At 38.5% G+C, this 288,358-nt stretch overlaps 3 protein-coding genes and 1 pseudogene across 5 annotated transcripts; all 4 read right to left on the bottom strand.

Annotated features, from left to right (window-relative positions):
• Positions 1–10,167: 10,167 nt before the first annotated feature.
• TMEM168 (transmembrane protein 168) lies at positions 10,168–42,242 on the bottom strand. 3 transcript variants are annotated; one of them, XM_062209088.1, is made up of 5 exons: positions 42,021–42,242; positions 36,466–37,712; positions 18,770–18,912; positions 16,809–17,083; positions 10,168–12,179 (listed from the first exon to the last, which is right to left on the bottom strand). In XM_062209088.1, exons 2-5 carry the CDS (start codon positions 37,591–37,593, stop codon positions 11,632–11,634), a joined length of 2,094 nt encoding a protein of 697 aa, XP_062065072.1. In that variant the 5' UTR covers positions 37,594–37,712; positions 42,021–42,242; the 3' UTR covers positions 10,168–11,631. The 3 variants fall into 3 exon arrangements, with proteins under 3 accessions (XP_062065072.1, XP_062065163.1, XP_062065251.1); XM_062209179.1 differs by having other exon boundaries at positions 42,158–42,230; XM_062209267.1 differs by lacking the exon at positions 42,021–42,242 and adding an exon at positions 41,467–41,890.
• A 22,489-nt stretch (positions 42,243–64,731) lies between these two features.
• On the bottom strand, positions 64,732–66,315 carry LOC133765116 (COP9 signalosome complex subunit 2-like; annotated as a pseudogene).
• An 18,983-nt stretch (positions 66,316–85,298) lies between these two features.
• BMT2 (base methyltransferase of 25S rRNA 2 homolog) lies at positions 85,299–211,786 on the bottom strand. Its single transcript, XM_062208953.1, is given in 6 exon segments — positions 85,299–88,479; positions 107,632–107,746; positions 168,331–168,501; positions 195,156–195,196; positions 195,198–195,298; positions 211,526–211,786. Coding segments are annotated over 6 exon segments (1,218 nt in total). The 5' UTR covers positions 211,686–211,786; the 3' UTR covers positions 85,299–87,849.
• LOC133750842 (protein SCO1 homolog, mitochondrial-like) lies at positions 134,087–147,715 on the bottom strand. The gene is given in 3 exon segments (XM_062180938.1): positions 134,087–134,405; positions 134,407–134,956; positions 147,499–147,715. Coding segments are annotated over 3 exon segments (1,086 nt in total).
• Positions 211,787–288,358: the final 76,572 nt, after the last annotated feature.

The following is a 288,358-nucleotide window of genomic DNA, read 5'->3' as shown; positions in this document are numbered from 1 at the left end:
ATTTCAGTTTGATTTCTCTTTATCTCTATCTCACAGCAAAACTTTTCATCCATGTTCTCCTGTATGGATTTGATTCTTGTATTTGCTTCTCATTGTTTTGTGTAATCTTTTTTTTTTTTTTTTTTTTTTTTTGACAGGCAGAGTGGACAGTGAGAGAGAGAGACAGAGAGAAAGGTCTTCCTTTTTGCCGTTGGTTCACCCTCCAATGGCCGCTGAGGCCGGCGCATCTCGCTGATCCGAAGCCAGAAACCAGGTGCTTCTCCTGGTCTCCCATGCGGGAGCAGGGCCCAATCACTTGGGCCATCCTCCACTGCCTTCCCGGGCCATAGCAGAGAGCTGGCCTGGAAGAGGGGCAACCGGTATAGAATCCGGTGCCCCGACCAGGACTAGAACCTGGTGTGCCGGCGCTGCAAGGCGGAGGATTAGCCTGTTAAGCCATGGCGCTGGCCTTTTGTGTGATCTTATGATCATTATTTTGAATTTTTTCTTTAACATTTTATTTGAGAAGTAGAGTTACAGAGAGAGGGAGAGACAGAAAGGTCTTCCATTCACTGGTTCACTCCCCAAATGTATGCACTGGCCGGAGCTGAGCTGATTTGAAGCCAGGAGCCAGGAGCTTCTTCTGGGTCTCCCACCCAGGTGCAGAGGCCCAAGCACTTGAACCATCTTCTACTGCTTTCCCAGGCCATAAGCAGAGAGTTTGATCAGAAGATGAGCAGCTGGAATAGAAACTGGCCCTCATATGGATGCCAACACCACAGGTGGAGGATTATCTTACTATGCCACAGTTCCAGCCCCTTGAATTCCTTTTCATACACTTCATCAATCTCTTCATCTTCACATCCTAATATTGAAATGTTCTCCTTTATGTGTGTGGGGGTCATATTGTCTTCCTTGTTCATATTTCTATGTTTACTTTTAGGCATTTGTGGAACCACTTGTTGGTTTTCTCCTCTGGTAACTTTTGTTTTTGAATTATGCCCCTGTAGTGTCTGTTCTTTCATTGGTTATTCAGTGGCTTGTGCTGGGTGGGGCTAGGGAGCTCCAGTCAGTGCTTTGGGGTGGTGCAAGAATCCAGGGTAACATCCACGTTGGACATAGATGACCTCTTTTGTCAGCAGGGTGCAGGGTATGATCCTGTATGGTTTGATCACTGTCTTACTTCCTCTCTGCCAAGATGATCTGTGCCCAGAGTGAGCCCACAGTGGCTACACTTCCCACCCAGAGATGTACATGAAACATATAATGGATCTGTGTGGTCCTCTGTGTGAGCACATAACCCTCTGCAATGACCCATTTTGTGCACTTACAGAAATCTGAGCCTCTGAAGCCAGACACAATGATTGCCCAGAGCCCAGCTACACCCCACACCCTATTGTGCAATCACAGATTTCCCACAGTCAGAGCATGTGGGGCTCCCACAGTGACAGGGTGTAGCCCTGTGAAACTGCTCCATCCACAGAGAAAACTGAGGCCTTTCCAGAGCCAGCTGCCTATTGGTGTTTTCATTGGCAGAGGGAATATTGGAGTCTACGATAGGGTGAGGGGAGAGGAGCACCACACAGGCTTAAGTCGGCACCCTGCCCTCTGCCAACCATCCAGGTCGGACGCAAACTCCACCAGGACCACATAATTACCTTCAGATAAGATCCCCTAGTTGTGCCCATGCATGCCACAGCAGCCTGTACTCACCATGTTAAGTTGGCACCTCTTCCCTGCTAGTTGCCAGGAACCCTTGTGGGAGGGATGGGAAGTAGGCAGTGTGCTCCCGCTACATGGGGTTATGCAGGCACCCTCCCCCTATTAGCACTCCAGGCCAGACTCAGTGTGGTCCACAATGTTCTCCTTCAGGCAATATCAACAGTGACATGGGTTGCCACAGACTCTTCTCACTTTTAAGGGAATGGCATCTCCTCCTGACTCTAATTCTGATGCTGGTAGGAGCAGAACGGAGGCTTGATACTCAGCTTTTCATTGCCAAGTATGGTGCTTTGCAGGAGTTGGGGATGGGAAAGCAAGCAAGGTGGCTTCCATGCTACAAGCTAGACAGTTGTTCAAAAGAGTAAGCTCCGAGGCTGAGTCAGCTAAGACTGAGAGGTGGAGCACACAGCGATTTCTTTCTACCTTGACATGTTGTGATGGTGGTTCACAGCAGCAGCTGATGACACTGTGCAGCTGCCTGTCTTCTCTCCTGTTGTCCCATGGAATCTTCATTATTTCTTCACTTGTTCACTGAAAATTTCCATCTGTCTGATCCTGTCCTGGAAATGTCCTTCCTTTGTTCTTTTCACAACCCATAGCAGCTGTAGTTATTGTGGCTACACTTTATTCTGCCATTTTTGATCTCCAAAATTCTTCTATATTTACCAGTCCTAAATTTTTCATTTGGTTCTGAAGTTTTCCTTTCTTTGCCTAATATACTCGTAATTTCCTCAACCTAGTCTTTAAAGATGATCTTGCTTGTGACTATATACAAATCTGTTGCTGCCTCTTATTTCTGATAATGGTTCCAATTCCTCTCTTTCCTTATATCTTCTAATTCTGTATTGAACATTAAAAATTGGTGGGGAGTAATTTTGAGAGCGCATGTGTGTGTCCAGAAGTTTTCATCCCATGGTTATTAAATATATGGTTTTTCCCTTCACTTTTCCCCTAAAGTTGAGATGAACTGGAGCTGGGCTGCAGCTTTAATCAGACCGAGTTCACATCCAGTTAGCCCAGCCCCTGCTCCCTTACACTTTAGTTGCCAAGTGTTTGAACTGGAAGAGAGCTGGGGCTTCTTTCAGAAATTCTTGGTTCAAATGTGATGTGATTTGGGCTCCAGCAATTCAAATACTAAAATTCAAGCACTGTGAAAATGTATAAACATGAAATCTCTTTGCTTATTAGGCCCTTCTCACTATTGCTTTCTTGCCAACATTCCGGGAGCATTTTGGGGCCAAAACTTAATGCTCTTTACACACTCATTTTGTCAGTCTACAAAAAGCTGTCAAAAGCTGTTTCTTCTCCTGGTCCATGACAGCTCCACTGCTCATTCCTTATCACTCAGGCATTAAGCTCCCAGCGTGGAAACTGCTGTAGTTTCTGCTCACTTATGAAGGGCTCATCCCTCTCTAGAACTTATCTAGACTTGCTTATGTATATATTCTGCAGTTACTCCATTAAAGAGGATATTTTATCTCAAATTCTTATGTTTCCACTGGAGCATTTTATGCCCTAACAGAGGTTGAAGTTAATTTCACCATGTTTTTTAAATGAAAATTACATTGTTTTTAGTTTAAGATAGTGAACACATGTGCTTTTGCAGCTTCTCTAATATGCATTAAATTAATAGTAAAGGAATAAAGAAGTGACTATACCACCAAGACATAGGGGATGGAAGGGTGTGCCATCAGGCCAGAAACTTCAATACATTCCCGGAAGATATAAGCGGATAGAAGAGTAAGAACTAGCATGGCAGAGAGGGGCAGGCTATAGCCCAGCAGGAACATGGATGTCTGTGGTGGAGCATCTAACCAGTCTAGCACAGCCCCAGGAGACATGCCATGCTAGGAACAGTCTTCATAGAGTCACACTAATGTAATTGTTAGCTCTGAGAATCAAGCATGAAATAAAATGAAGGAGATTTTACTCTGGTTAATTACCAGAGAATGAAGCAACAAGTTAAAACGTGGAGAAGTAGCAGAAGTGTAATACCCTCATTACAAACTTAGCAAATAAGATATAGTGTCTACAATTGGGAAAGCACAAAATAGTTTTACATATATTAAAATGAGGAGGAAGCCAAGAGCAGCACTAAAACTGTGTAGAACCATTTGGAAGGATGAGGAAAAAGGAGTTGTAAAAGTAAAATAAATTAAAACTTATTTTCAGAGATATGAAAGACTAAAACAAGTTTATAGCCAATTTCAGAAAATAGGAAAAAGTATAAGCCACATTGCTGTTGCCATTTTACTTACGATTGTATTTTCTACTTCATAATGGATTCATATGGTTATACTTAAGACTGGATTAAATTAATTTTGCTACCATGTAAATAGTTGAGGTGAACAATATTCATCCCCTACAAAAATATGCTATGTCTGTATTTGGTCTGCTCTTACACATTTTAATATAGTTATGATTTCCTTTCTGTTTAATGTGATGTTATCTATATCTGGTGCTGTTAGTATAAGAATTTTTCCCATTACACTTAAAATGAGTTATTGCTAGTGGAAAATTATATCTAAACATAGAGACCCTCAGTTTAAAATCACTCAGTGACGACAGAGTGAGAATCCAGCCAAGGAAGAAAAATGCCCATGAAGAAGGTCAAGAATAAGTCATGTGACTCTTAAATCCCTCCCATCTGGAAGATATCAAGGCTTTGGAAGCTGGAGCTTAAAGGCAGATTTCAAGGTCTCATTGGAGAGTCCTTACAGTGCTGGAAGTAGTTGCAACTGAGAAGGGGGTACTTGGTGGGGGAGCTGTGCCTCACCTCAAATCCTAGTGAAAAGGGCTCTAATTTGGCTCCTCAGAGAGGTTGGTCATGGACCTACAGTTGGCAAGTATTATGAACAGGACTTGGCTCCCCAAACTCTTGCAGACTTTTAAACCCTGAAGTCTTAGGTTAATAGTGGATGGAGTAAGGGTGGAGATTTGATCGAATTATGGCCTCTGGTATGTGGGCCTGGTGAGAGGTCTTGATATTATTGGGGGCATGTCCTTGGAAGGTAGTTCTGCAGGGATGGTTGGTTTAATAAACCAGGCGAGCTTCCTGTGTCTGTTTCATGACTTCACTGGGTGGCAATGTTCTTCCACTGCCAGCCTCTAGAAGATGCCAGACTAAAGGGGCCATCTGATCTTGAACTGGGAACCTCCAAAGTATAAGCCGAAATAAACCTTTTCCTTCCCAAGAAGCTCTTTTTGGGTATTTTAGTTAAAGTAACAAAAAGCTGGCTAACAGGGCAGGCATCCTGGGCTGGTGTTGACTTCTGCCTGAGGAACCCTAAGAACTGGCCAGATACTAAGAAACAAGCTATAGACATAATTGCAGATCTGCCTGCACGGCCCCACTTGCTAGGGCAAAGGTTGTGAAAGGGTTTCCCACTGACCAAAGGAGGCCCCTGAACACTGGGCATAGCCACAGGATGCTCACAAAGGCTGAGAACAAAAAACAGACCTCAGTTGACAGAAGCTTGGGGTATCAAATTCCTAAAGGCTCTAGAGTCAGGTAAATAAACACGTGGGGGGATGGGAGCTCCCCAGGAAGAGGAGCATCCAGGAAGCCTCTGGTTGTAAAGGTTAGCAACATGTAGAGGGCCTGCCCTCACCGCCTCTCCTACCACCCCTCCACCTCTCCTCACTCCTCAAGGGGTAAAGAAAGAAGTGGCTGGCCCTCTGCTCTGCCCCAGCTGGATGCAGTTAGATTTTTTATGAAGTTGGAAAAATTTACTAGTTCCCTGCAAATAATCATCCTCATTCTTAAATTGAGGCCGTATCTTCAAGGTATGACTAGGAAAAAAAAAAAAAATCTATGGAACAGCCTGAGTTTTCATCCAGATCATAAAAATGAATTAGACCTGCCAAAAAATACTTTAAATAGTGGGGAATGTTAGTTATCTCATCATTACACTTCATAAATCCTGATTATTTCCATTCCATCTATGCTACTCCACTTCAGGACCCTTATAAATATATCCACAGCATTTTTGCTTTGCTCTTGTGACTTGAGGGAGCCTTTCCTCTCATTTGCTCTCATCTGCCTTTGTCCTGTCACCCCAGCACTGGATCATGTCACTCCAAGTGGTATCAATTGAGCAGTTTGCTTGGTTTTCATCTGTTTCTCTCCAAGAGCCTGAGTCAGCCCTTTGCTCCTTTTGGTTCTAAACCTTTGAATCAGCTAAGCTCTTGGGATACCATATCCCAGTGTCAGGTCCTTCTCCTGTCCAGGAATAATCTAGTATAATTACCTAAACATAGTTGCTTGGACTTTTTCGTTTTCTCCCACACTGAAATCATGACCAACTAGATGTCCTGAAGTACAAAGGAGCATCAAAATGTCTGGAAAAATGGAATTAAAAATTTAGTGTCAGGGGAAAGGGAGAGACTGGCATTGTGGTATAGAGGGTTAAGCAGCTGCCTTTAGAGCAGCTCTAAGAATCAAGAAGAGTGCTCTGAGAATCAAGTCCCAGCTGCTTCACTTCTGAGCTAGCTCCATGCTAATGTGCCTGGGAAAGCAGTGGAGGATGGTCCACGTGCTTGGGTCCTGCACCCACGTGGGAGACGGTCCTGGCTTTGGCCTGGCCCAGTCCCAGGCATTGTGACCATTTGGGAAATGAACCAGCAGATAGCAACCTCTAGGAAGATATGCCATGTCCCTCATTTATCCCTGGTACATTGCTGAAATTTTTGATTTCAGATAAATCAATATTTTCTAAGTCTGAAGTAACAAATTTCACTAAAATTGGGGTGGACATTTGGAGTAGCAGTTAAGACACCACTTGGGACACCTATATCCCCTATCGGTCTGCCTGGATTCAACTGTCAGCTCTACTCTTGATTCGTTTATTGCTAATGTGCACTCGGGGAGGCAGCAGGTAAATGCCCAGGTAACTGGGTTCCTATCACCCACATGGGACACCTGCCATGAGTTCAGGGCTCCTGGCTTTGGCCTGGACCAGTCTTGGGTGTTTCAGGCATTTGGGGAATAGATGGGGAGACCTATTTTTCAAATAAAAAGTTTTAGTGAAATTGCTTATCTTTTTAATTAATTTCAAACTTGCAAAATGTTATATCACACAAGATTAATCAATTTTTAAAAAATCAACTAAATAGCTTTTAAACACCCAACATTTTAAAGAAACCTGGTTAGCTCACAGATTTCAATTTTGAATCATTGCTAATCTAATATTTCCTAATAAATATAAATGTAAATTACCCCATCATCAGAATGGTTCTAAATAATTACTGCTTAAATCTTATTAATATTTTATTTCCATGTATTACAACTAGTAAATAAGGGAGGATACTCTAAAAAGACTTGCAGTTTCCCTAACTTGTACTTAACCTAATTACGTTAACAGCTCTATTTTTCTGACTTCACAATTTAGCTATCACCAGTATGTACAGCTAAATTCCTTTGTTCAGCAGTCAAGACTTTAATAATTTCCACTTGTGATAAGCCTTCAATGTATAAATGTAGTAATGGGGAAATTAAAAATTATTAGAATCATGATGGAAATGGGCTTAACCCCAAAACAAGTCATTTTTTGGCCACGTCAGTTATGTTTTCATCCAAATCAGTCTTAAGATAAGGGAAGGAAAAACTTTTAACACTCAGTCTTTTAACTACAAATATGAATTTTTTTTCCTTTTGCTAAATTATTTTCTTAATGATCTTGCAATAATATCCATTTAAATAAAGTTGCAGGGGAAATGCAGTAAAATTTGTGATATTCCAATTTCTCTTAACATTGTAAATACATTCACTCAGTCAAAAATATTTATTAAATAGCTTATTGTGGGTAAGGCACTCTTCTAGGAAATCTTGTGTCAGAAATGTCAAACTCTGAGCTCTGCCTAAAGGGATACCAGTCTAGCAGTTTCTAATAGAGAAGACATGCAAAAGTACTGACAGATCTAACTCCTTTTATCATTTAGTGCCAAATATATCTTATCATATTGTTAAACCATTTTCCCTTGGCATACATAATATTAACTATCATATCACCTGTTGAACAGTAAAGCAGAATATTTCTTAGAGACTAAGCCCTATTTATGAAAGAATATGTATAAAAAAGTAGTACCCAAAACAACAAATATATTTAAGCCAAAAAGTTACAAACAAAACAATTACAAATAGATTTTACTGAAAACAAACATGGATCTACCAATGCATTACATATAAATGCATTTTAACTGAGAAAGTGTTTTCATAGTGCTTTTAAAAAATACAATCATAAAAATAATCTTCTGAAAAAGTTCTTTTCCATAGAATTTTGAATTTATTAAGAAGAGCAAGGTTGAATTCTATGGAAACACAAATGCCAATTTCCTAGGGAGGAAGAGTTTAGATCAAAATAAACAAGAGCTTTAAGTAAAATAATATAACTGAAAATTTAGAGAAAGAACTTGCCTCCTTTTTTAATATTCAATGGTATATATAGATTTTTCAAAAGATGTTTTTAGGGTCTGGTACTTTAGTGATTTTAGCAGGTATCATAAACGGAAATAAGTCAAATTATTTTAAAAAGCATTTCCATGTAACCTCCTTTTTAGTAAAATGGTAAAGTGCAATAAGCTATTTTAGGCAAAACTAAGTTTAAACTCTTTCCTAATTAAATTTATAAAATTAAGAGGCAATGGCAAATTATTTTCATTAACTATCATCTCTGCTTTTTAATCTTTAGGTAAGAGTAACTATTTACTTTACACTTATTGTACCAATACTTACTTTTCCATTCTGCTACATTCATGTTTTAAACTCGGCAGCTTTAATTTAGGAAACCATCCTGAAGAGTCGCTCAGTTTTTTTGGTAGGAAAATTCATCAGAGTGGATATTTTTTGGTTAATAATTAATGTACGATCAAGTCAGATTTTTAGCCCAAAGACCTTTTGAGGATAGATGTTTACAGAAAATGCATATCAAATGAAAGAAAAAAGCAAGAAAAACAGAAAATACATATCAAAAACTTAGCTTTGTGGCTGTCAGTTTGTGTACCTAATTAATGTAATTTTGGTACCATTTTAAACTATATAAAGAATGGGGGATATACTTTACTATTTGTCTTTCTCAGAGTGAAGAGATTTGCTCACAATTGATGGCTCTGATAGGTCTAAGAGTCAAAGGGATCACACAAACAAGACAAGTGTCTGCTAATACTAACTGGTAGAATCAAAAAGGGAGAGAAGGATCCAACATGGGAAGCGGGATACACAGCAGACTCATAGAATGGCAGATGTCCTAAACAACACTCTGGCCTCAGAATCAGCCCTTAAGGCATTCGGACCTGGCTGAAGAGCCCATGAGAGTATTTCAGGCATGGAAAGCCAAGATACCATGGAAAAAACAAAAAAAAAAGACCTAAATGAAAGATCTCTGTGAGTGAGATCCCAGTGGAAAGAACGGGGCCATCAAAGAAGGAGGTACCTTTCTCTGAAGGGAGGAGAGAACTTCCACTTTGACTATGACCCTATCGGAATAAGATCAAAGTCAGCAAACTCTAAAGGCTTCCATAGCCCTGGCAACTCATGACTAGAGCCTAGGGAGATTACTGACGCCATGAACAGGAGTGTCAAATTGTTAAGTCAGCAACAGGAGTCACTGTGTATTTACACCCCATGTGGGATCTGTCTTTAATGTGTTGTCTAATGTGAAGTGATGCTATAACTAGTACTGAAACAGTATTTTTATACTTTGTGTTTCTGTGTGGGTACAAACTGATGAGGTCTTTACTAATTATATACTGAATTGATCTTCTGTATATAAAGATAATTGGAAATGAAAAAAAAAAAAACCTGGTGTTAAATTGGAAATGGCATAGAAAATTAATTTTAAAAAAATATTATGTAGGATCTCTGTCTTTAATGTGCTGTACACTGTTATTTAATGCTATAACTAGTACTCCAATGGTAGTTTTTTCACTTTGTGTTGCTATTTGGGGCAAACTGTTGAAATCTTTACCTAATATATACTAAACTGATCTTCTGTATATAAAGAGAATTGAAAATGAATCTTGATGTGAATGGAAGGGGAGAGGGAGCGGGAAAGGGGAGGGTTGCGGGCGGGAGGGAAGTTATGGGAGGGGGGAAGCCATTGTAACCCATAAGCTGTACTTTGGAAATTTATATTCATTAAATAAAAGTTTAATAAATGAAAAATTTTTTAAAAAAAGAGATTTGCTTTAGTTGAAGCAAAGTTGTTCATCCCTAGCCAAGAAACTTAAAAGATTCTATTTAGCATGAGTTTGCATGGTTTTTGAAGCCATAAACTCATTTTTAACATTTGGCTTTTCTACTGTACTATTTCTGAATAAACGTGTCATAAAACATTAAACCAATTCATTTGGGTAACGCTAATATAAATACTTAGCAGAATATGTGAAAATTTAAAATCAACCTGCCACCAAATGTGAACTCTTAAACATGGGCATTTTTATAAATACCACTTTTAATATACTAAACTATCAATGTTTGCACATTAAATGAAAAACTAATTTTTAACAAAATTTTATTCAAAGCATTAGGAAAATCACATTCAATACATAGAAATAACCAGACTGCAACAAGGCTGCATAGATAGTGGTATACAAGTTCCCTGACACTAAGTGACTTCTTCCTAACTAAAACCTCAGTGTGCAGTCACCAGGTAGAAAACAGTGGAGGCATTATTTCCTTTGAGGTTGGAAAATGGCTTCAATGGTGAGAAGTCACTGCATTTTAATAACAAAGACTAGATTACCTCCCAACTTAAATCTGTTCCCCTCTTGTTATTTCTCAAAGATGGCAACTTGGAATGCAAGGATTACTGGAAGGGAATATGAAATGAATTACCACTAAGGAGATACCCTGATCAGTGCCTGCCTAAAGGAGACAAAAAAACACCGAATTAAGTTTAAAAATTACAACCACACTATTATGCTGAACTAAAATTGCCAGTATGAATACTTTTTTTTTACATAATACATTACATGTACACTAGAAAAAAACTGACCTTTTCCTATCTTTTGACCTTCAGTAGAAAAAATGTCTATCAATTCATGGGAATTTGAAAACTAATTTTCACAGCAGAGCAACTATAGAGATAAAAATCTTTTCTGAATATTTCTCATTGATTCAGTCAATGAGAAACTGTTAAATTTCTTTTATGAGTACTTTTTCAAAAGGAAGACAATTTATTTGGAAGGAATTTCTGGCTGGAAATACTGTTCTTTAATAAAATATTGTTACCCTGAGACTCTTTAAATTAGCAGTTTTTAGAGGTCCCCCACCAATGCATGAAGGAAAAATTTATAGAATCTAACCTCTTAGAGCTATCTACATGAAGAATGTTCTGATTTGAAAAAATAATTTTGGCTTCCCAGATACACTGGTTAACAGGTCACAAGCAAGACATTTGACTGTGATGGAGTATAAGTAAAATCTACATTCATTCTGGACAGGCTTCCTCCTTTTCTAAGAAAGAGTTTGTCATCCTTCCAATGGTCTTGAAACCTCAAAGCTATCATTCACAGAAAAGAATCCTCTCTAAGTAAATTGATAGTTTTCACAAAGTAGTAAATTTGTCTGGTCTACATTCTCTATGCCTAGAAAATAAGGCATTAGTAATTCTTCATTGGCCATTACAGAGTATAGAAGACTGCTTTCTTTCTAATCAGAGGCATATGCAAACATTCCTGAAAGTGCAGTTATTTTTAACATCTCTTATGCATTTACAGAGTTAGCATCTAATTCCCAACCTACTTTTAATATAAAATAATGCTTATTCCAACACCTTACCTATACCATAATTACTTGAGAAAAGACAAAGTGAGGGCAGCTACAGAAATAGGAAGGTATTTTCCACAAAGAAAAATACAGCATACAAAAAAATGGCAACTTAGTGATAATTGGTAATATGAACTCAGCCACATCTTGCATTTGGGTCCAAATTAAGATTTGACAAGTTTGAAACCTTGTCCAGTGTCCAGCACCGTAGGAAGAAACCACCTCATTTTTAACCTTTTCAAGCACCTAAAACAAGTTTTGCAGATCCAAAAAAGATTCAGACCACATAACCAATTGGCTAAATGCACCAGCGGATATGTAATGCGAGGAAAGTGTAGCATCCAGTGCTTGGCCACATCGCTTCCTGTTGGCAAATGCAGAGTGTAGTCGCTCCACCGTTTGGACACACCATATACTGCTTTCACAGTGCGGCCCTTTTCCGTCCAGCAAATGCTATTACTAGAGTTACAGTTGTATTCCACCCAGTCTTTTGTAAAGTCGCCCAGCTGTGGTGGGTCAGCTTCTTCAATATCTATGGTCTTTGTCAACTCTGCTCCTTGTACTGCAATATACTGGTCATTAATTTTTCTCACTTCTTTCACCCAAGGGGTTGAATTCTCACTGTCTAAAATGATAATTAGCCGAGAACAGAAGGAACCATTCTTTTCTCTCCACCATTCTAAAAGTGTCTCAAGGCGCAGTATTTCTCCACCTGGAATGAGAGAAAATTTAACGGTACAATTTCTGAAGCCTTGCATTAAGAATACTCTTGTTTCAAGTGTATTTTCTTTAGATTCTTAGAATTAAATATAAACCAAAAAAAAAGTGAAAATGTGTTACTTTCAAAGTACCTTTTCAGAAGGTATTTTTAAAACAGATTTTCAGGGCCAGTGCTGTGGTATAGTGGATAAAGCTACCTCCTGCAGTGCCGGCATCCCATATGGATGTTGGTTTGAAGCCAGGCTGTTCCACTTCTGATTCAGTTCCCTACTAATGTGCCTGGGAAAGAAGAGGATGGCACAAGTGCTTGGGCCCCTGCATCCACATGGGAGACCCAGAAGAAGCTCAAGGCTGCTGGCTTTGACTTGGCCCAGCCCCAGCCATTGTGGCCCTTTGGGGAGTGAACAATCGAATAGAAGATCCTTCTCCCTCCCTCCCTCCCTCCCTCTCTTGCTCTCTCTTGCTCGCTCTCTCTGCCTTTCAAATAAATAAATCCTTCTTAAAAATATTTTCAATCTCAGGGAAAAAAAAGCATCCTTGTTACTTACATTAAACAGGGATATGCTAAGTCAAATTGTATTATATAGTTAGACTTAATAAAAAATAGGAATGCTAATATTCTACACCTGGGGCAGCACACTGTGGCTTATGGGCCAAATTCAGCTTGTTTTTATATGGCCCACAAGCTAAGAGTTGATTTTATATTTTTATAGTTGACAGAAAAAAACAAAAGAGTAATAGTTGATGATATGTGAAATTATAGAAAAATTAAATAGTATATAATTATTTCCACCAATAACATTCCATTAGAACACCACCATTTTCATTCATTTACATTCTGTCTATAGTTACTTTCAGTTTACAATGGCAGAAGTGAGTAGTTGCAATAGAGATTTTCCAGCCCACAAAGCCAAAAATATCTGGAATTCTACAAAAACTGTTGACCTGTTCCACACTCATTTCCTATCCTCATATATAGGTACCTATAAAAAGAAAAACCCTCTTCCTATCTATACTCAAAACAAAGGAATGAATACACACAAGAAGTGGGGGTAAAAAATTATATACAAATATCTTCTTGTCATCTTAGATAGTATGAAATAAAAGGCGGGAGGTGGAAAAGAATTATTGTATAACCTTAGGAAAGAATTTTATAATAAAATGTTTATAAAAAACTTTTAATGGTAAGAAGATGTCTTTATATTGGGGAAAAAAAAGCATGATGTGGAATCATACCTGCAAAAGGTAAATAATTATTGTGTGGTGTTTGGATATCTGGTGATTTTAAAAAGTACTTTTCTGTTTTCTAAAATGTTCACATTGAGCATGTTATTTTTATAATTAGAAAAAGTTTTAATATGCTACAATTTACTACTAAAAGATTCAACCACCTAACTTTAGAACATGCATCTCTACCAAAAGTAGCCACCCTTTTTGCTAAATTATCAAAATGATATCACCAGGGAATTTGAATTCTAATATTAACATGACTTCTACAGCCAGGCTAAAACACATTCTTTAATATATAACTAATTTTCTTTTTTCCAACAGCCTGCTGTATGTTAGACTCAGCCTGATATATTTGAGACTTATAAGAATGAAAAGTAATTGAGCTGCTTTAACACTCCAGAACATCATCTCAGAGGCACTACTTCAAATACAGTTTCCACATATTACTAATGTGTTGTTTCACTGGTAGCTCCAAAAGATACCACTTTCTCAAAAATCACCAGATGTTAAGTTTTCATTATTGCCTGCTCTATTAAATTTCTAAGAGATCAGAGGATGACATAAATTACAAGAGTCATTATACGAATTCCATCTGTCACAAATCATTGCCTAACATGTAATTCACAACTATTTCAATAAATATTCTTTAGCACATTCTACCCTAATTCTCTTTTAAAAATACCCTTTAGATATCAACAAGAGAGTTAAAGCACAATTAAAGCCTTTCAAATTCTTTCTCTAATTTTCTTTTGCTTTGCTTTCTTTGGCTTTTGGCCCAGATGCAAAGTACTTACATTCATTTCAGATAACAGCCATCTGATGCATTTCAAGCAACTGAGACTGCTTTTTAAAGGCTTTGTTTATCTGTGATAAACTGCTTTATAGATCATCTACATTTTTTCATTTATTTCTCTTGTAATTACTATAATTGTTTTTTACCCTCAAGCAATGAGGCAAAAGTATCAGGTATCTTATTATGAAACCCCATAAATGTAAGACTACATATTCCAAAAAGTATTATGAGTAAAAGTATGTGATGAAAGATAAATAAAAATTTCTTTTCCACAATGGTATTTAGTTCTAGAATGGTTTTAACTTACTATCCCAAAGAAAATCTAGTCATAACCTTTCCTATTTCAAAGGTTGTTAGATTAATCATTAATAAACGATTGGAGTTTAAAGTTCTTTGTCACTTGGTTGGGGATAAATTAAAGCACTCCCCCAGTGCAAGAGTGTTCAAAGCTATTTCTGAGGCAGAATGAGCCTTTGAGGCTGTATCTGAGACAAACCAGGGTAAGAAGGGACTAAAAAGGAGGGCTTCTGAGTCTAGTTCAACCTGAGTAAACCAGGTGCCTCAGATTAGGCCTGACACAATGCAGTTGCTGAATTGTGGGATAAGCCAGAATCCTGTCAAGATCTAAAATCTTCCTGGCTAACAGAAAAATTCTCTAAGTTCAATTTATGGTAGCATCAAAAATATTATATACCATTCCAGAATGTATCTGCTAGACATTTAAGATTTCATAGGGGCCAGTGCTGTGGCATAGCAGGTAAATCTGCCACCTGAAGCACTCACATCCTTTATGAGTTCCAGTTCAAGTCCTGGCTGCTCCACTTCTGATCCAGCTCCCTACTAATGTGCCCGGGAAGATAGCCCATGCTAGGTACCCAGATGGAGCTCCTGACTCTTAGCTTTGTCCTGGTCTAGCCCTGGTCGTTGTGGCCATTTGGTGAGTGAACCACTGGATGGAAGACCTCTCTCTCTCTCTCTCTCTCTCTCTCTCTCTCTCTCTCTCTCTCTTTCTGCCTCTCTGTAACTCTTTCAAATAAAATAAACCTTCCAAAAATTTCATAAATTATTCCCAACTCATCATATATGAAAATTTAAGAACAATGACTTATATATTACTTTAGTGCCTTTGATTTTTCCTAGGAAAAGAAAAAGCTGATTAAATTATGGGTGGGCTATATGTTTAGGATTTACATCCAAAGCCATCCATAAAAACTACTTGAAATAAGTTTTTTAAATATTTGAAGAAAAACACAACCTTCTTAGAGTGTTTATATAAACATTAAGTAATAAATCCTTCATGTAAATACACACAAAGTTTGTTTTTAAAACTACTCTTTGGGATGAGTATAGTTCAAAGTAATGTACTGCACATTTTACAAAGAACTAAAAGGAGCTCAAAGGCTCCAAACATAAAGAAATAAGGAGATGGAACTATTAATTACATGATTTGATCCATTTAACTGGTATACATGTGTTAAAATATAACACTATACCCCATAAAACTGTACAAGCCGATGTTAATTTAAAAAACTTCAATAAATTTAATCATACTTAACTAAAAACATATGCATGATCACTGAAATTATGCTTTGTTTCCTATTGATCTGGGGACAGTTCATTATCAACATTCTAGTAAGTTTTCAATAATCATTCCTAGCTTTTAGATCTCAAATTTTGTTTGTGAAGATTGTGAATTGACTAGAATTTTTTCTCTTGGGCTCTGAGATAGAGTATATCATTTTGTATATTCTACCTGGAAGTGAAGTGCCTAAAGGTTAAAAAGTCATATTCTATGTTGTAAATAAACCTCCTGGTAAATAGTTTTATAAAACAATGTTCAAGTAGTTTACACATTGAGTAGCTTCTTATACATTCTGATTTTTTTGAAAATGGGTGGTTAATGCTAACAAATATCTACTTAGCCAGACCATGCTACTTATCCATCATCATGGCTTTCACCCTTGGTGGCAATATGGTACAGTGGGGGAAAAATATACTTTAGGATAGACCTGGATTGAATCATGGCTCTTTCAGTTAGTGGTATGACCACAGAGATGTTATGTAACTACTTTCAGCTTCTACTTCCTCCTTTAAAAAAGAACATAATAAAGATGATGGTATCCAAGTCAAAGAATTTCACATCTTATATACTATGTATAAAGTACTTAGTACACTGTAGCTAATGCTTCAGATGTGCCCAGTAGTAAATTCATTCACCTTTACTACTAGACAATCACTGAGTTATTCACTATGTATTAAAAGAATTTCCAACAATATTCTTTAAAATAAAGCTCCAGTTACAAATCTGGCATGAAATTAGAACTAGTTACCCTAATTAGTTTTACTAAGTCTCAAATCAAGCAGAATTTTCTTCTTTCCAATTATTTCAAGACAATTCTCAAAACTTTATCATTAGAGATTACTAAAATTATTCTAAACAAGTACACTAGAGAAGAAACGAAACGAAATAGAGCTATATGTATACCTGGTAAAGTATGAAGTGAAAAGTTGAGAAATTTAATGTCTCTGTGTGAATAGATCACACAAATATTCCTATGTATATCTCCATCATGGTGGAACTGCTAAAAGTGCCTTTACCTGCTAGAGCCCACTCTCCTGAACCATGGGTGTGCCCACTGTAATATAAAACGTATGTATCATGTCTAGGTCCATCTATAGTCCGAAGTTCAAGGAAAGATTTAAGTTTGGAGTGCAGAGTATCAAAAGACAGTCCACTTGTGGAATAGTCACATCCATATGTTTCAATCATGTGATACGCAAAAAACCTTTGGATAGCGTTGAGCATGCCGGTAGACCTCAAATTTAACTCTTGTACATGTTCTGGTGGAAGCAGTGTTGGCTGACCATCAGGACTAAAAGAGACAAAACAATTATTTTAGTGCTTAAGAAATGTTTTATGTTACATTCTTGCAGATCATTCATAATTGATCACCTTAGAAGCATAACAGTTGCTGCTATCTAAATGGAAGGATTTTGAGAAATCAGCATTTCTAAAATTCCTGTAAGGTTAAGAATTAAGCTTAGAACCAAAACCTGGTTTCTAAAAATTACATTTCTTCTTAATAAAATAACCAATCTAAATGCTGGAAGAATATCTCCAAATGTAGATAGTATTCTTTGTTCCCTATTTACAAATACTTACCAAATAACAGACACTGGACAGTAAACTTTTTAAGCTCAAAATTATACTAAGCATTTCAAGAATACCTGGATGGAGATTATTAGAATTCCTTATTCTTGAGAAAAAAATCTTAACAGGTAAAATGAGTTGTTTGTATTTTTAAATGTGAAAATTATATGTTTAATTAAAGTATTGTGTTCAAGCTTCAGTAACTTATGTAAATGATATAGGAAATTATCTACTAACAAATGGCATTTACAAGCACTATTAAAAGATCAATTGCCTCTATACTATTGAACATGAACTTGAAGATTTAGATCTGATTCTGCAACATATAAAATGGTAGTCCAGTAAAGATATTAAACTAAGGCTTATATCTAGCAGAAATGAGACAACTAATAATGAAAGGGGTAAAAATCATCACTCCTATCTAAAAAAGGAATTTCTCTATTAGGGATCTGAAAACTTTAAATTTTACTTAATGTATTATCAATACTGTTCTAGTAACAAATCTTGCATATATGGAACTTAATGTTTTAACAATAACAAAAATGTTAAAAAGCAATATAACGGAATAAAAACTTAGCAGTGCATATTACTATTTCCATACATTCTCTTGGCAAAGTTGTCATGTCTTCCAAATCTCTAGCATTTCCCATGAAAATCTAATTTTTAATCAACCCTTTGATGTGGAGAAAATATTTACTACAAACAGTCTATCTGCTTTCAAATATTTGCCATAAAATAATTTTTTTTTTATTTTAAGGTACCTCCAACCTCCAGTAAAGTATGATGAAAAATCTGGTCATCAGAATTGATGACTGGCAAATATTTTTCTCCCATTTTAAGAATATTTACCTATAAAATAAAAATGTAGTAATAGGTAAAGATTCATACAGATCTCCCATTCATTTGGGGACAAAAGTTCTTTTGGAATTAAACTTCACTGCTCATCTTTTTGAATTGTTGGTATTTGTATGGCATTTTTTCGTATGCAGTGTTCTTACATTCATAATCTTATTAGTTTCCAAAACATTTGCTGAGATAGGCAGAAAAGGTATTACCATTTGCACTTTAGATACCAACACTGAGATCTGGAGAAATTGATTTGCCTAAGGTAAGAGAACTAGAATTCTGGATTCGGGTTCAATGCTGATATGAATGAATTTTCTAAGGATAGGTCCTAACATTTTTTGACTTCCAGCTAAAATATAAGCTAATCAAACTTACCAAAATACTTAAATTGAACCCTATTCTTAATGCCTTTAAAAAAATTTAGAATAAAGAAACGCAACAGGGTATATACTTTGAAAATATTACAGCTTTGAAAAAAATGAGTTTTTATGCATATTTACACACATCCTAAGAAAATGTTATGAATCAAGAAGTCATCACCAACTATACTAGGTTACTGTACCTGCAGAAGTTGGTAGGAATCACAATGGCATATCCAACAGATGTTCCTCCCAAACAGTTGCCCAATTCATGGAAGAGCCCATGAGCCATAGATTCCAATGGCAAAACAATGAGAAACATGCTCAAGAAGATTCCATTTGTTGGCTAAAAGAATTCACAACAACATGACTCAAGTAAATATGAATACATAATTACAATAAATATATACTCATATTTTTACCTCTACTTCCAAAAAGGATAAAAAGGACAATTAATAATTTAAAGCCAATTGTAAGCTAAAGCTGACAAGTAAGCTTTACCAGCTCAATAAATGCTAAATTTATCCCTAGGCTGTCTGGAAGCTGTGGCAAAATACAACATATTTTTAAAAATCTGTCAACATCTAAAACTAAAAATTATAACAACCAAAACCCAAAAACCAATCCCTAAAATCATTCTAATGACGGAGAAAAAGCCAGAAAACAAACCTCCTGCTAAAACTCACATGCCTCATGTTAGATTTCAAATAATACATATTTCATCAGAAACCTTACTTTAGAAAGGGTTCTTTTTTTTTTCTTGTGAAAAAAATCTAGAAATTAGAATAAAATCTTCAGGAAATTTAAGACTTTAAAGCTATCAAAATCGGTTCCATCTCACAGTTTATCTAGGAAAAGCCCTTAAACTATAAAATAGGGAGAGAGAAAAAATGAGTGAATGAAGGACAGTTAAGCACCATAAAAGCAGAGTGGAAAATAGGTGAGCAAAAATATTAACAGGAGGAAAGATTAGACATTAATCACAGTTCAACGACAACAAGGCCCATTTAAGAGACAAGAGACTATAAAGTCCTGAACTATATATTTAGAATACAAAATAATTCCATATTGCCTGTATTGCTATCGCACATAATATAAAGCCTAAATGCATGAACACACTTTTTTTTTTTTTTTTAAATTTTTGACAGGCAGAGTGGACAGTGAGAGAGAGACAGAGAGAAAGGTCTTCCTTTTGCCGTTGGTTCACCCTCCAATGGCCGCCGCGGTAGCGCGCTGCGGCTGGCGCACCGCGCTCATGAACACACTTTTAACAAAAGGCGTGGTTCACCTCATCAACTTTCTAATTAAAGAAACAGAAAACTGACTCTCACAATGGAAAAATGGATATAGTGCCCTATTTCAGCATATTCTAGTTCATCAATTGTATCAATAATGCAGTACATGTCTAACTTATAAATACTGGAAAAACATAAGTAAAAACACGATGAAAATCATTACAAATCACACCACCATATAGCTACGAACTTTCTGAAATACTGCCAAATTCAATGCAATATACACATTCACACAAATACATATTCACATGTGTGCATATTACTGTAGGTCATTTTTTCAAAATGGGATGATATTCTGTCAATTTATTATAAGCCTGTTAACGTAACTCTAAATCACTTGTAAAGGACTAACTAGCATTCAAACAATATGTGACTTTAGCTGAACCCTTACCATTGGGTTTTAGCTGCTTAAACTTTGCATTATAAATAAAACTAGAATAAATATCCAGTTCTCTGATTACTAACGAAGTGAAATGTCTTAGATCATTTGGGTCTCATCCTTGGTTAACTGTTAAATATTCTATCCACTTTTCCGGACCTGGACTTTTTCTTGCTGATTTACAGCTTTGTTTGATTCTTAACATAATTTTAGGTCAAAGCCTTTTATTCTGCAAATACCTTTTCCCTTCTCTGACTCCCTTAAGTGCTTTATCCTCAAGTTCTTTTTTTAATTTTAAAATTTTTATTTAATGAATGGATTTTTACATAGATACAACTTCAGGAATATAGTGGTTCTTTTCCCCATACCCCCACCCCCACCCCACCTCCCATTTCCTCTCCCATCTCCTTCATTATGGATCATTTTTAGTATGACTTTATATACAGAGGACCAACTCTGTGTGAACTGAGTGAGGTCCAGGCTCTACACATCAGCCTGTTGTAGGCATTTGGGCTGTGAATCAGCTTGACAGTCTTTCAAATAAAATGAAAATAAGTTTTTTAAAGTTTTAAGCTAACCAAAAAAAAGGTATTTTACATTATTCCTTAAAGGATTTATTAATTTCCCTTCACATTTAGGTCTCAATACTGATTGCTTATGAAAATGATGCAATTTAATTTTTTCCTACATGAACAGCTAATTAAGAACCAATTACTGAAAGTAGCAACCATTCTTCATTATTCTAAAGTGCCACTTTTATCATAAATCAAGTGCTCTCAGATCTGTTTGGGGACATTGTTCTCATCTACTGGTCTGTCTAGCCTTTTGGTTCTTTGGCCTGTTTCCCCCTGGCCACTTTCTTTCTGGGACTTGAAACACAGATGAAATCTTTTCACAGTATTTTCTGTTGAGTCTTATGCTTCCCTTCTGTTTGGTATTTTCCATATTTTTTCCTCTTTTGTGCTCCTTGTTGCACAGCCTCTCCACATCTTCTACTTCACTAACATTCACTGCAGTCTAGTATAATCTATTGTTAAGCATGCACATTCAGTTAGCTCCAGGTATTTTCCAAGACTTGTATTTTGTTTGTAAAAAAATGACAAGGCAGATTAAAAAAAAAAAATTCTAACAGATGCTGTTATTTTATTCAACTTAGTGAGCATGTGGTTTTATGCATGATAATTCTAATAGGTTTTTACTCCAAGAATTTTTTGTAGCTTTTGTTGGTACTGCTACTTCTTGCTCTTGTTGCCACATGGATATACCTGGTTATATTTGAGTGACTACTGCATGGGGAAAATAAACTGCCTAGGAGATGACTTTTGCACCAGAGAGCTGTGGCCATTACCAGTATACATATCTTAATTCAGGTTTGATCATTAACAATAGACAAGATTCATGAGAGGACTGTTCTAAGATGGCACTTCAAAATACTCATGGAAAGTGGAATTACCAGATAAGGTTATTTGGACACACACAAATTAAAGTCCATGCATACAAAGCATCTTCAAGGAGTTCATGAAATGCGTATTATGAAAAAACTATATGCAGATGTCAAATTTTTTTACACTAATATTTACGCTTCAATTCATTTTTCCACAACTTTTGAAGTACCCTTACCATGGCTCCACCTTCTTCCTTTAATGTGTCCACATAAGATGGAGGTAATTTATCAGTGAACCCACTTTTGGAGGCCCTCATTTTTACTCCTATAGAGGACCAGAAGTTCAGCTTAGCTTTGAAAATCATTTCCTCTATACTGACAAATATCTGCCAGGCACAACACTGAGTTTTTCTATCCTATTAGGTACAGTATGTTTTTCCATTTAAGTTTTTTTGATATTCAGTGGAGTTTTTCTTTTTTTTATCTGACAGACAGTGAGAGAAAGAGACAGAAAGAAAGGTCTTCCTTCCGTTGGTTCACCCACCAAATGGCCGTCATGGCCGGTGCTGCGCCAATCCAAAGCCAGGAGCCTGGTGCTTCCTCCCAGTTTCCCACGCGGGTGCAGGGGCCCAAGCACTTGGGCCATCCTCCACTGCCTTCCCAGGCCACAGCAGAGAGCTGGACTGGAAGAGGAGCAAGTGGGACTAGAACCCAGCACCCATATGGGATGCTGGCGCCATCGCACCAGCCCCCAGAGTTCTGTGTGTGTGTGTGTGTTTAGTGTTATTTTTATCTACTTGCAAGACAGGGGCAGGAAGTATATCAATTTTCTATGTTCATTCCCAAATGCCCACAACAGCCAAGGTTGAGCCAGGCTGAAACTAAGAGGGGACCAAGCATTTGAATCTTCCGCTGCCTCCCCGGGTGCATCAGTAGGAAGCTGAACAGGGAATGGAGTAGCTGGGATTCAAACTGGCACACTCGGATATGGGACGCAATATCCCCACCAATGGTTTAACCTGCTGTGACACAATGCCTACCCCTTCAGCAGAGTTTTATACTACTTCTTTGTTTTGTAAGTTTCTTTAAAAACGCATTTCTAGGCACTTTATGCTTTGTTATATTTTCTAGCTGATTATTAACTTCCAAGTTTTATTAATTTTAAATATTTACATTTTCATTTGTCATCTTAATGGTATTACAAATTTCCAAGGTAAATACATTTCTTCTCATATAACTTACATATAAACTATATATTATATACCATTTTTTTTACATAATTCATATAAGTTCAAGAGACTTTACATAGTTTTTATACTGGTTGGGTTAATAATAACTGTATCAGTGAACAAAATCAACCTTTATGATAGTTCACAACTTTAAAGAAGCAACTAATTCTCCCAAACATTACTATAGTATTTTCATTTTTGTTAACTCTTAGATTTGACAATTAATCATCTTATCTTAAATATTAATAATTTCAATTTCCATTGCACATGTTCTATTTCAATAAAAAATGTTTTGATTAACTAAGGCTTTATTCACATAAAGATTACTTTCAAATTATATTAGCAATTCCTAAGAACCACTAAATCAATAACATGAACACTATTAATTCTAGCTTTTACTTTATATAATGAGTACTTTTCCACCAATGATAGCAATATAAGAAATAATTCACCATCTTATCCTTTATAGCAAGGGTCACAAACTCCAATGTCACCAGGGGCCAGACAAGTGCATGTGTGCTGCAGCTATAGTAGTATGCAGTTATAGGGAAAAAAACAAAGGTGCATTACTATCTAAAGGTACACACTTCAAGAATAGGTCTGGTCAAATAAAACAGTCTACTCGGTATTCTTCCAGGCTTGTTTCCTTATTTTGTTATATAGACAAAGGTGTAATTTGTAATTTTTTTTAATTTCATAAAGAATAGTCCCCTTAAAAAATCCCTGTACATTATTGCTAGGACCAGGAGAGTTATTAGAAGAGTTCAAAGGTAAAATGTGTAAAAGAGCTTTTCTGTATTGAGTTACTAGAAAATTTCATGACATGGAGAAAAAATATGAAGAAGCATGGACTTCAAAATTTTCTTGTGCCAAAATAAACTTACTTCCAACTCCCCATGGACCTTTAAAAGTATCCTCATTTACATATTAAATAAAAATCTTAAACATTAGAAAATGTTTTCCTCTTAGAACAGGGGACCAGATTTTAACATCTAAGTAGTAAAAGACTTGAACACTGTACTCCAGGAGACCAGAATATTCCACTACAAACTAGTCCTTATTAGTATAAGGACTGATTTGCATTGAAGGCAAATTGTGAAGAAACAGACGAAAGAAAACCTGTGGCCTCCCCTTATGCATTGAAAGCAGGACAGAACTTTATAAAAACAAAGGTCCCCTTTCTACCTTTCCCTACCGGAATGGACAAAGGTTGATCACTGAAGACCACTTTAAACCCTTAATGGGCTAGAAGATAGTACCAGAGAAACATACCTAACAGAATCCCACTTATTTCCCTTCCCAAAATTTGCCACCTCTAGACTCAAAGTCCTTTTCCTTTGTCATGCCACTTCTCTAACAAGTTACTTTCCTTGTTGAAAATGTTATATAAGCCTTAATTAAAAATCATCTTTTGGGTCATTCAACCTAGTAGTTAAGACAGCTATTTAGATGCTCATGTCTCATACTGGAGTACCTGGCTTCCTGCCAATGTAGACTGTACGAGGCAGTAGTGATGGCTGAATAGAGTTCCAGTTGCCAGATTCAGCTTGGCCTGGTCCAGTCTAGCCATTGTGAGAATTTGGGGAGTGAACCAACAGATGGGAGCATTCATTCTCTCTCACTATTCCCCCTCCAACCCCTCAAATTTTCTAAAAGCATACAAATAAAATAAATATGTTAAAAATTTTTAAGTCATCTCTGAGTACTGCTCGTGCCCTAGGCACTTCCCATGTAGACATAAGGTATACATATTAATAAACTTTGGCTTGCTTTTCTCGTTAGTTGGCATTGACCCCGGTAATGAAAGACTAAGAATTCTGGAGGACAGAAATAAAAAATTATGTTCTCCTCCCTATGGTACCATCAGAAAAGGTGTTCTTCATTAACAGGCTATCAATTTCCCCTCCTTTGCCACAGAAAAAAGAATAAAAGTTTCCATTTCTAAAAGCAGAGTTAGAATATTTATTTTAAACATGATTCTACTTAATATGTCAAATGTAGAGACTGGTCCGACTTATTCTTGTGTACAAAATATCAATGGTTATTACTACCTTCTACATTAAAGAATTTTGTAAGCCATTAAGATTTTTATTGTGAAATTAATGATATATGATACTTTTCAACCACTATAAGAAAGTATTAGACAGTTTCTTAGTTCACTACTAAATCAAAGTTCAATTGCCAATCAATCTGTACATAACTTAAGTGAAAAGTCTAATTAAATAATTTAAAATTCCAATGAAAATACTGACATTAATATTATTCAATACCTTCAAGTCAGTTATTTAACACAAATGATAATATCTCATAGTAGGGCTAAAGTAGGTATTTAGGGGGTTACTCATTACAATTAATATGCAACAGGTAACCTGTTATTTACTTTTCATATTAATAAATGCTTGGAAAACTGAGAATTTTATCATAAATTTTTAAAAAGCAAAATTTTGGGGGGAAAATAATTAAACATTTCTATTAGGTATTTTGAGTAAGCAAGCTTAGAAAAATATTAAATATTAGTATAACACAAAAAAAATGAACATAGCTGGCAATAAAAAAATTCACAATCAGAACAGATGGCAAGTATGTCCAGGGAAAGCCAAAACAAATTTAGAATGTTTTATTCACTTGTCATTTTCAGAAAGCTTCAGTTATACTGGCTTGCAAACCTTTATTCCAGTTTCAACCAAGAAGCCATATGTGACTCTGAAGTACTCATTAATCAATTCGCTGTGACAGCAAGATCAACTCTTCTGATTAAAACCACTAAGTGTAGATACTTTTCACCTTTTGCTTCTCTAAATTAGCCTAGTGCTACTATCAAATTTGAAGACAGGCCTGAAATTTCAGAATATATATAAAGTGAACGTAATAGAAAACCAACAAACAACCTGTAAGTAATGTCTTTTGGAGAAAAGTAATTATAAGCTATTGGTTATCTATTCAGCTGAACTTGAAAGCTATGTAAAAACTCAACATTCCACATCCTAAAATTTTTCAGGTAATAGGAACAAAACTTTTAATGCAACATACAAATGCCAATGTCTAAATTTCACATATAAAATCTGGCATTTACACTAAGAAGCATGTAATTCTTGTCTAGAAGTATTTTTCTAAGTGCCACAGTGAGTCAGTCAGATTTAGAAAATATATGTAGAAATCTATGGGAAAGTCAAGCCTAAGAAACATAAATGTGTGTTATAAAGCAATATGTAAATGGAGATACATTGTTCAGTGAGAAACCCAGATTTAAGAAACCACAGGCAACTTTCAAAACTTTGCTTAGTTCAGGCAATTTAAGAACATTATTGAGGCCAGCACTGTGGCATAACAGGCTAAGCCTCCGTCTATGGAACTAGCATCCCATACAGGTGCCAGTTTGTGTCTTGGCTGCTCCTCTTCCAATCCTGCTCTCTGCTATGGCCTGAGAAAGGAGCAGGAAATGGCCCAGGTGCTTGGACCCTGAACCCGCATAAGAGACCTGGAAGAAGCTCCTGGCTCCTGGCTTCAGACCAGCCCAGCTCTGCCAACAGGGGCCATCTGGGGAGTGAATCAGAGGATGAAAGACCTTTCTTTCTGTCTTCTCCCTCTCTGTCAGTAACTCTACTTTTCGAATAAATAAATCTTTTTAAAGAAATTACAAAAGCCTCTTTATAGCTTTAAATGTAGAAGCAATAGGCTGAAGTGGAAGGATTCAAGTTTTGCTGTTAGACTTTGGTTCAATTCTAGCTCTCAGCCACTTACCATCTGTGTGTACATGAACAAGTTAATTAACCTTTATAGTCTTGATTTCCTCAATCCATAAAGGTATACTTATTTTATGACCTATTGTATAGATTAAATATACAAAAAAATGTCTAGTATAATAAAGGTAGCTATTCTTTGCAATTAAATATTTAAAGTGGTATGAGGTCATTACAAACAATAGAAATCTAAACAATTATTACTTTATCTAAATGATTATTGTTTAAATCTTGATGTGTAGTTGTTAAGACCCTTGTAGAGGGGCTGGGGTTGTGGTGTAGCATCCCATACATGCACCAGTTCAAGTCCTGGCTGCTCCGATTCTGATCCAACTTCCCTGCACCTGGGAAGGCAGTGGATGGCCCAAGTCCTTGGGCCCCTACACCCATGTGAGACCTGGAAAAAACTACTGGTTTTGGCCTGGTCATCACCATCATTTGAGGAGTGAACCAGTGGATGGAAGATCCTTCTCTATCTCTGTCTCTCCTGTCACTCTGCCTTTCAAATAAATCAATCTTAAAAAAACACCCTCATAGATAATTAAAACTATCTTGTGGCTGAGGATTCTCAAAAGATAACAAACTGGGGACAAGCATTGGGTACAGTGTTTAAGTGCCTGCTGGGACACCTGTAGCATGTCAGTGTGCATGGGTTCAAGTTCTAGCCCCTGCTCTGCTTCTGATTCCATCTTTTAATGCACAATCCTAGGAGACAGCAAGTAAAGGCTCAAGTAATTAGGTTTCTGCCACCCATGTGGGAGACTCAGATTGAGTTTTCAGCTCTCGGCATAAGCCTCGCTGAGTCCTGACCCTCATGGGCAATTTGGCGAGTGAATCAGCAGGTGAGAGCTGTCTCTCAGCCTTTCAAAAAAAACTAAAAATTTCAAATAAAAAAAAAAAACTTTAGAACACAATCTTTATAAAAGTGAAACAACGGTTGAATCAAATTCAGTCTACTGAATCTTACTTTCCTCTACATAAATAGACATTAAGTGCTCTGTGCTCATTTCTAACAGTACATGAAATTGAGTAAAGTAGTTAAGTAAAAGGAAAGGCTGTAAAGGTACACTGCCTGATTTCACACCAGCCATGCTGAGCAACTTTCCTAAACTCAAGCATATTTCTCCTCTTATGAATAGTAACAGTAATGGTACCCATCTCAGAGTCATGAAGATAAAGTAAAACTATACATATAAATGACAAAGACAGAATGGCAGTTAGTACACATAAAACAGTGCAAGAATGGTAGGCCTTATTAAAATGGAAAAAAACTGAAAACCTATAAATTATTTAAAAATGTTTTAATGTTTTTAAAAGCTGGAAGACCAGCTGGTTAGAGGGAATACAGATAATGACGTTTTGCTCAACAATAGACCACTCACACCTTCTAGGTATAAACAAGTTACTCATTAGGTGGTCTCATAACAGAGCTGAAAAACTTACTTCCTAGTGATCATAGCCCTTGTAACGTTGTTGTACAATGCATCTACTCAGGCACTTGTGGTGAGGTTGGCATAAACAACCCTACTTTGCTCCTGGCTTCAGATCGGCATAGCGGCCATTTGGGGGGTGAACCAATGGAAGGAAGACCTTTCTCTCTGTCTCTCTCTCACACTGTCTATAACTGTCAAATAAAAAAAAAAAAAGAACCCAACTTTGTTGCCTGGCATATAAAAGTATGACACACACAATTATGTGTAATAGATAAATAAATGGATAACAGTTTATTATCAAGCGTTATTTACTATGTTGTACTTTTTATATTTTTAGGGCGTACTTATTTTTAAAAATGTTTATTGTAAAACAGTATGCTGTATTAAGCTGGCAGAAGCCTCATACATCTTGTATTCACAGCATTTCTTGATTGAATCAAAAAGCTGAATGGAGGTTTGTGTAAGCATGCTCTAATGTTTACACATGATAAAGTTGCCTAGCAATATGTTTCTCAGAACTCATCCTAGTCATTGAGTAAGGCATTATTTGTATCATGTTCTTTTTTATGAAGAAAACAATATTCAGGGCTTGGTTTGAGGTAGGGGTCAGGGAAGCCTCTACTCCTGTGTGGTGGTTTGAATGTGTCTCAAAAAAGCATGTGTTGGAAATATAATCCCCAATATAGCAGTGTTGGGAAGTGGGGCCCAATGGGAGATGTCTGGATCATGAGGGCAGAGCCCTCATGAATGGATTAATGCCAAATAGAAGGAGGCTTGAGGATGTAAATTAGATCTTTTGGCCTCCCATCCCTCAATTTCCACCACAGAGTAACACAACAAGATGGCTCTTGCCAAATGATGGCACTTTGATACTAAACATTCTAGTATCCACATCTGTGATGATTATCTTTTTCTTTATAAATTACTCATTCTGTAGTATTATAGGAACATAAAACAAAGACATCCTATTTCACAGTGTTCTAGCAAAAGTGATAAAACAAAATTTTAGCTGCAAGCTGAAAGAGTTAGTGTCCTCCTCTCATCTAAAATAGTTCAAAGCATCAGGAAGAGAAATGCAACAAAAATTGTAAAATTGAACACTTCCTAGTCTTGGCAGATTTAAAAACTCCCTATCCTCGTGCCCAGTGAGGTGATATGGCTGATCCTGCCATATTGCTAGAAATGTAACTCTGCATCTGTGTGATCCCTTCAGGGTCAGGAATCTTTTCTGCCAAGGGCCATCTGGATATTTATAATTTCATTTGTGGGCCACACAAAATTATCAATTTAAAAATCAGCCTGCTATAAATTTATTGAATTTTGAGTACCACCTGCAGTTGTCTTGGCAGGGCCAGAGCAAATGATTTTGTAGGCCTTCTAGGGCCTGTGAGCTGGGTGTTCACCACTTTTGCCTTACATAGATGTGAGGCTGATCTATAGACATCTGCCACACCCAGTGACTACATTGCTTCCCCTATGGAGAAATCAACAGTGGTCATGGCTTCTCTCATTTGGGTTAAAAGGGCTTCTATGAGAATCTGTATCAACCCCCCAATGAATCTACAAATGACAATGACTGGCAAGAAAAGGCATATAAAATCTCATGTAAAAGATTACATGGAGAATTACTAAATATAAGGAGAGCCACGGGGCTCTTACGCATCTAAACACTTTCCCCAGTTTTATCCTTCTGTGAATTATCAATTATCATAAAAGCCTATGGCTGAGCAATAAAACTAGCACCAAATGTTACGGTACTGCCTTTCTAACTGACTTATTTGAGGAAAAAAGTTTAAAAGAGGAAAGCAAATAGCACATTCAATGAATATAATACAAATTGCAAGAAACAACAGCTGTGATGTTGCATTTTAAAGTTGAAATGAGATTATGAAGAAAACACAACAGAAGTTAATGTGAAATTCTAGCTTTTTAAAGTAAATGACTATTGACTCATTCTGAAAATTTAAAATCAGCAAAACTAACAAAAAACAAAGCTATTCCAATGGGGTTAGAAAAGATTCTATTTAAAAGAGATCAGGCAAAGATTTCTTAGATATGACATCAAAATGTGATTCATACAAGAAAAAAATGAATTGGACTACACCAAAATTAAGGTTTTTCTGCTCTATAAACATGGTAAGATGATGCGAAGATAAATCACATACTGACATGAAAAATTTACAAGACATATGAAGTAGTTCAAAAAGTTTTGCAGGGAAATGGAATTAAGTTTGTTTCAGTACCAAAAAAACACTGAAATCCATGCATAGTTTTTTCATAATGAGCATTTTTCATGAATTTAAGAGTCCTTGTATATCTCTAGTATAGGATTTCTATGTAGAACACACAAGAGCTCTCAGACCTCAATACTGAAAAATAAACCAGTTTTTCAATGGCCAAGAGATACTGACAGGCATTTCACTAAGAACAACATACAGTAGGCAAGTAAGCACATAAAGATTCTTAACATCATTAGTCACTGGGGAGATAGAAAATAAAACCACAACAAATTAATTACTACACATCTATCAGAATGGTTAAAAACCAAACATAATATTAAGGACTACTAGGTATGTGGAGCGACTGCAACTCCCATACACTGTTGGTAACAATGCAAAATGGTATAGCTCCTTTGGAAAACAGCCCACAGTTTCTTATACAGTTAAACATATGCTTACCATCTGACAACCCCAGACTATACTAAAATAAAAGTTTGTTACCACAAGACAAATCTTTGTTCACAATTACCCAAAACTAAATAATTTTAATCTCCCTCGACTAAGTAATGGATAAACTGTGCTACATCCATATAATGGGAGGCTGCTCAGCAATAAAAATAAATTACTGACATCACACTTAGCATAAATCATTTGAGATTCATCCATGTTAAGAAGCCAGATTCCAGAGGTCACATACTATATGATTTCATGTATATGTTATTCTAGAGTTTAGGAAAATGTTTGTCTATGGACATACGTCAAGGATTTCTAAACACTGGATTATTGGGAAGACTGACTACAAAGGAGCAGGGGGGATTGTTGGGAGGTAACAGAATTGCCCTACATCTTGACAGTGGTAGTGGTAGTGGTGGTCATACAACTATGTATGTGCATTTGTCCAAATCACAGAATTGTATATTGAAATGGATGTATATTACCATATACAAATTTTTCCTTAATGCAGATTATTTGTATGTCGAACTATTAGTTTTACTAACAACTGAAATTTTTCCAAATGTAAAAAATAAGAAAAAATAGCTAGGCTCATTTTTTGGGAATTAACATCCAGGTTACAATTATACTCCACAAGACATATAATCCTCATGTGTCTTATTTTACTTCTCTAACAGTAAGAAGAGTACATTTGACTCCCTAAAAATATTTAAAAGGTAAATAAATCTAATTTCAGGGGTTTTATAAAGTACAAATGCCCACTAGGTCATAAACTCCATGAATTTCATGCTTTCTCTCATCCTACATTCCCATTGCTACCTTCAGTTTCTCACCATCTTTTTGATAATCTACCATGTAAGAATGTTCACCTCAACATCAATCCAAATTCTCTTTAAATGTTACTTCTTACAGCCGGCGCTGTGGCACAGTGGGTTAACACCCTGGCCTGGGGCGCTGGCATCCCATGCGGGCACCAGTTCTAGTCCTAGCTGCTCCTCTTCCGATCCAGCTCTCTTCTATGGCCTGGGATAGCAGTGGAGGATGGCCCAACTCCTTGGGCTCCTGCACCAGCGTGGGAGACCCGGAGGAAGCTCCTGGCTCCTGGCTTCAGATCGGCGCAGCTCCTCCCATTGTGGCCATCTGGGGAGTGAACCAGCAGGTGGAAGACCTCTCTCTCTGTCTCTACCTCTCTGTAACTGTCTTTCAAATAAAATGAATCTTAAAAAGTTACTACTCAATAAAATCTGTTTTTCCTTTGATAATAATCTCTGTATTATCCTTTTCATTGCACTTTTCCTACAACACCTTAGTCCAAGTCTTTATTCTCTCTTGCATTTAGCTGGACTTCTTGATTTCAACCTGTCTCTCCTTTCATCAATCCTGTCCATTGCTGACAAGCTGATCTAATCAAAATGATTGTTTAATTCCTTGTTTTTTTTCTTGCCAAATTCACTGTGTCTCTTCCAGTGGAAAGCTACTCAAGGATATTTTAATTGGATAGAGAGAAAAATTAGTTTAACATTTTAGTATTCTTCTCAAAGAAATGTGACAAATGGGTTTATATTATATTATTAAAAAGTTAATCACTATCAACAGCATCAGGAATGTTAAGTGAAAATAGTTCAATTAAAAATTAAATTAAAATCTAAAGATTTGAGATAGCCCTTACAATGCACTTGGATTAAAAATGATGTTACCCCTAGAATAGTCTTATCCTAACAAAGTCTTAATTATTTGTCTTTCATATATAATTTTCTGATTCTTTCATCATTCAAATTGAGTGAAACTCGTATATACCCAGTAGATGCCTCCCAAATTGTGTTTCATACGGAGGTTAAAAGTTGTGTGTGGACCAGTGAATAATGGGAGTAATGAAGGGTAGAAGCAAAGATTTCGAAGTCAAGTAAATTTGGAAATGTTTCTTTCTATACTTCCTTAAACACTCTTTGAGTATAATCATTAGCATTTCACAGAACACTGGGCAGAACAGTTTGGGAAATCTTCTCACAGAACATTAGTTAAATTAAAATTAAGCTAAAAAAAATTGCCTCCAAGGCACAATGTGTATACCAAAGGTAGCAGTTACCAAATAGCAACAATTGGGGAATATAGACATCTCAGGTAGATTATATTAGTCTCAAATAAATTAATGCCATCCAGTAAGTTTCTACATCACCTTGAAGATTTTTACAAATACAGAATCCCAGGCTGTTCCTCAAAATTAGTGAATTCCAATCTTCAGAATCTTAGTAAGATTTCCATGATTAATATGCATAATAAAGCTTGATAGGCACTGGTTTAGAACAAAGGTTGGCAATCTTTTTGTATAAAGGGCTAGTTATTTCTATAAGGTTTGTAGGCCATATAATTTCTGTCGTAATTACTCAACTATGTTGATATCATAATTAAAAAGTCACTATATTAAAAAGACATAACAAAGATGCACTTACAGCTAAGAACAGAACTTCAGAAGCCACAAGGCAAAAAAGTATGACAGAACTGAAAGAGGAAATTGCTATGTTTGAATATGGTTTTTCTCCTACAAAACTCACACTGATTTTGGTCCCCAGTGTGGCAGTGCTAGGAGATGGGGCCTAGTGAGGGGTATATTGTGGGTCACAGGGTGGAGCCTTCATTAAAGGATTAATTTCTTGGTCTAGAGAATAGATTAGTTATATCGAGTATAGCAATATAAAAAACAAATAACTTGGCCGGTGCCGCAGCTCAATAGGCTAATCCTCTGCCTGCAGCGCCGGCACACCAGGTTCTAGTCCCTGTCGGGGTGCCGGATTCTGTCCTGGTTGCCCCTCTTCCAGGCCAGCTCTCTGCTGTGGCCCGGGAAGGCAGTGGAGGATGGCCCAAGTGCTTGGGCCCTGCACCCGCATGGGAGAGCAGGAGAAGCACCTGGCTCCTGGCTTCGGATCAGCAAGGTGTGCCGGCTGTAGAGGCCACTGTGGGGTGAACCAACGGAAAAGGAAGACATTTCTCTCTGTCTCTCTCTCTCACAGTCCACTCTGCCTGTCAAAAATAACCCATAGAGGCCGGCACCGCGGCTCACTAGGCTAATCCTCCGCCTTGCGGCGCCGGCACACCGGGTTCTAGTCCCGGTCGGGGCACCGATCCTGTCCCGGTTGCCCCTCTTCCAGGCCAGCTCTCTGCTGTGGCCAGGGAGTGCAGTGGAGGATGGCCCAAGTCCTTGGGCCCTGCACCCGCATGGGAGACCAGGAGAAGCACCTGGCTCCTGCCATCAGATCAGCGCGGTGCGCTGGCCGCAGCGCGCTACCGCGGCGGCCATTGGAGGGTGAACCAACGGCAAAAGGAAGACCTTTCTCTCTGTCTCTCTCTCTCACTGTCTACTCTGCCTGTCAAAAAAATAAAAAAATAAATAAATAAAAAAATAAAAATAACCCATAGATCCGGAAAGAAATTTAAAAGAAAATTAGAAAATATCTCGAGACAGTGTAACGCTAGCATTAACAATAAACATGTAGATCAACATAAATAGTTAAAAATAAAACTTTTACATTTCACTGATTCTAGACAAACGTATTAAGGCAATTCAGTGGAGGAGAGTTCACTCTTTTCAACAAATAGTTCTGGAACAATTAGAAATTTGTATTTTTAAAAAAAGTTGACTTAGATCCTTACCTCATCATACACAAATATTAATTCCAAATGGATCAGATATCTAAATGTAAAAACTAAAGTGATAAAGCTTCCGAAAGAAAACCTAGGACAAAAATCATTGTGACCTAGGGTTGAGCAAAGATTTCTCAAGATACTGAAAGAAAAAACTGATAAACTGCATGTTGTAAAATTAAAAATCTTTACACTTCAAAACGCATTAATAAGGGGCCCACATAGTGGTGGCAAATGGAGTTATGGGATGCCAGCATCCCACATGGGTGCTGGTTCATGTTCTGGCTGCTTCACTTTCAATCCAGCTCCCTGGTACTGTGCCAGAGAAAGCAGTGGAAGATTGCCCAAGTACTTGGGCCCCTGCACCCACATGAGAAACCCAGATGAAGCTCCTGGCTTCAGCCTGGCCCAGCCCCTGGCCGTTGCAGCTGGAAAGTGAACCAGTGGATGGAAGATCTGTCTCTCCCTCTTTCTGTAACTGCCTTTCAAGTAACTATTAAATAAAAAGCATCATTAAGAAAATGAAAATATAAGCTGTGGACTGGTAGAAAACATTTTCAAATCATTCGTCTCATGTAGAGGATTTATCTAGAATAAAAAACTCTTAAAACTTGAGAAATGACCCAATTTAAAAATGGGAAAAGATTTGAATAAGATTCTTCAAAAACAAAGAATAAATGGCTAGCACATACATTAGAAAATCCTCAACATCTTAGTCATTAGAAATATACAATTAAAATCACATGACATACCACTTCACATCTAAGTTGAGGGGCATTATGAAGTAGATCAACTTTAGAAAAGAGTTGAATGGAAGGTAAGAACCTAGAAATTGACTCTTAAAGATATCTTTTTTCACATTCTCTTGAAAGCTTTTGTATACTTCCAGGGATACACATCCTATATCTGAAGATCACTGCTGTATAACACAAACACAAAATTTGGTAACCAAGAAAATATTTGGTTAACAGGATCTGATGCCCTAGAAAGGCATTCTGCATGCATGAGGCTGACTCAGCAAAGAAAAAGTAGCTAGGGCTGGGAAAGAAGCTAACAGGGAGAAGAGGAGGGGGAAGAGCTCTTTTGAGTCCTTATTACAGTGAGGACACCCTCAGGCAACACCCAAGATGTTGCCATCATTTGGTTGACTCCCACATAGGCTCCTTCCCCAGCCCACACTGACTAGAAAGCACCAGGTCTAGGCAAGTCTGCCTTCAACTGCATCCAGAAAGCACTCTGCAACAACAAACTGGTACAAAGCAGAGAACTACACCAAGCAGGTCTGACTTTGCTCTGTGACCCCATTCCAGTCTGTTGTTCTCAAGTTATAGTACTGGTCACACTGGAACCACAATTGTTTGTTTATATGTCTGCCTCTTACCCTTGCCGCCTTTAAGGGCAGAGGCAGCCTAACAATTTCAGCACCTAGTGTGCAGCAGACAGTGCAGAGTTAATAAATGTTAATGGTATATGGATTTCTTAGTGCTGTAGGTAACTCCAACTGTACAGTTCGAATATCCTTTTCTATGTATATATATCTCCTTGTCTATCTATAAAAAAACATTTTTGGGCAGTAAATGTAATATAAAATTTGTTTTTTTTTCTTTCTTACAGATAGGCTATAATTAAGAACCTGATATGTTGTTATGAACCTAATACCTTTTATATAAAATCTTCAGGGACATGGCCATCTAAAAGAAATGTGCTATAGTGAGGAGACCAGGGACTAGAGAGAAGCCAGGTCACCTGGCTCTGGCTAGCACCATGACTTTGGTATGACTTCTCTAGCTTTTAGTTTCCTCATGGGTAAAACGAAAGGAATAAACTACTGTCCCTAAACATTCTCCAAATGCTAGTATTCTAGGGGTCTTTAATCTGTGAGTGTTTCACTAATGAACAATTAAGAAGTAGACAGCATGTCACATACTGAGTATTCTTAACACTTTGGTACGTTTTTGCTAGAGAACAAATTATCCAGAATGTACTCAAGGCTTCAATTCCATGAACAAAGTTGAGTAGGCATCAAAAAAATCTTTTGAAATCTGACATCTGATTTTACAATTTCAACTTCAACTTCTGAAGCTAGCGTTTTATTATAGATCATAGGCACTGATAAACATATACTTACCTGCCAGGACACTGCTCCCAAAATTGCTGTTGCAAGAAGACTAAAAAAAACCAACTGCTCAGAAATTAAGCAAAAATGACGCATCCCTTTGGATGCCATGATTCTATCAAGACTATTGTTATCTGCCCTGTGGGTGAAATAGACCTTATGGCAATCATTCAATTTGGTATGGAATCCCCAAAGAGTTAAAAGAAAAATAATATGGCAAATCATCCAAAAAATTCCAAAAATGGAAAAGCCTGGTATTACAAAATACCAGAGATGAGTGTCTCTAAGTTTGAATGCTGAAAGAATAAAAAACGTAAGCTCAATCATTCCAGCAAAAACAACTGAAAGTCTTCTGCAAATTCTTCCACGGTACAGAAAGGGTTTCCACCGCTCAGTTACTGAAAGTCCACTAAAATAAATGTCAAGGAAAGGATCAGTTATCAGGCAAATAAAAAAACATGCAAAAGCAATTGGATTTCTGGGAGTTTCCAATGAGGAAAAGAACAACAAAACGGCAAAAATAACCAGGTTTGGAATAGCTAGAAAAGACTTCATTCTCAGATCAATAATTAGCAAGGCCAAAGCTACAACAAGCAAAATTACGCTCAGAGACTTCTCTACCAACATAGTTGTGCTGGCAATGGCAAATCCAACAAGTTCCAGAAATTCAACTGAAGTTAATAAAGTGGGTCGATGACGGACATAACCAGAAATCCTCTCCACCAAAGAGCATAATATCCTTAATACTATGGAAGTTAGAAGCAAATATTTGGTTGATTCTTCTTTCACATCATTTTTAAAGGACGAATTATCAAGAAAACATAGAAGGCCAAGCAAGAATCCAAACCAAAGATTGGAGAGACTTAAACTTGCTGCTTCCATTGAAAAATAGTAATACAGTATGCTGGCAATTCCAAGAACAAAAAGACCAAGAATAAAAATTACCAAAATTAGGGAATTTGCTGTTTTTTCCCATCTTACATAAAGACCTAAGCAGATAGCAACGAGTAAGTTGATTCTGGCTAAATAGCCAAGATATCGCACTGAAGAATGCATGTTCACTTCTCTGTTTACTTCTTCCAGTCTTGTCATTGCTAAGTACAGACAATGACTAAAGCAATAACGCAGTGATTTACACATGTAATCTGGCTTTTTCCCCACGTTACAAAAATTAACTGCTTGTATTTCATCCAGCAAATCCAATATGTCTGTGATTCCTATTTCAACATTTTCTCAGGTGAAAATTTGTTTCTAGTGATCTAAAAAAAAGAAAAGAAAAATTCAGTGTTAGCTTTTTATACCTTTTATATGCATCTTCTTTATGCAAAATAATGTTAAAAAGTTCCTTCCGAAAACCAGTTTCAAACCTGATTTGCATTCTCTTAATTGTAACTGTTTCCAGCTTAAAACCTTGACAGTTTACCCAAATGAAAATGGTAATGCTTTCAACACATCATAAGCTAAATTTGTATGGCTGAAGTAGCATCAGTGGAAGTGCTCTTCCAGACAAGGTGAGGAATTCACCTAGTCTACTATTATTTCAGTACCTTGTTTGTCAACAACATGCAAATATGAGGTGTTCAACTTAGTTCAGATTATAGCCAATGGCCTTGGAATCATGGAAAGCTATTTAACTATTAGAATAAGGAATTTCATCACTACCATTAATTTGAAAAGCACCACTACACAGCAATAGCAATCTATAAGCCCCTAAGTCTTATCAGAAGGCAGTTCTGGAATGCTATAAAATCCTAGTCTTCACATTGTTTGTCTGACAAACTTAATAAAAGTTTCACTATTGAAGTTACTTAGTCACTAAAGTCAAGCCATATTTCTCCCTGTATTTTTATCTCATGTAAATTATTTTCTAATCTAAATACCATCTCTGTAGCAAACCAATTCCTTAACTTCCTAGTCAAAATTGAAAATTAGAATGCTGACCAAGAGTCATTATAAAATAAATGAAGAAGTTTTCACTTTTTAAAAAAGTTACTGTAACAATTATTTGTTAAAGAAACCAGATAATTATTTCAACCTTAAATGCCCCAACAAGCTGTACCTAAAACATGGTAGTGGTCAAAAAATGATTTAAACAAGTATTAGATAATTTTTCACTTGTTTCTAGTACACTGTTTCAAAACAACTGACCTATTGCAATGACAAATGGTCACACTGAATATCCTGGGACAATTCAACCAGATTCAAAACATAACTGGTTTGTAAACAGTCATTTGTACTTTCTTCACAGGGGCACAGCAGAGACCCAACAGAAACATGAGACTATCTGGAATTAACACTTAAGAACTCATTTGGCTAGAAAAGAATGTCACTCAAATAACCATGGGGTGTTAGGGAGTTCTAAGTAGTAGCACTAATTCTACTTCTACATGTACAAAAAGCTTATTTTTTATAACAATCTTTTTAGGTATTCCAATTGGTTTTCCTCAATTATATTCTAACTCAATAATTTATTAAGATACCATACCATGTTAATGTCTTCCTTTTTGTATATTTTAGCTTTTTTCCACCTAAAAGCAAGAAATTGATCAAATCTGTAATATATTGAGATTTTCAAAATATCATTCTTGTGTGTCATATCACCACACAACAAATACACTGAAACATCTCAAAGGGCTGATGGTACAGTCTGGGCTCAGACTACTGAACATTGCTGGAGGAAAAGAAAAATCACACATTAGGCTAAATGGTGTCACTCTAAATTCATGAAACATCTCATTCTCTGCAACTATTCAGATCTCTTTCCTCTCCTCAAATCTCTGAAACCCACTTCCCACCACATTTCTACCAGAAGATCAGCTCCTACAGAATCAGTCAGAAGGGAGCTCACTTGCATTTCCAACATCACAAACTCGAATCTCCCTCTATCTCACCATACAGGAAAAGAAGGGCACCCTTGCCCTAAGGCTAAATCTTTCAACCACACCATGTGTATCTTCCCTTCTACCTCATCCAGGGTCACTTTGTTTACTGTCTCACTTGTCGCTTACCCACTAACAGTTAAACACTTGCAAATCTTTTTTTTAAAATGTTATCCCCAAAAAAGATACAAAACCAAAACTTGCTCATCTGCATCTCTTTGATCAAGTTCAATCTTCTGTCCTCTTCTTGATAAACAGTATTTGGTTGTTTCACCTCTTCCCATTCACTTTTCAAACTACTAAACAGTGGTTGCCACCACACCACTGCTCTGCTAAGCTCTGAAATGACTTGTAAATTCCAAATACACTAGGTGCTTATTACTCAGTATCCTGCATAATCTTTAACAACTTTTGATAGTGACACTTATCTTCTGAAACCTTCCCTTCGCTTGGCTTCCAAAGACCAATTCTCCAGTTTTTCCTTCTAATTCATTAGTCTCTCCTCAATCTCCTTCTCTTCATTCTCAATTCACCCTTTGAATGTTCCATTCCAAGCCAAGGGGCCTGGTGTTTTGGCACAGGAAGTAAAGCCACCACCTGTGGTGCTGGCATCCCATCTGGAAGTCAGTTCAAGTCCTGGCTGCTCCACTTCCAGTCCAGCTCTCTGCTAATGGCCTGGACAAAGCATGGAAAATGGCCCAAGCACTTGAGCCCCTGCCACTCAAGGTGGGAGACCTGGCCTGGCCCAGCACTGGCCATTGCAGACATCTGGGGACTGAACCAACAGATAGAATGTCTTTCTCCCTCTCTCTGTCAAAATAAATAAATCTTAAGAGAGGAAAAAACATAAGCTTATACTTTTCTCTCACTACACCTTCTCTGAGCAATCTCAATTATTTCCAACTGTCCACATATATTAATCTACTTAATAGAAAACACAACCTGTCCTGCATTTACAGAGGTAGACATTTAGAAACAAAGTAAATGTGAACAAATAAACTTAATACTTTTAAAGTAGGATATATCCATGCCACAGAACATGTGCAGCTACATTCTTGTGGGTCAAAACAGCATGGCAGTTAAGTATTTATAGACAGCTAATCTACAAAAGTGTTTCCCAATTCTGATCTTCTTCAAAATACAAACAGCCCAAATCAGAGAGTGAAACAAAAAAGTATTACATCCCTGTTCAAATTGTCTGCCATCACTAGATTCGATGGAAAATTACTCCAGAGGCAGAACAAAATGGAGCCTAGAAGAGTCAGTCTGTATATAGGAAAAGTTAACCAATCCCTGCCAGAGTCTATTCTATAAACCCCCATATACTACTCTTAAACCCTGTGTCCTGCACCACCTACCATTTAATTATCACCAGGTCCTATCTATTTTTCCTAAGCATCTCTCACATGTTTCCACTTTGCACCTCTGAAATCGCCAATCCAGCGCTGGCCATCATCTCACACAAAAGTCTCCCTGTGTTCTCTACAAAGTGTCCTTTTTTTCAACCAAGATGCATCAAGTCACTCTGTTAGTGAAGGGAAGCCAATGGAGGATTTTACCTCTCAGCAATAAAAACTCCTTAAGCAGGACACCTTACAAAGCGCTTCCCACTGGGCCTGAAGAACTCTCCTGCCTCATCTGTTCCCTTCCCCTCCACAGTTCGCATTGCAGCCATGCCGGCTTTCCCATTCTGAACTGCACAAATACGATTTTCAGGCCACAGCTGAAAATACTCAGGGAGATTACCCCTGACCCCATTATATAATCCCTATACTTCCTCATCAGAAAAAGTCACGTATACATTTTCCACTAGATCACAAGGTCTCAGAAGGCTTGTCTTCAATACTGTACACCAGTGTCTAGTCGAAAAGTATGCTATTAAGCACATATTCAACAAATATTTGATGAAAAAAAGACTAATCAGAAATAATATTTAGCAATACTGGTAATCAGTTATCGCTGACTTCCTAAAGCACCATGAGAATAACTAACTTGTCTAAATATCCTACAGCTAACAAGTAGTTGAGTTCTGGCAGATTCCATGAATTCTTGGTTTCTTTCTCGGCCTTACTCCAGTCTTCAATTAATTCACGCGAATTCCACCAAACCAGTAAGTTCTGTCTCCGTGTCCTACCTCTATGGAATGGTTTCAAGACCAACTATCACTTGCAACATTTTCCACTCAGAAACTACTTCTGCCCCATGTGGAGGAAGTGTCAGAGGCTCAAAGAACCGCTCGGAGAAGCAGGGTCGGGGAATTTCAGTGCTGTGCTTCTGCGAGTTCTGGTGAGAACTCTTCGGGCCCTTAGAGCAGGACAATGGCATCTCGAACATTAAACTTCTCAGTAACGGGCAGCAGCAGCAACTTCTCTCCCATTCGGCCGCCTCCTAGCGAGAAGCGAGGCCGTTCGACAAGAAGCCTGGCTCTTTCCCCAACCTTTTATTTCCGGAGAAGGCGCCCATAACGAGGCGGCCGGATAAGGCGAAGCCGCTGCGGGTAACCCAACCCGGAGACGTCCCCAGAGGCTCCATCCTTCCCCGGCCACCTTCAGCTCCTCCAGGGGCTGGCAGCCCTCCCCTGCCCCAGGAGGCCGGCTGGGCGGAGCTTACTGCCCGCACCACGCGGGGCCCTGGGCGGTGTCTGTGCCCAGGTCTCGCCGCCCCGCCGTTCGCCCCCGGCCCCCCTACCTGACTCGGTCGTCGCCACCGAGGCTGTCTCAACCCTCAGAATCTGCGCCGGAGCCCAACAAGATAACGGGGAGGAAGAGGCCTTTGGGGCTGAGCATGCGACTCGGGACAGAGAGGCTGCACGCGCTAGTACAGACCCGTCTCAGTAGAAACTTTCTCCGTTACCGGCCCTAACGCGGCCGCCATCTTTCCGCCGCGGGGTCCGCGACGGTACGGAGCGCCGCCGGGGTCAAACCGCGCAGCGCGCTTCCTCTCCGAGGCCCGGCCCCCGCTCCCCGCTCCCCGCCCAAGCCCGCGCGCGCCGCGGCGGAGCCAGGTGCTGCCGTTTCTGCGCCGGTGACCACCGCCCGGCTTAGAGCGGCGGCCCGGCCTCGGCCAACGCTTCTCCCGGAGCCTGGAGCCCGCGGAGGAGAACAGGGAGCGGAGAGGTCAACAATCAGGCTGACTGTGCCCAGGAAGCAACTAGGCCACCGCCTCGGGGTGGACCGAAACTGGGGCAGCACGGGCGGGGAGGGGCACTTGTGGACTGTCAATACCGCAGGAGACGTCGCTACTGTTTAATAGACAAGGATGTGGCCGAATATGCGGCTTCGTGCCCACTGGCCAGCTGACGCCCAAGCTCAGGTGGCCTTCAAAGCCCTCCTCATCTGGCCCCAGCTTACCTTTCTAATTAAGTCTGACGTTAATCCACCGACACCCTTACCACTGCCCACCCCGCTGAGGATCCTAAAAAACCTATGGAGATATTTTTCGAGGCACCATTTCAAAATGTATAGCCAGATGGGTATGGGGTTCGAATCGTAGTTGCAATCTCAATTTCTGCGTCTGCGAAATGGTAATGAAATTTTCTTTGCAGGGATTTTGTGACTATTCAATGAAACAGTATTTTTTTCTTTCCTGGCGTATGGTAGCATAAAAAAGTTACTCACTTAAAAAACTTACTTGTTAAAAGCACAGTAAGGAAGAATTTTTCTGGACGGTCACCATACGTATAGGAGCCACTGTAACGGGGTCCTGCAGTAGGGGGTTGAAATTGGGCTGAATCCCAGCAAGGGAATTTATAGCCAAGCAGCCAGGGGGGAGGGTATGAGAGTGGATGTGAAATTACTAAGAGAAATGTCCTGTCCTGGGTGAGAGAGAACCGGGTGTTCAAACATCACCTGGTGGGGTCTGTGGATAGAGGGGTAAGGAAGTTGATCAGATTAATTAAGGATGGAGAGGTTTTGCTGAACTGAGTTAGCAGAATTCTTTTGCTAAAACTGTACTCTTTCGAGGAAGCCCAGGGATGGGCCCAGAAGGTGGTTTAGAAGCCTCCATAAAGTTTGGCCAGCAAGGAATCTGCCAATAAGCCCTCAAAAAGTGTGAGTTCTCTTACTTTCCTAGGAAACCCTTCGAGCCTGCTGTCCCTCTAGTCTCTACATCATTCTCTATGGCTTGTAGTTCTTAGGTCAAATCATCTCCAAGTCCACTTCCCTCAGTTGTCAATGGCTGTTGATAACGCTTATTTTACAAGGTTATCGTACAGATTAAATGCAAGGACATACCTAAACTTCAAAACAAAACCTTAAAACCTTCAGATGAAACTCAAAATCTTTAAGTGTCCACAAGTAGTCTGCCCGCTTTGTAGCTCCAGCTTCAAGGCCATCCATACAATTCTCCTCACCTCTTCCTATTTTCATTTCCTCAAATACACAGTTATTTCTGGTCTTACTATTTGCCTAGTGCCCAATATCTAGTTGGCATTTCAACATTTGTAAGATAATAGTGTACCGTAGGTCCTTAATAATTCATAGTCCTCTCCTCCCACATGTGTTGTATTGGTATGATCTGTGCAGTAGTACTGTCCCCCCAAATGGAGTGTGACTTTCTTTACTTTGATTTAATAGATGTTGGAGTTGGTGTGGTTTGCATATCTATAGAGTTCAACCACTCTGTAAATATGTAGATGAACAGTTTGAGCTAGATTCTCTCTAGACTTTTATATAATTCTTTTAAATTGACACATGATAATGCATATACTTATGGGGTGTCCTGTGATGTTTTGATACATGTATATACTATATAGTGTTCAAATCAAGGTAAATATCTTCCCACTCATTTATCACTTTTTTGGGTGTAAAAAACATTCAAAATCCTTTAGACAGTCATTAACCATCTCCCACATCTGTAACTCTGGCTCTCTGGGAGAACACCAGTGTCACATTTATAATTGCCTGGTAAGTGTTCCCACTCGAATATATTGTCTTCACTTATGGACATTTAAAAATTTATGTTTTGATGCCCACGATCTGAATCCTGGTCTGGATTTAGGGAATCTCCCACCTTAGAGGAGTTTAGTAGCCGAAGCTAAAATACCAAATACATGCTCAAACCATCATGTATACTATCTGGAAGTTAAGGATGCAAAAGGATAGTCGCAGAAAGCTACACTCCCTGGGCAATTGCAGGACTGTAGCAAGGTAAGCTCCTGATGCAATAGTGAGAGTGGTTCTTGTGGTGGCATCTGGCTTCCAGTGTTAATGGTGCAGAGGTGCACCCAGAGCCTCTGCCAGTCAATTCTATAACCTGTGGTAGACTGAATGTCTAGGTACCCTGAACTGCCAGCAAACCTTTGAGATTTCTATCATACTCTAACAAATTTCTTTTTTTGCTTAAATCAGCTATAGCTGTTTTCTGTTGTATAGCACTAAGACCCTTCACTAAACCATTGCTTTATCTTTGTCCTCAAACTTGACCCACTATCTTGTGACTTTGAAACTATTTTTGATGCTTTTCATCTTGTCCCTATACTTTAGAATATTTAAATGAGATGAGTATACATTTGGAAATTATTCTGAACATTCCAAGGCAAGTAATTAGCATTTGAAAGACAGTAATTAGGAATCTTCACTGCAGAGTTGGATGCACAAATGCTTCTAATAGCACCATATAAACCTGCACCAGAGGCATGTTAGTGTAAAGGATTAGAAGGAAGTTTTCATTGTAGAATAAGAAATGTGCAAGATACACGACCAGCTGGAAGACTGTGCATGCACCTCTGCCCTGAGAGAAATGTGCTAGAAGAATCTATTGAGTTAGCACACTGACACTCTTCAGAATGGCTCCAAGCCCAGACTGTTCAGTACTCCACAAGGTACTGTTTGTGTACTGCTTTTTGCAGTAGCATTTAGTCTGAAGCTAGTTTTCATTGTAGGACACCACGCAGTAGGGAAGGAGACAGGTTGCTCTCCTCAATCTGGTTTTCACAGTACCAGCCTGTCACTTCTGAGAATCAAGTTGGTGACTTCCAGATGCTGCTGAATGAAGCCCAACTTCCTTACTCAGACACCTGAGGCCCTCCAGAGCCTGATCAAAATCTCCCTTTGCCTGGTGCTATTTATCCTGAAATTAGTGTCCGGACCAGCTCCTGACATGTGGGACATCCACAGTAAAATACCTGGATATCAGACAGCCACCTGGAAAATCATTTCAGTGACAGGAGGTTTTAGCTTTTTGTTATTAATGGCAGTGTGGAACACCCATTCTTCAATACCCACATCATGCAGGCAAGACACGTGGTCAGGAATTTCACCAACAGGAGTTACTTCAGACTTAGAACACCTGTTGAAAGTTATTCTTGATAGTGAAAAAATCAAGAAAAAAAGAAACAGGCCCCTCCCAGGTGCAATAGCTGATTTTATCTTACATTCCAGATGTCTGGCATGGGGTCTCAGATGAGATCTGTACTATTTCTGTCTGTCTCCTCTCATTTTCCTTTCACTCCTCAACCCAGAATCAGTCTAAACTAACTCGGGCTCTTTGAAGGCCATCTGCAAGGTCTATTCCTTGGATAGTTTATGCCACATTTTTTTTTTTTTTTTACAAAGTGCTGTTACTTATTTGTATCATACAATGTTCACAGAAACCCAGTGGTATAAGTGTTTTCCATCGTTTTACAAATAAAGTAATCAGGGTCCATGAAACTTTATTGTTTCAGTTCCTCAAAACTGTCTTAAAGCAGAGACTGAAACCTGTCTTTTGGTTTAAGGTTCCAGACCATGAAGTGCAGTTTTCTGAATAATAGTGCCCTTCTCTGGGCCAACACAGGTATTTACAGCTCATTATTGCTGTTCACAGTTAGCAGGGAAAGTGTTACAGTGTTCAAGCCTGGCTACATCTGAGAATCGTCTAGAAGATCTTTAACCTACACATGCGGCACACCCCCCCCCCCCCCCGCCCCCGTAAGTGATTCTAATACAAAGCAAGGGTTGAGGACTGCCGTGGGGGGTTCTTCTGCAAGCATGGTCCCCATGCCAGCTACTTCAGCATCACCTGGAACTAATTAAAAATGTAAACTATCAGGCCCTACCCCGGACTTACTGAATCAAAAACTCCAAGGGTAGAGCTCAGATTTGAGGATTAGGTTCAAGATTTGTGTGTCAGAAGCTCAGAATAGCAGTGGCTCAATAGTTTGTTTCTCTTTCAGGTAAAAGCAGTCTAGAAGTAGGAGTTCCAGACTGAGTTCTATGCTAGAGTTCTGGTTCTAGACTGAGTCCCAAAGTGGTCCTCCTTGGTGTCAGTGTTGGTGATTCCTTCTCCCATGTTGCCCTAGCATTCTCAAGACTTCTTCACCCTCAGACTCCAAGATGACTGCCGGATCTCCAGTGATCACTTCAGAGTTCCTGCCGACAAAGGGAATTGTGATCCTATCCCCAACTTAAGTTGTGTAAGACTTGTCAGCTCCTATTACAGTAACCACTATTTAGTACCTCTGGGGTCTGGGATTAAGTGATAATACTTTGGGTGGCCACGAGTCCATCTGAAACAGTTCTGGTTTGAAGAGAATGAATATTGGATGACAATAAGCAGTTTTTGCCAGAGCTGAACTCTGCCTTTTCCCTGCCTTCTAAATTCTTGATCAGTGAAGTAATAAGCACCATTGTTTGAATCATTTTTGATATGCTAGTCTGAGTGATGTTATTACATTAGCCTTTTTCCACTGTATTAGTGATGACAAATATGTAGCTAAATCTCACTTTTGTAAACTATTCCTCTAATTTGAGTATTTAGATGTTTAAATATTTTGTTAAGTACTTCAGTGATGAATACTTGGGCTCATTGCATTTGTGATATGTTGCATTTCTTATGATTGCTTTGGAAGAGACATCTAGACAGATTAAAGAATATGAACCTTTTGGGGTCAGCACTGGCGTGTAGCAGGTTAGATTGCTGCCTGCAATGCCTGCATCTCATATGGGCACTGGTTTGAGCCCTGGCTGCTCTACTTCCAATCCAGCTCCCTACTGATGCACCTGGGAAAGCAGTGGAGAATGGCTCAAGTACTTGCAGCCCTGCTCCCATGTGGGAGACCCAGAAGAAGCTCCTGACTTCAGCCTGGCCCAACTTGGGGCATTTGGGGAGTGAACTAGCAGATGGAAGTTCTCTCTCTCTCTCTCTCTCTCTCTCTCTCTCCCTCTCCTCTCTGTGTGTATGTGTGTATGTGAGATTCTGCCTTTTTTTTCTTCAGATTTGTTTATTTGAAAGAGTTGCACAGAGAGAGGAGAGGCAGAGAAAGATAGCAAGAGGTCTTTTCCATCCACTGGTTCACTCCCCAATTGGCCACAATGACTGAAGCTGCACTGATCTGAAGCCAGGAGCCAGAAACTTCCTCCAGGTCTCCTGTGCAGGTGCAGAGGCACATGCTGGGATAAGTGCCTTCCCAGGCCATAGCAGAGAGCTGGATCAGAAGTGGAGAAGGCGGGACTTGAATGGGCACCCATATGGGATGCCAGCACTGCAGGCCACGGCTTTACCCATTATGCCATGGCGCTGGCCCAAACTCTGCCTTTCAAATAAATAAAATAAATCTTAAAAAAAAAAAAAAAAAAAAGAACACTTTTAGGGCTCACTCTTCATACTGCTAATTTTTTTTTTTTTTTTGCCGTGAAGGAACTGTTTTGTGCTCCTGTTGTCAGTAAGCTACATTTTTAGCAGCAAAATTTTTGTCATTTTTGAATTTTTTTTGCTGATTTTAAGATTTTGAAAATAATGAACTCATATTTTCTTATATTCTCTAAATCCCAATGAGAAGTCTGATGTTAATTTGATTCTCATCCATTATTAGGTAATCTATTCTTTCTCTTAGCTTTTAGAAAATTGTCTTTATCCTGAATGTTCTGAAATTTCATCATGTTTAACTACGAGAGACCCCTATATTTAGCAGTTCTTTTGAATTGAATGATTCTGCTCATTCTCCAATTCTGGAAAAATACCACATTTTTTCCTAGTATTTGCTGTATTATTTGGACCTCCTATTTCTAATATTTTTAGAACTGTATGTAAATCTCATGTTTCTTAATGTTTCTTTCATGTTTTAAACCTTTAAATCTCTTTCCTTTTACTTGAAAAGCAAAGAGACAAATCTTCCATCTGCTGGTTCTGCCTGCAGATGCCTCCAACATCTGCAGCTAGGCCAGGCCAAAGGCAGGAGCCTAGAATTCTATCAAGTCTCCCATGTGGGTGACAGGGGCCCAAGTACTTGGGCTATTACCTGTTGCCTCACAAGGTGCACATAACAGAAATGTGGAATTGCTAGCAGAGCTGGGACTCGAACCCAGGCACCACAATACTGGATGTGGGCATCCCAACTGGTATCTTACTGCTGTGCTAAATGCCATCCCACCTCCTAATTTCTTTGTGCCGCTTTCTAGAAAAATTCTTCAGTGTAATTCTGTTACAAATTTACTACGTAGGCTTTCTTTTTTGTTTTCCTAGGCCTCTAGTTCCCTTTAAAATTTCTTGTTTTTATTTTTTCCTTTTTCTTACAATTGTTATCCCTTTTTGGTTTCTTACTGCTCATTCTGTCCTCTGCCTTCTGCAGATATTCAACACCCTTGTTTTAGATGCTGCTCTGCATGCTCGCCTGCTGTTTCATAGCTTGCAGATTTGGCCCTTTGCTGGACTTGCCATCTCTCTTCCTTAGTATCAACTTTGTCCAGGTGTTGGGAATTTCTTGCTTTTCCACAGTAGTTCTGATTCTTGAACCTTCCTGCTGTAATTTCCTATAGAGAATGATAGTTTTTCCTTGTTTTCCATATTCAAATAGCATATGCATTTTCTTGCTGAGAATTACCCTCTAATTTTTTTGTTTAGGATTTTATTTTTATTTGAAAGACAAGGTTACAGAGAGAGAGGCAGATGCAGAGAGAGAGGTCTTCCATCCACTGGTTCACTCCCCAGATGGCCAAAATGGCTGGAGCTGTGCTGACCCAAAGCCAGGAGCCAGGAGCTTCTTCCGGGTCTCTCACGTGCATGCAGGGGTCCAAGCTCTTGGACCATCTTCTGCTTTCCCAGGCCATAGCAGGGAGGTGGATCGGAAGAGGAGTAGCCATTTCTAGAATCGGTGCCCAAATGGGATGCCGGCACTGCAGGCAAAGACTTAATCTACTACACCCCAGCACCAGCTCCCCATACTAGCACTTTGATACAGGATGTAAACATTGCAAGCAGTGGCTTAACTCACTGTGCCACAACAGCATCCCGGGGCCCACTTTTTTTAAATCATAATTTAAAGTACTGTTGAGAATTATTGGTTTATATTAATAAGAAATGAAAGTAGACATTCTTGGTATGCTCCTGACTTTAATGGAAAAACTGCTAATATTGGCATCATAAAGACTACTCTACTTGGTTAATTTAAGGGGGTATTTAAATAATATAACCTGTAATTCCTAGTTAAATAAGAAAAGTTTTTCATTGTGTGTTTTATTTCACCAATTAGTTTTGAATTCCATGAAATTCTGTTAATGGTTTTTTTCCATTGGTCATATGGTTTTTCTTCATTGACTCACATAGAAGTTAATGTAGTGTAACAACCACTAATATTAATGTAGCCTTGTAATTACATAACAGATTCTCATTGTTCTTTTAATGAACTGTTAAATTCAATACCCAAGATTTAACTTTTGCTATATTTTTAAGTGAGATTTTTTCTACATGATTTTCTAATCCTCCATTGCCGTTTTAGGTTTTGGAATATAGGGTATATTTGTTTCATTTACAAATTGGGTTTTTTTTGTGTGTGTGCAACAGATTATTTAGTAAACAGATTATCTTTTCTTTAAGTTTGAAACAACTCAGTACCAGAACATTTGGAATGAGAGTATTTAAAGGGGTGATTTTTTTGTAATTAAACATTTTCTTTTCTCATCTTTAGTCTTTCAGATGCTGCTTCTTGACTTTTTTAATTATTTTTTAAAGATTTATTTATTTCAAATAGTTAGAGAGACCTATCTCCCATTTATTGGTTCACTCCTCAAATAGGACTGGGCCAGGAACCAGGAGCTTTATCTAGGTCTCCCACGTGGGTGGCAGGAGACTTGGGCCATCTTCTGCTGTTTTCCTGGGTACATTAGCAGGGAGATGGATCAGAAGTGGAGTAGCTGGGACTCGCAGCAGTGCCCATATGGGATGCCTGGGTGTTGCAGGTGGCAATTTAATCTGCTATTCCACAGTGCTGGTCCCTTAAATTAGTTTTAATAACTCAAATGCTTTCAGAATATTGACTGCTTATGTCAAGATTTTTCTAATTAATTTGATAATTTTAAAAGTGTTTCCTATCACATCATATTTCTTATTTATCAATTTAATCTCTGAAGACCTGCTTAATATGTTATCAACCTATTCTCCATGTACTCTCAAAAATATCTGCACTTTAGGGTGGATGTTTGTTGTAGCAGTTAACACACCCTTTGGTATGCCAGCATCTCCTATCAGAGATCCTGGGTTCAAGCCAAGGCTCCACTCCTGATTCTAGACTCTTGTTGATATGCACCGTGGGCCGGTGCCACGGCTCAATAGGCTAATCCTCTGCCTGCAGCGCCGGCACACCGGGTTCTAGTCCCAGTCGGGGCGCCGGATTCTATCCCGGTTGCTCCTCTTCCAGGCCAGCTCTCTGCTGTGGCCTGGGTGTGCAGTGGAGGATGGCCCAAGTGCTTGGGCCCTGCTCCCGCATGGGAGACCAGGAAAAGCACCTGGCTCCTGGCTTCGTATCAGCGCGGTGCGCAGGCCACAGTGGCCATGGGGGGGGGGGGGTTTGAACCAACGGAAAAGGAAGATCTTTCTCTCTCTCTCTCTCACTGTCCACTCTGCCTGTCAAAAATAAAAAATAAATAAAAAAATAAAAAAAAGTTACAATATGCACTGTGGGAGGCTTTGGTAACAGCTCAAGTCCTTGGGTTCCTGCCACCAGTTGGGAGACCTGGATTGAGTTCCTGGCTCTGGCTTGGGCCCAGCTCAGCCCAATGATGGCATCCCCAGCCATCATAGGCATTTGAAGAGTAAGACAGTGGAGGAGGTATCTCTGGGTCTCTTGGCCTCTCAAATAAATAAAACACTTTTAAAATCTTCATTCAAGACTTCTGGTGTGTTTTTCTCTCTGCCTCATTGCTTGATGTAGTCATTCAATATTAAGAGAAGCAGTATGAGGTAGTGATTAAGACAGAGATTTCTGGAGCTAGACTGGCTGAGTCTAAATTCCATCTGTATACTCACTGGCTCCATGAGTTTCCCCATCTGTAAAACAGAAATAGCAATAGTGTTTATTCACAGGTTGTTGTGAGAACTAAGAGTTAATTTTTGTAAAGATTTTAGAATAGTGTCTGACTTAAGTTCTGAATCATCAGCCATTTTCATTTTTTTTTAAAGATTTATTTTATTTATTTGAAAGAATTAGAGAGGCAGAGACAGAGATTTTCCATCCGCTGGTTCACTCCCCAGATGGATGCAATGGCCAGAGCTGTGTGGATCTGAAGCCGGGAGCCAGGACCTTCCTCTGGGTCTCCTGTGCAGGTACAGGGGCCCAAGAACTTGGACCATCTTCTGCTGCTTTCCCAGGCCACAGCAGAGAGTTGGATCAGAAGTAGAGCAGCAAGGACTAGAACCGATGCCCATATGGGATGCTGGCACTGCAGGCAGTGGCTTTTCCCACTACGCTATACTGCTGGCCCCTCTGTTTTCTTCACTTTATTTGTTTTCATTGTTTTAAAAACAGGTCCTGACAGATTTCTCTATGTAGATTTTATTCCCTGCCCTCAGGTCCATTTTGATGCTCTCTTTATTTCGGTGTCCACCCCCACCTTAGCTAGATCTTGACATTAATTCTGGTTCCTAATCCTGTCTACCCCAAGCTCTCCTGAAACCCAGGCCACATTTTCAGCCCTCCACCCCCTGTCTTCACAGCGCCTGCTCCACCTATCTGCACTGCCTCTGCCATCATTCATGTTCCTGTCCTTGGGAAAGGCTGTAGCCTTTCTTAGTGTCTGCCTCTTCAGTGCATCCTGGTAGCTGATGAACCTTCTTCAGATACTCTTCTATGACAAGATTCTTAAGTTAAATTGCTTACTGCTTACAGAGTTCAGATTCTTCAGTCTGATAGCTAAGCCCCCCCAAAAATATTGCCTTAACATACTACACTCATAGTTTCGAACCTTTCTGTTCAGGTCGCAGTACTCGGTCAAACCCAATTGCTCTCTGAGGGCCTTCATTTCTCCCTTCTCTGTCTGCACCTCATTTGTCTTTCCAGAGTATCTGGGGGGGGGGGTTACTTATCCCAACCTAAGCTTTTCTTTCAAAGTTCACTTCAAATGCCACTTCCTCCAGGAAGTTCCTCCTGAGTGCCAGTTGTGAAAATATTTTTCTTTTTTTTTTAAAAGATTTATTTATTTACTCGAAAGAGTTACACAGAGAGAAGGAGAAGCAGAGAGAGAGAGAGAGAGAGAGAGAGAGAGAGAGAGACAGAGGTCCTCCATCCACTGGTTCACTCCCCAGATGGCCACAATGGCCGAAGCCAGGAGCCAGGAGCTTCTTCCAGGTCTCCCACACAGGTGCAGGGGCCCAAGGACGTGGGCCATCTTCTGCTGCTTTCCCAGGCCATAGCAGAGAGGTGGATAGAAAATGGAGCAGCCAGGACTTGAACCAGCGCCCATATGGGATGCCAGCACTGCAGGCAATGGCTTTACCTGCTATACCACAGCACTGGCCCCATTTTTTTCTTTTAATTCTCTTTTGCAGCCCTTTGGGAAATATACTAGCATATAGCAGACTCTCTCTGTCCTTCTGCCTTTCAAGTAGATAAAAATACATGAATAAATAAACATAAAAAGGTGTTAGTTCTCCTTCAGGACTGTGTCAAAACCATTCTCACATTGATAAGAAAGAAATATTACTGTCTGAAGTGTTGTTTCCTTCTAAATCAGTGTTTCTCAAAGTGTTGGCCACAGACTCCCTGAGGCTTCAAATCACCTGAGAGGAAGTGGGACCCAGGAGCTGCACTTTGATCTCTCTTAAACTAAATTTTGAGAATTGCTGATTTTTTCCATGCATTATGTAGGAGTTTTTATACATATGGACAGTTTTATTTCTCTTGGTTGTTACTGTGTTCCTTTGCTAATAATATTATTGACTGCCTTTTATTTTTAGCAATTTATCTTGGAGATGTTCTCAAGGTAGAGATAGACTGTTATTTTTAAATTTAAAAAATGCCTTGTGTACATTTATTATGATTCTTAGTGTCTTTCCCATTTTTAATCGTTGAGAACTTTGCTTCAGTGAACATACAAAATTTGCACACACGGCTATCTGCTTTTAGACTAGAAAAAGCTTGGTTAGGTGTACATTCAAAATGGTGAGGCTGTTAAATAACTCTCTAAAAAGGCTTGTTGAATTTATACCAAATTCCTACCAACAGTGACAGAGAATTTTCATATCCCTACACCTGTGTCAGTAGGGAGTATTAGCATTTTTCAATTTTGTCAGGCTAGTGGATGAAAAAATCCCTTGTTTTTCAAGTTTTCTCTTTTCCTCATGACCAGTGAGATTGAATTACTCATTTTCTTTTATTGCAATTTATTTTTCTTATGTAAACTGTCAGATCTTATTTTCATTCATATTTTTATCCATATTTGTTTTTAAAAAATATTTCTTTGAAAGGGAGAGAGAGAGAGAAAAAAAAGAGAGAAATGCTTCCATCTGCTGATTTATTCCATAAATGGCTGCAACAGCCTGAACTGGGCCAGGCTGAAGCCAAGAGAGAAGAACTCCAGAATTCCATCTGGATCTCCCACCTGGGTGGCAGGAACCCAAGTACTTGAGCAATCATCTTCTGCTTCCCAGATACATTAGCAGGGAGTCAGAATGTTAGCAGAAGGGGAGTAGCCAGGACTCTAACTGGCACTCTGGTATGGTATGCTAGTGTCCCAGGCAATGGCTTAGCCTACTGTGCCATGGTACCTGCCCCCTTTTGTTCATACTTACTATCATTTGTTGAATTGTCTACTGCCAATGATAATGAATTGTTCATTGTTTGTCTACTGATTTGAAATGTCGTGTTTGTCACCTATAAATTCCTATAGGAAAATAAAGGAGTTTCTGAATTTTTCTGTTCTATTAATCTGTTTGTGTTTATATTATTATAGCTTTGTGATTTGCTTTTATGTTTATATCTTCTTTATTCACATCTTTCCTTTCATGTTAAATTTTAGTCAACTTATACAATCTTTTGGGTTTTGAGTGAGGTGGTAATGACTTATACATCTATTTTGGGGAGATTTGACATTTCCCAATCTTGATATCTCCTCAAATCACAGACTTAGCTCTAAAATTGTCTTCCTATCAGGAACCTGGAAATCTCTGAAATCTTAGTATTTTAGAGCGAAGATTTTAGTATTTTTTTGTAGGAGCCTCAAAACTTTTTAATATTTAATTTATTGCTAAGAGTGCTTATAGTTTTTCTGTTTTTTTAAACATGAGTTTTTTTCATTAGATTTGCTAATTGGGTTTTGCTGATTTTTACCAAAACAACTTGGCTGAAATATCTTATTCTCAGAGTTTTTCAGTCTTTTTATACATTTTAGTCATAGATAATGCTTAGAAAATGGATTTTATCTTTCCAAATTATACCTCATTTATCATATGTACTAAATTGGGTACTTGTTTTGGTTGAATATTAAATAGTCATGGTGTCATTGGGCATCCTGGTTCTTATTTTAGCCTTTGATGAAAGTCTTCTAGAGTTGGTTGATTCAATAGGAGTTTTCAAGTTCCGTATTTAGAAGGGACTTTTTTTTTTTTTTTTTTGCTTATGACATTTGACTTTATTATTATAAGGAATTAACACCAGATAAATCCAAGCAATGAAAAATAAACATTGAGATCTTTGTGTAGGGCAAAGTACTGAGTAGAGCCTGAAACTCAAAATTGGAGTTTTTTTTTCCAAGTCTGAAAACTCAAAGGCAGCTTGGAAGGAGTTTATTGGGCACATGGCCAAATGTATGTTGAGCTGAATAAATACTTTCTTCAGCATCCAGATGATCATATCATTTTTCTACTTAATTGTTGGATATAGTGACTTACTTTATTACTTAACTGAATTCATTCTTGGAGGAAAAAAAGAGTACTCCTTGGTAGTAATGAATGGTGTCTTAATACATCTGCTTGCTGTATTTTTTAGAATTTTATTTAGCAGTTTCACATTAATAGTTAAGTGAAATCAGCCCTTGAGTAAGCAGAAAAATGGCCTCCCAAGGATGTTCCAATTCATGGAACCTGTGCCTTTACCTGGGCACTTTATCTGGCAAAAGGATCTTTGCACATGTGATTTGGGTTAAAGACTTTGAGACAAGGAGAGTATCCTGGATTACATACATTGGCCCAAAGTAGATACATATGATCTTAAAAGGGAACAACCTTTTCCAGCTGTAGACGGGGAGAGTGATGCGATGATAAAGGAAGGTTCAGAGAGGTGATGTGAGAAGCCCCCCACCCCCGACACTGCTGGTTCTGAAGATGGGAGAAGCCTGGGCCAGAGAGCAGGCAGTCTCTAGCGGGAAAAGGCAAGACAATGCATTCTTTTAAAGATTTATCTCTTTATTTGAAAGGCAGAGTTACAGAGAGGGGGCGGAGAGATGGGAGGAAAGAGAGGGGAGAGAGAGGGAGAGAGATCGTCTATCTGTTGGGTCACTCCCCAAACAGCCACAACGGCCAGGGCAGGGCCAGGCTAAAGCCAGGAGCTTCTTCCAGGTCTCCCACGCAGTTGTTGGGGCCCAAACACTTAGGCCATCTTTTGCTGCTTTCCCAGGCCATGGGAAGTTGAGCAGCCAGGCCAAGAACAGGCTATATGAGACGTGGCTTCACTAGCTATGCCACAGTGCCAGCCCTAGAAAATGCATTTTTTTTCTCTAGAGCCTCCAGAAAAGAACTTGAAACCATGATTTTAGTCCCATGAGATCCTGTTGGACTTCTGACCTGCAAAACTGTAAGATACTGAGTTTGTGTTTTAAGCTATAAAGTTTGTTCTGGCGGCAATGGAAAACTAATACATGCTATAATCATGTGTGCTCTTCAAGTATTGAAGTTTCCTTCTTTCTCAATGACTTAAAAGAGATTTTAGAACAAAAGCCATAGACATTTTAGGAAACACCTATAAAACAATCTGGTTCTCATGCCTTTTGAAGGAGAAGATATTTGATTCTTGTTTCAGTTTCTTTTTTGACATGCCTTTTTCTACCTTGTGTTGTAATGTTCATGTATGTATTTTGTCTTCTATACTGGAAGCTTCTTGAAGCATAATCTGATTTATCTTGGCATCTAACTAGGTACTTAAAAGAATCTTTTGCATAGTGCAATGCAAATACTTAACATGGGTATCTCAGTGTTGCATCTTCACAGCATAGTATGCATGGTGTAGTGCTTAGGGAACTAGTTTCAGAAATATATGGTCATTTAGTCAGCTGTAATGATTAGGTGACTCAGAACAGATAGTGCATGAATATGAGCTTTGAACCCAATAGTCCTGGGTTACATTCCTGATTAAGCCACATTTTTAACTCTGTAACTTGAGACAGCTGCTAACACCACAGAGTCACTCTCCTCACTAATGAAATGATGCTAATAGGCCATTTGGCCTAGTGGTTTAGACACCTGAGTCCTATATCAGAGTTTCTGGGTGTGAGTCCTGGTTCTGCTTTTGATAACTAGCTTCCTGCTACTGGGAATCCTGGCCAGGGTTGGGGTGGGAGGAGAGCAGGTGATGGTTCAATAATTGGGTCCCTGCTACCCTTATGGGAAACCTAGATTGACTTTCTGGCTGCCAGCTTTGGGCTGGCCCAGCCTGGCTGTTGCAAGTATTTGGGAAGTGAACTAGCAGAGGGTGAATGTTCCTCTCCCCCCCTCCCCCCAACCCCCCATCCCCCCTTAGTACAATACTTGATATAAAATGGTTGATTAGTAATGATACTTACATTAGAGCTAATAAAAGGACTTTACTTAGAACTGAATTTTGGCAAAGATATTCTTTTCTGTTGGTCCTGGTGTAATTTTCTAGGGTGTTGTCACATCACAGGGGATGTTAAGTCTCCAGTGTGCTCATGTGTATATAGTAGTGCCATAAATAACACCAGTGGGTAATTGCAGATAATTACTTTCCATGGATGAGTTTACATAGGAGTAACTTGAAATATGATAGAAACAACATGGGTGTGCTTGCATAATGCTAGAGAAATCAGCACATTAAGCACTGAACTGTAATTCAAAGCATTTCTTCCTATTTAAGCTGCAATGTCCCAGTCCTGCTGGTTCACTCCCCAAATGGCTACAACATCCAGAGCTGGGCAAATCCAAAGCCAGGAGACTGGAATTTCTTCTAGGTCTTCCACATGGATGCAGAGGCCCAAGCACTTGGGCCATCCTCTGCTGCTTTCCCAGGCACATTAGCAGGGAGCTGGTGGGAAGTGGAGCTGCTGGGAGTGAAACCAACACCCATATGGGAGGCCAGCACTATCGATAGAGAGTTAAGCTTCTCTGCTACAGCAGAGAACTTTAATTCATTTATTGGCAAAGAACAGATAGTGAGGACTGGATAGTACTGATAAGTGGTGAGAAAGTAGGATCTTGGATTAAGCTGCAATAAATTTTAATGACTGAGTTAAAGCTGAGAAATTATTCTAAATCACTTAGTATTGCTCTAACTTTTATACAAACTGATTCAGAATTGTCTAAAGTATAAATTGAGCCTAATCCTAATTCTGAGAATGCATTAAGGAAGAAACTACTTAATACAAAACAGAATAAGACCACCCTAAAAGATTTATCATCTCAGTTGCATTTTGGATGAGAAAATTAACTGACCTGTCACCTGGCTTGTCAGGCTACTTTTCCAGGTTGAAGATGCAGAACAGGCTTTGCTCATAAATGAGGTACATTCAAAAAGTTCATGGAAAATGGTTCTAATGAAAACTGCATGAATTTCAAGTTTTTCTTTCATCAAAATAAACGTAGTTTTTAACTCTATTTTCCATGAGATTTTTTTTAAGAACCCTCATTTGTAGATACAGAAAAAGGTGAATTTGAGACTTAATGGTGATGTGAAGAAACTAGATTATATAGACTAGGAACTTCTTGTTGAAGTGACATGCAAGCTGAAATCTAAGAAAAATGCACCAGTAGTGTAAATTGAATATAGGAGGAAGAATTTCTAGGCAGAGTGACTTTGCTAGGGCATCTGTTTATATGTGTGTGCTTCTTTTTACCCTTAGGACTTTAACTGAGAGTGGTAGGGAGCTACAGAAAGAGGGGGGTCATCAGTTACATTTGATCCTCCAATGATGGGGGTACCCACATTTAAGTAAATTGCATCTAGAGTAGTTATGAATACTGTTAAAAAGGTCAAATGAACAAATTTAACTGAAATGTACCATCAGATGTTGCAATGCAAGAATGTTTTCTGCAATCTTAAATTTTTAGTGGCCTTGTATTAGTGCTGATGTTTAATTTATTTACTTATGTGTATTTGAAGGGCTGAGAGGGGAAGAGTCTTCCATCCACTGGTTCACTTCCTAAATGAAATGGTTAGGGCTGGGTCAAGTTGAAGCCAGGTCTCCCATGTGGGTGGCGGGGACCCAAATACATAAGCCATCATCTGCTGCCTCCCAGGGTGCCAGAATGCACATTAGCAGGTAACTGGAATTAAAAGTGTAGCCAGGATCTGAACCTAGGCAGTACAACATAGAATGTGGTTGTGTCAAGCACTGTCTTAATTGCTGTGCCAATGCCCACCCTGATATGTATTTTTGTGAGTTATATCATCAACTCCTGAAGAGTGGAGCAGATAACTATTCTTTATTAAACCTAGTCCATTATTAACAGTGCAGTAATTAAAATTAAGCCTTAACTAGTGAGTCAGTATTGATCAGTGTAGACAACGTTGCTTTATTCTGTTGCCACAGGTGGTATCTCTAAGTTGAGCCAGCTATCCCAGTAAGAATTTAAACAAATACTCATAGTTAATTGTAAGCTTGACCTACTTCCATTAATCAGACTTATTTAAGCTGCAACTGGTAAATCAGTCCAACTGGTCTACACCCGGGGCTGTTGTAGGTTATAAAAGGCCCAACATCAGTTTGAGCCCTTACAGAAGTGGAAGGGAACTTCATCATACTAAAAAACAACTCCAAGTATTTTTTTAAAAAAATTTATTTGAGAAGGAAAGTTACAGAGAGAGGAAGAGACAGACAGGTCTTCTATCTGCTGGTTCACCCTCCAAATGACCGCAATGGCCAGAGCTGGGCCACTCCAAAACCAGGAGTCAGGAGCTTTTTCTAGATCTCACACATGAGTGCAGTGGCCCATACACTTGGTCCACCTTCTACTACTTTCCCAGGACATTAGCAAAGAGCTGGATCAGAATTAAATCGGGCAGGACTTGAATGGGCACTCATATGGGAAGCTAGCACCACAGGAAGAGGCTTAACCTACTACACCACAGTGCCAGAACCCAAGCATGCTTTAAGCAGTTCTGTACACAGTGGTAAATGATCTGTCAAGACCTTAGATTGATCTCTGAAATTTCATGCTTCACATTCTGTGAGAGGTGAAATTAATCACAGAATGATTACTATTTACCTATATTTATCTGTACTAGCTCTAGAACAATAACATATTCAAATGCTTTACACCTCAGAAAATTGTAGGTAGGGGACCAGCATTGTGGTGTAGCAGGTTAAGCTGCTCCTTTCAATACTGACATCCCGTATCAGAGGGCCTGTTCAAGTCCTGGCTGCTTTGCTTCTGATCTAGCACCCTACTCATGTGGCTGGGGAAGTGATGGAAGTTGCTCCTAGTACTTGGGCCCCTGCCACCCACATGGGAGTTGCAGATGGGAGTTCTTGGCTCCTGGTTCCTGCTTGACCCAGCCTAGGCCGATGTAGCCTTTTGGGGAATGAACCAGTGGATGGAAGATCACTCTTTCCCTACCATTCTGCCTTTTGAATAAATAAATCTTTAAACAAATAAAATTTGGGAAGACATTTGTTCTTAATTTTATTATAAAGGATTTGTTCAAATTTTTGAGGCATAAAATTGAGGTTGACAGTTCAGTGTAGCCAATCATAACCAGATCAAAAAGACCGCTAGTGACATAGTAACTTCCATTCTGTATATCCTCATTGCAGCTGGCAACATTGCCTAGACCCACAAAGTCCCTCCTACCTGGATACTTCCAGTCACACAAGCTTCAGACTATCACCTTTCCTCTCTCTCTCTTTTTTTTTAAAAGATTTATTTATTATTTATTTGAAATACAGAGTTAGAGAGAAGTAGAGACAGAGAGAGGTCTTCCATCCACTGGTTCACTCCCCACATGGCAGCAATGGCCAGAGCTATGCCGATCCGGAGCCAGGAGATTCTTCCAGGTCTCCCAGGAGGGTGCAGGGGCCCAAGGACTTAGGCAGATTTCCACTGCTTTCCCAAGACATAGCAGAGAGCTAGATTGGAAGAGGAGCAGCCAGGACTAGAACTGGTGCCCATATGGGATGCTGGCACTTCAGGCCAGGCTTTAACCCACTGCGCCACAGTCCCGACCCCACACCTTTCCTCTCTTTCAAGAAATTCCTAGGTTCCTACTGTTGCCACAGCAACCTGTATTTTGCTATTTTGTCCATGCTACTGGTCCTGTGGAGTCAGAATATAAAGATTTTAGTAAGCACTCTTGTTAAGTTTTTTTCTTAAGCATTTTCTTCCTGCAGGCAGGATACAAGGACTTATCCTACCTACCTACTTTTTTTTTTTTCCAAAGAAACCTTTTATTTAAGGAATACAAACTTCATGCATTTCATAAACACAACATAATACTTCTTCTCACCCTACCCTCCCTCCCACTCCCATCACTCTTTCTCCTCCTTCTCCTATTTCCAGTCTTATTTTTTTACTAAGATCTATTTTCAATTAAGTTTATACATAGAAGAACAACTCTATACTAAAGTTCAACAAAATGTATTAAAAAAAAACTGTTCCTCAATAGTTGAGACAAGGGCAGTTCAGTTGTTACATCTTGAAGTTGATTTCACATTTTTTATTTGAGAAAATTAACTTTAAGGAAGAACCCAAGAATGATACATCCTTTGCATGTATTTAGACATCACTATAACTTGAAACATAAGAATATCCTCCAGTTAATACATAAAACAAAGTAAGTCTCTGAGAACAAATTTTACTATTAACTCTCATAATACAACTCTGAAACAGAAATACTGCATGGGAAGTTAGTGCACAGTAACTCCTGTTGTTGATTTAACAATTAACACTCTTATATATGACATCAGTGATCACCTGAGGCACTTACATGAACTGCCTAGGTTATGGAAGCCTTTTGAATACACAAACTCTGTCAGTATTTAGACAAGGCCATAAGCAAAATGGAAGTTCTCTCCTCCCTTCAGAGAAAAGTACCTCCTCCTTTGACCACTTCTTTCCACTGGGGTCTCACCCACAGAGTCCTTCATGTAGGATACTTTTTGACACAGTGTCTTGGCTTTCCATACCTGAAATGCTCTCATGGGGTTTTGAGCCAGATCAGAATGCCTTAAGAGCTGATTCTGAGGTTGTAGTGTTACTTAAAGCGATTGTCATTCTATGAGTCTGCTGGATGGGTTACTTCCTATGTTGGAACACTCACTACTTAGCTATTGTCCACCAGCAGTGGACCAAGGGTACTTTTTTCTCCACATTGGCACCAGAATTTGTTGATTTCTATATGAAAGCCATTCTAACAGGCGTGAGGTGAAACCTCATTGTAGTTTTCATTTGCATTTCCCTGAAAGCTAGTGATCCTGAGCATTTTTTAATGTGTCTTTGTTGTCAACTTGGATTTCCTCTTTTGAAAAATGCCTGTTTAAGTCCTTTGCTAAATTTAATAACTGGGTAGTTTATTTTCTTGTCGTGTTTCTTGATCTCTTTATATAAAAAGATTTTTTTTTAAGATTTTACTTATTAGAAAGACAGAGTTACAGAGAGAGGCAGAGACAGAGAGAGAGGTTTTCCATCCACTGGTTCACTCCCCAGATGACCACAATGGCCAGAGCTGCACTGATCCAAAGCCAGGAGCCAGGAGCTTCTTCTGGGTATCCCACATGGGTGCAGGGACCCAAGGACTTGGGCCATCTTCCTACTGCTTTCCCAGGCCATAGCAGAGAGCTGGATCGGAAGAGGAGCAGCCAGGACTACAACCGATGCCTATATGGAATGCGAGCGCCACAGGCCAGGGCATTAGCCTGCAGATTTCCTGATTTGCTGGCATACAGCTTTTAGTAGTAATTTCTGATAATTCTTTTTATTTCTATGATGTCTGTTACATTTGCTTTTTATCTCTAATTTTATTAATTTAAATGTTCCCCCTCCCCCTTTTTTTTTGTTAATTGCAATGGTGTGTCAATTTTGGTTTCTTTCTTCAAAAAGCTACCTCATCATTTTTGCTGATCTTTTGTATATTTTTGTTTTGATTTTGTTCATTCTCTAATTTTAATTATTTCTTTCCTACTAGTTTGGGTTTGGCTGTTTTTCTCTGTCCTTGAGATGCACTGATAGCTCTTTCATTTGTTGCCTTTCCAATTTCTCTATGTAGGCACCAGTTGTTATAAACTTTCCTCTTTACCACTGCTTTTGCTGTTTACCATAATTGTTGATATGTTGTATTGTCATCTTCATTTGTTTCCAGGAACTTGATTTCTCTTTTGATTTCTTCAGTGACCCACTGTTCAGTCAGGGGCATGATGTACAGTTTACATTTGTTTGCATATGTTCTAGATTTTCCAGAGTTGTTGATTTACAACTCCATTCCATTGTGGTAGGAGAAGATTCATGGTAATATTTTGATTTTTTTTTTTCTTTTCTTTTCTTTTTTTTTTTTTTTTTTTGAATTTGCTGAGACTTGCTTTATGACCTAGCATGTAGTCAATCCTAGATAAAGTTCCATGTACTGGTGAGAAGTGTGTTTTCTGCAACTGTAGGATGGAAAGTTTCGTAGATATCTATTAGGTCCATTTGGTCTATAGTGTCAGTTAACTCTTTTATTTCTTTGCTAATTTTTCTGTCTGTTGATCTGTCCATTTCTTTTCTTTTCTTTTCTTTCTTTTTTTTTTTTTTGACAGAGTTAGAGACAGAGAGAAAGGTCCTCCTTCCATTGGTTCACCCCCAAAATGGCCGCCACGGCTGGCATGCTGTGCCAATCCAAAGCCAGGAGCCAGGAGCTTCTTCCTGGTCTCCCATGTGGGTGCAGGGCCCAAGTACTTGGGCCATCCTCCATTGCCTTCCCAGGCCAGAGCATAGAGCTGGACTTCAATAGGAGAAACCAGGACAGAATCCGGCACCCCAACAGGGACTAGAACCCGGGGTGCCAGTGCTGCAGGCGGAGGATTAGCCTAGTGTGCCGCGGTGCCAGCTTGATCTGTCCATTTCTGAAAGTGGGGTATTGAAGTCCCCCATTACTATTGTACTGGAGTCTGTGTCTCCCTTTAGATCCATAACATTTTTTGAAATAGCCTGGTACCCTTTAATTAGGTGCATATACCTTTGTAATAGTCATATCTTTCTTTTGAATTGATCCCTTAATCATTACATAGTTCCCTTCTCTTTGTCTTTTTTATCAGTTTTTGTGCTAAAGCCTATTTTTTCTGATATTAAACTGGCTATACCTGCCCTTTCTTTTCACATTTACATGGAATATCTTTTTCCATCTTTTCGCTTTTAGTCTGCATGTATTTTTGTTAGTCAGATAGTTTCTTACAGGTAGCAAATAGATGGGTCTTGTTTCTCAATCTATTCAGACAATCTGGATCTATTTTTTTTTCTGGTCCGCACTGTTTATTTTGCTGCTTGAAACCTAAGTGACAGTATGCCACTATAATTATGAGGTTTCATCTAAACCTTTACTACACTGCAGGTACAGAAATATACGGACACATTTTTGGATAATTGACATTTTGCAAAATGCATCAAACATTTTCATTTATACATGAGAAAAGGAAGTGCTCAAAGGGGTATGCATTTCAAGTTATTGCAGGTCATTTGTGAGAAAATTTCTTCAGATAAAACATGTTTAAATTTAACCAACAGTAGCGTGTCAGTATATTTAAAATCATGACAAAAATCTCTCTGGTCATGTTGCCCATGACAAATTACTATGATTTGTATGTTTAGGGCAAGATGTCAATTCAGCATAAATCCCATGGTATTTTGGTTTTCTTCTGGAGATGAAAGCTGTTTTTCTTGGGATAAATGCAGCAGGAAACCACAAGCCAGCTGATCAAAAAATCACATCTGTCATATTCCAATAATTTTCAGGACACATCAACTGACAGCAGCTTTGCCATTCCCAGTTCTCTTAAGAGAACTCTGCACTTTGCCTCAAGGACGTCTGTCAAAGCTTGTTCTCTGTTATGCCAGTTTGCTAACTACAGCCTGGTTGAGAGAATTTAGTTGGTTGGTCCATTTGTCTAGTGCAATATATCATGCACCTCTTCTCTTCTGATGATCCAGTTCAAGGAGTTGGTTGACGTGATCAATTCGGCCATGAATAGTGTTATCCAATATGCACTGGACCAGCAAGCTCTCCACATCAGCTACATCTATGTTTAACTCCTTAGAAATAAAAGGAATATGTATTCTTGTGTAAGGTTTAATTAATTTTATGAGCACTTGTGTTCTGATGTTTCACAAAATCTCTTCAATGTGTTCTCTTCTGAAAGGATCATCCATGATGTTGCTGTGATTTGTTTTCAGAATCTTTTCAAATTCGGTGATGTCATTATTCGGATAAGCACTTAGTAAGTTTGTCATTGCTAGAATTTCTGAATCATTCTTATACAGGTTGGCCTCCTGAAGTGAAATGGATTGATTTTCGATTTCATTTACATGTTTGCTAGGACCAAATATTTTAAGCAAGTGGTTCGTCTTGGATTTCCTGATTGATCACAATTCTTAAAAGTTTCAAAAAATCACTATGTGCCTTTTCAAATTCACCTTCTCTCAAGTGCATTTTACCACTACATTCTCTGACTCCCATGATCAGTAGATGAGGATGGCAGACTTGATGTGAAGTGACTGTTCATAGAGTGCTTTAAGTTTTTTGTTACTTTTCTGTGCTGTGTACATTTTAATTTCCAAAGCATATATTTCTAATAATTGTGTACCTTTTTTCAGGTCATCTTCTCCATTATCAGTCTAGCAGGATTGGTGTAACTGGTGTAAAATTTTTTGAAGCTTTCCATATTCCTCTCATTCTAAATATAATTTTCCAAGCTTTGTGTTTGTCTTAAACCACAGTCTATCACTCTTAGCATCTTTCAAAGCTTCCATCTCATCACGCTGATCCGAAGCCAGGAGCCAGGTGCTTCTCCTGGTCTCTCATGTGGGTGCAGGGCCCAAGGACTTAGGCCATCCTCCACTGCCTTCCCCGGGCCATAGCAGAGAGCTGGCCTGGAAGAGGGGCAACCGGGATAGAATCCGGCACCCCAACCGGGACTAGAACCTGGTGTGCCGGCGCCGCAAGGCGGAGGATTAGCCTGTTAAGCCATGGCACGGGCCGCTTCCATTGTTTCATAAAATTCCTGCAGTTAATCCATCTGTTTAGAAGTGGAGATATAATAATCAAAAACAGAGTTAATGGTTTTTTCAGAATAGTTTCTTATGACTGCATTCCAAATATAGACCAATAGTTGTTTATTCATCATTTCTGGAAAGTTTGTCAACTTGAAGTTAAGCACAGAAACAGATGATTGAGATTTAAATTCCCATTCTCATTTCACCTCCAAGTTCTAAAACTTTTTTGGAAAGTGCTTAATGCTGCTTTTGGGTCATCTTCTTTAAACGCTTTAGAATTATAGTACTGATTTTCCAAATCCACCTTTGGTTCAGAACTACTATCTTCAGAGTATTCCTGGTCGTAGTCCTCCTGCTCATCATACATGAAATCGTCCTCCATGTTAGACATCTTGGCCAGGCTGGGGGAGGAGGAGAACAGTCTGGATCTTTAACTGGAGAGTTGAAGCCGTTGATATTCAAGATAGCTGTTGGTAAGTAACTACTTTGCCCTGTGATTTGTTGTGAGTATCCCTATCATTTACTTTGGATTCTTTTGTATTTTTACTGAGTGATTTGTCTTCACATTCTTTCATGATGATGGCTTTCTTTCTGTATTTCTGTGTATAGCACACCCTTTTGCATCTTTAGTATGGCTGGACACGTGAAAAATTCCTTCAATTTATGTTTGTTATGGAAGATCTTTATTTCAATTTTATTTATAATTGAGAACTTTGCAGGGTACAGTATTTTGGGTTGATAGATTTTTCTTTTAAGAGTTGGACTATATCTTGCCATTCTCTTCTAGCCTGTAGGGTTTCTGCTGAGAAGTCAGCTGTGGGTCTAATTGGAGATCATCTGAAAATAATCTGGTGTTTCTCTCATGCACATCTTTTCTGTATGTTTACTGTGGAAAGTTTGACTACAATGTATCATGGTGAAGGTCTTTTCTGGTCATGTCTATTACGAGTTCTATGAGCTTCCTGTACTTGAATATCCCATCTTTCTTGAAATTAGGGAAGTTTTCTGTAATTATTTCAATAAATAGGCCATCTAGTCCCTTCTCTTTCCCCACCTTCAGGCTCTCCTGAGACCTGTATGCTGGGTCGTTTGATACTATCCCATAGATCTCCAGCACTTTTTTAGTTTTCTAATTTCTTCCTGCTTTTGGTGTGACTATAAAATTTCCTCAGATTTGTCTTCTAACTTGAATATTCTTTCTTCTATTTCACTGATTCTATTGTTAAAGCTTTCCACTGCATGTTTTATTTGATTTATTGAATTCCTCATTTCTAGTATTTCATTTTGAATTGTCTTTTAAAATCAATTTTCTGGGAAAAATTTTCATATCATACATGATTTTCTTTTAGTCTGATTTGTTTCTGATTGCTTTTGAGTAACCCTATAGTTAATTTTTTGAATTCTATTTCTGGCACTTCCTTAATGTCTTCATCTTCACATTCTAATATTGACATGTTGTGTTCCTTGGGGGGAGGCATCATAGTGTCTTCCTTATGGTTGTTTCTTGAATTTCTGTACTTAATTTTAGCATTTGTAGAATTATTTTTTCTTCTGATGGCTTTTATCTTGAGCTATGCCTCTGTGTCTTAGTGGAATGTCTGTACTTTCAGTGAACTGCAAGAAATGCTCGGTGAGTTTGGCCAAGGAGCTTGGTTCAGTGCTCTAGGATAGGGAGAGTACCCAGGGTACCACCAAAGTTGAGTGTGGTAGCTCTCCTCTGAGTATCTGGATGGAGAGAAATGGTCCCCTCTGTTGGTACGACTACCCCTTCTCCTCCAAGTTGAAATTCCCAGGTGTTAGCTCTCAGTGTGTTCAACACTCATCTGCACCACCGTATGGACCATACATATTTTCCGTGCAGTCCTTCCTGTGAACATGATTCCCTCTGCTATAAGCTGCTCTAAGCAACCAAAGAGCTCTGAGAGTGCAGCAGCACTCTGTGGTTGCCCAGAACCCAGCCACACCCTGTGTCCTCTCACACAGTCAGTGTTTTCTCAGCCTCAGCTTCCAGGGTCCTCAGGGTCAAGGAGTGCCAGAGGGGCCCCTCCTCCCCACTAACCTGTCCCAACTGCAGGGAGACTGAGGTGTTCCCAGAGCCGCTGCAGATGAGTTTCCAGTCTACTTGATTGAGTCAGGTCCTCCCAACCAGATTGCATGTCAGTGGGGGACGCAGGATTTTCTCTAAGGTAAGATCTCTGGATCACAGGCATACACAATACCCATGAGCTGCAGCCCCACTCACTTCAAATTGTGCTGGGCACTTAGGAGAGTGCTGTACGTGATACTTCCCTTCCATAGGGATGGCTCCCCCACCCCACCCATTGCCTAGTGGGTGCAGCTGGCACAGTGGAAACCATCCCAGTCATTGCTCTTGAACTGCTGTGGTTACCCCCGCCGACTAGGTGGAGGGAGACCCCAATAACTGCTGGATCTGCACACGAGCTGGAGTACCTGCTACCTGCCTATGTCCAAAAATGGCTCCAGCCCTCCCACCACTGGCTGTAGGTCACTGTTGTTGGAGGGTGAAGGGGCAAGAAAGACATGTGCCATTTTTTTCTGCCCCCCTCTCTGGGTGAGCAGTCGCCCAGCTGTCCTGGGGAATTTGGACCAGATTCAAAAAGGTGCAGTTCCCTAAGCTCTCCTTCCCTTTGTATCAACAGTGGTTTGGGCTCATGCAGTCCAATTTTACCTGGTTTGCCAGGCTGCCAATCTTATTCCCCAGATCCAAGCTGCCCCAATCCTAAAGTTTTAACATATCTGAAATGTAAAGCAGTTGTTCAAGCAATACATTTTGAGTGAAATTATCATTGAAGGAAGAGGATCTGAAAAGTGTAGTATTAAGTAAAAAGCAAAAGCTGATCTCTGGTCTTTAAAAAAAATTCACAGCAATAAAAAAAGTTTAGACATACTTAAATTCACAGGTTTAGAGATAGCAGTAAATTGGCATGAAAACTAATTGAATTATTCCATCCAGGAAAATGAAAATTGAAGATATAGTGAAATATTCTAAAATGTATGCTAAATAATTAACACATCCAACAATTATCTGCATTAATAGAAGAGGTAACTGAAGTACTAATTATTAATTGATAAATGCAGAAAGCAGTAAAACCTTTTTGTTTGAAGGTATTTTTTGTTTGCTTTGAGTCTTATGCTCTAATCAGTACTCTGCTTTTCCATCTTCCATGTGTATCCCCAAACAAACAAAATTCATAAAGGGACATGAAGAGAGACCTCAAGCTAAAAAGTCACACTAACAAAACAGGAACATGTGGTGTAAATTCATAACTCGGGGAGAAGTACGTTTGCTAGCAAAAATTTTGTAGAAGATTATAAGCCATCATGTGGGTACTAAGAATTAAAATAGCAACAGTGTTCAGTAGCTGGGCCTCTTTAATGTTGTGGGAAGATTTCAGTTTATAGCACATGTTCCCTTTATTAAATATTACATGCCATAGCTCAGTTGTAAATCTGATCTATCCTTTTGCACAAGATAGTCCATGAACATGCTTAAAAAGCTAAATGTCAGGATTATGCAGAACCAAAATTATCCAAGTATGGATAAAGTATAAAAGCATAAATCCTCATTTCAAACCATGAAGGTCTCTACAGAGTAGAACCAGAGCAGCAAAAGATGGGAATTATCACTTTTATGTTGGATGGTTTTTAAATTCAAATGGTTTTGTTTTAATTGATTATAATAGTCAAGTACTATCATTGGCACTTCTGACCACATGACAAATAATGGTGCTTCTGAGTGTGAGGAATTTCTGAGTTAAGGAAACAACATTTACTAATGATCCATAAACTTAATTCCCTGGCTCCCATCTATACCTTTTTCCCCCTCAATTGGACATACCTCCAAACCCACAGAAAAGGTTCAGGGCCACAGCCAATTGAGCTAACGCGGAGTGGAGGAAAGGAGGAATACAGCTCGATGGGATTGTTTTAGACAATCCTGAATTCAAAACAGTGCCTGAGAGAAGCAATTGGGAAGAGGATGAACACACACCGAAGCAAGATTCCCAAAGAGCGCTCCACGCCTAAATAAATACTTCCTGAAGTATTTTTTTTTTCATTTTTGCACTTCAGTTGTTATACCTCCTAAAATTCTACCAAAAAGATCATTTTTTCATTTACATCTTACTTTAAAATGTGCATACCAGGGCCATACCTGGTGCAGCAGGCTAAGCCATGGCCTGCAACACTGGCATCCCATATGCGTGCCAGTTTAAGTACTAACCGCTCCACTTACAATCTAGACCCCTGTTGCATCTGGGAAAGCATTGGAAAATGGTCTATGTACTTGGGCCCCTGCCACCCAGGTGGAGTTCCAGGCCCCTGGTTCAGCCTGGTCCAGCACCTGCCATTGGGGCTCTTTGGGTCATGAACCAGCAGGTGGGAGATCAGTCTCTGTGTCTGCCTTGTTCTCACTCTGTCATTCTGACTTTCAAGTAAACAATTAAAAAACAAAAAACTGATCACCTCCTGAAAGGGCCAAGTGTTACTCACCCTACACACATAGGCGAAGTTACTCCCATGGCTTCACAACTGCCAGCTGCAATCCATCTTACTGAGGAACAAAAATGCCTACTATTTGCAAGCTGATAATTGGTGGTGGGAGACTCAATGTTGACCTGGAAAGGATTTGTACAGCAGAGAACATGCAGGTCTGGGGCCAGTGGAAATGGATCCCAGAAACAAACCATGGGGGAAATGGGCTGTACATAAAGGTTGCAGAGTCCAAATGTTTTAAGGCTACCTAAAAAGCAACAAGTGAGGAACAATACAATCTTGATCCTCTCCCTTCTTTTCTTCTTTTCTCGCCTTCCTTCTTTATTAATTCGAATACTAAAGCAAGTATTGGTGCTAGAATTGAGTTATAGATAATAGCCTAAATAAACTTCTGTGGAACGCCCCCTCCTCTACCTTGTCCCTTAACCCTGGGGACTCCCCCACCACCTGCCAAGGCCTAAACACACAGTCACCTGGCCAGGACAAGGTTTGAGACAATGCTCACTGATGGTTTAGTCAGAAGTCCATTTTGTCAATGCTATGCAACCTACACTGGAGATGATGAAATCATACCCCAGAGGTGCACACCTGACACATGATAAATAGCTGACCGTTTTACCAAGATGGGAATGGAAGCTGAGGGAAAGAACTGAATTGCTGGGGCTTGTTGAGAGGGATTGAAGGGGTTGGGTAGGAGGCCAGAAAAGAGAACTTGGGAAGGAGAGTGTGGAAAAGTCAAAGAACTGTCAAGTCTCTGCTGTGTATTGTGCCATCCATGTACTTTTCCACTCACCCCCTCTCATCCTTTATTAAAATGTCCGTCAGTCATGATGGGGTTACTTTGTTTTACAGGTAGATAAGAGTTGAGTAAAGTAGGTGGAGGTGAAACGTGGCTTCCTCTCGGAGTTCCAGAGCACTTATTGAATAAAAGTATGCTGGGGACAAAATTGAATTGTTTTAAAGCAGAGGTTATCACCTATTTTCAATTGTTATATCATGCTATTTTACAATACACAATTTTTTTCAAAGAAAGAACTTTGTAGCCAAGTGAATACACACTTGTCAGAGTGGCGAGGTCCATCAAGGTCCTCTCTGCAGCCTGGCCCAAGGCACAGCTTGTTTGCCATTGACATGTTAGGCTTCCCTACAGGATTGGAAGCTGTTCAGACCTCCCAAGGGATTGTGGATTCCTAGACAAGCCTCTGTGCTTCTCAAAAGACAAAGCAGCCAACTGGGAGCAGGGTTGGCTGTGCCTTATAAACCATGGCTATGAAATTCAAGGAGGAAAGCCAGGGATAGAGAACAGACTATATACACCATAAAGAATGGCCAGTGAAGTGGGCTAAATAAAAGACATTTATTGGTGATGATTTTTTTTTTTTGGACAGGCAGAGTGGACAGTGAGAGAGAGAGACAGAGAAAAAGGTCTTCTTTGCCGTTGGTTCACCCTCCAATGGCCGCCGAGGCGGGCGCGCTGCGGCTGGCGCACCACGCTGATCCAAAGCCAGGAGCCAGGTGCTTCTCCTGGTCTCCCATGGGGTGCAGGGCCCAAGCACTTGGGCCATCCTCCACTGCACTCCTGGGCCACAGCAGAGAGCTGGACTGGAAGAGGGTCAACCGGGACAGAATCCAGTGCCCCAACCGGGACTAGAACCTGGTGTGCCGGCGCCGCTAGGCAGAGGATAGCCTATTGAGCCACGGTGCTGGCTTGATGATGATTTTTTCATTTCCCAGGTGTTTCTCAATTGAAGGAAAGTCACAAATACTTGTGCCCTTTGTAAAAGATTTATTTATTTGAATGTGAGTCATGCAGAGAAAGAGGAGAGACAGAGAAAGAAATTGATCACTCCCCAGTGGCCACAATGGCTGGGGCTGGGCCAGGCCAAATCTGGAGCCAGGAGACTGCTCCAGGTCTCCCGTGTGGTTGTAGGAGCCCATGGACTCGGGCCATCCTTCACTGCTTTTCCAGGCTACCAGCAGAGAGCTGGATCAGAACCACGGCAGCCTGTAATGGCGGTCACATGGAATGCTGGCACTGCAGCAGAGGTGTGACCTGCTGCGCCACAGTGTTGACTCCATACTGGTGCTCGTGTGAAGGACTCTGAAGATAAATGAGATAACATGCAAACTGTTTAAGCATTATCAACTCTAGCAAATTGCCACTGAAAGCAGTGATGCATATAAATACATACAGCTTTTTAAAGTAGATTCCAAAAGTCACTAAGTAGACTTTTGACCAGGGATTACCTTTATTCCACTTATACTTATGCTTTCTCAGTTACTTCACCTCTTTGCTCTCTGTAGGATCAAAAAAAAAAAAATCACACACATCCTGCTGAACCAAAAGCAATAAAAGCATTGTCACAGGCAGTGTCTTCATGAAAACCAAGTCCACATGACTCAGAGGAACAAGAGTGTACATAGTTACCTTTGCAGACTTTCTGATTCTAGCCTCAATATATGTAGTTTAATCACTGCTATTCCTGACAATTTCACTGCTTATCTAGAGTATTCAAATGAAGGTAGGATTATAAGTTGAAGATCACAGGATTTATAGAATAATAGATAACCTTGAGTTCAACTGCCCAGATTCAAATCTCGGTACTTCCTCTTAAAAACTGAATAACAGGGAAGATTTACTTAAACTTGTGTGTCTCAGTTTCTTCATTTGTGATGTAGGGAGAATAAGAACAATCTACACAGAATTGGATAAACTGAATAAACAAAGATAAAATGCTTAGAACATTGCCTCACATATATGAGTAGTAAGCCCCAATAAATTGTACCATAGTATTGGCACCCTACAAAATCAACAAATTTGACCATTTTGTGACACTTGGAAAGCTCTTATAGTGTGGTTTTCTTGTGGTTGTCACTGAAAGGTAAGAAACGAGGCTGCAGAAATAGTTGCTTTCATTTTCATGGTCCTTTTTGAAAAACTTCAACTTGTGAATGAAAGACTATAAATGTTGCCTAATAGAATTTCATAATACTGCACAAGAAAATTCACTTACAAATTAATATGATTAAATGACCAGTATGAAAATGAGAGAAACGAGGAAATGAGAAATTTGACATTCTGTTAAGCAAATGAATTTTATTGCTAGTGTTAATTACTGAAAAAGATTGCCTACTTGTTTCCATAACTATGGCAAACTACATAAATTGAAAGATTTCTGGTCTTACATAACTTTAGATTTATTTTTTCCCAGAAACCTTTTATTTAAAGTATACGAACTTCATACATTTCATAAACAGAACTTTAGGAACATAGTGATCCTTCCCACCGTACCCATCCCTCAACCTGTAACTCCTACACTGCTTCCTTCTCCCTCTTGTATTCCCATTCTTATATTTGCTAAGATCTACTTTCACTTAACTTTATATACATATGATCCATTCTATACTAAGTACAAAAACAGTATATAAAAAAAGTTCAACGGTTGAGACAAGGACTGTTCAAAGTCATCGCATCTCAAAGTGTTAATTTCTGGCAACTCAGGAATCCCTAGAGCACGTGCAAACACATGGAGATTGAACAACATGCTCCTGAATGAACAATGGGTCATAGAAGAAATTAAAAGAGAAATCAAAAATTTTCTGGAAGTAAATGAGGATAACAGCACAACATACCAAAACCTATGGGATACAACAAAAGCAGTGTTAAGAGGAAAGTTTATATCAATAGGTGCCTACATCAAGAAATTGGAAAGGCACCAAATAGATGAGCTTTCAAGTCATCTCAAGGATCTAGAAAATCTGCAGCAAGCCAAACCCAAACCCAGTAGGAGAAGAGAAATAATTAAAATCAGAGAAGAAATCAACAGGATTGAATCCAAAAAAACATTACAAAAAATCAGCCAAACGAGGAGCTGGTTTTTTGAAAAAATAAACAAAATTGACACCCCATTGGCCCAACTAACTAAAAAAAGAAGAGAAAAGACCCAAATCAATAGGATCAGAGATGAAATGGGAAACGTAACAACAGACGCCACAGAAATAAAAAGAATCATCAGAAATTACTACAAGGACTTGTATGCCAGCAAACAGGGAAATCTATCAGAAATGGACAGATTCTTGGACACATACAACCTCCCTAAATTGAGCCAGGAAGACATAGAAAACCTAAACAGACCAATAACTGACACAGAAATTGAAACAGTAATAAAGGCCCTCCCAACAAAGAAAAGCCCAGGGCCAGATGGATTCACTGCTGAGTTCTACCAGACATTTAGAGAAGAACTAACTCCAATTCTTCTCAAACTATTCAGAGCAATCGAAAAAGAGGGAATCCTCCCAAATTCTTTCTATGAAGCCACCATCACCTTAATTCCTAAGCCAGAAAGAGACGCAACATTGAAAGAGAATTACAGACCAATATCCCTGATGAACATAGATGCAAAAATACTCAATAAAATTCTGGCCAATAGAATGCAACAACACATCAGAAAGATCATCCACCCAGACCAAGTGGGATTCATCCCCGGTATGCAGGGATGGTTCAACATTCGCAAAACAATCAACGTAATACACTACATTAACAGACTGCAGAAGAAAAACCATATGATTCTCTCAATAGACGCAGAGAAAGCATTTGATAAAATACAACACCCTTTCATGATGAAAACTCTAAGCAAACTGGGTATGGAAGGAAGATTCCTCAATACAATCAAAGCAATATATGAAAAACCCACGGCCAACATCCTATTGAATGGGGAAAAGTTGGAAGCATTTCCACTGAAATCTGGTACCAGACAGGGATGCCCTCTCTCACCACTGCTATTCAATATAGTTCTGGAAGTTTTGGCCAGAGCTATTAGGCAAGAAAAAGAAATTAAAGGGATACAAATCGGGAAGGACGAACTCAAACTATCCCTCTTTGCAGATGATATGATTCTTTATTTAGGGGACCCAAAGAACTCTACTAAGAGACTGCTGGAACTCATCGAAGAGTTTGGCAAAGTAGCAGGATATAAAATCAATCCACAAAAATCAACAGCCTTTGTATACACAGGCAATGCCACGGCTGAGGAAGAACTTCTAAAATCAATCCCATTCACAATAGCTACAAAAACAATCAAATATCTTGGAATAAACTTAACCAAAGACGTTAAAGATCTCTACGATGAAAACTACAAAACCTTAAAGAAAGAAATAGAAGAGGATACCAAAAAATGGAGAAATCTTCCATGCTCATGGATTGGAAGAATCAATATCATCAAAATGTCTATTCTCCCAAAAGCAATTTATACATTCAATGCAATACCCATTAAGATCCCGAAGACCTTCTTCTCAGACCTAGAAAAAACGATGCTGAAATTCATATGGAGACACAGAAGACCTCGAATAGCCAAAGCAATCCTGTACAACAAAAACAAAGCCGGAGGCATCACAATACCTGATTTCAGGACATACTACAGGGCAGTTGTTATCAAAACAGCATGGTACTGGTACAGAAACAGATGGATAGACCAATGGAACAGAATAGAAACACCAGAAATCAATCCAAACATCTACAGCCAACTTATATTTGACCAAAGATCCAAATCTAATCCCTGGAATAAGGACAGTCTATTCAATAAATGGTGCTGGGAAAATTGGATTTCCACGTGCAGAAGCTTGAAGCAAGACCCATACCTATCACCTTACACAAAAATCCACTCAACATGGATTAAAGACTTAAATCTACGACCCGAAACCATCAAATTATTAGAGAGCATTGGAGAAACCCTGCAAGATATAGGCACAGGCAAAGACTCCCTGGAAAATACTCCAACAGCACAGGCAGTCAAAACCAAAATTAACATTTGGGATTGCATCAAATTGAGAAGTTTCTGTACTTCAAAAGAAACAGTCAGGAAAGTGAAGAGGCAACCAACAGAATGGGAAAAAATATTCGCAAACTATACTACAGATAAAGGATTGATAACCAGAATCTACAAAGAAATCAAGAAAATCCACAACAACAAAACAAACAACCCACTAAAGAGATGGGCCAAGGACCTCAATAGACATTTTTCGAAAGAGGAAATACAAATGGCCAACAGACACATGAAAAAATGTTCAAGATCACTAGCAATCAGAGAAATGCAAATCAAAACCACAATGAGGTTCCACCTCACCCCGGTGAGAATGGCTCACATTCAGAAATCTACCAACAACAGATGCTGGAGAGGATGTGGGGAAAAAGGGACACTAACCCACTGTTGGTGGGAATGCAAACTGGTTAAGCCACTATGGAAGTCTGTCTGGAGATTCCTCAGAAACCTGAACATAACCCTACCATACAACCCAGCCATCCCACTCCTTGGAATTTACCCAAAGGAAATTAATTTGGCTAATAAAAAAGCCATCTGCACATTAATGTTTATTGCAGCTCAATTCACAATAGCCAAGACCTGGAACCAACCCAAATGCCCATCAACAGTAGACTGGATAAAGAAATTATGGGACATGTACTCCATAGAATACTATACAGCAGTAAGAAACAACGAAACCCAGTCATTTGCAACAAGATGGAGCAATCTGGAAAACATCATGCTGAGTGAATTAAGCCAGACCCAAAGAGAAAAATATCATTTGTTTTCCCTGATCGGTGACAACTGAGTGCCAAAGGGGAAACCTGTTAAGTGAAATGGACACTATAAGCAACAATGAACTGATCAGCTCCTGTCCTGACTTTAGATGTACAATGTAATACTTTATCCATTTTAGTATTTGTTGTTATTGTTGTTGTTCTAGTACTATTGGTTGAACTCAGTAATTAACACACAATTATTCTTAGGTGTTTAAATTTTAACTGAAAAGTGATCCCTGTTAAATCTAAGAGTGGAAAAAGAGAGGGAGGAGATGAACAATTTGGAACATGCTCAATCGGACTGGCCGCAAATGGTGGAGTTAGAAACGTGCCAGGGGATTCCAACACAATTCCATCAAGATGGCATGTACCAATGCCATCGCACTAGTCCAAGTGACCAATTTCAGCTCACAATTGATAGCTCTGATAGGTCTAAGACTCAAAGAGATCACACAAACAAGACAAGTATCTGCTAATACTAACTGATAGAATCAAAAAGGGAGAGAAAGATCCAACATGGGAAGTGGGATACACAGCAGACTCATAGGATGGCAGATGTCCTAAACAACACTCTGGCCTCAGAATCAGCCCTCAAGGCATTCAGATCTGGCTGAAGAGCCCATGAGAGTATAGCAGGCATGGAAAGCCAAGATATCATGGAAAAAAAAAAAAAGACCTAAATGAATGATCTCTGTGAGTGAGATCCCAGTGGAAAGAACGGGGCCATCAAAGAAGGAGGTACCCTTCTCCGAAGGGAGGAGAGAACCTCCACTTTGACTATGACCCTATCGGAATAAGATCAAAGTCAGCGAACTCTAAAGGCTTCCATAGCCCTGGCAACTCATGACTAGAGCCTAGGGAGATTACTGACGCCATGAACAGGAGTGTCAAATTGTTAAATCAGCAACAGGAGTCACTGTGTACTTACACCCCATGTGGGATCTGTCCCTAATGTGTCGTCTAAAGCCAAGTGATGCTATGACTGGTACTGAAACGGTATTTTTATACTTTGCGTTTCTGTGTGGGCGCAGACTGATGAGGTCTTTGCTAATTATATACTGAAGTGATCTTCTGTATATAAAGAGAATTGGAAATGAAAAAAAAAAAAAAACAACCTGGTGTTAAAATGGAAATGGCATAGAAAATTAATTAATTTGAAAAAAAAATTATGTAGGATCTCTGTCTTTAATGTGCTGTACATTGCTATTTAATGCTATAATTAGTAATCCAATGGTAGTTTTTTCACTTGATGTTGCTATATGGGCAAAAAGTTGAAATCTTTACCTAATATATACTAAACTGATCTTCTGTATACAAAGAGAATTGAAAATGAATCTTTACATGAATGGAAGGGGAAAGGGAGCGGGAAAGGGGAGGGTAGCGGGCGGGAGGGAAGTTATGGGAGGGGGGAAGCCATTGTAACCCATAAGCTATACTTTGGAAATTTATATTCATTAAATAAAAGTTTAATTAAAAAAAAAAAAGTGTTAATTTCACTTCTATTCATTACCTTTTAGGTGCTCTATTAGTTACCACAGGTCAGGGAGAACATATGGTATTTAACCCTTTTGGGACTGGCTTATTTCACTAGCGATGTTTTCCAGATTCATCCATTTTGTTGCACATGACAGGCTTTCATTTTTTATCACTGTGTAATATTCCATGGTATACATATCCTGTAATATATTTATCCAGTCTTCAGTTGATGGGCATTTGGGTTGTTTCCATATCTTAGCTATTGTGAATTGAGGTGCAATAACATGAGGATACAGAAATTCTTCCATATGCTGATTTCATTTCCCTTGGGCAAATTCCCAGCAGTGGGATGGCTGGGTCATGTGGTAGGTCTATATTCAGATTTCTGAGGTATTTCCATACTGTCTTCTATAGTGCTATACCAGTTTACATTTCCACCAGCAGTGGATTACAATACCTTTTCTCCCACATCCTTGACAGCAATTGTTATTTGCTGATTTTTATATGAAAGCCATTATAACAGGGGTGAGGTGAAATTTCATTGTGGTTTTGATTTGCATTTCCCTGATGTCTAGCGATCCTGAGCTTTTTCATGTGCATGTTGGCCATTTCAGTTTCCTCTTTTTGAAAAATGCCTGCTTTGCCCATTTTCTAACTGGGTTGTTTATTTTGTTGTGCTTGAGTTTCTTGATCTCTTTATATACTCTGGATATTAATCCTTTATCAGGTGCATAATTTGCAAATAATTTCTCCTATTCTGTTGGTTGCCTCTTTGCTGAGGGTTTGTTTCTTTTGCAGTACAGAAACTTCTCAATTTGCTATAATTCCAATTTTCAATTTTGGCTTTGATTGCCTCTCCCTCTGGCATGTTTTCCAAGCACTCTGCCTACACCAATGTCTTGCAGGGTTTCTCAATGTTCTCTAGTAATTTGATGACATTGGGTTACAGATTTAGGCCTTTAATCCATTTTGAGTGGATTTTTGTGGTAGGTGTAAGGTAGGGATCATGCTTCATACTTCTGCATGTGGATGTCCAGTTTTTCCAGCACCATTTTTTTTGAAGAGAATGTCCTTGCTCCAGGGATTGATTTTAGCTCTCTTGTCAAAGATAAGCTGTTTGTAGATGTTTGGAATGATTTGTGGTGTTTTTATTCTGTTCCACTGGTCTATCCATCTATTTTTGTACTAGTACTGGGCTGTTTTGATTTTATCTGCCCTTTAGTATGTCTTTTTTTTTTTTTTTTTTTTGGACAGGCAGAATTAGAGAGAGAGAGAAACAGAGAGAAAGGTCTTCCTTCTGTTGGTTCACTCCCCAAATGGCTGCTACAGCCAGCACGCTGCACCGATCCAAAGCCAGGAGCCAGGTGCTTCTCCAGGTCTTTCATGTGGGTGCAGGGTCCAAGCACTTGGGCCATCCTCCACTGCCTTCCCGGGCCACAGCAGAGAGCTGGACTGGAAGAGGAGCAACCAGGACAGAATCTGGCAACACAACCGAGACTAGAACCTGGGGTGCCAGTGCTGCAGGCGAAGGATTAGCCAAGTGAGCCACGGAGCTGGCCCTTTAGTATGTCTTAAAATCTGATATTGTGATGCCTCTGGCTTTGTTTTTGTTGTGTAAGATTGCTTTAGCTATTTGGGGTCTCTTGTATTTCTATATGAATTCCAGAATCATTTTTTCTATTTATGAAAAGAATGTCCTTGGTATTTTGGTTGGTATCATATTGAATCTGTAAATTGCTTTTGGTAGTATGGTCATTTTGATGATACTGATTCTTCCCATCCATTAACATGGAAGAATTTCCCATTTTTTTATCTTCAATTTCTTTCATTAATGTTTTGTAATTCTTGTCAGAGATTTTTGACCTCCTTGGTTAAATTTATTCCAAGGTATTTGATTTTTTTTTTTGTAGCTATTGTGAATGGGATTGATCTTAGAAGGTGTTTTTCACTTATTGCATTGTCTATGTAAACCAAGGCTGTTGATTTTTGTGTTTTAATTTTATATCCTGCTACTTCACCAAATGCTTCTGTGAGCTCCAATAGTCAATTAGTTGAGTCTTTTGGATTCCTTTTATATAGGATCATGTTATCTGCAAATAGGGATTGTTTGACTTCCTCCTTCCCTATTTGTATCCTTTTGAGTTTTTTCTTGCCTAATGGCTCTGGCTAAAACTTACATGACTCTACAGAATAGCAATGGTAAGAGCTGGCATCCTTTTTTGGTTCTGATATCAGTGGATATGCTTCCAACTTTTCCTCATTCAATATGACCCTGGCCTTGGGTTTGTCATAAATTGCCTTGTGTTGAGGAATGTTCCCTCTATACCCAATTTGCTTAGAGTTTTCATCATGAATGGGTGTTGTATTTTATCAAATGCTTTCTCTGCATCTATTCAGACAAAAATATGATTTTGTTCTTCAACTTGTTAATGCGATGCATCACGTTGATTTGCAAATGTTGAACCATCCCTGAATACCAGAGATAAATCCTGCTTGGTCTGGGTGAATGATCATTCTGATGCATTGTTGGATTTGATTGGCTAAAATTTTGTTGAGGATTTTTGTGTCTATATTCATCAAGGAAATTGGTTTGCAGTTCCCTTTCTCTGTTGTATCCTTTTCAGGTTTAGGATTTAAAGTGATGTTGGATTCACAGAAATAATTTGTGAGGTTTCCCTACCTTTTCTACTGTTTTGAATAGCTTGAGAATTATTGGAGTTAATCTTCTTTAAATGTCTGATAGAATTCAGCAGTGAAGCCATCTGGTCCTGGGCTTTTGTTTATTGGAGTGGGGTCTTTATTACTGATTTAATTTTTGTATTGGTTATGGGTCTCTTAAGGTTTTCTATGTCTTCATGGTTCAATTTAGGTAGGTTGTATGTGTCCAGGAATCTGTCCATTACTTCTGGGTTTCCTGATTTGTTGGCATACAGCTCTTTGTAATAATTTCTGATGATTCTTTTCATTTCTGTGGTGTGTGTTAGATTTCCTTTTCCATCTCTGATTTTATTAATTTGGGTCATCTTCCTCCATTTTTTGGTTATTTGGGCCAATGGTGTGTCAATTTTATTTTTTCAAAAAACCAGCTCTTTGTTTTGTTAATCTTTTCTATTGTCCTTTGGTTTCAATTTTGTGGATTTCTTCTCTAATTTTCTTTCTTTTTTTTTTTTTTTGACAGGCAGAGTGGATAGTGAGAGAGAGAGACAGAGAGAAAGGTCTTCCTTTTTGCCATTGGTTCACCCTCCAATCGCCGCTGTGGCCAGTGCATCATGCCAGATCCGAAGCCAGGAGCCAGGTGCTTCTCCTGGTCTCCCATGTGGGTGCAGGGCCCAAGGACTTGGGCCATCCTCCACTGCCTTCCCGGGCCATAGAAAAGAGCTGGCCTGGAAGAGGGGCAACCGGGATAGAATCCGGCGCCACAACCGGGACTAGAACCCGGTGTGCCGGCGTCACAATGCGGAGGATTAGCCTGTTAAGCCACGGCGCCAGCCCATCTTCTCTGATTTTAATTATTTCTTTTCTCCTACTAGTTTTGGGTTTGGTTTGCTGTTTTTCTAGGTCCTTGAGGTGCACTGATAGCTCATTTATTTGTTGCCTTTCAATTTCTTGATGTAGGCATCAATTGCTATAAACTTTCCTCTTAACACAGCTTTTGCTGTATCCCCTAAGTTTTGATATGTTGTGCTGTCATCTTCATTTGTTTCCAGAATTTTTTTGATTTCTCTTTTGATTTCTTAAATGACCCACTATTCATTCAGTGGTATGTTGTTCAGTCTCCATGTGTTTGCATATGTTCTAGAGATTCCTGAGTTGTTGATTTACAACTTCATTGTTAGAGATGATGCATTGTGATTTCGATTTTTTTTTTTTTTTGAGAATTTACTGAGAATTGCTTTATGACCTAGCATGTAGTCAGTCCTAGATAAAGTTCCATGTACTGGTGAGAAGAATGTGTCTTCTGCAACTATAGGATGGAAAGTTCTGTAGGTATCTGTTAGTTCAATTTGGTCTATAGTGTTGATTAAATCTGTTATTTCTTTGCTGACTTTTCTGTCTGATCCATCCACTTCTGAAAGTGGGGTATTGAAGTCCCCCATTACTATTGTACTGGAGTCTGTGTCTCCCTTTAGATCCATAACATTTCTTTTAAATAGCCAGGTACCCTTTAATTAGGCTACTGCAGACTGCTCTCAACTCTCATTCCAGGGCTGGTGCTGAGGTTCTCAGCTGCTGGGGTCCTTCAGCTGTCCATGTCCGCACACTACACACAGGTCCACAATGTTCTTCTAGTTTGTGTGGAGTTTCCTCTGACATTTTTTTCCCTAATTCTTCCTTGAGATTTCACTCTCCACTTTTTAAAAACTATCTTCTCCTAGACTAGAGCAGTAATCTCCCTCCCTATTCCGCCATCTTAATCCTCTCTGAATCGAAGCATTCTGTCCCTACCTACTTTTTTACACTTCTTTCTAGCTATTGCCTATCTACTTTATTTCCAGGGAATGTTTCAGCCATGCCTGCTTTGGGGAACATTTTATCTCTTGGATTCTTAGTGGAAAGCTTCTTTGTGACAATTTGGAAACTATGATTTGGTTTGCCAACTTTATCATTCCTTCATATTCGTCCATTTCTGCAAACTCTATCATCTAATTAGTGATGGGTTACACAAAAAGAGTTTGAGGGAAAACTAAATAAGTACTTTCCAGGTCTGTGTTTATATTCTCTTTCCTTGATAGAAGACACTGAGCACGGCTAAAAAGTGGTGTTAGTTAATTGTAAAAGATATTCTAAGTCTAGGGGTAAATGTAAATACAAATGATTTAAATGTAGATCCCAAAATAGCTTTATATTAAACATCTATTTTCACAAATCATTCTTGATAGCTGATTCCCATACCAGCTCAAGAGACTATATAAATTGTTGTCATTGGAATATTACTAAACGAGTTACTTGGCTGTAACAGACATCCATCAGTAAATGGCATGCAAGAGGGCTTAGAAAAAATCCATGGCAAAATGGAATTAAAAGATCTGTTCAGGGTTGGGGAATTGGGATAGCAGGTAAAATGCCATTTACTTTGCCTGCATTCCATATTTCAGTCCCTGGGTCTGAATCCTAGCTCTGCTGCTGGTTCCAGCTGAATGATAATGTGCACCCTGGGAAGTAGCAGGTGATAGCTCAACTACTTATGTTTCCAGTTCTTGGCTCTGCCTAAGTCAAGAAATAATTTTGCAGACAATGCCTATAATATTATTTCTGGTTATTTCCTTTTAACTTTAAAAATATAGATTCCATCTTAGTGACACATGGGCTCAGTATTAGACACTTAAATAGATAATGCAAAGTTTTTATCATTTTTGGTTAGTAAAAACAAAAACATTAAAAAGTGTTTTATAGTACTGCAAAAAATGGAATAAGTAACTTAAGATGGTTGAAAATGAAGTTTAGAATAACTTGAACTCTTATATGACTAAGTTACCAATCAATAATGCCAAATGTAACAGATTATTTTTTAAAATATGTATAATAAACTATTGATGTTCTGAAACAAATTTGGGGCAAAGCATTCAAATCAAGGTTAAAGGTAAGTTAAAGAAAAAGACCTCTGCAATTTGCTGGTTTTATTCCTCTAACAAGAGAAAAAAAGAGTTTAGAAAATTGAGTCCTTCTCTCCTTCTATAACAATAGAGGTCTTTAAGGAATGACATTGCTAGTTATTCTTGCATGCTTATTCACTGGGTTTTGTGTAGTATAGGCCAGCACTCATATTCTTGGAGTTTTTATTCATGGTGAATATGAACATTTTTTATTGTAAACTATCCTGAAGATTTTACTCCAATTTAGTTTTTTTGGGGAAGAATAAATTACAATGTAACCATTTCTCATAGGAAACATTTGTTAGGGATTTTTGTGGTAGTAACACAAGAATTTGGTGTTCATTTTTGCTATTATCTAACAATATGCAACACTAAAGCGAAACCAAATCTCAATCTATATTCTGCTGACCCACCGTTAACAATTATGGAGAACTACCACTGCTATGCTGTGCATACAAGAGCTTGATTCCATTTTTTGTTCTTACTGTTTTTACAATAAGAATTTTTATTTACTTTGCACTTTTCTTGGTGTGAAAATACATTCCTCTTATCCACAATGTGTATGTTGCTAGGTTTTTTTCCCTGTGTTTCAGCTTTTTTCTTCAATCATCTGTTTCATTGAAGGGAAATAAATTAAGGGATTTCAAGCAGGGATAAAACTGTAGGATGAGTAGGCAATCATTCCCAGATACAGATATGGAGTACATATAGAGTGCTGGTCTTCTCTATCAGAAGCTCCATGAAAGTATGGGACTTATATCACTGTGCTACCTGCTACTTCTCCATTGTATTGCTTGTGGAAAAATGTAATGTACACGGAATTAAAAACCTCATATCATGAGAAACTCATTTGCTCCCCTCAAAGAAATTATATATTTAACTTTCAAGGAAACTGATAATGTAGTTAATTACACATAGTTGACCACTATGAACTGGAATTTACACTGCTGTCCTAGTTCTGTCATAAAAAAAAACATCACAATGCATGGCAACAGGGAAATCATTTAAGTCTCTGGATATCAGTGAAAAGATTTATGGAAATTAAGGGATTTCACTAGATGAAACTCATTTGGAAAATTCTAAGTCCTTCCAGATTTGAAATTGATTTCCTATCCTTAAACACTTAAGATATATCAGAGACTACAACACTTTCAGTTAATAAGTTATAGACAAAGAGAATTAGAAAATTTAAAATTTTTAATAAATGTGCTTTGTTCACAAAATGTGAAAAAATACAACAACACAAACATACATTTTCAGGAATGCTACCTCCCACCACTTGGCAACTATGATAAAACCACATAATTGAGTCATGATCCTGAAAAATCCAACCAAATGATTATCATTTGTTTTTGAAACACCAAATTATTTTGAAGAATCTGTTGTGAATGTGCCAGGAGGACTCTTAACTTCTTTATATTCAAATGAAATCATCTTTAAGAGTACCTATACAGTTTCAGAAGGCCCTATTAAATTCTCTTGTCACTATATTTATGATTTGGCACCATGCCATAATGACTGTTTATCTTTCAACACTTATACACTGAGTTGGCTTTGGTGGAATATGCATTGTCTTAAATTCTATGACAACCTAATTTGAAGGAGCTGAATTTACAGTAACAAATGATATAAATTCAAATAAATTTATAGTAAGTGGTAGGTTTTAAAGAGAATTTTCTTTAAAGTACTACTTAAAATACATCATGCACACTTTGGAGCATAAGCAGAATGAACATCTGTAAACAATCAGAAGAATTTATAGCACCAACATTTTAGCCGTAACACAAAGGCTGACTCTGACTCCAAGGTATATACTTAATCTGCCCTTCAAAAGCACTGCTTTCATTTACTTTCAAAGCACTTTCACTTGGTACAATATTTTCTTCACTCTTAAGATCAAATTTTGCTAAATAAAACACAGTATATTAAAGGAGGTACTACCAAAACTGTATTATCCTGAAGACAGTGCTTTTAAAATTTTATTCCTTGTTTATACTGAGTGAATTACAAGACATGATCCTGCAGTGCTTAACTAGAAACAAAAAAATCCCAATTATTAAGGAATCTTATGCTGTTGAAAGTAAATGAAAAACTTTAGGTTACTTATGGAATATTTCAGCAACCAATATTTATTGCATTTAGTCAACTGACTCTGGGTTAGTTAACATTCTGAAATCTTTTAATTAGCTTGTGAAGTTTAATTTGAAATATTAGGTACACATACTCAGTTGTTTATATCTTGAAAGGTAAGTTTTAAACTTCTAAATAAAGTTTGACATTTAAAGTTAACTACAGCAATTCACAATAAGCACAAAAACATCAGTTTTACCAGAATAAAGAAGTGCAGTTTATGAAATTTAGGATCAACTATTGAAAATGCATTTCCTTTAAAAACACACATACACATACACACGTTAACCATGAAATCTGAAACTGTGACATTTCAGTGCAAAAACCTCAGTATGAGGCAATTTTAATGTAACAACCACTTGAAAAAAAATCCACACAGTGGCACTCTTAAAAATGATAGTTTACATGACAATTGCTGACTGACAAGACAATATGGACTAAATGTTCTTAATTGTTTAAAACTAATCTTGTCTTGTTTGGGCATATATTTCTCCTTAATCATTTGCTTCTGATTCAGAAAGACAGCATTTATCAATGTGGAAAGGGAGAATTCCCACAGCCAACTAATGGTTTATATATTCAAAGAAATTTCTGCTAGGATTTAGATAGAAGTTAGGATACCAAAAGGTCAAAATTACTTTGAGATTACCAGCAGAGGGTTATTTCTAAATTTTCTCTATAATTTCAAACTTGTAGTGCAGCACCTCCATAATGGAAAGGCGAGGACTCTACCAAAGTTGGTTGAGATAGAACATAAATTCTTAACAAGTGCAAACCCTTTCACAAAGGTGTTTTAGGTCAGTATTGAGTACTACATTGTTCCTTGTGTAAGTAGAAAATTTTGTAAATGAAACCTAAGCTTTAAAAAGATACAAGTGAACTCTTACAGATAAATATACTTCACACCAAGGCTCAAATCAACAAGGAAGTTATGAAAATACTACTTTGGCAATGGTGTTTACTGTATCGTGCTAATGAAATCAGAATACATATTTTGGAGAAAATGTTTTCCCCAATGTCTGATGCTACCAAATGAGCTTTTAATAAAAAAAAGAAGGAAAAAGAATTATCACCAATTTAAAAAAGTTCAGGAAATACTGGATCATCAGACAAAATTGAACAGAAAATGGCTTTCTGTAATTGGTAACAATTTAGTTAGAAAAAAAAAGATAAGTGCATCACAAAAGAAATAAGCCAATCTATCTCTGTGTCATATTTAACTTGTGAGTTGTCAAAGTGCAATCTATAGCTTTCTACATATCTTAAAGTTTCCCACTGCAATGGTTTAAAGTCAACATGGAAAAACTGAAAAGGAAAACATACAGCAAATTATGCTTCATTTTTCACAGTAGCACTAAAGAGGAAAAAAACAAAAAGGTACCTTTCTATGATATCTTAGTGCTAACTGCTAAAGTAACAGTGGTTTTTGCTATGACAGGAGTCACTCTGCATGAAACTTTAAGCTTTCCATATAAGAATAAATTTTAAAATCCGGAAGTAGAAAAAAATAGCAAACTCTGTAAACCTTTGCATTTCTTCTATGCAAACCAGGTTTTAAGTACTGAGTTCATGTTAATATTTTCAATTAGTGTAAGTTTAGGAGTCTGGACTGAAAGGGCCTTCTGTTTATATATTAACTTAAAAGTAATATGGGATCCTCTAACTCATAGAAAGGAATAGAGCTGGCTTGACTTTCTCCAGAATCTGAGTCATATGGAGCATCAGGGAGCTCTGTGAAACCATATGCTAATTGTTCATCTTCTATATCTGATCGCACATAGCAGGAAGGGTTAGAATATTCCTCATCTTCTATACTGTTGAAATCTTGAGGAATATATAACATCCCTGGATAGTTCCTACTAACCAAGTCACTTGTGGTTTTTAGGGAGATTTTCCTAAATGCCATCAGATGCATATGTGAAAATTTTGAATACTTGAAGCGTTTAAAACCCAGTGACTCTATAGCAATCTTCCAGCTTTTCATCATCATTGCATGTCGGTTCTGATGGGAGGAATCAGGTGTGATGATAAGTAATAAGCCATTTAACACTAACAGTTCATGAGCTTTCTTGCAGCAAATCCATCGCTGATAAGGTGATGGAAAATAAGAAAGAAGGAGAGAGAAAACAACCACATGGAAGAGTTCTCCAGGAAGAGAATCAATAGGGTTCTTTAGTTGCTTCAAAAAAGCATCTATAGCATCCTGTGCAAGCTGGAGTGGTTGCTGAAGCTGTAAGTTCAGGAAGTCACATTTATAAACACTCTGTAGAAAGAGAAAAATACAGCATAAAAAGCACTTCCAGATCACATCCACCTTTTAGATTTTATATATATCTTATACCAAAGAACTTCATATCTCATAGCATTTTTATATAATTCTAGCTCCAATTACATACCTTTGCTTTCTAAACGATAAAGTATACAAATGTATGCAACAAAAACTTTTACTAGCAAAAATCTGAGTATTTAATCCCCAAGAATTTTGAGACATCATTTAAAATATGTATACAACTCTAACAACTTGAAGTTAGAAATAATTTTTAAATATATATTTTAAAAAGTCATAACGGCTTATTTGTAATTTAATTTGAATTCAGAGATTAGAGAATGATTTATTTCTTCCAAGCTTAATCATATTTACATTCACTTCAACATTTATAGTTACAAAGAATACACATGCATATGTGTGTGTGTATATATATAAAAACTTTAATTGAAAAACACAGTGAAATAAGGATGAGTCAAAGTGAAGGAGGAAAGAAAGAGGCATTATAAAATCTGTACAAATAGAATGATGCCAAAATGTTTTAAAGTCATTAAAAATGTCTTTCAAAACCATTAACTTTAATCTCTTAAAAAGTAATCTTAATACTGCCTTTGATCTACTAAAAAGATAATCCTTAGAAGTTTAATTAGCATAGTCAAATAATCATAGAAACACTACAACTAAAGGAATAAACAACATGGCAAAATTTGCTGTATATTAGAAGTATACATGGGGCTGGCGCTGTGGTGTAGTGAGTAAAGCTGCCGCCTGCAGTGCCGGCATCCCATATGGGCGCTGGTTCTAGCCCTGGCTGCTCCTCTTCCAATCCAGCTTTCTGCTGTGGCCTGGGAAAGCAGTAGAAGATGCTCCAGGTCCTTGGGCCCCTGCACCTACATGGGAGACCTGGAAGAAGCTCCTGGCCCCTGGCTTTGGGTCGGTGCAGCTCCGGCCGTTGTGGCCAACTGGGGAGTAAACCAATGGATAGAAGACCTCTCTCTCTCTCTACCTCTCCTCTCTCTGTGTAACTCTGACTTTTAAATAAATAAACTGTTTTAAAAAAAAGTATATAGAAAGAGTTCAGAATTAAGAATTTTAAAATTAAGTAAAAATTATTCTTAAGTAGCATTATTTATTATTTATTTTGAAAGAGTTACATAGAGCAAGAGACAGAGAGGGGTCTTCCATCTGCTGGTTCATTCTCCAGATAGCTGGAAGGGCCAGCGCTAGGCCAGGCTGAAGCCAGGAGCCAGGAGCTTCTTCTGGGTCTCCCATACAGTTGGCACGGACCCAAGCACTCAGGTCATCTTATGCTGCTCTTCCCAGGCCATTAGCAGGGAGCTGGAATGGAAGTGGAGTACCCGGGACACGAACCTGCCCATTTGGGATGCCTGCATTGCATATGGTGGCTTACCGGATACAGCACACTGCCAGTCCCATAGTTATTTAAGAGGCTACACAGCTTATGCCTTTTAAAAAAAAATCTATGGGAGAGAGAGCAAGTGCATGTGCGAGTAAGCCAGGTCCCATCCACTGGTTCACTTCCCCAAATGCCCACAATAGCCTGAGCCAAAATTGAGCATCGAGAATTCAATCTAGGTTTCCTGCGTGGTTGGCAGGAACCCAATTACTTGAGCTGTCACTGCTTGCCTCTCTGGGTCTGCATTAGCATGAAGGTGGAGTCAGGAGCCAGAGATCAGTTACAGAACCCAGTTACTAATACAGGAATAGATGTCTTAACTGTGTTAGGAAAGATGCCTACCCTAGCAATAGGTATTAACAGAAACATGGGCTAATACCTGAGTATCTCATTCTTGTTAGTGGACAGACAGGTTTGTGACATAATCATCTGGATTGTTTATTGAGGAAAGTGATACATAACATTGTATTATCAGAAAGCAGATTCTTGTTTTCCTATTTCCTTTGTTGTTGTTGTTGTTTTTTTTTTTTTTTTTTTTTTTAGGAAAGCTTTACTGAGGTGTAACTGACTTTATTGAAATACATAGTTTTTAAAAAGTTGTATTTGTAAAACAGGGCAAGAGTTCCTATCTGGTTAACTCAAATGCCTACAGAAAAGAGATGAGGCCTCAACCCAGATCTCCCACATAGATGGCGTGAATTCAACTAGTCTTTCCATCATTGCTGCCTCCCAAGCTCTGTGTTATAGGAGACTGGAATGTTTAATCTTCTTTTTCCTGGTTTCACTAGGAATAATCAGTTTGAGATCTACCCTTTTTGCAAGTATTAATAGTATCTTTCCCCTCCTTTTGTGTGTGTGTGTGGGGTAAACTGCTGAACAGTATCCCAAAATTTCTAGTTGTTCGGTATTACAACTCAAGCTGCTATGACTATTCATGTTCAGTGTCTATCTGAATGGACATGCTTTCATTTGTCCTGGATAAATATCCAGGAGAAGGGGGTGGGTGAGATTTTACAGTAAGTATATGTATAACATAAAGAAACCCATAAGCTATTTTAAAAAGCTATATACTATGTGTACACAAAAGATTCAGTTCCTCCACTTCCTCATCAATTCTTGGTACAGTCTTTTTAATTTTAGAATTTGTAGTAAGTGTGCTGTGGTATACTGTTTCTATTTTCCTAATGAGTATTGAGGTTTATCTTCTTAAACAGCCTTATTTGCCATCTGTATATCTTCGGTAATTGTTCAAATCTTTTACCCATTTAAAAATAATTAGGTTGCTTTAAATTAGAAAAATTGCTTTCTTAAGGAATTTTAATTTTTTAGCATTCTGGATATGAGTCAATCCTGTTTTAGTGGTTATGACTTGCAAACATTTTTTATCAGTATGAGGCAGATTGTCTTGTATTCTCTCAACAGCATCTTTTATATTTTAAAATAATTGTGAGGCAGAGATACAGAGAGAAACCAGAAGAAGGGGACTCCATCTAGGTCTCTCATGTGGATGGCAGGAACTCAACTACTTGAGTCCACCAAGGCCTGCATTAGCAGAATGCTGGAATGAGATGGGGCAGAGCCCCACCCACTGGTTCACCACTCAAATGTCACAAATGGCGAGGTCTGGGCCAGGTCAAAGCTGGGAGCTGGGAACTCAACCCAAGTATCCTGTGAGGTTGAAGAAACTCAATTGCTTAAGCTATCATGGTTGACTATTATAGTCCACATGAGGAGGAGGCTGGAGTCAGGAGCTGTAGGTAGATGTGGAATTCAAGTACTTCATTATGTGATGCAGATGCCTTAACTGCCAGGTCAAATGCCGACCCTAATACAACCCTGTCTTGATTATTATATTTTATAATAAGTTATGAATCAGATAGTGTTACTCTCTAATACTTTTATCAGCATTTCTTTGAGCTATTCTAGCTGCCCTGAATTTCCACACAAAGCTTGGAATAAAATTTCATATTTCTACAAAAAGTATGATTAGGTTCCATGCAATCCTCAGTGAATAGATTAATTTGGTGAAAACTGGCATGCAGACAATATTGTCTCCACCAAAAAACATAGATCTATCAGTTCTTCAATTTCTCTCAAATTGTAGTTTTCAGCATACAGATTTTTCTACATATTGCCATTTATGTTAAATAATTATTGTGTTCACTTGTCAAAGTTTGTATTTTTATGCTACCATTAATGGTACTATTTTAAAATTCAAATTCTGATTGCTGTCAGTAAATATTAAAAAATGTAATTCTGTATATTAATCACATATCTTTGCAACCCTGCTAACTCACTACTTCTAATATCTGTCATGGCATAATCTAATAAATGATCAAGGTCATCTGGGAATAGGGTAATTTAATTTCTTCCCTTCTAATTTGAATGTCTTTTATCAGTTTCTTTTCATTTTACCGCATTTGTAAGAACTTCTAGTACAATACTAAATAGAAGTGGTGAGAATAGATATCCTTATCTTGGTCTGTGGGAAAAGCATTTCTTTTCTACCATTAAGAAGCTGTAAGTTTTTTTTAAACTTTCTTTCTTGTTGAAGAAATTCCCTTCAAATGTTACCAGTGTCTTTTATTAGGAAAAGATGCTGGATTTTATCAAATGCTTTCTCTATATTTGACAAGATGATCACATGATTTTCTTTTTGGTGAGTGAATACAACAAATTGATTGATTTTTTTGAACATTAATCTTGCCCTCCTGGCAGAAACTCTAAAATAGCCATGTTATATTATCCTTTTTATAAAAAAATTATTTTTTTCCCCAGAAACCTTTTAAGGAATACAAACTTCATATATCTCATAATTACAACTTTGGGAACATAGTGATTCTTCCCACTTTACTGACCCCTCTTTCTCCTCCCTCTCCTATTCCCACTCTTATTTTTTTACTAAGATATTTTCAATTAAGTTTAGACACATATGATTAACTCAATGTTAAGTAAAGAGTTCAATAAATAGTATAAAAGTAAATATTCCTCAAGGGTTGTTATAAGTCATTGCTTCTCAAAGTAAAATCAATTTAATTTTTACAGGTTGCCTTTCAGGTACTCTATTAGTTGTCACAGGTCAGAGAGATCATATGGTATCTGTCCATTTGGAATGGCTTATTTCTCTAAAAATGATGTTTTCCAGTTTCATCCATTTTGTTGCAAATGATTGGATTTTTTAAATCACTGTGTAGTGTTCCATGGTGTGCATATCCCATTAATTTTTTTATCCAGTCTTCAGTTGAGGGGCATTTAGGTTGAATCCATGTCTTACATACTGTCAATTGAGCTGCAATAAACATGAGGGTACAGATAACTTTTTCATATGCTGATTATATTTCCTTTGGGTAAATTCCCAAGAGTGCGATGGCTGGGTCATATGAGAGGCCTATATTCAGATTTCTAAAGTCACTGCATACTGTATTCCATATTGGCTTCACCAGTTTACATTCCTACCAACAGTGGATTAGGGTATATTTTCCCCACATCCTAGTCAGCATTTGTTACTTGCTGATTTTTATATGAAAGTTACTCTAACAGGGATGAAGTGAAACCTCATTATGGTTTTGATTTGCATTTCCCTGACGGCAAATGACCCTAAGCATTATTTTTCACGTGTCTGTTGGCCATTTGGATTTCCTCTTTTGAAAAATGCTCAAGTCCTTTGCCCATTACCAAACTGGGTTATTTGTTTTGTTGTGGTTGAGTTTCTTGATCTCTTTATATATTCTGAATATTAATCCTTTATCAGTTGCATAGTTTGCAGATAATTTCTCCTATTCTGTTGGTTGCCTCACTGCTGAGTATTTCTTTTCCAGTGCAAAGCTTTTCAATTTGATGTAATCCTTTTAGTGAATTTTGGCTTTGATTGCCTGGGCAATTTGATGGTACCGGGTCAAAGATTTAGATCTTTGATCCATTTTGAGTGGACTGTTGTATAAGGTGCAAGGTAGGGGTTTTACTTCGTATTTCTGCAAGTGGAGATCGAGCTTTCCCAGCAATATTTGTTGAAGTGTTTGTCTTTGCTCCAGGGATTGATTTTAGCTCCTTTGTCAATGGTAAGTTGGTTGTAGATATTTGGAATGATTTCTGGTGTTTCTATTCTGTTCCATTGGTCTATCCAACGGTTTTTTTTACCAGTACCAGGCTGTTTTGATTGTAACTGCCCTGTAGTATGTTTTTTTTATTATTCTTTTTTAAGATTTTATTTTATTTATTTATTTGAAACTCAGAGATACACAGAGAGAAGAAAGGCAGAGAGAGAGAGAGAGGGGTCTTCCTTCCGTTGGTTCACTCCCCAATTGGCCAAAATGGCTGGAGTTGCGCCGATCCGAAGCCAGGAGCCAGGTGCTTCTACCTGTTCTCCCATGCGGGTGCAGAGCCCAGTGGGCCATCCTTCACTGCCTTCCCGGGCCACAGCAGAGAGCTGGACTGGAAGAGAAGCAACCGGGACTAGAACCCGGCACCCACATGGGCTGCTGGCACCCCAGGTGGAAGATTAACCAAGTGAGCCACAGCGCCAGCCGTGTAGTATGTCTTTAAATCTGGTATTGTTGCCTCCACCTTGATTTTGTTGTACAAGATTACATTAGCTATTCAGGGTTTCCTGTGTTTTCATATGAATTTCAGCATCATTTTGATTGACATCACACTGAATCTGTCAATTGCCTTTGATAGTATGGATATTTTGATGATACTGATTCTTCTAATCTATTTCTTTCCTTAATGTTTTGTAATTCTAATTCTATTTCTTTCCTTAATGTTTTGTAATTCTCATCATAGACATCTTCGACAACCTTGGTTAAATTTATTCCAAGGTATTTGATATTTTCTTTTTTGTAGCTGTTGTGAATGGCATTGATCTTAGAAGTTCTTTCTCAGCCAAGGCATTGTTTGTTTATACATCTGTGAGATATACTGTGAGATCATTTATTTGATGCCATTCCAATTTCTTGATGTAGGCACTAATTATTTCTTTTCAACTTCATTTAATAAATATAAATTTCCAAAGTACAACTTTTGGATTATAGAGGCTTTTTTCCCTCATAACCTTCTTCCCACCTGCAACCATCCCATCTCCCACTCCCTCTCCTATCCCATTCGTCATCATAATTCATTTTCAATTATCTATATATACAGAACAACTTAGTATATACTAAGTAAAGATCTCAACAGACTACACCCACACAGACACACAACGTATAGAGTACTGTTTGAGTAGTAGTTTACCAGTAATTCACATAGTACAACACATTAAGGACACAGATCCTACATGGGGAGTAGGTGCACAGTGACTCCTATTGTTGATTTAACAACTTGTCAGTCTTATTTATGATATCAGTAATCACCCAAGGCTCTTGTCATGAGCTGCCAAGGCTATGGAAGGCTCTTCAGTTCACAAACTTTGATATTATTTAGACAAGGTCATAGTCAAAGTGGAAGTTCTCTCCTCCCTTCAGAGAAAGGTACCTCCTTCTTGAGTGGCCTGTTCTTTCCGCTGGGATCTCACTCACAGAGATGATTCATCTATGTTATTTTATTTATTTTTTTGGCCAGAGTGTCTTGGCTTTCCATGCCTAAAATACTCTCATGGGCTCTTCAGCCAGATCTGAATGCCTTAAGGGCTGATTTTGAGGCCAGAGTGCTATTTAGGACATCTGCCATCTATGAGTCTGCTGTGTATCCCACTTCCCATGTTGGATCATTCTCTCCTTTTTAATTTTATCAGTTATTATTAGCAGACACTAATCTTGTTTATGTGATCCATTGGACACTTAATCATATCATTATGATCAATTATGGACTTAAACTGATCACTTGGACTAGTGAGATGGCACTGGTACATGCCACCTTGATGGGATTGAATTGGAATCCCCTGGCACATTTCTAGCTCCACCATTAGGGGTAAGTCCAAGTGAGCATGTGCCAAACTGTATATCTCCTCCCTCTCTTATTCGCACTCTTATATTTAACAGAGATCACTTTTCAGTTAATTTTAAATGCCTAAGAATAACTGTGTGTTAATTAAAGAGTTCAGCCAATGGTATTAAGTAGATAAAAAAAAAAAAACAAAAAAACAAAAAACTAAAAGGAATAAAATAGTATGTTGTTCCTCGACAGTCAGGACAAGGGCTGATCAAGTCACTGCTTCTCATAGTGTCCGTTTCACTTCAACAGGTTTCCTTTTTGGTTCTCAGTTAGTTGTGACCAACCAGGGAGAATATATGATATTTGTGCCTTTGGGACTGGCTTAATTCACACAGCATGATGTTTTCCAGCTTCCTCCATTTTGTTGCAAATGACTGGGTTTCATTTTTATTTTTTACTGCTGTATAGTATTCTAAAGAGTACATGTCCCATAATTTTTTTTATCCACTCTACTGTTCCTGGACCTTTAGGTTGATTCCGTGTCTTAGCTATTGTGAATTGAGCTGCAATAAACATTAAGGTGCAGATAGCGCTTTTATTTACCAATTTAATTTCCTTTGGGTAAGCTCCAAAGAGTGGGGTGGCTGGTCAGGTGGTAGGCCTAGTTTCAGGTTTCTGAGGAGTGTCCAAACTGTCTTCCATAGTGGCTTTACCAGTTTGCATTATCACCAACAGTGGATTAGTGAGACTTTTTCCCCAAATCCTCGCCAGCATCTGTTTTTAGTTGATTTCTGTATGTAAGCCATTCTAACCAGGGTGAGGTAAAACCTCACTGTGGTTGTGATTTGCATTTCCCAGATGGCTAGTGATCCTGAACATTTTTTCATGTGTGTGTTGGCCATTTGGATTTCTTCTTTGAGGTCCTTGGTCCATCTCTTAAGTGGGTTGCTTGTTTTGTTATTGTGAAGTTTCTTGATCTATTTGTAGACTCTGGTTATTAATCCTTTATGAGTTGGACAATTCGCAAATATTTTTTCCCATTCTGTGGGTTGCCTCTTCACTTTCCTGCTTCTTTTGCAGTATAGAAACTTCTCAATTTGATGTAATCACAATTGTTAATTTTGGCTTTGAATGCCTGTCCCTCTGGGTTCGTTTCCAAGAAGTGTTTCCCTGTGCCTATATTTTGCAGGTTATCTCCGATGTTCTCTAATAATTTGATGGCGTCGGGTCATAGATTTAGATCTTTAATCCATGTTGAGTGGATTTTTGTGTAGGGTGTTAAGTTAGGGATGTTGCTTCATGCTTCTCTGCATGTGGAAATCCAGTTTTCCCAGCACCATTTGTTGAACAGACTATCCTTTCTCCAGGAATTGGTTTTAGAGCCGTGATCAAATATAAGTTGGCTGTAGATGTTTGGATTGATTTCTGGTGTTTCTATTCTGTTCCATTGGTCTATCCATCTGTTTCTGTATGAGTACCATGCTGTTTTGATTACAACTGCCCTATAGTATGTCCTGAAATCTGGTATTGTGATGCCTCCTGCTTTGTTTTTGTTGTACAAGATTGCTTTTGCTATTCGAGGTCTCCTGTGTCTCCATATGAATTTCAGCATCATTTTTTCCAGATCTGAGAAGAATGTCTTTGGTATTTTGATTGGTATTGAATTGAATATTTGATTGAATCTATAAATTGCTTTTGGGAGAATGGACATTTTGATGATATTGATTCTTCCAATCCATGAGCATGGAAGATTTCTCCATTTTTTGGTATCCTCTTCTATTTCCTTCTTTAAGGTTTTGTAATTTTCATCGTAGAGATCTTTAATGTCCTTGGTTAAGTTTATTCCAAGGTATTTGATTGTTTTTGTAGCTATTGTGAATGGGATTGATCTTAGCAGTTCTTTCTCAGCCATGGTGTTGCCTGTGTATACAAAAGCTGTTGATTTTTGTGCACTGATTTCATATCCTGCAACTTTGCCAGACTCTTTTATGAGTTCCAATAGTCTCTTAGTAGAGTTCTTTGGATCCCCTAAATAAAGAATCATATCATCTGCAAAGAGGGATTGTTAGACTTCCTCCTTCCCAATTTCCATTCCTTTAATTTCTTTTTCTTGCTTCATGGCTCTGTCTAAAACTTCCAGTACTTTATTGAATAGCAATGGTGAGAGAGGGCATCCCTGTCGGTACCAGATCTCAGTGGAAATGCTTCCAACTATTCTCCATACAATAGGATGCTGGCCATGGGTTTTTCATAAATTGCTTTGATTATATTGAGGAATGTTCCTTCCATAACCAATTTGCTTAGTTTTCATCATGAAAGGGTGTTGAATTTTATCAAATGCTTTCTCTGCATCTATTGAGATAATCATATGGTTTTTCTTCTGCAGTTTGTTAATGTGGTATATCAGAATGACTGGTTTGTGAACTTTGAACCATTCCTACATACCAGGGATAAACCCCACTTGGTCTGAGTGGATGATCTTTCTGATGTGTTGTTGCATTCTATTGCCCAGAATTTTATTGAGGATTTTTGCATCTATGTTCATCAGGGAAATTGGTCTGTAATTCTCTTTATCTGATGCATCTTTTTTCTGGTTTAGGAATTAAGGTGATGCTGGCTTCATAGAAAAAATGTGGTACGATTCCCTCTTTTTAGATTGTTCTGAGTAGTTTGAGAAGAATTGGAGTTAGTTCTTCTTTAAATGTCTGGTAGAATTCAGCAGTGAATCCATCTGGTCCTGGGCTTTTATTTGTTGGGAGGGCCTTTATTACTGATTCAATTACTTTCTCAGCTATGGGTCTGTTTAGGCTTTCTATGTCTTCCTGGTTCAATTTAGGTAGGTTGTATGTGTCCAGGAATCTGTCCATTTCTGATAGATTTCCCTGTTTGCTGGCATACAACTCTTTGTAGTAATTTCTGATGACTCATTTTATTTCTGTGGTGTCTTTTGTTACATTCCCTTTTTCATCTCTGATTTTATTGATCTGGGTCTTTTATTTTTTTAGTTAGTTGGGCCAATGGTGTGTCAATTTTGTTTATTTTTTCAGAAAACCAGCTCCTCTCTTTGCTGATCTTTTGTAATGTGCGTTTTTTGGATTCAATTCTGTTGATTTCTTCTCTAATTTTAATTATTTCCCTTCTCCTACTAGCTTTGGTCTGGTTTGCTGTAGTAGATCCTTGAGATGCATTGATAGCTCATTTATTTGGTGCCTTTACAATTTCTTGATTTAGGTACCTATTGCTATAAACTCTCCTCTTAACACTGCTTTTGCTGTATCCCATAAGTTTTGATATGTTGTGTTGTTATCCTCATTTACTTCCAGAAAGTTTTTGATTTCTTCTATGACCCTCTGTTCATTCAGGAGCATGTTGTTCAGTCTCCATGTTTTTGCACATGCTCTAAGGATTCCTGAGTTACTAATTTCCAACTTCATTCCGCTGTGGTCTGAGAAGCTGCATTGTATGATTTTTATTCTTTTGAATTTGCTTAGACTTGCTGTATGGCCTAGTATGTGGTCAATCCTAGAGTAGGTTCCATGTACTGCTGAGAAGAATGCATATTCTTTAAGTGTAGGATGAAAAGTTCTGTAGATATCTGTTAGATCCATTTGGTCTATAGTGTCGATTAAATCTGCTGTTTCCTTCTTGATCTGCTGTCCGGTTGATCTGTCTATTGCTGAAAGTAGAGTACTGAAGTCCCCCAATACTATTGTATTGAAGTCTAAGTCTCCATTTCAGTTCCTTAACATATCTTTTAAATAAACCAGTGTCCAGTAATTAGGTTCATATATGTTTATAATAGCTACATCTTCCAGTTGAATTGATCTCTTAATCATTATATAGTGCCCCTCTTTGTCTCTCTGAGCAGTTTTAGTGTTAGTTTATTTTGTCTGATATTAAGATGGCTACACCAGCGGCACTATTGTTATAAACTTCTCTCAACACTGCATTTGCAGTATCTCACTGGTTTTGGTATGTTCTGTTATCTTCATTCATTTGTAGGAAATTTTTAATTTCCCTTTTGATTGGGTATCATGTAAGAGTCCAGGGTGACACCCATGTTGGGCATGGTAGATTTTTCTATTGTCAGCAGGAGGGAGGATGTGATCAGCGCTTCATTTCTTTATACCAAGATAATCAATACCTGGGTAAGCTTACAGTGGCTAAATATCTCACCCTCACATTAATAAGAACCACACAAAGGATCTGTTTGGTTCTCAATGTCAGCACAGAACCCTCTGCACTGACCCACTCCAGGCACTTAGAATTCTGAGCCTCTGAAGCCAGACATGGTGATTGCCCAAAGACTCCACCTCAATCCATACTCTTTCAGTTACAGAATTCCCAAAGTCATACAGTAGAGGTTCCCAGCGTCACAAGGAGCAGGGGAATTAGTGTCAGCCCTGTGAGGCTACTTCATCTACAGGGACAGCTGATGTGTTCCCAGAGCCAGCTGCCTGTTGGAGTTCTGCCTTGGCACTGAGTATAATACTATTGATACAGAGTATATGGGAGTGCCTCACAGGCTTAAGAGGGTGCCCTGCCTCTTGCCATTCCTCCAGGCCAGACTCAAAGTTAGTGGGAACCCTGGATTTAACTCTCAGATAAAATCTGAGTTACAAGTGTGTGAACCATGGCAGCCTGAAAACGCCTTTTAAGATGGCACTTACTCCCTGATAGGCATTTGGAGACTGTGTGTGTATGTGTGTAAGAAGCAGGCAACATACTCTCGCTTTATCAGTTTAGGTGGGCACCTTGCCCCACCCCCCCAACTGGTGCTCCAGGCCAGACTCAAAGTCCATGTGCTCCACAAGGTTCTCCAGTAGGCAATACCAGTGACACATGCTGCTGCAGTCTCCTCTCTCTCTTTTTTAAGAAGATGGCATCTTCTCCTGGTGCTGATACTGGTAGGAGTGGAACAGAGACGCATTGGTGAACTTTTTGCTCCTGTTTATGGTGGTATGCAGCAGTGGGTGAGGGAAAGAAGCAAGCCAGCTTCTATGCTCCAGGTCTGGCAGTTGCTTAGACACCAGTCAGCTCCACAGGTTGAATTAAAAGTCAATGGGTAGGCCGGTGCCGTGGCTCAACAGGCTAATCCTCTGCCTTACGGCACCGGCACACCGGGTTCTAGTCCCGGTCGGGGTGCCGGATTCTGTCCCGGTTGCCCCTCTTCCAGGCCAGCTCTCTGCTGTGGCCCGGGAGTGCAGTGGAGGATGGCCCAAGTGTTTGGGCCCTGCACCCCATGGGAGACCAGGAGAAGCACCTGGCTCCTGGCTTTGGATCAGCGCAGTGCGCTGGCCGCAGCGCGGCGGCCATTGGAGGGTGAACCAACAGCAAAGGAAGACCTTTCTCTGTCTCTCTCTCTCTCACTGTCTACTCTGCCTGTCAAAAAAAAAAAAAAAAGTCAATGGGTAACTGTGGGATTCCCTCTTAGCTAAAACTGAATGGCAGAGCATTCAGCTACTTTCCTACCATGTTGTGGTAAGACTGCAGCTCACAGCTGGCTATACTGTGTGGCTGGCTGCAGTGGTGTGTCTGTCTTCTCTCCTCTTGTCCCATAGTCTTCTTCAGTTCTTCACCCCAAATTTGTCAGTTATGCTCCTGGAAATGTGGTCTCTTCTTTGTTCTTTTCATATCCCACAGCTGAAGTCAGTGTGGCAATTCTCTATTTAGACATCTTGAAACCTTTCTGAAAGTTTATATTTCATTTGTTTTCTGCTCTGATCATCTTTTTGTACTTCACATTTAATATACTTCTATTCTAGTTGAAAAGTTGGTATCAAATGATACCAACTCCTTTCTTTTCCTTTAAAATTTATTAGAAAGGCAGAGTGAGAGAGAGACTGATTTTTCCATCTACTGCCTCATTCCCAAATTGGCCGCAATGGCCAGAGCTGGGCCAGTTCCAAGCAAGAGTTTCTTCAGGGTCTCCGACATGAGTGGCAGGGGCCCAAGTACTTGGGCCATCTTCTGCTGCTCTCCCAGGCACAGTAGTAGGGAGCTGGATCAGAAGTGGAGCAGCCAGGACTCAAACTGGCACCCATATGGGGAGCTGACATCACAGGTGGTGCCTTTACCTGCTATGCTGTAATGCTGCCCCTCCCCCAACTTATTTTCTAATAAAGTTATTTAGTGGTAAAAAATTTCCCCTTACTACTACTTTTCTTCAGTGATTTTTTTTATTTCTTGGAGAGGTAAAAAGATACAAAGAAAAACAGGCAGAGTACCTCCATCTGCTGCCTGTGTTCCTAAATGCTTGTATGAAGCTGGGAACTTAATCCATGTCTCCCACATGGGTGGCAGTAATCCAATTACTTGAATTGTTACTTCTGCCTCCGAGAGCCAGGAGCCAGAAGTTGGAGGTGGGCATGAAATCTAGGCACTCCTTTATGGTATGTGGGTGCCCTAACTGCCAGGGAAAATGCCTGCCTCCACTTAGTACTAATCCAATGACTTTAGTGGCATTCCACATATTTTGATATAAGTGTTTCTGTTTATCTGCATTTCAGCTATGGCTTGAATATGCCCTCTAAAACTCAGGTCAGAAATTTAAATTTCCATTTTTAACAGTATTTTTTATTTATTTGAGAGCTAGAGTTAGACAGAGAGAGGGAGAGATCTCAATCTGCTGGTTCACTCTCCAAGTGGTCACAATGGCCAGAGCTGAGCAGATCCAAAGCCAGGAGCTTCTTCCAGGTTTCCCATGTGGTTGTGGGGGCTCAAGCACTTGGGCTATCTTCATTGCTTTGCCAGGACATAGAATAGAGCTGGATCAGAAGAGGAGCACCGAGGACACAAACTGGTGCCCATATGGGATGCAGGTGACACAGACAGAAGCTTAGTAGCCTACTATGCCAGAGCGCCAATCCCACATTTTAACAGTATTAAGAGCTGGGGCATTAAAGAGGTGGTTAATGCCATAATTTTGGGAGTGGGTTAGTTAATGAGGTAGTGGATTCTTGAGATAAGGGATAAACTTGGCCTCTGCCCTTTCTCTTTGTCTTGTATATACACATTTGCCTTACTACCATGTTATGACACAGCATGAAGGCTCTCACTAGGTATGGCTTCTGTCTTGGGCTTCCCAGCCTCCAAAACTATGGGGTTATCCAGTCTTTGGTATTTTGATTTGGCTTCAAAAAATTCACGAAGACAGTTTCCAAAAATGTTCTAATTTCCATTGTTCTTTGCTGTTCTGTGTACTTGTTCTATTGAATATTGTAGAAGGGTACTGAATCTCCAACTATAATTTTACAAATGTCTTATTTTCCTTGAAATTTGGTCAGTTTTGGTTTACGTATTTGGAAGCTGTTATTAGGTGCATAGCTATTTGTGATAGGTACTCTCAACTGATTGACACTTTTATCATTATAGGACAACAATCTTTCTCTCTGGTAATATCCTTTGCCTTGAAGTCTACTTTTTCAGATTTTTAATATACAAACACCAGCTTTCTTTATCTATCCTCTTGCTTTCGCTCTAATTATATCTTTAAAACTGAAGTGTATTTCTTACAGAAAGCAAATACTTCTTATTGTCTCTCCCCCCACCCCTAATCTAACAACCTCTGCCTGTTCTTGGGAGACATCCAGGCCATTTCTATTTAATGTAATTACTATTTTAAAAAATTGTTCACAAGCGGGGAGCAATAGCATGCATGTGAGTATATACTCCAACTGCTGGTTCACTTCTCAAATGCCTGCAATGGCCTGGACGAGACTGGGCTAAAGCCCAAAGCTTAGAATTCAACCAGTTCTCCCATGTGGGTTACACAGATTCAACTACTTAGGCATCACCTGCTGCCACCTAAGGTGTGCATCAGCAGGAAGGTGGAATCAGGAGTGGAGCTGGGACTTGAACTCAAGCAGTCTGATATGGGACGTTAAGTGTCTCAACCAGTATTTTAACTGCTAGGCTACATGCCCATGTTTAATGTAATTATCGATATGCTTAAGTTTAAATTTATAATCCTTGTTAAAAATTTGTCTTCACTTGTTTCCTATTTTATTGTCATCTTTGGATTAATTGAAATTTTTAATCTGTTTTATATTCTTTGTGGCTTATTAGTTATAACTGTTTTATATTAGTGACTGCTTTAGTATTTCAAATCATATGCCACTTCACGTATAAGAACCTATGGTAGTGTTATTTCCAATTTTCCCATCCCATCCTCTGTGCTATTTTCATACATTTTAGTTGCACCTGATTATAGCCTCCTCCCAACAGTTGTAGTAGTTTGCTAGGGTTGTTATAATGAAGCACCATAAACTAGGTGGCTTAAATCAGATTTATCAGAGTCTAGAAGTCCAAGATGTCAGAAAGGTTGCTTTCTTCTGAGGATGGTGAGGCAGCACCTGTTTCATGGCCTCTGCCTTTCTTTAATCTAGTTGGTTGACTGGAAATTTTTGGTATTCTTTGGCTTATTAGATGCATTACTCTGATTCTGCCTTCATGAAGTCCTAATCTGTGTGCTTGTTTCTACATCCAAATGTGTCCTTTTTATAAGGACACCACAGTCATAATGGATTAAGGGCCACCCTGATGATATTATTTGTGAGGCCCTTATCTTTAAATAAAACCACATACTGGAGTTAGCACTCCTGATCTTTTTATTTTTGGCTGGAGGTGGGTGGGGAGGAGCAAAATTCAACCCATAACAATGATATTTTAAGTAAAGAGAAAATCTTTTACAGTTTCACTATGTAGTTATCACTTCAGTACTCTTAATTCTTTTGTATAGGACTACACTCATGTTTTCACTTAGCTGTACTACTTCCTTCAGCATTTCTTGTAATACAAGTTTGTTGCTGTTGAATTTCTTCAATTATAGGATGCCTGGAAGATCTGAAATGCCAGATGACAAGTTTTGTTTTTTTCTTTTAGTATTTTAACATATCTTTTAAAAATTTTCTAGGTACTTTTAAAAGTTTATCACTAGTTTTAGAAGTCTGATAATGATGTTCCTTTTGTAATTTCTTCCTATTTCTTTCGTTAGGATTTGTTGAGCTTCTTCAACTTGTAGTTTAATAGCTTTTATAAAATTTGGAATAATCCCTTGCCATTATGTTAAAGTTCCTCCACAGCCCCTCTTGAGGATTCCAGTTGTGCTCATATTTAGCTGCTTAAAATGTCTAACCACTGTTCTAACCACTATTTCATTTTGGACAGTTTACATTTGAATGCTTTCAATTCAACTTTCTTTTTGCAATATTTAGTAGGGATAAATCTCAAATAGTAGGTGTTTCATATCACATATTGTAGTACCCATCTCTAGAAATTAGATTTTGGTCATTTTTAAAAACCTTTTATGTCTAACCTTTCGGTATGTATGGAATACATTCACAATTTTCAGATCCTCGATAATATTCAAGATCAAGATGTGAATAAGGATTGCTTCTTTGTGAAGACTATGAAGGAGAATCTATCCCACGCCTGTGCCTAGCTTCTAGTAGTCTGCTGGATATTTTGGTGTTCCTTGAAGCATGAAACACACGGGTGTGCATAAATCATAACTGGCTAGCTCAAAGAATGTTTTCAAACTACAATATCTGCACATGTTAATGTGCTTGTTTCCTAATTTTAATACCTCTATCAGTTCTGAGTTTGTACTGTTGGTTGACTTATTTCCTCACTGTGCTCCAATTTTCTTATTTCACTGCATAACTGATAATTTCCTTTTTGGATACCAGATACGTTGAATTTTATCTTGATGGTACTGGATAGCTCCGGATTATCTATACATATGCTTGACCTCTATTTTAGGATGGCACCAATATAGCTGAAGACAACTAGGTCTTCTGTGTCTTGTTTTCAAGATTTGTTAGAACAAAGTTATAGCCTGAGCCTCACCTTCCTCATTATTCTTCATTACTGAAGAAAGAACCTCCTCTGTAGGCTACCCAATGCCTTGTGAATCTTGTTTTCTTGTATGGCTGGTGGGAACAGGCTAAAATAAGTCTGTCTGGGTGTGAGGCACTCTCACTTTTAATCCTTTCAAGTAACACCTTTTTCAGTCTCATACACAAATGCTGCTTAGTACTCAGCTCTAATTATACTTAGCTACATGCCAGTTCCAGAACTCAGAAAACTGACTGGGCTCTGCTTGGGTTCTTCTCTCATTGTCATGCCCAGGAAATTCTCTCAAGGCAATATACAGGTGTAACTATATGGCTCATCGCATTTATTTTCTACCTCTCAGGGATCACAGTCTTTAAAAATTATTCTGGTGTCATGTAAACTATTTTACATGTTTTGTTCACTTTTTGGGTTATTTTAGGTAGAAAGTAGATAAATGTTGTCTTTTTTATTTTACCTCGGCTGGAATAATAAGTATTTTTACTTTGTTTTAAAACTACTTAGAAGTTCTTTTCTTTCCTAGTGGCTATATAAAGGTTTATAGCTCTACCTATAAATAAATGTAGTATTTTAAACATATTTAAACTCCAGGTTCAGAACAAATAGTCATCAATTTCCAGCAATCTTTAAGGAACATTTCTACAATATACCTTGAAAAAGGAAGAAGGCAAATGCATGCACAAAGCCACTTACACTTAAAACTATAGCTCCTGGTGTCAGGAATTCTCTTTAGTGATAAGGCAAGAATAGCTATTTTACTGTAGTCAGATATTTGTCTTTAGGATGGACAGATAATAGTGACGGTTTTACATTTTCTTGTTCTTTAGTATTAGTCATATAGATCAAATTAAGAGTCATGCCCAACAAGATAATATTTAAATCTTCATGCAGGAACTTTTCAGTAATAGCAAGCAATTTTTTCTAGTACTCAATATACAACAGGTATAGTGCTATGTGCTTTTAAATATTTTTGCCAAGGAAACATTACAATATCCTATGACATATTATCCATAACTAACCCGAGACTCTTGAAAGAGTCCATTATTTTATTTAAAAAAAAAAACCACTTTTCTATGTACTAGTAATAGAGCAGTAGAGAGGGAAAAATCCCTAGTCCAAGGAGTGTATACTGTAATTTATACTTGATAATATTAAAATTTTAATTTATAAGGCTGTTTTTATACCTTTATTAAAATTTTTATTTATATCAAAAGTAAAATGGAAAACATTATGAATTTATTATTCAGGAAAAATACCTAATTTTTTACTAATATAAATAAAGAATGTGCCTACCCTGCATGTGCTATCAAAAATAACCTTAACATAAACTCTTGGAATTGTATGAACAGGATTAAAAAAAAAAAACTGGTAAGGATTGAGGTGATTCTGCTTCACTGAACTGACAGCATCACAATAACTGACTTATTGGAATATTATCAAAGGGAAAGACAATGTCATTTACTAAGGACCCATAATGTGCAAGGCCAAGTGCTAGATGGATGCTTACTCTTGAAATTCTCTAGTAAATGTAGAGTAACAGTTTATATCAGTTAAATATTTTTAACCTACTCAAGTATATATAGGTGCATTTAATACAGTTCTTGGCCTTGTCTCTTTCTACTGATTCTATAATATGTCTACAACACTGTACATTTCAGAAAGAGACAGTAAAAGAAAAATCCAAATCAAACAAAACACAACACTGAAGCCATCTGGATTCTTTGCAATCCATGCAAGTTTCTGGATCATAATGGTTTCATTATAGCATAGTCCCAAATTTTAGTTATTTAGATGAACACAGAACAAAACAAATACAAACACGGTAATGGTCATATTACTATTGGTTAACTAAATGCTCAAATTTTCACATACTTTTTTTTTTTTTGAAGTAAATAATCTCATCTAGTACATAGGAAATGTATTTGCTCTTTAAGGCACATAGGACAGTCCTTTTCCTTTGTAAATATATATACGCTAATATTCAAGTATGAAAACAAAACTTTGCATACCTCTACAGCAGGTACAATGTCTATGCCAACAGTTAAAAATTCTTCAAACTTCAAAAATGGGTTAAAGCAGCTGCCAACATCAAGTAATCTGATCTTTCCTGAGGCTTGTAGCAACCTGCAAACAGGAATTTTAGGTTATAAAAGGCAATAAAGAAAAATCTCAAATACTTGAAAATAAAAAAGGTCAGGTAAGTTACTAGCTCTTTAACTTTTTGATCTCAGGGCCCCTTTAAATATTTAAAAATTACTGAGGATGCCATACAGCTTTGTATTGGTTTTTATCAATAATTACCATACTTCACGTTAACATGGAAAGCTTTTAAGAATATTTTTACAATGCTAGATTTGGAAAAAGGATAAGAAGTGAGACTTTGTTTTATAATTTTTTTCAAGTTTTTTTAAAGTCTGGCTTAGTAAAAGACCAATGATTCTAATATCTGCTTTTGTGTTCACCTGCTGCAGGTATCACCTAACATGTAGTCTCTGGAAAACGTGATCCTATGTTCATGACAGAATGAGAGGTAGAAAAGGTAAATGACAGTTTTTTTATGAAAATTTTTCTTCCTGTACAGATTCTCAGACTACATTATAACCTTTGGAAGCAACAATAATTTGTTCAGTGATTTAAAAGGACAAAAGAGAAAACACCATAAACAGTAGTATTCTGTAAGTTATGAAAATTTCTAATTGTGTCCAGTGCTTTCCTCGTGCCTGACAATTGAAAAACATAGCAAATTTAGTCAAAATGAGACTAAACATAGCAACAAGTACAGATAGAAGAAAACAGTGAATTTTGTCCCAAGTTGGTAGTCCTAATGAACAAACAATAAAGCAAAAATAAAAACATGGTTATGTTGACTTCAGACATATGCCATTTCAATTGATGTTAAAATAAAACTATAAAATAGTTTTAACAATTCATTACTACATATTAGAAATAGAATCTTGCATACTTTAAGGAGTGGAGAGCCTGTTCAGCTTTTCGCCCTCATGCATAAGCTAGCATTTTTCCTTAAAGAGGTGTTAAACTACAGATAATAGTGTAAGCTCATGAAAAAGGCAATGAAAATCAAAACAATCTGAGGATTTTTTCAGAGAAGAAACACAATAAATGAAGGTTATATTTTTAATCAGGACCTTAATATCCTAACATTTTATGGAAATAAGTACAATTACAGTTTTATTATAAGCCAACTATAAAGGATCTCCCTAATAAAGTATACAGCATTTTATAGTACCATAAAATAAGGGCCAATGAAAGATTCTTGCCAATAAAATCAATTTGAGGACTCATCTGAGGATATGAAAATATCAGTAGTAATTTTACATTTAGTTTTGATTTTTCTCTATAAAACAAATGATTAATTTTGACTAAGACATCAGATGAGTGTGAGTTTTCGCAAGGAATAACTACTCTCCCAGTGAAAATAGCTGCTTCTGGGGCACAGATGTAATTTTATGTATGGCAGATAATCTGAAAGCAGATTACTATGTAAACTGTGTGATTCCTATAAACAATAATCATTTGTAAAAGTTGAATTAAGTTTAGTGGTTCCTGAAATCACATAATAGTTCCAAGGAAGAAAGAAGCCAGCAAACTTGCCCCATTGGTTACAAGCTGCTCCTATCTGGAGCCAGAGAAATGATGGCTGGCATGGATCTGACACTGCTGTTGAAAGAATGTAGAGTTGAATACTAACATCACAACCGGTTAGAACAAAAGAGACTCTATAATATATAATATGATATATACCACTAGATCATCATTTTAATCCTCAATCAATGCTATATGTAACAAGAGTTCTGGAATCAGAAAAACTAAAGACCGAACACTGATTCTGTCCCTAATATATATATATATATATATATATATTTTTTTTTATTGACAGGCAGAGTGGACAGTGAGAGAGAGACAGAGAGAAAGGTCTTCCTTTTGCCGTTGGTTCACCCTCCAATGGCCGCCGCGGTAGCGCGCTGCGGCCGGCGCACCGCGCTGTTCCGATGGCAGGAGCCAGGTGCTTCTCCTGGTCTCCCATGGGGTGCAGAGCCCAAACACTTGGGCCATCCTCCACTGCACTCCCTGGCCACAGCAGAGAGCTGGCCTGGAAGAGGGGCAACCGGGACAGGATCGGTGCCCCGACCGGGACTAGAACCCGGTGTGCCGGCGCCGCAAGGCGGAGGATTAGCCTGTTGAGCCACGGCGCCGGCCCTCTGTCCCTAATATTGATACCTAATAACAAGGCACCTAATAATGGTGCCTTTACACTGAAGTTTGTTCTTAGTATTAAACGACAAAATTGAGTCAATTCCTGACTCAATGCTCCTGGTTGATAGTGTGCACAAAATGGTAGATGTTACTGTTAATGATTATTATGTTATAGATGAAAACTAATCATCTTCCTGTGCACAGTAAAAGAAGAATTTCTGCCACTCCAATCCTATACTAAAGATTCTAGTAAACTAAGTAATAATAAATTTATGATATTCTCAAAATATGCTTCTTGCAAGTTGAATTTTCTACCTGGAAGAAGTATTCAGAATCCTTCAAGTTAATTCAGCATAATGGTACAATTACCAATAACCTTATATCACAGATTAGCTAATTTATATCAATACTCATTAATATACTCATTAATATACTCATTAATATACATTTCAACTTCTTTGGTTGAGCTACTTACTTTTCTATTTGTGTAAAATATAGATGTTCAGTTTAAAGCATAGTCACATAGTGAATAGTCAAGTAATTATCACCCAGCTCAAGAAGTAAAACATTGCCTACAGGCTTAAGAATGACTCTCCCTGATGACACCCCTCACCTCTTTCTATAGCTATTACCCTAATTGTAGTGATAACCATTTTCTTGACTTTTTTCCACAGCCTAAATAGTAGTTTGGCTTTACAGCACACATTTGTTTTTGAAAGTTATCTGTGCTTCTATAATTCATTTTCATTCCTGTATAGTGGTATCTATACATAACACATCCCACAGGGACTTACGGTTTGTGAAGAATTATTTTTTATAAAGATTTATTTTATTTTTGAAAAAGAGAGGGAGAAACAGAGAGAAATTTTCCACCCCCTGGTTCATTCCCCAAATGGCTGCAACGCAACAGACTAAGTGGGGCCAGGCTGAATCCAGGAGCTTCTTGCCAGTCTCCCAAGTGGGTGCAAGGGCCCAAGCTCTTGAGTCATCATCAGTTACTTTCCCAGGCACATTAGCAGGAAAGTGGATCTGAAGTGGAGCAGCCAGGATTTGAACTGGCATCCATATACGAAGCTGGCGCTACAGGCAGTGTCTTTACCTGCTACACCACAACATGGCCCCGGGAAGAATTATTTTTACATTATGGAACACTTTTTTTTTCTTTGAATTTAAAAATTCAATATTTTTGTTTGATTCCAGTAGCTTCAGCATTTTCTCTGAGAAAGATCTCACATATTTTTTTTTTTTTTTTTTTTTTGGACAGGCAGAGTGGACAGTGAGAGAGAGACAGAGAGAAAGGTCCTCCTTTTTGCGTTGGTTCACCCTCCAATGGCCGCCACGGTAGGGGCCGGCGCACCGTGCCAATCTGATGGCAGAAGCCAGGTGCTTCTCTTGGTCTCCCATGGGGTGCAGGGCCCAAGCACTTGGGCCATCCTCCACTGCACTCTCTGGCCACAGCAGAGAGCTGGCCTGGAAGAGGGGCAACCGGGACAGGATCGGTGCCCCAACCGGGACTAGAACCCGGTGTGCCGGCGCCGCAAGGCAGAGGATTAGCCTAGTGAGCCGCGGCGCCGGCCATGATCTCACATATTTTTTGTTGGATTTATCTTGGTATCTCAGTTTTTGAGACTACTAATGTTACCTTTCTCACCCCCTTAGATAAACCTTACTGTTATTTAAAATGTGATTTTCATGCATTGATTTTTTTACATCCAGCAGTTCTAGAATATATCCTTTAACTCAAAAATTTACCTATTTCTTCCTTTCCTGCCTACCCACCAACCAACTCCCCACCCCCCATCTTATTGTTCTGCTCAGAACTTCTGGTATAGAAGTACACAGGTTGGCACTGCTATCTCCATCTCAGAAGGAACATTCTAGTGTTTTACCATTAAATATAATGATTGTTGTAGTTTTTGATAAAGATGAACAAATTCGTTTAATGCTTAGGTAGGATTTTGGTTTATTTTTAGTTTTAAAACAAATGTATATTGAGCTGCCGCCCTGGCTCACTAGGCTAATCCTCCGCCTTGCGGCGCCAGCACAACAGGTTCTAGTCCCGGTTGGGGTGCCGGATTCTGTCCCGGTTGCCCCTCTTCCAGGCTAGCTCTCTGCTTTATCAAATGAATTCTGTATATCTATTGAAATACACATCTGCTTTATGTGGTAGAGATCATTCGTTAATTTGACAGTGTTAAATCAACCTTGAATTCTTGGGGAAGACCAAATCTGGTTCTGATATACTCTCTTTTCTACATTAAAGGACCTGTCTCATATACACTATAATATATATTTTGTGTTTATAGGTAGTCAATTCATGCTATTTGTGGTAGTTATATTTTATAGTTACTGTAAACGCTGAAGCAGGTTCCTAGGAGAAGTATGGGGTTATATCTTTGGTCACATTTTTATAACTAAACAGAAACATATCCAGGATATATGTTAATCTAAAGACATTTTATTATAATATATATTGTTGATTCACTAACACTGAACTTATGGCCAATAGTATTATAACTCATACCTGAAGGTTAAGTAACGTATTTTCTGTAAAGTGTAACAAGACAGACTTCTTATGCTTAGGATACTGGACTTCAACAACATGCTTTGAGGTCATTTAAAAAGCAAAATCAACAGTAAAAAGCATGAAAATGGAAAAAAAAAACCTGGTATTATACATAAATGTCACTATAAAAGGACAGTTACATATGACAGCTGAGAAAAGGAAGCTGAAGCTTGGCTTGTTTGACCTTGGCTGGGAAGGTGTGTCCAGGGTGACTCAAATTTATCATAATGCTGCCTCTGTGGACAGGGCCACAAGCCTTGATTCCGGAGTTGTAAATAAATTTCAGCAAGAAGGTGAATTCACACATACGGTATCCATGAGTGATAAGTGTGTATGAGTTTGCATCTGTATTTATGTTATCACGTTATTCAAATATTTTATACTTTCTTCCATTTTTTGGAACAATATTATCTCAACAATTGAGAAAGGTTTGTTGAGCACCTGCTCCTAAACATTTTTAGTCTAGAAATTACATGCCTGCATTGTACGCTGGAGTACATGGTTCCATTCCCAATTCTGGCTCCTAACTTGTTTCTTGCTAATGCAGATCCTGGGAGGGTTTTTGGCTATTCTTATGGGAGATCTGGATTGTGTTCCCAGCTCCTAGCTTCTGCCCTGGTCCAGCCACAGCTATTGTGGGTATTTTGGGAGTTCTCTATTTGTCGAATTCCTTTTTCTCTCTGCCTCTCAAATAAAAAACTTGCCAATATTTTAAAAACAAAGTAATAATGATCTCTGAAAATTTCAAGTAATTCTCATTTTCATTTGTTTGTTTTTGCAAAAACAAATCAAGGAAGCTAAAACAGAAACTAATGAAATTTCAGAAAACTTGCAAAGTGAATGCTTTAAGGAAGGCATGGAATATCTGAGTACAACTTTCACTATAGTTCTGACTTTAGAAAATTTACATTTTATGTTTTGAATATGTAAGATATTAAGATGAGAAAAAAATACAGCCCAATAGAGTAAGTTGTGAACTAGCAATATATAAAATATCATGTAAGATAGAATACTATGTTCAGAAATTAGTGAGTTTAACAATATCTCAAAGAATTGCAAAGAAATCCCGAATACTACTTAGCATCAGGGTGATTCATGAACTTTTGCTAATGAAAAATGGAATTAAAAGATATTTACTTTATGAAGACCTTTCATATGCATGGATTTCAAAAACTTTTATAAAGTCCAGAGACATATCAAAAACAACTGCATGAATCTCAAAATAACTTAATTCAATTTTCCCAGAAACTTTCCAAACTACCTTCAAGTCTGTGATGTGGTACTAATGTAGCCATTTTGAAATTATTAAATGTGTATGGAAGGGCTGAGGAAATCAACAAATAAACTAAGTTTCTGGGAGATGAAAATGAAGAAGGGAGGAGAGGAGGAAGAACCCTATAATAATGGTCTAGAACAGAGGTTCATATGAAAGGATTTAGAAGCAATAACGTCTTTGTAGCTATGAGTATTCTAAAATTTAGCTTTTTTTTTTAACTTTTATTTAATGAATATAAATTTCCAGTGTTCAACTTATGGATTACAATGGCTTCCCCCTCCCATAACTTCCTTCCCACCCGCAACCCTCCCCTCTCCCGCTCCCTCTCCCTTTCCATTTGCATCAAGATTTATTTTCAATTCTCTTTATACTAAATTGATCTTCTGTATATAAAGATTCCAACAGTTTGCACCCACATAGAAACACAAAGTGAAACATACTGTTTGAGTACTAGTTATAGCATTAAATCAAAATGTACAGCACATTAAGGACAGAGATCCCACATGAGGAGCAAGTGCACAGTGGCTCCTGTTGTTGACCCAACAAATTGACACTCTAGTTTATGGCGCCAGTAACCACCCTAGGCTGTCGTCATGAGTTGCCAAGGCTATGGAAGCCTTCCAAGTTTGCCGACTCTGATCATATTTAGACAAGGTCATAAAAGACAGAGTGAGGATAGTAACCAATGCTCCTAAGAGTGGCATTTACCAGGTTTGAACAATTATACAGCATTAAGTGGGGAAGAGGACCATCAGTACACACAGGTTGGGAGTAGAGCCATTGGTGGTAGAGGTTATGATTACAAAGGAATGAGGCACAAGTGTGCTAGACAGGGTCTAGAACAAAGGGCAGAGTCATTATTAGAGGAGCTAAGAAAGGTGCTGTCTAAACTACAATTAAGTTCTCTGATTGAGAGGCAAATAGAACCTGACAGAAGGGGCTTGATAATAATCTGGTGGGCTTTAGGCCTTGTAAGTTAAGAGGCCCAGACCTATCTATCTCTTCACATGGGGTATATCCTAAGGGAGGTGTGAACCTCCTAGGGGAAGGCACTCTGTTGACTTTCATTACTTGGCTGGCCTGGGAGGAGAGCTGGCCAGGTAAAGGCAGGGGGCATCTCTAACAAGAAATTTACAGTTCTGCCTGCAATGTTGCTGACCCTACTTGACCATCCCCTCAGCTGCAGTGGTCACTTTGGAAGTTGGGCTGAGTGAAGGGCTTTTCAGCTTAGAGCCAATAAGATCTGTGGCTCTGACCTGGGCATCCTTCGACTCCAGGGCAGGTCCATTTCCAGTGATCCAACTCTTGGCAGAGCTGCCAGGGCTCTTCACAAGCTGACTTCTGCTGAAGCCCAGGCTTACCACATTGAAAGCCACTGCAGTGGACTGGCCTGTTGGGTCTCCTTGAGGGCAGATCACTGTACAGATCAGCCATTAATAGGCCTGCCACCCATTGCTTCTGATGCCTAGCTTTCTTTTCCTCCTGGTTTTTGTTAAAGCAGACCAGAGGATGCAAGTCAAGGGAGTGCCCATGTCCCATCTCTAATCTTCGGTGGCCTGAACTACAAGTCTCTAGTCACAGGCATGTTCTGTAGTAGTTTTTCTAAGGTAGACAATGCCCGTGAGGAAAATTATATTCTCACTTTAAAACTTTTTTTCCCTTTGGTCTGAAAGGGAGGTTTTTTCTACTTCTTACTTCGTTGATGGCGAAGTGAATCTAGCTATGAGATTATTATTTAAGTTCTTATTTTGGCTATGCTATTACAGAAAAATGTTAGCCATCTCTTTTATAAGGTCTAAAGATTAAATTGTGCGTCCTACAGATTCCTTCATAATAGAATTAGTTTCCTACCTTGAAGAGAATAGAGAAATGAAAGAACAAGTTGGGCTTAGAATACAGAAATGAGGGAGCAAGTCCTAGATCGCTTGCTGACAATAGCAATATTACATGAATACTTAGCAAACCGTTTCAACCATTAGATAACAACTTAAGAAAACATTTACCAGAAGGTCCAATGCCTTCTATAAATTTTAAGAATCATGTATTTGAAAACACCTCTTAAATATCTAACATGGTGTAGTTTGTTTAACCAGTAAACTTAAGCACAACCATCTAAAATGTTTTTAGTTTCTTTCTACCAACACGTTTAAAACATATGATACACAGATTCAGGTCACACAAATTAAAATGTATCTTTGATTGATTTTAGCAGCTGTAATTTATGGATAATCTTATCTATAAGCCATTTAAAATAAAACTCTTAATAAAATTTCCCCATGTGGACATACAATATGTACACACATATAACATAGCATAGTAGACCAATATAGCAATTTTAATAATAGCTTTTAAAATCTTTAACTCTTTTTGTAGATTGCCAATTGATTTGAATTGCTTTTTCTTTTTAGTAACCTCAGTTAACCATACTTTCTCTCCGTTGGTACTGTTAATACATTATTGGCTTCATCTGTTTACAGAGCCATCCCAAAGTACTGAATACAATAGAAGTGGCTGGAAAAAGTCCATAGGAACCTATAGGAGGACAGCTAAACACAGAACCAACAACGCTTTCGTTTTATGAGCAGCAAATCATATATAACTGTGGATGACAAAAGACTTTAAGTCGCCATGTTTAAAATTATAAACTCATCAACCAACAAGAGGCACTTGCTTACTTCACAGTATTTTTGAAAGCACCTGTAGGATTTGACAAGTATTTAACCTTTTAGGCCTCTGGGGCTTTCTCATTAAGATAACTATCATGTCTAGTAACACAAGATCATTAGACTTTTTAATTCACAAACATTTGTATTAATAGCATTTTCCATTATAGAAACTTAAAGTCTGGTACCACATCACATCTTGACAGTCCTTCTAATATACTCCAAATAGACTGATTAGTTGGTGTCTCTATAAGATGAGAGACATAGGTCCTTCGATTTTTTTCCGTTGGGCCCAAACTGGAAAAACCAAAGTCCAAGATTTACTGGAAATTTTAGAGACCAGATTGTTTGAAACTTTGATTTTTTGAATGCCTGTCAAGAATGCTAAGAAGGCTCAAAATCCAAAATATCTGGTTGAAATAAGATTCCTTAAAATCATGACATAATACAGACCAAATTTGATCATTGTTACAGGTGATTATTCAAGTCTTTGAAAATAAGCACATATTTAAATAACCCATAGCTCTTAATAAAAATTCAGCTGTTTTTGGACAATTAGAATTTAACAGACATCAAGAGAACATAGTAGATTACTTTAACACATTGCTTTAACAGAGCATCAGTTTAATTCTATGTCAAAGAGAAATTGAGCTTCCTGTGATCTTTTGCTGTGAGGTTTCCTTCCTTTACCTTCTTTCATATTGGTGACCATGTTTCTGTGTTTCTGTGTGTAACACATCTTTAAGCATCTTTTGCAGGGCAGGATGAGTGGCAACAAATTCTTTCAGTTTCTGTTTGCTATGAAAAGTCTTAATGTCACCTTCATTCACAAATGAGAGCTTTGCAGGATATAATATTCTGGGCTGGCAGTTTTTCTCTCTTAGTACCTGGGCTATGTCTCGCCATTCCCTTCTAGCTTGTAGGGTTTCTGATGAGAAGTCTGCTGTGAGTCTAATTGGAGATCCTCTAAGAGTAATCTGACATTTCTCTCTTGCACATTTTAGGATCTTTTCTTTATGTTTCACTGTGGTGAGTTTGATTACAATATGTCATGGTGAGGATCTCTTTTGGTCAAGTTTACTAGGGGTTCTATAAGCTTCCTGTACTAAGATGCCTCTGTCCTTCTCCAAACCTGGGAAATTTTCTGCTAGTATCTCACCGAAAATGCCTTCTAATCCTTTCTCCCTCTCCATGCCTTCAGGAACTCCTAGAACCCGAATGTTGGGTTTTTTAATAGTATCCTGTTGATTCCCGACAATATTTTTTAGATTTCTAATTTCTTCTTCTTTTCTTTGGTTTGCCTGTTTCCTTTCCTGTTCTCTGTCTTCTAAGTCTGATATTCTCTCTTCTGCTTCGCCCATTCTGTTTTTAAGGCTCTCTAATGTGTTTGTCATTTGATCTATTGAATTCTTCATTTCATTATGATTTCTCATCACTATCTCAGCTTCTTGTTCCACTAGTTGTTTCATTTCATTTTGATTCCTCCTTAATATTTCATTTTCACGAGAGAGATTTTCTATCTTGTCCATTAAGGATTTCTGTAGTTCAAGAATTTGTTTTTGAGAACTTCTTAATGTTCTTGTCAATTTTTTGAGATCTGCTTCTTGCATTTCTTCTATCTCATCATCTTCATAATCTTGAATTGGGGTGTCTTTTTCATTTGGGGGCATCATAGTTTCTTCCTTGTTCTTGTTACCTCGGTTTTTGCGTTTGTTGTTTGGCATGTTGGAGATATTTGGTTTCTTCACTGTGGTGTTTTTTCTTGTTACACTATGGCTCTATATTAAGTGGACTGTCTTCTTTCGGTGGAGCCTTAGAGGCTTGAGAAGAGTGTGGACTGAGAGCTGTGTTTGGTTCCTCAGGGTTGAGGGTGTGTCAAAGATGACACTCCCAGGTTAGTTGTTGTAAATCTCTTTCTTTTTTTGATTCAAAAGGGAAGTAATTCCACACAGCTGAACGTAATTGGAGGTAGTTAGCAGGCAAATGATATACCCACAGGAGCCAGAGATTGGAAGCTCTTTCCCACGGACCACACAGGGAATCTCTGCTGCCCTCGGTGTGGGCTCCAATTCTCCTGCAGTCTCCCACTGGGTTGCCAAGTTAGATGCTAATCTCCTGTTATTTCACCCCTCCCCCCAGAGTCAGGTTTTTCTGCTAGGCTCAGGGCCAGTGCAGACCTGAGGTCGCCCTGCTTATGACGTATGTCAAAATGGCGCCTGCTCTTTGTCTTGCTCGCCTTTGAGGGGTGAGCAGAGAGAGAGAAACTCGTGTCTGTATTGGTCACTTTTTTTTTTTTTTCTTCTCTCTCTTCTAGTTAGCCTGGTGAACTTTTCCCCACAGAGTTTCAAGCCTCGTTCCCTCTAGTCTCCTCTTTTTGCTTGCCTGCTGGTGTCTCGGGCTACTGAGGTTTGGCTCACCTCGCGTTCCAGCGCTGGTGTGTTGAGTCTGCCGCTGGTGTCCCGAACTTGGGCTCCCACGCTCTCCACGCAGGTCCACTGTGAATCACTAGTTCCGGAAGAGTTTCCTCTGCTGTTTCTTCCTCTACTCTTCCTTGACCCTGCAGTATCTCCACTTTTGTTAACCTGTTTCTCCCCCGGACTAATAGTGTGCTCCCTTCCTATTCCGCCATCTTGCCGCTCTCACTAAAATTTAGTTTTTAAAACCACAGCTTCACTAAATAAAACCAACTATCTCTTTTCAAGAATTTTGGTCACATCTTTAGAAATTCAAAATTTTTAAAGGCAGAGAGAACTTCATTTTGATTCACTCTCCAAATGTCTGCAATAGCCAGGACTGGCAAGGCTGAAGTCCAGAACCAAAAACTCAATCAGGTTTTCCAAGTGGGTGACAGGGATCCAAGTACTTGAACCATGATTTCCTGCCTCTCTGGGTGCCCATTAGCAGGAAGCTGGGATCAGAAGCAGAGGCAGGATCTGAAACCAGGCATTCAAATATGGAATATAATTGTTTGCGGCACCAAATGCCCATCCGGGAACGTGTACTTCTTAATGAAATGGCTTATTCCAGGGTTGAAGCACCAAAAATACAAGGTGAGTCTGGATAATATTATTATAAATTAATACTCAAAAAAACTAACAGGGACACAAGAAAACATCAAAAAAGCTAGCTTATAGGAGCTTCAACTAGCCAAATAGGGATGATTTTAGCATAAAATGAATAATGAAAGGAATGAACTATAATACTTTGAATTGAGAAAAATCAGTCTGGATTTTCAAAAAATTACAGAAAGGGGGAAGAAGGAAAATTCTTTATAGACGAATGCCAACCAATATATATTTAAGCAAGACAGAAATAGAAAAAATGTCCTTTTCCAACCACTGTAATATTCAAAAAACTTGACTCAGACTAAACCATTAAAAAAGTATTAAAACAATATAGGAAATTCACTTGGTCTTCATGTATAACTCCATAAAATACAGATTAAAGGTATTATTACAATTGGGAAATCTGGTTATAACATCTTAGTGAAAAGATCAACAGTAACGTCACTGGTGATGAACATATAGGGTTACTGGTTTTACTATTTTTTAGAATTTTGCCAGAGATTTGAGATTTATCAAACATTGGAAAATCTTCCCCAAATGAGAGGATTTGCCTGTGAATTTTTACCCACTCAGCCACACACACATAAATGTGAATATGGATAAAACAAAAATAAATTTCAAATCTCTATGAAACTTTTAAGAATAATATAACCACTACACTTATATTCACTATCTATGTATGCTATACCATGAGGTACAAATTTCAAATTGTTATATTTTCTTATTATTATGGAAAAATGTCTCTTGTTTTGCCAATAATAATCTTTCTAATCCTGATGTTTTGAATATATTTCTCATAAGCAGCATAAATCAGATTCTTAAATCCAGTCTGAAAATCTTTTAATTGGAATATTTAGGTCATTTACTTTTGATGGAGTTTATAGATTTTGATTAAAATCTAGTTTCTTTCCACTTTATCTGTAATTTCTGTGACAACCATAGATATTAGATTTTGCTACCTCCATTCATAACATAAGGAAATGCTAAATTTTAAGGAGAAATGATTTTGTTCTTGTTGTAATTCATGGACCTCCTGATGAACTGTCAAATGACCTAAACCTAGACAACCTTATTTCACATAGTAAAAGACCTCAAATGGAAAAAAAATTATTTTGAAAGAAGAAACGACTTCCTTTATAGCTGGGTCACTTTTAAGAAGAATATAGGAACCCTCTGTAGGTACTGTTTATATTAATAATCCTATGATTCCATACTATTCATACATTTTATCTTCCTCATTCACAATATTTTTCATGCTTTTAATACTGTATTTTGTTTTATAAGCCACTTATGTTATTTCTGGAATAGAACAATCTAGAAATTTTCTGCCAACAAAATAGTTTAAACTCCTAATACATATGTGAATAAAATTAAACTATTACCATTTTCCCATTTTAGCAACTGTCTAACATTTTTCTGAGAAAAAAATTATATTTATTATTTATATAAATATTTAAACTCAACATCACATCAGAAAGATCATTCACCTGCACCAAGTGGAATTTATCCCAGGTATGCAGGGATGTTTTAACATTTGCAAATCAATCAATCAATGTGATACATCACATTAACAAATTAAAGAACAAAAACCATATGATTATCTCAATAGATACAGAGAAAGCATTTGATAAAATACAACACCCTTTCATGATGAAAACTCTAAGTAAATTGGGTATCGAAGGAACAGTCCTCAAAAAAATCAAGGCAATTTACAACAAAGCTATGGCCAGCATCACATTGAATGGCAGAAAAGCTGGAAGTATTTCCACTGAGATCTGGTAGCAGACAGGGATGCCCACTCTCATCACTGCTATTCAATATAGTCCTGGAAATTTTAGCCAGAGCCATGAGGCAAGAAAAAGAAATTAAAGGGATACAAATTGGGAAGGAGGAAGTCAAACTATCCTGATTTGCAGATGACATGATTCTATATATAGGGGACCTAAGAGACTATTGAGATTCATAGAGGAGTTTAGTAAAGTAGCAGGATATACAGCCAATACACAAAAATCAACAGGCTTTGTATACACAGACAATGCCACAGCTGAGAAAGAACTTCTCAGATCAATCCCATTCACAATAGCTACAAAAAAAAAAAAAAAAACAAAACAAAACAAAAAAAAAACCCAAATACCTTGGAATAAATTTAACCAAGGAGGTCAAAGATCTGTATGATAAGAATTACACCGGATTCTAGTCCCGGTTGGGGCGCCGGATTCTTTCCCGGTTGCCCCTCTTCCTGTCCAGCTCTCTGCTGTGGCCTGGGAGTGCAGTGGAGGATGGCCCAAGTGCCTGGGCCCTGCACCCACATGGGAGACCAGGAAGAAGCACCTGGCTCCTGGCTTCGGATCAGCACAGTGCACCGGCCGCAGCAGTCACTGGGGGGTGAACCAACAGAAAAAGGAAGACCTTTCTCTCTGTCTCTCACTGTCCACTCTGCCTGTCAAAAAAACAAAAAAAAAGTGAATCTTAATGAAGAGTGGGAGGGTGAGTATGGGGGAGGGAGAGAACCACTATATTCTTAAAGTTGTACCCTATGAAATTTGCATTCATTAAACAAAAGCTTTAAAAAATGCAAAAAATACATCTCACCAAATAGAGAATATCAATAAAGTAAGAAAATGATTACTACTTTTAAATAACAAAAGAAAATTTCATGGAAACATTCATAGTATGAAAAAAATATGCATGACTTTAAAATTTCTTTCACCATGAACTTTAAGTTTTCCTACAGTTGAAACAGAAACTCTGGACTCAAAGAAATTTAGCTTACTCCTCATTTCTTAGCTTATTTCTAGCAATTTTCATATGCTTCATTTTTCCCTCAAAAATCTGAAATTCTGACTGGTGAAGATTTCTCAGTTTCATTTATTCATCTGCATTTGTTGAACCTATATGCACCCTTGAGATCTTACTTGATGGTAAAAAAATCTTTCATCTGCTGCTGGATTTAATTTCCAAGTATGTTTTTGAAGACTACTGCATTTATTTTTTATCAAGGACAATGGCTTCTAGCTTTCCCTCATACCCAATATTTGTTCTTGTCTGGGTTTGATAGGAGCATTAACACTGGCCTCATAGAATGAGTTTTGAATAATTCCTTCCTCTGATTTTTTAGAATACTTCAAGAAGAGTTGCTATTAGTTTTTATTTAAATATCTGGTAGAATTGAGTAGTGAAGCCATCTGGTTCTGGACTTTTCTTTGAATCAGTACTTAAAAATCTCCCATCAATCTCATTACTTGTTATTGGTATATTTATGTATTTCTCAATCCTTCAATCTTGATAAAGTATACATGGTCATGAATTTGTCCATTTCTTCCAGGTTTTTAAATTGGTATAAAATTAATTGAACAATAATTTCTAACAATTCTTTCTGTAGTAGCAGTTGTTAATTTTTCCATTTTCATATATGATTTTAAGTCTTTTTTCCTACCCTACCTGAAGGTTTGTCAATTTTGCTTATCTTTTTAAAGAACTATTACCTCAACTCACTTTTTTCCTCTTATTTTTTTAGGTCTTTTTCATTTACTTTTTTTATGAGTCATATTTATTTTCTTTACTAATTTTGAGCTCGTGGCTGGAGCTATGCCAGTGTTTATTTGAAATCTATATGTTGATGTAAGCAATTACTGCTATAAGATTCTCAGTACTACTTCTGCTATATCCCTTAGGTTGTGGTATGCTGTACTTTCATTTCCATTCACCAAATTCTGACATTTCTTGATTTAAATTTCTTGCTTTCTTCCTTGGTCTGTTGGTTGCTCCAGAGTAAAATATTTAATGTCCATATATTTATGTAGTTTCCAATTTTTTTCTTGTTATCACCAGTTTTATTGCAATGTGGTCAGAAAAGATACTTTATGATTTCTTTAAAAAAAATTACTGAGACTTGTTTTGTGGTTTACCACATAACATAGCTCAGAGAATGATCCAAGTATTATTGAGAAGGATGTGCATTCTTCAGCTGCTGAATGGAATGTTCTGGAGATGGTGTTTAGGTCTGATTGTTGATTTTCTGTCTGAATATCTATCCACTTCTGAAAGTGGGGTATTAAAGTCACGCATATTGTATTGGAGTTTCTCTCTCCCTTCATGTATATTAGTACTGGCTTTATATACTTGGGTGCTCCAATGTTGAGTCCACATGTATTACAACTATTATTTCCTCTTGCTGAATTGAACCCTATGTCATTACATAATGACCTTCCTTACATTTTAAATCAAAAGCAGTAAAAAAAAAAAAAGATTTTATCTGATAGAAGAATGGCTATTTCTGCTTTTTTTGGGTTCTGTTTGTATGAAACACTTATTCCGTTCTTTCCCTTTAGTCTGTGTCCTTAGAGGTGAACTGCTTCTGGGCCTTTTGTTTTTCTAACCCATTCTTTCACTCTGTGAATTTTAACGTATTTTAATTTATGGTAAATAATGATAGTTGAAGTTTTACTACTGGCATTTTGATACTTATTTTCTAGTTTTTAATTGCATTTTTGTTCTTACTCTCTTATAATCTTCCTTAGTGGTTAAGTGATCCTCTATAATAATGTGTTTTGATTCCTTGCTGATCATTTTGCTAAGTCTATCACTGATTTTTGCTTTGTGGTTACTCTTCCAAAACCATCTTTTGGTTATAACAAGGTATTTTGAAATGGTAGTTAAGCTGACATTGATTGTAAAGACAGGAAATAAGCAAAATGAAAAATTGGTTTTGATTGCAATGTGTAAGAGCCAGATAAGAACTTGCCTTCATATCTTGGTATTAAATAACAACCAAAAAATGTAATAAATGGAGATTAAGTGTGGTGATGAAAGGCAATAATATACACAAAACAAAGAGGATTGAAAAATTTGCCTCCCAAAAAATACTTGAAAAGCTCTCACAAGGAACAGGGAGGCTCATGGTGTTAAGTATTTTTTCCCCAAAGTATATTTTATGAAATAGTCTTTAAATATAATGCAGAAACTCTGTATATAGGGATCAAAGAGGGAGGTATAAAGAATTAAGAGAAAGATCTTAGCTGTGGGTTTGTACAGATGCCCAGATCCCTACTTTAATGACAGCATTCCCTGATTTGTCATCATCATGATTATCACTTTAATGTCATCTAACAGTGACAAATAGCTACTGCAACCACAATGTAATTTTCTTGTGAGTATGTACTATTACTTTCATTTTATGGATGAAGAGACTGAGGCTTAGGGGAGTTAAATAACACATCAAGTTCACATAGCTGATAAATGACTTCTGATTAGATTAAGATAGGTTGTCTTGGGGCCTGTGTTGGTTAAGCCTTTGCCTGCGATACTGGCATCACCGTACTGTAGCACTGGTTCGTCTCAGCTGCTGTGCTTCCAATCCAGCATCAAGTTCCAGCTTCCTCACTTCAGCTTGGCTCAGCCCTGGCATTTGCTGCCATTTGGAAAGAAAACCAGTGGATGGATGATCTCTTTCTCTGTCTCTCCCTCTATCACTTTGCCTTTGAAATAAAATTTTAAAAAAAATTTTTTTAAACTTGTCTGACTCAGCAGTCTGCCATTTAACAATTATGCTTATTATGCCTAATACAGAGGGAAGTGGCAGTTTGGAAACAAGTTGTTTGTGTATAACACCCTATGGAAATATACTATAAATAGAGCTCTTCATGTTAAACAATAACCATATACATTAGTTTTCTATTACTGTGTAACCAATTTCTCCCAAATACACTTTTTTTTAAAGGTTTATTTATCCATTTGAAAGGCAGAGGTACAGAGAGAGGACAGAGTCTTCAATTCATTGGTTCACTCCCCAAATGGCCACAACGGCCAGAGCTTGGCCAATTCTTCTTCCAGGTCTCCCAGAAAAATCAGTAAGGAGCTAGATTGGAAGTGGCTCAGATCAGCAAAGACTTGAACCTGTGCCCATATGGGATGCTGACACTGCAGGTGGCAGTCCTAACAAACACAGTTTTCTAACAACACTGATTGTGTAGCTCAAAAGAACAGGTAGCCTTGGTGGATGCTTTAAGGTCAAATAAGGCTGACATAAAAATGTCAAGGGGCGTGAGATCATATCTGGGGACTCCAGGGCAGATAATCTGATTCAAGCCTCTTTTATGTTGGTGGGAGAATCCAGTTCTGCATAGATGAAGGACTGGGTTCCCTTTTTCCTTATAAGCTATCTGATAGGAGTCTTTCTTGGCTTCCAGAGGCCATATGCATTTGAAAACCAACAACAGTACTTCAAATCCTCCCAATGCTTCAAATCTCCCTGATGGTTTCCTTTCTCTTCCTCTTCTGCTGTATCTGAAGAAGTTCTCTGCTTTTAAGGTCTCGGGTGATAAAATTAGGTCTACCCAGGGAATCCGCTTATTTTAAGCTCAATTGCTAGTAATTCTAATTAACTGTATCTGCAGAATTAGTTCACAGCAGTGCATAGATTAGTATATGAGGCCGGCGCCATGGCATAACAGGCTAATCCTCCGCCTTGTGGCATCAGCACACCAGGTTCTAGTCCTGGTTGGGGCGCCGGATTCTATCCCGGTTGCCCCTCTTCCAGGCCAGCTCTCTGCTATGGCCCGGGAAGGCAATGGAGGATGGCCCAAGTCCTTGGGCCCTACACCCACATGGGAGACCAGGAGAAGCACCTGGCTCCTGCCTTCGAATCAGCACAATGCGCCGGCCACAGCGGCCATTGGAGGGTGAACCAACAGCAAAAAGGAAGACCTTTCTCTCTGTCTCTCTCTCTCTCTATCCACTCTGCCTGTCAAAAAAAAAAGGAAAAAGATTAATATCTGAATAAAGAAGGGATGAAAATTTTGGGAACAAGAATCCACCTACCATATCATATATAAACTCTAATAATTCTGGAAGTTTGTTCAGAATATTACTTTTGTGGTTAGAGAAAGACAATGAAGAGGACTGAGACTTATGCACTAGGGATATGTGTACATTACAAACACTCTTGCTACTAAAGATCACTTTGAACCCTGTATTTTTTCTTTAAAGGCACAAATATAAATAAGCATACATGGGCTGATGTAGTGGTGCAGCAGGTTAAGCTACTGCTTCAATAGTCAGCATCTCATACCAAAAGCTGGTTCTATTCTTGGCTGATCCACTTCTGATCCAGCTCTCTGATAATGTGCCAGGGAAAGCAGCAGAGGATGGTCTAAGTGCTTAGGTCCCTGCCACCCTCATGAGAGCCCCAGATGGGTTCCTGGCTTTGGCAGCATTTTAGGGAAGTGAACCAGAAGACGGAAGATCTCTCTGTCTTTCCCTGTCACTCTGCTTTTCAAATACCTAAACAAATCTTTGAAAATTACAAATATTCAACCACTTTGGAAATTCAGTTAACATTAATTCCATTTTGATTAGCTGGTTTAAAAAATCCCCAATGGCAGTTAAAAAATTAATATTTGAACTAAAGGCTTTATAAAGAAAATATAGTTTATTGTATTTAAGGATATAAAGCAGCAAACACTAGCTAGCAGTATGAGCCTCTGTACACCTAACAATGACACGTTTTGTTAAAAATAAAGGATAGTTTTTAAGTATTTGAAAATGTTATATTCAAAGATAAGAATTTTCACATACAACTGAGAAATGGGATACTTCCTTATATTTTCTAAGGACACAGAACTTAAAGCTAAGAACTTGATTGTGAATATCTCATGAAATCTTTCTGTACACAATTACTAAACAAGTGAAAGTGTTGTCCAAACTTAATTACATACTTTAATTCAGTTGCAATCAGTAGATTCCCAAATGACTCTTTTTGAACTAAAACAAAGGAACAATAAGAAATCAGAATTTAATGCATATTCAAAATAAAAACTGAACCATGAACAAAGAAGCAGAATATAGCCTAGTTTTAGCTACATATATAAACTTAACTGTCTATTCTCTAAATGATCTATAAAAATAAACTTCAGATAAATTGACATGGTGTCATATATAAATCCCAAATATGCTGAACCCAGAGTTTGTGCTAAAGAGACAAATGAAAATAAAATATCAGGTCAACTGTAAAATCATCTTTTTTAAACCTTTAAAGTACTAGCAGGAAATCAAACAAATCAACGATTTGAATAAAAATATAAAATGGAATGAGAAGAAAATAAGCATCAATAATAGTCTAAGGAAAATGATCTACTTTATAACAGAAGAACAGTGGAGTCATCCCTCAAGATAGCAGATTAGGGGTAGACTTGATATGCCTAGACTAGGGAAAAACAGTGAAAGAAAGGTGTGTAGGAAGTAAACTTTCCGTGGAAAACTGGCAAGAAAACCGCACTGAAAATCCTACAAGAGCAGGAGCAACACCATAGACCTGTGTGGAGGCGCAGCATGAACATGAGCACAGTGCACAATTGCAGCGGTCAAGAGCTGGAGCGGTGAGACCAGACTACAGCAACCTGTGGTGATATAACCAGAGGGAGAGCGTGGCATGAGTCTGGACTGGAGCCCTGGGGGCTAGTAGTCACTACCAGTTGTTCGTGGACCCACTGGAAATAGACAGGGCACGTTTGTCTGGCTCCAACTTCCCCACAAGAGCTGCCACTTCCGGGCTGAGAAAAGGCAGGTGTCATTTGGGGTCTAGGCGGCAGCTGCACAAGCCACTGTGCACTCACAGCAACTGGCAGCAGTGGTGGAGCAACATTCAGCCAGTGGCTCTAATGTACCCGTGTGATCCAGCGATTCTAGAGGAGGGAACAGCCCACAGTCCTCACTGACTGAGCCTTGCTAGGAGGTAGCTGGATGACCACATAGGATGGTGGAGTGCCTGCAGCCTCCCAGGATCAAAAAAGTCTATGTGGAATTATCTCTGGGAACATCTGCCTCTCTGCTGACTGGGCAGGCTGACATGGCAAACAGAAACCTCTGTACCCAGCGACTATGAGAGCCTTGTGTGCTGAGACCAGGGGACTCAGTAGTTACATGAAAAGGTACAGGGTGTACCTGGGTCTCTGGACAATCACCAGGAGCGGCTCTACATGCTCACTGTGTTCACAGTTCAGGCTGTGCAGATCATTTGTGCAGTTCATACAGCAGCACACACTGGGGGCTAACACCCGGGCATTGAGATCTACCTTGGCTACTCCCCCCACCCTGGAGAACTGACCAGAGCTCCCTGGCCACACCCACCACACTCCTCTTGATAGTCACTGAAAGCACAAACATCCCATTAAGCCACAGAGGCACATAACTTAAACATAAAAGCTATCAGAGGGGGTAAAAGAGAAATTCAAGAAACAAGAATAAGGAAGACACCATGACACTAATCCCCACAAAGGAACACAAAATTTCAATATTAGAATGTGAAGATGAAGAGATTGGGGTAATGACAGAAATGGAATTCAAAAAATCATAGGACCACTCAAAAGCAACCAGAAGCAAATCCATGAACTAAAGAGAACCGTATGATGTGAGCAAAATTTTTCCCATTAAAGTGAGATTTTAAAGAGAAATATTTAGAAATGAAGAATTCGATAGATCAAATAAAAAATGCAGGCCGGCGCCACGGCTCAATAGGCTAATCCTCCGCCTTGCGGCGCCGGCACACCAGGTTCTAGTCCCGGTCGGGGCACCGATTCTGTCCCGGTTGCCCCTCTTCCAGGCCAGCTCTCTGCTGTGGCCAGGGAGTGCAGTGGAGGATGGCCCAAGTCCTTGGGCTCTGCACCCCATGGGAGACCAGGATAAGCACCTGGCTCCTGCCATCGGATCAGCACGGTGCACCGGTCGCAGCGCACTGGCTGTGGCGGCCATTGGAGGGTGAACCAACGGCAAAGGAAGACCTTTCTCTCTGTCTCTCTCTCTATCCACTCTGCCTGTAAAAAATAAAAAATAAAAAATAAATGCGGTAGAAAGCCTTAACAACTGACTTGGTGAGGCAGAAGAAATGACATCTGAATTAGAAGAGAAATCCTTGGAAATCTCAGTAACAACACTCCCCCCCCCCCCAAAAAAAAAAAAAAAAACACAGAAAACTTAAAAACAGTGTTGGAGACTTATAGGATACAAATACACACACACACACACACACACTATGGAGTACTACTCATCTGGAAAGAAAGATTCTGTCTTCTGCAGCACAATGGCCACAACTGGAAACCATTATATTTAGTGAAATAAGCCAGACCCAAAAATAGATATCATTTGTTTTCCCTTATCCAAGGTAACTAATAGAGTACCTGAATGTAATGTATTGGAGTGAAATCGACATAGTAATATTCTATGATTGTTTATAGCCTTTGTCTCTTCCGTTGAGGAATAGCTTTTTTAAGATTTATTTATTTGAAAAACAGAGTTACACAGAGAGGGAAGGACAGGTAGAGAGAGAGAGGTCTTCCATCCTCTGGTTCACTCCACATTTGGTTGCAATGGCCAGAGCAGTGCCGATCCCAAGCCAGGAGCCTTCTCCTAGTCTCCCATGCAGAGGCCCAAGCATTTGGGCCATCTTCTGATTTCCCAGGCCATAGCAGAGAGCTGGCTTGGAAGTAGAGCATACAGGACTTGAACTGGCACCTAAATGGGATGCTAACACTGAAGGCGGCAGCTTTACCTGATACGCCACATGCTGCCCCCCCCCCCTTTTTTTCTTTTTCTTCATACTATTTGTTGAAATCTTTTACTTAGTGTAGGGTTAACTATATGATCATTAACTAAACTTAAAATAGATCTTTGTAAAAATTGAGAGTGGGAATGTGAGAGGGAAGAGGAGTATGGGTGGGAGATGTCATTATGTTCCTAAATCTGTATAAATGAAAAACATGAAACTTGTATAACTTAAAGAGGTCCTGTGCAGGATTATTCTCCTTAATATGCAAAAACAAACAAACAAAAAAACAGAAGAGTAATACCATTTGAAGAAATTGAAGACCAACAAGTGAAGACCAGAATCTAGACCTTTACATAACAATGGGGAAAATGATGTGAGAAAATGAGGGAAATATTAAAAATGTAAGCTAAAGGTCACCAACATTAACTCACAGTAGGAATCACAAAAACAAAAAGCAACAAATATACAGCTAAAATTTTAAGTCACGAGTATTACGAAATACTACTTTGTACACAGGTTAAAATAAAATTCCAGAGCTATGTTGTTCTATACTGTGTCTCTGATTTAGAAAAAAAGGTACTCATTCAAATAAAAGAGTTAGCACATTACTGCATAAACTAAACAACCATATGCAGTACAGCAGCCTAAATGCCTAGGGAAGCTTTAAAAAGCTCACAAAAAAATGGTCTAGATGTGCAAATGTGTAAAATTCACACTTATCTTGAAATCTGAAGTGTATACACTGCCAGCAACCTCTATCACATTCCCAGTGCAATCATCTTGTCAGGGAAAGAGCAAGAGGTAAGTAAACACTGGGCTTTAAGAGCTGTAGCTAGGTGGGAGAGGTCACTTCCAGGATGCCCAGTAGTATGATTAGGAAAGAGGAGGCAACACTATTGACTATGTGGGGACTAATTTATGAATGAAAGCATTTTCTCTGCTCCAGGGCTAGATCAATAGGCAAGACTACTAAATTTCATTTAAGTTCATATATATCTGTCAGGTGAATGGCCACCTTTTATGTTATACAATCTAAATACTACTTGTGGGAACCTTTTATAAAACAAAATGGAAGTGTTTAGTAAGAACACAAATATCCTTTGGCTTGCAATGTAACTAAATTTTATATTAAGGATAACATATCGGCGCGGTGCGCCGGCCGCAGCGCGCCAGTCGCCATTGGAGGGTGAACCAACAGCAAAGGAAGACCTTTCTGTCTCTCTCTCTCTCTCACTGTCCACTCTGCCTGTCAAAATATATATATATATATATCCAACATGAACTTAATAAATTATTATACAACTACTAAAAGTAGATATAAAAACCACAGTAGATATAGAATATATATACCCTGATAGTGAGAACAGAAAATAGTTGGGGCAGGTATTTGGCCCAGTGGTTAGCACACCAGCTTCCCATAATAGAGACTCTGGGTTCAAGTCCTGGTTCTGTTTCTGATCCTTCAAGTACTTTGCTCCTGTCTACCCACCATCCACATGAGAGATCTGGAATGAGTTCTAATAGGCTCCTGGCTTTTGACTGGCCCATCCCCAGCTGTTATGGAGATCTGAAAAGTGAACCAGCAGACAGATCTCTCTCACTCTGCCTTTCAAATATTTTAAAAAAGAAAATAGAATATATACCTTGAAAGCAACAATGTAAAAACATATAAGCAAATGTCAGCAACAATAAAATCATTATAGAATGTTTTATAAATGTCTATAATGCTTCTTAAAATAATTTCAAGAAAAGTTCCCATTTAGGAGTCAGTGTTGCAGTGTAGAGGATTAAGCCATCACCTGCAATGCCGGCATCCATATGTGCACCATTTCATGGCCCACCTGCTCTACTTCCAATACAGCACCCTGCTAATGTGCCTGAGAAAAGCAGTGGAAGATGAGCCAAGTGTTTGGGCCCCTGCCACCTATTTGGGAGAAGTGGATGAAGCTCCTAGCTTCAGCCTGAACCAACTCCAGCTGTTGTAACCATTTGAGTAGAGAACCAGCAATGGAAGATCTTTCTATTAATCTTTCAAATAAATAAATCTTTAAAAAATAAAATCCTCATTGTTAAATATTTACAAATTTAACTAATATTGTAGATACTATATATTTGCTTAAAAATCATTTTTTAAATTACAGCAATAAATTTTAATGAGGAATTAATCATGACTTTCAAATTAATGCGACTGTACTGTATGTCCACAGTTTACTTCTTTTTTTCTTTCTTTTTCTAAAAGATTTTATTTATTTATTTGAAAGGCAGAGTTACAGAAAGGCAGAGAGACATGTTCCATCCGCTGATTCACTCCCCAGATGGCCACAATGGCTGGAGTTGTGCCGATCGGAAGCCAGGAGCCTCCTAAGGGTCTCACACACGGGTGCAGAGGCCCAAGGACTTGGCCATCTTCTACTGCTTTCCCAGGCCATAGCAGAGAGCTGGATCGGAAGTGGGGCAGACGGGACTCAAACTGGCACCCATATGGGATACCGGCACTGCAGGCAGCGGCTTTACCCGCTAGGCCACGGTACCGGCCCCCTTGCAGTTCTTTATTAAGGAATGGGCTGCTGCATTGGTTTGCCAGGGCTGCTTCAACAAAAATGCCACACTAACTGGCTTAAATACTCATTTTGTTGCAGTTCTGGAACTAGGAAGTGTAAGATCAAGGTTGCTGGCAGGGATGCCATCTTGTTCATGAGGCCTGCCCACTGTGCCTGCATCCTCATCTCCTCCGAAGGGCACCAGTCATGTTGGATAAGGGCCTCTCCTTAACCCAACCATCTCTTTAAAGGCCCTAAATACAACACATTCTGAAGGACCAGAGTTAGGACTGCAACACAGAGTTGGGGGGGGGGGGGGCAAGATTCAGCCTGGCCGTTGCAGAGTTTCTCACACAGTTTTTTGATAGTAAATTAGAGAATTTACAAGTCCTAACAGGGGCCTGTACCATGTGCTGTAGAATGCAACTGATGTGTACACAGAATCAGTTTTCCAACCAGGCTCCGTTCTTGTTGCACTTCAGGATTAACTGGAACATTTTGGGGGCGTCTGCCCTGAGACAGTGGCTTCAAGTAGATGATTGTCAAGTCCAAGGGCCCAGGAAGTTCAAGTCAGCCATAAAAGGCAAGGTTCCTCCCACCACTCAATTACCACTTTTTTGAGCAGCTAGCTGACACACTGGGAGGTGCACCAGGCTATTATTCCCCGACAGACACTGCACGGTGCCCAGGCTACCAGCGTCTCAGACACACAGGACATCTCTTGGGGACTCAGTTCTACATCCTACCCCAGACTCAGTGAAGTCAGCTCTAGGCTTGGAAACCAGCATTTTTATAAGAACCCTCCTAGCCACCCACTCTGAGGGCTGTGGCTGCCAGCTGTGCCCACTCTTCAGCCCCAAAAGGTCATGCTCCTTTGCATTGCAAAACTGAGTATTATACTTTTATTTTACACACAGTGCAATCCAGCATTTGCAGAAAAGTACTCTGCATCACACTCACGATTAATGTCACTGACAACCCAGAGAAGCATTCAGTTAGAAATCACATAAAAGAACCCCAGAGAAATTGCACTAAGGGTTTTCTCCCAACAGTAGATTGCTTCTTCATTAGTCACACCAGCCCCAGCGGATAGGAGAATGAAACGCACACCTGATAGTGCTTCATTAACAAGCAAAACGAACTTATGCTTTCAGGTGTCATGATTACCTCTGAATGGCAGGGAACTTAACATGTTAGGAGCCATCAAGAAGTCAACAAGAAAAAAGCCAAGAGACTATGGAAATTACTCTCTTTTCTGTAAAATTCAGTCTCATTACCCATAGGAGCAAAGGCACAAGACCAGGGACAGGCTCCGAGGCCTTGTTCCTGAGGGAAATGCAGGCAGTGTCCTCAGGTCCCATCTCCATGGGCATTACTTTAACTTGGTCCTCCAGTGTCATGGCGGCTACTTGGGAGGCTTGGCTGTAATCTTCAGTTCTAAGAATCTCTCTTGGCTGAACCCAAGGGTAACACAGTGTCCAAATTAGATGTTCTCATGGTACGAAGGCCGTTCTGCAGGCTGTATAGGCATACGTTGGAGACAGAGCTTCCTTCCTGTTTCACAAAGGAACACTGGCCCGCAGCGCCATGCTGCTGCAGCTAGCTCTTCTTCCTGTGTGCCCGCATGTGTGCAGCAATCGAGCCGGCGATCTCTGAGTTCTTCTTGTTCTGGCCAAAATAATCTAGAAACTCACCATCTGGTACAACCAAGTACATTATTATTGTGTGATCCACAATGTAGACCTCATACTCGTCTCTGGGGCCTGGGCTGTAATACATTCTGTAGGCTCTGGCGACCTGATCGATCTCTTCTTTGGTGCCTGTCAAGCCGATCAGTTTGGGAGAAAATTCTTTTACATAATTTGCAATGGCTTCTTTTGTGTCCCTCTCTGGGTCAATGGTAATGAAGAGTAAAGTTTGGCAGACTGGGAATATCATCTATCTCATCCACGACTTGCATCATTTTTTCTAGTTCTTCTGGACAGATGTCAGGGCAATAAGTGAAACCAAAATAAATCAACACCCACTGGCCCAGGAAGTCTTTATCAGTTTTAGGCTCCCCAGTGTGAGTTACGAGGGAAAATGGTCCCCCAAGAAGAGGCTTTCCGATGCTTTGCTGTCGTTCCTTCTCCAGCTTCTCCGTCTTTTCTTTCTTGAAGTACTTTATCCCAGCCAGCAAAGCTCCTCCAAACGTGACTGCTAGAGACTTCCAGGAAACAGGCCCATGCTGGGAGGGGTGTGCTGGGTCCTTCAGGCCCTTGGGCGGCTCGGGACCCGATGGCCCCGGGGGTGGCAGCATGGCAGTGCTGAAGCCTGCGAGCCCTGAAGCCCGCCACACTGCCTCTTGCTGGCGCCGCACGACCCTCACGGTCCCTTCCGGCGGGTCCCACAGCATCCATCCTCGAGGCAGGGAACGCCATACTTGGCCCGCCTGAGCCCACACAATTGTACAAGCTCCACAGTTTACTTCTGAAAGCTTATATATTTAATGAAACATTCATAAGTCTTTTCTTTGAATTCTAGCAAGTAAAGCTGTTTGTAAAGGGCATCCACTACTATGTCTTTAAAAGTGAAGAATTTATAATGAATTCTATTTGAGACTTTAACTTCTATAAGAAATTAAGCTTTACTGATATTTAATACATGAAATGTATTAAATTGTACCATGTATCAATTGTACCATGATATTGGTCTAGATATCACTGTGAAGTTAAATTTTTTTTTCATGAGATTAACCCTTAAATCTTTGAGTAACGCAGATTACCATTCTATAATGTGAGTGGGCCACATCTAACCAGTTGAAGGTCTTAATAGAAAAAGTTCGAGGCTGCCCAAGGAAGAGAGGCTGCTGCCTCCAGAATGCTTTTGAACTCAAGCTGCAACATCAACTCTTCCCCAGGTCTTCAGTCTGCTAATCTGCCTTCAGATTTTGGATTTGGCAGCCCAACAATCATGTGAGCCAATTCCTTAAAATAAATCACTTTCTTTCTCTATGTATACAACACGTACTGTTGGCTTGTTCCTCTGGAGAACCTTAACTGATACACACCCCCACACAATCTGTGTGTCTGATAGTTAGGCTTCTCATCTGTTGTGTAGAGTTACCTGATGGACAAGAGGATTTTCCAAAACAGAGAGTGACAATGTCCCTGCTGTTTGTTCCTTTTTTTTGACAGGCAGAGTGGACAGGTAGAGAGAGAGACAGAGGGAAAGGTCTTCCTTTTCCATTGGTTCACCCCCCAATGGCTGCTGTGGCTGGCACACCGTGCTGATCCAAAGCCAGGAGCCAGGTGCTTCTCCTGGTCTCCCATAAGCACACCGAAATGTCCTGAATTTCCTTGCTTCCAGGTTAAATGAACAGAGTGAATTATTGGTTTAAATTAACCTAAGCCTCACAGAAAAGCAACTTATCAAGATTCCTCACATAGAGACTAAAGAAGTCAATGTAAATGAAAAAGAATTTACCCTCCTTCCCCAAAAGCCACAACACACCTGACACTTCTCTTCTAGTAAAAACACTTTGATACAGAGACAAAAATGGCTAAGACATATGACAAGAAGTTCGGAAAAACTTGAAATTATAATGAGGGCTACCCGAAATGCAGACTTATATTCACTCATGTCCTTGCACTAAGGGACTATGTCTTGAGATACTGATTAGTAACACAGGGAAACTATTGTACTTGATATTTTAAACACTGTTGATTTCAAATATCTCATCTGTTATTCGTGACAAACAACCTGCTGGCAACCATCTTGCAGTTTTTAAACTAGATATTTTTTGGTAACAAAGGCAGAGATCTAGTGCTTGAGTGATAATTTATATTTAACAGAAATCTTTTAAGATGTGTTTATTTTTAAAAATTTATTTATTTGAACAGCAGTGTGACAAATCATTCGCTTGCTGGTTCACTCCCCAAATGGCTGCAACAGCCTGGCTGGACCAAGCAGCAGGCACAAGCCCACAGTTCCATCCAAGTCTCCCATATGGCAAGGGCCCAAGCACTTCGTCATTTTCTGCTTTCTTCCCAGGAATATTCACAGGGAAGCTAAATGGGAAGGGCATTCAGATTGGCGCTCGCATATGGGATGCCATTGTTGCAGTTGGTAGATTAACCCACTGCACCATAATGCCAACCCCAACCTTTTAAGACTTCATATTCACTTAACAAAACTGTCTTCTTAAAAACAACTTAAAGGACATACTCTCTTGACAAAATATTTTCATCATGTCTACTAGCAATTTTTACAGATGTGTTATAGGACTCTCCCCCTATAATAAATATACCTATGTTTTTGGAATTATTGTTGTTCCCCTATCACTATCACACTTTATCATAAATGATTGTGACCCATGTGTCTTCTTGCGTGAGGTTTCTAATCTGCTATGATTGAAAAATTCTCCCCTGCCAGATCGCTTGTATTTGAAGCCCTACTTCACCTCCCATTCCATGGCAACTGCCTGAATTGAACAGGGTGCTTAAATAACTGAGTCTTACTGTCTTACACTAACTAGGATAAGCAGCCTAATAGTTCAAATATAAGGTTAACAACATTTTCTGAAGATATCAAGTCCCCCCCTATTTAAAAAAAAAGGAACACTTTTCCTGAATAGTCTATTCCTAACATTTTAACATTGTTTTTCCCCTTGGGATCATCTATTATGTTTTTATCTGTTATGTTTATGATGCCATCCTACCATACTTTGGACCACATCATTTACAAAATGGCACAAAGTACTGAAAAGATAGTCTAGAGCCGGGCGGCGGCGGGAGCCGGGCGGCGGAAGCGGAGCCGGGTGGCGGCGGAAGCCGGGAGGCGGAAGCGGAGCCGGGCGGCGGGAGCCGGGCTGCAGAATCTCGCCAGCGGCCCCGGCGGCGGGAGCCGGGCCACAGAATCTCGCCAGCGCGGGAACCAACGGAGGAGGGTAAGACCTCAGAAACCCAAGACATTGGGGGGGGGGGGGGAACAGAGGCCTCTCCCTACACTCACCAAGCAAAACAAAGAGCACCGCGATTTTACATATCTAAAGCGCAGCCAAACTCAGTAACTTTAGCAAAACTGGAGAACACATTAAAGGCTGAATAAACTCTTTGTGTGGTCTCAGAGGTAGATCAAGCGAATACTTAAAGAGGCCAGATTTCAACTACCCTCAACTCCACTCCCAATTGAGTCCAAAAAAAAAAAAAAAAAAAAAAACCAAACCATAAATTATCTCCAACATGCCAAACAACAAACATAGAAGCCGAGGCAACAAGAGCAAGGAAGACACTATGACGCCCCCAAACGAGAAAGACACGCCTAAGCAAGATTATGAAGATGAAGAGTTAGAGGAAATGCAAGAAGCAGATTGCAAAAAATTGATAAGAACATTAAGAAGTTCTCAAAAACAAATTCTTGAATTACAGAAATCCTTAATGGACAAGATAGAAAATCTCTCCCGTGAAAATGAAATATTAAGGAGAAATCAAAAAGAAATGAAACAACTAGCAGAACACGAAACTGAGATAGTGAAAAAAAACCTCAATGAAATGAAGAACTCAATAGATCAAATGGCAAACACATTAGAGAGCCTTAAAAACAGAATGGGTGAAGCAGAAGAGAGAATATCGGAATTAGAAGACAGAGAACAGGAAAGGAAACAGGCAAATCAAAGAAAAGAAGAAGAAATCAGAAATCTAAAAAATACTGTCAGGAATCTACAGGATACTATTAAAAAACCCAACATTCGGGTTCTAGGAGTTCCTGAAGGCATGGAAAGGGAGAAAGGATTAGAAGGCCTTTTTAGTGAGATACTAGCAGAAAATTTCCCAGGTTTGGAGAAGAACAGAGGCATCCCAGTACAGGAAGCTCATAGAACCCCAAATAAACATGACCAAAAGAGATCCTCACCACGACACGTCATAATCAAATTCACCACAGTGAAACACAAAGAAAAGATCCTAAAATGTGCAAGAGAGAAACGCCAGATTACTCTCAGAGGATCTCCAATTAGACTTACAGCTGACTTCTCATCAGAAACCCTACAAGCCAGGAGAGAATGGCGAGATATAGTCCAGGTACTAAGAGAGAAAAACTGCCAGCCCAGAATATTATATCCTGCAAAGCTCTCATTTGTGAATGAAGGTGAAATAAAGACCTTTCACAGCAAACAGAAATTGAAAGAATTTGTCGCCACTCGTCCAGCCCTGCAAAAGATGCTTAAAGATGTGTTACATACAGAAACACAGAAACACGGTAGCCAATATGAAGGAAGGTAAAGGAAGGAAACCTCACAGCAAAAGATCACAGGAATCTCAAACCAGATATTAGAAAATATCTTTGGCAAATGGCAGGGCAAAGTTACTCCTTCTCAATAGTCACATTGAATGTTAATGGCTTGAACTGTCCAGTTAAAAGACACCGATTGGCTGATTGGGTTAAGGAACAAAACCCATCTTTTTGCTGCTTACAAGAAACTCATCTTTCCAACAGCGATCCATACAGACTGAAAGTGAAAGGCTGGAAAAAGATATACCATGCCAACTGAAATGAAAAAAGAGCGGGCATAGCCATCTTAATATCGGACAACATAAACTTTACCACAAAAACTGTCAGGAGAGACGAAGAGGGACACTATTTAATGATTAAGGGATCCATTCAACAGGAAGATATAACAATTATCAATGTATATGCACCGAATCACAGGGCACCAGCTTATTTAAAAGACTTGTTAAGGGGCTTAAAGGGAGACTTAGACCCCAATACAATAGTACTGGGGGACTTCAAAACTCCACTCTCAGAGATAGACAGATCAACAGGACAGAAGATCAACAAGGAGACAGCAGATTTAAATGACACTATAGCCCAAATGGATCTAACAGATATCTACAGAACATTTCATCCTACATCTAAGGACTTTACATTCTTCTCAGCAGTACATGGAACCTTCTCTAGGATTGACCACATACTAGGCCATAAAGCAAGTTTCAGCAAATTCAAAAGAATTAGAATCATACCATGCAGCTTCTCAGACCACAAAGGAATGAAATTGGAAATTAGCAACTCAGGAATCCCCAGAGCACGTGCAAACACATGGAGATTGAACAACATGCTCCTGAATGAACAATGGGTCATAGAAGAAATTAAAAGAGAAATCAAAAATTTTCTGGAAGTAAATGAGGATAACAGCACAACATACCAAAACCTATGGGATACAACAAAAGCAGTGTTAAGAGGAAAATTTATATCAATAGGTGCCTACATCAAGAAATTGAGAGGCACCAAATAGATGAGCTCTCAAGTCATCTCAAGGATCTAGAAAATATGCAGCAAACCAAACCCAAACCCAATAGAAGAAGGGAAATAATTAAAATCAGAGAAGAAATCAACAGGATTGAATCCAAAAAAACATTACAAAAAATCAGCCAAACGAGGAGCTGGTTTTTTGAAAAAATAAACAAAATTGACACCCCATTGGCCCAACTAACTAAAAAAAGAAGAGAAAAGACCCAAATCAATAGGATCAGAGATGAAAAAGGAAACATAACAACAGACACCACAGAAATAAAAAGAATCATCAGAAATTACTACAAGGACCTGTATGCCAGCAAACAGGGAAATCTATCAGAAATGGACAGATTCTTGGACACATACAAACTACCTAAATTGAGCCAGGAAGACATAGGAAACCTAAACAGACCCATAACTGACACAGAAATTGAAACAGTAATAAAGGCCCTCCCAACAAAGAAAAGCCCAGGGCCAGATGGATTCACTGCTGAGTTCTACCAGACATTTAGAGAAGAACTAACTCCAATTCTTCTCAAACTATTCAGAGCAATCGAAAAAGAGGGAATCCTCCCAAATTCTTTCTATGAAGCCAGCATCACCTTAATTCCTAAGCCGGGAAAAGATGCAGCATTGAAAGAAAATTACAGACCAATATCCCTGATGAACAGAGATGCAAAAATCCTCAATAAAATACTGGCCAACAGAATGCAACAACACATCAGAAAGATCATCCACCCAGACCAAGTGGGATTTATCCCTAGTATGTAAGGATGGTTCACCGTCCGCAAAACAATCAATGTAATACACTACATTAACAGGCTACAGAAGAAAAACCATATGATTCTCTCAATAGACGCAGAGAAAGCATTTGATAAAATACAACACCCTTTCATGATGAAAATTCTAAGCAAACTGGGTATGGAAGGAAGATTCCTCAATACAATCAAAGCAATATATGAAAAACCCACGGCCAACATCCTATTGAATGGGGAAAAGTTGGAAGCATTTCCGCTGAGATCTGGTACCAGACAGGGATGCCCACTCTCACCACTGCTATTCAATATAGTTCTGGAAGTTTTAGCCAGAGCTATTAGGCAAGAAAAAGAAATTAAAGGGATACAAATCGGGAAGGAAGAACTCAAATTATCCCTCTTTGCAGATGATATGATTCTTTATTTAGGGGACCCAAAGAACTCTACTAAGAGACTATTGGAACTCATCGAAGAGTTTGGCAAAGTAGCAGGATATAAAATCAATCCACAAAAATCAACAGCCTTTGTATACACAGGCAATGCCATGGCTGAGGAAGAACTTCTAAGATCAATCCCATTCACAATAGCTACAAAAACAATCAAATACCTTGGAATAAACTTAACCAAGGACGTTAAAGATCTCTATGATGAAAACTACAAAACCTTAAAGAAAGAAATAGAAGAGGATACCAAAAAATGGAGAAATCTTCCATGCTCATGGATAGGAAGAATCAATATCATCAAAATGTCTATTCTCCCAAAAGCAATTTATACATTCAATGCAATACCAATCAAGATACCAAAGACCTTCTTCTCAGATCTGGAAAAAATGATGCTGAAATTCATATGGAGACACAGAAGACCTCGAATAGCCAAAGCTATCTTGTACAACAAAAACAAAGCCGGAGGCATCACAATCCCATATTTCAGGGCATACTACAGGGCAGTTGTTATCAAAACAGCATGGTACTGGTACAGAAACAGATGGATAGACCAATGGAACAGAATAGAAACACCAGAAAAGAATCCAAACATCTACAGCCAACTTATATTTGATCAAAGATCCAAAACTAATCCCTGGAATAAGGACAGCCTATTCAATAAATGGTGCTGGGAAAATTGGATTTCCATGTGCAGAAGCTTGAAGCAAGACCCATACCTTTCACCTTACACAAAAATTCACTCAACGTGGATTAAAGACTTAAATCTACGGCCCGAAACCATCAAATTATTACAGAGCATTGGAGAAACCCTGCAAGATATAGGTACAGGCAAAGACTTCTTGGAAAAGACCCCAGGAGCACAGGCAGTCAAAACCAAAATTAACATTTGGGATTGCATCAAATTGAGAAGTTTCTGTACTTCAAAAGAAACAGTCAGGAAAGTGAAGAGGCAACCGACAGAATGGGAGAAAATATTTGCAAACTATACTACAGATAAAGGGTTGATAACCAGAATCTACAAAGAAATCAAGAAAATCCACAACAACAGAACAAACAACCCACTGAAGAGATGGGCCAAGGACCTCAATAGACATTTTACAAAAGAGGAAATCCAAATGGCCAACAGACACATGAAAAAATGTTCAAGATCACTAGCAATCAGAGAAATGCAAATCAAAACCACAATGAGGTTTCACCTCACCCCGGTGAGAATGGCTCACATCCAGAAATCTAACAACAATAGATGCTGGAGAGGATGTGGGGAAAAAGGGACACTAACCCACTGTTGGTGGGAATGCAAACTGGTTAAGCCACTGTGGAAGTCAGTCTGGAGATTCCTCAGAAACTTGAACATAACCCTACCATACAACCCAGCCATCCCACTCCTTGGAATTTACCCAAAGGAAATTAATTTGGCAAACAAAAAAGCCATCTGCACATTAATGTTTATTGCAGCTCAATTCACAATAGCTAAGACCTGGAACCAACCCAAATGCCCATCAACAGCAGACTGGATAAAGAAATTATGGGACATGTACTCCATAGAATACTATACAGCAGTAAGGAACAATGAAACCCAGTCATTTGAAACAAGATGGAGGGATCTGGAAAACATCATGCTGAGTGAATTAAGCCAGTCCCAAAGAGACAAATATCATTTGTTTTCCCTGATCGGCGACAACTAACTGAGCACCAAAGGGGAAACCTGCTGAAGTGAAATGGACACTATAAGAAACAATGACCTGATCAGCTTTTGTCCTGACTCTAGATGTACAATGTAATACTTTATCCTTTTTAGTATTTGTTGTTGTAGTAGTCGTTCTAGTACTAGTGGTTAAACTCTGTAAATAACACACAATTATTCTTAGGTGTTTAAATTTTAACTGAAAAGTGATCCCTGCTAAATTTAAGAGTGGAAAAAGAGAGGGAGGAGATGCACAGTTTGGGACATGCACAATCAGTCTTGCCCCAAATGAAGGAGTTAGAAATGTGCCAGGGGATTCCAATACAACCCCATCAAGGTGGCATGTACCAATGCCACCTCGCTAGTCCAAGTGATCAATTTCAGTTCACATTCGACGGCTTAGACAGGTCTAAAAATCAAAGGGATCACACAAACAAGACAAGTGTCTGCTAATACTAACTGATAGAATCAAAAAAGGAGAGAAAGATCCAACATGGGAAGTGGGATACACAGCAGACTCATAGAATGGCAGATGTCCTAAACAACACTCCGGCCTCAGAATCAGCCCTTAAGGCATTCGGATCTGGCTGAAGAGCCCATGAAAGTATTGTAGGCATGGAAAGCCAAGATACCATGGAAAAGAAAAAAAGAAGACGACCTAAATGAAAGATCTCTGTTAGTGAGATCCCAGTGGAAAGAACGGGGCCATCAAAGAAGGAGGTACCTTTCTCTGAAGGGAGGAGAGAACTTCCACTTTGACTGTGACCCTATCGGAACAATATCAAAGTCAGCGAACTCTAAAGGCTTCCATAGCCCTGGCAACTCATGACTAGAGCCTAGGGAGATTACTGACGCCATGAACAGGAGTGTCAAATTGTTAAGTCAGCAACAGGAGTCACTGTGTACTTACATCCCCTGTGGGATCTGTCCTTAATGTATTGTCTAATGTGCAGTGATGCTATAACTAGTACTGAAACAGTATTTTTACACTTTGTGTTTCTGCGTGGGTACAAACTGATGAGATCTTTACTAATTACATACTGAATCGATCTTCTGTATATAAAGATAATTGGAAATGAAAAAAAAAAAACAAACCTGGTGTTAAATTGGAAATGGCATAGAAAATTAATTAATTTAAAAAAATATATATTGTGTAGGATCTCTGTCTTTAATGTGCTGTACACCCTTATTTAATGCTATAACTAGTACTCCAACAGTATTTTTTTTTTCTTTTCTTTTCACTTTGTGTTACTATATGGGGGGCAAACTGTTGAAACCGTTACCTAATGTATACTAAACTGATCTTTTGTATACAAAGAGAATTGAAAATGAATCATGATGTGATAGGAAGGGGAGAGGGAGCGGGAGGGGGGAGGGTTGTGGGTGGGAGGAAAGTTGTGGGAGGGGGAAGCCATTGTAACCCATAAGCTATACTTTGGAAATTTATATTCATTAAATAAAAGTTTAATAAAAAAAAAAAGAAAAGATAGTCTAGAAAATAAAAAGAAAACAAAACAAACATAGTACTATAAATTTTCCACTTCTAACATAATTAAGCCATCTCCATGAATAAAGTCAGAGTTAAGAATGGTGCTATTTGGAATTCAAATTAAAAATAATTCTAAGATCCCTTCTAACAAAGAATTCATTCATTCACCGAATCACTAGGTTACTTTATATTCAAGATACTGCTACAACCCCAAGGTCTTTTGCATCCTAATCCCTGGGGATTTTTATAGCAGAAAATAACATAGTTCTAACATCTGTAATCATGAACTTTAAAAACTAATACAATGGTATGGGAAATTATAACAGCTGGGAAACTTATAATGCTCCTTGGGCTACTACTAAGTGAAGAAGTAACAGTTTATGAATTTTTTAACCATTTCATAATTTTTCAACCACTACTAAGACCTAATGAAAAGCTAGTATTTAGACCTTGTGATTTGGGGATGGAATGGATTAACTTGGAATACTGTGAATTCTGTTAAACAGACTTTCAGGTTTTTGAAATTTTAACTACTTTCGAGAATATGTATGTATTCAATCTAAGGTTAATCTTTAACAGTATAGAGATCTTCAGAAAATTAGGATTTTCCTCCTGAGTGATTCTGATGACAAGGAAAAAGGCTTAATGACTGTGATAATGTCATTCTAAAATACCAGATTACTCTACTCCCACATTAAAGATTAAAAGTTCTGTTATGTGGTGCTGGTGCTGTGCCTAATGGGTACAGCTGCTGCCTGCAGTGCTGGCATCCTATTATAGGTGCCAGTCAAGTCCTGGCTGCTCCACTTCCAATACAGCTCTCTGCTATAGCCTGGGAAAGCGGCAGAAGATGCCCCAAGTGCTTGAGCCCCTGCACCCTTGTTGGAGACCTGGAAGAAGCTCTTGGCTCCTGGCTTTGGACTGGCTCAGCTCCTGCCATTGTGGCCATCTGGGGAGTGAACCAGTGGGTGGAAGTCCTCCTCCCACCCCAACTCTGCCTTTCAAATAATAAATAAACCTTTTTTTTTTTTATTTTTTAAAGTGAGATAAAAGTTCTGTTATGTGACCACTATCAATGCTTATTTAGATATAAACACAGGGAATAATATTTATTTAAAGTGCAAAACCACTACTTTATAGAGAACACGGATGTGGAAGAATCAAGATGGCTAAGATTCTCCACCGTACATAGTTCTTTTTTTTTTTTTTTAACTTATGTATTTCAAAGACAGTTTCTACCTGAAGTTCACATTTTATCATTGGTTTAGCTCTTAAGACTATACTCTTAATTATAAAACATGGCATTCTCCAGACATAGAACCATTATGCTTAAACTTTCTGTATTACAGAAATACATAGAAGCTTCCTATATTATTCAACAATGTCCATTGTTTTTCTTCCATTTATTCAAATATAATTTATGCGCTAGATATTCCACAGGGTTGTTTTTAAGTTTAAGGTTTATTTAAAAGGCTGAGTGAAAGTGAGAGACAGAGATCTTGCTGCACAAATGACTGTCAACAGCTTGGATATACTAAAGCCAGGAGGTAGAACTCCATGTGTCTCCCACATGGGTTGCAGAAACTTAAATATCTGAGCCATCATCCACTGCTTTCCCAAGCACATTAGCAAGGAACTGGACTGGGCGTGCAAGTGGGGTTTCTAGGCCTCAAACTAGCACTGTGATATGGGGTGCCTATGTTGAAAGTGGCAGCTAAACCCTCTGTAAGACAATAACCCATTCAATAGGTTTTGTCAAAACAGTGAGGAACAAGACATAGTTACTGACCTTAAATTTATACAGCAGAAACATAATTTAAGCTATTGCCATATAAATGAAATGCTTTATGAATTATTTACATACCTTTCTAAATAGGCAGCTATATAGAAAAAGAATGGGAAACATAAATATAATAAGTATATAGTACTAAACGGATGCAATGATTTAAAAAAATTGTGAAGAATATGATTAGAGATTAAATGTCTATATAATTCTTAAGATAGCTACCTAATACTAGGAATTTGGCAATTACTACTAAAACTATAGTAGGGGCTGGTGTTATGGCACAGTGGGTTACATGGCCTGTGACAGTAGCATCCCATATTGAGTGTACCGCCTGCAATCCAGACCACTCCACAAAACAGCAGATGACCCAAGTATTTGGGCCCCTATTACCTGCATGGGAGACCAGGATGGAGTTCCTGGCTCCCAGCTTTGGCCTGGCCCAGACATGGCTGTTGTGGCCACGTGTAGGATCTTTGTTTCACCCTCTTTGTCATACTGCCTTTTGAATAAATAAATAAAATCTTTTTTTAATTATTATTATTTTTGACAGGCAGAGTGGACAGTGAGAGAGAGAGACAGAGAGAAAGGTCTTCCTTTGCCGTTGGTTCACCCTCCAATGGCCGCAGCGGCCAGTGTGCTGTGGCCAGTGCACTGCATTGATCCGAAGGCAGGAGCCAGGTGCTTCTCCTGGTCTCCCATGCAGGTGCAGGGCCCAAGCATCTGGGCCATCCTCCACTGCACTCCCGGGCCACAGCAGAGAGCTGGCCTGGAAGAGGGGCAACCGGGACAGAATCTGGCGCCCCGACCGGGACTAGAACCCAGTGTGCCGGTGCTGCAAGGCGGAGGATTAGCCTATTGAGCCACGGTGCCGGCCAATAAATCTTACAACAAGGAAGAATCATAGCATAAACATAATAAAATTTGGTACAAGGAACTATCTCTGAATTTTTCCAACACTGTAACTAAAATAAGGAAGCCAGCCATAACTCTGGCAGATGAATGGCTTAGGGCAGAGAAAAGGGCTTGCTCATTTCCCTGGGCCAAAAGAAGCACAGAGAAATCAGAGAGGAATGAAGCTCAGTGGACAGCCAGCCGCCTGTGGCTGTAACAGCTGCTGCCTGGTGAAACAAAAGAGGTCAGGAATGAAGTGGGCTGAAACCCAAGAAGGCGGCTGTTGATTACAAATGTCTAGCTCCTGTTCTATATTTTTAAGTAGTATCCGCCCTATAACATTCATGTTGGAAGGTTCAGAAGTCCACAACACTCAATTCCTATTCTCTACCACAGGTCCCAAACTATAGATCCCGTATAGGCCTGAAAAGTACATTATAGAAGAATTTTGTACTTCTCTTTGTTTTACAACTAGTATCAGTCTTCATATTTATCCTTGTTTTTCTTATATGTTTTTTCCTTCCTCTCAAAATGCTTTCAAACAATATTGCCACCACACTTTCTCAAAAGAATGAGATTGTAAGCAAAATAAGAAAACTGTTAAATACCAGATGAAAATACTTAAAAACTGAGGTTCATGTTTTTTCCTGTATACGCACGCCATTGCTGATTACCCTCTATAGCAGACCAGTACCTGCCTGAAACAGTGGAACCAAGAACTGGAGAGGACCCCACAGACCTTTCCCAGGTTCGGAACCTTCTTTATCCAACCTTGGGCAGACAGTGAAGTAAGGTTCTAGTACCTGGGAAGTAGGATAGGAAAGTATGCTCACAACTCTGCTTTGGACTTCAGTGTGAGGGCTGCCACAGTGACAGCCAGCACCGTACAAAGCCCCAAGGCCTCTCTTCATCATGCCAGTGCTCACAGATGGAACCTCTAGGCCAGTTGTATACCCCAGTCGGTCAAACTCTGGCTTTGGTTTCCATCACTGCCAACCGCTTGTGGGCCTAACATGCACCCTGTGCAGCTTTTAGAACCTGATGCGTGCCAATTTAGTGTCAACCAGGGAAGCCAAGAGAGCCTCTACCAGTCATTCCCCAATCTTATGCTGACAGAAAGGAACAAGACTCAAGTTACTTGGGAGTCAGGCAGAAAGCAAACACAAGACTGTGTGTTGGAACTGAGTGTGGAACTAGGAAAACCTAATCTTCACAATACAGATGGAGCAACTGAGGACCCACCTCAGTGGCAAGTGGACATTCAGAACCCCAGTTGATTGGCCAGCATCACCTGTGGCTGGTTGCAGCAGTTTGGGACCACAAGTCCTCCTCAATGGCAGGTAGCCTATGAAAATATGGGCGTCGGTCCTCTCATGCTGTGTTGGTCTTGGCATGAACTAGCACTGTGGGATTGGTGGCCACAGGGCTTCCCACCCCATTCTTCCACCAGTCTCAGGCAGGATAACATGGAATAATTGGGGGTTCCCAGTGCTGTGGCATAGTGGGTAAAGCGACAGCCTGTGGCACTGGTATCCCATTTGGGTACCAGTTTGAGTCCCAGCTGCTCCATTCCAATCCAGCTCCGTTCTTGGGAAGCAGCAGAAGATGGCCCAAGTGCTTGGGCCCCTGGCACCCACATGGGAGACCCAGAAGAAGCTTCTAGCTCCCAGCTTTGGATCAACTCAGCTCCGGCTGTTGCGGCTATTTGGGAAGTGAACCAATGGATGGAAGATTCTCTTTCTTTGCCTCTCCCTTTCTCTCTCTGTAACTCTGCCTTTCAAATCAATCAACCGAAAAAAAAAAAAAATGGCTTGGGGGAAGAAAACAAAAGTGCAAGTAAATATACAGGAGCTTATGGATGGTTTCTGTGTCCCTCCACAGTGAAGCCAAGAGTTGGTCAGAATTCTGTTTCTGGTGCCTGACCACGTGACTATGGATGAGGTGTCTGGGCCAACCCAGGCCACAAGGGTTTGGAGAGGGATGGGCCATATTTTTAAAGACACTTTCCTAGTTCATTCTGAACAACAAACCAACTGTGGATTTGGGGCAAAACTGAGCTTGGCATATCCCTCTATTGCTAAAACAGCAACAACATACCAACAGAAGATTAACAGCATTAAAGCACCAATCCGTGCTCAAACAGCAAAAGTCTCCATAGGCCTAGAAAAAGCAAGACTATTTAGAATTCCTGAAGGGAATGGCACAAAGACAGATTATGAAGTCTGGAATATGTCTCTAATCCTTCAATGTGCAGATAATATCAAGTACCAACAAGCATAAAGAACTTTCAAGGAACTGTGATCTTACTTAATGACCAAAACATGACAAAAATCGAGCATATAGCAACTGATATCTGTAAACTTTCAGATGAAGAATTTAAAATAGCTGTTTTAATAAATTCCACTAGCTGGCTTTAAGAAAACAAATAATTCAGACTCTAACAAAGATACTGAAACAATTGAAACAAACAGAAATCTCTCACTAAAAAAAGTAAAATAAGCTAAATTAAAAACACAATAAAAGAGATATATAGCCTACAAAACCTAAACAGAAAAGAATTATTGAACTCAAAGGCAGATTATTTAAAAACACAAAATTGCAGAAGAAAATAAAGAACAAGGAAGCATGAAGAAAGTTCACCAGAACTTTGGGACAGCATTATAATAGCTAATATCCAAGTTACTGGGGATTAACAGAGATTTTGAGAAAAGCAGTAGGGTGGAAGAATGGTAACACAATTTGGTTAACAGGTACTAAGTTATACTTAGAAGCAAAAAGTTTAGGTGTTTTACTGTATAATAGGGCAACTACAGGTAACAACATATTATGTATTTTAAATGATTAAAAACAAAAGGATTTTGTTTTCATCAGAGACACATAACAAATGAAATATTTTTAAAAGCCTAACTTCTCATCTTTTGATTTTTTTGTCATTTATTTCTACTGTTATCTTGGTGACTTGTTTTAGGTCCTTGAGATATATCATTGTTTATTTTAAACCTGTCAATGTTTAAAATGTAGGTGATTTATGTTATAAACTTCCTGCCTAGTACTGCTTTTCCTATATTTCACAAATTTTGACATGTTTTATTTCTATTTTTATTCAGGAAGTTTAAAAATTTGTTTTGATTTCAATGTTTGCTCAATAGCATGTTTGTTCAATAGCATGTTTTTGTCAGTGCCCATGTATTTGTATAATACTTGGTTTCTTTTGTGTTATTTCTAGTTTTATTCTATTGTGTTCAGAAAAATATACACATGATTTCAATTTTCTTTTTGCATTTGTTGAACTTGTTTTTGGCACAATATATGGCCTATTCTAGAGAATATTTGATTTGCTGATGCAAAGAGTATATATTAATAGCTTTTGGATGAAATGTTCTGTAAATGGGGCCAGTGCTGTGGCACAGAGGGTAAAGCCGCTGCCAGCAGTGCCGGCATCCTATATGGGCGCAGTTTCAAGTCCCGGCTGCTCTGATTCCGATCCGGCTCTCTGCTACGGCCTAGGAAAGAAGTAGAGGATGGCCCAAGTCCTTGGGCCCCTGCATCTGCATGGGAAGACCTGGAGGAAGCTCCTGGCTCCTGATCGGCACAGCGTCAGTAGTTGTGGCAATCTGGGTAGCGAACCATCAGATAGAAGACCTTTCTCTCTCTTCCTCTCCTTCCTTCTCTGTGTAACTCTTAACTTTCAAATAAGTAAAAGAATGTGCCTGGAGTTGTTTTGAAAAACAAAGTTTTGTAAATATGTTAGTCCATTTGGCCTATAGTATGGTTTAGTTTAACTAATATTTTTTTTTTTTTTTAGGTGATCTGTTCAGTGATGAAAGTATGTGTTGATGTCCCCTACTATTATTGTATTGGAGACTTTCCCTTAAGATCTAACAACATTTGTTTTATATAATTTGGTGTTCTGGCATTTTATGCACACGTATTTACAACTGTTGTGTCTTCCTGTTGAGTTGATCTCTTGATTACATATATAGACCTTATCCCTATTTTACAGTTTTTCTCTTAAAGTCTATTTTATCAAGTGTAGCTACTTCTGCTCAGTTTTGTTTTTGTTTGCATGGGTTATCTTTTTCCATCTTTTCTAATTCAGTATGTGTCTTTATTGAAGTAAGTTTTTTTTTTTTTTTTTTGACAGGCAGAGTGGACAGTCGAGGGAGACAGAGAGAAAGGTCTTCCTTTTGCTGTTGGTTCACCCTCCAATGGCCGCCACGGTAGGCGCGCTGCGGCCGGCGCACCGCACTGATCCGATGGCAGGAGCCAGGTGCTTCTCCTGGTCTCCCATGGGGTTCAGGGCCCAAGGACTTGGGCCATCCTCCACTGCACTCCCGGGCCACAGCAGAGAGCTGGCCTGGAAGAGGGGCAACCGGGACAGGATCGGTGCCCCGACCGGGACTAGAACCCGGTGTGCCAGTGCAGCAAGGCAGAGGATTAGCCTAGTGAGCCGCGGCACCAGCCTGAAGTAAGTTTTAAGCTCTTGCTTTCTTATACATTCAGCCAGTTTGTATCTTATAAATTGAAGTTATTCATTTATATTTAAGGTTACTGATACACAAAGAATTAGTACTGTCATTTTATAAATCTGAGTGTAGTGTGACTATCTTTCATTCCTTTCTTCCTCTTTTATTGTGCATCTTTGTGGTATACTGTGTTGATAAGGTTTGATTCTATTAAGTTTTATATCTAAACATGTTTCCTTGCGAGTAGTAACATTTATTTCACTTCTGGATGTTAAATTCCTTTAAGTATATTTTTGCAACGTTGGTCTAGTGATAATGAACTCCCTGTTTTTGCCTGTTTTGGAAGGGCTTTTTTTCTACCTCATTTCTAAAGGACAGCTCTGCTGGGTATAGTATTCTTGGTTGGTAGCTTTTTCTTTAAGAATTTGGAATGTGTAATCCCATTCCTTCCTGGCCTGTAGGGTTTCTGTAAAGACATCTGCTGTTAATTTAGTGAGGATCCCTTTGGGACTTTTGCAATTCTCAGAATTCTTTGTTATGTACGTTTTTTCAGCTTGATTATAATAATGAAGATCTATCTTTTCAGGCTGTATTTCCTGCACCTGAAACCTATATCTTTCCTAAAACTGGGAAAATTTTCAGCTACTATTTTATTACAGAGGTTTTCTGTATTTTTTCCCTTTTCTTCACCTTTTTGAAGCCTGCAATTTTGAATATTCGTTCACTTAGTGGTGTCTGAAATGTTTTAAAGGCTATTTTCTCTCTCTCTTCGGTCTATGATATTACAAAAGGTCTGTCTACATGTTCAGATTTTTTTTTGTTTATTTGATCTAGTAGTTTGTGGCTGAAGCTTTCACTATTTTTTTTTTTGTCTCATTAAGTTCTTCATTTCTAAGACTTTTGATTCTTTTTCAAAATCTTTGTCTCTTTGTTGAATTTCTTATTCATAACATGAACTGTTTTCCTACTTTCACTAACCTACCTGTATGTTTTCTCTGGTATCTCACTATCTTTATAATCATTCTTTTGAATTCATTATCATGCATTTCTTTAATGTTCTTTTATTTCTTTGAGGTTTGTTGCTAAAGAGTTAGCTATGTTCCTTTGGAGACAACATGATGCCTTGGTTTTTTATACTTATTGTGTCTCTACAGTGTTATATGTATATCTGGAAGATCAGTTTTCTCTATCACATTTAAAAGGTTGCTTTTCTAGTAAAAGCCTTTCTTTGTGAAGATGTATCTTTGGCTTTCAGTTTGCTAGACTATTTTGGTTTTGCTTCCAGATGGATGCTGCATTGTAGTTTCCTTACAGTTCCTTCAGTTGTAATCACTGGCTTTGGGTAAGGTATGTACAGCAGTAGGAATAGGAGCCCATCTGTTTCCATGTCACAGAGGGTGAGGATACCCAAATGGCCCAGGCTGTTATGGTGCACATTGTAGTTGGAGAGGTAGGCTCTGTGGCTACTTCAGTGGGCTCAGAAAGGTATAGACATGTACATACACATGATGACAAAAACATATTTGTCATTTTCTATGGACTGCACAATGTGTGCATGCAGTGTGCCTGGGCTGATGTGGTACAACACACATCAAAGGAGCACAATGCTTGTCAGTCTCCATGGGATATGCACTGGTGGGCCTCCCTAGGCAGATGAAGTGCAGCTTCTATGGCAGTGAGGGTATATATATGATATACTCTGTCTCTGTCTCTGGGGACAGCACAGGGTTGGGGACACTCTTGCAGGCCCTGGTACATGAGGCACAGTTTATACAGTGAGTACATGTTATTCCCTGGGGATGGTGCAAGGGTACAGTCACTCTAGTGTGTGTAAAGATGTGGCATAGCTCAAACTGTACAATTGATGAGTCTCTGCAGGCTGCCTGGGGGTGAGGTACAGTGGTGGGGTGGGATGTAGATGCGCTTGGGCAACCAGCAGCAACCTGGGTAGGGGAAGCAAACACATAAACTGGTTCCACTGTGAAGTGCTGCAATGGTGAATACTCCCTGACTAAACCTAAGATCCTCCAGCTGCAAAAACTTCAGGTGTTCATGGTGCCAATGTGGGCTGTTTTACCACTTTCCTTCATAGGAGGACTTTTCCAGGTTCAAACTAGTCCAGATGAGGGGAACGGGCCAGTCCACACAAGGCACTTCATCACCTAGGGTCTCCGTGTTCCACATTTTCTTTGATCAGCACTATATTCTTAAACTCCTTCTTAATATGCTATCTAAATAGTAACTGTTCTTAGTTTTTGATCCACCTTTGTGGGAGGAAGTGTGCCCTGTTCCTTTAGTCAGTCATCTTGTCAGAACGTCTCTCCATATGTAAGTACAAAAAAAGAACTCCTATACATAAGAACTTATGGTCTGATGCCACTTAGTATACCGAGAGTCTAACTGAAGTTAATCTGTGAAGTTTCTTTTTCCTTATTATAGTAATATGATTTTGTATCAAAATTTCCATAAATAATGTTCCCAGATATATAAATCATGAAACATGGAATAATGGTGCTGAAAAGCAACAGATCATCATCTTTCACACTAATCAGTAGTTTGTCTAGCAGATATTATTAATATTTAAAAGCAAAATATGGCTGGCGCCACGGCTCACTTGGCTAATCCTCCACTTGTGGTGCCGGCACCCTGGGTTCTAGTACCGGTTGGGGTGCCAGGTTCTATCCCAGTTGCTTCTCTTCCAGTCCAGCTCTCTGCTGTGGCCCGGGAAGGCAATGGAGGAAGGCCCAAGTGCTTGGGCCCTGCACCCGCATGGGAGTCCAGGAGGAAGCACCTGGCTCCTGGCTTCATATCGGCACAGTGCACCGGCCATAGCGGCCATTTGGGGGGTGAACGAACGGAAAAAGGAAGACCTTTCTCTCTGTCTCTCTCTCACTGTCTAACTCTGCCTGTCCAAAAAAAAAAAAAAAAAAAAAAAAAAGACAATTAAGGTCTCTAGGAATATTTTAATATTTTACACTTGCAAACTGCCAAGAGTAATACAGAAATATGAAGTTGAGGAACTAAGTATAAATTATACCACCTGTAACTTTATATGGATTTATCTTGCTTCATATTATGCTAAAGGGCAGGGGTAGGGAATGTCTGGTCTACAGACTGTGTAAGTCCTGTGAAACCATTTTGGTCTGGTACTGCAAAGACAATGGCAGGCAGGATGTGAAATTCAATAAATTTATAGTAGGATAATTTTTAAGCTGATAATTCTGTACGTCCCACAAAAGATGTTATAGATATCCAAATGGCCCTTGGCAGTTATCACAGGAATAATTTTGACTTTTAGCCCAAAATGCTGTGAAGAATAAAGTGTGCTTATCAAAGTGCAAGTGATTAAGAAAACAACAGCGAGAGCAGAGGGCCAAGATGGTGGTGTACCAACTGGACATTCCGAGTCACAGGGGGAAAACAATTAATAAGGAAAGGGGATACAGACTGGCAACAGAGCTGCAAGAGTATCACACGGAGAAGCCCAAGAGTCCAGCAGACTGAGCAGTTCCACGCAGAAGGAGCAAAGAGTGACAGAGGTGTGGCAGAGGTACACTGGAGAAGCCGAACGGGGAGACTGACATCATCCCCCTCCCCCCAGCAGACCAGGTGAGATGCGAGGTTGAGAGTCCACAGAGCTGCAGTTAGCAGTGGGTGGGAGAACCAGGCAAACTGTTTGAAGTTCCAGGTGGGAAGAATAGGGGAATGGATGGAGAAGTTGGGCACACCCCTTTCCATCCACATCTCCAGTCTCCCCTCTCCCCACAACCGGATCTGCAGCCAGCAGGGAGAAGACAAATTGTCTGTTTACATCTCTGAATGTAAACAGGGTGCTACCACATTTGCCTCCTGCGCACACACCCATCAACTGCAGGAGCCACTTCCCAACACCCTCCCACCCAGGAACGAGGATCACAATATTTCAGAGTAATTTCCCTCCACCACCATGCAGGCTTTACAAAGGGCTTAAATCCCTAGCTCCTAGCTCCTATCACAGAGCCTGGCACAAGTAGGCAGGGCTTAGCACACCAGAGCTTTCCTATCTGCCCCCATCACCATCCAGAAGTGAGCAGGACTCTCAGAAGGAGGGCTGTGTGTTTGCACTGGCAATGCAGACAAAAAGCAGCTCATAGCAGAGGGAAATCTCACCACAAGCACCAAGACACATGTTAAAGATAAAAGCAATCAGAAATGTTGAAAAACAAAGGGAAAAACTTTAATAAGAGTAGGGAAGACAGTATGAGCCTCACAAAGGAACACTACATCTCCTCTTTAGTAATAGAAGGTGAAGAAGAAGAAATCGAGGATATGCCAGAAACAGAACTCAGAAAATTAATCATCAAATTACGCACAACCAATCAGAATCAAATTCATGATCTAAATTAAAAGAGTTCCCAAGAAACTGAGATCTCAAAGAGAAGTCAGAATAAAATACTAGATATGAAGAATTCAATAGATCAAATAAAAAATACAGTGGAAATCCTCAATATTAGAATAAATTAAATAGTAGAAAGAATATCAGAACCAGAAGACAAATTTCTGGAAATAACACACTGAGACCAAACACAAGAAGAAATCAGGAAATTGAAAAACACAGAGATCTACAAGATTCTATCAAATGACCCAACATATGGATCCTAGGAATCCCAGAAGGTGTCGAAACAGAGAAAGGATTAGCTGGCCTTCTTAATGACATAACAACAGAGAACTTCCCCAATCTGGAAAAAGAAAGAGACATCCAAGTGCAAGAAGCACACAGAACTCCCAATCCACAGGAACAGAAAAGACCCTCACCTACACACATAGTGGCAAAGCTCTCCTCAATAACACATAAAGATACTAAAATGTGCATGAGAGAAACGACAAATCACATTCAGAGGAAACCCAATTAGACTCACCCCAGAGTCTTGTGCCAGGCTCTGGTATGTGATAGGAGCTGGGAATTTCAATGTTTAGAACTTTTTTTTTTTTTTTTTTGGACAGGCAGAGTGGATAGAGAGAGAGAGACAGAGAGAAAGGTCTTCCTTTTTGCCGTTGGTTCACTCTCCAATGGCCGCTGCGGCCAGCGCATCATGCTGATCTAAAGCCAGGAGCCAGGTGCTTCTCCCGGTCTCCCATGCGGGTGCAGGGCCCAAGGCCTTGGGCCATCCTCCACTGCCTTCCCGGGCCACAGCAGAGAGCTGGCCTGGAAGAGGGGCAACCAGGATAGAATCCGGCGCCCCAACCGGGACTAGAACCCGGTGTGCCGGCGCCGCAAGGCGGAGGACTAGCCTGTTAAGCCACGGCGCCGGCCACAATGTTTAGAACTTAATCCCGTTGTAAAGCCTGTGTGGTGGTGGAGGGAAATTACTCTGAAATATTGTGATCCTCATTCCTGGGTAGGAGGGTGTTGTGAAATGGCTCCTGCAATTAATGGGCCTGTGCACAGGAGGCAGACCCTACAGAGAACAGCAAAACATACACCAAGCCCTAAGAGAAAAATACTCAACCCAGAATACTGCAGAACTCTCATTTATGAATAAGAGAAATAAGGATCTTCCACAACAAACAGAAATTGAAAGAACATGTAACTACTCACCCAGCCCTACAAAGAATGCTTAAAGATGTGCTACACAGAGAAACACAGAAACAGGAATATCACTACAAAAGAAGATGAACACAGATAATGACCTAGCAAAAGAACAAATAAAATCCAAAGTACATAAACAGAACAATTTAAGGAAACATGGTGGGGCAAAGTCAGCTCTTAACAATAGTCACACTGAATGTAAATCATCGCAGAACCACAGTTAAAAGACACAGATTGGCTGAATGGATTAAAAAAGAAAACTCATCTATTGCTGCCTACAAGAAAAACATCTTGAAACAAAGATGCACACAGACTGAAACTGAAAGGATGGAAAAAGATAATCCATGCTAACAGAAACCAAAAAAGAGCTGGTGTGGCCATCCTAATATCAGTTAAAACAGACTGAAACACAAAATCCATTAAGAGAGACAAAGAAGGAAACTATATAATGATCAAAGGATCAATTCAACAAGATGATGTGACAATTATAAATGTGTATGCACCTAATTACAGGGCACCTGGCTATTTAAAAGAAATGTTAAAGGATTTAAAGGGAGTTGGACAGATCAATGAGACAGAAAATCAAAAGGAAACAACAGTTAATTGATACCATATACCAAACAGACCTAGCTGAACCCTACAGAAAATAGTACATATATTTCTCTCCAGTATATAGAACTTTATCTAGGATTGACCACATGCTAGGCCATAAAGCAAGGCTCAAAAAAAAAATTTAAAAAAACCTCAAAGTCATACCATTCATCTTCTCAGACAACATGTCAATGAAGCTGGAAATCAATGACTCAAGAATCTCTATGTCATATACAAACACAGGGAGAATGAACAACATGTTACTAAATGAGCAGTGGTTCATAAAAAAAAAAAAAAGAAAAAATTTCTGGAAAAAAATAAAGAGGACAATACAACACACCAAAATTTGTGGGATACCGCAAAAACAGACTTGAGATGAAAGTTTATAACAATAGGTGCCTACATCAAGGAACTGGAAAGGTACCATTATAAAGTTGGAAGCATTCCCACTGAGATCCAGAACCAGACAAGGATGCCAACTCTCACCACTGCTATTCAATGTAGTCCTGGAAGTTTTAGCCACAGCCATCAGGCAAGAAAAAGAAATCAAAGGGATTCAAATTGATAAGGATGAAGTCCAACTATCCTTATTTGCAGATGACATGACAATATAAATATAAGGGACCCAAAAGACTCCACTAGGAGACTACTAGAACTCATGGAAAAGTTTGATGAAACAGCAGGATATAAAATCAACACACAAAAAAACAGCCTTTGTATACACAGACAATGCCACAGCTGAGAAAGAACTTCTAAGTCAATCCCAGTCAAAATAGCTACAAAAAACAGTAAATACCTTGGAATAAATTTAACCAAGTATGTCAAAGATCTCTACGACAAGAATTACAAAACTTTAAAGAAAGAAGACACAAAATATGAAAAAATTTCCATGTTCATAGATTGGAAGAATCCATATTATTAAAATTTCCACTCTTCTGAAAGTAATTTACAGATTCAATGCGATATCAATTAAAATACCAAAGTCATTCTTCTCAGATCTAGAAAAAACTATGCTGAAATTCATTTGGAAACACAAGAGACCTTGGATAGCTAAAGCAATCTTATACAACAAAAACAAAGCCAGAGGCATCACAATACCAGGTTTCAAGGCATACCACAAGGCAGTTATAACCAAAACAGGCTGGTACTGGTACAAAAACAGATGGACAGACCAATGGAACTGAATAGATATGCCAGATATCAATCCAAGCATCCGCAACCAACTTATATTCGACCAAGGAGCTAAAACCTTTCCTTGGTGCAAGGACAAGCTCTTCAACAAATGGTGCTGGTAAAACTGGACTTCCACATGCAGAAGTATGAAGCAGGAACCCTACCTTACACCTTACACAAAAAATCCATTCAAAATGGATTAAAGACCTAAATCTATGACCCAATATCATCAAAAACCAGAGAACATTGAGGAAACTCTTCAAGACATTGGCACAGGCAAAGAGTTCCGGGAAAGGCTCTAGAAGTACAGGCAATAAAAACCAAAATTAACAAATGGGATTATATCAACTTGAGAAGCATCTGTATAGCAAAGACAAAACAAAACAAACAAACAAACAAAAAAACAGGCAAGTAAAGAGGCAACAGTTTGGGAGAAATTATTTGTAACTGATAAAGGATTAATAACCAGAATATATAAAAGTGATCAAAAATCTCAACAATAGTAAAACAATCCAGTCCCAAATGGCCAACAGACACATGAAAATGTGTCAGATCACTAGCCATCAGGGAAATGCCATAATGAAGCTTCACCTCACCCCAGTTAGAATAGCTTTCATACAGAAATCAACAAACAACAAATGCTGAAAAGGATGTCGGGGGGGAAAAAGGTACCCTACTCCATTGTTGGTGAGAATGCAAACTGGTAAAACCACTATGGAAGAAAGTTTGGAGATACCCCAGAAATCTGAATATAATCCTACCATTTGACTCAGCCATCCCACTCCTCAGAATTTACCCAAGGTAAATGAAATCAGCAACTAAAGAGTTATCTACACCTCCATGTTTACTGCAGCTCAATTTACAATAGCTAAGACATGGAATCAATCTAAATGCCTATAACGAAGACTGGATACAAAAAACTATGGGATATGTACTCTATGGAATACTATACAGCATATTGAAAAAAAAGAAATCCAATCATTTGCAACAAAATGGATGAATCTGGAAAACATCATACTTAGTGAAATAAACCAGTTCCAAAGGGAGGAATACTAAATGTTCTCCCTGATCTGTGATAACCTAAAAGGAAACCTGAAGAAGTGAAATTCACACTACGAGAACCATTTACTTGAACAGCCAGTCTTGACTGCTGAGGAAGTTTATTATTTCATTTTTTTATTTACTCTTTATTTTTTCTACTTAACATAGAATTAATCACAGCTGTAGTAAGTCAACTGAAAATAGATCTCAGCAAAAATTGAGAGGGAGGGGCCGGCGCTGTGGCGCAGTAGGTTAATCCTCTGCCTGTGGTGTCTGCATCCCATATGGGCGCCAGTTCGAGTCCCAGTTGCCCCTCTTCCAATCCAGCTCTCTGCTATGGCATGGGAAAGCAGTAGAAGATGGTCCAAGTCCTTGGGCCCCTGCACTCATGTGGGAGACCTGGAAGAAGCACCTGGCTCCTGGCTTCGGATCGGCACAGCTCTGGCCACTGTGGCCAATTGGGGAGTGAACCAGCAGATGGAAGACCTCTGTTCCTCTCTCTCTATCTGCCTCTCTTCTCTCTGTGTAACTCTGACTTTCAAAATAAATAAATAAATCTTAAAAAAAAAAAAAAAAAAGATGGAATGAGAGAGGGAGGGGCTCTACAGTTCGGCACACATTCCCATGGACTTACCCCCTAAGGGTAAAGCTAAAAACTTGCCATGGTTCTCCAAATCCCAGTAAGCTGGGTGGTATTAATGCAACTTTATGTGATAAAGGATCATATTAAGTGTGGTACTGATCATATATATATGATTAAGTATCAAAGGGATCACAAAATAAGATCAAGTGTCTGGTAATAACAGTAGATAGAATTAAAAAGGAGACAAAGTTCTAACATGGGATGCAGTCCACACAGCAGACTCATAGAATGACAAATGCCCTAAACAGCACTCTAACCTCAGAATCAGCCCCTAAGGCATTTGGTTCTGGCTGAAAAGTGCACAACAGCATTTCAGGAATGGAAAGCCAAAACAGAGTGGCAAAAAGTGTTCTGCATGAAGAATCTCTGTGAGACCCCAGTGGAAAAAAGGAACCATCAAAGAAGGAGGTATTTTTCTTTGAAGGGTGGAGAGAACTTCCACTTTACATTTGGCCCTGTCTAAATACTGACAGAGTTTATGGTCACAAAGGCTTCCATGGCCTTGGCAGCTCTTATCAAAAGCCTCGGGTGGTCACTGACGTCAAAAATAAGTGTTAATTGTTAAATCAACAACAGGTGTCACTGTGCACTTATTCCCCATGTATGACCTCTGTCCTTAATGAGTTGTACTGAGAAATAACTGTAAAACTTACTCTCAGTTTGAACTTTATACCTGGTATGTGTCTGTGTGGGGGCAAACTGTTGATATCTTTACTTAGTATAGAGCTGGTCTTCTGTATATACGGTTAATTAAAAATGAATCTTAATGAAGAATGAGATGGGAGAGGGAGTAGGAGGTAGGAAGGGAGTTGGGGTGGAAGGGTGGGAATGGGGGGAAGAACCATTATATTCCCAAAGCTGTATCTATAAAATGTATATTCATTAAGTAAAAGCCTTCTAAAACAACAAAGGAAAAAAGGAACAGATAAAAAAAAAAAAAAACAGCAAAGAAAGTAGTATAACTAAGTAGTACCACTTTCCTACAACCCATATAAAATTAATAAATGCTTTCTGTGTCTCACACCAAGAAACTAACTTACTCAATTAAACAAGATGGCATTTACAAACAAAATTCATTCTCTAGAAACAGTGATTTTTAATTTCTTTTAAAATTTATAGGCTTATTACTTATCTACAAAGGAAAAGGATTAAGAGCAGAAACTTCAAAATATTTATTTTGGAGTTATCCTCAGTCCTCAGAATGTGATCTTTATGAGTATACAAGGAGGTGATGATTAATGTTGCAGCACTAAAACAATACTCTTCAACCAACCCAACCCTATACGTACATACATCTCCTCTTCCTTGAGTTTCACCAGTTCATACTCTCTGGCCCCTAGTTATATAAGTGATGTTGTATTAGCATTAAATGTGACTTCATCTTATTTAAATTACTTAAAATAAGAAAATTACTTTATAGACTTATTTGTACAAAATAAAATGTTTGCTCTTATCAGTTGAGTAGAACGCCTAATGAATTTCCATCATGCCATTATCCTCTCTTAACCTTTCCACTTACTATCACACTTTTCTTAAGAGTATCATTATTCCAGAAACCTTCCACTTGAACTTCAAATCACTGAAATTTAGCCACCACCCTTAACACTGCACGAGTATCTCTCAAGGTCAATGACTTCTTAATTGTTAAATACAAGAATATCTTCTTAATCCGTATCCTGTTGCTGATTATTCTTCTGAACTCTGATGTTCACTGTGGATTCTTTTACAAAATGAAATATTAGAAATGAAGAATTCAATATGTCAAATAAAAAATACAGTGGAAAGCCTTAACAACAGACTTGGTGAGGCAGAGAAAGAGTATCTGAGCTAGAAGATAAATCCAGAAATTTTTCAGCCACGTTAAAAAAAAAAGAAATTAGAAAAATTGAAAACAGCATTGGAGATTTATGGGTTACTATCAAACAACCCAACATACAGGTCTTAGGAGTTCCTGAAAGAGTGGAGAGAATGGATAAAAAGGCCATTCAGTGAAACAATTACAGAAAATTTCCCTAATTTGGAGAAAGAAAGGGATATCCAAGTACAAGAAGCACACAGAACTCCTAATAGACTTAACCAGAAAAGAAAAATTAAGAGTGGGAATAGGAGATGGAGTAGGAAGAGAGGAAGGCGTGTGGGTGGAAAAGAGGATAATCTGCAAGTATCACTATGTCCCTAAATCTGTATATAGGAAATACATGAAATCTGTATACCTTAGATAAAATTTAAAAAATAAATTCTTTTCTCCCAAATTTACTTTTTATTTCTATTTTTCTATAAAGTATCCTCCGATGGAAAAGATGCTTGTCAATAAACACTAAAGAATCATTAGCCCCATACTATAATAGAATGTGACTTTGCCAGCCTCATGAAGTGAGTATTTCAAGAAAGAATTTAGGTTCTAAGTAACCTATTTAAACAGTAATAATTTGGGGGCCAGCACAGTGGCAAAGCTAGTAAAGCCACTACTTGTAGTGTGGGCATCCCATATGGGCATCAGTTCGAGTCCTGGCTGCTCCACTTCCAGCTCCCTGCTAATGCACCTGGGAAAGCAGTGGAGGATGGCCCAAGTCCTTGGGCCCCAACACCCAGTGGGAGACCTGGAAGAAGCTCCTGGCTCCTGATCAGCCCAGCTCTGGCTGTTGTGGCCATTTGGGGAGTGAACCAGCAGCTGCAAGATCTCTTTTCTCTCTCTCTCTCTCTCTCTGCCTCTTTGTAACTTAGACTTTCAAAAATAAATCTTTAAAAAAGAGTAATAATTTGTTACTTATAACATTTAAGATTACATTTCCCAAATAATCTTTCTATTATTTTACATGTAAATCTAATTAGCTTCCTTCCCCCTCCATTAGATCAAACCAGATTCAATTCCAGCTACTAAAATAATAAAACAGCTTGTTTTAAATAGTAAGCCATAAAAGTTCCATTCATACATGTTCAATGAATTCAGAGGTTAACAAAACAGGTTAAGCCACCACCTGTTACACAGGCATTCTTCCACATGAGTACCAGTTCAAGTCCTGACTGCTCCACTTCTGATCCAGTTCCCTACTACTGTGTCTGGGATGACAGCGGAAGATGGTCCAAGTGCTTGGGCCCCTGCTACCCATGTCAGAGACCTGGATAGAGTTCCTGGCTCCTGGTTTTGGCTTGGCCCAATCCCAGGGGTTGTGGCCATTTGGGGAGTGAACCAGTGGATGGAAGATCTAATTGCCTTTCAAATAAACAAACAATAAAACAAACAGTTTTGAAAGGAAACATTTACTTTATGAATGTTTTAAGCAAGGCAAACTTGATTTTGCATTTGGTAACAAGCACCACTACAGCAGAAATCAACTTTTAAAATTACATCATACAGTATTTTACATAGGATGCAATATATTGATACTAAGCTTCCAGATCTTGTATTTGTAAAAACAAACTTATTCTATTTCAACAAAATAAATGAAGAACTGTATTTTCAGGTTCAAATACACATTTGGATAACCCTTTATAAATAATATGTATATATAAGCATTTCATACTTAAAGCAAAAACTATTAAAAACATTATTGAAATAATTAAAAATTTTTATTTATATACAGAATTATGTCTAAAAAGATATTTTATTTCTTCCTTTTCTTCCTTTACCACATATTATCTTCTGGTCCCTAGGGTGACCTTATGTTTAAAAAGTCAAAAATAAAAATGAAACGAAACCAAACAGAAGTAAAGTGTTAAGTAAAACCTGAAAACCAAAGCCAGGGAACATTTTAAAAAGTTATTCAAAACCATTTTCAACGTTATAAAATGAAACGGCAAAAGAAGCATTATTATGTCTAATTAAATTCTATTAGACATCATCTATTATCATGCATTATATTCCATTTCTCTGTCACAAATCTTTAAAATTATGTCCAACATCTTACATCCTACGGCAGAATGAAGATAAGGCCTAGCATGAGACTCTTGGATTGGCAATGACAATCTAATATTCTTTATAGAGTTTTCTTGGGCTTACTGCCATTATCCATTCCTTCCTCCTTTTTCCCACCAGTTAACTTTCAAATAGATGATTATAAAAACAGGATTTTGCTATCCTATACTTTTCCTTTCTTTTACTCTTGAAGTATGTGTTAAGCCCCAACTCTAATAACTGTATGTTCCCAGTAATACCCTTAGTACTAAAGAACTCATAACAATTGATAAACACTTAGCATCCCAATACTTAAGTGGACAAATGACTTAAACAGAAAATTCTCCAAAAAAGAAAAAGGAAATTAAAAAAAAAAAAAAGATCCTATTCACAGATCAGCCTCATTTGTTAAGAAGCATGATTCAACAATGTACACCTATGCATAAGAAAGGTGAAGGGCATAAATAGTAGGTGAGCTTCTCTCATACTGACCAACTGATTCTTAGAGGGATGGCTTCTTAGAGGGATGAATTGACAAAGATTCCGCAGGCCGGCGCCATGGCTTACTTGGCTAATTCCGCCTGCAGCACCAGCACCCCAGGTTCTAGTCCTGGTTGGGGCGCCGGATTCTGTCCCAGTTGCTCCTCTTCCAGTCCAGCTCTCTGCTGTGGCCCTGGAAAGCAGTGGAGGATGGCCCAAGGCCTTGGGCCCTGCACCTGCATGGGAGTCCAGGAGAAAGCACCTGGCTCCTGGCTTCGGATCGGCGCAGGGCGCCGGCCGTGGTGGCCATTTGGGGGGTCAACCAACGGAAAAAGGAAGACCTTTCTCTCTAACTCTGCCTGTCAAAAAAAAAAAAAAAAAGTGCATCGAGAAAGATTCTGCAGTCAAGTTCAGGATCTGTAGGAATGACCCTATGACTGATGAAGTACTTAAATTTATCATGCATTTTTGAAAATATGAGGGTCTTCAAAAAGTTCATGGGTAATGTTTATTATGAAAAAATGTACAGATTTCAAATTGTTTGAACCAAAATAAACTTAATTGCTTTTTCTTCAAAATTTTTGAATTATCCTCAGATGGTGACAGCATACATAACATATTTCTGCAAAAACATGTACTAGAAATTCATAAGATGTATTTTCCTATACAGATTTCATATTATGTTCCCTTCTAAACTTTATTTTTTCTTGTTTTATCTTATGTATCTACTAGAAGTGCATATTAACACAATGAAATGCCATTTTATTCCACTGTGTTAATAAAGAATAAGAACACTCAATGCTGTTGAGTTTTGGCAAGAAGGGCACTTACATTGCCTGAGGTAATTAAATTAGTAATATCTTTCAGGAAAGGAATTCAATAATTTTTGTTTTATTTTTTTAATTTTTGACAGGCAGAGTGGACAGTGAGAGAGACAGAGAGAAAGGTCTTCCTTTTGCCGTTGGTTCACCCTCCAATGGCCGCCGCGGTAGGCGCGCTGCGGCCAGCGCAGCGCGCTGATCCGATGGCAGGAGCCAGGTGCTTCTCCTGTTCTCCCATGGGGTGCAGGGCCCAAGGACTTGGGCCATCCTCCACTGCACTCCCTGGCCACAGCAGAGAGCTGGCCTGGAAGAGGGGCAACCGGGACAGGATCGGTGCCCCAACCGGGACTAGAACCCGGTGTGCCGGCGCCGCAAGGCGGAGGATTAGCCTAGTGTGCCGCGGCGCCGGCCTGGAATTAGATAATTTGTAACAGAACCTATAGCCATTTATACTTTTAAAACCAGAAACCTACATCTGGGAATCCTGAGGACATGAAAATCAAGCCCCAAGACATTTAATGCTAAGATGAAATAAGTGTGAAAAGGGAAATAACTGAATGTCTAATGAAAAAGTAATGTATATGCAGCAAATATTCTTTCCATCATGTTATTTCCCATAAAGAAAAGTATGGTTACGTCTGTGCTCTACAGTCTTTGCCTTAAACCCTCTGAATTTCTTTACTTTGAACAATAAAATACTATGTGCAGAAAACTAATACTAGCCTACAATGACTTTAAACAAAGTAGGCTTGTTGCTTTCTTGATAATAATCACTTGATGAACTTGGGGAAAAAGGAAAAAGGTAAAGCAATTTAGGGCCAATTTAGTAATTACAAATTGAAGCACAGTTTTATAATTATTAGTTGTTTTTGTTTTCTGAAAAAAAAAATCCCACTTTAGAAAAAAAAATCTAGAAGTGGCTGGAGTGGTGCAGAGAGTTAAACTGCCAGCACAATGTTGTCATCCCCTATGGGAGTGCTGGTTTGAGCCCCAGCTGCTCTGCCTCCAATCCAGCTCTGCTAATATACTTGGAAAAGCAGTGGAGGCTGGCTCCGACGCTGGAACCCTGGCCACCCAACATGGGAGATCCATATGGAGTTCCTGGCTCCTGGCTTCAGCCTGGCCCAGCCCAGGACATGGTGACCAATCGGTGGAGTGAACCAGGGGATGGAAGATTTCTCTCTGTGTCACTCTGCCTTTCAAATAATTTTTTAAAAAATCCAGAAGATTCTCCAGTTTCTTATTGGTCTTAGGCTTGTTTACATCACTAGCAACAAAAGCACAGCTTTAATCCCCAAATATGGATTCTGTCACTATCTAACCATGTTCATACAATCAGCTGGGATGTCAATGTTAATTCAGACTGGAAAAAGACTGGTTCAGCGTCTTAAAATACATTAGCTGGCCTCATAGACTGAGTTAAATTTTCCCTCTGATTCTCTTTCTCAGGAACAGATTATACAGAATTGGTATCATATTTTCCTCAGGTGTCTGGTGGATTTCTGCATCAGCAGGAAAATGATCTGAGCCTCATGATTTCTGTTTTTTAGAGCTATTAATTATCGACACCCAAAAACAAACCAGAAAAAAAACAGAAAAGTAGGACTCATTCTCAGGAAAAAACAGCAGCAAATAGAAAATCAACTAAGTACATAAAAATGCTGTATTTAGTAGATAAAAATCAAGACAGTGATTATTAATCCATATAATAATCTTTAATTTTTTATTTGTAATTTCTTTTTTTTATTATTATTAAACTTTTATTTAATGAATATAAATTTCCAAAGTACAGCTTATGGGTTACAATGGCTTCCCCCCTCCCAAAACTTCCCTCCCACCCACAACCCTCCCCTTTCCCGCTCCCTCTCCCCTTCCAATCACATCAAGATTCATTTTCAATTCTCTTTATATACAGAAGATCAGTTTAGTATATATTACGTAAGGATTTCAACAGTTTGCCCCCATATAGCAACACAAAGTGAAAAAAAAATACTGTTGGAGTACTAGTTATAGCATTAAATAACAGTGTACAGCACGTTAAAGACAGAGATCCTACATAATATTTTTAAAAAAAAATTAATTAATTTTTTATTTGTAATTTCCTAGTGGATAGCTACTTTTAATTACAGCCTAATTGGATTTTGCTGTTTTGATTCTTTGTATTACAATTATAATAACATCCTTTCTAACAAACATTTATTCATTTTATTTGAAAGAAGAGTGAAAGGGGAGGAGGGAAAGAAAGGAGGAAAGGGGAGAGGGGAAGAGGGAGAGAGGGGAGAGGGGGAGAGGGGGAGAGGGATGGAAGGGGAGAGGGGGAGAGGGAGGGAGGGGGAGAGGGGGAGAGGGATGGAAGGGGAGAGGGGGAGTGAGAGAATCTTTCACCCACTGGTTCACTCCCCAAATGGCCACAAAGGGCAGGCAGGGATGAAACAAGCCAAAGTCAGGAGCCTGGAAGTCCACCCTGGTTTCCCATGTGGGTGGTAGGCACCCTAGCACTTGGGGGCAATTTGCTGCTGCTTTCTCAAGCATATCAGTAGGGAGCTGCATTGGAAGCAGAGTAGCTAGGACTCAAACTGGCACTCAGGTATGGCATTCTTTGCATTGCAGGTGGCAGTTTACTCATTGTACCACAATGCTGGCTCTGATAACATCTAATAAACTACACTTTCTTGCTTTTATTGAGAACACATGCTATAGAACCACTCATTTTCCAGATGGCTTTAAAATTTTTCTAATTTCTGACTCATTGCCTACTAATTGTTATAAACCATTATACTATTTTATATTAACACAACTAATATTGTAACAAATAATGTAATAACTGAAACAAAAAAATGTACTTACTCAGTTATAAATTCAGGGTTTGTAAAGCTGAGGTTGGTTAAATGACCTTCAAGTTTAGAAGAGTCATGCGTATTTAAGGCTGGAGTGGTCTTAGAAGCAAGTACAGCTCTTCTTTCATCTTTCTCAAGTGCTTTTCTCTTCCCACCATTTTGGAAATATTCTCTGCAAACACTACAAGTTAAAATAAAGCTACATTTTAGAATAATAGGCATCAGTGTAGAAAAATAGAAAAATAGTAATCTTTTATATAAAGATGGGAAGCTTTCCAATTAAAGATTCCTATTTTCAAAGTGTTAAACAGAAGTATGTGTGAGCACCTTACAGAAATACTTAGTAACCAAGAATGATCATGGATTATGTTTAATAAGTATGTAGTTCAAAAGTACAGATATGCCAATATGTATTTTACTCAATTTCATTCTTAACTAAAATTTAAGTTCCTCCAGCAATGCCTAGATGAAACTTCACTATTCAGTTACAGCATCCAAAAAGAATAGTAGTCACAGTTGTTTTTGAGGTTCCTCAGGGTGTCAACATATTCAGGAGTCTTTTTATTTGCTTTGAGAGAATGGCATAAAAATCTATTTCAGGTTAAAAAAAAAAGGCATCCTTATCAGAAAGGTATAAATTCAAAAAAGACAGAAATTTGAACATGAGTAGTTTTTAATAACATCTAGAATTTATTCCTGCCGCCATCAAAAAACCATTACTGCATGTCACAATTCATATACAATTTATATACAGATTTTTTTAAAGATATGTCATTTTAAGTCCAGATAAGGTGCTGTTCAAAATTAAACTGATGACTGGCACATACATATTTTTCTTAGTATTTATAATATACCTAATATAATTATAGGATGACTACAGTAGTGTGCCATAACCAGAATATGTAATAGGACAACAAAATGCACCAAAGAATCAACGTAGGGCCAGCATTGTGATGTAGCAGTTTAAGCTACCGCCAGCTTGTGGGCATCCCATGTGGGCACCGGTTTGAATGCTGGTTGCTTCATTTCTGATCCAGCTACCTGCTAACGTGCCTGGGAAAGTAGCAGAATATGGCCGAAGTACATAGGCCTCTACACCCTTGTGGGAGACCTGGAAGAAGCTCCTGACTCCTGGCTTCAACCTGGCCTAGCCCTGGCCACTGTGGCCATTTGGGGACCAAACCAATGGACTGAAGAGATCTCTCTGTCTCTGTCTCTTCCCTCTCTCTTTCTCTTTGTAACTCTGCCTTTTAAATAAAGAAATATTTTTTAAAAAATCAACTCAAATATTAGCTGTTTTAGCCAAGAAACTTAAAGGGAAAAAATTAGTTAAACATAGCTGTGGTCCTCATACTCAAAATGTCAGAAGACACACACATTTGAAAATAATTGGTAGGCTTATCAAAGCTACTTAAAGTGAAAGATGATAGAACTTGAATAAATTTTCTTTCTTTTTAGATTCTTAATTCTTAACATAAACTACATTATTGTTATAAAAATAGCTCATTCTTTAAAACAAAGTTAGACTACTTTTCTCCACAAATACTGCTTGATGAAGGTCTAAAAACACACGGCAGCAAAAAAATTGAAGAATTCATTTAAAATAGGTTTAAGCAAGCAGAACTATGGTCTGAGGGTGTAACACCCACTTCTCTCTCATACTTTTAGGATACCATTAATTCAACTTCTGTTTTCCTTAGTTCTTATTTTATGTAAAACTTCTTAAACTTATCCTCTGTAGATTCAGTTTAACTCTTTATATGCAGGAATTGAAACCCATTCATCATTAATTAAACATTTATCTAGTTTCTATCAGGTGTGGAGGCACATAGGTAATGGAAAAACAAACTGAAGATGATATGGACACTACCCTCAAGAGGTTCAGAGTAGTGAAGGAGACAAATAATTATATGAGTATACCACAAAAATCTGAGAGAAAAGGGAATTAAAGGATAATGTGTATTTTCTACAAACTATTTGGAAAGTATTCTTATAAAGAAAATACAACTAATACAAACGGTTTTGTAAATGGAATATCTAAACCAATCTAAAATCACTGATATGATCTGATTTTAGAAAGCTGAACAGAAATAAATAAGGCAAGGAAGATTGTTAGTTATGGAGGAAAGTGCTTTCCAGGCAGAGTATGGATGTGCAAAGGCATGGGGAAGAACAGCAAAATGGACTGTGCAGAGGTTTGCCTCAGCTGAAGGGATGTGAAGTTTATAGTACAAGGCAGAAAATACACAGAAGGAAGGACTTATACATGATAAGGTCCTAATATCAGCACACATACAGAAAGGAAAGGTAGCTGGGTTAACACTGGAGAAGTAAGCTAGCTTCAAATCACATAAGACCCACAATTTAAAACTGTGGCCTTTACAAATCTAATCTGTGACAGAAACCAGTTTAGTGGTTGTCTATAGAGGGGATGGGGCTAAGTGCAAAAGCGTACAAGTGAGCTGTCTGAAGTGATAGAAATCTCTTAGATCTTGATAGTGGTAGTGGCTACGTAACCATAAAGAATTATAAACACAATCTGAACATGTGTACATTTTATTGTACATAAATTATACCTAAAGTTGAAAAAAGTATAGCTTTTATCAACTTGGAACTAAAATAACGCCTAAACTACAGACATTACATTTATACTAAAAATAATTCTTCCATTATATAATGTTTCACTATGGTATGAATTACAAAGTAAAATACTTGCTCACCTTGTTCTTGAATCATAAGAACTGCAGTTTTATGTGGTCCAATTTAACAGTTGTAAGAAATTTGTTAGTAAAGTACTTAAAGGGCTAAAACTCCACGTTATCATAGGAAAACAGCCATCTAAATTCCAGCCTCACCAAATACCCTCCAGAAAAATAAATTCATTAAAGAGAATAAAAGCATTTACAGTTTATGTCTATAGCATAAGTAGGAAATAGAGAATAACACTTCATTTTACATACAATTGGGCAAATAAAATCATCCAAAATACACAGCACAGTGTAAAAGAGAAGAAGGTATAAGGGGGTCTTAGAGATAGCAAAATCAGTTAACACCAAGATTCACCACCAAGAGAGGGTCCAACACCAAGTACAGAAATGCGAACAAAAGATTTGAGACCTAGTTAATCAAAGTATCTGCCACTATGTTTGAAAGAAAGGAGTCTAGAAGGAAAGGAAGCTACTAAATGTGAGTTTCAGCAAGACAGTGTGTGGGAAAGGGGAGGCATTTCTGGATGCAAGGTGATAAAGGGGGAAAAAAATGAAGCCATTAAAGATTAGAAGCCAATTGAGATGTCATCATTCAGATAAATATCATTTATTAAAATGAACTCTGCATTTGTACTAATCAAATAGGACTTTGGGGAATTAAATAATGGGCTAGTTTTGTAGCATACAGGTTAAGCCATGGCTTTTGATGCCAGTATCTAGCTACTCTGCTTCCACTCCAGCTTCCTGCTAATGCACCTTGGAAGACAGCAGATAACAGTCCAAGTGCTTGGGCCCTTGCCATCCATATGGGAGATCTAGATTAAGTTTCTGGCTCCCATCTTGCTCAGGGGACTGAACCAGTGGATGGATGATATTTCTGTCTCTGTCACCTTTCTCTGTTGATCTAACTTTCAAATAAATAAGTAAAATTTTGAAAGAAAAATGTTAAAAAAAATAAATCATTGATTTTATATCCTGCTACTTTGCCAAACTCTTCGATGAGTTCCAGCAGTCTCTTAGTAGAGTTCTTTGGGTCCCCTAAATAAAGAATCATATCATCTGCAAAGAGGGATAGTTTGAGTTCGTCCTTCCCGATTTGTATCCCTTTAATTTCTTTTTCTTGCCTAATAGCTCTGGTAAAACTTCCAGAACTATATTGAATAGCAGTGGTGAGAGAGGGCATCCCTGTCTGGTACCAGATTTCAGTGGAAATGCTTCCAACTTTTCCCCATTCAATAGGATGTTGGCCATGGGTTTTTCATATATTGCTTTGATTGTATTAAGGAATGTTCCTTCCATACCCAGTTTGCTTAGAGTTTTCATCATGAAAGGGTGTTGTATTTTATCAAATGCTTTCTCTGCGTCTATTGAGAGAATCACATGGTTTTTCTTCTGCAGTCTGTTAATGTAGTGTATTACGTTGATTGTTTTGCGAATGTTGAACCATCCCTGCATACCGGGGATGAATCCCACTTGGTCTGGGTGGATGATCTTTCTGATGTGTTGTTGCATTCTATTGGCCAGAATTTTATTGAGGATTTTTGCATCTATGTTCATCAGGGATATTGGTCTGTAATTCTCTTTCAATGTTGCGTCTCTTTCTGGCTTAGGAATTAAGGTGATGGTGGCTTCATAGAAAGAATTTGGGAGGATTCCCTCTTTTTCGATTGCTCTGAATAGTTTGAGAAGAATTGGAGTTAGTTCTTCTCTAAATGTCTGGTAGACCTCAGCAGTGAATCCATCTGGCCCTGGGCTTTTCTTTGTTGGGAGGGCCTTTATTACTGTTTCAATTTCTGTGTCAGTTATGGGTCTGTTTAGGTTTTCTATGTCTTCCTGGCTCAATTTAGGGAGGTTGTATGTGTCCAAGAATCTGTCCATTTCTGATAGATTTCCCTGTTTGCTGGCATACAGGTCCTTGTAGTAATTTCTGATGATTCTTTTTATTTCTGCGGCGTCTGTTGTTACGTTTCCCATTTCATCTCTGATCCTATTGATTTGGGTCTTTTCTCTTCTTTTTTTAGTTAGTTGGGCCAATGGGGTGTCAATTTTGTTTATTTTTTCAAAAAACCAGCTCCTCGTTTGGCTGATTTTTTGTAATATTTTTTTGGATTCGATCCTGTTGATTTCTTCTCTGATTTTAATTATTTCTCTTCTCCTACTGGGTTTGGGTTTGGTTTGCTGCAGATTTTCTAGATCCTTGAGATGACTTGAAAGCTCATCTATTTGGTGCCTTTCCAATTTCTTGATGTAGGCACCTATTGATATAAACTTTCCTCTTACCACTGCTTTTGTTGTATCCCATAGGTTTTGGTATGTTGTGCTGTTATCCTCATTTACTTCCAGAAAATTTTTGATTTCTCTTTTAATTTCTTCTATGACCCATTGTTCATTCAGGAGCATGTTGTTCAATCTCCATGTGTTTGCACGTGCTCTAGGGATTCCTGAGTTGCCAATTTCCAATTTCATTCCTTTGTGGTCTGAGAAGCTGCATGGTATGATTCTAATTCTTTCGAATTTGCTGAGGCTTGCTTTATGGCCTAGTATGTGGTCAATCCTAGAGAAGGTTCCATGTACTGCTGAGAAGAATGTAAAGTCCTTAGATGTAGGATGAAATGTTCTGTAGATATCTGTTAGATCCATTTGGGCTATAGTGTCATTTAAATCTACTGTCTCCTTGTTGATCTTCTGTCCTGTTGATCTGTCTATCTCTGAGAGTGGAGTATTGAAATCCCCCAGTACTACTGTATTGGGGTCTAAGTCTCCCTTTAAGTCCCTTAACAAGTCTTTTAAATAAGCTGGTGCCCTGTAATTAGGTGCATATACATTGATAATTGTTATATCTTCCTGTTGAATGGATCCCTTAATCATTAAATAGTGCCCCTCTTTATCTTTCTTAACAGTTTTTGTGGTAAAGTTTATGTTGTCCGATATTAAGATGGCTATGCCCGCTCTCTTTTCATTTCTGTTGGCGTGGTATATCTTTTTCCAGCCTTTCACTCTCAGCCTGTATGGATCATTGCAGGCAATGCCACAGCTAAGGAAGAACTTCTAAAATCAATCCCATTCACAATAGCTACAAAAACAATCAAATACCTTGGAATAAACTTAACCAAAGACGTTAAAGATCTCTACGATGAAAACTACAAAACCTTACAGAAAGAAATAGAAGAGGATATCAAAAAATGGAGAAATCTTCCATGCTCATGGATTGGAAGAATCAATATCATCAAAATGTCTATTCTCCCAAAAGCAATTTATACATTCAATGCAATACCCATCAAGATCCCGAAGACCTTCTTCTCAGATCTGGAAAAAATGATGCTGAAATTCATATACAGACACAGAAGACCTCGAATAGCCAAAGCAATCCTGTACAACAAAAACAAAGCCGGAGGCATCACAATACCTGATTTTAGGACATACTACAGGGCAGTTGTTATCAAAACAGCATGGTACTGGTACAGAAACAGATGGATAGACCAATGGAACAGAATAGAAACACCAGAAATCAATCCAAACATCTACAGCCAACTTATATTTGACCAAAGATCCAAATCTAATCCCTGGAATAAGGACAGCCTATTCAATAAATGGTGCTGGGAAAATTGGATTTCCACGTGCAGAAGCTTGAAGCAAGACCCATACCTTTCACCTTACACAAAAATTCACTCAACATGGATTAAAGACTTAAATCTACGACCCGAAACCATCAAATTATTAGAGAGCATTGGAGAAACCCTGCAAGATATAGGCACAGGCAAAGACTTCCTGGAAAATACTCCAACAGCACAGGCAGTCAAAACCAAAATTAACATTTGGGATTGCATCAAATTGAGAAGTTTCTGTACTTCAAAAGAAACAGTCAGGAAAGTGAAGAGGCAACCAACAGAATGGGAAAAAATATTTGCAAACTATACTACAGATAAAGGGTTGATAACCAGAATCTACAAAGAAATCAAGAAAATCCACAACAACAAAACAAACAACCCACTGAAGAGATGGGCCAAGGACCTCAATAGACATTTTTCAAAAGAGGAAATCCAAATGGCCAACAGACACATGAAAAAATGTTCAAGATCACTAGCAATCAGAGAAATGCAAATCAAAACCACAATGAGGTTCCATCTCACCCCGGTGAGAATGGCTCACATTCAGAAATCTACCAACAACAGATGCTGGAGAGGATGTGGGGAAAAAGGGACACTAACCCACTGTTGGTGGGAATGCAAACTGGTTAAGCCACTATGGAAGTCTGTCTGGAGATTCCTCAGAAACCTGAACATAACCCTACCATACAACCCAGCCATCCCACTCCGTGGAATTTACCCAAAGGAAATTAATTTGGCAAATAAAAAAGCCATCTGCACATTAATGTTTATTGCAGCTCAATTCACAATAGCTAAGACCTGGAACCAACCCAAATGCCCATCAACAGTAGACTGGATAAAGAAATTATGGGACATGTACTCCATAGAATACTATACAGCAGTAAGAAACAACGAAACCCAGTCATTTGCAACAAGATGGAGCAATCTGGAAAACATCATGCTGAGTGAATTAAGCCAGTCCCAAAGAGAAAAATATCATTTGTTTTCCCTGATCGGTGACAACTGAGCGCCAAAGGGGAAACCTGTTAAGTGAAATGGACACTATAAGCAACAATGAACTGATCAGCTCCTGTCCTGACTTTAGATGTACAATGTAATACTTTATCCTTTTTAGTATTTGTTGTTGTTGTTGTTGTTCTAGTACTACTGGTTGAACTCAGTAATTAACACACAATTATTCTTACGTGTTTAAATTTTAACTGAAAAGTGATCCCTGTTAAATCTAAGAGTGGAAAAAGAGAGGGAGGAGATGAACAATTTGGAACATGCTCAATCAGACTGGCCGCAAATGGTGGAGTTAGAAATGTGCCAGGGGATTCCAACACAATCCCATCAAGATGGCATGTACCAATGCCATCGCACTAGTCCAAGTGATCAATTTCAGCTCACAATTGATAGCTCTGATAGGTCTAAGAGTCAAAGAGATCACACAAACAAGTATCTGCTAATACTAACTGATAGAATCAAAAAGGGAGAGAAAGATCCAACATGGGAAGTGGGATACACAGCAGACTCATAGGATGGCAGATGTCCTAAACAACACTCTGGCCTCAGAATCAGCCCTCAAGGCATTCAGATCTGGCTGAAGAGCCCATGAGAGTATAGCAGGCATGGAAAGCCAAGATATCATGGGAAAAAAAAAAAAAAAGACCTAAATGAATGATCTCTGTGAGTGAGATCCCAGTGGAAAGAACGGGGCCATCAAAGAAGGAGGTACCTTTCTCTGAAGGGAGGAGAGAACTTCCACTTTGACTGTGACCCTATCGGAATAAGATCAAAGTCAGCAAACTCTAAAGGCTTCCATAGCCCTGGCAACTCATGACTAGAGCCTAGGGAGATTACTGACGCCATGAACAGGAGTGTCAAATTGTTAAATCAGCAACAGGAGTCACTGTGTACTTACACCCCATGTGGGATCTGTCCCTAATGTGTCGTCTAAAGCGAAGTGATGCTATAACTAGTACTGAAACAGTATTTTTATACTTTGCGTTTCTGTGTGGACACAAACTGATGAGGTCTTTACTAATTATATACTGAAGTGATCTTCTGTATATAAAGAGAATTGGAAATGAAAAAAAACAACCTGGTGTTAAAATGGAAATGGCATAGAAAATTAATTAATTTGAAAAAAAAATTATGTAGGATCTCTGTCTTTAATGTGCTGTACATTGCTATTTAATGCTATAATTAGTAATCCAATGGTAGTTTTTTCACTTTATGTTGCTATATGGGCAAAATGTTGAAATCTGTACCTAATATATACTAAACTGATCTTCTGTATACAAAGAGAATTGAAAATGAATCTTTACATGAATGGAAGGGGAAAGGGAGCGGGAAAGGGGAGGGTTGCGGGCGGGAGGGAAGTTATGGGAGGGGGGAAGCCATTGTAACCCATAAGCTATACTTTGGAAATTTATATTCATTAAATAAAAGTTTAATAAAAAAAAATAATAAAATAAATAAATAAATCAAAGCAAGCTACCCAAACCCCTACCCATACTCTTACAGAAACCGGAACATACTCAAATAGAGAAAGTACATAAAACAAACACTAATAAACCCAGGCAACTATTGACTTTTCAGTGACTAAAAATTCTCAGAATCACAAAAAAGTCACAAAACAGAAGAAAACTTGAACATTTCAATGTTAATTATAAATCACTTTGTAAACAACTGCAGATATGAAAGAACACTTCAAATCTGAAATTAAAAGTTAAAGAGCTAAACAAACAGTGAGACAGTCTATGTTCATGGAGACTCAGAGATTCAATATTGCCAAATGTCATGTCCTTCTCAACTTTATCGACAGATTCAACACAATCCAAAGTCCTGGAAAGTTATGTTGTGGATATTAATAAACTGATTCAAAAGTTTATGTGATTTATTAGGGTTCTTCAGAAAAACAGAACAGGATATATTCATATCTGAAGGACCAGGAAAGCTGGTGATGCAGTTCCAGTTCATGTTCAAAGGCTTGAGAGCCAAGAGGAGTCAATGGTGTACATCCCAGAGGGGAAGAGATGACTGATGTTTCAGCTCAAGCAGTCAGGCAGAAGAGAGAGAACAAGTTTTCACTTTATCCAGCTTTCTGTTCTATGCAGGCATTCACTGGATTAAATAATGCCTATTCACATTGAGGAAAACAATGTGCTTCACTCCCTATACCAATTCAAATGTTAATCTCATCCAGAACTACCTTCACAGATACATCTAGAAATAACATTTAGCCAAATTTCTGGGCACCCTGTGATCCAGTTAAGTTGTGACTAATATTCACTAACACTCCCTAACACACAACATTAACTATCACATAAGCAGAGGCAAAGACCCAGAACAGCCAACATAATATTGTAGAAGAATCAGTTTGAGGACTAACATTATTGTTTTCAAAACTTACTATAAAGCTACAAAAAAGCAATATGGAACCAGCAAAAAAAATAGGTGAATAGATCAATGGAAAAGAATAGAAAGCACAGATAAAGACATATAACAATATTCATAGAGTCACCTGATCTTTGACAAAGGAAAACATTTTCAAGAAGTTGTACTGGGACAACTGGACATCTACAAGTAAAAAAAAAAAAACTGAATTGAGACACAGATCTTATACCATTCCCAAAAATGGATGACAGACCTAAATGTAAAACACAAAAGAACAAATATTTAGAAGATGTTTATTAATTTGAAAGGCAGAGCAACAGAAGAGAGACCTTCCGCCAGCTAGTTCACTTCCCAAACAGTCTACAACAGCTAGGCTAGACAGGCTGAAGCCAGTATCCAGGAATTCAACCTGGGTCTCCAATATGGGTGGCAGGAACCCAAGCAGAACCATCATCTGTTGCCTACCTGCAGAATAACACAGGAGAAAATCTGGATGGCCCTTGATGTGATAATTTTGAGATACAATACTTATAGCATTACCCAAAGAAAGATTCAATAAGCTGGACTTCAGTAAAATTAAACTTTTCTACTCTGTGAAAGACACCATCATGAAAATAAAGATTTAAGATACAGACAGGAAGAAACTATTTATAAAAGACACTCATATGATAAAAGAATGCTTATCCAAAATATATAACTCTTAAAATTCAATATGAAAATGACCCAATTAAAAAAGGTAAAAGATATGAACAGACAACTCACCAACGAAGATAATACAGTTGTCAAATAAGCATATGAGGGGCCGGCATTGTGTTGCAGTAGGTTAAGCCACTGCATGTAACACAAGCATCCCATATAAGCACAGAGTCCCGGCTGCTCCACTTCCGATCCAGCTCCTTACTAATGTGTTTGTTAAAGCAATGAAAAATGACCCAGGTCCTTGGGTCCCTGCCCCATATTGGAGACCTAGATGGAGTTTCTGGCTCCTGGCTTCTGCCTGGCCCAGCTCTGGTCAGATGGAAGATTTCTCACTGTCTCTTCCTCTCTTTCTCTCTGCCTTTAAAATAAATGAATAAATCTTCAAAAAATTAGCATATAAACATATATTCTACATCATGTTACTAAGAAAAGCAAATTAAAACAACAATGAAGTACCATTACGCACCCAGGAGAAAGGCCAAAATCTAGAACACTAACTTTATCAAATGTGCCAGAATATGGTATGACCAAAAAAAAAAAAAAAAAAAAAAAATCACTGCTAGTAGTAATGCAAACTGGTATGGTCATTTGGTCACTTTCAAAGACACAGGCAGTGTTAAACGAAACTAAACATACTTTTAACATCCAACCCAATAATCATGCTTCTTGCTGTCTATCCAAATGAGATGAAAATTTATCTATACAAAAACCTGAATATAAATTTCATAGTCAAAGCTGCTATAAGACATGAAACATCTTGATGGAATCTCAAATACATATTACTAATTGAAAGAGGCCAATCTGAAAAAGCCACAGACTGTGTGGTTTCAATTATATGACATTCTGGAAGAAGCAAACTATGAAGACAGTAATAAAATCAGTAAATGCTGGAAGGTATGAAAGAAGATTTTTAGGGCAGTGAAAATACTCTGCATAATACCATAATGTTAGACATATATTACCATACACGTTTTCAAAACTCAGAATGCACAACACCAAAAATGAATTCTAATGTAAATCACAGACTTCAGGTGATAATAAATATGTCAATGTAAGTTCAACAAATGTAATAAATGTACCACTCTGGTGCAAGACATTGACAGTGGGGGAGGCTATGCATGTGGGAGAACAGGGTATATGTAAGAACTCCATACTTTCTACTCATGTTATTGTGAACTCACTGCTTTAAAAATAGAATCTATTTAAAAGAAAAACTTGGAGTAGATAATATGTAAGTCTGATGTACTACATTTAAAAGCACACAAAATTACTTATGTAATATCCATGTTAATAATGCTTACCTTGAATGCAATCACAAAAACAATCACACAAATCCAAACTGAGAAACAGTTTATAAAATTCTAACTTAAACAAAAGGGACACAGGGCCAGAATTGTGGTGTCTAGGTAAAATCTCACCTGTGCTGCTGACATCCCAACTGGACACGGGTTCAATTCCCAGTTGCTTCACTACCAACTCAGCTCCCTAACATACCTGGGAAAGCAGCAGAAGATGGCCCAAGTACTTAGGCCCCTGTACCCATGTGGGAGACCTGGAAGAAGCTCTTGGTTTCTGGCTTTGGCCTGGCTCAGCCTAGGCCACTGTGGCCATCTGGAGTGAACCAGCAGACAGAAGACCTCTCTCTGAAACTCTGCCTTTCAAATAAATTTTTTAAAAAAATTTTAAAAAAACAAAAATAGAGCTATGTCATAAATTCCAAATAAATATGGTAGAGAATTTTTCTAAATTAAGAGATTAAAGATGATAAACAACTAAGTGCAATGAGCTATCCCTGATGGGATTCTAATCCCAAACAACACCCACATATATCTTACAATGAAAAGTGGAGAATTTGATTTTGGACTGCATATTAGTAAAGAGTGTTACATCAATGTCAAATTTGAATGTAATACTTGTGGTTATGCAGAAGTATACTGAAGTATTCTGGAGTACAAGTCTAAGGATTTTGGCAACTGATTCCTAAATAGTTTGGTAGTGTCCAGTGGGAAAAGGATATGGGAAGGAGAACGGGTAGTGGAGATTCAAAATAAGACAAAATACAGAAATAGTTTTTCAGAAACTGAGTCAAGAATTTTATTTTTTTAAAGATTTATTTATTTATTTATTTCAAAGTTACCCAGAGAGAGAAGGTAGAGAGATAGAGAGAGGTCTTCGATCCGCTGGTTCACTCCCCAATTGGCTGCAATGGCTGGAGTTGTGCCGATCTGAAGCCAGGAGACAGGAGCTTCCTCCTCCTGGTCTCCCATGCAGATGCAGTGGCCCAAGCATTTGGGCCATCTTCTACTGCTTTCCCAGGCCATAGCAGAGAGTTGGATCGGAAGTGGAGTAGCTGGGACTTGAACCAGTGCCCACATGGGATGCCGGCACTGCAGGCGGCAGTTTCACTCGCTGTGCCACACCACCAGCCCCGAGTCAAGAATTTTATATCCAAGCAAGCTGTGCATCTTGTTACAAAACTATTAAGTTATTCTTAAGCAAGAACTCGGGAAACATCATAATTGAAAGCTTTTTCAAAAGAAATCTACTGGAAGATGAATAACCATAGGTGATTGAGAAATATTGGTGAAGAGACTGGTAACAAATAAAAAGCATTATCTGAATACAAAAGGACACTTTATAATGCTGAAGCCCACAACCGCCAATGAAGATAGAATAGTTATGAATATTTATGTGCCATTTATCACAGCAGCCATATTACAAAACAAAATTCTGTGAGATGCATGGTGAAACAGACACACAACAATAAGGAATTTAACTCAATCAAATGAATGAAAAATAATTAAAATTACAGAAGTCCTAAAGAATATATTAAGGCTTATCTTATTGTTAAAAGATGTAGCACTTGAATAGAGTATTGCTTCTTTTCAAGTGCTCATAGAGTTTCACAAAAATTATCATATACATGTATTAAGTCATAAAAGAAAAACAATACAGGAAAATTATGCAATCACCAAAAAATAAAATTTGAATATTAAAACAAAAAATTCCATTCTACCTGCAAACTAAAAAAAAAAAAAAAAATACATTAAATAACTCTGAAGCCAATGAGGAAATACTAATAAAATTACAAATTTCTAGAACCATACAAAGTACTCCCCATCAGAATTTAAGGAATGCAACTAAAATGATTACCTGAGATGCTTTTAAATTTATATCAACACAAATAGAGGAATAAAAATGAATAAAACTGACATCTAACTCAAAAGATTAGAGAAAGTAAAGCAAAAGAAAGGAGGAAGAAATAACCTTTAGGACAAAACAAGACCAAAAATACCGTTTCTTTAATCTACATAACTTTTTTTATAGGAAAACATTCTAAATATAGTATATAGAAATACAGGAACATTTATTAAATTTGACTCTGGTAGAAATGAAAAGTTTAATTGGGGCCGGCACTGTGGCATAGCGGGTAAAGCTGCTGCCTGCAGTGCTGGCATTCCATATGGACTCCGGTTCAAGTCCCAGCTGCTGCTCCACTTCAGATCCAGCTCTCAGTAATAGCCTGGGAAAGCAGTAAAAAATGGCCCTGCACCTGCATGGGAGACCTGGCTCCTGGCTTCAGATCAGCACAGCTCCGGCTGTTGTGGCTAATTGGGGAGTGAACCAGCAGATGGAAGTCCTCTCTCTCTCTTTCTCTCTTTCTTTTCTTCTCTCTCTGTGTAACTCTGACTTTCAAATAAATTAATATTTAAAAAAAAAAGAAATGAAAAGTTTAAATAAAACCAAAACCCATATATGAAATAGAGAATGATCAGGGTTACTTCACCAAAAAGCCAGTCCAATGAGGAATTCCAAGTATTCAAAAAACTAGGCAACCCTTGTATTACTGATTTTTTTTTTTTTTAAGTTTTCTGTACCTTATGCTTTGAGGTCTTGAGAGAATGGGGGGCAGTTCATTTAAAGACCCTTCACCCCTCCTCCTCCTCCTAGGGTTATTTCTTGAAGAGAGTAGACAACTTAATCTAAGAGCACCTTCTCATATGCAAGCCAGCCACTTCTTTTATATAACTCTTGTATAGCTAGCTAATAATTCCCTCATACTAAATCAACCCATGACCACATACCAAATAGCTAAAGATATCCCCATTTGCACCAAACCCATATAAATTACCGTGAAATGAGTAAAGCACAGCTCTGCAACAGACAAAAGGATTTAGCCAAATGAAGTGGAGAGGAAGAAATAACACTGTGCATTCACATATGATTGATGGACATCCAGACAACCCAAAGGAATCAACCATAAACTAAACAAACAATGGAATTAATTACAATGACAGGATATAAAACATAAAAATCCAAAGGATTCTTCTAAATAGAATACTTGTATATAATGGAAAGGAAGATCACATTAACAACAACAACAACAAAAAAGATACCTAGTAATAAACACAAGAAATGCAAATAATCACCACATTTTTTTGTCTTTAAAAAGTCCATGGAAAATTTGTATTAGGAAAATTATGCATGGATTCCAAAACATTTTGCACCAAAATAAATTCACCTTTGAATTCCATCTAGCCATCAACTTTCTGAAGTACCCTCATACAGAAACCCTCACAATACTATGACTCAAAAATAGAATACAACAGGGGCAAGTGCTGTGGCGTGGTGGTTAAAGCCTCCTGCCTGCAGTGCTAACATCCCATATGGGCACCAGTTCGAATCCTGACTGCTCCTCTTCTAATCCGGCTCTCTGTTGTGGCCTTTGAAAGGAGCAGAGGATGGCCCAAGTACTTAGGCCCCTGCAGCCACGTGGGAGACCCAGAGAAAAGCTCCTAGCTCCTGGTTTCGATCAGCCTGGCAGGGTCCATTGCAGCCATTTGTAGGAGTAGGCCACGATGGGAGACCTCTGTCTCTGCCTCTCTGCAATTCTGCCTTTCAAATAAATAATCTCAAAAAAAAAAAAAAAAAGGTAGAATAGAACAAATGTAAAACTGTATCTTTTCCATGGATAGGTTGACTCAACATTACAAAAGGTGCCCATTTTTTTCAGTTTGTAATAAAACTAATGTCACTGTAATAACATTTTTAAAATTTAGTTTGCATGAAATCATGTGTGTATTTTCTCTCCCTCTAATATTTTTATGTACATATGGAGAAATCCACAACCAGTAAGAATACCCAGAGAAAGAAGAATGGTGTACATATGTGTGTATGTGTGGAAGGCAGATGCTACAGGACATCACTACAGTGTTGGGAAATGTGTAACCAGAGGAAATAATTAGATCAATGCTTTACAACAAACAATAGATTTGAATTCCAAACAGGTCAGAGATCTAAATGTAAATCATATAAATACTAGAAGAAAACAGGAGTGAATAATGAATAGAAACTCCTATAGTATAGGAATCAGGAAAGCTTTTCTAAGATAATCAAAATCTAGAAGTAATAAAGAAGACTGATTTGTCTGATTTTGCAAAAACAAACCTTCTGCAAAACAAAACCTACAAGACAAAAGACAATAAATAAAGGCAAAGGCAAAGGGCAGAAGAAAATTCTAAGATGGCTAAATAGAAGTCTCACTCCCCTTAGCCACAGAAAAATACCAAAACAATGAAGGAAAGACTGTGTTTCCAGGGGACTGATTAAGAGAAATTTTCAGTAGCAAGGTGCTAAAACAGCAAGAAGTGACAGAAAACAAATATACCACCACCGCAGTTTCTACATCACCAGCTCCTGGCCAGGGGATGCCATCTTACCAGGGAAAGCTAAGAAGGTCCACAGCCACCAGGGACTGGCGACCCTAACTTCAGAAGAATTTCACAGTCTTCACTGAATTCAAATCCAGCCAACAGAGTTGACTGGGGTCTGAGTGACTATTTTCCTCTGAAAAAGGAACCCATACTGCCTCCCTTACCCAAAGTGCCAGACTCCAATCTGCTGCTACCAGAAGCCACAAAGGGCAGAGATGGGGCATCTTCCAAGGGCAGAGAGCAGACCACCTGCACCCTGCAGCTGTGGGAATTCTGGGCACCAGTCCCAGAGCCACAATCATTCACTCTGCATAATCCAGGGACGCTCCCCTCAGCTTCTTCAGGATAGCACCAGCCCATACCCAAAAAGAACCCATGAGGACCAGACCTGAGGAAGGCCCTTCTGTATTTCCTACCTCATAGTCCTAGGTGTTGGGTGCACAAGCCCTAGCATCACCCTTGCATGCCATGTAGAAACTAACAGCTGTTCCTTCTGTTCCTTGCAGATCTGAGACTGCTGATTTTGGTTCTGCAATCTCTGGAGTAACTTATATTCATCTGCAGTACCTGGAGAGCCTTCTCTATATTCCACTGCTTTAAGCTGTGGCTGCCAGTCCACAATCCCTAACAAAACTGGTTCTCAATATGTAAGACCTGGAAACAATCCCACTCCATCCCATGGAAACAAATTTGTGACTATTAGTACTAGATTCTTCAGATTCACCAGATTCTACCCTACAGGATTTAGGAAAGAACCTATCTGCATTCCACCTCTCTGGACTTAGACCAGATAGTGCAAAATCCCCAGTAGATCTGGTAGTCACTTGTAGGTTCCCTTTGTATTTTCCAGTTCTGAGATTAGTGTTTTTGGTGCTGTAAGCTCCAACCACAGTGATAATCACCCAGAAAGACCTGGGGAAGGTCTCACCCACATCACATAGTCCTAGAGCCACAACTATTGGTTCCACAAGTCACAGCATCATGCAGGGTTGCCCAATGGGTAAGGGGACAGGCCACTCTGTCTGGGTTCCTCAGCACCAAGAACAAAGTTCTAGACTAAAGGAAACCCTACTGCTATTGATACCCTAATGTTTGGGGACTGAAGACACATATCTTAGGGATGCCCACAACCCCTTCAAAGTCACACAAAGCCTTACATACAAATCCCTACAATCCCTACATGGAAACCTCTACAAACTGCTGCAGACTATGCAACTGTGGCACTCATAGACACTGCTGACATTGATTAAAGCTAAAGAAATCACTCAGAGGTGACAATTCTGGGCTAATCTAGAACCAACATCAAAGCAGCAGGCACTTGATAGCCTGCATTCCATCTAAGCAAAAACTTATTTCCAACAAAACATACTCCATAGAGAAAGGATGATAATACTACACGCACAGACATCAACACAGAAACACAGGAAACACGAAGAAGCACGTAAGTATGACACTGGTACAGGATACAGCTGTTTTCCAGAAACAGATCCTGATCTGAAATTCATGAAAAGCCAGAAAAATAATTCAAAATAATAATCCTAAAGAAACCAAATGCAACATAAGATAATATATAGTTTAAAAGAATGAGGAAAAAAATAGATGACATGAATGAGAAATTCAAAAAAAGAACTCCTTCAAAGCATATTGTAATCAAATTGGTAAATGTTAAGAACAAGGAGGGAATGCTAAAAGACAATAAAAGTGTCAAGTTACATATTAAAAAAAAAAAAAGACTAGCAAGACTAGCAGCAGACTTTATGTTTTTTTGTTGTTGTTGTTATTGTTTTTTTTTTTTTTTTTTAACAGGGAGAGTTAGACAGTGAGAGAGAGACAGACAGAAAGGTCTTCCTTTTTCCGTTGGCTTACCCCCCAAGTGGCCGCTACGGCCAGCGCGTTGCGGCCGATGCGCCGCATCTATCCAAAGCCAGGAGCCAGGTGCCTCCTCCTGGTCTCCCATGTGGGTGCAGGGCCCAAGGACCTGGGCCATCCTCCACTGACCTCCCAGGCCACAGAGCTGGACTGGAAGGGGAGCTACTGGGACAGAATCCAGCGCCCCAACCGGGACTAGAACCCGGGGTACTGGCGCCGCAGGCGGAGGATTAGCCTAGTCAGCCGCAGCGCTGGCCAGCAGCAGACTTCTTAGCAGAAACTCTACAGGCCAGAAGAGAGTGAGATAATATATTCAAGGTCTTTTTTTTTTTTTTTTTTTGGACAGGCAGAGTGGACAGTGAGAGAGACAGAGAGAAAGGTCTTCCTTTTCCATTGGTTCACCCCACAATGGCCGCTGCAGCAGGTGCACTGCGCGGATCCAAAGCCGGGAGCCAGGTGCTTCTCCTGGTCTCCCATGCGGGTGCAGGGCCCAAGCACTTGGGCCATCCTCCACTGCACTCCCGGGCCACAGCAGAGAGCTGGACTGGAAGAGGAGCAACCGGGACAGAATCTGGCGCCCCGACCGGCACTAGAACCCGGTGTGCCGGTGCCGCAGGTGGAGGATTAGTCTATTGAGCTGCGGCGCCAGCCTATTTAAGGTCTTGAACCAAAAAAACTTCTGAAGCCAGCGATGTGGTGTATCAGGTTAAGCCAACACCTTGAGCACCGGCATTTCATATTGGTGCCAGTTTGAGTCCTGGCTGCTCCACTTCCCATCCAGCTCCTTGCTGATGTGCCTAGGAGAGCAGTGAAAGATGGCCCAAGTACTTGGGACCCTGGACCCACATGGGAGACTCAGATGAAGCTTCTGGCTCCTGACTTTGGTATAGCCCAGCCCTTGTCATTGTGGCTATGTGGGAAGTGAAGCAGTGGATATAAGATTTCTCTCTATCTCTCTTTGCCTCTCCCTCTAACTCTGCCCTTCAAATAAATAAATAACTCTTTAAAAATATATAATAAAAAAAAAACTTTCAACCAAGGATAGTAAATCTAATGAAGCTATCCTTTACATGTGAAGGTGAAATAAAGCATTTTTTCCCTGACAAACAAAAACTGAGCAAATTCATAACCAGAGACCAGCCTTACAAGAAATTCTAGAGAGTCCCACACTGAAGTAAACATCATGAAAACACACGACACTACCAACTTCACTAACAGAACCAATCAACAAAATGATAGGGGTTAGATCTTATCTATCAATACTAGCCTGAAATGTAAATGGATTAAATTCCCCAATCAAAAGATATAGGTCAGCTAAATGAATAAAAAAAGATCATGGAACTACATGTTGTCACCAGAAACATGTTTTCACAAGTAAAGATACTCATTGTGAAGGAGGGGGAAATGGAAAGCAAGAACTCCTATCACATGAAACAAACTTTAAATCACTAACTGTAAAAAGCGAGAAAGAAGGACATCATATATTGATACTGATTCAGCCAGAAGATACAACCCTAACTTATGCATCCAATGCAATGCTACCCAGATTATATATAGCAAATCTATTAGATTAGACCCAAAGGGAGAAATAGACTCCAATACAATAGTAGTATGAGAACTTTACAACAATAAGTGCACACATTAAAAACAGATCTCAAATAAATGTGCTAATGATGCACCTCAAGGATTTAGAAAAACAAGAAATCAAACGCAAAATTAGAGGACTTGACAAAAAGAATCTGAGCATAGAAAAAATTAACATTCTATCAAAAAACTGTTAAAACTGCTAATTCAATAAAGTCACAGATTACAACATCAACATACTAAAAACATGAGCATTTTTATATACCACCAATGAACTCACTGAAAGAGAAATCAAGAAACAGATCCCATTCACAATAGCAAGAAAAAAAAAAATCAAATATTTAGGCATAGAACTAACCAAAGAACTGAAAAGATCTCTACAATGAAAATTATAAAACATATCTATTCAGTTTTGGAATATCTGCAAATACCCACTGAGATATCTCAGGGATAGGGCTCAAATATAAACACAAAATTCATTTATACCTTAAGTTAGTTTTCTACAATGGTTTTAGCAATTTTGTGCATGAAACAGGCATGGTGTGGAATTTTCACTTGTGGCAGCATGTTGGCTCTCAAAGAATTTTGCATTTTAGATTTTTTCAGATGTACCTTATATTTTTTCCATTTGTACCTTATATTTCTCACATAAATTTAAGACTACACTATGTACAGACACATATAGGAAGGATCTTCAAAAAAGTTCATAGGAAGTCTATTAAAAGACTACATATGGATTTCAAAAATTTTTATCCCAAAATACACTTACCTTTAATTCCATTTTCCATGAGCTTTTTGAAGTCCCTGTGTGTCTTTTTGTTTTTCTAATTCTCTTTATCAAAAACACTAAGAGGACAAGACACCCAATAGTACACTTAGTGCCCAGATACTACTTTCTAAATGTCATTTCCTACAAAAAGAAACTAGGACTTCTTTTTTTTTTTTTTAAATTTTTGACAGGCAGAGTGGACAGTGAGAGAGAGACAGAGAGAAAGGTCTTCCTTTTGCCGTTGGTTCACCCTCCAATGGCCGCCGCGGCTGGCGCGCTGCGGCCGGCGCACTGCGCTGATCCAATGGCAGGAGCCAGGGGCTTATCCTGGTCTCCCATGGGGTGCAGGGCCCAAGCACTTGGGCCATCCTCCACTGCACTCCCTGGCCACAGCAGAGAGCTGGCCTGGAAGAGGGGCAACCGGGACAGGATCGGTGCCCCGACCGGGACTAGAACCTGGTGTGCCGGCGCCGCAAGGCGGAGGATTAGCCTAGTGAGCCGCGGCGCCGGCCAGAAACTAGGACTTCTAAAAAAATAGGAAGAGAAGGTAAAGATTCACTTTATATTAGATAGCAAGAAAGTGGCACAGTGCATTAAGCAGCTACCTGAAGCACCAGCATCCCATATGGGCACCGATTCCAGTCCAGGCTGTTTCACTTCCAATCCAGCTTCCCAATAATGCACATGGGAAAGCAGCAGAGGACAGCCCAAGTGCTTGAGGCCCTGCACCCATGTGGAAGACTAGGAAGAAGCTCCAGGCTCTTGGCTTTGGCCTGGCCCACCTCTGACCATTCTGCGGTCCTTTGAGGAGTGAACCAGCAAATGAAAGATCTCTCTCTCCATACCTCTGCCTTTCAAATAAATAAAAATAAATCTAAAAAACAAAAACAAAACACAAAAAATATCAAGCACCAAAAAGGGATGATATAGTAAAAACACTTCACCCTGTAAAACCTACCCTCAGCCGGCGCCGTGGCTTAACAGGCTAATCCTCCGCCTTGCGGTGCCAGCACACCGGGTTCTAGTCCCGGTTGGGGCGCTGGATTCTATCCCAGTTGCCCCTCTTCCAGGCCAGCTCTCTGCTATGGCCCGGGAAGGCAGTGGAGGATGGCCCAAGTCCTTGGGCCCTGTACCTGCATGGAAGACCAGGAGAAGTACTTGGCTCCTGGCTTTGGATCAGAGAGATGTGCCGGCCGCAGCGGCCATTGGAGGGTGAACCAACGGCAAAAAGGAAGACCTTTCTCTCTGTCTCTCTGTCACTATCCACTCTGCCTGTCAAAAAAAAAAAAAAAAAAAAAACAAAAACAAAACAAAACAAAAAAACCACACCTACCCTCAGCTGTTGCCTGCCTAAGGCCACCCTTAAAAAAAAAAGGAAAATGTCAATGACTTATGGAAAAAATATAATAAATAAAAACTTAAAAGGGTACAGTGATACTGCAACAAAGTTTTTGTTTTGTTTTTGTTTTTGCAACAAAGTTTTAAAGACGACTGACTTGGGGCCGGCCTTTGGCGCAGTGGCTTAATGCCCTGGCTTGAAGCGCCGGCATCCCATATGATGCCGAGATCCGGCTGTTCCACATCTGACCCAGCTCTCTGCGATGGCTTGGGAAAGCAGTAGAAAATGGCCCATACGTGCCATAATTGTAACTGACTATAACACCAATTACTTACTGTGAAAATCAACAATTAAAGAATTATATTTACCAAAACACTTCACAAAGTTTGAGAACAATGGAATAAAAGACAGGCTTATTCTGGTGTAAAATATTTTTGACATCTATGCATATGAGGGGGAACTTCAAAAAGTTCGTGGAAATTGTATATTATAAAAAACTATGTATGTATTTTAGAAATGTTGCACCAAAATATACTTTTCTATGAAGTTTTTGAAGTACCCTCATGTATATATATTTCACCCAGTTTTTCTGAAGCACAAGTAATCATCTTTTTTACAGAAGAATGCCAGCTACCTAATACATGCCAAGGAGTGATACAACTTAAAAACTCATTATTTACAACTGCAAATATTACTTAAGAAACAGAAATAAAATCGTTAGTTGAAAGATTATTGGGAGGCAGAATTAATTCACAAGTCAAAATGTCATTCCATACATTACTTGTTAATTGTAAAGGAAAAAACATGTTTATAATGGAAAGATTTCATAGGTACCATCTTAATCAAATGGCAATATTTAGCATCCCTAATGGTGAAACAGTAAGAATTTACTGAGATATGAGATAGTGAGAATTTACAATGTGGTATACAGTTTCAACTATTAGATACTTTTACAAAAATATATGACCTGAACCAGCCTGTTACTCTCAACTTTCAGTTTACAATAAATAAATAAAATTAAGAAAACAGCTAAATGGTACTCTGAGAAAACAATCAGATAAATCCTGAACATAGTAAACAAAGTCAGCTTCAGATCAGAATATAAACAATAACAGCCCCCTGGTTCTGGTGTCAATAGGAAAGAAAATACAATCTAAAAATCAACATATTCAAAAGAAATCAAAATAGCTGGGATACAAAGAGGTCTAAAGGAATCAAACTCTTCTTAAATGATAAAGGACCAGTTACTGTACACCTTTGTTGAAATGGTATGTATGTGAGCAGCAAAGGACCAGCTTTTCAGAGTAGCAAGACTTAGAGATTAAAGGGAAACCAAACAAGTACAGATATTAAAGAATGCCTGGATACTACAACAGACTGAAATCCTTAAGAAATTAAAACAAAGATAATTCTCATTCTCTTCCTGATTCTTCCCACAGATCTTCATACAAGGATGTGAAAGCAGCACTAGTACTAGAGGCTGGGAATGGGAATGAAAGGCAGAAAAAGATCTCCGCATTCTTCCTTATATTTAGGTATCAAGATTCTGCCAAGAGGCTTGCATTTGTAATATACAAAGAACAGGATTCACTTCATCTCAAACCAGAAGTGAACTGAAACTACCTAAAGAAGTAATCCAGCTTCAGCTCTGTTCAATATCCATGGACTCAAAGTGTTCAGTCTCTAAATCTAGTTGTTTGTTGAAAAAAACAGCATCGCCCTCTGGGGAAAATCAACACTTACACCTATAACCAAAAGAAAAACCAATCAAAAGAAAAACATATAGACAAACCATGTTAAAATAAGCAGATAAGGATTTTATTATAAATTTGCTTTAAAAATAGTGAATGTAAGTCAAATAAATGAAAACACAGAATAAGAACAGAAAAATGCTATCTCTAAAAAAGTAACAAAGAAAAACATAGAAAAATTATATCTTACATACATCTCTCCGTAATTAACTGATACAATGAAAGGCCAGAAAAGGAAAATTAGTGAAGATACATAGAATATTTGACCAATGTTATTAATTTCCTTGAACCAACAGCAGCAAAATTCAGAATGTGAGATATTCTACAAATCAACTAACATTTGTCCAAAAATTCTGTTATAGAAATCAAAAACAAGAAGAACCTAAAGAGATGTACCTAACAAATGCAACGCATGAACCCTGACTGAAGAAAAATTATAAATGATTGGATAATCTGGAGGATAGCAAGAAAAATCTGAATTTATGAGTTATACAATTTTGGAAATTAAAAAATTACTGCTAATTATCTTAATGTGATAATAGTGTTGTGGTTATGCAGAAGAATCTCCTTATTCTTAGATGCATGATGACAGATTTAGAGATGAAATGTCTTGTTATCTGTGATTTACTTTCACATACTTCAGGAAATAGAATCTTGAATGTTTCTCTTTGTGTAGTTAAAAGGAACTTCCTTTTCTGAAGGTGTTACTATACCTTTAGATTTTATTTTTAAATATTTAATATATTACTTATGAATTTTATTATTATTTAACGGAAATCCTACATTGAATTCTTCCACCCAAATAGTCAACAAAATGCAGCAGAGTAATGTAAGCAAGGCTTACCTCACATAAAATTTTAAGTATAATTGAAAACAAATTTTTGTCCAACATTATTTAAAACCCACTTTAGCTTCCAAAGTGACACTGTCTTTGAATTATCAAGAGAAAGAAATTATGAATAACTCATTTTCAAATTATATATTACTGAAGCTTCAAAATTCAATATTGTTTTAAAGCTTTTTTCTCAAACCTAGTTTCAGGTTTAAAGACATTATATAACTTCTCTTAGGACTACTTCCCACAATAAATTACATATAGACAGAATGCATATATAATATCTTATACTGTTCCTTTACAGCAGTTTCATTTAAATTCTTATTAATTTTTTCCAGCAGTTTGACCAAAAACATCTTTTTAGAACAGATGTAGATACATCAACTATTGATAAAACACAAGTTCAGGGAAAAACAAAGAGTGAAATATGAGGCAGATTCATGAGACAAACCAGAAGTATACGCAAATGCTCCTATGGGAAAACTCTGTAGCAAAGGTCATTTAAGAAATAAAGTTTGAGGGCTTTCCTGCTATATAGGAATACTAATTTAAAACCCAAAATTGCTAGAAGTCAAGAATGATGATATTAAACAGCGATAGTGCTGATTTCCTGACTAGATTATACATATTACTTTCTGTTAAAAGCGAAATGTTTGGTTGAGTTGTACAACTCACTTTGTGTTTTCTATAGTTTGAGGGAAAAAATATAAAAATGTAAAACAGATTTATAACCATTTTCTCTTTAGAACTAGGCAAATAAAATCAATTATTTAATCTCAAGTATCCCTTTTCTATTATTCTGATTCCTTCCTTTAGTTTCCCAACTTCATAATTCCTTTGATTCCACAATCCACTGCTGTCACCCATCTCATATTTTCAACTCCTTTCTTACTATCCTCTTAAGCACACAATGTAAACATGCACCTCAAGTCATACTTATTTGAGCATTAATTCTGGTACACTGTCCTATCGATTCACTCTTATAGAATACTCTAAACCAAAACTTTCTGCCTTGATTACTGCCATAATATCTTTATCTGATTCCCTTACTTTATACACTTGCTCTAATTCACAAGAATTCTTTTACACATTGTAAACGTTAATAAAATCCTGTTATTCCTTTTGTGAAAATATCCAATGATTTACCATCTCACTCAGAATAACAGCCAACATCTGTCAGCATGCTTCTGCCTCAAGGTCTTTGTACTTGGAAGAGCTGGTTTGCTCTCGGACTGCCTTCCTGTCTTTCGTGAAGATCAGTTCAGTCAGATCTTTTCCCTGTATCCTATTTAAAACTGTTTTCCTTTTCCTTGCCTTATTTTTCTCATGGCACTTACCATTATCTGACTGACCATATTTTTAATTAAGGTATTTTTATTTGCCTCTCATTCCCAAAAACATGTAAGCTCCATGTAAGCACACAAGTATTTTGTGTGTTTGGTTGACTTTGTACTCCAGGTACTTACAATGTGTCTGGTGCAAAGTATATAATCACTAGTATTTATTAAGGTAATTAATGAAAGAACTAAACATCTAGTTTTCTCTAGATCACTGGTTGAATAAATGAAATGTATACACTATTACATACTTTTAAATGATATTAAAATAGAAATTTTTAATGAGAAACAAGTGAAATATACCCTAAAATTAAAGTTATTATTTATGCTAAAAGATAATGCCTTGTTTTCTGAGAATTCATCTAAATTCAGTCAACATACCTACCCTTTCTTGAAATTTTACCATATTGAGGGAATCTATTTCATTTTATGATGCTTCAACATTAGAATATATATTGAGGAAATAAGTATTATCCAAAGTCAATGTAAATGCTGGAAAACACTGAATAACACCTGAAAAAATTCAGGATTTATGATGGTTACTAGAGGCTGAGGACAGAAAGATGGAAAGAGGCTGGAGAAAAGTTAATTAATGGGTACAGAATTTACAGTCAGATAGGAGAGAAAAAAGTTCCAGTGTTCTACTGCACAGTAGGTGGCCACAGATAACAATGATGTTTTTTATATATATTTGTTTTTTAAAAATACCTAAGTGAAAGGATATTTTCACCATAAGGAAATAATAAATGTTTGAGCAGATATGTTAACCCTGATTTGAACATTATACAATGTATATATGCATCAAATCATCACATGGTACCCCATAAGTATGTGTAATTTTTATGTAATAAAATTTTTTTAAAATTCAAGATTAAAAATAAGATATTTAAAAATTTTAAATTTTAGACAACTAATTTTATTTGAATATAGATACTGAAATTTCTGTAACTTATTACTGATGAGTCAAGAATTAAATCTCTTACATTTTAAGTGTACTAGTTTTCACTGTACTTAAAACCAACTTTTTAAAAAGTTAAAAACAGAAAATTCAATATCAAAGAAAAAAATTTTGATTAAAAATAGATAAATGAAATAAACAAAGGAAAAGTGAGGAAGAAGTCATTTAAGACATGTGTTTCAAAATACTTCTAACTTTCCATTTTACACATAACAGAACACTACTAAGATTTAAGAGTTTAAACAATCCATTAAAAACTGAAATTGTTCATAAAAACACTCACCTACAACACCATTCAATACGACCTTCCCCCTCACAAGTTTTTTGCCCAATGATTATCTGCCAAATTTTTCATGGCAACAGCATATTCACAAAGTGTTTCCTCATCTTCACAGTGTTCTCGCCAAATCTTATCAAAATCTCCCACTAAAAACAAGGAAAAAAAAAATCAACTTTACTTAAAAACATGTCAGTCTTGAAAGTATCAGCATACTCTAAAATTATTTAAAAATATAAACAAAATCATGAAATAAAAGTTTATTAAGTTTTAAACATTTAAAAGCTCCTCTGTGCAAATAAATGCATACATCATTTTAATTATGATTTCATGATCAAACAGATTTGAAGGTAAACAAACCATTAAAAATAAGTAGATACATATAAGTTATCAGTTCCTTAAGCACAGACATGCTGGTAGGGGACAATTATGGTTGGGCATCCTAGCATTAATTTTCATACTATGGTGGGTAGTAATGACCTTGCAAGAAAAGAGTAAACACAAGCCTGCTTCTTGCCTGTTATTTTCTTGGATTTCTACATATATATCCATTCACTGTATTTTAAAAAGAGGTCGGTAGGTGAGATTACTATGTACATAAATGAATATTTAATTAGATATTTGGACTTGCTCTAGCCATACTGTACCTTAAAACATTTTAATGCTTTGGCAAAAATGTTGAAGAAAGTACCTTGGAAGCCTCTCCAAAGTTTTGAGTTTTCATTTATAAAATGCTATGAATGAAAACTAACTGTAAGCTGACTGCATTATTTAGCCAGCCACTACCTTTTTAAAATTAAGAGTGGGAATGGGAGAGGGAGGAGGAAGAAGGGATGGAGCATGAGTAGGAGCAAAGGAAGTATCACTATGTTCCTAAAGCTGCAACTTGTATAAATTAAATGAATTTTAAAAAATACAAAAAAAAATAAATTTGGGAGTCTTAAAAAAAATTAAGTCACTCATCACATTTAATATGAAATCAGAGACATCACTGTGAGAAACTGATAAAGAAAGGTAAAAAAAATGCTATGGTCAAATAAAGTACATTAACACAACCATATGGATGAAAAATACACAAAAATTATCAGAGTGGCTTCATTCAATGTCTGTAAACATAGGAACTGGGTATTCTCCCCTGCTGAAATGTAGGCAATTATTTGGTAACAGAATAAACTTAAAAATATAAATGGAAGAGCCAAATTTGGAAATAATTGTATTAAAATTCTTTCTCCATTTAAGACTACTAAGTATTAGCATTGAAGAATTTCCTTTTAAAATAAAAAAAAAAATTATTCATTTGGAAGGCAAAGTTACAGAGAGAGAGAGGGAGACAGAGATAAATCTTCCATCCACCAGTTCACTCCCAAAATGTCCACAAAGGCCAGGGCTGGGCCAAGAGCCCAGAATTTCTTCCAGTTCTCCCACAGAGGTGAAGGGACCCAAGCACTTGGGCCATCCCCTGCTGCTTTCCCAGGCCATTAGCAGAGTTGGATAGGAAGTGGATTAGTTGGGACAGGACCCAGCACCCAGCACCCACATGAGATGCAGGCATAGCAGGCAGCAGCTTTCTGCTATGCCACATCACAGGCCATCTTTTTTTTTTTAAAAAAAACAGGAAAGGAATTAAAATATTTTACATGTAACAATCAACACTTATCTACTTAAATGGGAAAAATTTGGTTATTTTGTGTTATTGGTTATTTTATGCTTACAGTTTAATGAGTACTGAGCTAAAAACCAAATATTAGTGTTAAAGAAAGAAGAGTACAAACACACAAACAAACATGTTATTCAGTTAAGATAACTATGCTTCCATCTCAGTCTTGGCTTGTATTTGAATTTTAAGCATGAAAGGTATGAAAAGTTTAATTATCGGGGGCTTATGCAAGTAAACACCAATATTTTCATTATTTATTAATATGTGTGTAGTGACAGGGCTTTAACATTACGTAAATCAGCAATAAATGTCTGCTAAAAACAAAAGTTTTCTACATTCTCAAATAAAAATTCCTTAGTCTTATTAATATCTTTCCATATGTAGTTATTTATCAAGCCTCTAAATACAATTATAGGGAGCAAAACCTTCAAAATATTTTGATTAATGATCTTCACAAATCTCTGGTGGTTTATAACACTATTTAAGAATTTACCAGGGCCGGCGCCAGCGCCACGGCTCAATAGGCTAATCCTCCGCCTGCGGCGCCGGCACACCAGGTTCTAGTCCCAGTTGCCCCTCTTCCAGGCCAGCTCTCTGCTATGGCCCAGGTCCTTGGGCCCTGCACCTGCATGGGAGACCAGGAGAAGCACCTGGCTCCTGGGTTCGGATCAGCGCAATGCGCTGGCCGCAGCGGCCATTAGAGGGTGAACCAACGGCAAAGGAAGACCTTTCTCTCTGTCTCTCTCTCTCTCTCTCACTGTCCACTCTGCCTGTCAAAAAAAAAAAAAAGAATTTACTGGGGCCGGCACCGTGGCTCACTAGGTTAATCCTCCGCCTGCAGCACCGGCATCCCCTATGGGCACCAGGTTCTGGTCCCGGTTGCTCCTCTACCAGTCCAGCTCTCTGCTGTGGCCCGGGAAGGCAGTGGAGGATGGCCCAGGTGCTTGGGCCCCTGCACCCGCATGGGAGACCAGGAAGAAGCTCCTGGCTTCGGATCGGCATAGCGCCGGCCATGGCAGTCATTTGAGGAGTGAACCAACGGAAGGAAGACCTTTCTGTCTCTCCTTCTCACTGTAACTCTACCTGTCAAATAAATAAATAAATCTTTAAAAAAAAAGATTAAAAAAAAAGAATTTACCAACAGATTAGATACTAATATAATCTTAAAGTTGCTTAATTTTTTGCTGAGAATTGATATCTTCAACTCTAGAAAGTCCTTTGTGAAGGATGTACTTTTCTCTGAAGGGAGGAAGAACTTCGACTTTGCTTATGGTCTTGTCTAAATACTGACGGAATCTGTGGTGAGAAAAGGCTTCCATAGCCTTGGCAGCTCATGACAAGAGCCTTGGGTAATCACTGACATCATAAATAAGATTAATTGTTAAATTAACAGAAGTCACTGTGCACCTACTCCCCATGTAGGACCTCTGTCCTTAATGAGTTATACTATGAGAATTAACTGCAAAACTTGTTCTCAAACAGTACTTTGTACGTTCTGTGTGTGTGTGTGCGCGCGCGTGTGTGCAAACTGTTGAAATCTTTACTTAGTATAGAGCTGGTCTTCTGTATATAAAATTAATTAAAATGAATCTTAATGAAGAATGGGATGGGAGAGGGAGTAGGTGGTAGAACAGAAGTGGGGGTGGAAGGGTGGGTATGGGGGGAAGAACTACTATGTTCCTAAAGTTCTACCTATGAAATTTGCATTCAATAAATAAAAGGTTTAAAAAATACAAAAATATTTGATTTACCACTGCCCAAAATCTTATTAAAATATAAGATGTTTATCCAAAAAAAAAAAAAAGTGCTTTGTTTGAACTTTACATTTAACTGCCAAATATTAGGTACATATTATAATAAACACATAAATGTACTCCCTGTGCTATTAATAGTGATCACACAAACAGAAGTTCTATAATACTATGCATTCTGGGAAAATTATGTTTAAAATTAAAGGCTTCCTTTGTGTCAGATTCCTTAGTTTATACTCTACAGCATGTACAACTTAAGACATAAATCTGGGCACAAGTAGTTTATTTGGGAGAGAACCTTAGAAAACAAAGAGTAAGGAAAGGAGGAAAAAGATAAACATAGGAAAAAAGCTAATAGCAAGGTACATTATTGAAGGTGCTTCTAATGTGAAGAATATAGAACACTTCTAGAATTGTGCACCTGAAAGACAGGAGGTTATCTCAATAATCACTGCAATATTGCTGGAGACAGGCAGAATCTAGAAAAGAAAGCAGTATGCATTTAAAGAGGGATTCCATCGGGGTTGGTAACTCTGAGCCCAGTTTCTGTCTCACAGAGAGAACTAAGAGTTTGTTATACTGGGCACCAAAGCCATCATCTACAAATTCTTTGATCCCTTTCTATGACATTGTATAATTTGAAAATCAATTTTCTCTATAATTATTCAAGTAGTAAAAAGATGCAAAGATAACTAAATACAAATAAACCTATTACCCTACAGCTTTTGAGAAGACATTTAAGTTTTCACATTCAACAAAATTCTCTTTAAATATTTTCTTAAGAATTCTGAGGCATGCCATCTGCACCACTGTTTTGAGAAAGGATTCAAAATTTCTCTTTAGGCCTATATTCAATTCATAGTAACTATAGATAACTTCAATTTTTAATGTTTTCATTTGCATTAAAAAGTGTTTGGGGCCGGCGCTGTGATGTAGTGGGTAAAGCCACCATCCCTTACAGGTGACATTTCTAGTCCAGGCTGCTCTACATCTGATCCAACTCTCTGCTAATGGCCTGGGAAAGCAGCAGAGGATGGCCCAAGTCCTTGGGTCCTACTCCCGCATGGGAGACCCGCAGAAGCTCCTGACTCCTGGCTTCAGATGGGCACAGCTCCAGCCATCGCAGCCAACTGGGGAGTGAACCAGCGGATGGAAGACCTCTCCTTCTCGCTCTGCCTCTCATTCTCTGTGTAATTCTGACTTTCAAGTAAATAAAAAAATCTTTAAAAAAAAAAAGCAAATCAAGAACTAGAACTTGAGGTCAGCATTCAAGATCTATCCAATATAGTAAAAGAAAGGATTTAAATTCAATCAGAGTGTCCACTTGAAAGAAGATATAAATTTAAATTTTCTTCATGCTAAAAAATACAGAAAACACCGAAATTGTAAATAAACCAAAGTAGCTGCTAAAGTAAAATTCCTGGCTTCATCCTGGCCCAGCCCCGGCCAATGAGGCCATTCTGGGAGTGAACCAGCAGATGGAAGATATCTTTCTCTCTCTCCCCCCTTCTCTAACTCAGCCTTTCAAATAAATAAATAAATCTTAAAAAAAAAAAAATAAAGCACAGAAGAAATTAGTAAATATAAATCTGAGGCTAATTTAAAATAAGAATATATTTATAAACCATGTATCTGATAAAAGATTAGTATCTAAAATATATAAGGAACTCACAATTCACAGCAAAAAATACAATCTGATCACTAGGCAAAGGAGCCGAACAGACATTTCTCCTTAGACAACATACAAACGGCCAATAGGCATACGAAAAGGCTCTAAGCATCACTAATCATCAGGGAAATGCAAAGTAAATGAGATATCATCTCACACCTATTAGGATAGGTATCATCAAAAAGACCAAAACGGAGCCAGTGTTTCATGCAGCTATTAGGATGCCACTGAGAACCCCGCATCCCCTATCAGAGTGCCTATGTTCCAGTCTCAGCTATGCTTTTGATTTCAATTTCCTGCCTATGTGCTCCATGGGAGGCAGTAGATCATGTGAGAGACCTAGATTGTGCTCCTGGCTGCTGGCTTCTGCCTGATTCAGCCCTGGCTATTTAGTTTAGGGAATGAACCAGCCTTTCAAATAAACTGAAAATAAACTTAGAAAAGACAAGAGAGAACATTTGTATGCTGTTAATGGGCATGTAAATAAGTTTAGCCACTGTGGAGAACAGCAGAGAGGTGCCTCAAAACACCAAAAAAGAGAACTATCATATGATCTAGCAACCCTACTTCTGAGTATGGATCCAAAGGGAACAAATTAGTGAGTGAGAGAGGTATCAGCACTCCCAAAAGGTCATTTCCTGTAATGCGAGGTTAGCAGAGAAACTCATCACTAAGTTGAAGCAAGTTCACCTGCCATTCTGAGACATTATTCAAAGTCATATTCCAATGGTTATGTCATCTTGCCTCTGATGAACTTCCATAGATATAAAGTTCTACACTACAGCGAAGTATAAGGACTGCAAACTACAAATTGACTTTTGTCAGTCAAATGAAGTTATTCAGTCTCTGCAACTGCGTTATTTGTTAGATTTCTGGCAGCAGCTCTCAACTGTGGCTGCAACTGGAATCACCCAGAAGTTTCATTTAACAGGACTGGCGTGGGAAATGGTCATGTATTTTAACACATCTTAGATGAATCAACGGTGCAGCTGATGGTGTATGGTGGCAAGGTTGTACACTTACATGTCTGGTCAGATAATACAGACAGCAGTGAGGACTGAGGTAACCCGAAGAGTAAAATTTAATTAAAAAAAAAAAAGTATGGATTAAACTTATTATCTAAAATTAATATTTGGCTCATGGTATATCTCCTTTGGAACAGCCTCTAATTATAACATATTTATGATTAAAATACTTATTTGAGCTAGGGAGAAGAAAATATCAAGAAGTTGGAGACAATATCATGAACATCTGTTTAGTGAAAAATAGCCTTATAGATGTGTGTATGACCACTAAGATCACTTGGTGAGTGTAACTTTGAACTTTCAAGCAAAAGGACTTTTGAACAAACTCCTGGAATTTAATTTGCATTAAGCAGACCATTTCTATATAAATGGGAATAGGGGACACTCAAATGCCCTTTCAAAACAATGAGGATTAGGCATCTATTCTAAAATAACGATCATCAGTATATATTAAGGCACAATAAATCAGGACAGTTCAGATCAGAGGTTCTCCAACGTCAGACTTTGGAACCAATATAAACTCTGCCTACAAAATTTAGAGGACTGAAGTTCGGGCTGAATTTTGTGTGTGTGTGTGAAGTTAGGGTATATAACTATAAGTAAATATATACAAACACACAAATGGGGCCAGTGTTGTGACACAGTAAGCTAAACTGCCGCTTGCCATGCAGGCATCCCATTTTGAACACTGGTTTGAGTTAAAGCTAGATCCCTGCTAATGTATATGAGAAAGCAGCTAAAGAAGGCCCAAATACTTGGGCCCCTGCCACCCATGTGGGAGACCAAGATGGAGTTCTAGGCTCCTAGCTTTGCCTTGGCCCAGTCCCAGCCATTGGCCCTTATAGTCATCAGAGGAGCATATCAGCAGATGGAAGATCAATCAATCTTCAATATCTTTCTCTCTCTCTCACTTCCCATCCTCCTCCCCTCCCGTCACTCAGCCTCTCAAATCTTTTTTATAAAAATTTATTTATTTATTTGATACAGTTACAGAGAGAGAAGGAGAGGCAGAGAGGTGTCTTCCATCCGCTGGTTCACTCCCCAGTTGGCCGCAATGGCTGGAGATGCACCAATCCAAAGCCAGGAGCCAGGAGCTTCTTCCGAGTCTCCCAGGTGGGAGCAGGGGCCCAAGCACTTGGGCCATCTTCAACTGCTTTCCTAGGCAATAGCAGAGAGCTAGATTGGAAGTACAGCAGCCAGGACTCAAACCGGTGACCATATGGGATGCCGGTACTGCAGGTGGCGGCTTTACCCGCTATGCCACAGCACCAGCCCCTAAATCTTAAAAAAATTAAAATTGTTATGATCTTTTAATACCAAAACATAGAGACAGTCATTACATTCATTGCAGTATCCTATTAATTCTTATTTCTGTGGACTCAAAAATCTTAAAATAAAAAAAAAAAATCAGATTGACACTGGTATGCAGGGACCAATGTTTAAGAGGAAAGAGAAGAAGAGAAACAGAATTCACTATTTATGGTAAAATAGGGCTAATTGATTTAACAAACATTTATCAAACATTTATTTAAGGACAAGCAAGGCACTTTATAATATCTGTATACTTTATTTTTATAATTTTATTTATAGAAAAAATGTTCAGAATGTCCAAAATAATAATTTGGACACTTAATAAAGGATAAAATTAATCTAATATATTCAATGTAAGAAGATATAAGCATAAATTGACTTAAAAATATTTGTGTACAAAAGTTACAATTTAAAAGTTAAGAGTAGCAAAAAGATAAAACAACCTTCTTGCAAGGAGAGGTGGTTATAATAGGGACCATGTGACAAATAGTAAGGTAATCATGTAAGAATATTATTTTCTCTATAGAAGTAGCAACAAAATAAATAAAAATCTAACATAAGAAAACAATATACATGTCAAAAGTATCAACAGAGAAACTTAAAGGTAACTTTTCATACTGACAATACACCTTTAAAACAAGGAACTCTTTACAAAGTAGTATACATAATACCTACCATGAAAAAATCGTAAGTTATTGATGCTTTACTTTGTATACTGTGTTTTTACTACAAACTCTTTCAAAGGTACACATGAACAAGGAATATGAAAAATAATTATAGCTCTCCAGACAAGCACATGCTTCAGCATTAAAGTGCCTTATTTTTCTAAGAGAAACCTTAGTTCAGTATTTTTCAAAAAGTGACCAATCATCTGCACACAGGAGATGATTAAATATGTGGATTCCTAGACCCCAATTGCAGACCCACTGAACTGCTTTCTGAAGCCTAGGTATCAGCATTTTAAACACTCAGCAGAGGAAGCACACACTAAAGCTTAAGAACCACTGCTTAACAAAAACCAAAAACCACTGCCTTTGCCTTGGATACTGTAAAGCTGCAAATATAATATACACATAAAAGAAAACAGACACAAAACCTAAGCCAACAGAAACTGAAACTCTTTCAAAATCAAAGCCAATCACTATGTTTTTTTTTTTTTTTTTTTTTTTTGACAGAGTGGACAGTGAGAGAGAGAGAAAGGTCTTCCTTTTGCTGTTGGTTCACCCTCCAATGGCCGCAGCGGCCGGCGCACCGCGGCTGGCGCACCGCGCTGATCCAAAGGCAGGAGCCAGGTGCTTCTCCTGGTCTCCCACACGGGTGCAGGGCCCAAGCACTTGGGCCATAGCAGAGAGCTGGCCTGGAAGAGGGGCAACCGGGACAGAATCCGGTGCCCCGACCGAGACTAGAACCTGGTGTGCCGGCACTGCTAGGTGGAGGATTAGCCTATTGAGCCGTGGTGCCGGCCCCAATCACTATGTTCCACTTTTCCTTCCAAACCTTAACCTCTGTGTTATCCAAAGATCTGTACTGCGAACACATTACCACCATTCTGTTGGGCAATTCACCTGCCCTTGACAGTTAACCTCCCCAGAGATGGATTCTAATCGTAACCTTCCAAAGGATATGTTCCAAGCTAAATCATTGCTACCAACCCTTTAATAAGCCAATCTGCCTAACCGTTCTCCCTATCCCCTACTCTTTTGCAAACATATAAATTTCCAAACTGGATACTAATGGCTACTTCCTACATTTTCTCAAGCAACAAACCTTGGCATCATCTTGGCTTTTTCTCCTTACCTTCACTAAAACTGCTTTAACTCTGATCTTCAGAGTCTTTGTCTTTTCTCTAGTTCAGAGATCACTACTGTTATCTGTGTCATTATCAAATTTAAATCAGGATACTGTTAACAGTATCCTAAGGAGTTTCTTATCTTCTAGACTTCCTCCTACTGCAATCTAGAATTTTAGTTTAGTGTTCTTCAATCTCTTTGTCAAGTATACATTCTGTGGAGTTTTCAAATAACATAGACACCTATATTCTATAAAGTTCAAAGATAAGATTGTTGTGGAACCAATATATTTGTTGTTTTTGCCATAAAACAAATGCTCTGCATCCATATCTTGGTTTTTACTGTTTTCTTTGAAGCATAAATAGTCCCTAAAAGGATACCTTGCCACAAAGATGACAATAGTAACAAATCAAATATCTAACACTCACTGCCTACCCATTATGCACCTTTCACTGAATTTACAAAATTAATACTACCTTTCTCTATTAGTGTACTGAGTATTAAGCTCCTTCCTCTCTCCCTCTCTTTTTACTTACCCTGCTAGAATAAAAATTCAAGCTCTCCTAGAGTGAACTAAACTGTGTGTAGTCTTTTCCTTACTTATTTTGCTGATCAAGCAAAGACTATCAAAAAAGCTTTTTGATTATGTATCACCATGTTTGTTAATGGGAAAAATACCAAATAAAAACAGGGGAAAACCTCATTTGAAAACAGGAGAAAACAGAGAACCTGTTCAAAGTTTCTTAAGGTCATAGAGTCGGTCAGTATTTTAAAATAGCTCTACTGAAGGGTCACTAAAGAAAATAAATTAAGAAAAGCTCAATTAAAAAAAGTCTGTTATTCTAATTTTAAAACAATTTCAAATCTTTAAGATTTTATTTATTTATTTGAGAGGTAGAGTTACAGACAGTGAGAGGGAGGGAGGGGGGGAGGGGGGGGTCTTCCATCCACTGGTTCACTCCCCAGATGGCTGCAACAGTCAGAGCTGCACCCATCCAAAGCCAGTAGCCAGGTGCTTCCTCCCGGTCTCCCACGTGGGTGCAGGGGCCCAAGCACTTGGGCCATCTTCAACTTTTCCAGGCCATAGCAGAGAGCTGGATGGGAAGTGGAGCAGCCAGGACTCGAACGGGCGACCATACTGGATGCCAGCACTGCAGGTGGCAGCTTTACCCACTACACCATGTGCTGGCCCCACAATTTCAAATCTTTGTTTCAGGACAAACACCAACATTTACATTCACTCTTTCACTTTTAGACTTTCTGATTTCAATTTAAAAGATTTATTTCTGTTTCAAAGATTTCCCTCCTTTGTTCATAATTTCAATTTTAGATGTTTGCTAAAGAACAATCGTTCACTAATCAATTTTTCTGTTTATCCTAAACAACTATGCTGGCTGAACCTCTACCTCATCCTTCATAGTCTCAAACTATGAAGAAATATTAAACATCTGAAACAGGCTATTTAATCCTTGATTTGGAAAATGCTGTTCTCAATTGCTAACCTTTGTAACACCATTTTTCTCTGGACTTAGTTTATAGAGCCAAAAAATTCTGTGTTTTCTTCTGCTTCAAAATCAATAATCTTGGTCATTTTAACTACATTTGTATTGTTATCTTTACTATTAACATGGGACTTTTAGAAAAGTATAATGAAGATCACTCATAATTCCATGACCTTGAGAAAAACATTGTTAACCGTTTAGTACCTACTTTTATTTTTCTGCCTAACATTTGAGCTGGATGGGTTTATGTGATAAAATGTGTTAATTTTGGCATGTACAATAAGTAAATTCAGGGACTGAATGAATTGATGAAACTTCCTATGATGAAGATATTCATAAAATAGGCTTAAAAATCAAAACTAAAAGGAACACAGATCTTACTTTTATTCCCAAGAGCTTCAGTTTTTTAAATTTTCTTGGAATGTTTGCATGACTACTTTAAGTTTGGAAAAAGAAACACCAGGAAAATAACAACCATTACTGGAATGGGCTCATGTGAATAGGATTATGGGGGAAAAAAATCATACAAAGGAAACCGAAAATACACATGGTTCAACTTCAATTCTCAATCTGACATGTTGTCATCAGGCAGCACATTTGATTAAATAATAAAGTTGTGTTTGGAAAGCAAAATTGGTCATTTCTTACTATAAATCTGTCTACAAATCCTATGATATATTTGAAGTATTTTTGGTCAGATTTTGTTGTGGCAGAGCAGGTAAAGTTGCTGCCTGCAATGCAGGCATCACATACACGCAGAGATTCAACTCCAGGCTACTCCACTTCCAATCCAGCACCCTGCTAATGCACCTGGAAAAGCAGTAGAAAATGGCCTAAGTGCTTGAGCCCCCACTCCCACATGGTAGATCCAAAAGATGGCTGGTGGCTTTGGCCTGGCCCAGCCCCAGCCAATGTGGCTATTTGGGGAGTGAACCAGCGGATGGAAGATCTTGCTATCTCTTCCCCTCTCTCTGCCCCTGTAACTCTTCCAAATAAATCAATCTTTTTAAAAAAAAATGCACACATATTTTCATTTACATAAATTCAGTCTAAATATTGGATGGGCATTGTGCTGCAGGAGGTTAGGCCACCAACTGGGATGCCTGCACCCCATGCTGATTACAGCCCCAGCTACTTTGCACATCTGATCCAAACAGACTGCTGAGGCCATAAATGATGGCTCAAGTACTTGCATTCCTGCTACTCATGCGGGAGACCTAGATGGAGTTCCTGGATCCTGGCTTCCAACTGGTGTAGCCCCTGCTATTGCAGGCATTTAGGGAGTAAACCAGCGGATGGAAGCTGTCACTCTGCCTTTCAAATAAATAAATCTTTTAAATTTTTTTTTAAGGACTGTCTCCTATGTACAAATGGCTAACACCAGAAACATCCTTTCTCATCACCACTAGTAGGCATTTCCCTCCCATTTTCTTTTAGTAACTGCTTCAGATACCACTACTGCCTAGAAAACAGATCTTTATCTCCAATTCTCACTTTATCCTTATCCCTACTGACACAGGACCTCCAAGTAGTAATACAATATAGGCAGTAAAATGGAGCAGAAAGGGGAAAAATGGTTTAAAAAAAAAAAAAAAAAACAGAAAAAGGGACTGGCATTGTGGTACAGCTGGTTAAGCCTCAGCCTGTGATGCTGGCAAACCATACAAGCACCAGTTAGGGTCCTGAGTGCTCCACTTCAGATCCAGCTCCCTGTTAATGCATCTGAAAAAGCAGCAGCAGATGGCCCATAATGCCTGGTACTCTGTCATCCACATGGGAGACCTGGATGGAGTTCTAGGCTCCTGGCTTCAGCCTGCCACAGTCCCAGCCAATGCAGCCATTTGGGGAATGAAGCAGCAGATGGGAGATCTCTCTAACTGTTTCAAGTAAATAAAATAAAATAAACAGGAAAAAAAGAAAACAAGTGTATTAAAACTCCCTGGTAGGGCCGGCACCATGGCTCACTTGGTTAATCCTCTGCCTGTGGCGCCAGCATCCCATATCAGCACCAGGTTCTAGTCCCGGTTGCTCCTCTTCAGTACAGCTCTCTGCTGTGGCCCGGGAGTGCAGTGGAGGATGGCCCAAGTGCTTGGTCTCCTGCACCCGCATGGGAGACCGGGAGGAAGCACCTGGTTCCTGACTTCGGATCAGCGCAGCGCCGGCCATAGCGGCCATTTGGGGAGTGAACCAACGGAAGGAAGACCTTTCTCTCTCTCTCTCTGTCTATAACTCTGTCCAAAAAAAAAAAAAAAACAAAAAAAAACAAAAAAAAAACCTCCCGGGTAGTCTTTACAATCTACCCACCTATCTATTGCCCCAATTCGAAGCCTTCTCATGACTATCAACAAACGTCAGCTTGAGGGCCGGCACAGTGGTGTAGTGGGTAAAGCTGACACCTGCAGCACCAGCATCCCATATGGGCACTGGTTCGAGTCCTGGCTACTCCACTTTCAATCCAGCTATCTACTATGGCCTAAGAAAGCAATATAGGATGGCTGAAGTCCTTGGGTCTCTGCGCCCACACGGGAGACCCAGAAGCTCCTGGCTTTGGATCAGTACAGCTCCAGCTGTTTTGGCCAACTGGGTAGTGAACCAGTAGATGGAAGACTGACCTCTCTCTCTCTCTGCCTCTCCTTCTCTCTTTGTATAACTCTAACTTTCAAATAAATAAATATATCTTTAAAGAAAAAAACCAGCTTGACAACTGAACTGGAAAACAGTGGAGTGAAATCTTTTCTTACGTCAGCAGAAAAATCTCATTTTCTTTATTCCTCCTGCTTTATTTTCAATTCCACTACCAGAGTTAACAGAAAACTTTATTCTCCAACCTAACCTTGTCTAGCTCTCACTACTGTCCTTAACATTCCATGACTATTTTCCTTCTTTCTTCATTCCACACAAATTTATTTCCTTCCCTACCATCTCTCCCTTAAAAACCCACAGCCTCAACTCAGCTAATCATACCTATCTCAGGGATCACCCACTCTCATCAATTTATAACCTTTTCCCTAACCCAAATTCTAGGACTGCTTCCTGTTTCCCATGTTCCCTCTCATTCTAACATTTGGAGTCATATGGGCTTGGAATTGGGGTGGAGGTTTTTATTCTCATAAGATACACAGAATGCTAATGATGAACTATTTAAACTTCAAGCACATTAGTCTTTTTGGGACTTGCTAATTCATCTATAAAATTAAGGGGCTAGATTACCACGCCACAATCTGGCCGACAGATTTCTAAGCCTTAATGATAGAGAAACTAAATCTGAGGTGGAAAGCTGGAATTTTCTAAAGGAACTCAGATACGCTTGCTATTAAGCCATATTTGCGAATCACTGATAAATGCTAAGGTTCCTTCTGGTCTAACATTCTAAGAGATGAAACTGAATTTTCACTATATTTTCTGGTAGGGAAATTATAAAAGGAGAATAGTTTCCATAGTTATTAGTGCTGGAGTTCAGGTATGTACTGATTAAACAGGTCTCTGTAAGTTGACTTAGCACCTACGCAGCCCCTCTATTACTATTTTAACAGCTTACTTGCAAATGAAATTTGTAAAACACGATAGACTAGAGAACATCAATATTACAATACCAAGCCCCCCCAAAGTAAAACACTAAAAATTATTTGGAGGAATTATTTGCACAGACTGTTTTCACAGGTGGCCTTCATACAACTAAAATTTGATCTATTTGTCAGAAATAAAGGTAGAAAAGGAACGTTTATTAGGATCATTTATACTGCTAGTTCACTGCTAGGGCTTTGTATATCACTGAACAAAGCCTAGAGAAGTCTAGATTATTGGTGGAATTCAGGGTATTAAAATGCCTAAATAACAGTCTCATTCAAATGTTTAGACTGCTAGGACTTTATCTTCCCAGAAGCCTACTAGATCATTCACTCACTTATGAACTACATGTAACTATTCCAGCTCTGGTAACTTTCAACTACCAATTCTCATTCTAAGTATGTTCCTGTGGTTGATAGTCAAGATTAAAAACACGTTTAAACATGTGGGAAATAATCTAGAACAAACTGCGTTTGAAGAGATGATGGCACTTTAGCTTTGTGTTAATGTAAGTGGAACCTATTCATAAATGAATAATACAATAATGAAAGTATTATAAAAAGGTAAAAATGGAAACAATTATATGTTAGTCATCTTCTTTAAAAAGATGCACTTCATTTTCTACAAAATACCATGGTAAATTGCAGGGAAGTGTGTCCATTTATTTCATTTCTCCAAATAACAAAAATCTACAGTGAATGCCATTATGTAAGTACATTCTTTGAGTATCAAGACCGATGCAGTTGTTGCTATGGTAACTACTCATTTTACTGAATAAGTTGTGGGCTGAGGTTGAAAGCATTTTTAAAAAACAAATTTCAACATCCCTAACTATGGAACTGTTCCTATTGCTACCTATTAAAAAAAAAAACCATAAACCATCTTTGGGGATGATTACTCAAGTAGCCTCCATTAAAGCTAGGCTTGGGTTGCTAAGGGGAAAAAGCTTTGAACAGTTTGAAAAATGCAACATCACCTTTATTCAAAGCAACAAGACACTGAGTTTTAACTTTCTAGAGTCACTGAAGTGTATGACTCAAAAGTTACCATACCCTTCCAATTCTCTGTCCCTTCACTGCCATAACTTTGCTCCTACTAAACTATTAACACTAACACCAGAAAGCTGCTGACTTTGCAGTCTGCAATTAAGCTAAGTGAAAACTACTGAAAATTATCCACCACCATTTTGATACTCAGAGAAATTTCTGAGCATACAAAACAGAATTTTCACTGCCAAAAATAATGTAAAATTGCTCTGCTCAGGAGTCTATATTTAAAAATACCCAGGCTAACTGTAGACTCCAACTAGAATCATTCCTCAGGCAGAAGCAAAAGCTGGGAATGATCACTCAAGATCTTCCACGGAGGGGGTTCCCACTGATGGTGGCTTCTTAGGCAACTGCTTTCAGAAGGCTCGGTAGTTACAGACTCTTCAAACCAAGCAGTATTTTCAGAACCTGCCCCAGATTTCGCCCTCACCCGCCTAACTAAACACTAAGATCAAGTATTTGGAGAGTGGGGGTGGCAGGCGTGGATGCAGCCCGTCCTCCTTTTAACAAGATGAAGTTCAGTCCGCGAAAAGGCCTGCTGACTTTGCAGCCCGGGAAGCCAATTCCAAGAGGCTGAGCAGGGCCCAAGAACGAGGGTCCGGCCAGGAAGTCGAAGGAACAACAGGCTGGTCAGCGCCAGGGAGTGAGGGGCAACTCGGGCTGCCTGCCGCCGGCCTGGCGCTGGCTGCTGGTACCTGTCCTCGCGCTGTCCCTTGGCGTCTCTCGCGACGAGCGGCCCCTACCTCTCCCGTGTGAGCGCGCGCGGTGACGACAATCTCAGCACCCCAGCTGGGGACAGGGATTTGGAGGGGGTGGGGACTCAGTTCCTCCACAGGCCTGGAACTCTCCCGAAGGGCCCTCGAAGAAAAGGGGGCGGGAGGAGCATGCCCGACGCCCACGGAGGACTCGGACCCGGCCTGGGAAAGCGGCACCGGCAGCGGCTGACGTGCAGCTCCTTTAAGTTCCAATGGTGGCCTCTCTGGGGGAGGGGAGAAGTGACCAGGGGTTGGGGTGATGACGCCTCCCCTCCCCCCCCACCCCAGCTCGCTGTTTACCTTCTCGGTACTTCTTGCGGAGTCGCCGGTGGACGCTCTTCACCACTCCCGAGAGCTTCTCCTGCTCCAGCTTCCGCTCCTGCTCCCGGGGCGGCGGAGTGTTCCGGGGCCCGGCCCCCTGCCCACGATCGGCGCTTCGGCGGCCGTCCCCCGGCTCCATATCACAGCCGCCGCCGCCGCCCCTCAGGCCCCCGCAGACGCTCCCCTGACGGAGGAGGTGGGGAAGGAGAAGGCAGCAGCGGAGGCAGCAACCGGAGGCGGCTGAGGCACAGGAGCGACAGCTTCGGAGGTGGTCCTTTACCCCAACGCGCAAGTTGATTGGTGGACTGTGGAAGGCTGGGCGGAAACGGAAAAGGCCGAGAGCCAATGGTCGGAGAGCGCCGGCGGCGCACCAGGTTGTTTGGGAAGGCGAGCAGCTGGAGGAGGCGGGGCTTGTGGGCCGGGCGCTGGAGCGGTGGGAGGGCTTGAGTGCGTGTGCTCTTCACTCAACGGTCCCGCCCCGGAGTCTGTGCGCAGGCGCTTTGCAGGGCCTCAGGAGCCGCGAAGTGCTCGGCGCGCTTGCGCAACCCAAGTTTGCTTACTTGGGGGCTTCATTCTGTTGTCCAGCTTTCCTCACGTCGTCCGCGGCCGTCAGCGTCTGCGATTTATAATCTGGCGCGGCGCAGCGAGGGTCATCTACCTGAGCCTCTCCTGCACCATGTCACAGCTAAGGTTCCCTTTAGCTTCGGGGACTTTCAGATGATTTGGCAGGGAGGAGGTCTGCCTACAAAAAGCTGATTTAGGTCACCAGCCGACGAAGGTAGCCGATGGTGGTAGCCTGCAGTGCTGCTGCTGGTCTAAGAAAAGAGAAAATGGGGATAGGACAGGGCCGAGAAAGGCAATAGGAGATGCGGGAGGAGGGGGAAAGATGGCAACCCCACAACATTCCAGAATGTTTGCAGTCCCACGGTGTTGGAGGAAGCCTGTCCTGGTGGAAGTCGCTGCAGAACTTTCAAGAATCGGTGGAGGTGACCGCCCGCCCTCCCATTTGGAGGGTTAGGCTATGCAGAGTGTGCCTGAGTGGGAATGGCATCCACTGTGCCTCCTCGCCTCCTTTCCTTGGTTTTGGGGAGCCCCCTGGGGGAATGTGATTACTGACTTCAGGCCCAGAAAGGTGGAACACTGCGCGCTAGAGAGAGAGATGTCAACTCCGCAGGAGCTCCTCAAGTTGCCTGCAGCTGCTGGAGCGTTGGCTGTCCAACATGGGAGTCCTTGATGAATTGTTAGCTTATGACTACCTCCGCTTTGCAGTTGTTACACGATATAGGAACATTGTTGCAAAGGAGGTCTTTTTTTTTCTTTTTTTTTTTTTAAGATTTATTTATTTGAAAGAGTTACACAGAGGAGAGGCAGAGAGAGAGAGAGAGGTCTTCCATCCACTGGTTCACTCTCTAACTGGCCGCAACGGGCTGGACCTACACTGATCCAAAGCCAGGAGCTTCTTCAGTGTCTCCCTCACGGGTGCAGGGGCCAAGGACTTGGGCCATCTTTCATTGCTATCCCAGGCCATAGCAGAGAGCTGGATCGGACGTGGAGCTGCCAGGACTAGAACGGGCGGTCAAATGAGATGCCGGTGCTTCAGGCCAGGGCGTTAGCCGTCTGCGCCACAGCACCAGCCCCAAGGAAGTCTTTTTGATCAATGATTTTATTAATGTGAATAAAACTCACTGCTTTCTGAATAAGTGAAGACCCTGAAGAACAACGTATTCCACCCGCTCTCCAGAACACAGGAGGAGTTGGAGACTGGGAGGTGAAGGGAGACTATTAGACGAATTTAAAGACAGATGATGTGTCCCTACCAGCCCAGTAAAGAGCCAGATCAAATACAGAGACGTGGACACGTAACCTTTAAAAGAATGAATTATACTGAGTGAATTAAGCCAGTCCCAAAGAGACAAATATCATTTGTTTTCCCTGATCGGTGACAACTGAGCACCAAAGGGGAAACCTGTTAAGTGAAATGGACATTATAAGAAACAATGAACTGATCAGCTCTTGTCCTGACTTTAGATGTACAATGTAATACTTTATCCTTTTTAGATTTTGTTGTTGTTGTTGTTCTAGTACTAGTGGTTGAACTCTGTAATTAACACACAATTATTCTTAGGTGTTTAAATTTTAACGGAAAAGTGATCCCTGTTAAATTTAAGAGTGGGAAAAGAGAGGGAGGAGATGTACAATTTGGGACATGCTCAATCGGACTTGCCCCAAATGGTGGAGTTAGAAATGTGCCAGGGGATTCCAACACAATCCCATCAAGGTGGCATGTACCAATGCCATCTCACTAGTCCAAGTGATCAATTTCAGCTCACAATTGATAGCTCTGATAGGTCTAAGAGTCAAAGGGATCACACAAACAAGACAAGTGTCTGCTAATACTAACTGATAGAATCAAAAAGGGAGAGAAGGATCCAACATGGGAAGTGGGATACACAGCAGACTCATAGAATGGCAGATGTCCTAAACAACACTCTGGCCTCAGAATCAGCCCTTAAGGCATTCGGATCTGGCGGAAGAGCCCATGAGAGTATAGTAGGCATGGAAAGCCAAGATATCATGGAAAAAAAAAAAAAAAGACCTAAATGAAAGATCTCTGTTAGTGAGATCCCAGTGGAAAGAACGGGGCCATCAAAGAAGGAGGTACCTTTCTCTGAAGGGAGGAGAGAACTTCCACTTTGACTATGACCCTATCGGAATAAGATCAAAGTCAGCAAACTCTAAAGGCTTCCATAGCCCTGGCAACTCATGACTAGAGCCTAGGGAGACTACTGACGCCATGAACAGGAGTGTCAAATTGTTAAGTCAACAACAGGAGTCACTGTGTACTTACATCTCATGTGGGAGCTGTCCTTAATGTGTTGTCTAATGTGCAGTGATGCTATAACTAGTACTGAAACAGTATTTTTATACTTTGTGTTTCTGTGTGGGTACAAACGTATGAGGTCTTTACTAATTATATACTGAATTGATCTTCTGTATATAAAGAGAATTGGAAATGAAAAAAAACAACCTGGTGTTAAATTGGAAATGGCATAGAAAATTAATTAATTTTAAAAAAATATTATGTAGGATCTCTGTCTTTAATGTGCTGTACATTGTTATTTAATGCTATAATTAGTACTCCAATGGTAGTTTTTTCACTTTGTGTTGCTATGTGAGGGCAAACTGTTGAAATCTTTACCTAATATATACTAAACTGATCTTCTGTATATAAAGAGAATTGAAAATGAATCTCTATGTGAATGGAAGGGGAGAGGGAGCGGGAAAGGGGAGGGTTGCGGGCGGGAGGGGGAAGCCATTGTAACCCATAAGCTCTACTTTGGAAATTTATATTCATTAAATAAAAGTTTAATAAATGAAAAAAAAAAAGAGTAAGGAGTCATATCACAAAGACAGATCCAACCACGAGTACAATACCTACTAAACTTTCCTCCTAAACAAGGCACCTAACTTTTCAGAGTTTAATTTCCCTCACCTGAACAAGAATAACAACTTACTTTCTCAGATTATTTTAAAGATCAGATGAAAATTGCCTAAAGGTCTGAAGAAAAAAAAAAGAATAAATTATGAAGAGAGATTACAAGGAAGTGCCAGAGAGGAGTAAAGAAAATAAAAGTCACCTGGAAACCCACCACTGTCAACAAACCGTCAATTCTTTCCTTGTACATATCAATTGCAAGTGGGAAATGTTAATGCCTATGTGGTAATCTGTTGCAAGAGTAGTCACCACTTCAGGAATCAATCCCAAGTTACATATTTACATTGTCTATATTACAAGACATGCTGAGGGGCCTACGCTGTGGCACAGTGAATACTTAAAGCCCCAGCCTGCAGCACCAGCGCCCATCACCAGTTTGAGTCCCAGCTGATCCGCTTCTGATCCAGTTCCCTGTTAATGTGCCTAGGAAAGTACTGGAAGAAGCTCCTGGATCCTGGCTTCAGATGGCTCAGCTCCAGCTGAGTGAACCAGCAGATGGAAGACCTCTATATCATGCCTGCTTTCTCTCTCTCTGTCTGTCTCTACCTCTCTGTAACTTTCAAATAAATAAAAATAAATCTTTAAAAAATAAATATTTGAAAAAAAGACATGCTGAGATGAACTACTTTATACAAATTTCTTAGTATCAATTATATGTTTCAGCTTACTGAATTCCTTTAAGTCAAATGCCTGAGTCTAAGGATCAAACCAGGCTTGGAGTTTTAAAATTAGTTAATTTTATTTATTTGAAAAGCAGAGAGATGGGGTTGATGAACTTGGAAGAAGAGAGAGAAGAGACAGCTAGGACAGACCTGCTGTCACCCACGAGTCATGTTCCCAGGAAGCTGGAGTTGGATGTGGAGCCTGAATTTGAGCCCAGGCAGTCTGATATATGGAATATGGGCATCCCAAGCAGTCTCTTAACTGCTAGGTGAAATATCTGCCCAAACATAATATAGTGTTTTATATATATTATCAAATTCCCTTCTAGAAGATGGTACTGGTTGTGCTACCTCCTGTGCACATGTTGATGTTTATTTCAGTGCACTGTTACCAAATGCAGACATTAAAAATTGGTAGTCATTGAGTTTTTTAATTCTTAATTTTTATAAGGCAGAGAGAATTAATTCTATCCATTGGTTCACTCTCTATATTCTTGCGACAGCCAGGGGTGGGCATTGCAAGTGGCATTTTAACTGCTACTCTAAACTCCACCTCTGAGATTTTTTTTTAAAGGTCTCTATTTTAAAGAAATCTGTGGGAATTTCCTTCTGTGTCTTAACTTGACAGTATAATATTTAACTTAAAATATCAAAAAGAATAAAAAAGGAAGCAGGTTTTTGATGCATTAGTCTTTGGATGACTGCAACTCATATTGGAATGAACCCTCTGCTCCAATTCTAGCTTCCTGCTAATGTTCACCCTGGGGAGCAGCAGAGGATGACTCGGGGTCTTGGGTTCTTGCTACCCACAAGGGAGAGCCAGATTAGGTTCCGGGCTCCTGGCTTCCATTTAGCTCAACTCTCCTGTTATGAGTCTAAGTTAGCTGTCTTTCTACCTTACAAATAAGATGAGAACAAATTAAACATGTTTTAAAAAGAGTATGCAGCACCTATTTAAAAAAAAACAAAAGCATAAAAAGGAACTTATTGATCTCTCTCTCCATCTACCCCTCTCTGTAACTGCCTTTCAAATAAATAAATCTTTAAAAAAGAAAATACTGGTGTTTACTTTTAAAAAAGAAAAAAGAATTTAAGACTATTTACTTATTATTTTCAAGTAAATTGAAGAGCCTACATTTCCCATTTGTTTTTTACACCCCACTTTGCTGAGAAGCAGCTCAAGCAGTAGCAAATAAATTTTATTTTAAATCTGCACAAATTCACATGGGGCATAGAGTGACAAGTCCTGAGTTTTCTTAACAGGACTTGGAAACTGGCTGAAGTCCGCAATGTAAAAGCAAATTTATAACTACCCTCCTCCAATGAGATTAGGGGGGAAAAAAGAAAAGCACTTTCTATTTGTTAAGGTAGCACAGAGAGGAATGATAATGGGATTTTTCACTTAAGTGAAGTAAGTGTACTAATTGCTGTTAAATGGAAAGAAGCTTGGTGCCATATTCAACCAACAACCCCTATACCCAGGAAACTAGAACTTTCCTTCCCTTGTAGTGACAAGTTTTTATTTACTGTAAACATCCTATTTTTAAAAATTCTCTCATTATTATTTCAAATGACTCTTGGGGGAAAGGAATGTTGGAATAAAACCTTCTTTACTGAGCAGAGCAAACCATTCTGAGAAAGAGGCATTTCAGCACTAAGCCCCTGCTAACTAAATTTCTCATTCTCATTCTTTGCCAGCTTCTTCACCCTTCTCCATGTGCATGTAATATTTCCTCATAAACTTCCTATGTCAAACAGCCACTCAGTAGGGAAAAGTTCTTTAGTAAGAAAAAAGACCTCGTTCTCTTTATTTACTGTTACATTCTTAGTGCAGAAAACAAATATCTACAGATGACATAAGGAGTCATCATATTTAAATTATGAAATATGCTTTATTTTCAATGACAATGCTAAACATATGAATTGGTGATGAAAAGTAAGTTTTAGAAATCAAAATCAAAATCTGAGATGCGGTGCTGAGTCAACCAATACATTCTGAGTGCACGCTGCAAAAATGTTGTCCATTTCATTTGGGCATTATTGAGTCATGTAGAAGAGCGGAGACTATGTAATGGAAATTGGGGTTCTTTGAGTTATCTATAGCATTTATTCTTATTCTTTACTGATTATTTTGATATTGTATATTTCACTTTGGTCTTTATTATCAAAATCCTAAGAACAATTAGATTTTAATGTCATAGATTATTAGTATTAAAATTATGTTATATTTTGTAAATATACAAAAGTGGGCATCAATAGTGAAAAAAGACTTGGTCCAAATCATTATTAATGGAGATAGAGCTGTGTTCTACACTGGACAAATCTTTGGCTCATGACTATTTAAAAATAAGATTTTTAAAAGTTGAATTCACATGAATGCTGGAGGGGCAGGTGCTGTGGTGCAGTGGGTTAAAGCCCTGGCCTGAAGCTCCGGCATCCCATATGGGTGCTGGTTCTAGTCCTGGCTGCTCCTCTTCTGATCCAGCTCTCTGCTATGGCCTGGGGAAGCAGTAGAAGATGGCCCAAGTCCTTGGGCCCCTGCACCTATTTGGGAGACCCGGAAGAAGTTCCTGACTCCTGGCTTCCGATCGGCGTTGCTCCGGCCGTTGTGGCCATCTGGGGAGTGAACCAGCAGATGGAAGACCTCTCTCTCTCTCTCTGCCTCTCCTTCTCCCTGTAACTCTGTCTTTCAAATAAATAAAATAAATCTTAAAAAAAAATGAATGCTGGAAAAATATTTTCAAAATAATTGATTTCAGTTAACTGCTATTTGAATAAATTTTTAAAACAATATTTATTATTTGAAAGGCAGAATTACAGAGAGCAGAGAGGGATCTTCCATCCACTGCTTCACCCCCCAAATGACCACAATGGCTGGAGCTGAGCCAATCTGAAGCCAGAAGCAAGAAGCTTCCTCTGGCTCTCCTGAGCGGGTTTAGGGACCCAAGCACTTGGGCCATCTTCCACTGCTTTCCCAGGTGGATTAGCAGGGAGCTGTATAGGAAGTGGAGGAGACTCCAAATGGTGCCCATATGGGATGCTGGCACTGCAGGCTGCAGCTTTACCCGTTACATCATGGCATCAGCTCCTGAATAAATTTTGCCCATGAACTTAATACCTAAGTAGCAAATTCAAAATTTTAAAAGGTAGAGGTATCATTAATTGTGTAAATTAGAAACTCTTGAAAAGCTTTTTATTTTTCATTTTTTATTTCAATCGAACTTTCTTTGAAAAATGTATTTTATGTTTTGATAGAAACAGTGGAGAACTGGAAAGAAAAATATTTTCATTGATATATTTTCATTCAGTGTGGCACATTTAGAAACTTTGTGCTTATGATGACAGGGTTGTTTAATTTAAAAAATTATTTTTGGGGGTGGGCATTTGGCCTAGCAGTTAAACTGCTGGTTAAGATGACCACATCCCACATTGGAGTAACTGGGTTTGAATCTGGCCCTGACTCCTGATTCAAGCTTTCTACTAATGCAAACTCTGCCAGTAGTGGCGATGGCGTAAGTAGTCGGGTCCTTGCTACGCACAGAAGACATCTGAATTGAGTTCCCAGCACCTGGTTTCATCTAGCTGAGCTTAGCCCCAGCCATTGCTGGCATTTGGGAAGTGAAACACTGCATGAGATCTGTGTGTGTGTCTCTATCTTCGCCTCTCTACCTCCAAAAAAAAAAAAAAATCACATTTATATCTACTGCAGATTTTCTCTGCAAGTCTTAATATATCTGCCAACATGAAAAATATTTACAATAACACAGACATCAGCTATCTTTCCAGAGTTAATATACAGAATGGTGTTAGTACTAGTAATAATTACAAGTGACAACCACTAATAAATGCCTAACTCTAAACATGACTATAAAATTTACAGTATCTATGTGATATACTAATTAATAAAATATATGCAATAATCATAACAGGGCTGATGTAAGAATAGGCGTCATAGAAAATTAGACATGTTCTTCCAGGTGATAGATTATGTCCTTATAATCAAGTATAGAACTGAGAGATTTTCTATGTCCTAATTCCAGATTTGTATTAACCACCAGGGCAAGAGATTTCCATAAGCCACATTTTTCTTTAGTCAAATGTAAAATGAAGGGATTATCTTTCAATTTTTTTTACCATTACTCAAATAAGAAATACATTTTCTACTGGGGATCAGGACACTCAGTTACAAACTATCCATGTGCACATATATACATATGTATATACATATGGTGAAAATAGAATTTCACCAATCCTTACCTCCACTAAATGCAATGTATGGTGGTATTTTCAATCTATTTTTGTTTTTAAAACTGTAGAGAACACTGTATTGATTTTTACAGCCAAGATTCATCAGTCCTGGCATAAAATTTACAAAACACTGGCATTTTGAAAGCTCCTTTTCAGTACCCAAACAACAGTAACTGTGTGATTCGTATTGATTTTGAGAAATCTCTGTGAGATACCTTGTGGTTTTGAAGCCAAGCAGTTCCAGACGTTTTTGTATTGGGAGGATTTTTTCCATTATACTTGAAGGCTCATAAGTGAAATAGACTCTGCTAATCATATTCTCTTGTGGGAGGGAATTTGACAGTCAGGGAAACCATGAAGCAGAAGCGATGGGGAATCTTCTGGTCTGCAGGGGGAGACTGTGGATGTGTGGCTCTGCGAGGACTGGTGCTCTATCTTCTGGAGTCAAACATTTGCTCATAAACCAGTTAATAGGCAATGGGGTCTTCCTCAGAGTGTGTGCTGGGCTTGACTTGGGGGTTAATCCTGGTTGGGTGGTCTCCAGGTCTGCCTTTGTGGTTGTTCTGGAGATTTGGGGCCACCTAGCATCCTTTAATAACTGCCTTTTCTATTGACCCAGATAGAGAGGGTTCTATTTTTTGGCCCAGAGGTGTCTACTGAAGAGGTTATCTCAAAAGAAAGAGGACCTGGAAGCAGTTTTCAATATTTCTGAGTATTTCAATGCTCTGATTTGATGATCTGTTATCTGCTGGCTTCCTCCCTATCCTCAGCTATAGGATGATAATGATGATTGATTTCCCTTTCCTACATCACAAAGCTGTTGTATAGATAAGAGGAAATTATAGACTGAAAGTTTTTTGAAAGTTAAAAAATTACAAAAGTAAATAAAAGGGTTAGGTATTATTTGTTTTGAAGGGGCCAGAAAACAATAAATTTTTTCTGGACACAGGTAGCTGAATTAATACTGTCATTAAATGCTATCTAGTCTCCCTTAAGATTTTAATAGTTTGTTGCTGACTCATCATTTAAAATTTTTTCTAATGGTAGAATAGGCTCTAAAAATTTTACGTCAGCTGTATCATTCAGCTTTTTATAACTATAACAAAATACCTGAGACAACTAAGTTAATAATGAGAACAGATTTATTTAGTTCATGATTTGGGAAGTTCAAGTCCAGAACTGGTCCACCCTATTGGTTTGGCCTCTGATGAGGGTAGCAATACTGGAGCACGATGTACAGATAGAGGAAGATTCACCTAATGAGCAAGGAAGCAGAGAGAGTGTCTTGGCCCAATTCAGGCTTTTATAAGCAAATTCACTCATGTGAGAGATAGAGAGATCTACCATCCAATTCACTCAGAGAGAGAGAGAGAATGAGAGAGAGACTCCTATCTCCTGATTCATTCATTAGATCACATAAAGGACTCAGCCAGGCCAAAACCAGGAGCCAGGAACTCAGTCTTGGGTTTCCCTCATGCGTGGCAGGAACCTTACTACTTGAGCCATTATCTACTGCCTCTTAAGGTACACAGACAGAAATCTGAAATTAGATGTAGGGTAGGGACATGAACTCAGGCACTCTAATATGGAACTTAAGCATCCCAAATGGCATCTAATTGGCTGTGCCAAATACCTGCCACATTAGCTCTTAAATGACAAGGTTTTATAAGTCAAAACATGAAGCAATCATACATTTCCTAAAGCCCACTGTTATCTCTCCTCAAATATTCTTGTAATATAATTAGAATAAATTCTTTTTGAAAAGCCAGATTATTCATTCCAAAATCAAACTTCCAAGAATTCCTCATTAATTTGACAAAAAATATATTGAGCCAGGAGTCAGAAAACTGAAAAATTTTAAAGATGTCCTAACTTTCTGTTGCTAATAACACAATATGATAGATAGAGAAAGTCATAAAGAAAATAAGTTTATTTTGTCTCTCGGTTCTGGTCTAAGGCTAAGGAGCTACATCTGGTGATGACCATGCTGGAAGAGTCCCCACACAGTACACGGGATCATATAGTTAGAGACTGCACACTTAAGACCTAGTCAAACTTTTATTATTATTATTAAAACTTCTTTTATTGCACACCCACTCTTAAGATAACATATGTAACTCATCACTCCATTAATTACATGAATAGATTAACCCATAAGCCCTGATCACCTCCTAAGGGTCCCACTTTAAAAAAATATTTTAAAAATTCTTTTTTATTTACTTGAAAGTTTTTAGGAGGGGCAGAGAGAGTGAAAGCAAAACTTAGCAAGAAAGGGAAACTGAGATCTTCACCTACTAGTTCATACCCCAAATATGTGCAATAGCTGATGCTGGACCAGGCTGAAGGTAAGAACTTAATCCAGATCTCCCATATGGATAGCATGGATCCAAGTACTTGAGCCATCACCATCTGCCTCCCTGGGGGTGTATTAGCTGGGAATGGAATTGGAAATGGAGATGGGATTCAAATCCAGGCACTCTGACAAGGGATGCAGGCATCCTAAGTGTCATTGTAACCACTCTACAAAATCTCTACCCTAGTTACATCTCTTACTATCTCATAATAAGTATTAAATTTCAATGTAAGTTTCAGTAAGGATAAACTGTATTCAAACAATAACATCCCCCTAAATGAACTAAAAATTCACACAAACCCCTATCAAAATCCTAAATCTTTTATGGAAAATCATGAGCTAATTTTAAAGTTTATGTAGAAATATAAAGAAAATAGAATACCCAAAACAATTTTGAAGAACAGTTAGAAGTTTCAACATTTAATATATAGCTATGGTAATCAAGACACTATAACATTGTTATAAAATTTTTAAAAATAGATCAATGGAATAGGAAAGAAAGTTCAGAAATATGAAGGCACTTCAAAATATTTGTGAATCTTTTAATTTCACGTTCCATGAACTTTGTGAAGTACCTCATAGACCCATATATGTATAAACAACTGGTATTTCCATAAAGGTCTATGCAAGGTAGTGCAAGGTAGTGCAGGTTAGTGCAGAAATTATACTCTTTTCAATAAATGATACTGGAACAATCACACATTCATATGCAAAAAAATGAACTTTAAGTCATGTTTCATGTCATGTAAAAATTAAGTCAAAGTGGAACATATACCTAAATATAAAATCTAAAACTATTAAATTCCAAGAAGAAAATATGTGGGAAAAATTTTATGACTTAGGGTGAGGCAAATGTTTTTCTTATATACAACACAAAATACAATCCATAAAAGAAAAAATTGATAATTTTAATTTCATCAAAATTTAAAATTTCTGCTCTTTGAATGACATTGTTAAGGGAGAGAAAAGTCAAACTACTACATGAGAGAAACCATTTGAAAGCTTAAGTTTCATAAAAGTCTTATATCACGTATTAGTCATTTTTTATTATAATGAAGCTTTGTAAAGAAAAGAGATTTATTTTGGCTCTAGAAATTCATAATCCAATGTTAAGTGAATTCTATTAATTTGCTTCTGGTTTTGTCCTTGCTGGCAGTGTCCCAAAGTGACACAGGCTCACATGATAAGAGAAAGGGAATGTGCATGGCTACCTATGTGGTTTCTCTCCCTATAAAGCCGCCATGATTTTATCATAGGATCCCCACCCTAACAACGTAATTCAATATAATTACATCCAAAAGGTTTCAATTTTAAACATAATAAATGAATTATGTTTCTATCCTCTTAGTATCATTGATGTAGGACTTTGGGCACCAAATTATATCCAAACCATAGCATAATCCAGAATATATAAAGAACTCTCACAACTCAGAAGAAAAGAAACTCCTCCAAGAAATGGGAAAACTATATGAAGACACTTCTCCAGAGATGATATACAGATGACAAAAAGTGCATTAAGATGTGCTCAACACATTGCAGGCATGGAAAGCCAAGATACCATGGAAAAGAAAAAAAGAAGAAGACCTAAATGAAAGATCTCTGTGAGTGAGATCCCAGTGGAAAGAACGGGGCCATCAAAGAAGGAGGTACCTTTCTCTGAAGGGAGGAGAGAACTTCCACTTTGACTGTGACCCTATCGGAATAAGATCAAAGTCAGCGAACCCTAAAGGCTTCCATAGCCCTGGCAACTCATGACTAGAGCCTAGGGAGATTACTGACGCCATGAACAGGAGTGTCAAATTGTTAAGTCAACAACAGGAGTCACTGTGTACTTACATCCCATGTGGGATCTGTCCTTAATGTGGTGTCTAATGTGCAGTGATGCTATAACTAGTACTGAAACAGTATTTTTACACTTTGTGTTTTTGCGTGGGTACAAACTGATGAGATCTTTACTATACTGAATCGATCTCCTGTATATAAAGATAATTGGAAATGAAAAAAAAAACAACCTGGTGTTAAATTGGAAATGGCATAGAAAATTTTTAAAAAAATATTATGTAGGATTGTAGGATCTCTGCCTTTAATGTGCTGTACACTGTTATTTAATGCTATAACTAGTACTCCAACAGTATTTTTTTTTTCACTTTGTGTTACTATATGGGGGCAAACTGTTGAAATCGTTACCTAATATATACTAAACTGATCTTTTGTATATAAAGAGAATTGAAAATGAATCATGATGTGATTGGAAGGGGAAAGGGAGCAGGAAAGGGGAGGGTTGTGGGTGGGAGGGAAGTTTTGGGAGGGGGAAGCCATTGTAACCCATGAGCTATACTTTGGAAATTTATATTCATTAAATAAAAGTTAAAAAAAAAAAAAAAGATGTGCTCAACATTACTGGTCATTAAGGTAAAGTAAAGGTAAATCAGTAGTCACTAAGACACCATAACATACATATCAGAAAGACTAAAATTCAAGACTGCTCCTATCAAATGTTGGCTATGATGGAGAGAAATGGAAACATATAGAATGTCAACTGGTACAAAAACTTTGGAAGACAGTTTGACAGTCTCTTAAATAGTCAAACATAAACTTACTATATGATCCAGCCATACCACTCCTAAATATTTGTCAAAGATAAGGAAAATATGTTTAACACAAACATTTAGATAGGAATGTTCACAATATCTTAACTTGCAATAGCCGCAAACTATGAATGACTGAAATGTTCGTCAACAGGTGAATGGATAAACAAACTGTTGCATGGTCATATAATGGATTACCAGTTAACAATAAGCAGATGTAAACTATTATTTTGCACATCATGAAAGAATCTCCAAACAACTGAGTGAAACAAGCAGGACAGAAAACCATACTTGTAAGAGAATAAAGACTAATGAAATCATTTATTATTGGTAAAATAATATAAGTAGGAATTTGACAAAGTTATCTCTTTTTGCTACGCAGATAAGCCATGTGTTTCTGTTAACTGACAAGGTAAGTAAAAGTGATTAAGAAAGATCAAGTGTTCGAATATTATACCCTTACCTATGTCCATGACTTTAAATAGAAAAATGTCAGTGATTCATCAAAAAATATAGTGATTTAAAATACTACCAATTATTTGCTCAAAACCCTGAAATTGAGGCAAAGATCAGCAGCAGTATCAATCTGATGTCTCAACTAGTCTTGAAGGACCCATTCCAACATGGCCTCACTCACACCTCTGATATGTGGTTGTACCTGTTCCAGCTGGGAACTCAGGGTCAGTGACCTCTGTTGTCTATGTGACCTCTCTATATGAATAGTTTGGACTTCTCACAGCATGGTAGGTAGCCTTTAGGGTGATTAGACTATTTCCACAGTGGCTAACTTCCTCCAGAACTGAAAAGAGGACACTTCTAAGGAATTCTTTTTTTGGAAAACTATTATTTAATAAATATAAATTTCAAAAGTACTAATTTTGGATTATAGTGGTTCCCCCCCCCCATAACCACCCTCCCACCCACAAACCATCCTATCTCCTACTCCCTCTCCCATCCCATTCTTCAGATTCATTTTTAATTATCTTTATATACAGATCAACTTAGTATATTCTAAGTAAAGATTTCAACAGATTGCACCCACACAGACACAACAAAGTATAAAGTACTGTTTGAATACTAGTTTTACCATTAATTCTCATAATACAACACATTAAGGACAGAGATCCTACATGGGGAGTAAATGCACAGTGACTCTTGTTGATTTAACAATTAACACTCTTGTTTATGGCTTCAGTAATCACCCAAGGCTCTTGTCATGAGTTGCCAAGGCTATGGAAGCCTCTTGAGTTCACAAACTTCGACCTTATTTCCACAAGGCCATAGTCAAAATAGAAGTTTTCTCTTCCCTTCAGAGAATGGTACCTCCTCCTTTGATGGCCCATTCTTTCCACTGGGATATCACTCACAGAAATCTTTGATTTAGGTCATTTTTTGTCTAGCCAATGCTTTTCTAGTGTATCTTGAGCAATTCTGTATATCCTCTAAATCATTTCTGAACTCATCTTGCCTACCTTCAACAACTTCCTCAGACCTTTTTGTTAATCTATAGTCCATATCTCCTTCAAGAAAGACTTCCTTCATGAAAATTTTTCAATTATTCCACATTGGTATGATAACACTTTCCTTTTGAAACCTGAGTTTTTGTAAAATTGTCTATTTCTCACTGAAAATATGCTCTCTTAGAAGATTTATTTTCCTATGGATAGCATCTACTCTCTGCTCAACTCACTGGATGATCTTCAAGGACAAAAACCAAGGCACATACCTATGTCTTGGTGCCCACTATGTAATATGCACTAAATACATTCTTGACAGCAAGGGCAGTTGGTTGTGAATTAGAGCATTTTTGCTTCTTAGGTGTTTCTCCAATGGATAAATCTTGCACACATAGATGCTTTTAAATAATCTGCTTGAGAAGATCCTTAACTGAACTACCAGAAAAATTGAAATTACTCAATAGGTGTAATGAGTTAAGATCACTTATTTTACCAATATTCTTAGCTTCATATCTGTTGGTCTTTCTCAGTTATCCAAAGAAATAAAAGTTTTTAGGAATATATAATATTAATGAGATAGGCCTAGGAAATGCAAAGACAAAACTAGTTTTCTTGGAAATAATGAATGGAAATGTCTGTTAACCTCATTGTCTTCATCTGGAGAGAGAACTAGAGCCATTATAATAGTAGCCCTTTTCTGAATCTCATTCTTTCTATCAGCACAGAGCTGTGGTCCACACAGTTGGAGAATAATGAATATACCATTATAGTGCGAGAGGAAAACTGGTACAAATAGGTACTTGACAGGGAATGAGTTGGATCTGTAAATGAGTGAATCCAAATTTTAAAAATGTCTTGGCTTCCAGACATGTCAGCATCTTCAAAAGTGGTTTATTTTCAGGGCACTGCAGTGATTTCAGTTTGAAGAAGTTTCTGAACTTTTTTCCTAAGGTAATGAGCCAGTTAATAGGAGACTGGGTTTTGTGTAGGAAGCAATTACCCCAATTGATAGGAAACTTGAGAAAATGAGCACAAGCTATAATGAGATTGGCAAAAAGGTCACGTGTCTTAGCTGAGGTGGAGTAAAAAAAGGAATGATGGTGGGAGAAATCATTAAAGGCAATGCCATGAGAATGAAGATGAGCTATAATATCATTGGATTTACCTCTACAAAAAGTCACAAAATTAATTTGCCTAAAGATAAGGTGACTTCTAAAAAGTTAGGCATCAAGAGTGTATAGTTCAATTGGAGCTATGTCCATGATCTTGTTTTAGTTCAACAAACACAGTGAAAAGTTTTTTCAATATAATAAATTATTATAATCATTATATGTGTTAGTTTATATACAGCTTTTGAAAAGAGCAGGTCATAGGCATTACTTCCACTTCCTCTTCTCTCAGTCAGTTCTCAACCCACTGCAATCCGGCTTCCACCCCCACCACTTTACTGAAATTACTCTGAGAAAGGTCAGCAATGATGCAATTGTCAAATACTTTAGCCCCTTTTCAGCTCTCATCCTACTTTCATTTCCAGCAGAATTTGACATTGTTGATCATTTCTTTCCTCTTAAAGCTCCTTCTTGGCTTTTGAAATACAGCTATCTCATTCTTCCATAGGTTTGTCTGCTCTTTATCTTTCTCCCAGTTCCATCTCTTGTGCTAAAATTTTCCGAGAGGGCTACTATCTTTTGTTATTCTTTCATGATCTTCTTGAATGATCCCATCCGGTCCCAATGCTCCAATTGTTGCCTACTTGTGGCCCAAATATTGCTTTCTCACCTTGCTTCAGCTTTGGATTTTACATTAGACATACAAAAATTCCTCAAGCTTGAGATTGCTCCTCAAATCTTATATTATCTTTTATTATTTTCCATGTATCAATGACAAGAAATTCTTTTTATCCTATTGCACAAACTAGGAATATGAGAGTAATGTTTTCTTTCTCAGCTTTACTAACTTCTTACACCCAAGTATGATTCATTTATTCTCTGAAAGGGACTTGGTACCTGTCAAGGCCTTTTTGTTGATACTGTATTGTCCTAACCCATACTATTATTTCTTGCTTTAAAAAAAAAGTGGTTTTCTAGTTATATTTACCTATCTGGATCTGGTTAATCTCTGTTCCAATCTATTCTCATATTGCTGCCAAAGGTACCTTTTTTAGATGATGGATTTTTTTCATATTGCTACCATGTTTTTGAAAGAAAATCTTCTTGTCTTCATGGTTTAGGGATCTCCTGTCCACCTTCTAATAATATTAACTTCTATGAGCCCTGCTGCTCATCCACAGGAATGTGCCTCTAGAAGCTGTAGGTATACCAAATGACTCCCATTGTCATGGCATAGTTGATTGAAACAGGAATGAACACCTGAACTGGATCATTCTCCCATCTATGAAAAATATACTTTTAAGCTATGAGGCCAGTTATTTAGAAATGGAGAATGGAGAAGTAGGAAACAGACTGAGGGGAAAAGGAGAAATGAGTGACAAAATACAATACACCAACCTTTTCCCAGGCTGCCACTGTATACCCACTCTTGAATTTTTAAAATTATTTATTTTCATTTGAGATACAGAGAAAGAGTGAGATAGATGGACAGATAGAGATTTTCCATCCGCTGGCTTATTCCCAAAATGTCCACAATAACTAGGACTGGGCAGGCCCAAAACCTTGAGCCTGGAGCTCACGCCAGGTGTCCCACATTCCCAGGGTGCACATTTGTGGAACCCTCCATGGCAAACAGAGCTAGGACCCAAATCCGGGCACTCTGATATGGGATGCAGATATCCCAAGGGGCATCCTAACTGCTGGGCCAAATGCCCCCAACTCTTGATTTCTATAAGACAATAGCAGCCTTTTATTAAATTGTCTCCTTAATTTTTTTTACTTGGTTGTTGTTAAGTTCATCCAAGTGGATTCCTGTTCTTTATAACTTAAAGAATCTTAATAATTATGATTGTCAACAAAGTAAGTTCAAACTCTGTAGCAGGACATGAAATGTCCTTCTCAAACAATCATTCAAGCTTGAAGTTCCATTTCTTTTCACTGCCTCTACGCTCTATTATAGCCTCAAAAGACAACACAACATTCCTTCAACCTTGTGTCTAATTTGGTCTGTTTTGTGCTACTATAACAAAATATCACAGTGAATAACTTATAATGAATAGAAATGAATTTCTCACAGTTCAGAAGGTTAGAGATCCCAAGATCAAACAGCAGATGGTGAGGGCCTTCTTGCTGGCTCTTCCCATGGCAGAAGACAGAAGGACAAAAAAGAGGGTGAAAGAGAGTAGGGAGGGAGAGAGAAAGAAGAGGAAGGGAGAGGAAAGAAAAGGAAGAGAAGTGGAGGGGTGAGAGGGCAGAGGGGGAAGGACTGAAAGAAGAAGACTGATTACATCCTTCTTTAGGGAATCCACTACTTCAACCATGTAATTAACCCATGCAAATGTGCAGATACCTCATAGTCTAATCATCTCTTAAAGGTTCCACTTCCTAATACTGTTACAGTGGTTATTATGTTTCCAACACACACCTTTTAGGAGACACATTCAGACCACAGCAGTTTTCATGGAATCATGCTTTTCCTTTCCCAAGTATGTCTCCTCCTCAGAAGCTGACGTATTCCCTGTTCTTTCCAGCTTTCTTTGTTTTCACATTTGTTTGGCTTTCATGACATCATAATCCCTATTTTATCCTCTCACCTCATTCTCCAACTTAGACTCCACTGGCCATCAGCCTCTTGAAAACACTCATTTACCATGTCCTAGACTTCTTTATTAATGCACCCTCTTTCCCTAAACCATCAATCTCTTGGTCATACTAGAGCATTACTTTAATGTACAAATATTTTTTGGTATCCTGTATTGATCTAATAATTTCCTCCAGGTCTTTCCACTTTTCTCCTTCCCTTCAAATTTAAACTTGAAAGGTTTGTTTGTTTCAATTGTCTAACTGCCTTTTTACTCTTCACCTCACTCCAATCTGAATTTTATTCCCCAAACTCTACAGAAATTGATCTATTCAAGATCACAAACTTCATTTTTCCTTATCTAGTGGCTACTTCTCTGTTTTTATTTTACGTCACTTAGCACCATTGAACCTATTTGATCATGACTTCCTTCTTCAAATACTTCTTGAAATCCTTCCTTCTTGAAATATTCTTTTTAGGGAGATTTTGAGATTCTTCATTTTCTAGTGGCTTATCCTCCCTCTCTAGCCACACCTGCTGATCCTCCTTAATTTCTTTTCTATCCAAACTTTAAATGTTCTAGTTGACCAATTTTTTTCCCCATCTGGTTAGATATTTCCTCAGTCCGCCCACTCTGTATGCCAGACCCCTGGGAGTGTTTGTTGTATCCTCTCTTTCCTTCACCCACATTTAATCCTTAAGCAAGTCCTATTAATACTCCTCAATTATATTCAAAGCTGTTCACTTTCTCCTCTCTTTGTTGTAACTTCTCTAATGTACTGCCCACCATCTCTCATCTGAATTTCTGCAAAGGCTTTCTAACTAGTTTGCTAGTCTCTGCCTTTGTCTACACTCTAATGCAGTCTACATTTGAAAAAAAAGAATAAGCCAGTAAATATACAAATTGCATCATGCCATTTTCTTGCTTAAAACCATTAAATGGATTATTACAGTTGAAGTAAAAATATCCAAACTCTCTACCATAGCTTCAGGCTGTGAATTTATAACCCCTCCTGTTCTTTCTCTTTCAATTCATTCCACTTTCCATTTATTCTCTAGCCATTGGCTTCTCTTAGATCCTCAAACATGCCGAGTTCTCTCCCACCTTAAGTACTTTGAACGTGTTGGGTTCTCTGCTGGAAGCCTCTCATCTTAGCACTTTGTTTTTCTTGCTTCTTTTCATTATTAAATTCTCAACACAAATGTTGCTTCCTGAGCAGGGCATTTCCTGCCCAGCAAATATAAAATAGTGCCCTCCACTTAATCAAAATTCTACTTCACAACATTCACTGCAAATTGTAGTGATCTGTTTCCTTATTTATTTTCTTTCGTCTTCAGTATACAGTGATCTCCTGATACTGTTTAATAAATGTTGAATTAATGGATAAATGGATGAAGGTTTATGTGACAGACTTTTTCTTTACCACTAACACCAAATAGACTGGGAGCTTCTCAAATGTAGAACCATGTCTTATTCACACTTATGGATAAGGAATTCTTGCTCTGAACTACAGGAAATTTCCAATAAAGACATAGCAATTTTCAACTAAAATTGATGCAAATTATCATATATTTAACAAACTAACTGCTTGGTACTGCCATATTCTATGCTATCTAGAGAAACTCTGCCTTTATGTATAAAACTAAAGTAATTCCTTGGTTTCTAATAACTAGTTTATTCCTTTTCAGTGTTTCAATTTTTTTTAATTTATTTGAAATGGAGGGTGATAACAATGGGAGAGGGATAGCCCAAGGTAGAAAAAGAACTTCCATCTGCTAATTGACTTCTCAAATCCATCCAGGTCTCCCATATAGGGTATTAGGGGCCTGAACACCCGGCCAATCTCATGCTGCTTTCCCATTTGCATTACCAGGGAGCTGGATGGATTGGAAGTGGAGCAGGCAGGACTCAAACTGGCACTCCCATATGGGATGCCAGCATTGCCAGCAGCAGCGTAACTCACTGTGAGACAATGCTGGGTCCAATTCATTGATTGATTGATTCATTCATTCATTTATTCATCAACTATTCCTTGAGAGCCTACTTTGTACCAGATATTATTACACATTCTGGGATACAACAATGAACAAAATAGACTAACAACAACAGCAGCAGCAACAATAACACTTTCCCTCTTGAATTTTATATTTCCATAAGATTAACACCTCAAATATTCTGCTTTAATTAAAGAGGCTTAAATCTTGGTATATAGAATTTTAAGATCTGCCTAGATGACTCTAATGTACAGCTCAAACTGAGAGCCTTTACTTTAGGGAGATAATGCCTACTGCCTCTTTCTTCCCTCTCTTCCTCTCTTCCTTCCTTCTTTCACCACGTACATGTAGCAACAACTTTCCTTTTTCTAAAGGAATATGGGTTATCTTTCAGTGTCACTGTTTGACTTTTAACTTACAAGGTATTAGAAAAAATAATATGCAATATAAAATTCTGTTATAATGAATTGTTTTGCTTAGACACAGAATCCATTTCAAAGGAGTAGACCAATTTGAATTCTCTCCCACTTAGAATGTACATTTTAATCCTTAAGGCAGAAAGATTTTAAGAGGGAACAGAAAATATCTTTGTAGCTTCCCTTTCCTTAGTATGCACTGTTTTGTAAGGTTGGAAAATTTCTTCTTCCCCCTTTTATTCACATTCTCATTGCTTTCTATATTCAGTATTTGTATTTGATTGGCTAGAGAATTATATACAGTCACGACTTTTCATGGAAAATTATATGCAATGGGTTCACATTTCTAATTATGTTGAGAAATTTAAATCTTATAAGTAAGCATATAAAGTTACCCTCTCATACCATTTTTATTGAGATAAAACATGCAAACAATTTGGTGATTTTCAGTAAATAAGTACAGACACATATGCATCAATTTATACAAGATATAGGACATTTTCATCACTCTGGGAAGTTGTATTATACCCCTTCCAGTCATTCTCACTCCCCACTTGGAGTCCCTGTTCCCATTTTGTCACTATAGGGATATATGACTTGTTCTTGATATTTTTATAAAGGGAAATGTTCAGTGTATGTTCCTTTGTATTGACTTCTTTCAAACAACAAAATGGCTTTCATATCTATTCATATTATTGTTTAAATGCTATTTTTCTATTGCCAAATAGTATTCCATAGTATAAATAGATCATAATTAGTTGATTTATTCACACATTGATGGACAGTTGTTTCTGCTATTAACACTTCTTTACAAGTAATATGAACACACATTTTCATTTTTAAAAATAAATGCCTAAGAATGGAAACAGATGCAGGGAAAGATGTGTGTTTTAATTTATAATAAAGTCTGAAAACTTATTTCCAAAGTGGCTCTATCATTTTACACTCCTCTTGGTAATGTATGAAATTTCCAGTTGGTCTGTATTCATGCCGATATTTTGTATTGTCTCCTTTAAATTTTAGCTATTGTAAGGTATAAAATGGTATTTCATTGTGCTCTCAATTTGTACTTCCATGATGACTAATATCATTGAGCATATTTTCTTATACTCATTGTACTCTTCAATTCTAGAATTGCCACTATGTTCTTTTGTGTAATATCATGTCTGTGCTGAGATTTTCCCATCTGTTCACTCATTTTGATCATCCTTTTAGGTCAAGAACTTCCTTATAATTATTTCTCATAAAGTCCTTGCCTGCTAGTTTTAAGACCCAGGTCAGTTTGAAATCTCTTTCTATTGATTTTTTCATTTGACTAGGGGTTATACTTTGTTTCTTGGCATGCATATTAGTTTATGACTATACTCAATATTGTGGACAATGCATTATTGAGAATCTAGACTTTTTAGTATTTTTCTGAGAATTCTTTTTTTGTGTTACCAGGTGGTTAAGTCACTGGGGTTTGTAACCTTGAACTTGTGGACTTTAGTTTTTTCACTTTGTTACAGAATGCTTTACCCACAATCTTAGGGGTTAGTTTGCCCTTATTCTTTTAATACATGATTGAGTCTTAGGAAAGTCTTTTAAAAAAAAAATCAACAACTATGATTGCTCTGGGATTTCAATGAAAACCTCAGAGCATCTACCATACCTTTTCAAGTAGACTCGATAAACTCCACACTATTTTTCCTGGGTATCCAACAGCTGGATTACTTGATGAGCTTTTTTTTCTTTTTTTAAATTTATTTGACAAGTAGAATTATAGACAGTGAGAGAGACAGAGAGAAAGGTCTTCCTTCTGTTGGTTCACTCCCCAAATGGCTGCTATGGCTAGAGCTGCGCCGATCCGAAGCCAGGAGCCAGGGCTTCCTTCTGGTCTCCCATGTGGGTGCAGGGGCCCAAGCATTTGGGCAATCCTCCACTGCCCTCCCGGGCCACAGCAGAGAGCTGGACTGGAAGAGGTGCAACCAGGAATAGAACCCAGCACCCATATGGGATGCCAGTGCCGCAGATGGAGGATTAGCCAAGTGAGCCATGGTGCCGGCCCCTAGCATTTTCTTTTTTAAACATTTCATCTGTTGCTTTATCCTGGCCTTCTAGGGGTATACCCTTGCTATATACAGTTTGAGGGTAGTTTCTATTAAGATATTAGAGCTTATACCTGTATGGTACTCTCCCTCCTGAATTTACTCCTTAAATTTCCAGTTATTTTGGTTTCCCCAAATTCTGTTGTAGGTATTTATGCCAATAAGATTTTGGTTTTTTTTCATTGTTCTTTTTAACAATTTTTTTTATTTATTTGACAGATAGAGTTAGATAGTGAGAGAGACAGAGAGAAAGGTCTTCCTTCCGTTGGTTCACTCCCCAAATGGCTGCCATGGCCGGCGCTGCGCTGATACGAAGCCAGAAGCCAGGTGCTTCTTCCCAGTCTCCCATGTGAGTGCAAGGGCCCAGGCAATTGGGCCATCCTCCACTGCCCTCCCGGGCCACAGCAGAGATCTGGACTGGAAGAGGAACAACCAGGGCTAGAACCCGGCACCCATATGGGATGCTGCCGCCGCAGGTGGAGGATTAGCCAAGTGAGCCATGGCACCGGCCCCCCAATGTTCTAATTGTACCACAGCCTCAAGGGAAAAGATGTACATAGGGATCTCATTGAATGCAATTTCCATTTCCTCCTTTCAAGGATTGAATTCCTCTATAGGTCCTGCCCGCTTTTGATCATTCTATACTGTCTTCAGATACTTGCATTTGTATTTTTTCCTAGAGTTTGCAATTCATTTGCATAAGACGTTTAATCTGATATTAGCTGCTCCACTATTCCATAGGTAACATTATGATAAAGAGCAATTTCCCCATATATTCCCTCTTCCTGAAATCTTTTTAACAGATTGAGAATTATAGACAGTATGGTGCCAATAGAGGAAACTGAGTTTACTTAAAGGAAGAAGTGACCATATTCTCATTTCAACATCTATTTTCTGACTAAATTGTGCTATAGTCCATCTTCATTGTTTTTCCTTAGGGGAGAGGATAAATCCTAATAATACAAGAATGCTGAGGAATTCATGATAATTATAAATAAACTTGCTGTGATGATAACAACTAGAAAACATAACACTTATTTCTAACTTGAACTGAAATAGAAAAGCCAATATTTTGAAGTATTGGAATGTATGTGACAGATTATTGTATGTTGTGGAATGTGTGGGTTCTCTCCTATGATATTGTCATGCATTAATGCCCTATAGAACTATATTTGGAGAAGGTCTTTGAGCTAGATAATTAAGGTTAAATGGGGTTTTTGGGTATAGCCCTAACCTTATAGGATGAGTGCCTCTATGGGAAGGTGAAGACATGCCAGAGCTCTCTCTCTATGTGCATGCATCAAGGAAAGACCAAATGAGGACATGTTGAGGTGGCCCTGTGAAAACCTGGAGGAGAGCCCTCACCAGAAATTGAATGTCCTACCACCTTGATCAAGGACTTAGCTTGTGAGAAAACAAAATTCTGTTGGTTAAGACATTTAGTCTGTTATTTCTTGTTATGGTAGCCTCAAGAGACTAACATCCCTTTTTTTTTTTAAAAAAAAAAGGATCAATTTATTTGGAAGTCAGAGTCATAGAGAAAGATGGACACACACACACACACACACAGAGAGAGAGAGAGAGAGAGAGAGAGGCTGCAATAGCTGGGGCTGTGTGAGGCCAAAGCCAGGAGACAGGAGCTTCTTCCAGATCTCCCACATGGGCATAGGGGCCCGAGCATTTGGGCCATCTTCTGCTTTCCCAGGAATGTTAAAGGGAACTGGATTGGAAGTGGGGCAGCCCAGACCTAAGCCTGCACTCATATGGAATGCCGGCACTGTAGCCATAGCTTTACCTGATTTGCCACGATGCTGGCCCCTACTCCACATTTTAAAAAATATTTATTTATTTATTTATTTATTCATTTGAAAGGCAGAGGTACAGAGAGGCAGAGGCAGAGGCAGAGGCAGAGAGAGAGAGAGAGAGAGAGAGGTCTTCCATCCATTGGTTCACTCCCCAGACTGCTGCAGTGGCTGGAGCTACACCATTCTGAAGCCAGGAGATTCTTCTGGGTCTCCCACATGGGTGCAGGGGCCCAAGGACTTGGGCCATCTTCTACTGCTTTCCCAGGCCATAGCAGAGAGCTGGATCAGAAGTGGAGCAGCTGGGACTTGAACCTGCACCCATATGGGATGCCAGTACTGCCGGCAGTGGCTTTGCCCCTACACCACATTTTAAATCTTGATTGTTCATTATTAAACGTCTGATGTTAATCACCAGCATTTAAAGCTAATAACTATTAAAATTCTTGACTAAGTAATACTATTTTCTTACATTTTCTCTTCCTCTCTGTTTTCTTATTTAAAAAATCATCTATAGGGGGCTAGTGCTGCAGCATAGTAGGTTAAGCCTCTGCCTGTGTTGCCAGCATCCCCTGTGGGTGACTGGGTAGAGTCCTGGCTGCTCCACCCTGGATCCAGTTCCCTGCTAATGTACCTGGGAAAGTGGCAGAAGATAGCGCATCTATAGTCACAAGTAGACAGAAAGGTAGTCTTAGAGTTGCATTTAAGAGGACCCGATTCTTAAGATTTATTGAATGATTCTCAAATTCTCTAGAAAAATGCCCTGGTGGTGAAATGCAATACCTCAATCATTGCATTTCAAAATATGGCTTTGAATTTACTTTGGCTTTGGATAATGTCAAATATGACACTCACAATTATCTTCAGAGGTAGGCATCCCTGCCTGAAATCCAGACATTGTGCAAAGTAAGCACTCTTATTCTTTGTCTTACTATTATCATTAAGGAATCACTTTTATTTTCTGCTCCAGTTTCTAGTACTAGACACTATTGAGGATAAGTATGTCTTATCACAAGAATACATAACTCAGGGGTGGAGGGCATTTGGCCTAGCAATTAGGACACCCTTATCCCAAATAGGAGTGCCTGGGCTTGAGTCCTGGCCCCGGCTCCGGCTCTTGATGTAGGTTTCTACTAATGTAGACCCTATAAGACAGCTTGTAACAGCCCAAGTGGTTTTGTTCTTGCTACCCACATGGGAAATCTGGCATGATCTTGGCTCCTGACTTCAGCCTAGCCCAGCCAAGGCTGTTGTAGGCATTTGGGGATTGAATCAAAGAATGGGAGATCTTGCTGTCTGTCATTCTGTCTCTCTGCCTCTCAAATAGTTACTGAAAAATCATTTAAAACTAAAATAAAAACTGAACCCACTTCTGGAATTGATTTTATAATAGTGATTATGTTTTATTTACTCAGTCTTCCATTACATGGTTTAAAGTCAGTTTTCATGCTGCTTTAGCTATTCAAAGGAAATATCAAAAATATAAGTGGGAGAAAGAGAAATTTAACAGCATTAGGCAACTGCATGTCAGAAAACATCCACTTCCTTCCATGTTGTAAGCCCGGAATACTGTATAGTAAGGTAATTAGACTTATCCCATCTATCTCATATGACGTGTTATTTAATCATTACATAGGCTATGGCTTCATTTTTCTGTAGAACTGCTACCAGACTGAAGAAAATAACTAATAATTGGATCTTTTTGGACATTTTGGAAGTGTCAATTTATTCAAAATCTGAATTTAGACATGCATGATGAAAGGAGAGATGCATTTGCTGGCTAACAAATTGTTAGACAACTTTATCAGCTGATCATATATATGGCGTAGACACTGAAGCAACTTCTCAACATTTACTTTAGTTTGACTTTAGTTGATGTATTTTATGATCCCTATTTTATAGCTGAAAAAAGTAATAGAAGCCAATTACAGAGGAAGTTTCTCAAAGTAAAAACCTTTGAACATTCAGTTCTTTCATTCTGCATATCTGAATTGCTATAAACATGCCTCTTTGACAGTCATTTCTCTAAGTGTATCATGTCCCATGCATGTAGAAATAAACATTGAGCTGTCTGTTTGCATAACTTCAATGTTTATTTCTATACCTGGGGAAAAAAATAAAGAATTACACCATGATAATGAGAAATTGGAGCTGCACAATGAGATTTGAGATTGCTTTGCCAATGCAGATTAGTTAGCAGAAGTATCTTGAGGTTTTCAGAGAGAGCACTAAAAAGCTTATAAAACATGATCAAAGAAAATAAGAAAATTCCAAGCTAAACTCTAAAATATTGATCAGCAATATTTAGGCATTTCTAAGATACTGCATTTATTAACTAAATTAATTTTTAAAATATTTGAATCATACCTAGAATGGCTCTAGCAGATATTAGATTTTACACATAATTTGGTAGATAAAAAATCTGTTTACTGGATGGCATACCCTATGCTATTACTATAATTTTAATGCTGCAGAGTCATCTATTCATTTGGAGATATACAATTTGGGCCCTTGGCCAATTACCGCAAGCATTAAATGTATGTAATTGAGAAATTATCTTGGCTTCAGCATAGAAGAACCCACTTTATTGTTTCACCTATTTATGGACTTGTCTGTTTATTCTTTGTCAATTCAAAGTAAGATTGAAAAGAGACAGGTTGGGGCCAGTGTCTTGGCACCATGGGTTAAGCCTCAGCCTACAATGCTGGCATCCTGCTCTACTTCCTATCCAGCTCCCTGGTAAGGTGCCTGAGTAAGCAGTGGAAGATGGCTCAAGTGTTTGGGTCCCTGTCACCCGTGTGGGAGGCCTGGATGAAGTCTGGCTTCTGGTTTTGTCCTGGTCCATCCCCAGCCATGGCGGCCGTTTGAGTAGTGAACTAGCAGATGGAAGATTCTCTCTCTCTCTCTCTCTCTCTCTCTCTCTGTCATGCTGCCTTTCAAATAAAATAAATCTTTTTTACTCTCTCTCTCTCTCACACGCTGCTTTCCAAGTAATTTTTTTAAAAGAGAGAACAGGGAAGGAAGATATTGGTTTTAGGGTTAGAGGCAAAATTATTAGAGGCAAAGAATGGAAAGTGGAAATGATACTTCAGGAATGGTTCAATCACGTCAACAAGTTAAGAGTTTTATATGGGAGCCTTAAAGAGATCAAAAGAGATAAGGTCACAAATTCCCCAGCTCCAACAAACCAGGACTATAAAGGAGAAGGTATAAAAGAGATGGAATTTTGGCTGTCAAAAAGTTAAGAATGAATTAGTGTTGTTAGGAAATTGATTTGTACTTAAACAATGGAATTCAAAATTTCCATATAGATTTGATTTCAATTTTGCCATATGTGATACTTTTAATACTGGGAGATTGACTTTTCCACTGTTAATGGTTAAAAACCATTGTGAGTCAGATAATTAAGAAGAAAATCCTGTGGTATCCTTGGGGGAAATGGCCTAGAGCCAAGAGATTTGGGTTCTGATTCTAGCCTTGTCACTAACCTGCTAAACCTCTCTGAAACTGTTTCCCTCTAAAACCCCAGTATTGAAACTGTTATCTCTGAGATCTTTATCAGGTTTTGCTTCTAGTCATTTTTAGCCCCTTGTTTTCACAGATATCAGATAACCTGAGGACAAAGTGTATACTTAATGGGAAGATGTAAAGTAAAGGGGCCAGAGCTGTGGCCCAGTGGGTTAAAGCCCTGGCCTGAAGTGCCAGCATCACATATGGGTGCCAGTTCTAGTCCCGGTTGCTCCACTTCCAATCCAGCTCTCTGCTAAGGCCTGGGAAGGCAGTAGAAGATGGTCCAAGTCCTTGGGCCCCTGCACCCATGTGGAAGACTGGGAAGAAGCTCCCGACTCCTGGCTCCAACCATTGCTGCCATCTGGGGAGTGAACCAGCACATGGAAGACCTCTCTATCTGTCTCTACCCCTCTCTGTAACTCTGTCTTTCAAATAAATAAAATAAATAAATAAAAGATGTAAAGTATTTCCAGAGGAAAAGCGAAAAATAGTACCACACAGAACTTCCCAAAAAGTTAGTTCATGATATTGATGACTGAATCGTATTTGAGACATAAGTTTACTGTTTCGAATTTGAGTTTTGTGAAATAATTATAAGGATATTAGATTGATAATCTCCAAAATAGCTTAAATTTATAATACCATTTCCAGAGAAGCAAAGGGTCCTTGTCTTCACACAAGAAAGAATTCAGGCGTGAGACAGAGAGTAAGTGCAAAGCAAAATAGCAAGGTTTATTAGGGTAGGGACATCCATAAGAACAGATGGGCACCTCTCCAGACAGAACCTGAGAGAGAATGTGCAGTTAACATTTAGGCTGGGGTTTTGAAGGGGATGGGTCTTGACTTCCCTCTCCTCCTCCTCCTTCTCCTCCTCCTCCTCCCGAACAAAGGACTTGTTTGAGGACGTTTGAAGTGCAGATACTGGGCTGCACCTGGAAGGTTATCAGGATGACTGAGATGTGGATGCTGGACCTAGATGTCAACTCCTTAGGCCTTTGTCACACACACATAAGCTCATTTCTGACTTCCTACCTAACAATACCAGGATGATATACCAAAACTAAAACCGTCCATCAAGTACACAGAAGACTTAGATTTGCAAAGGCAGTGTGTCTCCAAATGTATTTATTGTGAACTATTCTTTTTTTTTTTTTTTTTTTTAACAGGTAGAGTTATAGACAGTGAGAGAGAGAAACAGAGAGAAAGGTCTTCCTTCCATTGGTTCACCCCCCAAATGGCTGCTATGGCCGGCGCTGCACGGATCCAAAGCCAGAAGCCAGGTGCTTCCTCCTGGTCTCCCATGTGGGTGCAGGGACCCAAGCACTTGGGCCATCCTCCACTGCCCTCCCAGGCCACAGCAGAGAGCTGTAGTGGATGAGGAGCAACCGGGACTAGAACCCAGCACTCATATGGGGTGCTGGCACCGCAGACAGAGGATTAACCAAGTGAGCCATGGTGCCAGCCCCAGATTGTGAACCATTCTTTAAGAAAAAAACATCTTTTTATTCATTACTAAATGCAATGAAAATCTAAAAGTTGATTAATAAATACAAAGAATTAAATTATTTAAAATTTTTATGGGGAATTAAAAAGCAAAACCTGCCCAAAAAAGTAAAATTGGTGGGGCCGGCACTATGGCACAGTGGATAAAGCCACCACCTGCAGTGCTGACATCCCTTATGAACGCTGGTTCGAGTCCTGGCTGCTCCACTTCCAATCCAGCTCTCTGCTATGGCCTAGGAAAGCAGTGGAAGATGGCCCAAACCCTTTTTTTTTTTTTTTTTGGACCCGCGTGGGAGACCCGAAAGATGCTCCTGGCTCCTGGCTTTGGATTGCTGCAGCTCCGGCCGATGCTGCCATCTGAGGAGTGAACCAGTGGATGGAAGACCTCTCTTTCTCACTGCCTCTCCTTCTCTCTCTGCCTAACTCTGACTTTCAGGTAAATAAATAAATCTTTTAAAAAAAGGTAAAACTGGTGACAAAATTAATTTTAGCCAAATGTACAGGTGTTATTTCAGGTAATGAAGTTAGTCTGGCCATCCTAAATGCAGATAACAGGAATGAAAATATAAATTTATATTATAAAGGTCTCTATTTTGACTGCTAACTCAGGATTTTTTACAGTCAGCAGATTTTGCCAGGGCTTTTAGAAGAATGATTAAAGTCCCTAAACTAGCTCTGGGGCATTGCAAATCTAGCAACTAGCAGAATGCTTTGCATATCTCCAGAGAAAAATTGATAACAGGCCTGCAAAGAGGCCCATTGGAGTGGAGAATTGGGAAAATGAGAGTGATCCCAAATGGCATAGGAAAGGGGGAGATAGACAACTCTAAATGTGATAAAGAAATATAAAGACCCATGTCAATACCGTGGTTAAACCCTAAAGTTCTACTTCTGTGTCTACATTTCTAGACACCAGCTAGTATAGACTAGCTCTGGAGAATCTCATGTTGGAAATGATTCAGGAACTCCGTCTTGGAGCTCCCATCTCTAACATTTGTATTATAAGTTTGCTGCCAATTGACCTAAGGGAATTTGTTCATTCACAATAGCTCATTTTGGGGGGTAGACATTTGGAATGACCACCAAAATTCAAGTTAGGTGAGAGCTATAGTTCTCTTCTCCCAAAAGCCAAGTCTCAGACTAATTTGAAATACATACAATGATGTCATAGCAGTGATTATTGGAGAAAGCAGTCATATGACCTACTCTGTAAACTATCATTGTGGGCATTCTGACACTAACTTGCATACACCTTTTACTAGAGACAAATGTGTATTTTAATGTCAAATATAGCTAATCTTTGAAGCAGACATTTAGGCTGGTAGTGAAGCTTCCAGTATCTGTGTCCCATAATCAGGTTGCCAAGGTTTGATACTTGTCTCTGACTCCTGACTCCAAATTCTAGCTAATGCAGATTCTGGGAGGCAATAGTAATGACTCAGGTATTGGGTTTGGCTTCTGCCCAACCCCAGCCATTGCAGGAATTTTGGGAATGAATCAGAAGATGGGAGCTCGCTCTCTCAGGTGATCTGTCTGTTTTGTCTCTGTCTGCCAAATAAATAAATAAACAAACTAATGTTTTAGTTAGAGTCAAGTGAGAAAAGTTTTCCATTAGGTAGTCAAACAATTTTTCATAATCATTAACTAGGATTTATCTTGTAGGGTTAGGATATTGGATCACTCAGATACTAGACTATTCAAAGATGGAAAAGTCTGTACAATATTTCTGACCAATACATACATTTTTTTTAAAAAAATGTATTGGTAAAGCAGAGTTAGAGAGGCAGAGAGGAAGAGATAGATAAAGAGATATTCTATCTGCTGGTTTACCACCCCAAATGGCAACAATAGCAGGAACTGGGCCAGAACAAAGCCAGGAGCCAAGGGCTTCTTCCAGGTCTCCTACATGGGCATAGGGGCCCAAACACTTGGGCCATTTTCTGCCTTTTTCCCAGGCACATTAACAGGGAGCTGGATTGGAAGTGGAGCAGCCAGGACTTGAACCTGTATCCATATGGGATGCCAGTGTCACAGATGGCAGCTTAACCCGCTGTGCCACAGTGCCAGTACCAGACCAATGCATACATCTTGAACATCACTTCACCAGTGGAAAAAATCACTTTTAACATGTAACAAAGCCTCTGATGTTGATGTGAGATAAAGACACTTGAAAGGCTGGAGTAGCAGACTATTAGAGCTATTTAAGTGGTAACTAAACCAAAAGGATAGTAAGGACCTGCCTTTAAGATAGAGCAAACTGAAATCCATCTATCACACTGTCTATACTGATGAATTTTAGAGTGAATTATAAACAGTAGAGAACAATTTCTTTTAAAATGTTGCAATAGTTTGGATTTTATTTTCAAAATAAATGAAATAATAAACATTGGCCTAAAATTCCAACAAACAAGTAGTATGCTAATACATTAAATATTTGAATATGAGTAGAAAGATTTATGTAGAATAGAAAGATACAAACTGAAAGGGGAAAACGTTCCTTACAATTTCCCTCCAAATATCTTCAGTCATAATCAGACTCCTTCCTCCATCTTGCTGTCTCACACAATAATACATATACTTGCACACAATTCCTCACTTGAAAGTTCACTTAAGAATTTTATATTTTAGAATTGTATCCATATTCATGTGTGTGATTTCCTTCTGTTCTTTATAAGTAATTGCATATTGTATTGTGTGAATGTACCGTAACATTTTAAACCAATCTCCCACAGAAACTATTACAAATATCTTTGTTATGTCATGATTTTAAGGAATCTTATTTCAACCAGATATTTTGGATTTTGAGCCTTCTTGGCATTCTTGACAGGCATTCAAAAAATCAAAGTTTCAAACAATCTGGTCTCTAAAATTTCCAGTAAATCTTGGACTTTGGTTTTTCCAGTTTGGGCCCAACTGAAAAAAATCAAAGGACCTATGTCTCTCATCTTATAGAGACACAAACTAATCAGGCTATTTGGATTATATTAGAAGTACTGTCAAGATGTGATGTGGTACCAAACTTTAAGTTTCTATAATGGAAAATGCTATTAATACAAATGTTTGAGAATTAAAAAGTCTAATGATCTTGTGTTACTAGACATGATAGTTATCTTAATGAGAAAGCCCCAGAGGCCTAAAGGGTTAAATACTTGTAAAATCTTACAGGTGCTTTCAAAAATACTGTGAAGTAAGCAAGTGCCTCTTGTTGGTTGATGAGTTTATAATTTTAAACATGGCGACTTAAAGCTTTTGTCATCCACAGTTATATATGATTTGCTGCTCATAAAACGAAAGCGTTGTTGGTTCTGTGTTTAGTTGTCCTCCTATAGGTTCCTATGGACTTTTTCCAGCCACTTTTATTGTATTCAGTACTTTGGGATGGCTCTGTAAACAGACGAAGCCAATAATGTGTTAACAGTACCAACTGAGAGAAAGTATGGTTCACTGAGGTTACTAAAAACAAAAAGCAATTCAAATCAATTGGCAATCTCAAAAAGAGTTAAAGACTTTAAAAGCTATTATTAAAATTGCTATATTGGTCTACTATGCTATGTTATATGTGTGTACATATTGTATGTCCACATGGGGAAATTTTATCAAGAGTTTTATTTTAAATGGCTTATAGATAAGATTGTCCATAAATTTAAGCTGCTAAAATCAATCAAAGATACATTTTAATTTGTGTGACCTGAATCTGTGTATCATATGTTTTAAACGTGTTGGTAGAAAGAAACTAAAAACATTTTATATGGTTGTGCTTAAGTTTACTGGTTAAACAAACTACACCATGTTAGATATTTAAGAGGTATTTTCAAATACGTGATCCTTAAAATTTATAGAAGGCATTGGACCTTCTGGTAAATGTTTTCTTAAGTTGTTATCTAGTGGTTGAAACTGTTTGCTAAGTATTCATGTGATATTGCTATTGTCAGCAAGCGATCTAGGACTTGCTCCCTCATTTCTCTATTCTAAGCCCAACTTGTTCTTTCATTTCTCTATTCTCTTCAAGGTAGGAAACTAGTTCTATTATGAAGGAATCTGTAGGACGCACAATTTGATCTTTAGACCTTATAAAAGAGATGGCTGACATTTTTCTGTAATAGCATAGCCAAAATAAGAACTTAAATAATAATCTCATAGCTAGATTCACTTCGCCATCAGCGAAGTATACAGTAAGTAGAAAAAACCTCCCTTTCAGACCAAAGGGAAAGAAAGTTTTAAAGTGAGAATATAATTTTCCTCATGGGCATTGTCTACCTTAGAAAAACTACTACAGAACATGCCTGTGACTATAGACTTGTAGTTCAGGCCATTGAAGATTGGAGATGGGACACGGGCACTCCCTTGACTTGCATCCTCTGGTCTGCTTTCACACAAACCAGGAGGAAAAGAAAGCTAGGCATCAGAAGCAATGGGTGGCAGGCCTATTAATGGCTGATCTGTACGGTGATCTGCCCTCAAGGAGACCCAACAGGCCAGTCCACTGCAGTGGCTTTCAATGTGGTAAGCCTGGGCTTCAGCAGAAGTCAGCTTGTGAAGAGCCCTGGCAGCTCTGCCAAGAGTTGGATCACTGGAAATGGACCTGCCCTGGAGTCGAAGGATGCCCAGGTCAGAGCCACAGATCTTATTGGCTCTAAGCTGAAAAGCCCTTCACTCAGCCCAACTTCCAAAGTGACCACTGCAGCTGAGGGGATGGTCAAGTAGGGTCAGCAACATTGCAGGCAGAACTGTAAATTTCTTGTTAGAGATGCCCCCTGCCTTGACCTGGCCAGCTCTCCTCCCAGGCCAGCCAAGTAATGAAAGTCAACAGAGTGCCTTCCCCTAGGAGGTTCACACCTCCCTTAGGATATACCCCATGTGAAGAGATAGGTAGGTCTGGGCCTCTTAACTTACAAGGCCTAAAGCCCAACAGATTATTATCAAGCCCCTTCTATCAAGTTCTATTTGCTTCTCAATCAGAAAACTTAATTGTAGCTTAGACAGCACCTTTCTTAGCTCCTCTAATAATGACTCTGTCCTTTTTTCTAGACCCTGTCTAGCGTACTTGTGCCTCATTCCTTTGTAATCATAACCTCTACTCTACCACCATTGGCTCTACTCCCAACCTGTGTGTACTGATGGTCCTCTTCCCCACTTAATGCTGTATAATTGTTCAAACCTGGTAAATGCCACTCTTAGGATCATTGGTTACTATCCTCACCCTGTCTTTTATGACCTTGTCTAAATATGATCAGAGTCGGCAAACTTGGAAGGCTTCCATAGCCTTGGCAACTCATGACGACAGCCTAGGGTGGTTACTGGCGCCATAAACTAGAGTGTCAATTTGTTGGGTCAACAACAGGAGCCACTGTGCACTTGTTCCTCATGTGGGATCTCTGTCCTTAATGTGCTGTACATTTTGATTTGATGCTATAACTAGTACTCAAACAGTATGTTTCACTTTGTGTTTCTATGTAGGTGCAAACTGTTGAAATCTTTACACTAAATTGATCTTCTGTATACAAAGAGAATTGAAAATGAATCTTGATGCAAATGGAAGGGAAGAGGGAGCGGGAGAGGGGAGGGTTGCGGGTGGGAGGGAAGTTATGGGAGGGGGAAGCCATTGTAATCCTTAAGCTGTACACTGGAAATTTATATTCATTAAATAAAAGTTTAAAAAAAATTAAAAAAAAAAAGAAAAAAAATATCTTGTAGTTTTGTGAACATTCCACTGGGAAAATTCCTAGCAGAGATTTCCTGAGCTAAGGAATATATGACTTTAAAATTTGAGTAGATAGTGCTGGTGCTGTGGCGTAGAAGGTTAAGCCTCTGCTTACGGCGTTGACATCCCGTACGGGTGCCGGTTTGTGTCCCAGCTGGTACCCCTCTGATCCACCTCTGCAATTGCCTGGGAAAGCAGTGGAAGATGGTCCAAGAGCTTGGGCCCCTGCATCCATGTGGGAGATCCAGAAAAAGCTCCTGGCTTCAGATCAGCCCAGCTCCATCTGTTGAGGCCATTTGAAGAGCAAACCAATGGATGGAAGACCTTTCTCTCTGTCTATCCCTCTCTCTGAAATTCTACCTCTCAAATAAATAAAATCTTTTTGCCTCCTTCTGTTGCTTTCTCAGGCCATAAACAAAGAGCTGGATTGGAAAAAGAGCAACTGGGACATGCATTTGTGCCCATATAAGATGCCAGTGCTACAGGAGGAGGCTTAGCTACATGCTGGTCTAATAAAATCTTCTAAAACAAAATTTGGATAGATGTTGCCAAACGTCCTCCTGAAAGCTTGAGTCAATTTGTGAATCATTGTTTAGATTTGCATTTGTTGAATTATTAATTTGAAGTTGAAATTTTTACTTGACAATTGGTAATTTGTATTTCTTTTCTATTAACAAATTCAAGTGTATCTTTCCCCTTTTGATTTTTCATCTTTTTCTTATTGATTTATATTAATTTCTTTAATTTAGGAACATTATCATGTTTTACATGTTAAAATTTTTTCTTTGTATATTGTTTGACTTTATGGTTATAATTTTAGCTTTTGTCATACAGAAGTTTACCACTTTGATGTGAAATAGCACTTTAACATAAAGGGCATTTGTATGGATGCATTTTAGTTAATTTCTCAACTTTGTTCTGCTCCGTTGACCTACCTATTTCTTCTAAGAACTGATCTACTTAATTTTTGACACTATTTGGAATCTTAAGATATTGTAGAGCTGGCTTTTTGGGCATTTCACTTTTAGAATTTTCCTAACTACTCTTGCATTCTTAATTTTCTAGTTGATCATTAGTACAATTTAGTCCAGTTGAAAAAGGAATCCTTTTGATACTTTGAGATCACATTTAACTTACCAAGTAACATAGGGGAGAAATGACATCTTTACAATATTACCTCCATGGTATATAAGTATGTAGTATATATATATATATATTATATATATCTTTAAATACTATTTTATATTATCTCAGTACAGTTTGAAAGTTTTAGAAATTTAGTTTTGTATATTTCCTACAACTTTATAGCTATATTTTTTAATCTTTTTTTCCCAAAGAAATCTTTCATTTAATGAGTACAATTCCATAAGTACAACTTGGAATATAGTGATTCCACTATTCCTGCCCTTCCACCCCCACTCCACCTCTTCCCCCCTCTCCCATTCCCAGTCCCATTCTCCATTAAAAAAAAAATTGTTCCTTGACAGTCAAGACAAGCACTATTCAAGTCATTTCTTCTAAAAGTGTCATTTTCACTTCTACAGATTTCTTTTTAGGTGCTCTATTGGTTATCACAGATCAGGGAGAACATATGGTATTTGTCTCTTTGGGACTGGCTTATTTCACTAAGTATGAGGTTTTGCAGATTCATCCATTTTGTTGCAAATGACCAGATTTCATTTTTAACCACTGTATAGTATTCCATAGAGTACATATCTCATAATTTCTTTATCCAGTCTTCAGTTAGCAGGCATTTAGGTTGATTCTATGTCTTAGCTATTGTTATCTTTTAACTTTTCATATAAATTGAAATATTTCATACATTATATTTTCTATAAATGCTAGAAAGCTATTGACCTTCAATTTTTATTGTAAAGCCCATGAACTTATAAATTTTCTTACTATTTCTAGTAGTTTTCAGTTAACCTTAAATACTTCCATATACATATAAATGCTATTTGAAGAACAATCAGTGTCTTTAATAATGTGTGCTATGAATTGTTCTAATTGGAAATGCTTTGCAGATATGGACATATGTGTTATTCACTGAATCACCAAAAACTTCAGTGATTAAAGGGTAAGCTATCTTGGAAAAGTTTACTTTCATCTCAAGAATGAACATATTAGATATGTGTATGGTATATATGCAATCACTCTATTGGATTAGAAAGAAAAGAATTGCTGCTATTTAAAGCATTATTACTGTGGTTGAACTCATTGTCTGAATAGCTCAGGATTTATAACTGTGATTGAAACACTGCAATTTAACTAACAGTTTGGGGAAAAGGTAATAGATGGACCAATTCTCTAGATTTAAGCCTGACAACATCATCTAATTGGGCCAACTGTCTTATTCTAGGTTTTTAATTGAACCTTTTTCTTGACCTCTTTGCTTTTATTATGAGCAAAGGCAACAAAAACAAAAACAAAGGCAAGCAGAAACTGCATGAACCAATTAATAATGAAAAGAAGGCAGAGATAACTCCTTCAGCCTCTACAAAATAGCCCCATAATGGGGAGCAGCTATTTTCAAACCTGAAGTTACTGAGCCCAAAGTAGAGGTTGTTGTGCTAGGAATGTACACAGGGAACCTGGAGTAGCAGTGGGGGCAGGAAGTGAGTCTGAGTCCTGAGAAAGTGGCTACACCAGGTAAGCATGGTTCCTCATTGGAATATAGAAATATAAGGTTTAAAAACAAATATTTTCTTGAAAATTTCCTCTTAGGATTTCTGAGACGTGCCACTTCCTTCCCAAATATTTATTTCCCATTTTGATTATTTTTAATTTGCTTGAAAGAGAGAGGGAGAGAAAGATGGAGGGAGAGATCTTCCATCGCTGGTTCATTCCCCAAATGGCTGCCAACAGCCAGAGTTGGCCAGGTTCAAGCCAGGATCCCAGAACTCAATCTGTGTTGCCCACATGAGTGACAGGGACTCAAGTACCTGAGCCACCATCTGCCGCCTCACAGGATGCAAATTAGCAGGAAGCTAGATTGGAAACAGAGGTTAGACTTGATCCAAGGCACTCCACTGTGGAATAGAGGGGTCCTAGGTAGTGGCTTAACTGGCTGCACCAAAGGCCTGCCCCCTGCTTTCTGTTTTAGAGACTCGATCTAATACAAGATAGAATACAGTTTCAAATCAGTAGCTAATTCCAAACGGTGGCATTGTCAATATTATAACTTTTCCAGTTTTCTTCCTACTCACTAAACTCTTGCTATAAATATCTGTGAGTAATGTAAAAAGAATTCTACTTAATATTTCTGGTTCTCAAAACACAATTTTACAAATAAATGGTTTCTCTAGGTAAAGGTAAATGGACTTTATATTTAAAATGTTTATAGACATGAATGAAATAAATTTGTTATAGATAGCATATCAAAGCTGAAAATAAAACAAAAAAGACTCAAGAATTAACATAAATGTGCAAGTGCTCTATACAAATACAAAATGAAATCTGATTATTTAAAAAACTTGCAGAAAATAGCTTTAAAAGATAATGTCCCTTAAGATTTATGACACAAGCATTTTTATATAAATTATTTTGGAGAATTTTAGAATTTTATTCAGGCATTAAACAGATTAATTTAAGAAAGTTCTTTGGAAAGTTGGGGTTGTAGATTTTTATACATAACTACCTACCACCTTCATGATTAGACTGTAATCTCTGGAAAGACCCTATTGCTCATTTATTGTTTTGTTCATATAGCATAGAATAATGCCTGAAACAATGATTCACACTAGCAGCATTAGGCATAAATGAATCAGCAATGTTTCAGAAGAACATAAATAAGTATATTATTATCTAGGTGAACTTAACCTGATTTAGGGCAAAACAGCATTTAATATATAGATTTTATGCCTAATTGGACTGTAAGATCCTATTTTCAATTTAGTTTTTTTTAAAGCAAGTGAATTTAAATACTTTAAACATTCTTTTATTTACAAATGAAAAGCTTTAACATATTAATTATATTAATTGAATGCAATCATTATATTAATTGTTTGGCTAAGTATTCACAGAATATTTTCAGTACTGAAAAGATAAAAGATAGGGAACTGGGCCTTTAGTTTAGTGGTTAAAAAGCCCAAGTCAGAGGACTGATGTTGTAGTATACAGGATTAAGCTGCTACCTGCAGTGCCAACATCCCATAAAGACACTGGGAGTCCTGAATGGTCCATTTCCAGTCCAGCTTCCTGCTAATGTAACTACGAAAGCAGTGGAAGATGGCCCAAATTCTTGGGCCCCTGCACCCACGTGGGAGACCTGGAAGAAGCTCACAGCTTTGGCTTGGCCCAGCCCTGGCCATTGTGGCCATTTATGGAGTGAAACAGCAGCTAGAAGACTTCCCTCTCCTTGTCTCCCCTTCTCTCTAACTCTACCTTTCAAATAAATGAAATAAAACCTTTGTTAGTGCAGGGTTAACTATACGATCATTAAGCAAACTGAAAATAAATATTAGTAAAAATTAAGAGTGAGAATGTGAGAGGGAGGAGAAGTAAGGGTTGGAGTGTGGGCAGAGGGTGGGTAGAGTCGGAAGAATCACTATGTTCCTAAATCTGTATATATGGAATACATAAAACTTGTGTAACTTAGATAAAATTAAAAAAATAAAAACAAAACAAAACAGCCTCAGTCATACTTCAAAATACCTGGGATCCACTTCCAGCTCCAACTCCTGACTGTAGCTTCCTGTTAACGCAGACTTTGGAAGGCAGCAGTGATACCTCAACTAATGGAGTTCCTGCCACCCACATTGCAGATCTGGATCATGGGTCCTAGCTTTAGTTTGGCTCAGCACCAGCTGCTGTGGGCATTTGGGGAGTAAACCACCAAACAGGAAATTCTCTTTCTCTTTCTCTTTCTCCCTGCCTCTCAAACAAAAAAGAAGAAGCCAACTAAAAGATAAAAGAATTACACATTGGCTCTCCTGTTTCTCCATTTTGCTGGTAGTAAATATTGGGATTTAGCTTCCAGAACTACATGGGCAACAACAGTGTCTATATATAATGTATATATAATTTATATATTTTTATATAAATATGTATCCTATTGGCTCTGTCTCTTCCTCTGGAGAGCTCTGATAATGCACAAATTCATATTTCATAAAGTTGCATGTGTTCTTCCTCAGAACAGCTTGATCTTACAATGGATGTGTGTCAGTAATCCCACTGACTTATTCTCTTTCTGAATCATGCTCTCCTTTTTTTATTCCTGGTTCCTTAGAGGAAAGCTTATGAATCTATTCACAAATATTTGTAGTTTGGCCAAACTGAAACTATGAATGCTTTGGACACAAATTCATAATCATCTGAACCAGTTTTCCCCCCAAGACTTTTTAAAACCTCACCCTTGAATATGAAAGCCTTTTCATGAGGAGGTTATAGCCTACATTTACAATTTTCTTTCCTTGCTTGGAGGAATCAATCTGCTTCTCTTGTGGGTCTTAGTATTGTAGCTTTGCTCCTCATTTTAATATTGATTTATTAAATGGTTATATCTATTTTTGTACCCACTACTCTGCCAGACTCTGAGATTACAAAGGTAAACATGACATTATTCTTGCCCTTAGGGATCTCACTCTAAACAGAGATATTGACATAGGTGAGATAAAATATAAGAAAATACACCAAGTGCTTAGAAAGATGTCTGATCAAAAACCTACACATCAGAGATAGTGCAATGAATGAGTGATTCCAATCTGGTTGTCAGTGGTATCTTCATCCAGGACCTTTGAGTTGGTCTTGAAAAACGAATCTGTCAAATGTGAAGAAAACACCCAAAGGCATTCCAGACAAGTGGATATAAGAGTTGACAGGGAAAGACTAATTGGAAATAAGTCTCCCTATTATAACAAAATTAAAATCTTATTCCTGATGGATAAAGGAAACCATAGAAATAAACACACCTAACTAAAAAACTGAAGAATATTTTGTCTATTTATTATTTTTAAAATATTTCATTTTATTGCTAGATGATATCTAAAATAACAATTAAAATAAAAATGTCACTGAAAGTGACAGTTTACTTTTAATCACTAAAATCTTGTAATCACTAATAATCTTGTAATCTAGTGTAGGACCACAAATATTTTGTTTCTAAATATGTAATATTGTCTTATCAAATGTTTAATGATATATCATTAAGAAATATGACATTTAGAAAATGATGAATATTATAATTGGTTTTTTGGGAGTACTGGATTGGGAAAATGTGATAGATTAAATCTGTGCTATTGATTTAGTTGATATATATAGGGAGATAATTTTATGTTTCTGTTTAAATGTATGTTATAGTCTGCTTTGAAACAAAGAGGACACATCCTCTCAAACAATAAAGTAGATTTTTTTTTTTGACAGGCAGAGTGGACAGTAGAGGGAGACAGAGAGAAAGGTCTTCCTTTTGCCATTGGTTCACCCTCCATAGCCGCCGCGGCCAGCGCACCACGCTGATCCGAAGCCAGGAGCCAGGGGCTTCTCCTGGTCTCCCGTGCTGGTGCAGGTCCCAAGCACTTGGGCCATCCTCCACTGCACACCCTGGCCACAGCAGAGAGCTGGCCTGGAAGAGGGGCAACCAGGACAGGATCGGTGCCCCGACCGGGACTAGAACCCGCTGTGCTGGCGCCGCAAGGCAGAGGATTAGCCTGTTAAGCCCGGCGCCGGCCAATAAAGTAGATTTTTAAATGAGCTAACACCTGCTATCCCAATTACCAAGGGAAAATGGGATGTGAGCCCAAGTATGCAGGAACTTTGGATTTAACTAAGCCCTGGCTTCAAAGGCAGAAGAATGGGTGTGAAGAAGTACCTGGGCAGAAGACATTTTCCTGAGGATTTGAGAAGTTCTGTCCCATGGAAGTTATACTGGGAAATACAGGACATATTCAACCATGATCTCTTTCTGTCAAATCCCATCAGGAAGGAAAACTTGGAGCGCTGAAGAAGAGGGAGTTAAACCTCTGAGGAATTGCTTCATTAGCTCAGCTAAAGGTAAGCCAAGACCATAGATAACTATTAAACTGAAAAAGGGTATAGAACATTTTAACTTCAACAACTGAGGAATTCTAGGTTTCTAAAACTTGAAGAAAAGAACACTCTCTGTTTAAATCTGTAGGGCATGGAAGAATTGGATTAAGATTCTTAATTGATACAGGTAAATCAAAAGGACGTCAAATTTTACCTAAGTATTTGTCTCTTTTAAGCTTAGTTGTATGTTATCTAATTTTGAAAATATCTCATATTCATTTTATCATTTGCTTTAAATTTTATAATCCTAAAATGTGTCATTACTTATTTAGGGCAGTTTAATCATAGTGTACTAAAATATAAGCTCATTTTATTTTTGCATATTTGAATTTTGATGAGGCTTCACATTTTCTCAGCCATCACCTTTCTTAATTATCTATCCTTTTTGTTTCTAAACTGATTTGATGAACACATTTATAGATGGATACTTTGTTATTTTTACTGCTGAAATATAATATCCTAACATGAATATGTCTTATAGAAATATTATTGACTATTAATGTTTTTTATTCAATATGACATATATACATATATCAAATACTTTGAAGGTACTTCAAAAATTCATGGAACATGTAATTAAAAGGAAATTTATTTTGGTGTAAAAATTTTGAAATCCATGTCTACACAGGGTCATCACAAAATTCACAGAAATGTTTAAGCATTATGAAAAACAGAAGGAATTTCAAAATAGGCTTACATTTTAATTCTATTTTTCCATGAACTTTTTGAAGTACCCTTATATATGAAATATATATAGATATATAACACACATATGTATATTTGAATATAAGTAAATGCTATGTTTTTATCATATGGTAGCTGTGCCCATGGAAAGTCAATGTACATAAATAATTTGGAAATTACGGGTATTTCAGGTCCATGACAAAGAGGAAATAACACCTAAAAGGCTTTCAAAGGAAAATTTGTATAATGATAACTAAACAGCATAAAAGGCCAATGAAGATAAAAGAAAAACAAGTGAAACATTTCTGTGTCTACTACTCTAAAATAAGAGCATCAGAATCCCAGGGAAATAAAACAAATTCTCTAAGGTTTGGTTTATACTTTTTTGAACTTGAAATAAGTCAATGCTCTCATTATTAATTTCAGTAAGCCCTCTGAAGATGAAATTCATTCTTCAAATGAAATTTCTGGGGATAACATCTAGAATCAAAGAAATGAGGTCATGAGCATCACAACCCATTCTGCAACTGCTATACTTTCAGGTCATATCCTAATATAAAAGACCTATGTAAATAATATTTTATATTTACTTTGTACAATATGTCTACTTTGTACTTAAAAAAACAAAATCAGCCATGCTTGAAGATTGAATCACATATTTCAGGCATCAAAAAAAGAAAGTTAGGCACTGTGGAACAATTCAGGGCCCATGTAAGCACATCTTTCAGTCTAACTGATAAGATCCAGTCCATCCTCTTAATAGCTTGGATGTTTCTTTTATCTGTCACACTGTCGTGTAGGCAGCTTGTGGCAGATGTATTCCCTAAGTGTTAAGGTACATTGGGTTCCAGATTGCTTCTGACTCCAAGTGCATAGATAGAACTTTATTGTTTCTAAATACAGACTGATCTCTAGCCAAGAAAATCTATAATTCTAGGGCATCCTGACTTATAAGGAGAGCTCAGTGATGTTCCCATAGACTGTAGCTTGTTTGGCTCTGACCTTTGGAGGGCAGAAGTGTTTGTGTTAAATGATTGGCTGTTTGGGGTTTATGGACAATCTGCCTTTATTTTGACCTTTTTATCTCTAGCTCTGTCTTTCTCAGGCAGAAGACATAACCCCTTCCCTAGCTGGAGGCATAACTCAGACAGCTCTGCCGCAGTGCGCACCCCTTCTTGTTCGTGAGATTTCACAAATACAGCAGGTACCTCCCTTGGTTGTAGTATTTCCTATTTTAAAAAGTAAATTGCCAGGACTTTATTAGGGAGTTCTTTTACCTGTGACTGTTCCCTTTCTCTCAAACTGGAATGATCCTTGCAAAGAAAATATTAAAGTATGCTTCTCGCATCTAAATCCCTTCAAGTGCTCAATTTTTGATACTTGTTTCGTAGGTCCTAGTGAGTTCAGCCACAAGGTCAATTCCACCTCAATATGTAATATAAAGAAAGTTCAAACAAATGCTCTTCTCTATTTTATTACCTAACAAAAAAGGACAAAAATGTTGCCAAAAAGGACAAAATCCTTAATTCCACAAAAATAAGTTATTCAATTATTTTCTTTGCTTTGGCTTTAAAAAAAAGTGGTGCTTGATTATCTTATTTTCAGAAGGCATGATTTGTATGCATATTTTTACCTACATTTCCCTTAGACCAAGATGCATATTTGTATGTATTATTTTGGAAACATATAAACCTGAATTTAAGATGGCTCAGTTACTATCATGGTAGGATGTTAGAGCATGAAAAATGGAAAAGTTTTCAAGAGACATTTAAATTTGTAATGTGAAATGTGAAAAGAAGCAGAAGAAAATTTTAGAAGCAACCATTTTCTTTATGCCTTGTGAATAGCAGGTTAAAGGTCAGGGTTTTTTTTTTACACAATGAGGCACCAGGGAACCTTGTTAATAAAGCATCACTGAAAAATGTTTACTCAAGGCAGGAAAAACTGATAAGATTTAAAATATATCTCTCTGTCAAACAGCAGGGCTTCAAGTTATCGAAGCAGTTTTTGTGCCACAGAGTTGTATTCATTATTTTTAAGGGTGATCTATTAACAAGTCCAGTACTACTGGGATCTAACATATAACCCAGACGAAAAGGATGAACTGAATGATATTTTGAAATGAATATCAGGGCAGGAAAAAAAGATACTCTTTATCATTAAGCAATGCCAATAATTTTTATGTGTCAGAAGATATTTTCCTTGCTGTATATGAATAGCTTCTGAAACGAGCTTATGAAATTGACCTTAAGTATTTTTTATGCTGATACACACCTCTATGAGGAGTGTGGGAGTGTGTGTGTGTTTCTGTGTGTGAGTGTGTGTGTGTGTGTGTGTATGTTTACACCAGAATCTAATTTCTATCCCCTCTGGGCTTTTAAAAGCTGTCACCATAGTGATGACCAATGAGAGGAAAGGATTTCACAGGTTTCTTTCTCAGAATATGTGGCACAGTCATCTCTTTTTATGTCCTTCTGTTTGTTCCCTATACACCATTACTGCCTACCTCCATGGCAACAGCCAATGAGCTCTTGCAAATACATCATTGCATTCTCTGCATATGTTCTTCTGTGTGTGCCCTCATGCACTCAGTGGGATCATAAAGCATCTGAGAACCATACGTGCCCAGTCAGTTGGTTTTGTGTCCCAGGCAACCTCCTTTTCCTTTCATATTCTCAGGATAGTGCTGATCACAGTTGTCCTAGAAATTGTACCTATTTGAGTTGTCCATCTTTTCCAAACCATGTTTTATGAATGTAATGTGTGTAAATATTTGGAAGTGGAAATTTTGGGGTTGCACAACTGAACGAGTCTCAACTTTGTTCTATTCATACTTGAATCATAAATATAAGTCTGCTATTAATTATCTCAGAGTAGGAACTCTTTGTTGATAAAGCCAATGCTATCCATTCAAGGTGTGAAAACATCCCTGACTGTTCCATAACTCGACATATAGATAAAAAGATTGTGAAAGCAGAAAGTGGAAAATTTAAAGTAGAAAGCATTGTATTTTAATGATTTTTAAGTTAAAAGAATATAAAATCTAAAAGGAAAAAGAAGCATTGGTGACTAGCTCAGAAATGTAAAAATATTGTGTACATTTAAAATAAAAATGCTGATTTAAACTCAAAAGAAGATTTCTCTGGTATTTAGATGTTTTGTTATTTTTAATTTTTAGTCTTTCTTTTAGAGATATTTAAGCTGAAATCCATGCTATTATAATACTGTATTTGTAAAGCCTATTTCAAAACCAAAAAGTATCATATAATTCTTCAGAATTTGGAGCATATTTAGATTACTTGAACCTGACTATATGCACTATTTCCATCATTTTGGGTTTTCTAAAAAAAATTAACACCTTCCAAAGCCCACATCTCCCTAAGACTAGAAATCCAGAATATTTGTATTTGGGGGTAGCAATACAGCTTGATTTTATGGAGACAGCCTCTCTTGCTGCCTTCTTGGTAGGGAGAAGTTTCCTGAAGATGAGTTAGAGTAGTGAAGGCACTAAGGCTGGTATCAAGTTTAGTTTCAAGACACAAGGTCAGCATAGAAGCTAACTTGGTTATAGTCACTGTCAGCATTTGTTGCTAAGTACACAGAATAATGAGTTCCTGATACATCGTTCAACTGGAATGATGATAATAATTTAAATAGTGTATAGCATCAATTATTGATGACAACCTGTGAGGTTCAACCATTGAACATATAGTCTATTTTATTAAGACATTGGCTCATCCTAAATGCTATCTTCAGACTTTATTATGTTTTTTTTAAATTTTTTTTTATTTTTGACAGGCAGAGTGGACAGTGAGAGAGAGAGACAGAGAGAAAGGTCTTCGTTTTTTGCCGTTGGTTCACCCTCCAATGGCCGCCGTGGCCAGCGCGCTGCGGCCAGCGCACCGCGCTGATCTGATGGCAGGAGCCAGGTGCTTCTCCTGGTCTCCCATGGGGTGCAGGGCCCAAGGACTTGGGCCATCCTCCACTGCACTCCCTGGCCACAGCAGAGAGCTGGCCTGGAAGAGGGGCAACTGGGACAGAATCCAGTGCCCCGACCGGGACTAGAACCCAGTGTGCCAGCGCCGCTAGGCGGAGGACTAGCCTATTGAGCCGCGGCGCCGGCATATTTATTATGCTTTAAGGTGTCCAATCTGGACATATTTTTTCTGCCCCTCAGATAATTTTAGAAATAATGGTATTATTCTATCAAAATTTGTTGTTAAGCAATGCCTGGGAATCCAACACTTTTGATGCCTTTTCTTTAAGATTTATTTATTTGAAAGGTAGAGTTACAGAGAGGCAGAGGCAGAGAGGAAGAGAGAGAGAGAGAGAGAGAGAGAGAGAGAGAGAGTTAGTTAGTTAGTTAGTTCTTTCGTCTATTGGTTCACTCCCCAGATGGCCACAATGGCTAGAGCTGCACCAATCTGAAGCCAGGAGCTTTTTCCCAGTTTCCCACGTGGTTGCAGGGGCCCAAGGACTTGGACCATCTTCTATTGCTTCCCCAGGCCATAGCAGAGAACTGGATCAGAAGTGGAGCAACTGGGACTCAAACCTGCACCCATATGAGATGCTAGCATTGCAGGTGGCAGTTCCACCCGCTATGCCATAGCACTGGCCCCTCTGATGCCTTTTCATATTACTTATCCACAGTTCTTTTCCAGAAATTCTTCTTATGCGTACCAATTTTTCCTATCTAATTTTGAAGTCTTCCTATTTTTAATATCAAGCAATCAACTATGGCACATTTGCACTCAGTCTTTGGTTTTCTCTGTTTGCCAAGTGTCATTACATGTAATTGTCCAATGTCCATTACTCTTGCCTCACCTGCCTTACCCACAGGTGTTATGTTCTATCTCACTTTTATGTTATATTTTTACCTATCAGATAAAAGAGTGATTTTTCTAGTGTTAAAAATTGTTCTTCTCTCATTACATTGTGTTATCATGTATCTGCATTCCTGCCTATATCAGTCTCCTTTAACTATGGTTAAAACTAAAGTTATATATTTTTTCAGAGATTCCAAGATGGTGTAATAGAGAGGGAAGTTGGTTCTCTGGTCTAATGGAAGATAGTTAGAAAAAGTGGAGAGAATTCAGTCTCAGGGAAGAGTTAGGAAGAAAACTACAGAGGAAACTCCACCCGAATTGGAGGGACACTGTGGATCTACATGGAGGGTGTGGATGCACACAACTCAGGACCCCTGCTACTGAGAGCCTCAGCACCAGCTTTGGAATGTGAGGTGAGACCAGCCTGCAGCAGCCAAAGCCACTGGCAATACAGTTGCTGGAAGAGCCTGGCATGCTTCTGGCCTGGAGCCCTGTGGGGGACACTGTAATGCCCAAACTAGAGGGAAAAAAGAGAAGGCACATTTCTCTCTCCCTGACAACCCTGCACTGGTATCTCCTAACTAGCTGAGAGTGAGCAGGGGCCATTTTGGACATTTGTAACAGCTGCACCAGCTATTGTCTATGCTCCCAGCAACTGGATGAGAGGAGACATCTGAGTCTGGCTGGGAGAGTTGAAAGGGGGTTGTGCACTCATGGCTGTGGGAGCCTTGTGTGCTGAGAGTGTGAAAACACTGGTTGTGTGTCAGGGTGCAGAGTGTGGCTTAGTCTCTAGGCAGTCACCATGGGTGGCTCCACACACTCAGGGTCCTCAATTGCCCTGTGAGGATCATTGCTGCAGGATCGCTGTTCACACTGGGGACTGCACAGATCCTTTGTGTGGTTCCTGAGGCAGCATGGATGAACGTTGAGGCCCATGGGGCTAGCACCCAGGCATTTGTCTCCTTAGAGGAGAGGAAATGAACATGAGATTAAGTCAACAGAGCTGATTAAACCCTCCCCTCTGATAATAAAAGAGAGATTTACTATACCCACCTTGGGTGTCAGCTTAGACACTCCCCTCACCATGGAGCACTGAAGAGCACATGCATCTGGGTATTCGTTGAAAGAGTAGACACTCCATTAAGTCACAGAGGCATAGTCCAAAGATAAAAGCCATCACAGGGGAAAAATAACCCCAACAAGTATCCCCACAAATGCTTAAAATTAATGCAGAAATTCAAGAAACAAGAATAAGGAAGGAAACAGTAGGCCCCAAAGGAACACAACACCTCAATGGTAGAGTGTGCGGATCTAGAAAAAAATGATGCTGAAATTCATAGGGTGGCACAGGAGACCTCGAAAAGCTAAAGCAATCTTGTATAAACAAACAAAGCTGGAGGCATCACAATACCAGATTTCAGGACATACTACAGGGCAGTAGTTATCAAAACAGCATGGTACTGGTACAGAAACAGATGGATAGACCAATGGAACAGAATAGACTCACCAGAAATCAACCCAAAAATCTACAGCCAACTTATATTTGATCAAGGATCTAAAACCAATTCCTGGAGCAAGGACAGTCTATTCAATAAATGGTGCTGGAAAAATTGGATTTCCATGTGCAGAAGAATGAAGCAAGACCCCTATCTTACACCATACACAAAAATCCACTCAACATGGATTAAAGACCTAAATCTATGACCTGATACCATCAAATTATTAGAGAACATTGGAGAAACCCTGCAAGATATAGGTACTAGCAAAGACTTCTTGGAAAAGACCCCAGAGGCACAGGCAGTCAAAGCCAAAATTAACTATTGGGATTGCATCAAATTCAGAAGTTTCTGTACTTCAAAAGAAACAGTCAGGAAAGTGAAGAGGCAACCGACAGAATGGGAAAAAATATTTGCAAACTACACAACAGATAAAGCGTTGATAACCAGAATCTACAAAGAAATCAAGAAAATCCACAACAACAGAAGAAACAACCCACTTAAGAGATGGGCCAAGGACCTCAGCAGACATTTTTCAAAAGAGGAAATCCAAATGGGCAACAGGCACATGAAAAAATGTTCAAGATCACTAGCAATCAGGGAAATGCAAATCAAAACCACAATGAGGTTTCACCTCACTCTGGTTAGAATGGCTCACATTCAGAAATCTACCAAAAACAGATGCTGGAGAGGATGTGGGGGAAAAGGGACCACTAACCCACTGTTGGTGGGAATGCAAACTGGTAAAGCCACTATGGAAGTCAGTCAGGAGATTCCTCAGAAACCTGAATGTAACCCTACCATACAACCAGCCATCCCACTCCTTGGAATTTACCCAAAGGAAATTAAATTGGCAAACAAAAAAAGCTGTCTGCACCTTAATGTTTATTGCAGCTCAATTCACAATAGCTAAGATCTGGAATCAACCCAAATGCCCATCAACAGTAGACTGGATAAAGAAATTATGGGACATGTACTCTATAGAATACTGTACAGCAATAAAAACCAATGAAAGCCAGTCATTTGCAACAAAACGGAGGAATCTGGAATACATCATGCTGAGTGAAATAAGCCAGTCCCAAAGGGACAAATATCATATGTTCTCCCTGATTGGTGACAACCAACCGAGCACCAAAAAGTAAATCTGTTGATTTGAAATGGACACTCTGAGAAACAGTGACTTGATAAGCTCTTGCGCTGACTGTTGATGAACAACTTAATACTTTATCACTTTAAGTATTTTTTTTGTTCTACTTAATACTATTGGTTGAACTCTGTAATTAAAACACAATTATTCTTTAAGTGTTGAAATTAACTGAAAAATGATCTCTGTTAAATATAAGGGTGGGAATAAGAGAGGGAGGAGGTACAATTTGGGACATGCTCAAGCTGACTTGCCCCAAATGGTGGAGTTAGAAATGTGCCAGGGGATTCCAATTCAATCCCATCAAGGTTGCATGTACCAATGCCATCTCACTAGTCCAAGTGATCAATTTCAGGTCACAACTGATCATACTGATAGGTCTAGGAGTCAAAGGATCACATAAACACGACTAGTGCCTGCTAATACTAACTGATAGAATCAAAAAGGGAGAGAAAGATCCAACATGGGAAGCGGGATACACAGCAGACTCATGGAATGGCAGATGTCCTAAACAGCACTCTGGCCTCAGAATTAGCCCTTAAGGCATTCGGATCTGGCTGAAGAGCCCATGAGAATATTTCCGGCATGGAAAACCAAGACACTCTGGAAAAAAATGACCTAAATGAAAGATCTCCACGAGAGAGATCCCAGTGGAAAGAATGGGGCCATCAAAGAAGGAGGTACCTTTCTCTGAAGGGAGGAGAGAACTTCTACTTTGACTATGACCTTGTCTAAATAATATCAAAGTTTGTGAACTGAAGAGGCTTCCATAGCCTTGGCAACTCATGACAAGAGCCTAGGGTGATTACTGATGCCAGAAACAAGAGTGTCAAATTGTTAAGTCAACATCAGGAGTCACTGTGCACTTACTCCTCATGTAGGATCTCGGATCTCTGTCCTTAATGTGCTGTACATTGTGATTTAATGCTATAACTAGTACTCAAACAGTATTTTTCACTTTGTGCTTCTGTGTGGGTGGAAATTGTTGAAAGCTTTACTTAATATATGCTAAATTGATCTTCTCTATATAAAGAGAATTGAAAATGAATCTTGATGTAAATGGAAGGGGAGAGGAAGTTATGGGGGGAAAAGCCATTGTAATCCATAAGTTGTACTTTGGAAATTTATATTCATTAAATAAAAGTTAAAAAAATAGTAGAGTGTGAAGATGAATAGACTGAAGAAATGCCAGAAATGGAACTCAAAAAATTGATCATAGGATTACTAGAAGTAATCAAAAGCAAATCCACTAATTAAAGAAATCCATACTTGACTTGATGAAAATTTTTCCCATGAAATAAAGATCTAAAAAAAATAAAATGAGATATTAGGAATTAAGAATTCATTAGCACAAATAAAAATGTGGTAGAAAATCTTAATAACAGACTCAGTTAAGCAGAAGAAGGGATATCTGAATTTGAAAACAAATATCTGGAATTTATACAGTCAGACCAAAAGAAAGAAGCAATTAGAAATTATAAAACCAAAAACAACAGTGTTGGAGATTTATGGGATACTACCAAACAACTCAATATATGGGACTTAGGAGTTCCTGAAGGGATGGAAATAATGAATAAATTAGAAGGCCTTTTAGTGAAATAATTACAGAAAATTTCCCTAATTTAGAGAAAGAAAGGGATGTCCAAATACAGGAAGCACATAGAACTACTAAAAGAGGTGACTAGAAAAGATTTCAGCCATGAAAAATTATAGTCAAACGCTCCACAGTAAAACATGAAGAAAAGATTCTAAAATGTGCATGATAGAAAAGCCAGATTACTTTCAGAGGATTTCCAATTAGGCTCACAGCTGACTCCTCATCAGAAACCCTAAAGGCTAGAAGAGAATGGTGAGACGTAATACATGCCTTAATAGAAAATAACTCAACCCAGAATACTATAACCTGCAAAACTGTCATTTATGAATGAAGGTGAAATTAAGACCTTCCATAACAAACAGAAATTGAAAGAATTTCTCATGACTTGTCCAGCCTTAACAAAAGATGCTTAAGGATGTGCAGCACACAGAAGCATGGTCATCACTATGAAAGAAGGTAAAGGCAGAAAATCTCCCAGTACAAAGGAAATCCAAAGTAAAGAACAGGAACATTTAAGGAAAATGGCAGGGCCAAGTCATTATTTAATCAATAGTCACTTTAAATGTAAATGGCCTCAACTCTTGAGTTAAAAGATTAAGACTGGCTGAATGGACACAAAAAACAAGACCAATCTATTTGCTGCCTATAAGAAACACATTTCACCAACAATGATACATGTACACTGAAAGTGAAAGGGTGGAAAATGATAGTCAATGCTAACAGAAACCAAAAAAGAGCTGGTATAACCATCCTAATCGATAAAATATACTTTAACACAAAAACTATTAAAAGAGACAAAGAAGGGAACTATATAATAACTAAGGGATCAATTCAACAGGAAGATATGTCCATTGTAAACATACATGCACCTTATTACAGGGTACCTGGTTATTAAAAAAATGTTAATGAATCTAAAGTTATACATAATCAAATACAATAGTAATGGGGGACTTCAATATCCCATTTTCAGCAATGGACAGGTCAACCAGACAGAAAATCAGCAAAGAAACAACAGAGTTAATTGGCACTATAGACCAAATGGACTTACTGGATATCTACAGAACTTTTCATCCTATAGTTGCAGAATGCACATTCTTCTTGTAAGCACAGGAAACTTTCTCTAGGATAGACCATATGCTAGGGTCAGCAAATTAAACAAAAATCAAAATCATACTATGCATCTTCTCAGACCACAATGAAATGAAGCTGAAAATCAACAACTCAAGAATTTCTTGAACATATGCAAGCACATTGAGACAGAACAACATGATCTTGAATGAACAGTTGGTATAGAACAAATCAAAAGAGAAATAAAACGATTTCTGGAAATGAAGATGGTAATACAACATTTAAAAACTTATGGGATACAGCAAAAGCGATGTTAAGAGGAAAATTTATAGCAATCAGTGCCTACATCAAGAAATTGGAAAGGTACCAAATGAATGAGCTATCAATGTATCTCAAGGATCTGGAAAACCACTAACCAAACCCCAAATTATTAGGAGAAAATAAACACATAAAATTAGAGAAGGAACAAAATTGAAATAAAAAATATAAATATCAGTGAAATGAAGAGCTGCTTTTTTAAAAAAACTAAAATTGATCCACCATTGGCTCAACTAACCAAACCAAAAAAAAAGAGGAAGACTCAAATCAATGAAATTGGAGATGAAAAATGAAATGTAACACAGATACCACAGAAATAAAAAGAATCATCAAATTATTGCAAAGAGTTGTATGCCAACAAATTGTGAAACCTAGAAGAAATGGATAGATTCCTGAACACATACAACCTACCTAAATTGAGCCAGGAAGACATAGTAAATGTAAACAGACCAATAACAATAATCAGGATAGAAATGAATCAGTAATAAAGAACCACCCAACAAAGAAAAGCCCAGGACTGGATGGCTTCACTACTGAATTTTATCAGACATTTATAGAAGAACTAACTCTGATTCTTCTTAAGCTATTATTCAAAAACAATTGAAAGCAGGCAATCCTCTCAAATTCCTTCTCTGAAGCCAACATCACGTTAATTCCTAAGCCTGTAAAAATGGAACAGAGAAAGAGAACTATAGGCTAATTTCCCCAATGAACATAGACTCAAAAATTCACAGCAAAATACTAGCCAATCAAATCCAACAACATATCAGAAAGATCATTCACCTGGATGAAGTGGAAGTTATCTCTGGTATGCAAGGATGGTTCAACATTTGCAAATCAATCAATTTGATACACCACATTAACAAAATGAAGAAAAAAAAACATAAGATTATCTCAATAGATGCAGAGAAAGCATTTGATAAATACAACATCCTTTCATGATGAAAACTTTAAGCAGAATGGATATAGAAGGAACACTCCTAACTACAATCAAGGCAATCTATGACAAACCCACAGCCAACATCCTATTGAATGGGGAAAAGCTGGAAGCATTCCCCCTAAGATCCAGACAAGGATGCCCACTCTCATCATTGCTATTCAGTATACTCCTGGAAGTTTTAGCCAGAGCCATTAGGCAAGAGAGAGAAATCAAAAGGACACACTTGGAAAGCAGGAGGTCAAACTATCCTTATTTGCAGATGACATGATTTTTTAAATAGGCGAAACAAAAGACTCTACCAAGAAGCTATTGGAACTCATAAAAGAAAATTGGCATGATACAAAATCAACACACAAAAATCAACAGCCTTTGTATACACAGAAAATGCCACGGCTGAGAATGAACTTCTAAGATCAATCCCATTCACAATAGATGCCAAAAATTTTAAATACCTTGGAATAAATTTAACCAAGGCTGTCAAAGATGTCTATAATGAGAAATACAAAATATTAAAGAAAGAAATATAAGACAGAAAAAAATGGAAAAATCTTCCATGTTCATGGATTGGAAGAATCAATATCATCAAATGTCAGAATACTGAAAAAATTTGCATATTCAATGCAATACCCATCAAAATACCAAGGACATTCTTCTCAGATATAGAAAAAAATGATGCTGAAATTCATATGGAAATACAAGAGACCCCAAATAGCTAAATCAATCTTATACAACAAAAACAAAGCTGGAGACATCACAATACCAGATTTAAAGACATACTACAGGGCATTTATAATCAAAATAGCCTGGTACTGGAAAAAAAATTTGTAGACCAATGCAACAGAATAGAAATTCCAGGAATCAATCCATGCATCTACGACCAATTATCTTCAACAAAGGAACTAAAATCAATCCCTGAAGCAAGAACAGTCTTTAACAAATTATGCTGGGGAAACTGGATCTCCATATGTAGATGTTTGAAACTAAACCTCTACCTTACACCTTACACAAAAATTCACTCAAAATGGATCAAAGACCTGAATCTATGACATGATACTATTAAATTATTAGAAAACATTGGGGGAAACTCTGCAAGACATTGGCATAGTCAGAAGAGTTTTAGTAAAGACCCCAGGGGCACAGGCAATTGAATCCAAAGTTGACAAGTAGAATTACATTCAAATTGAAAAGCTTCTGCACTACAAAAGAAACAATAAGCAAAGTGAAGAGGGAACTGATAGAATGAGAGAAATTATTTGCAAACTATACAACTGATAAAAGATTAATAACCACAATATATAAAGAGATCTAGAAACTCAGCAAAACAAAACAACACAGTTAAGAAATGGGTAAAGAACTTAAGCATATGTTTTTCAAAAAAGGAAATACAAATGGCCAACAGGCACATGAAAAAATGCTCAGGATCACTAGCTGTCAGGGAAATGCAAAGAAAAACCACAATGAGGTTTTACCTCACCCCTGTTAAAATTTCTTTTATACAGAAATAGACAAAGAATAAATGCTGGTGAGGATGTAGGAGAAAGGTTCCATAATCCACTGTTGGTGGGAATGCAAACTGGTAACAGCCGCTATGGAAGATAGTATGGAGATACCTCAGAAATCTGAATACAGACCAGCCCTGTGACCCAGCCATCCCATTCCTGAGGTTTCCTTCAATTCACAATAGCTAAGCTATGGAATCAACCCAAATGTCTGTCAACTGAACACTGGATAAATAAATTATGAAATCTGTACACCATGGAATATTACACAGTGATTTAAAAAATGAAATCCTGTCATTTGCAACGTGGATGCATCTTGAAAAATTATACTTAAATAAGCCAGTCCCAAAGGGATAAATAATATAAGTTCTCTCTGATCCGTGGTAAATAGTAGAGCACCTAAAAGGTATTCTGTAAAAGTGCACTTGACACTTTGAGATGTGATGACTTTGAACAGCCCTTGTTTTGACTGTTGAGGAACATTTTGTTTTCATACTGTTTGTTGAACTCTTTACTTAGTATAGAGTTAATCATATTTGTATAAATTTAATTGAAAATAGATCTTAGTAAAAATAATGAGAAAAGGAGAGAGAAGAAGGAGGAGGGTAGGAGTTACAGGTTGGGGGGTGGGGTGGGTACAGTGGGAGGGTCAATATGTTCCTAAACTTGTATTTATAAAATGCATTAAGTATGTATACCTTAAATAAAATATTTCTGGGAAAAAATAAATCTTAAGTTACGTAAGACCAGAAATCTTTGAAACTTTATGCAGTATTTGCTATAGTTATAGAAACAAGTAGACAACTTTTTTTTAGTAATTAACACTAGCAATAAAACTCACCCAAATCCCCTTAAGCTGGGTGGTAAAAATACCATCTTAAGTGTTAAAGTGATCATATGGATAGGATTAAGAGTCTGGGAATAATAATAGTTAGAATTTAAAAGGAATGAATGCTCCAACATGGGAAGCAGTCCACACAGCAGACATAGAATTATGAAAATCACTTTAAATAGCACTCTGACCTCAGAATCAGCCCTTAAGGCATTCTGGTATGGCTGAAAAGCCCTTGAGAGCATTTTAGGCATGGAAAGTAAGACACTGTGTCAAAACATGCGTTACATTAAGGACCTTGGTGGGTGATACCCCAGTGAAAAGAACTGGTCAAAGAAGGAGGTACTTTCCTCTGAAAGGAGAAGACAACTTCCACTTTGCTTATGGCCTTGTCTAAATACTGATGGAGTTTGGGGATTCAAAAGGATTTCATAGCCTAGGGAGCTCACATCAAGAGACTCAGGTGATCACTGACATCATACGTAAGAGTATTAATTGTTAATTAACAACAGGAGTCACTGTGCACTAACTTCCCATGCAGGACTTCTGTCCTCAAACAGTAGTATTCTAACTATATCTATATGTTCCCAAAAGATGTATCATTTTTGGATGCCTCTTGAAAGTTAACTAAGGTTCAAAAAAAAAAAAGTGAAATTAACTTCAAGATGCAATGACTTTGAACAGCCCTTGTCTCAACTGTTGGGGAACAGGTTTTTTTTTTTTTTGTTTATATACTTTGTTGTCTTTGGGTTTTTTTGTTTTTGCTTTTTTTCCATGCAAATTGTTGAACTCTTTACTTACTATAGAGTTGGTCTTTTGTGTATAAAGTTAATCTAAAATGGATTGTAGTGGGAAATGGGAATGGCATGGGAGAAGAAAGAGAAAGGGGTGGGAGAGTGGGTGGGAGGGCAGATATGGGGTGAAGAATCATTATATTCCTAAAGTTGTACTTATGAAATGCATGAAGTTTGAATTCTTATAAAAGTTTTCTTTGGGAGGGAAAAAAAATTCACCTGGATAACAGAATGTCAAATTTATCTTTCCCTTGTTCTCTCATTTTCACACTGGTCATTTAATCATATTAACTTGTAAGTAAATTTTCCTGTGCAGTATAATGAAATTCTTATTAGGCAACATTTATAATCTTCCATTCACAAGTTGAAGGATTTCCAAAAGGATTATAAAATAAAGGCAACCATTTCTGCAGCCTCATTTCTTAACTTTCAGTCACAATCACAAGAAAACCACACTATAATAGCTTTCCAAGTGTCACAAAATGGTCAAATTTTTGAGTTTGTAGTGTGCCAACATTATGGTAAAATAATATGGTAAAAAATAAGTGGAAGCACTGAGATTTGATTTTGGGCAAACTCAAGATTATCTATTATTCTATAAATCCTGTGATCTTCAAATTATAATCCTACCTTCATTTGAATGTTCTAGATAAGCAGTGAAATTGTCAAGACTAGCATTGATTAAACTACATATATTGAGGCTAGAATCAGAAAGACTGCAAAGATAATCTGTGTGTTCCCCAGATCAACTATGTACACTCTTGTTCCTCTGAGTCATGTGGACTTGGTTTTCATGAAGACACTGCCTGTGACAATGCTTTTATTGCTTTTGGTTCAGCAGGATGTGTGTGATTTTTTAGTGTGTTTATCCTACAGAGAGCAAAGAGGTGAAATAACTGAGAAAGCATAAGTATAAGTGGAATAAAGGTAATCCCTGGTCAAAAGTCTACTTAGCGACTTTTGGAATCTACTTTAAAAAGCTGTACGTATTTATGCATCACTGCTTTCAGTGGCAATTTGCTAGAGTTGATAATGCTTAAACAGTTTGCATGTTATCTCATTTATCTTCAGAGTCCTTCACACGAGCACCAGTATGGAGTCAACACTGTGGCGCAGCAGGTCACACCTCTGCTGCAGTGCCAGCATTCCATGTGACCGCCATTACAGGCTGCCGTGGTTCTGATCCAGCTCTCTGCTGGTGGCCTGGAAAAGCAGTGAAGGATGGCCCGAGAACATGGTCTCCTACAACCATACGGGCTCCTGGATTTGGCCTGGCCCAGCCCCAGCCATTGGGGAGTGATCAATTTCTCTCTCTGTCTCTCCTCTATCTTTCTCTGCATGACTCACATTCAAATAAATAAATCTTTTACAAAGGGCACACGTATTTGTGACTCTCCTTCAACTGAGAAACACCACTGGGAAATTGGGAAATGAAGAAATCATCACCAATAAATGTCTTTTATTTAGCCCACTTCACTGGCCATTCTTGATGGTGTATATAGTCCGTTCTCTATCCCTGGCTTTCCTCCTTGAATTTCATAGCCATGGTTTGTAAGGCACAGCCAACCCTGCTCCCAGTTGGCTGCTTTGTCTTTTGAGAAGCACAGAGGCTTGTCTAGGAATCCACAATCCCTTGGGAGGTCTGAACAGCTTCCAATCCTGTAGGGAAGCCTAACATGTCAATGGCAAACAAGCTGTGCCTTGGGCCAGGCTGCAGACAGGACCTTGACGGACCTCGCTACTCTGACAAGTGTGTATTCACTTGGCTACAAAGTTCTTTCTTGGAAAAAAATTGTGTATTGTAAAATAGCATGATATAACAATTGAAAATAGGTGATAACCTCTGCTTTAAAACAATTCAATTTTGTCCCCAGCATACTTTTATTCAATAAGTGCTCTGGAACTCCGAGACGAAGCCACGTTTCACCTCCACCTACTTTACTCAACTCTTATCTACCTGTAAAACAAAGTAACCCCATCATGACTGACAGACATTTTAATAAAGGATGAGAGGGGGTGAGTGGCAAAGTACATGGATGGCACAATACACAGTAGAGACTTGACAGTTCCTCTTTGATTTTTCCACACTCTCCTTCCCAAGTTCTCTTTTCTGGCCTCCTACCCAACCCCTTCAATCCCTCTCAACAAGCCCCAGCAATTCAGTTCTTCCCCTCAGCTTGCATTCCCATCTTGGTAAAACAGTCAGCTATTTATCATGTGTCAGGTGTGCACCTCTGGGGTATGATTTCATCATCTCCAGTGTAGGTTGCATAGCATTGACAAAATGGACTTCTGACTAAACCTTCAGTGAGCATTGTCTCAAACCTTGTCCTGGCAAGGTGAACAGTTGACTGTGTGTTTAGGCCTTGGCAGGTGGTGGGGGAGTCCCCAGGGTTAAGGGACAAGGTAGAGGAGGGGGCGTTCCACAGAAGTTTATTTAGGCTATTATCTATAACTCAATTCTAGCACCAATACTTGCTTTAGTATTCGAATTATAAAAGAAGGAAGGTGAGGAAAGAAGAAAAGAAGGGAGAGGATCAAGATTGTATTGTTTCTCACTGGCTGCTTTGTAGGTAGCCATAAAACATTTGGACTCTGCAACCTTTATGTACAGCCCATTTCCCCCATGGTTTGTTTCTGGGATCCATTTCCACTGGCCCCAGACCTGCATGTTCTCTGCTGTACAAATCCTTTCCAGGTCAACATTGAGTCTCCCACCACCAATTATCAGCTTGCAAATAGTAGGCATTTTTGTTCCTCAGTAAGATGAATTGCAGCTGGCAGTTGTGAAGCCATGGGAGTAACTTCGCCTATGTGTGTAGAGTAACACTTGGCCCTTTCAGGAGGTGATCACAGTTTTTTTTTTTTTTTTTTTTTCTCAATGGTTTCTTTATTTGAAAGTCAGAATGACAGAGTGAGAACAGGGCAGACACAGAGACAGATCTCCCACCTGCTGGTTCATGATGCAAAGAGCCCCAATGGCAGGTGCTGGACCAGGCTGAACCAGGGGCCCAAGTACATAGACCATTTTCCAATGCCTTCTCAGATGCAACAGGGGTCTAGATTGCAAGTGGAGCGGTTAGTACTTAAACTGGCACGCATATGGGATGCCAGTGTTGCAGGCTATGGCTTAGCCTGCTGCACCAGGTATGGCCCTGGTATGCACATTTTAAAGTAAGATGTAAATGAAAAAATGATCTTTTTGGTAGAATTTTAGGGGTTATAACAACTGAAGTGCAAACATGAAAAAAAAATTTCAGGAAGTATTTATTTAGGCGTGGAGCGCTCTTTGGGAATCTTGCTTCAGTGTGTGTTCATCCTCTTCCCAATTTCTTCTCTCAGGCACTGTTGTGAATTCAGGATTGTCTAAAACAATTCCATCCAGCTGTATTCCTCCTTTCCTCCACTCCGCGTTAGTTCAATTGGCTGTGGCCCTGAACCTTTTCTGTGGGTTTGGAGGTATGTCCAATTGAGGGGAAAAAAGGTATAGATGGGAGCCAGGGAATTAAGTTTATGGATCATTAGTAAATGTTGTTTCCTTAACTCAGAAATTCCTCACACTCAGAAGCACCATTATTTGACATGTGGTCAGAAGTGCCAATGATAGTACTTGACTATTATAATCAATTAATACAAAACCATTTGAATTTTTAAAAAGTCTAACATAAAAGTGATAATTCCCATCTTTCTCTGCTCCAATTCTACTGTGTTTAGGTCCCCTGGTTAGCAAATGAGGTTACATGCTTTTATTCTTCTATCCGTCCTTGGCTAATTTTGGTTCTGCATAATCCTGACACTTAACTTTTTAAGTAAATTCATGGATTATCTTGTGTAAAAGGATAGGTCAGATTTATAAATGAGCAATGTCATGTACTAATTAATAAAGGAACATGTGCTGTAAACTGAAAGTTTGCCACAACATTACTTTAAAGAGCTCACGTTCCCACTCAGCAATTATTTTGGTCACCCTCCACACAATCACAGCAGTTGAAGAGCAACTGACTGGGATCGTCTCCACTGTGCTAGCTGCACCCACCCAGCAACAGGTTGAGGGGAGGAGCCATCATGCAGCACTCTCCTCTGCATACAGCACAATTGTGAAGTGAGCAGGGCTGCAGCTCCTGGGTGTTGTGCAGGCCTGTGATCCAGAGATCTAATCAGAGAGAAAAACCTGCGTCCCCTACTGACCTCAAATCTGGTTAAGAGGACTGGACTTGATGCAGCGGGCTCAAACACACACATGCACAGTGTCTCTGGGAACACCTCAGGCTCCCTGCGGTTGGCACAGGCTAGTGGGGAGAAGTGGCCCCATTGACACTCCTTGACACTGAGTCCTGGGAGCCGAGTCTGAGAAAACACTGACTGTGTGAGAGGAGGCAGGTTGTAGCTAGGTTTTGTGCAAACACAGAGTGCTGCTGCGCACTCTCAGAACTGCTTGGTTGCCTAAAGCTGCTCACAGCAGAGAAAATCAGGCTCACAGGAAGGACTGCACAGATCATAGATGGGGTTCATGTACCTGTACAGATGAGCGTTGGACACATTGGGGGCTAACAACTGGTCATTCCTCAGCTTGGAAGAAAAGGGATGGTCGCACAAACAGAGGGGGCCACTCCTCTCCATGTAGTTACTCAGAGAACAGGTAACATGCTCAAACAGGGTGTTACTCTGGATACTCACCCCATCTTGGAGCACTGAACAGAGCTCCCTGGCCAAATCCATCAATCACCTCTTGGTATTCACTGAATGTATAAACATTCCATTATGACACAAAGGCATAACTCAAAGATAAAAGCCATCAGAGAAAAAAAAAATTTCTACAAAGGCTTAAAAATAAAATCAGAAATTCAAGAAACAAAAATAAGGAAGACATTATGACCCCCCAAAAGGAACACAATATTTCAATATTGGAATGTGAAGATGAAGAGATTGAGGAAATGCTGTAAATAGAATTCAAAAAATTAAACATATGGTTGCTCAAAAATAAATCAGAAGCAAATCCACAGATTGAAGGAAGCCATATATTATATGAATAAAATTTTGTTCATGAAATTGAGATTTTAAAGATAAATAAAAATGAAATACTCTAAATGAAGAATTCAATAGATCAAATAAAGGATGCAGCGGAAAGCTTTAACAACAGACTCAGTGAAGCAGAAGAAAGAATATCCGAGTTAGAAGAGAAATCTCTGGAAATATTACAGTCAGCCCCCCAAATAAGAAGAAATTAGAATACTTAAAAACAGTGCTGGGGATTTAGGGGATACTATCAAACAACCCAACATACAGGTCTCAGAAGTATCTGAAGGTGGGGATAGAGAGAAGGGATGAGAAGGCCTATTTAGTGAAATAATTACAGAAAATTTCTCCTAATTTGGAGAAAGAAAGGGAAACACATAGAACTCCTAATAGACATGGCTAGAAAAGATCTTCACCACATTGCTTCCTGGCCTTTTGGCTAAGATCAAGTGTAGTGAAAATATCTTCACCACGACACATTTTAGTCAAACTTTCCACAGTAAAATATAAAAAAGATTCTAAAATGTGCATGAGAGAAACACCAGAGTACTATCAGAGGCTCTCCAGTTAGACTCACAAGTGGTTTCTCATCAGAAATCCTACAGGCTAGAAGAGAATGGCAAGATATAGTCCAACTCTTAAGAGAAAAAAAAAACAAAAACTGTCAACCCAGAACACTGTACCCTGCAAAGCTTTCATTTTATGAATGAAAGTGAAATAAAGACCTTCCATAGTAAACAGAAATTTAAGGAACTTGTCACCACATATCCAGCCTTACAAAAGATGCTAAAGGATGTGCCATACACAGAAACACAGAGAGCCATCATCCTGAAAGACTGTGAAGACAGAAAATCCCACAGTAAAAGTACAAAAGAAATCCAAAGTAAACGGTAGGAAAAATGGAAAAATGAAAGGGCCAAGTAGTTGCCTAGCAACAGTTACCTTGAATGTAAATGAATTCACCTCTCCAGTTAAAAGATCCAGACTGGCCAAATGGTTTGAAAAATAAGACGCATCTATTTGCTGTCTATAAGAAACATATCTCGGGGCTGGCACTGTGACATAGCAGGTAAAGCCGCCGATTTAGTGCCAGCACCCTGTATGGGCAACATTTTGGGTCTTGGCTGCTCTACTTGTGATCCAGCTCTCTGCTATGGCCTGGGAAAGCAGTAAAAGATGGCCCAAGTTATCGGTCCCAGCACTCATGTGGGAGACCGGGAAGATGCTCCTGGCTCCTGGCTTCAGATCAACACAGATCTGGCCATTGCAGCCATCTAGGGAGAGAACCAGTGGATGGATGACCTCTCTCTCTGCCTCTGCCGCTCTCTTTCTCTTTCTTTCTCTCTAAACTCTGCCTTTCCATAATATCTATATTAAATATTTAATAATAATATATTACCTATATGTTATATAATATAATTATAATATAATTGATATAATGTATAATTTATAATATATTATATATTAAATAATATATATATATTTACCCAATTACATGGCAACTGGCTATTTAAAAAAAACTTATTAGATCTAAAGGGAGACATAGACTCCAACAACAGTAACAGGGGATTACAACACTCCACATTTCATCAGTCTGACAAAAAGCCAGCAAAGAAACAGAGTTAATCAACACTATGAACCAAATGGACCTGACACCTACAGAACTTTTCACCCAACAGCTGCAGAATATACACTGTTCTCAGCAGTGCATGGAACTTTGTCTAGTTTAGACCATATACTAGATAAGGCAAGTCTCAGCAAATTAAAGAAAAATCATATCATGTACCTTCTCTGACCACAATGGATTGAAGCTCAAGACCAACAGCTCAAGAATCTCAAGAACATATGTAAACATATGAAGGCTGAACAACATACTCCTAAATGAATAGTGGGTTATAAAACATCAAAAAATTTTCTGGAAAGGAAGGAAGATGGCAATACCGCATATCAAAACTTATGGCATACAGCAAAAGTATTGTTAAGAGGGAAGTTTATTGGCAAACTCAAGAGGCTTCCATAGCCTTGGCAACTCATAACAAGAGCCTCGGATGATTACTGACATCATAAATAAGAGTGTCAATTGTTAAATCAACACCAGGAGTCACTGTGCACTTACTCCCCATGTAGGATCTCTGTCCTTAATGTATTATACTATGTGAATTAATGGTATAACTAGTACTCAAACGGTACTTTATACTTTGTGTTTTTGTGTGGGTGCAAACTATTGAAATCTTTACTTAGTATATACTAAATTGATCTTCTGTATATAAAGATAATTAAAAATGAATCTTGATGAAGAATAGGATGAGAGAGGGAGTGGGAGATGGGATGGTTGTGGGTGGGAGAGTGGTAATGGGGGGAAAAGCCACTATAATCCAAAAGTTGTACTTTGCAAATTGATATTTATTAAATAAAAGTTAAAAAAAGAGGGACGGTTTTGGCAATTATTGCCCACATCAAGGAAATGGAAAGTCACTAAACAAATGAGCTATCAATGCATCTCAAGGACCTAGAAAAAAATAACAAACCAAACTTCAAATTAGTAGAAGGAAAGATGTAATTAAAATTAAGGAAGAAACAAACAAAACTGAAACCAAAATATAATACAAAAGATTGATGAAATCAAGAACTTGCTTTTTTGAGAAAATAAAATTGACACATCATTGGCCCAACTAACCAAAACAACAAGAGAGAAGAACCAAATCAACAAAATCAGAGATGAAAAAGGAAATGTAATAACAGATATCACAGAAATAAAAGGAATCATCAGGAATTATTACAAAGAATTATATGCCAACAGATGGGAAACTTAGAAAAAAATGGATAAATTCCTAGACACTTACAACCTACTTAAATTGAGTCACACCTTAACAGAATAATAACTGAGATGGAGATTGAATCAGTAATAAAGATCCTTCCAACAAAGCAAAGCGCAGGACCAGATGGCTTCACTGCTGAATTCTTCTAGACATTTAAAAAAGAATTCCAATTCTTCCCAAACTGTTCAAAACAATTGAAAGTAAGAATTCTCCTAAAGTCCTTCTATGAAGTCTTAATTACCTTAATTCCTAAACCCGAAAAAGCTATGACAGAGGAGAACTATAGACCAATTTCTCTGATGAACATAGATGTAAAAATCCAACAAATACTAGCCAATGAAATCCAGCAACACATCAGAAAGATCATTCACCCAGACCAAGTGGGATGTATTCCTGGTATGAAGCGATGGTTTAACATCCAAAAACTAACAAATGTGTTAAGCCACATTAACAAATTGAAGACCAAAAAAACCATACCATAATCTCTATAGATACAAAGAAAGAATTTGACAAAATTTAACACCCTTTTATGATGAAAACCTTAAGCAAATTGGGTATAGAAGCAACATTCCTCAACATAATCAAGGCAATTTATAATAAACCCACAGCTAGCATCCTAGTGAGTGGGGGAAAATTGGAGGCATTCCCATTAAGGTCTGGAACCAGACAAAGATGCCCACTCTCACCATTGCTGTTTAATATAGTCCTGGAAGTTTTAGCCAGAGCCATTAGGCAAGAAAAAGAAATCAAAGAGATTAAAATAAGGAAGGAGGAAGTCAAACTTTCCCTATTTCCTGATTACATGATTCTATATATAGGGAACTTAAAAGATTCTCACTGAGAGACTGCTGGGAGGATTGGATTAAGGTGGTGGAGTAGGGATGGAGCTTACTCCCCTAGTCTAGGAGAAGATAGTTTAAAAAAAGTGGAGAGAGTGCAGGTTATGGAAAAGATAGGGAAAAAACAGCAGAGGAAACTCCATGCAAATTAGAGGAGCAGAGTGGACCTATGCAGAGGGTGTGGACATCCAAAACTCAGGACCCTAGCAGCCAAAAGCCTGCACACCAGCTTTGGAGAGTGAGGCGAGACCATACTACAGCAGCCTAAGGCACTGGCAATAAAGCTGTAGGAAGAGCTTGGAAGGAATCCAGCTTGTAGTTCCGTGGGGGATAGTGTACCTGCCAAACTAAGGGAGGAAAAAAAGGGGGCACATTTCTCTCTCTGATCACCCTGCAATGGCATTCTGTAACAAGCTGGTAGAGATCAGGCACCATATTCAACATATGTAACAGCTGTGCCAGCTCATGTCTGCACTTGGCAACCAGCCGAGTGGAGACTCCTGAGTCTGACAGAGAGAACTGATAGCAGGCTGAGTGCTCATGACTGTGGGAGGCTTGTGTTCCAGGACTGTGAAAAACACTGAGGCTGCACGGGAGGGCTCAGAGTGTGGCGGGAACTTTGGGCAGTCACTGTGGGAGCCTGCATGCAATCAGGTCTCCCTGGTTCTGTGCTGAGGGACATTGCTGGGGAATCTGTACTTACACTGAGGATTGCACAGGTCCTTTTTGTGGCCCTTGTGGCATCACAGATGAATATTATACCCACTGGGGCTAGCACCCAGGTATTGGTCTCCTTTGAGCAGAGGAGGTGAGCTGAGTCTATGCAAATAGAGCAGAACAAATCTTCCCTCAGATTAAAAAGAAGTGTGTGTGGGGGGTAGATTTACCATGCCCAAACTGGGTGTCACCATTGAAACTCCCTTCACCCTGGAGCACTGAATGGAGCTCTGTGGCCACAACTACCACACGCCTCCAGGTATTCATTGTAAAAGTAGACACTCCACTAATCCACAGAGGAATAGTCCAAAGATAAATGCTGACTAATAAACACACCAAGTCAAGAAAGAATAAGGAATACAATATGATGCCCCCCCAAAAATACAACACTTCAATACTAGATTGTGAAGATGGAGAAATTGAAGAAATGTAAGAAATTAGATTCAAAAAATTGATCATAGGAATACTTAGAAGTAATCCAAAGCAAATGCATGAACTGATGAAATCCATTCATGACGTGAAAGAAAATTCCCCCACAAAATTGGTGATCTTAAAGAGAAATCAAAATATTAAGTGATGTGTACAACACATAGTATGGAAAAAAATCTGTTCCTCAACAGTCAAGACAAGGGCTGTTAAAGTCATTGCTTCTCAAAATGTCAATTTCACTCTTACAGATTGCCTCTTGGGTACCCTATTATTATGGGTCAAGAAGAGCATATGGTATATGTCCTGTTGGGACTGGCTTATTTCATAAGTATGATGTTTTCCAGATTCATCTATGTTGTTGCAAATGACCAGATTTCTTTTTTTTTTTTTGTGCTGTTTTGTAGTATCCACATCCCATAATTTTTTTATCCACTCTACAGTTGACTGGCATTTAGGTTGACTCATTTGTCTTAGCTATTGTGAATTGAACTGCAGTAAACCTGGGGGTGTAGATAACTCTTTTATTTGTTGATTTCATTTCTCTTGGGTATATTCCCAGGAGTGGGATGGCTGGGTCATATGGTAGGTCTATATTCAGACTTCTGAGGTAGCTCCATAATGACTCCATAGTGGCTTTACCAGTTTTTATCCCACTCAACAGTGAATTAGGGTACCTTTTTCTCCTCATCCTCACCAGCGATTGTTGTTTGTTGATTTCTGTATGAAAGCCTTTCTAATGGGTGAGGTGAAACCCCATCATGGTTTTGATTTGCATTTCCCTGATGGTTAGTGATTTTGAACATTTTTTTCATGTGTCTGTTGGCCATTTGGATTTCCCCTTTTGAAAAATGTCTAAGTCCTTTGCCCATTTATTAAAAGGTTGTTTGTTTTGCTGTTATGGAGTTTCTTGATCTCTTTATATTTTCTGGTTATTAATCCTTTATCAGTTGCATAGTTTGCAAATAATTTCTCCCATCCTGTCAGTTGCCTCTTCACTTTGCTGATTGCATTTTTTGTAGTACTGAAGCTTCTCAATTTGATGTAATCCCATTTTGGAATTTTGGCTTTGATTTCTTGTACCTCTGAGGTCTTTTCCAAGAACTGTTTGCCTGTGTGAATGTCTTGCAGGGTTTCCCTCATGATCTAATAATTTGATGGTATCAGATTATAGATTTAAATCTTAAATCCATTTTGAGTGGATTTTTATTTGAGGTATAAGGTAGGGGTCTTGCTTCATAATTATGTGGAGTTTCAGTTTTCCCAGAACAATTAGTTGAAGAGACTGTACTTGCTCCATGGTTTGGTTTTAGCTCCTTTATCCAATAGTAATTATAGATGCTTGGATTTATTTATGCCAATTCTATTCTGTTCCATTGGTTTAGTCATCTGTTTTTGTACCAGTACCAGGATGTTTTGATTATAACTGCTCTGAAGGGCAGTTATACCTTGAAATCTGGTGTTATAATGCCTCCAGCTTTGTTTTTGTTGTATAAGATTGCTTTAGCTATTCAGGGGGGCTCCTGTGTTTCCATATGAATTTCAGCATCATTTTTTTTCTATATCTGAGACGAATACCCTTGGTATTGATTGGTATTGTATTGAATCTGTAAATTGCTTTCAGAAGTATGGACATTTTGATGATATTGATTCTTCTAAGCCATGAACATGGAAGATTGGTCCTTTTTTTTGTATCTTCTAATTCTTTCTTTAATGTTTTGTAATTCTCATCATGGAGACCTTTGCCATCCTTGATTAAATTTGTTCTAAGGTGTTTGATTTTTTTTTTGTAACTATTGTGAATGGGATTGTTCTTAGACATTCTGTTCATCTCTAGCACTGTCTGTGTAAGGCTGTTTGTGTATTGATTTTATATCCTACTACTTTGCCAAAATCTTCTGAGTTCCAATAGTCTCGTAGTGGTGTCTAAGCTTCTAGTAATAATAATAGGTAGAATTAAAAAGGAATGAATTCTCCAACACCAGAAGCAGTCCACTCAAAAGACACATAGAATGACAAACATTTTTTTGTAGCACTCTGACTGCACAATCAGCCCTTAAAGACATTCTGGTCTGGCTGAAAAGCCCATGAGAGCATTTCAGGCATGGAAAGCCAGGAATTTTTGCAAAAAAAATGTCCTATATGAAGGAACTTGGTGGGTGATACCCCAGCAGAAAGAAGTGGTCATCAAAGAAGGAGGTACTTTTCTCTGAAGGGAGGAGAGAACTTCCACTTTGCTCATGGCCTTGTCTAAATACTGAAGGAGTTTGTGGATTCAAAAGGCTTTCATAGCTGAGGCAGTTCATGGCAGGAGCCTCAAGTGATCACTGACCTCATACTTAAGAGTTTTAATTGTTAAATTAACAACAGGGTCACTATGCACTAGCTTCCCATGCAGGACTTCTGTCCTCTAAGAGTTGTATTATAGTTATGTTTAAATGCTCACAAAAGATGTGTCATTCTTTGGTGCTTCTTTAAAGTTAATTAAGTTTCTAAAAAAAAGTGAAATTAACTTGAAGAGGCAATGACATTGAACAACCCTTATCTCAACTGTTGAACAGTAGTGGGTTTTTTTGTGCAAATAGTTGAACTCTTTACTTAGTATAGAGTTGATCTTCCATGTATAAAGTTAATAAAATGGATCTCAGTGGAGAATGGGATTAGGAATGGAAGAGGGAGGACAGGAGGATAGGAGGGCATGGTGGAGGTCTGGTATGGTGGGAACAATCACTATATTCCTAAAGTTGTACTTATGAAATGCAAGAAGTAATAAAGTATGAAGATTTTATTCATTAAATAAAAGGTTTCTTTGGGAAAAAAGACTGTTGGAATTCCATAAAGAGTTTGGTAAAAGAGCAGAATACAAAATCAATACACAAAAATAACTAGCCTTTGTATAAACAGACAATACCATAGCTGAGAAAGAACTTCTAAGGTCAATCCCATTCACAATAGCTATAAACATTTTTAAACACCTTGGAAAAATTTAACTAAGAATGTCAAATATCTCTACAATAAAAATTACAAAACATTAAAGAAAAAATAGAAGACATTAAAAAGTGGAAAAATCCATGTTCATGGATTGGAAGAATCAACATCTTCAAAATGTCCATACTACTGAAAGCAGTTTGAGACTTAATGCAATCCCAATCAAAATACCAACAACATTCTTCTCAGATCCAGAAAAAATGATGATAAAATTCATATGGTAACACAAGAGACCCTGAATAAATAAAGCAATCTTAATAAAAACAAAGCTGGAAGCATCATAATACCAGACCTCAAGACATACTATAGGGCAGTTATAATCAAAACAGACTGGTACTAGAACAAAAACAGACATATAGAACAATGGAGCAGAAGAAACTCCAGAAATCAATCCACAAACCTACAACCAACTTATTTTTGTTAAAGGAGCAAAGATCTACCCCTGAAGCCAAGACAGTCTCTTCAACAAACGGTGCCGAGAAAACTGGATCTCTGCACACAGAAGTATGAAATAAGACCCCTACCTTATTCCTTACACAAAAATCCACTCAAAATGGATCAGAGACCCAAATCTATGATGTGATAACTTCAAAATATTAGAGAATTAGGAAAACACTATAAAATATTGGCATAGGGAAACTCTTTGAAAAGATTCCAGAAGCACAGGCAATCAAAGCCAAAATTAACAAGTGGGATTATATCAAACTGAGAAGGTTCTGCACTGCAGAAGAAGCACTCAGCAAAGAGGCAACTGACAGAATGGAGAAAATATTTGTAAACTCTACAACTGACAAAGGATTAACTTGCACAATCTATACAGAGATCAAGGAATTAAACAACTACAACACAAACAACCTAGTCAAGAAATGGGCAAAAGACCTCAGCAGACATTTTTCAAAGGAGAAAATTCAAATGGCCAATGTACATGAAAAAAATGCTCAGGATCCCTAGCCATCAGACAAATGCAAATCAAAACCAGAATGAGGTTTCACCTCAACCCTGTTAGAATGGCTTTCAAACATAAATCATCAGACAACAAATGCTGGCTAGGATGTGGGAGGAAGGGAACCTTAATCCATTGTTGGTAGGAATGTAAACTCGTACAGCCATTGTGGATGACAGTATGGAGATATCTCAGAAAGCTGAATGCAGACCTACCATATGACCCAGTCATCCCATTCTTAGGAATTTATACAAAGGAAATGAAATCAGCATATGGAAGTGTGATCTGTACCCCTATGTTCATTTCAGCTCAATTTACAATTGCTAAGATACAGAATCAACCCAGATATCCATCAATTTAAGACTGGATGAAGAAATTATGATATATATACACTATGGAATACTACACAGAGTTAAAAAATGAAATCTGTTATTTATAACAAAATGGATGTAACTGGAAAGCATTATACTTAGTGAAATAAGCCAGTCACAAAAAAACAAACACCATATGGTCTCTCTGATCTGCAGTAACTAATTCAGTACTTAAAATGTAATTTATAGGAGTGAAACTGACTCTTTGAGATATGATTGTGAACAGCCCTTACCTTGACTGTCTAGAAACAATGTTTTTCTTGCTTGTTTATTTTTGTTCTTTTTGTTTTTTCATACTAGTCAGTGAAATATCTATTTAGTATGAGGTTCATATTTATGAGTATAAAAGTTAATTGAAAATTGATTTCAGTAAAATATGAGTGGAAAAGGTAGAGGGAGGAGGTAGAAAGGCAGAAGTATGGGTGGGAGGGAGGTGGGGATGAAGAATCATTATGTTCCCAAATCTGTATATACTTAATGCATGAAGTTGTATTCCTCAAAATTAAAAAAAAAAAATTAAAAATCTAGGATTGGAAGAAATCAGGAGTAGCATATTTAATGGTTATATTAGAAAAACAATGGTGTAAGTTCTGGAAGTGTTAGTATAAATTACACTCAGTTGTGGGGCTGGTGCTGTGGCATAGTGGGTAAGGCCGCTGGCTCCAGTGCTGGCATCCCCTGTGGGCACTGGTTCAAGTCCTGGCTGCTCCATTTCTGACCCAGCTCTCTGCTATGGCCTGAGAGGGCAGTGGAGGATGGCCCAAGTCCTTGTGCCCTGGCACCTGTGTGAGAGACCCAGAAAAAGCTCCTGGCTCCTGGTTTCAGATCAACGCAGCTTTGGCCATTGTCAGCTGGGGAGTGAACCAATGGATGGAAGACCTCTCTTTCTCTGCCTCCTCTTCTCTTTCTGTTTAACTCTGACTTTCAAATAAATAAATAATCTTTAAACAAAAGAGAAAGCAATATTTTAAAAAGCAACATACATTTTAAAAAATTACAGTTGTGAAATTCTGTTATCTAAAAAGGAAATTGCATAAATGCAGCAATTATCTATGAAAATTTGGCAAAATATGTCAACTATCATTTTACTTTACAAGGTTAAATTAGTAGTAAAATGCTAAAATGAAGAAGTGAAAGTCTGTTCAACTACAGACAAAAATGCATGGACATGATATACACCTAAAGAACATAGCCAACTTGGAGGCAAAGGCAACCCTGACTGAATGGGAAAAAACATGTCTATCAGAAGTCACAGAATTTTCTTTACTATACTTTACTGTACTCTAGGTTAGGACCCACATTCACCCACTATTTATTACTCACCTTCTTCTCATAGAACATTTTTTTAACAGATTGAAGGTGGGAAATGCTACGTGTTTTTTCTGGAGACGAGTCTCTCTGTTTAGAGTTTCCATGAATCTTTCTCACATTCTGTAGTTAGGCTGCTTTGTATCTTGATTGTTGGTGTTGCATTGAGTTTCTTTCTTCTGTGTTTTTATGGGTATTTTCTTAAAGGTGCAGACAGGCTGCAAGTAGGGATGCTCAGGGAGTGCTCAGAGCATTGGGTCAATATCCTGTGCATTGCATGGACTTGGTACAAGGATGTTTCAAAAATGTCACAGGAAAAAAATGGAATTAAAAGATAATTTTACTTTGATGCAAAAAAATAGAAATTCATGCATATTCATCAGAAGTTATTGAGTGAACAACAGCATGAGCAAAGTTTAAAGAGCTAAGGTATCTCTCTGCATAGTAGAACAGGTAGCTGATTACTTGGCATGATATAAAAGGCACTAAAATGATTGCTTGGTTCCTTAATCTGGCAGCTAGAATACAGTGCTTGGATTCTCACCTTAATTCTATGAATACTTCATGTTTAGACATTGAATGCATTTCTAACATGGAAATGATTCTGGGGACATGCCACAATCAACATTAAAACCTCACATAAATCAGTATAGCAGTTTAGCTAATTTGTCATCAATCTGAGAGGTTGGGGATAGGAAAGGCTTTTATTACTGGAGAAGAGGTATGGGGAATGGAGATTAGATGCTTCACAACTGGGAGTATCTGAATTCAGAGTCTGGAGCAATGAGGAGAGGGCTGGCCCAGGGGCTAAAAATCCACTCTGAAATTGGGTGTCAACCCAGTAAGCATAGGGTAGGAGACAAAGGGAAGGAAACTTGACCTTTGTAATGATTTAGCTAAACTGTGAAGGAAACAGAAATAGCTCAACTTATTTCCTCAGTTTTTCTCTTGATAGCCAGAAGGACAAGGACAAAAAAGAGAAAGTAAATAAAAAACTCATGATTTGCAACTGGCTTGCTGCTGATTTTTTCCAGAAAATGGCAGGAATGTAACGTGGCTGCCTTTGGGGCCTTGAGAAAAAGCTACTTTGCCTTGGTTTTTGCATTCATCAAAAGTGATTGCTTTAAATGGTAGCAAATTTGAAATCCAGGTTTTCAGAATCTAAATTCAGGGCTGTTTCTACTAGAACAGACTTTTCACAACACATCAGACAAAACTATTAGAAACAGCAATCAAGAGGATCTTAAAATAAGGAGATGAGGCATTAGAAGTATGCCGGGGGAGGTTTCTGTTCCTTAGTATTTAGATCTGCAAGAATACGAATCTGTTGGTAATAACAGAGTCCGAAGGAGGAAATTAGTGCTCTTAAAAAATTAGCTCTGGGAACAGTAAAGCTTGACCTTCATTAATATGCACACATTAGCATCATCTGATTTACATAGGTGTTAGCCCAGGTTTTTGGAAGAGCAGCCAGGAGAATAACCTGAGATCATTACAAAACTGGAGATGTATCTTCTGTTCCTCTCTGAGGATTTTCAAATAAACATTAATTATAACAGCACCAATTTAGAAATGGCTGATTACATAATTTCAATGAACCTGTCATTATCCATAAATATTTCATGAAATACAAAAATGCATACAGCATTTTTCATGGCTTCATAAAGATACTCTTCTCTCTAAAGGAAATAAAACTATGTGTCTTACATAATTCTCAGGTCAGGCAAATGCTACTTCTACATACAGCACAGTTTATACCTACAGTTTTTAAATATCATGGTTAATCTTCCTGGCTTTATATTTTGGGCACAGTGTGGCAGAACTGTGTTTAAGCTCGGTGTTTATCTGATGATAGACTTCCTCTTTTGCTTTACGGAGGGAAATAGGATGATGCAGTGATATAAGAGTAATGCATTGCTCTGCAGTGTTCAATAACCTGCAGTTTCTTTGTGCTGCTCCCATTTGGTATGCAAGTTACTTTTTTTTTATTATTAAACTTTTATTTAATGAATATAAGTTTCCAAAGTATAGCTTATGGGTTACAATGGCTTCCCCCCTCCCATAACTTCCCTCCCGCCCGCAACCCTCCCCTTTCCCGCTCCCTTTCCCCTTCCATTCATGTAAAGATTCATTTTCAATTCTCTTTGTATACAGAAGATCAGTTTAGTATATATTAGGTAAAGATTTCAACATTTTGCCCATATAGCAACATAAAGTGAAAAAACTACCATTGGATTAATTGGTATGCAAGTTACTTTTAAGCATTGAGAAGAACCACTGATTATGGAGAACCTAAAAGTAACCCTGGGCACTGTGAGAGTGTTGTGTCGAGAAAACAGAGCTTTGTGCGAGTCATACCTGTTCATATCTAATAAATTTTCACAGTGCCATCCCAATCTTATGCAAGACAAATGTGAAGAAGACAGAGATCAGGAGAAAACAATAACAAGCTAATTCTGGAAATGATTGATCAATGGATTTTTTCCAACCAAGGCTGGTCACAGTATTGGACACCCATGAGTGATACAAATACGAAAAACATCATTGAAGCTCCAAAGATATTAAAGAAGATCACTATGATGAAAAAGCTTTCAATCCTTGGCATACATCGGAGTCCCATAGAGGGCTTGCTCCAACACAGGTTGCTGGGCTCTGTACCTGTGTTTTCTGATTCAGTAAGCATGGGGAGAGGGAACAAACATTTAAATTTCTAAAATGTTCTCAGAGAAAAATGATATTACTTGTCCTGGGACCACACTTTGAGACCCACTCTTGAACTGGAACTTTTGTAACTGCAAAAGGAGAGACTAAATCTTAGAAAAGTTAACTTTTTTGGGGCCAGCATTGTAGTGCAATGAGTTAAAGCCATTGCCTGAAGTGCCAGCATCCCATATGGGCACTGGTTGTTGTCCCGGCTGCTCCTCTTCCAATCCAGCTTTCTGCTATGGCCAGGGATAGCAGTGGAAGATGGCCCAAGTCCTTGGACCTCTGCACCCATGTGGGAGACCCAGAAGAAGCTCCTGGCTCCTGACTTCAGATCGGAGCAGCTCCGGCCATTGCGGCCATCTGGGGAGTGAATAAATGGATGGAAGGCCTCTCTCGGTCTGTCTGCACCTCTCTCTGTAACTCTTTCAAATAAATAAATTTTTATTAAACAATGTTAACTTTTGAAGCCTTTTTTGCTTTAATGTAATAAAAATATTGAAACTTTAGGCTGTCAGTTGAGGCTAAGGGGACTTCAAAGGAATGGACTAATTGTACCCCCCCTCCACACACAGATGAAGAAATAGGACTAGATGAAACCATTTTGCAAATTAAATATTATTTAGTGTACCATCACAAAAATACACGGTAGGGAAAATGAAACATGAATAAAAATATCTACTGAAAAAACACTTAAAATGATGCACCCTAAATCCAGAAGATGTTATCAGCATGAGGCCATACAAATGCCAGAGCAAAAGTAGGAAAGGGAGGGGCTGGTGCTGTGGCATAGAGGGTGAACTGCCACCTGCGGTGCCCAGCATCCCAAATAGGCACCGGTTTGAGTCCTGGTTGCTCCACTTCTGATCCAGCTCTCTTCTATGGCCTGGGAAAGCAGTGGAAAATGGCCCAAGTTCTTGGGTCCCTGTACCCACGTGGGAGACTGGAAGAAG

This window comes from Lepus europaeus, chromosome 1 (assembly GCF_033115175.1).
Source record: "Lepus europaeus isolate LE1 chromosome 1, mLepTim1.pri, whole genome shotgun sequence".
Taxonomy (NCBI): Eukaryota; Metazoa; Chordata; class Mammalia; order Lagomorpha; family Leporidae; genus Lepus; species Lepus europaeus.
This window is presented reverse-complemented; position numbering and strand designations above follow the sequence as displayed.

Excerpts from the sequence above, each read along its gene's own strand:
- TMEM168 (XM_062209088.1), bottom strand. The coding sequence starts at position 37,593 with ATGTGTAAATCACTGCGTTATTGCTTTAGTCATTGTCTGTACTTAGCA. Across the intron at positions 17,084-18,769 it reads ATTCCTACCAACTTCTGCAG|TCCTGATGGTCAGCCAACAC; the intron begins GTACAGTAACCT and ends TGTCTCTTTTAG. Across the intron at positions 12,180-16,808 it reads AGGAGAGTGGGCTCTAGCAG|GTGGAGAAATACTGCGCCTT; the intron begins GTAAAGGCACTT and ends CTCTCATTCCAG.